The 288358-nt window shown below is 43.9% G+C and overlaps 3 protein-coding genes across 6 annotated transcripts; 2 read left to right on the top strand and 1 right to left on the bottom strand.

Annotated features, from left to right (window-relative positions):
* The first annotated feature begins 110602 nt into the window (after nucleotides 1–110602).
* EDEM2 (ER degradation enhancing alpha-mannosidase like protein 2) lies at nucleotides 110603–133942 on the top strand. 3 transcript variants are annotated; one of them, XM_084853814.1, is made up of 13 exons: nucleotides 110603–110801; nucleotides 113380–113490; nucleotides 114326–114365; nucleotides 115574–115679; nucleotides 116866–116991; nucleotides 119809–120020; nucleotides 121724–121865; nucleotides 123019–123143; nucleotides 124076–124220; nucleotides 124823–124944; nucleotides 125913–126167; nucleotides 126909–127031; nucleotides 131686–133942. In XM_084853814.1, the coding sequence occupies exons 1-12, from the start codon at nucleotides 110695–110697 to the stop codon at nucleotides 126981–126983; spliced, it is 1566 nt and encodes a 521-aa protein (XP_084709940.1). In that variant the 5' UTR covers nucleotides 110603–110694; the 3' UTR covers nucleotides 126984–127031; nucleotides 131686–133942. The 3 variants fall into 3 exon arrangements, with proteins under 3 accessions (XP_084709940.1, XP_084709938.1, XP_084709939.1); XM_084853812.1 differs by lacking the exons at nucleotides 126909–127031; nucleotides 131686–133942 and having other exon boundaries at nucleotides 125913–126468; XM_084853813.1 differs by lacking the exons at nucleotides 126909–127031; nucleotides 131686–133942 and having other exon boundaries at nucleotides 110603–110868; nucleotides 125913–126468.
* Nucleotides 133943–134975: 1033 nt separating this feature from the next.
* Nucleotides 134976–187257, top strand: TRPC4AP (transient receptor potential cation channel subfamily C member 4 associated protein). Of its 2 annotated transcripts, none has more exons than XM_084853811.1 (19): nucleotides 134976–135177; nucleotides 151818–151946; nucleotides 153875–153991; nucleotides 156933–156990; nucleotides 158032–158087; nucleotides 159867–159995; nucleotides 160852–161053; nucleotides 161411–161599; nucleotides 166237–166379; nucleotides 170220–170351; nucleotides 171317–171375; nucleotides 172680–172781; nucleotides 174600–174683; nucleotides 175326–175416; nucleotides 178273–178413; nucleotides 178505–178613; nucleotides 179190–179302; nucleotides 179482–179677; nucleotides 184572–187257. In XM_084853811.1, exons 1-19 carry the CDS (start codon nucleotides 134992–134994, stop codon nucleotides 184679–184681), a joined length of 2346 nt encoding a protein of 781 aa, XP_084709937.1. In that variant the 5' UTR covers nucleotides 134976–134991; the 3' UTR covers nucleotides 184682–187257. The 2 variants fall into 2 exon arrangements, with proteins under 2 accessions (XP_084709937.1, XP_084709936.1); XM_084853810.1 differs by having other exon boundaries at nucleotides 179482–179688; nucleotides 182309–187235.
* On the bottom strand, nucleotides 186098–265921 carry MYH7B (myosin heavy chain 7B). Its single transcript, XM_084853809.1, has 42 exons — nucleotides 265831–265921; nucleotides 262811–262914; nucleotides 254635–254778; nucleotides 253525–253681; nucleotides 251390–251417; nucleotides 248191–248287; nucleotides 247369–247392; nucleotides 243707–243799; nucleotides 242427–242490; nucleotides 241981–242079; nucleotides 235966–236069; nucleotides 232800–232938; nucleotides 231524–231642; nucleotides 230709–230858; nucleotides 228285–228455; nucleotides 226082–226261; nucleotides 225852–225984; nucleotides 220831–220907; nucleotides 217480–217567; nucleotides 216798–216915; nucleotides 216580–216703; nucleotides 215369–215505; nucleotides 214135–214390; nucleotides 212877–213119; nucleotides 211512–211688; nucleotides 210738–210883; nucleotides 209977–210067; nucleotides 208533–208922; nucleotides 207852–207978; nucleotides 205363–205481; nucleotides 204903–205099; nucleotides 202924–203273; nucleotides 201740–201864; nucleotides 200458–200573; nucleotides 200036–200228; nucleotides 199259–199462; nucleotides 197187–197312; nucleotides 195121–195291; nucleotides 194041–194145; nucleotides 193059–193154; nucleotides 188516–188653; nucleotides 186098–186216 (listed from the first exon to the last, which is right to left on the bottom strand). The coding sequence occupies exons 1-42, from the start codon at nucleotides 265919–265921 to the stop codon at nucleotides 186205–186207; spliced, it is 5823 nt and encodes a 1940-aa protein (XP_084709935.1). The 3' UTR covers nucleotides 186098–186204.
* Nucleotides 265922–288358: the final 22437 nt, after the last annotated feature.

Here is a 288358-nt window from a genome sequence, read left to right as displayed (position 1 = left end):
TCACTCTTTCTGGCACTACTTGGAAATTCCCTCTGCTCTTCCCCAGTAATATATTGGACACCTTCCGAACTGAGGGACTCATCTTCCGGCGTCATCTCTTTTAGCCTTGTGATACGTTCCATGGGGTTTTCTTGGCAGGAATACTGGAGTGGGTTGCCATTTCCTTCTCCAGTGGACCACATTTTGTCAGAACTCTCCACCATGACCTGTCTGTCTTGGGTGGCCCTGCATGGCATAGCTTATGGCTTCACTGAGTTACACAAGCACCTTCGCCACAACAAGGCAGTGATCCATGAAGGGGTGTGCCCATAGACTTATACACAAATAGAGTCATGAATGGACACATAGACTTATAGACAAGATTCATGACTCTATTTGAGTATAAGTCTATGGGCACATCCTCCCGATTGCCATTTTTTTTTAAAGACATTTAAGACAATCGGCAGGGACAGGGAGGCGGTGAACAGCTCTGACTGGCAGGAGGGAAGGTAAGCGCCCCCAAGCCAGTTCTCCCCCCCAACCAGAGTGGAACAGCTCCGGAGGATTCCAGGGGGGAGGAATGGATCGCTTCCCCTCCCCATGTATTCCCCACCGGAACAGATGGTGGGGAATCCATACACCCCTAACTTGTGGATCTTTTTTTTAAAAAAACTTTCTGGAATTTTATGCAAATTTAGTCATAGAAAAATACATAAAATAAAAAACACCAGCAGAAAATGCCCATTTGCCCTATAGGCTAAAGCATGAAAATGTGCATTGGGGGGGATTTGTACTGGGGGGGATTTGCACATTTGCGCAAATTTGGGTGGGAAATCCAATTCCATCAATGAGCAGATGATGCAACAAAAGGCACATGACAATCCGCGAAGGGCAGACGGAATGGATTTTACAAAATCCGTACATCCTTAGCATTAAATGCATTGGCTGCAGCCAGGACTCACAAGGTGGTGTCCTTAGAACAGCCAAGGGACATGTGAACTAGTCATGTGAAAGAAACATGTGTATAATTCACTCGCTGCATGTGCCCAGAGTGAATTATGGATGCCATTCTGACTTCCACAATCCACTCCAGAGCTTTTCCAGACCCAAACGGATCCATTCCATTCTCCATCACAATTCTATATTGCAGAACTACTTGGTTCTGCTCACCTACATCTTTTCTAAGTGTACTCATAGGGTTCATCTTCACCAGCCTTCCCCAACCTGGGTCCCTCCCGATGTTTTGGGCTAAAACTCACATAATCTCTGACCATTGGTCATGTTGGCTGAGGCTGATAGGAGTTGTAACCCAACACATCTGGCGGGACCCAGCATGAGGAAGCCTGATCCACGCTATAGATTCAAAGTGGTTTAATACTTATTCTCTTTCCCTTATGAATGCTGGGAGTGTCGTTCTGGGAGACAAAGTAAGGATCCTGAACAGAATTGTTAGTACCCCACTAAACTGCAATGAGCACAGTTCTTTAAGGGAAGCCATCACAGTTAAACCGGAATAAATGTGATATATGTTTGTAATGTAGGTATACCCACAGGAAACAGTGGAGGCTGGTGGCTCCAATGTCAGTGGGGCGGTATCCACTCCAGGTTTCAGTCAGAACCAGTCAGAACTCTTGAGTTGCTATCCAGGATGTGATCCACTCCAGGTTTCAGTCAGAACTGGTCAGAATTCTAAAGGAGCTATCCAAGGTGCAATCAGCTCCAGGTTTCAGTCAGAACTCTAAAGGAGCTATCCAAGGTGCAATCAGCTCCAGGTTTCAGTCAGAACTCTAAAGGAACTATCACACCTTGGATAGCTCCTTTAGAGTTCTGACTGATTCTGGCTGAAGCCCGGAGTGGATTCACCACCCCACTGACATCAGAGCCACCAGTCTCCAGTGGTAGGAAGTCTGAATGGTGTCAGGGGCTCCTTGGAGGCATCTCTCAGTCTAATCCAGTAGCCAAGTCCAGACACAGACAAAGGAATTCCTTTCAAAGCTTTATTCTTCTTTTACAACTTAGCAACTATACTGATTGCAACTAGATCTGAACAGCACAGTACCTATGCCCTACGTTGGAACAGTTGGTCCCCGTTTGAAAGGGAATTACTGGCAGACCCCTGGACTTAAGGACTAGGGAGAGTCCCTCCCCTTTTCCCTTGGATCCTCTTGAGCACAGCCATTGTTTGCGCGCCAACCGGGCACTACGCCTCCTTTCCACGCCCTCCATCTGGCACCGCTCTCTGCGTCGCGCATCCACCAAGTCTGCTATCTGTGCCTGGTCACTCCCTGGACTGCTAGCTAAACTAGGAATGCTGGTGGGAGGAATCTCCGTCAGCTGTTGGTCCTGGGAAAGAGGAGCGCGCTGCTCTCCCAGGAGCGACTGCTCTTCCTCAGAATCAGAACTACTCTGGGATTCTATGGGCTCAGTGTCCACCCTGACAAATGAAAACATTTGTGTCTACCTGTATCCTTTGTGAACGAAGTCTGATCTTGCTTCTCACAAGTATGTGTTTCTCTTCAGATTGATAGTATGTGTAACAGATTCAGTCCAAGCACAAGCCAAACTGGGCCCCTTTGAACCATTTCTGTTGCTTCCCAAAGCAAAGTTGGCTTCCCTCCAAAGTAACCAGAACTGAACCTGGACCCGAACAAGCCTTTAAAAAAAAAATAAAACAATGCAGGCTTCAGAGATGAAAACTTTTGGTCTCCTCTCCAAACAACATCTTTTAGTTTCATTTCTCTAAATGCTGGCTATGAGGAGAGGAAGGGTGGGGGAGAGGAGGTTGGTTGTGTGACTAACAGGTCCACCTTCTGACCCTAGGGCATGTTTTTCCAGGGGCTCTTCAATCACTGTGCTCTGGAGGAGGGGAAAGAGGGGACCGTGAGATCATTCTTCCAACACCATCAGGCGTCACTATGAAAAGATGGTTTTCAGTCATCAAAACTCCCTAGCCCCTGCACCTTTTTTTCTGAAACTTTGCAGGTTTTCATTGCCTCTGTGATGTGTGCCATTTTCATACATATTGCCTCCAAATGATGTGGTGACACATTGAAACATGTTGTACAAATTGCCCACAACATTTGATAACTCCCAGTCTGAATAAGTATGGCACCTATCCTTCTGAACCTTTGTGGGTTTCTTACTTAGGGACACCTCTAAAATGGCTGTCATTTTCAGAACAATGGTCCACAAGGAACATAGGGGATAAGTGTGTTCTTTGGATACCCTCAAAATGTTAAGTCTGCTCTTGCACAAAATCCCCTGCAGGTAGGGTTCTGAAATTTGGCAGACTCAATTATCTCAGAAGAGGCAACTATCTCTGGAGTTTTCATCAAATTCTGCCTATAAATTAAAAAGCTGGTCACCTTCTTTAAAAAAAAATCTAAATATAAAGGTATGTAGCACAAAAAATCCTGTACCTATTTTTCTGGCAATTGGTAGGTGAAATCCCCTCCTATAGAGCTACTGTAGCTTAAATATAATCTGATTCTGACAAAGAAAAAAGATATAACAAGTTTTTTATTTCCCATCGTAGTCAATGGGAGGTTTCAGATTTCTGAATCTTGTCTTGACTCAAATTTGGTACCTGAGTTGAAGCAGGTGGACTCTGAAACAGTCCAAGCTGAAATTCACCATTTCCCAAAGAGCCAAATCAGGGTCTAAATGGAATCTTGGGGGTGGTGCACACCTCTAGTAGAAATCATGATGCTGCTCATAATTTTAGAGCTGGGCTGTTGTAGAGCTCCATTATTTTAGAGCTCCAAATATTGTTGGACTATAATCCCCATCATCCTTGACCATTGGCCATACTCACTGGGGCTGATGTAAGTTGGAGTCCAGCAACAGCTGTTGGGCCAGAGGTTTCTCACCCCCGTTTTAGAAAACCTTGTATAGTATAGTAGCTTGTAGTGCCTTTCTCCTAAGTATTGCTTCGAAACCCTTTTAGTCAAACTATGTAAGAACTTTGATCTCTACTCTGAGGGCCATTTTGCATGCCCAAAGTTCTCCATATGGTCAAGACTGAGAGGATAGTAGCTCAGCAAGAAGAGGAACAGATCAACAGGGCCAGCCCTACCATTAAGCAAGTGAGGTGGCCACCTCAGGCAGCAGATGCTGGAAGGTGGCAGCAAGGAGTTGGAGGAGAAAGCTGTGGGCCACGTAGCCTGCCTTGCGCCCCCTAAGCTAGCCTGCTGCCTTCAGGAGGATGCTGTCCCATTGCCAATGTTGAAGAAAGAGAAATCAGCTGCATTTTGTATATGGAATGGGAAGATGTGCCATTGAGTTCTTTGCCTCAGACAGCCAAATGTGTCAAGCCAGTTCTGCTAGGGATGTCAGACAATTCTGCCATGGATCTCGGTGAGGCTGAATGCCAGTGCATTCGGCCCCCCGAAATCCGTAGCGGAATGAAGCCCACCACCACCCACCCCGTGAAAGGCGTGCAAAACGGAGAACTTACCTGCTGCCGTTCGCTCTGCTTTGTGAATGCGGCCACCATTCGCTTCTTCATTATAGCCATGATAGGCTACATAAATAATTACGTAACCTATCACGGCTAATGCAGGGACGCCATTTGCGTCCCTGCGGAGGCCGGGATAGGCTACGTAAATATTTACGTAGCCTATCACGGCAAAAAAAGGGCACGCAAATGGCGGCCGCCGTAGCTGCCGCCATTTGCATGCCCTTTTTTTGCCGCGATAGGCTACGTAAATATTTACATAGCCTATCCCGGCCTCCGCAGGGACGCAAATGGCGTCCCTGCATTAGCCGTGATAGGTTACGTAATTATTTATGTAGCCTATCATGGCCGCCATTTGCGCCCCTCTCTTTTGCCTTGATAGGCTACATAAATATATACGTAGCCTATCATGGCAAAATACAGGGACACAAATGGTGGTGGCTACGGCGGCCGCCATTTGCGTCCCTGTGCAGCCCAGCGGCCAGATGTCCGGCTGCAGGCGGCCCCAGCTGGCGGCTCCACAGAGTCGCTGCAGAGCGGAGCTGGCCGGGGAGAATTTCAGGGGGAGGGACAGAGCGCCTCCCCCCCCACCGCGAATGTCACCCTTCGAAAAGGTAAGTGACTTTCGTACATCCCTAGGTTCTGCACATCAAGAATGGGATGGGCTGTGTCCTTGCCTGCATGGGGACTGCAGCTGAGAATGTGTTAAGCAAGGAGAATCTGACAGAAAAAGCAGACTGACAGGGCAGCAGAATAATTACTTTTTTAATCAAGCCCTTTAAAGCCATCTAGTTTTATTACTTTATTCTTCCATTTCAATAGGAGAACAATTAAGATGGAATCTTAAAGGAATTCTTCATAACAATAAAATGCCTCTTATCATGAGCAACCATCTGCCTGTACTGTCCTACAGATTCTCTTTGTTTTGAATATTCACTGCATCAACAAACCACCACTTTCTCCCACAAAAATTAAAATGAAAAATTGCATCGCATGTGATGGCCTTCCATCTTTGTATCCCTTCCTTACTCCCTCTGTCTCCTGCTCCACTTTCCTTTGAGAGGACAATTGCTTATTAAATGAGTCTTCTTGACTCTGCTGGCTACCATGTATTGTGTTTTGGAGATGTTGCATAACCAGCTAGGGTGACTAAGGGAAAGGGAGAAAAGAGAGGACAGCGTTCTTGCACTCTTAATAATTGTGTAGAAAGGGGAATTTCAGCATGACAAGTGACACTTGCTGAAATGCCCTCTTCTAAGTAACTATTAAAGCAGCAGGAGCCCTGTTCTCTCTTTCACCTGGCCGCCCTGATCGTACCACCTTCACATTTGCAGTCAAGAAAAGCCGCTTACAGTGCCGTTCGAGGCGTGTTTGCTCTGAATTAAGTCCCTCTGTGTTCAGTGGGGCTTACTCTCTGGTACGTGTGCTGAGAGTTGCAGCCTTCTACAGATACAATACATAGTGAGCAGCACATACACCTCAGGATGGAAGCCTCTGTCAATTTTGGTTTCCCTCAGTTTCTCAATTTTCCAGTCTTAGGGCGCAATCGTATGCAGATAGGTGGCCGCCTCTGAACTCGGAGGCGACCGCCTATCCAATGCAGGGCAGGAGAAGCATGGAGGGGATCGTTCCCTCCGCGCTTCTCCTGCCCTGCATTTTCAGCATAGGATGTGTTGTACAAGCATTTCTACCTGCCCCGCCCCGGAACACCCCCCAGAACACCCCTTTTTGGCCACTCTGCACTCCTCTTGTGAGTGCAGAAGATGGGGCTGTTCCGCGCTGCCTTGGAGGCAGCGTGGAAGTGGAGGGAGGCCAGTTCTCTGCGCTCCAAGGTCAGTTCCCAGAAAACCAGATATCCTATGGCCATCTAGCTGCTGTCTAGTGGCCATAGGATTGCTCCCTCCAGAGAGTTCTGTTCCGAGTTCCGAGAGTTTGAGTTCCGTTCATCTCAAACTTTGAGAATCTTAATTCTTTATTATTCTTATTCTTATTAATATTAATAATTTTTGAGAATGTGAAAAGTTTTTGTCAGATTGTTGACATTGCATTTGCTGTGAACCACTTTGAGCACAATGTATTTGTGGAAATTGTGGGATATAAATAAATAAATAAATAAATAAATAAATAAATAAATCTCCATGTCCAAAACCTGTTTTAGAAAACTGAACCGTCTTAGGAGTAATTCCCTAACAAAGTTTCATTCAGATTAGCCCCATACATTTGGAAATATGATTGATTTCCCATTCTGTTGCTACTGCGAATGTAAATATTCAGGCACACCTAGAATTGTGATTACACACACACACAAACACACACACACCTGCAGTCACCTGCTTAGAAATGAAACTGGTTAATGATACTGAATTCTCACTTGGCAACTGTATAGTCTAGCAAGAAGCAATTAGAAGATGATGCTGAACATCAGAGCACTGAAGCATAAAGGGGGTTGAGGCACAGAGCTATCACCACCAGCTTTGAGTAGCTGATCTTACTATTTCATAGCCTGTCCATGAATTATCCAAGGCTGTGGGAAACTGAAGAAGCACAACGGCCCTGAGACAGGGGACCAGACATCATAGTGAGAGACAAATAGTAAAGCCATAGGAATTCTGTCAGGAGTTTTTGCATGAGACCGCACTTGAGCCAAACATATTTTAGAAAGGCACCAGCAGCAACCCATCATATTCGACTTTAGGCTGCCAATGGTGGCAGACGATAGCACTGTGCCCCCTTGCTCTGGTACTAGGAGATGGCCTTGCCCCATGCACCATGAAGGTGAGAAGCCAAGTACTATGGCAAAACTATTTTGGGGTGAGGGGCTAGATTGCCCCCATTCTGCACCCTGTGGGCCAGATGATGTCAGGGCACATGCCGCCCACCTCTGCCATCATGCCAGGGCATGGCCTACCCCCTGACATTCATTCATTCATTCATTCATTTCTATATCACCCAATAGGCAAAGCTCTTTGGGCAGTTCACAACAATTCACAAAAATCACAAACAACAGATACAACATTATAATAACACATGGTAGAAACATTGTAACATACAAAATTTAAAACAACTTAAAACGATTTCCATAAACAATTTCAGTACTAGACCTGTTCAAGACAGCTGGCATAAATGCCCCATCATATGCCATTAAATGCCTGAGAGAAGAGGAAGGTCTTAACCTGGCAGCAAAAAGATGACAGTGTTGGCACCAGGTGGGCCTCAGTGGGGAGATTATTCCACAGTTGGGGAGCCACCACTGAGAAGGTCCTCTTCTTTGTTGCCACCTTCCAAGTCTCCCTCCTTTTTTTCTTCACGCTGGAAGGAGGCATGGAAGTGTGCATAGGCCGCACACGCACACACTGCTAACTCTAATTTCACTTTCTCTGCATGCAGGCGAGTCAGCCCCAGGCCACCTAGAATCCACACTGCTATCTCCAATCTGAGATAACAGCGGGAGTTCTGATGCTGGCATATGCCAGCAGGGGAATCCCTGCTGTTATCTCTGATCTCAGATAGGAGATAGCAGGAGGGATGTCCTCTGAGGGGATTGATCCAGGGGGCAGGGGTTGCAGCCTAAGCCCTGACCCCTGGAGGAACTCCAAAAGGCAGCGTGGGTGCGACTGGAGTTCTCCACAGGCCGGGTTAGGCCTGCAGGCTGGAGGTTCTGCACCCCTGTGCAAAGGGGCCAAGAGCCATTGATGCCATCTGCTTGGTGAGGAGAAGCCTCTGTGTGTTGTCTGGGACTGGTGCTTAGTAACACATATCCAGGGGTGCTATTTCCTTTATGGCTGCTATGAGCCCCACAAGACAACAGCAGCAACAAGAAGGCTGGGGAGAGCATTTTTTAACATCGCTGTTCCTCAGTGCGTCCAACGGGCACCACCAATATAGATTTCAAGAGCCAAGAGCTGCTGATAGGATCTGTCTGATGCAGCTTACAAGACTTAAGGAATGTCTGTTTCAAGGAAAGAACAGAAGAGAGTAGTGAAAACTTTAGAATTAAGATATTTAGGCTGTTCTAATTCTTTCCAATTGTACTAGAATTGTTTCCAATTTTTTCAGTTCTGTTATGTAAACCACTTTGAGAACTGTAAGTTGAGACACAGTCTAAAAATATTGTAAGTAAAGTAAATATTTTTATTTTCCTAGAATTTACCTCCAAGCCAGCGCGCCCTCAGACTGCCATCCTTAACCCGCTTAAGTGCATGGAGTGAAGCCAGATCTATACCTCATGTCATATCAATACAATCCCATAATGGTGACGCTATATCCCTCTTGCGCATTTATACCTCATAGCACACACAATGACATCTGTTGTAGTATCTTGGATAATACGGAATGAAAAGCAGAAAATATCACTAGAAAAGCGGTATATGGAATGTGTAATGTGAACAACAGTTGTGACTGCACTTCAGTACCAATAAAAAGCACTAGTACAGATCTAGCTTGAGATTCTGAATAAGTCAAACCTTGTTATCATAAATATAACTAGGGGTGTGCATTGAATTTGGCCAAATGCAGAACTGAATCAGGCTGATCTGGACAGATTTGGGATATGTCCAAATTGAAGCAGGGCTCCTCCGGAGTAGATCGAATCTGGATCTGAACACTTCCGAAGAATCGGGATTTGGAGGGACGCAGACAGTGTGTCCCCCCAGTCTCTCCATATAAGGAAAATTCCAGAGTGGGGAGAGGGAGGAGGGAAAGGAGGGATGTAGCTTTGTGACTGGCAGCTCTAGCTTCTAATCACAGTGAATGGTTTTACCAGAGCTCTCCAACCCAGTGGTTTGTGTAGGGATGTTGAAGTAATATAGCGAAGGATTGATTCAGTGTTCAGTGCTCTTTGCTAACAGGAGCAAACAGAGGAGGGCAACAAAGATGATCAGGGGACTGGAAACAAAGCCCTATGAACAGAGACTGAAAGAACTGGGCATGTTTAGCCTTGAGAAGAGAAGACTGAGGGGACATATGATAGTGCCCTTCAAGTACTTGAAAGGTTGTCACAGAGAGGAAGGCCAGGATCTCTTCTTGATCATCCCAGAGTGCAGGACATGGAATAATGGGCTCAAGTTACAGGAAGCTAGATTCCGGCTGAACATCAGGAAAAACTTCCTGACTGTGAGAGCAATACGACAATGGAACCAATTCCCTAGGGAGGTGGTGGGCTCTCCCACACTGGAGGCCTTCAAGACAAGGCTGGACAGCCATCTGTCAGGGATGCTCTGACTTGGATTCCTGCATTGAGCAGGGGGTTGGACTCGATGGCCTTGTAGGCCCCTTCCAACCCTACTATTCTATGATTCTATAATGCCCTAAACCCCTCTACCTATCCTTCTGAAATTTTGCAGATTTCTTGCCTAGGACACCTCTATAACATATGCCATTTTCATACCAATTGCTCCCTCCCAAAACCCCACCCCATGGAGGGAGTTATGGGGAAATGAATAATTTGAAAACTGTCCTTCCACACACAAAATCACTGCACCTATCCTTCTGATTTTGTTCAGGTTTTTTAACTAGGGACGCCTCTAGTCTATATGTCATTTATGTCATTTACATAATAGTCTATGTATGATATGAAATTTACGTAACAATTGCCCACCAAAAAAAAAAATGTAGGGGATTAAGTGCATCCTTTCTGGCAAACTCCAAAACTGCTCTTATGTATCTGTTCATCTGAAACTTGGCAGACTTGATCCCCTCAGAAGGGGCAACTATTCCTGCAAATTTCATCCAATTCTGCTAAGAAATAAAGGCGACATTGGCAGTCCCCTTTTAAAAAATGAAAAAAAAATCAAATTTAAAGCTCTATAGAAACTCCCCCACCCCCACCCACTCATACACCTATCTGTCTGAAATTTGTCATAAGAACATAAGAAGAGCCATGCTGTGTCAGTCCATCTAGTCCAGCATTCTGTTCCAACTCTGGCCAACCAGCTGCCTGTGGGAAATCCACAAAGGGCTGGATGCACCTGAACTTGTCTGATCTTGGAAGCTAAGCAGGATCAGCCCTGGTTAGTACTTGGATGGAAGACCGCCTGGGAATCAGGCTTCCTGCACTGAGCAGGGGGTTGGACTCAATGGTCTTGTAGGCCCCTTCCAACCCTATAATTCTGTGATTCTATGATAAGTGGGACATGGGTACAACAGCACCCTCCAGCTCATGTTCTCCACCAACTGGTGTACATAGGCATCCTGCCTCTGATACTGGAAGTAGCATATAACCTTCATGACTCATAGCCATTGATAGCCTTGTCAGGCACAATTCCCTCAAAGGGGACTCATATGCCTACAAATGTCATCCAATTCTGACAAACAGAAAAAAGGTACAGCCATTTGTTGATTTCCAATTATAGTCAATGGGAGGCATAAAGATTTAGATTTCTGAATTGAGATTCAAATGTAGAGTTGAGGCAGGTGGCCTCTGAATTGGTCTGAGCAAAATCAGGCTGTTTTCCAAGTCTCGGAATCAAACCAAATCTTGTGGTTGGTGCACACCCCTAACTATATTTTTCCCATTCACCTCAGTGGCAATCTTGACAGGTTTCTTCCCTCCGCCTCCAAAAAGGAGACTGAGAGACAGAGTCACCTGCCCCACAGTTGACAGAGCCACCTGCCCCACCCTAACTGCCATTAACATACAAACTCCTTCAGCAAATATCTGAACTAGCCACCCACATACAACTTATTGTTAGAAGCAGGGAACTTGAATCTGGATCAGTTACTTGATGATAAAGTTTGTATTCTGCCGTTGTCTCACTGCTGCATCAATAGTCATAAGATGAGTAATTTTAAATTGCTGTCTATCTTCTGCAGGTTCCTCTTGCATTCCCAGGTTTGTGTGTGCTAGCTGGAGATTAAACTCTACTGATGTCTGGCCAGCTGTAATTCTTCACTGATGGTTGTTTCATTAGTCAATGAGAACTTAAAATAAATTTTAATTAAACTAAGAACTGAAAGAATACATTTTGGACTGGAGATTGTTCCCATATGGCATGCTTTTGTTCCCTATGCTGTGCTTTCAGTCCAGTTACTATTTAGTGTATATAATGCATAACCTGATGATGCTAACTAGAACAGAAATTTCATGAAAGATTTGAAAGACTCCCACAAGACAGAGAAGACCATATTGTTGCAATACACTGGCAACTAAAGACGTTCACCTAGTAACTGTCTTAGTAGCATTCCAGATGATAAGAAAGAAAGCAGGAAGCATGATGCTAAAATCTGCTATCAAACAATGTGAGGTAAGAGCAGGCTTCTAAAGAGCCATTGTCCAGATTGCCTTTCATGAGTAAATATTGCCTCTAGGCAATCAAAGCAAATATATATATAATTCAAAGTCAGTAGTTAGTTGGTCATCCCTTTCTGACTGCCTTCCCATTGACCGATGCTCATGAAACGCACTTCATTGGAAAGCTCTTGACATGCAGATTCCACAAATAACAACAGTTTTCACTATAATTCAAAGTCGGGAGTTTATTTATGTTGACAAAGCTTTTTTTCTTAAGAATTAGGCTATCTTCTATAACAATGTACTATGAAGTTTTATTTTTAATATCAAAACATGTCGAGTATAATTAAACAAACATAATTAATTGCAAAATGGAGTAAAATGAAATATGGACACAAAAGAAGTATCTGTACACCTTTATAAACAGAGGTGCAGGCCAAAGCAGAATGATATGCCAATAACATACAGCCTGTAAACAAATCATGAAGGGATTAAGAGACACCTACAGTTAAAAGTAACCCAGTTAAAGTTTAGTTATTGCTCAGAAAGGAAGTCTCTAGCTGTTAAATTTAACAAAATAACATTTAAAAGTCTCTGTACACCTTTATAAACACAGGTGTAGGCCAAAGTACAATGATGTGCCAATAACATACGGCCTGTAAACAAATCATGAAGGGATCTATGTTGCCATGAGTCGTGTGTACTCATTGGCAAACCTGAAGATTCAAGTAGTCAATGAACCACAACAAAGACATTAGAGCGGCTGCCCTGGAGTTTACACCAAGAACGTTGCATTTAAGGAAATTTTGTAAAGATATAAGATGTAACACTTTGAATGTTTCAATAAACGCAGTTAGTTAAGTTAAACCTTTCATTAGATTTTATTTTTCTCCATGAACTTTGTTTGTGGGTAACCAACTGGTTATATGCTGAAAGGATGTTGGTTATTTATTAATTTTTCAGGTCTTCAGTGCTGTACAAATGACTTATCTTTGGTGGGAATGTTCTACAGTGCAGGAGCTTTGAAACATGGTTGCTGATTACTGTCAGGAATTTCTTCACATTAGACCTCTGATAACTCCTAAAGCTGTACTTCTTCATCTTTACCCAGCGATCCTGGATTCCTCATAAAGACCTTCTTAAGCAATTGTATACAACTGCAAAGTCATGTATAATGTGTAACTGGAAGTCTCCAAAGCAACCAACTCAAGTGTAGTGGGTTGATAAAAAATTTGGGAGACTATGTCTGGGTTCGTACGATACTCTAATCCGCAATGCATTGTTTTCTTGAACAACGCACGGTTGGTTAGCATCTCAAGCAAACCCAGACCGATTTTATTAGGCTGGGTTGTTAACTTTTCCCAGCCCTGTTTTTTGCGCAAAAAAAGAAAAAAAAATTGTTTTGTTTTTTAAAGGGCTTTGACTGCAATCAGGATTGTGGTTACAGTGGGGACAGGGGCTTGGCAGGGGCTGAGGGGCACCAGCAGCCCCTCCAATGTGCCATTTGGGCCCTTCGGAGGGACTGCGCTGGCAAGAAGAAATGGGCACTGGGGAAAAAGGCGCCAATCCCGATTGCATTCAGACTGAGGACAGGGGCTTGGCAGCAGACAAGATGGGTTCTGCTGCCAAATCCCCTGGGATGCCCAGGCAGAGCTGGCATCCCAGGGGACTTGTGGAAGGGGAAAGGGAAACAACCAAAGCACTGTGGGTGGTGTGCCTGATCATCTGTCAGGAGCACCAACCACACACTGGGGGTTGTTCGCAAAACATCCCCCAGTGCATGGTTAGCCACCCATTATGGGCCGGAGTGTCGTCGTGCGAACTCAGCAAGTACACCAAGCAAGGAATCCTGACTTTAAGAAAGATGCCATGGTGCCGTAGTTTCCCATTTATTTCCTTTGTTAAGCTCTTCAAACTTTTGATCAAATTCCAACCAAGTACAGTTGCCTATATTTTTTCTGACTAATACACACATAAACACAAAATAACACATACTTGCATGCACTCTTTTATATGCTTTATAAATTGTATTTTTACCCTTTCATTAGGTATTGAGCTTCTACTTAGGCCATTTTAATGTAGATATTTCATAAGCATATTGGTTATAGACTAATAATTATACTTAGTGAATTCCTTCATTTCTTTAGTGATCTTGATTTATTGTTGTGCATGTTCTTCTTTTTGTTGCCGTCATTTTGTTAACTTTATGTTTAAATAAAATGAAAATTTCAGGGAGGGGGGGAATGCAGCTGAGCTAGTAACTTTTGTGGACTTGTTTGCAAGGAACATAGGAAGCTGCCTTAATACCTAATCAGACTATTTGCCCATCTAACAAAGTGTTGTCCACTGGACAATGGCTCTCCAAGGTTTCAGGCAGAGGAAGGGCTTTTGTGGCATCTGATCCTTTTAAGCGGAGATGTCAGGGATTGAACCTGGGGCCTTCTGCATTCAAAGCATGTGCTCTTTGGTCAATGGGCATTGAGGTAGGTATAGGACAGGAGCCCATGGGTTACATGCGGCCCCTGCCTTCCCCTGGTGTGGGCCCTGCCACCCCCTCTACTGCTCCTAGCCCACCCACCCCATTGTGCCACACCAATTTTTAACAACCATTTAACAGGAAAAAAATGGTGTCTGGAGCACTACAGAGTACTGAAAAGGTCTAATCTAACTTGTTTGCAAGCTAGATTTGACCCTTTTAGGCCTCCATAGCTGCTATGGGGCCCTAAATCAGGCACATTTAGCTTGCCAAGAAGCTAGATTTGACCTTTTTGGTGTTCCGTAGTGTTCTGGTGGCCATATATAGACTATGGCCCATGTGAGTGGTCTGAAGGAGAAAATGGCCTCTGGACCTCTCAAAGTTGCCTGCCCTGATATAGGATAAGGAAAGACAAATGTGCAAAACCATATAGGTGCAGGGCACCAGGGGTCTTAAACTTAGGGATACTAGCGGCTGGCTTCAGCTGCCTTACTCACTGCACCACTATGGCAGCTCACTGCAGGAGTGAGACCGTCCAGAGGGCTTCAGCTATGGACCAGTATAAAAATATAATAATAAATGAGACAAGAGTTGCTAGTCTGAGAGTTGCTAATGCATTGCACTGGAGATTACCACTGAGCAAGGATGAGGAACCTCAAGGCCACAAGTCTGATAAGGCTCTTCCCTATCCAGCCCAGCAGTTTTTGGCCCTGCCCCCTCTGTCACGGAGGGAAAAACTCTTCTCTCCCCATTGATTAATCTATCAGTTCAACTGATTAAATGTTGCTGCCCTATTTAATGTGGATATTGCAGTATTCCTAGTCAGTTGAGTAATGGTGGCTGCTTGTGAATTGCCAAAAAAGAGGATATGCATCACCAAAAAAAAGGAGAGGAGAAGACACGCATTTGCATAGAATTTGCATATGCAGATAGATAGATTGATTGATGATAGAGAGACAGAGATAGAGATGAAAAAATAGAATTATTATAATGTAAATACAGTATTGTGTGGAATACTGACCTGGTGACCCAACTTTCTTGCTCTGTCTGCTGTCCAGGTGCTTTTGATGGGAAACGTCAAGGCCCAGCTCTTCTTTTTGATGATTCTTTATCTGTAAACTGGACTTGGACAGGACAGCTCTTCAAATAAAACACTGTCCTCCGGAAAAGAGGCCACATAGCCACTCTAAGAGAGCTCAATTATGAAAAGGGATCAGAACTTCTAAGTGTTAAGCTAATAAATAACTTTGAAGGAATAAGATGTTGCCATAAAACATCTGCAGTGATCAAAAAACTAAACATTTTGATTACAGGGTCAGAGAATAAGAATTTGACTGTATATTTAAATCCATACTTTGGATGACAAGAGTGTTGCAGAATGTAAAGAGCCTAATGATGGTCACTTTCAAGGATTTTCATTAAATTAGTGCCTCTTCTCCCCAAAATCACAAAACTGAGTCAACTCTGAGGTCATCTGATTATTTTCTACCAACAGGTTTAGGAACCAAATGTAGCCTAATCCAAATTGGATCTTAAGAACAGAGCCTTTTATAAATTGATTTCCAAATGTATTTAATCCCCTAAATGGACTTGTCTGAGACTTTTCTAAACAGATCTAATAATAAGGAGAGAGTGTTCCATTTATAGAAATCTGCGTTGTCTGGCTACATTTCCATTGAAATATCCTTAAAGAGTTTAGGGGACAAAATCCTATTTAGAGTATATCATAGCCACTTTTTATTTACTAGACTGGAAAAAAAAATTAAGAAGTTATCACTTATCTTGCAAGAGAAAAGATTAAGGACCATGCCATGCTTTGCATGCAGCTACGCTTCCTTAGTTACTAAAATGACAATTGATGCACCAGTCCTGCAGGAAATATGATTTCCATTATGATATGTAGGTAGCAAAGATCATATTCTACTCCCCCACCCCCACCCCGGAGGAGCCTTGTGACTCAGATTCCATAACCCTGTGCAAATGTTTGGTCTATATCCAGATGAACACATGGGGGCAGAGGCAGGCTCCTAGCTGAGAGCCTGTCCCTGACCTCCATGTGTTCAAGGTCCTGTAGGAACAGGGGCCTACCTGTGCACATGGAACCTACTGTTGTCACAGGTTGTACTATTAGCAGTATTGAAAAGGAATCCAACGTGCCTGTATTTACTGGCACAGGGAGTGGCAATTACCCCCCGCCCTTCTCTTTCAGCTCAAGGGCCAAATTGAATTTTTGAGAAGCTCTGGGGGGGGGGGGAAACATTCCAGTGGTGGGTAAAGCCAGAGACAAAGGGGCCAAAATACCCCCCAAATGCCACCATAATTTAGTTTAAAACTCTTACTGCCAGTTAACTAAGCCTAGTATTTCAACATTTTAGAAATGGGGAGGGGGACACTACACAAGTGCCAGAAACCCACCAAGCAACAAGTGGTTGAGGGAATGGGGTGGGGACCATGGAAGGGGCATGCTCTTTGGGGAACCCTAGAGGGCCAGATTGGGACCCCAGGAGGGCTGGTTTTGGTCCCCGGATCTGAGGTTCCCCATCCCTGTCCTAGAGCATGCTCAGTATGTAGCAGACCAGGGGTGCTGACTGCTCTCAGAATATTCCAGCAGTTCACCTGACTCAGGGCAGGGAAGGCCAGCAGAGCCTACTGAGTTATAGGCCTGCTTTTAACTGTTTGCAGGACTCAAATGTGAAAGAACAGGGCATGAGGTCTAATGAACCTCACCATTTTGAAAGCATAAAACATATTGTGCCCTAGCATGCATATAACATAATTATAACAGTTACATAAGTATAACAATCACAACTTGTGAATAACCCATAACAACATTTTTTTTACAGAACTCACAACCATAGTACACACTACATAAGCAGCCTATCCACATTTCACAACTGCATAAGTAGGACAAACAAAACAGTTACACAAAGCACATTTTTGCTGCAATTTTCTGTCATAGTTTTGCCCACAGGGATGACACTTCTCTTCTCTTGGTGTCAACAGTGGCACCCCCTTCCAGTTGTCCCTCTGAAGCTGTCTCTCTCAATGTCCCAGACAAACTGGTCCTGTTCCTAGACTCAAGTTGGGGTTTTAATCAACTCTAGACTCAGGTCTACTAGGAAAAGACATCTTCTGGGGACGGTGGAGGCTGGTGGCTCCACACCTTGGATAGCTCCTTTAGAGTTCTGACTGGTTCTGACTGAAACCTGGAATGGATTCACCACCCCACTGACATCGAAGCCACCAGCCTCCTCTGTCCAGGATGCTCATTCCAACATGAGTCATTCAGCTGCCAAACAATAAAAGCAATGCCTAGTATATGTGAAATACTGCCCTCCGCTTCATTATGCATTTGGAAATGTGTGTGCACGCCATCTGGTCACAGGTGTGTCTACACTACCTTTAGTTTTATTATGATAAAGAATGATCTCAGGCTTGGATTTTTTGTCTGAGATTGCTGCATCGTTGTGCATTGAAGAAAGGAGGATCGCTATCCTGCCTTTCTTTTTTCCCATGACTTACAAGGATAAGATCTTCCTGAAAATCAGCAATCCTGCTGTTGATTTTTCTTGATTTGTGTGCAAGGAACTCTGTGGGGCGGGGCATGGGGATTCTGGTTTATTTTGTTTTTTCATTGCATCAGCTAGTGTCAAGTGTTTCTTAGCTAATTCCCTAGCTAGTCGCACACTGGTGAAAAAGTTACCAGTTGTTATGGTTGGTCCAGAACCCAAGATATGTTGTTAGTTTCTCAACTGCTGTCTTGTCTATGTTTTTGAGTTGCTGGGGCTAGCTGGTTACAAAGATGCCTGAAGGCAATTCTCAGCAGCACATTTTGCAAATATCTTTCTGTGAACAGAGAAAAGGAGGCTTCTAAGGTCTTTGACTGAGAGGTGCCATTGAGTCTGGCCACCTGCTGAGGGAAGGGTGCAGGTTGCTTGCAAACATTTGCAGATGTGATCCCAAAAGCAGAATGATTAAGTATTGCTCAACACCAACTCTCCAAATAACTATCATGAAGAGGGGAAAAAAACACCCAGTTTTGCTGGGTCTCTCAAGGAAAGTTTTAGTTGATAAAAAATGTTTTAACATTTAGCTTTGTAAAAGGGTTTTGTACACCTCTGGGAAAGTATGAACCTCTTAAAATCATCTGTAATGATACTGAAGAAAATGAGTAATTTCTCTATTATGAAATAGACAAAATATTGTATTTTCATCATTAATGCTGCTTTCTCATAAGAAAGGGAAGGAACAGGATCTGGTCTAAGCGTCTATAGACATGAAGTGTAACTAGAAAATTAAACAGCATTTTGTGGAGTCACTTTAACCCCTAGCACCTTACGTCCATGGTTTTTCAGCTATGTCAGTCATTCCAATAGGTGTACATTTCAGTCCAAAACCTGCAAGAAGAAAAACATCAATTTTACACTAGATTTAGGAAGAGGTGGGCTGAATCACCATGTGGGAATTCACACCTCATCATTGCTTCATATTAAATGAAAACTTAAAAAACAGCAGCAACTCTTCTCTTTGCTGCTACCTTTTGCTCTGGGGCTTTTTCGGGGAGGTGTGTGTGGACATACTGATATCTAATCCCTACATTAAAATCTTGGATTTCTCCATCGATTTCTATGGGCAACTTTCACTTCTGCCCCTCAGTACATTTTTTAAAAAGTATTCTCAGTTTGAAGCAGGAAATGACCTGTCCACACAATGAGAGGGTCTCTTTTTATACTTTTTTATCTCTATGTGTCCCTTCCTCCCTTTGCAGCCACTCCATTCTATTTCCCAAGCCACCCAATTGTTGGGGTTCCCCCCTCACCATCCACCCATCACCACCCTCTCTCAACATTCTGTGCCACTGAGTTCTTAATGGGCTGTTTTGGAAGTTCGCCACCACCACCCCTATAGGAGTTCTTTTCTTCCTGCAGATGTTTTGTAGTTGTGCATACCTTGGGATTACCCTGAGTCTGCTGATACTTCTGGCTTGTGCATGCGTGCTGCTGCAGTTCTGTTACATAAGCACAGGCACAGGAAAACTTGAATCCATATTAGAAGGAATGATGAAAAATAAATCACAACTCAATATTCAGTGTGGGATGGCTTATGACTATTTTTTTTTCTGAATTCTAAACTTTGACATTATGTTTTTTAAAAAAATTCTGTCTCAAAGGATGCCCATTCTAGAGCATCCTGTTCGAGGTTCTTGTTCTTTGCTTTAAAAAAAAAACTAATGGAAGATAGTTCTAGATTCCTTGGACCATTCATTCAGTGACATTTGTGACCTTTGTGTTCTACTATTCTTGGACACTTCTACCTTTGGGTTCAGTGCTGGAAAGGAAACAGGATTGTGTTTGGGAAGCAAGCAGTGAACAATCTCTGCACTTCATAGGATCTGCATCACAGAAAGCCAAAATTCAATGCAGGAGCTGAGTCACTCTGCCCACAGAAATATGAGTTGTGGAGGAAGGAACTTTAATAAGCAAACAGTATTATACCCACATAACCGAGATCCCCACTATTTGTAAGCAGGAAACTCTTCCTAGTTTTTAAGCTTTCAGGCAGGAACTCCAAGGGTTGACAGAGCTGAGCAGCTTTCCATTACACTTGAGTTAGTTAAAGACAAACAATTTAGAGCCATTTATCTATAGCCGAGAATCCTTCTATTTAAACCCCGGAAGTGGGGGGGGGGGGTAAGCAGGGAAGTGTGAATCTACAACTTTGCATTTTCTGTACACTGCTTAGATCAAAAGACATCAGGATGAATGTTTTTGTGCAATGATCAAAAGATTTAGCGGAAGCTGCACCTGTCAGCGGAACAAGTTCTGGTTTGTAGAGACAAAATCCAGAGTGGAGTTGGCATAGCATGAGAGACAGTGCTCTGAAGCAGCACAGTGTAATTGCAGAGAGTGTATTTAGAGCAAGGATATGTAAATATAGGATTAAATGCTAATGCCAGATGATAAAATTCTAATGTTCTTTCCTTAGACCATTCCTAGTTAATAGTGCCTTGATCAGCACACCCTCTGGAAGATAAATAGGACGATAGAGGATGTTATTTGCAAGCATATAAACAGCGCACCACATTGATTGTTAAAATGCAATAGGATAGATTGCTCTTTTACCATAAGGCCTCTGTGCATTGCTAGTGACAGATAAAAGGCCCATCATGTTCTGCCCATGTTTCAGGTCTAATGGCTATTAATATGGATGGGTTCCCCATACACAACGGATTCCACTCTCTGAGAAGTATCTATCTCTATATATTTAGTTTGGTAGAACTACTAGTCACTAATACCTACATCTACTTCACAAATGCAACACATGTGGCCTGATCCTGTTACTCAGTAATTCCCACTAAATTCAATGAGGCTTCCTGCCATTTAAAAAAACACACACATTTATATATCCCCTTTCTTCCTTCATGGAACCCAAGGTGGCATTCTTCCGTCCAGACACTGCCCAGACCCAGACCTGCTTTGCTTCAGCAAGGTAGTTACATGAGGATCACAGCCTGCAGCTGTGGTTCTCAAAGTGTAAGATGGGCCAAATTGCAGGAGGGAACAGGGAAGTTCTGGAGAGTGAGATATTCTGCAGCAGGCAGAGCCACATTGCTTCCACGCTAGACATTTAATATGGAATTGCCTCCCTCCATTTACTCACATTTTAAGCAGAATCTTAACCTTCGTCTTAATCTCTAGGACTGGTTTGTTTTCTCCATGCCCAACAGAGACCTTTTTCTAGGTTCGTGGAGATAATGCCTCGAACATGGTGGAAACACAGCCTGCAGCAGAGAGAAGACGTTTACTTGTACCATTTGCACAGCACTGCGGACAAAATGTTCAGGGAGAAGAATATATAATTGCTATTTGCTTTGTAAGCTGCCTCCCACTATCTTCTCTGAATTCTTAGAAAGTGAGTTTTGGTCACTGAATCGTAGCATTAATGAACTTCAGAGAACAACATAATGCTTTTCAGTGCAGTTTTCCCCCCACACTGATGGGTTGTTTTGGGAGAGTATTTGTCGGCTGTACTTGGAATTAAAATGGTGCATTGTAAGGCATATATATTTATTGTGCACATCATTTCTGTGAGAGCATTCAGATTGGATTGTGGGAGGGCATTGAATAAAGTGATGTCAATCGATGCACAGGAAAATTGACAAGCTAGGGAGGAAATGGTAGCACTTTTCTTCTTCTCTCTCCGTGTGTGCTTGTCATTCCATACTCATGATTGTTTACAGGTTGTTTAGACAATGTCATGACTTCTGTTTTCAAACAGTACTTTCAGCAAGTATTTTTAGAGCACGGAAAATAGGGTATTATTTCTGAAAGCAAAAGAAAACACTGTTTTCACTTGTATTTACACTATATCACAGTGTCACCTACAGGATATGTAGTGGAAAAGAAAGAAAAGAAATACTCATTGTGTAGTTCTAGGATCTCAGTTCTGCGACCAAACTGAAAGTAGATGCAGTAGATTAACAGCTTCGTGTAGAAAAGCTCGTAGTGTGAGAGAAGTTCAATGATTGAGAACTATCTCATTGGGCTTTTCTTCATGAGGATTTTAACCCACCACTTTACCGAGGCTTCTGCTGCTGGATTCTTTGTGGGATTAAGATCAGCTCCTTTACACACTTGGGCGGGGGTCCTTTCTCGGCCATTCTATATGTTCCATTACACAACCACTAGGTGGCACTCTGGTATAGCGGAATTGTGCAAATACACCAGGGTTTCATATCGCCATTCACAGAAATACCAGCCTTTCCTCATTAGGAAAAAAAACAATGCTATAATGGTTGCAAAGCATGGGAAAGGTCTTGGAGGGTGACAATGTCATGTAAAGCACCCACAAACTACCGTAAGTGAGGAATCATGAGTGCACAATAAAAGCCATCAGCCTCCACTGGGCTACAGGAATAAAATGGAGCTTACTTCTGCTACCTTGATGCTCTCATCACCTACCACTCCCTAGGTGGTCATTGCGGGGTGGGGGCGGAGGCTGGACTGCAGACTTTGGCCCCTGGAAGTAGCTCTGATTCCAAGGATAAATCCTGTATACCAATAAGGACTCTTTTGTGGAGAAAAAAATCTCATTACTTTTTAATACATTCTGTGCTTTACAAAACCCAATGTGTTCATTTCTGAAATGACTCACATGACAAGTACTTCTGAACTGTTCCCAGGACATTGAACTGGATGCATGTTATCTCAATCAGCATATATGCTTGCCAAGCTGTTATGAGAATGGTTATGGAATACTGAACAATACAGGCTAACAGACCTTTGATAATATCTTTTTTTCACCCATGAGCTTTCTTCCCAGTACTTAACAGAGCATACAAAATGTGCTGGCTATATAACATTAAGTATTTGGTTGTCATAGGAAGAAAGTCATTGGTTCTGACCTATCATGTAATGATTCCTGGGCATCAGCAAATAAATTATCCATTTTAAATTAAAGAGAGTGCCCTACATTTTGGGAATATCAGAAAGGTAAGTAAAAAATCATAAGCAAACAAGGTTCTCTCCAAGATCTTTATAATATGAAGAACTTCCTTGATGAATAAATATCTTAATTGAATACAAGTAATTAAACTAAGAGCCTTATCAAATGTAGCTTGTCACTCAGCATACAGCATTTAATTCAATCTTTTTTCCATTCCCTGGTCCCTTTCCCCCCAATAAACAAATTCATTCACAGAAGATCAAGTTTCACTAATCCAGAAAGCAGACGACAGTCAATCAACTAATTGACACAGTAAAGGCTTTTATATAAATGTTGCCTAATTAAAGCTCATATAAAATTTTAATATTACATGGGCTTCTTGTGTTATACATTACTCTGGTACTAAACATTGCCCTAACACAAAAGATTGTGGAAGCCATGGTAGAAAACCAGGAAAGTCTAGATTACTTAGGCTACAGTACAAGCAGACATTCTTGAACTATTCATATATACTAACAGTGACCTCAGGTGCTGAGTTATCATGGCTATGTGGCCAAAACATGGTTAGTGAGGGACCAGAGGATGGTATCAGCATGGTTGGGGGAACCCCAAGGTTCACAGAATTAGAAAAAAAAACTTTAGGGGGGAAAAAAACCAACAACCAAAATGAGGACTAAGTATACTCAGTATCAGGGATGTTGGAGAAATCCACAACAGATTCCAAAGAGTTCGGATTTCTATGAATCTTATCTTAGATTCTGCAGTGGACTACCCTTTTCCAAGTTCCTCCAGTTCCACAGACTTGTGGACTGGTTTCTCGCCTTTGGGAGGATTGGCACTAATTTGTATTAGCACTAATGTGCATTAGAGAAAGTGCGCATTAGCGCTAATGGACACTTGTGCTGATGCACTAATTTGCACAAACAAATGCACTAAACTGCATGAATAAATGTGCACGTGGACAAGTGTACAGTAGCACTAATGCACATTAGGACAACTGGTTTAAAAAGCTGACTCCATCACTGAGTGGATGAAGGAATGAAAGACACTTGACAATCCATGAAACAGAGACAGAATGGATTTAACAAAATCCATACATCCCTACTCAGTTCACGCAGTGACCACAGAATGTTGAGTGTCTTTGAGTGGCAGCAGCAGGGGTTGGGGGTGGAATCAGTGGATAACCAAGGGGAATGGAATGGAATTTCCAGGAAGAAGGCATGACAGGCTGTCTGGCACCTGTCTGGCACCAGGGGTACCCTAATTGCAATGTTGCAATGGGAGTTCCACTTGCAGACTTCATGATTGAAAATTGACTATCTGTTCCATTTCTTTTGCACAGCTCAACAAGCTTGGACTGTCCAACTGCATGAAGCAGTTCTCTGTTTGATTTCTATTCAACCTGTCCCACCTATGATTCAAATCCTTGGTCTACCATGGACTAATTGGGTGACAGTGACAGCCAAAGTAGATGTGACGTTAATCACATGATTGGCTTTTAAGCAGAGGGCTTTGAACCCTTTTCTCCATTGTGGTGCCAGTTCAGATTGGGAATCCCCCTGTCTGGAGGCTGCAAGGGCCAATCATGCAGTTAACATCATATCTCCTTTGGCCCTACGTGGGTGCGCTTGGGCAAGTCATTGTCACCTCTCTTAGCCTTGCTTCTCCATCTGTAAAAAGGCAATATTACTCACCTACCTCACAAGACCGTGAAAGGTAGGCGCAGTTAGGGTAGTAAAAAAAACTTGCATCCTTAAGGTGCTATATTATTAATAAATACTGGGGGGGTATTTAGGTTTCTTTAAAATCTTGCATGTTATTGGAGGACTGTGTGTGTTTTTTATTTCCCTGGTTTGTGGAGTCCTGGATGCACCTGCGGCTCTGTAGAACAAAGGAAGTGGCAACAGAGTATTCTAATTCAATTAAATCAAGCCTGGCTTGGAGATCTCAGGTTAATCAGCCCTTCCAGAGACAAAACAGTAATTGCAATACCTGAAGTGAAATACAGCATTTCTCAACATCAAGTATCATTCATATTAATTGGATTTTATAGAATCCATGAAGTACACATACACAGATGATGCAAAACAAAATAGCCATTATATAAGAAAAAGCTGAGCATTAATTCAGAAAGAATTCAATAGTATTATTAGGTGGTCAGACAGTTCAGTGTTGCACCTTCTCATAAAAATGTCCTATGCAGGGCTTTTTCGAGAAGCCCTTTTTAAGGATATATTGCATTGATACTACTGTTCTAGCACTTCGTTGTAAATGATGTTCCTACAACAGTTCTATGAAATACCACTGTTTTACCTTGGCAGCAAAAGTCAAGTTGGGCTTTTCTAAACATCCTATAGGGATCTGCCTTGTAAAATGTACATGTAATATCTAGGAATAGGGGAGAAATTCATTTGGTTTGCAATGCAATGCAAACCCACCTAATTGGCACTTCCAAATCCAATATGCAAACTGAAACACAATTACCCTTCAGTATTTCCATCTCTCTAAATTTTGCCATGCAGCTCTCCAGTCAAAAGATGCTTACAAAAATGGGTATTTGGGGGGAAATGTAAAAATATTCTACAAAAATGCATTATATTAGGCAAAATTGCATACAATAATGTGTATATTAGGAGAAATAAACCCAAAATGCATACACACATTTGTCCAGATGTGTTTTTAAAAATTCACAAAACTGATGTGGAAACAGGATGGAATAAATTTAAAATTGAAAAAATGAGACACTGGGAAAAAGTGAAACTGACATATTTATACATCCCCAGTAATATCATGGTGCCCTCACCTCTTCTATATACTCCATTGCTACCAAGGGCCAAGGCAGATGTGCTGTGGGAGATTTGTAATCAGATCTCCCAACTACTTATTTTTAACCTTAAACACAGCTGCTCTGGGTTCTGATTTTGATCAGAGCAGTGACATTGAGGAGAGGATATTTAACTCTTTCCCTAAATTTCTTCAGCTGAAATCACTCGTCCCCCTGATGCTTCTATCAGCCTCAGTGAGGAGAAAATATACAGTTATATGTACCTATCTTTTGTCCCCATTGGGGAGTTAATCAGGAAATCAACATGGTGGAAAGGTTGTCCATCCGCTCCCCCAACACTACTACTATAATCCACCCCACCTTGCAGCTGGCTTAAAGGGGTGTTTGTTTGTTTGTTTGTTTGTTTTTAATATGATGACAGAGCTCCTGCTTGCTTGCTTGCTTGCTTGCTTTGATTTGCACTCTGTCTTTCTACCAAAAAAATGGCAGTCACAGTGGCTTCCACAATTACTTCTGTTTGGGTTGTATCATTTATTGTAACCTAAACATCTCAAAGGGAGAGAATAAATTAGCATCTTCGGACACCCCTTCAAATCACCTTGAAGTAATTAAGCACACTTCCTGTTGGAATAAAAACAGAGCTTCCCCTCACCAAAAAGTGAAATTTTATCCTCTTGTTGCATTTGGAGGAAAGCTAATTTACACACTAGAATTTGTATTGTGATGTGATTGCAATGCCTACAAATGCCGCAAAGATCAGGACACAAAAAAAATTAAATTGGTTAATAGTCACAGAAACTGTATGAAAACAAAGGGAAAATAGTTAAAGGCAATCAACTTTAATTAGTCCCAGTCTTAATCCATCATCTCTGGAGCAACATTGGCTTGGATGGCTCTTATCTCTTCCAACTATGTGGTTATTGGAAGAGATAAGGCAATTTCACCACTGTAGACAGGTAGACTAGCCATGGATAAGAAAATATCCCACAAAATTTTTCTCACTACCTCTTACCACCAGCCCACACTTAACCAGATCATTGAATAGCTCGTTAGAAAATTGTCAGACATTAACAGTAGATTTGTTATTCCATGAATGAAAATATGGAATGGCATGGAAAAACCACATGCCAATGAAGTTCATGCTAACACAGCCATGGTTTAATAGAGTCAGACTGTACTCTTTAACCACATTCTTTAACTTGTGCAGTTTGGTATTTTTATTAATCTTCATTATTTTTCCTGATTACCTAAAGTAAATACCAAAGTCTTTGTCTTCACATCAGTGGCCTCTGCCATCCATTTGGTATCCAGGGTAGCTTCTGGTCAGTTTGATATATACTGTATGCTAGGGGTCCCAGACCTTTTTGGGACAGTGGGCACTTTTGGAATTTTGAGGGAGTTTTGTGGGTGCTCTCACAAAATGGCTGCCATGGGGGGCTTGCCCATTCATGAAATGGCTGGTCACAAAACACTCATTTTCCAAAAGGCTAAAAAAAGAAAAGAAAAATAACTTACCCAAGAACCTAAATACAAGACAGAAGTAGGGTCTAAGCTCCAAAAGAAAAGGGCACTCTTTTGAATCCAAGATGGCACTAGAGGGCAGTACTTCTGCAGCATGCCAACCTCCCAGATAATTTTTTTCAGATAAAAAAATCTTATGAAATAAAATAAAGATCAGGAAGAACAGGGAGCCTGCTAGGCACCAAGAGAGATGACCCCAGCTGTATGCACATCTAATCATCAAAACTGGAGTGTGGATATGGCTATTGTAGGACAAGCCTATGTAGAGTTATACATGCCTCAGCCCATACATTTTAGTGGATTAGTATACATTGCCTAAATCTACATAGAATTTGGGCTGTGTGTCGTATTCTGGTCCCAAGGAGGAGCCCATGTGGCTCTGGGCAGCAAGGCAGGCCAGATGTCATAGTACCAAGGAGAGCTCCTTGTGATCAATTTGCTCCGACAAGGCCTGAGAACAGACAGAGGCTTCTTATGCCTGTACTGCCAGAGCCGCTTTCAAGTGGTGAGACTCTGGTCTGGAGCCCAGCACTCCTTCGTCTCTCCAGTGCTCATGCTGGGTTTGCTGCCTGCATTAGCGCACCAGCTGCATGAACTGTGGAGCTCTTGGAGGTGGGTGTGCTGGCCCATTGCTGGAACTGGCCACAAGAGATGCTGTTTTTGTTCCAGGCTAGGGTGTATCAGGGTCAGGAGTCTCTAGTTCTGCAGCAGTGTGTGGGCCCAGTGCCTCCTCCATTGGCACCATGGGTTCCTCAGCCTCTGTGTCCATGTCCAGGTAACTGCTGGACTCTGGGGTCATGGCAGTGGTTAAAGGAGGCATAAAGGGTGGACTCTAAATGATGGGTGAATAACTGCAGCTCTTGAGTGGCACAGCTCCAATTATTAAACAAGTCCTCAGCACAAATCCTTAGGAATTAGGAATGGACAAACCTCTCAGTTTCACTTTCTCCCGTATTTGAATTGTTAAAATCTCATTTCCCAAAAGGCTCTTGTGCCACTTTGAGCCCATGGGACAGAATGAGAAATACACATAAATAACTGCACCACCATTTTTCAGTGGTATCATAGTGAGGCCGATAGCTCAGTGGCAGAGCATATGTTTTTCATTCTGAGGTCCCAGGTTCAGGGCTGGCCATACCATTAGGCAGAGTGAGGCAGTAGCTTCAGGCGGCAGATGTTGGGAGACAGCAGCAACGTGTTGGAAGAGAGACTTGTATGCCATGCAGCCTGTTCTGTGCCCGCTATGTTAGCCTGCTGCTTTCAGATGCAGTGAAGGATGCAATCCACCATCAGTGCTAAAGACAGATTAATCTGCCAGTCCAGCTGGCTTTTGTAGGTGGAATAGGAAGGGCGCCATCTTGTTCTTTGCCTCAGGCAGCAAAATGTCTTGGGTCAGCCCTGTCCACGTTCAATCCCTGGCATCTCTAGTTAAAAGAATCAGATGGTGGATGACAGACAACATCTCTGCCTGGAAAGCCACAGCCAGGAGGCAATTTTGTACTTAATGGACAAATAGTCCATCCTAGTATAATGCTGCTTCCTAACTGCTCTTAGAATATACTGCTTTTGGGGTGGCATTTTTTCATTCTTTATATTTTTAAAATACATTTATTATATTTATGTTTAATTTGATTTTGGTGGCAATTTAATACCCTTGAATACATTCAAGGGCAGGCCATTAAACCTTGCATCTAAATCTTCCCTGTCACCATTTAAATATTTACCTTTCCTCAGATAAAATCTGAAATGGTGCTGGTGCTTGCCCTCCCTAGTTTTACAATCTAGACAAAATGCTTGAGAAATGGTCAGCATTCAAGGGCCAAGGAGTTTTAAGTGTCTTGGAGGTTATTGTTAAAGCTATTACTCCAGAGTTTACTAATAAAATCAGGATTTAAAACACCTGAGTTACATCCATTATCTCTTCATTCCAATGTATAAGATGCTGTCAGTAAACCTTTAAGAGCCTAGTCTTGTGTGCTTTTCATCTTCATTGGGTTTAGCTACCTGCTTTCTAAAACACTGAATTGTTTCACAAGTCAAGAGATGGATTTTTAAATCCTTCAAATCTTGCAGCAAATATACAGATCTTCATCTAGAGTTACAAATCCAATCAGACGGTTTGTAAAGCCCCACAAAAGATTTAATGGGGAAAGTTTTCATTTACAAATGTGTACTTTGCCTTTGGGGGGCACATATACATAAGTGACTTATATACAAAGAAGAATTCCAGACTGCTGTCTCCTATTTGGGCTAGATTGAGAAATCCTTCTCTTCACTTGTCACACCCACTAGTCTAAATCTTGATCTAGTTATCAGCTGCCTGCTTCTGCTTAGAAACTCAGAGCTAGTAAGATGTTGTATAAAAAGAAAGAGAATGTTTAACGTCTTCAGCATTCTGGCTGGGAGTGCAGTTTATTCACAGGTGTTGTCTCTGTTTTCCAGTGAAAGGCTTAAGAATATTTTGGAAGGACTTTGCCTCTTGAACATGATGTTGTGTGTACAGTTAGTCATGTCCCTAACAGATACTGGACAGATGCAAATTCAAGCACTCTAGTTTACTCTACCACAGCATCTCTATGCTGAGAATGTAAAACCAAGCCCCAATTTTCTGTGGGCCACCAGGCAAGAGACTTGCAGTGTGCCAGCCCTACCATTAGTCAGAGTGAAGCATTCAGTTCAGGTGGCAGATGCTGGGAGGTGGCAGCAAGGTGTTGGAGGAGAACACTGTGGGCCATCCAGCCTGCTCTGCACTCCCTAAGTTAGCCTGCAGCCTTCAGGGGCAGTGGAGGATACTGCCTCATTATCAGTGTTGAAGACAGGTGCATCTGCCAGTCCAGTTGGCTTTTGTACATGGAATTGGGGAGGGGGGGTGTCTTGTCCTTTGCCTTGGGCTGCAAAAGGTCTTGGGCTGCCGCTGCTCATGAAGGATAAAGCTATCTTGGAGGATGTGGCTTCACAAAAGGCTTAGAGATGACCTGAAAACAAAAAAGGACACATACAGGAAGTGGAAGGAAGGCCAAGCTACAAAGGAAGAGTACAGGCAGGTAGGACAGAATTGCAGGGATGGCGTCAGGAAGGCTAAAGCTGAGAACGAGCTGAGGTTAGTGAGGGATGCTAAAAGCAACAAAAAGGCTTTCTTCAGATTTGTGCATGGTAAAAGACAGAAGAAAGAAATGGTTGTTCAACTATTCAATGAGGATGGCAAAATGATAACAGATGACAAAGAAAAGGCAGAAGTGCTTAGTTCCTACTTTAGCTCAGCCTTCTCCTGAAAGATGGTCTATGAGCCCCCTGGCAAAGGTGAAGTACAGGCTGAAGGGGCAGGATTGCAGCTTGAGATCGATAGGCGTATGGTCAATGAACACCTAATTACTCTGAATGAGTTCAAATCTCCAGGGCCAGATGAACTGCATCCTAGAGTAATAAAGGAACTGGCAGAAGAGCTCTCGGAACCACTGTCTATTATATTTGAGAAATCATGGAGGATGGGGGAAGTGCCAGATGACTGGAGGAGGGCTAATGTTGTCTCTATCTTCAAAAAGGGCAAAAAGGAAGAAGCTGGGAACTACAGACCAGTCAGTCTGACATCAATCCCTGGGGAAATTCTGGAGCAGATTATAAAGCAATCCATCTGTAAGTAGGGATGGCGGAGAATTCCGCCACGGACTCCAGTGAGGCCAGATTCTTTAGAATCCAGCCCCCCGGAGTCTGTGGTGGAACAGCCTCCCTCCCCCCTGCCACCCTGCGGAATCCAACCCGGATGGACCTACCTGGTGGTGGATGCGGTGGCGGCAGCTCCGGCAGTGAATGAAGCGGCGGCGGCGGCTCCAGCCACTACCAGGCTGCTGCGGCCACAAATGGCGGCCGTCGTAGCGGCCACCATTTGCATCCCTGTGCTAGCCTGTGATAGGCTACATAAATATGTATATAAATACATAGCCTATCACGGGCTAGCGTAGGGACGCAAATGGCATCCCCTACGCAGGATGCCATTTGCGTCTGCAGCAGCCCAGAAGCAGGTGGAGGCCCCACTGTGAGTTGGCCTGGCCAGCAGCTCCGCGGACTGACCGCAGAACGGAGCTGGCCGGGCAGGATTCCGGGGGTGGGGGAACAGATCGCTTCCCCCCCATTGAGGATTCCGGGGGGAGGAACGGATCACCTCCCCCCACCTGTGGACCCCAGCGGAGCCAGGTAAGTGGGGTTTCATACACCCCTGTCTGTAAGCACCTTGAAAACAATGCAGTGATTACTCGAAGCCAACATGGACTTGTCAAGAATAAATCCTGCCAGACGAATCTGATCTCATTTTTTGATCAGGTAACCTCCCTTGTGGACTGTGAGAATGCTGTGGACATAATATACCTCGACTTGAGAAAAGCTCTCAACAAAGTGCCTCATGATATCCTGGGCCCCATCTACATGGCACCAAACAGGTTTATTGCATCATTGGAGCTCCACAGCTCCTGCACTGTGGATGTTCAACAACCTAGATATACAGGGGCTAGTTACTGCGCAGTTTTGCTGTGGTGCAGGAGCCTGGCAAGCGCTGTCGCCAACGCCGCGAGCACCGTGCCCAGCAAACAGGGACTGTCAGGGTGGACACTGAGCCCATAGAATCCCAGAGTAGTTCTGATTCTGAGGAAGAGCAGTCGGTCCTGGGAGAGGAGCGCGCTCCTCTTTCCCAGGGCCAACAGCTGACGGAGATTCCTCCCACCAGCATTCCTAGCTTAGATGGCAGTCCTGGGAGTGGCAGAGCGCGGGAAGCAGACTTGATGGATGCACGACACCGACACAGAGAGCGGCGCCAAATGGAGGGTGCAGAAAGGAGGCGTAGTGCCCGGTTGGCGCGCAAACAACGGCTGCGCCCAGAGGATCCAAGGGAAAAGGGGAGGGACTCTCCCTAGTCCTTAAGTTCAGGGGTCTGCCAGTAATTCCCTTTCAAACAGGGACCAACTCTTCCAACTTAGGGCATAGGTACTCTGCTGCTCATATCTAGTTGCTAACGGGAGAGTTAAGTTGTAAAAGAGGAATAAAGCTTTGAAAAGAATCCATTTGACTGTGTCTGGACTTGGCTACTGGATTAGACTGAGAGAGGCCTCCAAGGAGCCCTTGACAGGGACGTAGTTGCTCTCAGAGATGGCACGAAGCTCAGCTTCCCTCTCCCATTGCAGCTGCATCCCTCTCTGCCGAGCAGAGCCCCAGCAGAGAGGGGTGCAGTTACTCGTGGCGGCACAAAGCACCGCTTCCCTCTCTCATCCCCTCTCCCATTGCGGGCAGGATGGGAAGCGACTGGGAAGAGAGAGAGGGAAGAGAAGGGAGGAGGAAAAAGGCAACACACTGTCACTCACCGCCCTCTCCACACACCCCACAAACCATGCTGTCACCCTGAGGGATAGTTAGACAGCACATCCCACTGCAGTGAAGCCGCAGCAGCTGAAAAATTCGGAGGAAAACTACACCTTGGAAATCTGCATTTTCCAGGCAGAAACCACAGAAGACTGTGAGGTCGCGACTGTGTCATCTACTCAAAAGGACCTCCACTCGCACCGGCCCCAGAGTAAAAAACAAAATTCAAAGTGATCTGGATAGACTGGAGTGCTGGGCAGAAAACAACAGAATGGCATTTAATAGGGACAAATGCCAAGTTCTGCACCTAGGAAAAAGAAACCAAATGCACAGTTACAAGATGGGGGATACGTGGCTCAACCACACTACGAGCGAGAAGGATCTTGGAATTGTCGTCGATCACAAGCTGAATATGAGCCAACAATGTGATGTGGCTGCAAAAAAGGCAAATGCTATTTTGGGCTGCATTAATAGAAGCATCGCTTCCAAATCCCGGGAAGTACTAGTTCCCCTCTACTCAGCACTGGTTAGGCCTCATCTGGAGTACTGTGTCCAGTTCTGGGCACCACACTTTAAGAAGGATGCAGACAAGCTGGAGAGGGTTCAAAGGAGGGCAACAAAGATGATCAGGGGACTGGAAACAAAGTCCTATGAAGAGAGACTGAAAGAACTGGGCATGTTTAGCCTTGAGAAGAGAAGACTGAGGGGAGATATGATAGCACTCTTCAAGTACTTGAAAGGTTGTCACAGAGAAGAAGGCCAGGATCTCTTCTTGATCATCCCAGAGTGCAGGACACGGAATAATGGGCTCAAGTTACAGGAAGCCAGATTCCGGCTGAACATCAGGAAAAACTTCCTGAGTGTCAGAGCAATACGGCAATGGAACCAATTACCTGGGGAGGTGGTGGGCTCTCCCACACTGGAGGCCTTTAAGACGAGGCTGGACAGCCATTTGTCAGGGATGCTCTGACTTGGATTCCTGCATTGAGCAGGGGGTTGGACTCGATGGCCTTGTAGGCCCCTTCCAACCCTACTATTCTATGATTCTATGATTCTATGAAAAGGCACGTCTAGACGTGCCCCTGATTAGCAAACTAGCATGAAACAAATATCAGGTGGATCTACAGCTGGCTACAGAATCGGACTCAAACAGTGCTTGTCAGTGGGATCTTCTCAAACTGGGGAGAGGTAACGAGCGGGGTACCGCAGGGCTCAGTCCTGGGCCCAGTGCGCTTCAACATTTTTATTAATGACTTGGAGGAGGAGGTGCAGGGAATGCTCATCATATTTGCAGATGACACAAAATTGGGCAGGATAGCTAATACCTTGGGAGACAGAAACAACATTCAAAGTGATCTTGATAGGCTGGAGCACTGGGCAGAAAACAACAGAATGACATTTAATAGGGACAAATGCCAAGTTCCGCACCTAGGAAAAAGAAACCAACTGCACAGTGACAAGATGGGGGATACTTGACTCAACAATACTACAAGCGAGAAGGATCTTGGAAATGTTGTCGATTACAAGCTGAATATGAGCCAACAATGTGATGTGGCTGCAAAAAACACTAATGCTATTTTGTTGTTGTTCAGTCGTTCAGTCGTGTCCGACTCTTCGTGACCCCATGGACCATAGCACGCCAGGCCTTCCTGTCCTGCGCTCTCTCCCAGAGTGTGCTCAAGTCCATATTCATTGCATTAGTGATGCTATCTATCCATCTCATCCTCTGCCGTCCCCTTCTCCTTTTGCCTTCAGTCTTTCCCAGCATCAGGGTCTTTTCCAGAGAGTTTTCTCTTCGCATTAGGTGGCCAAAATATTTGAGCTTCAGTTTCAGTATCTGTCCTTCCAATGAGCACTCAGGGTTGATTTCCTTTAGGATTGACTGATTTGACCTCCTTGTAGTCCAGGGGACTCATAAGAGTCTTCACCAGCACCACAGTTCGAAAGCATCAGTTCTTCAGTGCTCAGCCTTCCTTATAGTCCAGCTCTCACAGCCATACATTACTAATGGGAAAACCATAGCTTTGATTATGCAGTCATTTGTCGACAAGGTGATGTCTCTGCTTCTCACTATGCTGTCTAGGTTTGCCATAGCTTTCCTCCCAAGGAGCAAGCATCTTTTAATTTCATGGCTACAGTCACCGTCTGCGGTGATCTTGGAGCCCAAGAAAATAAAATCTGTCACTGCTTCCATTTCTTCCCCTTCCATATGCCAGGAAGTGATGGGGCCAGATGCCATAATCTTAGTTTTGTTAATGTTGAGTTTCAAACCAGCTTTTGCACTCTCCCCTTTCACCCTCAACAAGAGGCTCTTGAGATCCTCTTCGCTTTCTGCCATTAGGGTGGTATCGTCTGCGTATCTGAGGTTGTTGATAATTCTCCCGGCAATCTTAATTCCGACCTGTGATTCATCCAACCTGGCGTTTCTCATGATGTACTCTGCATATAAGTTAAATAAGCAGGGCGACAATATACAGCCTTGTCATACTCCTTTCCCAATTTGGAACCAATCGGTTGTTCCATGTCTGGTTCTTACTGTTGCTTCTTGACCCTCGTACAGATTTCTCAGGAGACAGGTAAGGTGGTCTGGTACTCCCATCTCTTTCAGAATTTGCCAGAGTTTGTTGTGATCCACACAATCAAAGGCTTTAGCGTAGTCAATGAAGCAGAAATAGATGTTTTTCTGGAATTCTCTTGCTTTCTCCATGATCCAGCGAAAGTTGGCGATTTGATCTCTAGTTCCTCTGCCTCTTTGGAACCCAGCTTGTACTTCCAGTAGTTCTCAGTTCACATATTGCTGAAGCCTAGCTTGTAGGATTTTGAGCATCACCTTGCTGGCATGTGAAATGAGCGCAATTGTACGGTAGTTTGAACACTCTTTGGCGTTGCCCTTCTTTGGAATTGGAATGTAAACTGACCTTTTCCAGTCTTGTGGCCACTGTTGAGTGTTCCAGATTTGTTGGCATATTGAGTGCAGCACTTTAACAGCATCATCTTTTAGGATTTAAATAGCTCAGCTGGAAGACTCTCATCTCCGCTAGCTTTGTTCTTAATAACACTTCCTAAGGCCTACTTGACTTCATTCTCGAGGATGTCCGGCTCAAGTTCAGTGACCGCACTATCATGGCTATCAGGGACATTCAGATCTTTCCTGAATAGTTCTTCTGTGTCTTCTTTCCACCTCTTCTTAATCTCATCTGCTTCTGTTAGGTCCCTGCCTTCTTTGTCCTTTATCATGCCCATCTTTGCACAAAACGTTCCCTTGATATCTCCGATTTTCTCGAAGAGATCTCTAGTCTTTCCCATTCTGTTGTTTTCCTCGATTTCTTTGCATTGTTCATTTAAGAAGGCCTTCTTGTCTCTCCTTGCTATTCTCTGGAACTCTGCATTCAGGTGGATATATCTTCCCCTTTCTCCCTTGCTTTTCGCTTCCCTTCTTTCCTCAGCTACTTGTCAAGCCTCATCAGACAGCCACTTTGCTTTCTTGCATTTCTTTTTCTTTGGGATGGATTGAGTTGCTGCCTCCTGAGCAATGTTACGGACCTCTGTCCATAGTTCCTCAGGCACTCTGTCTATCAGGTCTAATCCCTTAAATCTATTCGTCAGCTCCACTGTATACTCATAAGGGATATTATTAAGGTCATACCTGAATGGTTTAGTGTTTTTCCCTACATTCTTCAATTTAAGCCGAAATTTTGCAACAAGAAGCTCATGATCTGAGCCACAGTCAGCTCCAGGTCTTGTTTTTACTGACTGTATAGAGCTTCTCCATCTTTGGCTGCAAAGGACATAATCAATCTGATTTCGATATTGACCATCTGGTGATGTCCATGTGTAGAGTCGCCTCTTGTGCTGTTGGAAAAGTGTGTTTGCTATGATCAGCATGTTCTCTTGGCAAAACTCTATGAGCCTTTGTCCTGCTTCATTTTGTACACCAAGGCCATGCTTGCCTGTTATCCTGGTGATTTCTTGACTTCCTACTTTAGCATTCCAGTCCCCTATGATGAAGAGGACATCTTTTTTTGGTGTTAGCTCTAGAAGGTGTTGTAGGTCTTCATAGAACCGATCAACCTCAGTTTCTTTGGCCTCAGTGGTTGGGGCATAGACTTGAATTACTGTGATGTTGAATGGTTTGCCTTGGATTCGTACTGAGATCATTCTGTTGTTTTAGAGATTGTACCCCAGTACTGCTTTTCCCACCCTTTTGTTGACTATGAGTGCTGCTCCAATTCTTCTAAGGGATTCTTGCCCACAGTAGTAGATATGATGGTCACCTGAATTAAATTCACCCATGCTTGTCCATTTTAGGTTGCTGATTCCCAAGGTGTCGATATTCAATCTTGCCACCTCATGTTTGACCACCTCCAGCTTACCTTGATTCATTGATCTTACATTCCAGGTTCCTAAACAATATTGTTCTTTACAGCATCGGATTTTCTTTTCACCACCAGACACATCCACAGCTTTGGCCCAGCCACTTCACTCTTTCTGGCGCTACTTGGAAATCCCCTCTGCTCTTCCCCAGTAGTATATTGGACACCTTCCAACCTGAGGGGCTCATCTTCTGGCGTCATATCTTTTAGCCTTGTGATACGTTCCATGGGGTTTTCTTGGCAAGGATACTGGAGTGGGTTGCCATTTCCTTCCCCAGTGGACCACATTTTGTCAGAACTCTCCGCCATGACCTGTCCGTCTTGGGTGGCCCTGCACGGCATAGCTTATGGCTTCACTGAGTTACGCAAGCCCCTTCGCCACAACAAGGCAGTGATCCATGAAGGGGTAATGCTATTTGGGGCTGCATTAATACAAGTATAGCTTCCAAATCACATGAAGTACTAGTTCCCCTCTACTCAGCACTGGTTAGGCCTTATCTGGAGTACTGTGTCCAGTTCTGGGCACCACACTTTAAGAAGGATGCAGACAAACTGGAAAAGGTTCAGAGGAGGGCAACGAAGATGATCAGGGGACTGAAAACAAAGCCCTATGTGGAGAGACAGAAAGAACTGGGCATGTTTAGCCTCAAGAAGACTGAGGGGAGATGTGATAGTGCTGTTCAAGTATTTGAAAGGTTGTCACAGAGAGGAAGGCCAGGATCTGTTCTCAATCATCCCAGTGTTATTATTCCAGGAGACGGAATAATGGGCTCAAGTTACAGGAAGCCAGATTCCGGCTGAACATCAGGAAAAACCTCCTGACTGTGAGAGCAATACGACAATGGAACCAATTACCTAGGGAGGTGGTGGGCTCTCCCACACTGGAGGCATTCAAGATGAAGCTGGACAGCCATCTGTCAGGGATGCCTTGACTTAGATTCCTGCATTGAGCAGGGGGTTGGACATGATGGTCTTATAGGCCCCTTCCAACCCTACTATTCTATATGATTCCATGATCAATGGCTACCAGTCATGATGGCTATATATTACCTGAAGTATCCGGGGCAGTATATCTCTGTATGCCAGTTGCTAGGGAACATGAGGGAGGGTGCTATTGCATTCATGCCCTGCTTGTGGGCTTCCCATGGGGATCTGGCTGGCCATTGTGCGAACAGAATACTGGACTAGATAGGCCTTTGGTCTGATCCAGCAGAGCTATTCTTATGTTCTTACCTCTTGCTCAGCAAAAACAACTGCCCTTCTCCCAGCATGCTGTTTGCCTACTTCTGCCATCTTTGAGCCACCCTCCAGCTTTCCCACAAGCACCAGGAGAGCAGTGGGAAGCATGGACTGTACCAGATCTGAGACGTGAAAAATGCATGGGTCTTGGTCAGTTGCCCAATGTTGTGATATGCTAGCTCCAGCCATGGAAAGCCAGTGCATGCTGAGAAAGGATGCATGGATATGGTGGCAGATTCAACCTCTAAAAATGGCCTGGCTGACTTTACATCCATTTTGCAACATGGAGAAAAGACTCTCCTGCTTGTTGCAGCTTTTACAGAACATTATTCAATGAAATGCAGCAGTCCTCTTCAGCTGCACACTTCCATTCTCTCTTCTCTACATGCTCTCTTAATAGTTTTTCTCATTTTTTTTCAAAAAACTAAACGTATTGGCAGAATGGGTGCAATACAGAGAAAGTAAAATGCATTCAAGGCTCATTGAAACTCATTAGATGCATTTACCTTCCATTAATTTCAGTGGGGACTTAAGCATAGTGTCTTCTATGCATAATCCAGCATCTCTGGATTTTACCAGTATTGTTTTGGGTTTGTACAGTCAAATGCCCCCACAGGAATTTGATCCACTTCCAGAGATATTTGTACCTCTTTAATCAAGTACAGTTTGGCTTGAGATAGTCCACTACCAACATTGAGCTCACATCAATTCCTGCCCAAATCAAGGTGGATTTGCACGTCAGCGCAGGTCCCAAGGGTCAGATGTGCACTCAAGATGAGAGAGAGGACAGGGTCTCCCAATCAAGGGTTGGAAACAAACATTTGGGGGCTCATTAAAGCCCACCTTAAGACAGAGGTGAGCTTTACAAACCCCAAAATTCTCCTCTGGCTTGGATTTCAAGCCTGAGGAGAATTCCTGGCTTCCTTCCCTGCCCATCTCTGCAGCCCTCCACCTTCTTTTACCATTCATCAGTGCAGGAGCAAGAGGAGAAAATACATTTCCTTCCCGTCCCTCTTCTCTGTTGTCCCTCCACTCTCTTCCCTGTGCACTTTCAGCACGGCTCTCATTACTGCTGCCACTGAGTTTAAAAAAATGGAAGGGAAGGTGTCAGTGTGTTTTGGGGCTTGGGGGTGGCGAAGGTGGGTAGGGGAATGCAATGGGCTGGCAAGTGGTAGGGAGAAACATCTTTCCTATTCCAAATACAATTATGATGATAGAATTGGCTGAGGAATTAGGATTTTTTTTTACAGGTTTCACCAGTTGTTTTCTGAGAAACCCAGAAAGATCCTGAGGCAATCTGTGGAGGGCCTTGGGGGGCTCACCTATCTCTTGCAGAAAAGCATTTGGAAAGCCCCTAGTTTAGGTGCAAGTGAAAATATTTCCCAAGCTATGAAAATGATAACACTCCAGTATCTGTGTACACCATTAACATAAAACTGTATCCCTTCACCCTCTGGTGCCCTAATTGTGGATATTGTGCTAGGTGCCAAAATGGGCCAAGGGAGATGGATGGAGTAGGGTCCTGTATAGCATGGGACACAGCTCCTAAATGCCACCCGCCCTCCAAAGACAAATGGGGACCAAGAGCTGTGTTCGAGTACTATCTGAACGCTACCACCTAACACTGGTAGACTAGAGTAGCATGCAAGCATCAGCTATTAGTAGGCTGGAGTTGAGAGTTAGACTGAAGCAAGGCAAGTGAACCCAATTCTTGCTCCTCACCCACCCCCATGATGACTTGCAGGCTGAAGCAAGGAGGGAGGGAGCTCTCCTTTCCCTTTGCCTTGACGATACTGTTGGGAATTGGGGCACCTTGATTTCAGGGCATGAACACATCTTGCTGTCTGTGGAGGCTGGTGGCTCCCATGTCAGTGGGGCGGTGAATTTGCTTCAGGTTTCAGTCAGAACCAGTCAGAACTCTAAAGGAGCCATCCAATGTGTGGAAGCTGTGTTCCTCTCTTGAGCCCAAGACAAAGAACTGCAGTGCTTTGGCTTTGGGCTCCAAAGGGGGGAGCCAGTTCATGCATCTATCCTTCATCTCCCAATGCCATTATGAGGACTGGAAAGCTGCAGTTGGCTTCTTAAGCCAGTAAAGGGCATAAGAGAAGCCACACAAGATCAGACCAGAGGCCTATCTCGTCCAGCATTTTGTCTGCACAGTGGCCGACCAGATGCTTGTGAAAAGCCCATTAGTTGGACATGAGTGCAATACTTCCCACTTGTGTTCCCCACTTGTGTTCCCCAGCAACTGCTACTCAAAGGCATATCGCCTCCAATACTGGAGGTAATATATAGCCATCATGTCTAATAGCTGTTGGTAGCCTTATCCTCCATGAGTTATTTCCCTCCTCAACCAGAGGGGTGGCAGAGATGGCAGCTGCCCTTGGATTGATGGATCCAAGTCTTAGGAGACCTGTCAGAGGTCCTCCTCAAACTGGGTGCTTCCTAGTTCAAGCAGAGGGGCTGTCGCAGCTGTCTCCAAAGCCATGGGTGAAGGGCAGAGATGGAGGAGAAAAGGAGGGGGGTTCTTCTTCATTGCCCTCTCCTCCTTCCCACTCCCTTCTGTGTGTGTGTGTGTATGGGTTTGTCTGTTTTTTCACAGGGTCTCACTTCTCTCTACTAACAGCAGAACTGGGCATATGTTAGACCCATTTATTTAAAGGGAATCTTTCTCCCAATTTGGGATGTTTGAGGAACTTGATCTCTGCAAATTCGGAAACAAACTGTTCTGCACCTTTTGGACCCATGTGCATAATAGAATTTAATTATCCACCAGGTTTTGCAGTTCCTGAATTTGGGGCAGAATTCCCACCTGGATGGGAAAATGTCAAAACAGATTTTAAAATGCGAACTTTGAGTGAATATACATTTTAAAACACATAGTTAAATACATATTTAAATATGAACTTTTGTGCAGACTTTTTTTCTCCAGAAATCACAGGTTAATGTGGAAACGGGATGGAAAGGGTTGATGGGCAAATGCATGTGAAAGTGCCACAGACCAAAACCAGACTAAGACAAAAGGAATGTGGCAAAGATGTGAGGAGAAGAAGGGATTTCGAAAGTGAGTAGCTAGCAATTCAGGGCTTAATCAGTACCTGGTTTCACAGAAAAGGTGACATTTGGGAGAAAGGAAAAGTAGCAGTTTATAAGAAGGGGTTTAAAGGAGAGTTTCGGAAGAACTTCTCTGCTTTTAACTCTTGAATAAAACCGGGGCAGTGATGAGGAAATGTGAAAGACAGTGTATTGGTAGAATGCATTTTCACTGCATTGCCCTCTAGCCACCAACCTGGAAAATATAATCACTGTACTGATAGTCTCCTTACAGCAAGGCTTCCCAAGTTTTCTTATTGCAAGCTTACACAAGTCAAAATTAAAACTGTTTACAGCACCTTCCTTTGTATAACCAAGACAAAACAAAGATATGGCTGGTTCAGTTGCAAGTATGTGTTCTTGCCCATGGTCCAGAAATAAGCTGAAAGAAAAGAAAGGGAGCACGACCATGCAAACCCTTACTATACTTTAAGAGCGCAATCCAATGGTTCCTAGATAGCATCTGAGGGTCAATGGGATACAGTGGATCTTCCATTGTGAGGCCGGAGCCAGAGCTCTGACTTCAGAGGAAGAGATCTGATTGTGGATCTCTCCACTGTAACAATGTGAAAGAACAGCTGGATTTGGCCTGGATGGGCTGTGCTTCCTGGGCGGGCCAGGAAGTAGTTGAGGGCAACACCCGCTGCTTCTGGCCTGAGGAGAGAGAGGCCACAGCCTGAGAGAGCTCTGTAAATAAAACTTGGAGGTTTGTTTATAAAGCAGAGCCTGTTTGGTTCTGTGGGGCCCGATTTTGAAACCACCCACCATCACCCCCAAGTCCCTCCCAGTGGTTCCCTCTCCTGAGGCCAGGACTTTGAACTCAGGAAGGAAGGCGATGGGTTTTATTGGAGTAGACAAGAAGGGGGGCTGTGGATCAGCTGGATCCAATGGCCTTTCAGCCCCCCTCCCCTCCCTTCTCCAGCAGAGCAAGCAAGTCAGATGGCCTCTGAGGCCTGTCTAATGAAAAATGCTCAGCTTGATTTATTTATATATATATATTTATTTACAATATTTGTATACCACTCCATCTCCAAAAGATTTTGGAGCAGTGAATAGCAGATAGGATAAAAGAATAAAAATGCCATGTTAAAATAATTACTATTTTAAAAAAGAAACAGTTCTGATAAAGCCGAGTTCTGATAAAACTGCAGCTCTTTGAAGGAAGGCTTCCTGAAATAACAATGCTTTCAGGAGGCACGAGAAGCAACATAATGTTGGCACCTGCCTGACCTCCAAAGGCAGGGAGTTCTGCAGGAAGGGGGCCACCACACTGAAGGCTCATCCTCCATATGAAGAAGGCTCTTCATACGGAGGATAGAGAAGCAAATAGAGCCTCTGTTGCTCTTCCCACCCTTCTAGCAAGAGTGTGGCTTTGGGTGGATGGAGGGCTCAGAGGTCAGAGCCCTCTGTCGTTTGGGCTAGACACCCCTAGGATTGCTCTCTAAGAAAGGGTTCTGAATATTTTGTCCCAGAGGCAAAGGGTAGGCATGTTAAGCCTAGTCACCTGGACTTTCAGCCAAGGCTAAGTCTCTCCCTCTTTCCAAAGAAGAATGGTCTTGACTCAAGGCAGGAATGCAGTAGGAGGATGCCTTCAGGTGAATTGGCAGGATGCAAGCAAAGGCCCACCTTCTCAGGACAGCAGCGTGCAAATACAGGACATCAGCCACAAGGTGTAAATAAAGCAATTGCGCAAACAAATGCATTGCTTAAAGCACCAAAGTGCCTTTTTAAAGTAAACTGTCAAGTCCAAGATGTTCCATTTGAATTTGCCGTGTGCGTGTGTGCATATGTATGTATGTATGTATGTATGTATGTATTAGGGCTGTGCAGGGACCCCCAGATCCGCCTCAGAGGCCGCCTTGGGGTTCCAAGGCAGGCCTGATTTTCTTCAAGCTGATTCAGGAGACCCCCAACCTGCTTTGGCCTCTGGAGCCAAAGCAAGATTTGGATGGCTGAATCCCGCTCCCCCCACCCCACCACTGCCAATGCCTCCAATGCACTGTGCGAGCCCCCAGCTCCTTACCTGGTCCCTCAGGACACCCGCCAGCAGCCGTCTTCTTGTTCCAGGGAGTCACCATTTTTAAAAAGGCAACTCCCTGTATTTCCGGAAATAGATCCTGCGCAATGGCGGCCATCAAGTACGCTACAATTCATACGCTGCTGGTGCATGTCCTAAGGGCAGTGGCGGCATGGCTGGGCTTCCGGATCGCTCTGAAACATGCCGAAGTGCTTCAGAACAACACAACCCGCTTTGTCCACCTTCCGTTTCACCTCAGAAGTGGCCCGAAGCAGCCCTAAGTGTCCCACTTCAGCTCAGAGTTCGAGCTTTGGTCCAAAGCAGTGCACAGCCCTAGTATGTATATATATCTTAACCTTGTTCAGTGAACCTAGGGAATTACCTTGAGAAGCAAAAAACTTAGCAAAAACAAGAGCATTGCCCTCATTGACCTCAAACATTGTCAGTTCACACAACTGCCCTGAAAGAGAGCACTGTCCATTCTGCTCATCTCAACCAGGCATAGAGAGTGCAAAGGTTTTTACCTCCTAAGGGTAAGCACTGTTAACCTGCTGTATCTACTTTTGGTTTCATCCCAGAACTGAAATCCGAGCACTACACAAGGAGTGTTTCCTGTCCTGCTTTTCTGCCACATAACCTCTAGGTGGCACTGTGGTATAGTGAAATAGTGAAAATATATAACAGGAAATCGTGCTTTCTTCTCCTTTCGCAATTAAATGCTGTCTTTTTCCTGCTCTAAAAAAACTTGCTGAAAGTGCTGGTTAGGTACTGAAGTGAAACTGTAGGGCCATGATGTCGTTTAAAGAACCCGTAAACAACCATGAATAGGGAATGACAAGCGCACGATAAATGCCTTGTGTGGAAAAGCCTGAAGTGTGGCTCTTCTCTCTACTTAGCATAGGAGCTCATCAGTGCTACATGTGTTTGAGTGTTTCCCCCACTCTACAATCTATTTTTCTACACTGATGGTGCTTGTACAACCCATGAGATCTGAAGGAATCAATGGGGAACTTGGCACCCTCCCCCAGCAACTCAGCGGAGGGGATTCTGACTATGCTTTCCACTTGGGAACAGTGGAAATGTTCCTGCCAGAATTCCCACCCAAGACTGCCACCTGACCTTCCTAGCATTATTAGGGTTGCTAAGCTGTTCTTATTTTTGTTTTTGTTTACTGTACTTTTAACAATAGCTTGATGCATAGAAATTTAGCAAGTGAAGCTTTCACACCACTTACCTCCATGCCAGGAAAAGCCTGCTTAATTTTTGTGTGTCAGGCTAGTGTTAAAGGCACAGGAGCAGAAATACTTTTTTAAAAATTGGAAACCATAAAGATTAGTCCTCTAGAAACACACAGTGAAGTCAGGGAATATTTTGTGTTAGAAAATATCTGTTCATATTTTACATATTTGATTGGATTTCTATCCCACCTTTCCTCTAAGGAATACATGGTTATTCCTCATTTTATCTTTACAACAACCGTGTGAGGTAGGTTAGGCTGTAGAGTAGCCGGATGCAAAAGACGACTGAGCTCCTGTACTGTTGTATAGAAGAGGGAGTTTCCAGCAGATGTATCCTGTCATGCAAGGTGCAGCAGGAACCCATTTTCCTTTTGCATCTGGCCATCCTATAATAGGCTGAGAGAGAGTGATTGAACCAAGGTCACCTAAGTTTAGAGCAATGAGCAGAAGATTGGAGGGTTTTTGTTTTTTGCAGTGGGGCTGTTCCTGCTATGGGCAGCATCTGTTGCCTTTGCACCACATCTGTAGGGGAATGTCCGAACAGAGGCCAAAGTAGCTGTTGCAAGATTACTTACTTCTCTTTCATGTTGAGATACTGTAACAATAAAGGTGGTCTAATGTGATATAGTGTGTATGTGTGTGTGTTTAATTACTGAAGGGAAAACATTAATTCTTTTTTAAAAAAACTTATTAAACTACCCAAGAACAGATGCAGCTTTCTACTTTGGCTTCAAATAGAAGGAAAATAAATAGCTTTTTTCCTGCATTTCTATGTGCCTGTAAATCAGCAATGCTCTCACCATCTCATACTGCTTCTGTTTGGCCATTCTCCCTGTCTCTGTTTTCATGTTTTCATTTTTCTATGGCTGTATAGAACATATTTCTCAGTTAAGTAGTTGCTTTTGAGAGTTGTTGCCATAACAACCGTTTCATTTCACGATATGCACACTATCTCTGAAATACAGAATTTCTCCTTAAAGGACTATGTGCCACACACATCAAAAGGGAATATGCACTCATTATTCTTACATTATTTGCAGGAAAATAGATATTTCTCAGTAAATACATTTTCTAACTTGTTTTTTGTTGTTGTTATTCACTGGAACCATGGCTGGCTGTTATGGGGTTTAGCTTGCCTATCATATAGCATCTTATTGTTTCCAGTCCCAAAAATATTAAGAATCCTTATTGCATTCCCCTGCTTTCTCAGATATTTGTGTTAATTGTGCAACAGCTAATGCATTTTAAGAGCATCCCTACACCAACCTAAAATCCCGCACTTAAAACAGGGCTTTCTGCTTCCGTTTTAAATGCAGGATCACAACGGACTCCCTTTACCCATGCTTCCTCCAGCCCCCCTTTCCCCACTCTTTCCCCCCCTTATCTTAGTCTTCCATATGTTTCATTATAAAGCCACTAGATGGCGCTGTGATCTAGCTCATCTTATTGCAGCTTATCCTTTTTCATGAGGGAACTCAAGTGGAACTCAAACACTGTAATTTGATAGCTGATTATCTCCGATCTTTTAAAAATAGAATAAATGACATTTCATAGAATCATATAATAGTAGGGTTAGAAGGGGCCTATAAGACCATTGAGTCCAACCCCCTGCTTAATGCAGGAATCCAAGTCAGAGCATCCCTGACAGTTGGCTATCCAGCCTCATCTTGAATGCCTCCAGCGTGGGAGAGCCCAGTACCTCACTAGGTAATTGGTTCCATTGTCATATTGCTCTCACAGTCAGAAAGTTTTTCCTGATGTTCAGCTGGAATCTGGCTTCCTGTCACTTGACCCCATTATTCCGTGTCCTGCATTCTGAGATGTTCAAGAAGAGATCCTGGCCTTCCTGTCTGTGACAACTTTTCAAGTACTTGAAGAGCGCTATCATATCTCCCCTCAGTCTTCTCTTCTCAAGGCTAAACATGCTCAGTTCTTTTGGGCTATCCTCATAGAGCTTTGTTTCCAGTCCCCAGTTCATCTTCGTTGCCTTCCTCTGAACCCTCCCCAGCTTGTTTGCATCCTTCTTAAAGTGTGGTGCCCAGAGCTGGGCACAGTACTCCAGATAAGGTCTAACCAGTGCTGAGTAGAGGGGAACTAGTACTTCACATGATTTGGAAGCTATACTTCTATTAATGCAGCCCAAAAGAGCATTTGCCTTTTTTGCAGCCACATCACATTGTTGGCTCATATTCAGCTTGTGATTGACAACAATTCCAAGATCCATCTCGCTTGTAGTGTTGTTGAGCCAAGTATCCCCCATCTTGTAACTGTGCTTTTGGTTTCTTTTTCCTAGGTGCAGAACTTGGCATTTATCCTTATTAAATTTCATTCTCTTGTGTTCTGCCCAGCACTCCAGTCTATCAAGATCACTTTGAATGTTGTTTCTGTCTTCCAAGGTATTAGCTATCCCACCCAATTTGTGTCATCTGCAAATTTGATCAGCATTCCCTGCACCTCCTCCTCCAAGTCATTAATAAATATATTGAAGAGCACTGGACCCAGGACTGAGCCCTGCACTACCCCGCTCGTTACCTCTCCCCAGTTTGAGAAGATCCCATTGATAAGCACTCTTTGAGTCCGATTCTGTAGGCAACTGTGGATCCACCGGATCGTTGTTTCATCTAGCCCACTTTGAACTAGTTTGATCATCAGGATATCATGGGGCACTTTGTTGAAAGCTTTGCTGAAGTCAAGTTATATTATTTCCACAGTATTTGAGGTATATTATGTCCACAGGTATATTACGTCACAGTCCACAAGGGAGGTTACCTGATCAAAAAATGAGATCAGATTCGTCTGGCAGGATTTGTTCTTGACAAATCCATGTTGGCTTCGAGTAATCACTGCATTGTTTTCAAGGTGCTTACAGATGGATTGCTTGATAATCTGCTCCAGAATTTTCCCAGGGATTGGTGTCAGACTGACTGGTCTGTAGTTCCCAGGTTCCTCCTTTTCACCCTTTTTGAAGATAGGGACAAGATTAGCCCTCCTCCAGTCATCTGGCACTTTACCCGTCCTCCATGATTTCTCAAATACAATAGACAGTAGCTCTGAGAGTTCTTCTGCCAGTTCCTTTATTATTCTGGATGCAGTTCAGTGCAGGAGACACCCTGGAGGTTGACAATGTCATCTAAAGAGCCTGCAAACTTCGGTGAGTAACGAATCTCAATAGCAGGATAAAGGCTCTGTGTGAAGAAGCCCTAAATCTATCACAACAGATAGTAGATTTTGTTTGTATATTTTTACTAACTGTTTAAGAAGTCTTTCATTCTGATTCTGGATACATTTACGCAGACATCTCACCAATTCTGATACAACACTGCATTCAAATAAATTAATGCTGCCAGGTTTAGACCCTGAGATGACTCCTCGACCATTTTAAGGTTGCAGCCCTTGGCACAATTACTTAGGAGTCACTCCCACTGAAATTTGTGGGATGGGACTTACCTCTAAGTAAACATACATATGATCAGCCTGTAAGAATTACATAAAGAAGGGAATTTTGGCAGATATGGTTTTCCCATCGCATTACTTTAGTAATGGAAGGAGCTACATTTGCTGGCATGTTCCCTTCTATATCATTGGAAGGCTAATCATTTTTCAGTCTTGCACCTGGGAAAAGCAAACACATACATATTCCTTCACGCTGAGAGCAATTTTTAAAGTTTTTCTTTGAAAAATTAGTACAGTAAAGAATATGTACATATCTGTTTGGATGTTGAACCAGGCCCATAATGTGTGAGACTGCACATTCACCCAGAGCAACACCCTATGATTTCAAAAACATACTCTATTTTTTAAAATAGTTTTATTTAAAGAGGGTATGTTCTACTACTCCAGATTTTTTCCCCAAAGTTTATCTTATTTATTTATTTATTTATTTATTTATTACATTTCTATACTGCACAATCACTGAAGTACTCTGGGCAGTTCACAACAATTAAAACTATAAAATACATCATGATAAACTACAATATAAAAATTAAAAAATTTAAAACTATAACATAAAATAAAAACAAAAACCAAAATAAAACCTAGCAACAGTGCAAAGATTTACTCTGGAATTGCCACTCTTGTGTTCACTCTCTCTTTTATGGGGTATCTGCATGTTGTTATCATCATTGCTAGGGAAGTATGAGAAATTTGTTTCAGTTTATTTTTTTATCAGGATTTTAACCAGTTCACACCTTCCAGACTCAACATACACCTGGACTCAATCTGTGGTCCATATGTTTCTGAGCTTGCAATGTGATTTGTGGACACACAACCCACAAGAAAATGTGTTTGACAGCATGTATACATTTCAAAATGCATACATTTCAAAAATGTACACAATTGATGAGTACATTTGGAAAAATACACATGGAAATACGTACAGATTTTCATGCAAAAAGAAAAACAACAACGCTTGCAATCTGATACAGACCTGAATCAGAACAAGCTTCAAGATGGAATTTGGAGAACGTCAGCGAACTCGAGTTTTGCTGATTCACACATCCCTAGTCATTGCTCACAAAATCGGATGATCTTGACATAATAGAACTGCAGTACAATATGTGCAGGTATAGATCACCTTAGCCATATTCTTTTATGTTATCAGAGATGCTTTTGATGTGATATTTTGGGTGGTCAGACTATTTTGTCATGCCTGTTCACATTCACACACCTTCACTACTAAATTTCTGGTGAGTGCCATTTTAGCAGCCAGTTTAATTTTTGTAAGTTAACTTTTGACATTTGTGCTAAAATACTTTTTTGGCCAAAACTTAGAATAACATATTTGTCTGCAACAGGACTTAAATGGAAAAGGGTTTTAATGCATTTTTTTAAATGAACATGTGGCTAAAATAGCATGCTCAAGTACATTGTCCCTCCCCAGCCCATATGCTATACCCAACCCAGTTAAGTGTGGCATGTATCTTACAGCAGAACAGCAATGACTGGGCAGCACTAAGCCCAACCATCTCCTTTTGGGCTGTATACATTAGGGCAGGCTTTCTGAAGACTTTAAGTAAAAAAAAAAAATCTTATGGCATACTAGCAGTTCTCATGGTCACAACTATGACCCTCAGCATACATTTCAGGACAAAGGGAATGGCTAAAACTGGGACAAAATGTGTTCCCTGCAGCCAGGTCCCATCTTCTTCTACTATGTCAAGTTACTGATGTTTTCATGATTATTGTCATGGTATTGTTAAGAGGGAAGTTGCATCTGTTGCTATATTGGTGACTCTCAGATTTTCCAGAGCCAGAAGCCACCTTCAATTCCCCCTCCCCACCCCAGTATAGGACCCACTTAATTTTTTTACTATCTACAAAGCCCTCTTTGAGAAGGAGACACACCGAAACAGTTTTTCTCCATTCCTCTCCTTATTTCTCTTTCTATTGCTTTCCTTTTCTTCCCTTCCTCCTTCTGCCCAGCACTCTGCATGATTTTTTTTTTAATATATAGAGCAGTATCCAATGGAGCCACTCCACCTCTGCTGGTTCCATTGTACTCTTGGGACCCACCACTTGTGCAACAGAGCTTTTGCACTTCTAAAAATAACCCCAGAAATGAGTGAAAATGCTCATTTCCAGATCAGGACAGCTCAGTGGAACTCCCTTCGGTGAGCTCCACCAACCAATCCCCTTTTGGAAACAAACATGTCCGCTTGTTTGGGGTTATTTTTAGATCTGCAAAAGCCCCATTGTCCAAGTGGTGGGTTCCACGGGTGCACGGGCACAATAGTGCCATCAGTGTGCATAGCGCTTTACAAAGTGCAAGAGGACAGGTAAGCCCCAAGGAACTTACTATCTAAAATTTTATATGGTAGAAAAGGAGGGAAATGGAGGAAGTAGGAAAAAGAGGTAAATGGGGGGGATGTGTTTATTTCAGTTGCGTGTGCTTAAGCTTAGTTTCAGGCTGAGTTACAGAATGGCATGGGAACCAGAGCGATTGGGGAGATGGGGAGATGGGGGCAAAGCTATCCAAGACATTGATGATATTCTTAGAAGCTCCTGATTCCCACCTCCTGCATTCCAGCCAGCATGGAAGCCACACTCAATGTGAAAGGAGCGTCTTAGCACCCTGTGTGATGTCCCAGGGTATCCTGGGGCCTCATATCTGGAACTGCCCATTGTAGCCAATGCTGGTGGCAGCACTCAGTTTGAACCATGTGCCTTGTGTTACATTGCAAGAGATACTTGGGACACACCTCTGCGATCGCATGCAGTACACAGTATTGGAAACAAAGTGCAATTTGAACGATGCATCTTGGCACACTCCATCGTATTTGCAGGAGGCACTTGGCACACTCTATCACATTAAGAGATACTCCTCAGATGTACATCAGGGATTGCCTGATGCAGCAATGATTTCTTTCTCAAGAAAAAGGAAAGGAAAGGAACCAAACAACAGTGTGATGTCCCTGGTGTTGCCTCTCTCAGCTTGTGGGTTACAGCTCACCAGTTGAGTAATCATCTGCATAAACTATTACCTCTACCAGGGGTGGGGAACCTCATTCAACTCAAGGGTCAAATTCAGTTTTGGAGAAGCTCTCAGGGCCGCATTCCAGTGGTGGGCATGATCAAAAGCAAAGAGGATAGAGGCGGGGGGGTATATTTCAAAAATACCAGCATGTGGTAGCTAAAAGCTCTCCCTGCTGGTAGCTAAGCCCTAGGAGAGGCATTTCAGCCTTTTAGAATGGGGAAAAAACTGCACAAAATCCAGGAAACCACCAAAAAATGGGTAGTTGGGGGGAAGGAGCCATGGCCATCTGGCCCAGAGTGTCAGACTGGGACCTCAGGAAGCTGGATTTTGCCCCCAGGCCCGAGGTTCCCCACCCATGATCTATACAAACCATCCTGGCTGGGGATGAAGGGAGTTGTAGGCCAACACATCTGGAGAGTGCCTGGTTGGGAAAGGCTGATCTATACACTCTTTTCAAAGCACTGGGGATATCTCGAGTTCTGGCCTGGACTAGCCTTAAGGCTGTCAGCCTTTATGTTAATGTAGAAGAGTCCCCATTTTGCAAGTTGGAGTAACATAAGACTGTTATAGAGTGACTTATATTTTTTGTTGTGTAGCTTCACATCTTTTTTTTATAAATCAAGTATGCGCTGTGCACCATCAAGTTTAGTTTTCAAAATGTCTTATTTATGAACTTCTCCTAGTTCCTTTGTAATTTTGTTACCTTTTCTTTGCCACTCAAGACCTGTGAAAAGCAAGCCAAAGATTCTGGAGTACTGATAGTGACAAAGGCTATGCATTATTCAAGTGTTCCTTATACATCTCTTTGGGCTCCCCAACTCCACACTACCCCACTTTCCATTTTATTTTTTTAACATGTGAGTAAGGAACAAATGTGTAAGCTTTTCAGTACTGATCAAACTGATGCGGAAAGACCACATAAGTATTAAATGATGCTTTGTAATATCTATACTGGAGAGTCCAGCAGCTCAGGTTCAGCAACATTTTCAAAACATTAATTACCTATACTAAGGCTGTAATCCTATGCAAACATACTTCGGAGTAAGCACCATTGAATTTAATGAAACTTACTTCTGAGTAAACAAGCATAGGATTGGGCTGCAAAAGGCTTTGAGTGGCTCAGCTATCATCAGAGCTCAAAGAATACCCAGCTTCACCTTACAACTCTGACTGGTCATGCAACTGGAGGATTATATGAGAGTACATGGGTGAGCCAAAAGAGTCATCTTGGAGACAGTGAACATAAATGATATGGTACAGCAGTGTCAAGGGTGTTTCTGAGTGCAGGGAGTGGGATAGTAGTTCAGATTCTGAAGGAGAACCACCAGACATGGGGGAGGCGTTTTCCCAGGGTAGACCAGACATGACTGGGCCGGCTTCTCAGGTTACAAACGCCTAGCTGGCTGAGAATGAGGGTTCCTCTTCACACACCCCTGTGAGAGACAGCGAACAGAAGGAGGCGGGGTTTCGGGAGTCTGATCTAATGGACACCAGGTGCAGGCGCAGAGCAAGGAGAGAGAAGGCAGGGGCGGAATTTAGATGGTCTACCCGATCGGCCTTGCATGAGAAGCTGTGCTCAGAAGCCTCACGAGAGAGAGGGACCTCCCCCCACTTAAGATAGGCTAGTGAGACCGCCTTCCTCTTCAGACAGTGGGCAACTCTCTTAACTTCCTTTTGAATTCCCCTGAAGGCATTCCTTTGTAGACTGAGAGTCACTGAGAATTTGCATCTGCATGACCCTGTGAAGTAATGAATTAAAAACTGTAGACTGAAGCCTCTCGTCTGTGTTTGTTTTCGGCGTTGAAATAAAGTGGGGGCTAAAGGAATCCTGACAAGCAGTCAGAGAGTTGGACTAGGACCTTCCAGCAGTAATCTAACACTTGTTAAATCCGTGCCAGCCCTACAGCGGTAAATCCGCAATAATCCAAGGGTAAACTGTCAGCCTTACTGCACCCTGAGAACCTAAGAGAAGCCTGCTGAATCAGAGCAAGGTTTCATCCAGCCAACCAATGCTGCCTCTAGTTTTGGAGGGCCTTTGGGAAAAAGACCCTGAGTGGGCCCTCCTCCCTCTCCTCCTCCCCACTATCACTGTGGCTCATTCATTTTCCTTTTCCCTCTAGGGCCAATCCACACAACCACCCAGAGGAAACATGCAAGGCAAGTGGAGGAGGATCCTCCATCTCATTGCTCTTGTCATTCCTTGTATGGTAGGAGAAGACAGATGTACTGAGTAGTGACAGCATGGAGGAGTGGCCCAGGAGTCAGCCTTGAGGCTCCTGTAATGGTGAGAGCCTTGGCAGCTACCTGACAATGCCAACCACTGGCGCTGGCTCTTTTTGCAACAGTGTCTATTTCCAGGAAACCCTTGAGCAGGGCTGAAAGGCACAGCCCTTGTTGTTGCTCCTGCCCTGTAGGAACTGGTAGTCAGTGACATATTAAGGCTGTCATCCTGTGCAGACCTGTGCACCTCTGAACCTGGAGGTTCCATTTAGCTAGAATGGCCAATAGCTGCTGAGAGATCTGGCCTCCAGGATTTTGTCTTGTCCCATTTTCAAGCGTGGGACCCTTATCGCATCTTGGAGTAGTGAGCCACATAACCTTATTATGTGTCATGAAACGACTTCCCTTTGTCTGTCCTGAATCTATTGCCAATCAGTTTCATTGGGTAATCCCGAGTTGTAGTGTTACGATGGGAGACGGAGAGAAAAACCTCTCTACTTCTCGTATTGCTGCTGCCTACTCTGGGTAGAAGGGAAGAAGAAGCTGGAGAACTGAAGAAGGAACTGTGGATGGTCCATGACAAGGTCTAGGTAGCACAATGAGAGAGAGAGAATCCAAAGAAAGGGAACAGAGATAGAGGTGTAGCAGTGGAGGCTGGTAGCTCCGATGTCAGTGAAGAGGATTCACCGCCCCACTGACATCAGAGCCACCAGCCTCCACTGGTGTATAGCCTACAAGAGTTTATGGCAGGTATGATGGTTAGTGATAGCCTACAAAGTATGAGGGCTGATGATAGCCTAGACATGCATCGCTAGGTCAGGGCAACCTGAAGTGCTAGAACTGTATGCAGCCCTTGGCCTAATTTCAAAAGCCCTCTGCAAGTGATCAGGTCAGAGCCTTGTTTGGCAAGAGTGATTTGTCTCTCCCCTGGCAGCCTGCTGGGCAGGGAGGAAAAGGAAGTGGAGCAGAGAGAGAGAGAGGAAGGAGCCATGTCCACTACTGACTTTGGCCACTGCTGTCAGGAATGAATCTGAGCTTGTAGAGATGTCTGGCAGCTCAGATTCAGATTCAGAGTGGGAACAGCCAGAACAGGGGGAGGCACCCTCCCTAGTGAGCTCAGATAGGGCAAGACTTTCTTCCCAAGACCTTAATGCACAGATGGCTCAGCCTGAAACCACCACCCCCCCCCCGCTTCCTCCACCATGAGAATTCAGGTTTTGGAGGAGGAGGAGCAGCAGAGTGAAGGGCGTAACTTGAGGGATGCTAGGATCCCTCTGGAGAGTGAAGCAGGAAAAGTTAGAGGCAGGGCTCAGATGCTCCAACAGGTTGGCCACTCATGAAAGCCAACGTAGGAGGGAGCTATCCTAAGGGAGGGGCATCCCTGCGAAGCTAGTCTGGCCGAGAAGTTCTTGCCCAGACTGCTGGCAACTTCTCTAACTCCCACTTGGTCTCCTCCACTGATATTCGTAGATGTGTGTATTAGCTGTTTCATTGCAGTCTGAGAGTTTCCTAGAATCTGCATTTGTAAAGAAGCTAGTCCTTAACTAATAAAGTAGTGTAGCTCGAAGCCTTGTTTCCTGGAGTGTGTTGACTGCAAAGGGGGAGGACAAAGGAATGTGACAGCTGCACACTGCTTAGATCTTAGGAGGTTAGGTCTATCTACTTCCATGCAGCCCTGAAAGATTACCTGCAAGGGGATGTAGCCCTCAACAAAAAAGGTTCCCCACCCCTAGGGTGTCCACTTATGAATCTCCAAAAAAGGGGAAATGCATTACCAAAAAAGAGGCCAGCAATTTACATAAAATTTGCATATGCCAATTTATATATATAGATGGAAATTTAGAAATTATTATTGTAATTTAAATAAAAGTACATCTCACCATAGTGTGAAAGACTGCCACCAATGTGCTTGCCTGTTCCGTCTTCTGTTTGGGTGCTAACTGTTGATGGGCAATAGTTCTTATGGTTCTTTTCTTTAAACCAGAACTGGACAAGACAGCCTTCAGATAGAAGATGCTCCTCTGGTAGCTCTTCAAATAGAGGACTGTCCTCTGTAAAAGAGGACATGTGGCCACTCTACACCACCCCTGGCCTAGATACTGGGGTCAAAAGATCTGTTTCCTAGGCAAATAGATGTCACAGTGACAGTGTTGGAAGCTAGAAATTTCCCCCCGTTTAGAGTTCTACCCTCTGTACACCACCCACAGCTTAGACAAAATAGTTCTTTCCTAGCTTTACCTACCTCTCAGGAGTATTGTGAAGCGACAATGCCATATCTGAGTAAATGTGTGAAAATCAAAAAGCTATTTCCTACTTGGTCCATAGTGTGGATTAAATTCTACAGTCATTCTGAGATTATTATTTTTTTTAAAGATGAGTGCTTTTGAAAATAAAGGAAATATTATTAATAATGTAAACTAAAGCTCAGTTCCCCAGAAAATGTAGGTAGTATTGGTAGGTGGTTCACCTGACTTGGGCAGTGGTGTTGAATCTGATCTAGATGGGGTTGCACTCCCCCTGAAAAAGGTACTATACTACAAGGGAAAAAATGAAACACCCAGATCATATTCTATTGAGAGCGAACGTGGAATACTTAACAGAAACCAATGACATATTACCTGAAAACCCAGGTTAACGTACTGAAACTTTGCTAGAGCCAGCTTGCAAGACTGACACCAACGTTACAACTCAGATCATAATTTGCTCCAGTTGAGTTATTCGGAAGCCTTCAAGTTTTAGAGATGAGTGACTGAATATCTGAACTACCAGATGTTTCAAGCGTACTGATTTATTTAACTGATGTTCCTTTAAACAAAAACAGGGAGACAGAATCATGGGGTTTGGAAGGGACTTCATCTAGCCCAACCCCCCGACAAATCATAGTGTGGATAGTGTCATTATTAATAGGTGGCACTGGACTTAGTTGTATCTGGGTGGGGTCAGGAGTATCCTCTTGTTGTCCTTGTGTAAGAGACACTATAATGTTCTTGTCGAGCATCCTGACGATGTGTCCTCTGAGTCTTCCATGGCATTAGTCCAGGCATTTCAGCATGTCAAATACTTGATTTCAATGGCAGTTTTATGGTTTGGCTTGGTTTATTGGATGGATGCTGCCATTCCTGTGTTTTATGTTTGTTTGTTTTTAATTGTATTGCTTTATTTTTTTAACTATATGCCAAACTTCAGAGTGTATCCTGAAATATAGCTCATACATTTCCTAAATCAATAAGGGTGCAATCCTATGCATGTTGAGACAGAAAAAAAAGGCCTACAACTCCCAGTATGCCCCAGCCAGTATTGCTGGCTGAGGCAAGCTGAGTGTTATAGGAGTTTTTTCGGTCTAAACATGCATAGGATTATGCCCTAAAAGAGAAAAACAGGATGTAGGGCCCCAACTTCTGTTCTCTAGTCTCTTCCCTACTGCTCAGAATCAACATGCAATATGAGCCCTGAAGAGAATGAATTCCAAACATAATGACCTAAGAGAGCTAATAAACAACAACTAGGGACAGATAGTGAAATGGCAACCGGCAGATATAAATGAGATGAGATTTTAATATAGATTGGTTTGACAAAGATAGACCTGGGGCGCCTGCATCCTGATCAGAGAAGATCACCTAGTCATATGGAAAATGAGCATTTTATTGAAAATTCAAGGATTGGTACAGAAGGTAAAAGGAGAAACTTCCAGGACTATACTTTTGAAAGGAGAAAAGGAAGAATGATGGATAAAGTATAGGAATCATTCACCTAACAATGCCACTAGTGATGTCTTCAATCCCTACAAAACCATACTCTATGCCGCAGCTTTAGAGACCAGAAAACTTCAGTGAGCCATGTACCAGGACATTTTTCCCCTTCAGATATGCAATTAATTTTCAGATAGATAGATGATAGATAAATAGATAGGCCATGTAACTGTTCATTCATTTACTTATGAAAGCCAAAGCAGGAAGGCTCCAATACAGGTCCATTCATTTCCAAACTGGAGGCACCAGGTATAGTAGGGGGCAGCAGCCAATGGCCTGGCGCCACCTCCTTGCCACTGGCCCCTCCTCCTCCCCAGCTGTGACACCATTTCCTCCACCTGCACAGCTGCCATTCCGTTCTCCTCCTCCTCTTCTGGCCCACCCAGCCCCTGGCAGCAGAGTCTTGTAAGATGGAGAACAGGAGAGGAGCCAGGGCCACCCATCAGCGATTGCAATGTGGAGGGAGACATGGGCACGTGGGTAGCATGCTGAGGGCCCACACAAACATCAGCCTGGGCCTTATGCACTGATTTAGCCAGTGTTTTTAAACAGTAGATCGTTTATGTTCCCCGTTACAAAAATTACAAGCATGAAAATATTTAAATGATCAAGAAGTCTAAGTCAACTCATTGTTTCCTGAAATTAATTTTTCCTTAATGTGTATGTCTCCCACTGAAACAAGTACAGAAAACAGCAAATACTTAAATTGTCAGCAGCTGTGTCATATTTTTCTTTTAGATTACTAAACATTTTTTTAGTCCCCACCCCATATAACCATCTCTCTCTCTCTCTCTCTCTCTCTCTCTCTTTAGAAAAATAAAAAACAAACCCATAACTAATGTTCAAGGTCTTCCATTTGATTGAGCTCCTATCGCTACTTTCTGTTTTAATACAGTAATTTAAACCATCCACCATTCAGAACAGCTATCTTCATCTGAGTACATCTCAATGTTGTTATAGCTTCCTTTTGTTTAGAATTACACAATTTATCCTGATACAGTCCTAGGCCAAATCTTGCTCTATACATCTCAGAAAAGGGTGACATACAAGATGATTCACTAGCAGCCATGTAATTCTGACCCTAAAACTGTTAGTGGGTGGTTTGTCTGCCCAGCTAGATGATATTTGACCTGTTGGGGGTGGGGGTTGCACTACCTCTAATGGATCAGGTTCATAGTTTGGGGGTGATCTTGGACCCAGAACTGTCACTTGAGGTACAGGTGAACTCAGTGGCATGGAGCACTTTTTATCAGCTTAGGCTGGTATATCAACTACGCCCTTATCTGGACAGAGATAGCCTAGCTACAGTTATCTATACTCTGATAACCTCTCGTCTCGGTTACTGCAATGCATTATACGTGGGGCTGCCTTTCAAAACAGTCCAGAAACTTCAGCTAGTCCAAAACAGGGCAGCAAGATTGTTAACAGGGACTGGCCAATGAAATCACAGTACGCCAGTGCTTTTCCAGCTGCACTGGCTGCCAGTCCATTTCCAGGCCGGATTCAAAGTGCTGATATTAACATTCAAAGCCCTTAATGGCTTGGGGCCAGGTTATCTGAAGGATTGCCTCCTCCCATATGTGCCTACCCAGACCCTAAGATCATCCTCAGTGGCCCTTCTCCGTGAGCCCCTGCCAAAGGAAGTGAGGTGGGTAGCAACCAGGAGGAGGGCCTTTTCTGCTGTGGCACCCCGGCTGTAGATTGAGCTCCCTAGGGAGGTTCACCTGGCACGTACATTGTACTTCTTCCAGTGCCAGGTGAAGACCTTTTTATTCTCTCAGTATTTTAGCATTTTAGCTTCCTAGTCTTTTAGCTTTGCTGTTTTAAATCTGTATTTTAAATCTCTGCATTGCTGCTAGGTTTTATTCTGGTTGTATTGTTATATTGGGGTTTTAATGTTTTCATATTTTATATTATTTTATCCTGCACTTTTTGGTTTTAATTTTTGTGAATTGCCCAGAGAGCTTCAGCTATTGAGCGGTATAGAAATGAAATAAATAAATAAATAAATAAATAAATAAATAAAAGCTGTCTTGTGGACAATAAATAAATAACCCTTTCAAGAAATAAATATTGCCAAAACTTCAGTTTATTTCAAACTGGCACCAATGCAATGCTTTTGCTTAATGCTGGTTGCCACCTGGGAGCGGAGGGATATTTACCGAGATCCCAGCTAAGGAAGGAAGGTTTAAGCCTCCCCTCCCTGCAATGCCCGTTGCAATCACTCCCTATCCCCCTCCACATGCCTAGTATGTAATTAAAAAAAAAAACATTACGTGATTGCTAATCACGATGTTAACAAAACATGTAGTTAGGCCTATCACTATTATTATGCCATATATATGCTGGCTAATCCACCCATAAGTAATTTGTGATTTATAGATGTCATTCAAAACAGGTTTGGATATGCTCTTGTGTAAGCAAGGCCAGCCCAAGACATTTTGCTGCCTGAGGTAAAGGAAAAGTCCCATCCTCCAATCCAATCCATGTACAGAAGCTGACTAGACTAGCAGCTGAATCTTATTTCAACACTGGTGATGGGACAGTGTCCTCCATTGTACCTGAGGGCAGCAGGCTAGCTTGGGGGGTGCAGGTCAGGCTGCACAGCACACACAGCTCAGTCAGCCCAATACCTTGCCACTTCCCCTTGCCCCCAGCATCCGGTGGCTGAGGCAGCCATCTCATTCTCCCCAGTGGCAGGGCCGGCCATGGGAAGGTCTCTGCAGATATGCATTGAACTTATGCTTAGTGGAGGATTGAGCTCACACTCACCCTCTCTGGCTTCTGGCATGTCCACTGAGGATCCATGTGTTGGAAATCCACGTGTGACCTGGACCCCAACTGTGAAAGGCGTTAACTGTGCAGCTTAGTATTATGCATATTGGGCACTACACATTCAAATCTGATGGCCAAAATGCAGGCGTCAGACAGGGGGCAGGCATTCCCCAAATCCCCCATGGCATGTATGCTCTAGGCACCTCTGAGAAATCTTTGGTAAGCTACTTGGTGCTTACATTTTTAACCAATTATGTGGAATTCTTCATTGGGCTAGAAATGCTATATCGAGACTGAAATCCTATGCACACTTCCATGGGAATAAGTCCCACTGAATGTAATAAGTCTTACTTCCAAGTAAACGTGCAGGGGGTTTGATGGTTAAAACACCTATTTTGGCTCATACAAAATCAGCAGAAGCAATATCAGCACCGATTTTGCAGCCTCTTGGGCAAGGTGCCCTCAATGGGGTCTTCTCCCTTAGTGGGGCAATCTGTTCTTTGTCTCTGTCACCACTGCCCGTTTGCTTGACCTCTTCCTCTGGGCTGACTCAGCCCTATTGCACAGAAGGAGAGAGCAAGGCCAGTGGAGGCAACTGCTTCATCTCCATGCTCTTTTTATGCTTGGAAGAGCACAGGTGAATAGGCAGCAAGGGTAAGGAGGAGGGGCAAGGGGCCCCCTGCTGGGATGTGGGTCTTGGCAGGTGTCCCAATATGCCAACCTCTAACACCAGCCTTGACACCAGGAGTGTTATTCTGTAATACTTGCAAGTATTAAAAAGGAACAGAACAGCATTGGTTCACTCTTGACTATATAAACCTTCAAGGCTACTTGCAGTAATGCTGTTTTAATTAGAGAAGCCTCCCCACCCCGCCCCAAAAAAGTTTTAATTGGTTTTGCTTTTGCTTTCTGTTAGAGAAGACCCATATGCTTAAGGGAAAATACCACCTCTATATTCTTATTCTTGCCAAACATCATAACCTTAGATTTTCCAGGATCAATTTCCAACCTAATTCATAATACTAATCTACTTTACACAGTCACTTGTACAGATTACTAAAATAAAAGATTACACCATCTTGATGGCTTTTTAGTTGATAAGGCAGTATATAAATGTTAATAATCAAATTATTATTAATAATAATGTCCGTGAATAATCTAAAGCAAGAAATGCTAAATAGCGGTCGTAACCTTAGAACTGCACTATAACTTGAAATATGTTGTTAAAGCTTGAAATAAGCATTGTAACCCTTTTTTAAAAAAGATCTTTGTGAAATGGCTGTTGCCTGGCCTAAAACATCTGGTGTAGAGATGAAAGTAGGAATCAGCGCCAGGATATCCAGTTCAGGCCCTGAGTTAGCTGACAAGTGCCAATCTCTCCCACTGTTACGTGGCTATCCTTTGATAAACGTAAAGGAACTGTATGATTGGGCATGAGCAGGCAGTCAAAATAGTTTTCCTAGAGTGGTCTTCCACACATATGGGTGGTAATTGCTCCACAATTAGTAAACGGTAGCTACTTCTTCAAATCACAGGTCGGGTGGAAGAAAGGACCTAACAACATGTTACATTAATAATGTGATTAGCAGTCACACAGTGGTTTTAAAAACGAAATACCAGCTGCAGGGGAGGTGATTTCTTCAGGAACACAGCATGCAGGGAGGGGAGGTTGAAGCTGCGATATCCTCCCTAGCTGTGATATTAGTGAAGGCTCCCCCTGCCCCCCACGCAGCAATTAGCTAACACCTAATTCTAATTGCCATGTGGAGTGGGGCAGTTTCACCAATATGTGGCTAGAGAGGGAAAGCTTAAACCTCCCTTGCCCACTGAGGACAATTCTCACTCACACACCTGGTATCTATTTTTGTTCAACATCTGTTTTTACAATCATGATTGGTGATCATGTCATTAATGTAACATGTAGTTAGGGCCCAAAGTCATTCTGTAGAGCCGGTTTTGTGAGGTATGCATAAAGTATGTGTGGCCTGCAGCATAGTGAAGGATTTACTTTGGCATCAATTTCTTGTTTAAAATAAAACTGTACCGAGGGCAGGATGTTGCTTTTAACTAGCCTGAGATGACTAATTATTAAACTCATTTTCTAAAGGTTAGCATATACAGAAAAGCAATTATATGGAGATTAAAACAAGTTCAGAAACCTGATTCATTCTGAAAGTATGGTAAACCTAAGTCTTGTACTATTTCTGAGTTTTAATGACCTCAGGAACATTTTTTTTAAAACTTAGATGTCAAATGCAATTTCGAAATGAGAGATGAAATATATTTAATGCCTTTTTTACATAGTACAGAGCACACATTTCACAGGCAGGTTCTTTTAGTGAATCCCAGAAGCTTGGCAGGAATTCCATGCACGTAGTTTAACCCCGTAGACTCAGCACTCTTGGAAGCATTATGCTAGGACTGTAATGTGGATAACACAGCATGATTTTACTTCCCTCCCCCACCCCCACATCTGAGTTAAAAGAAAGCAAAGCCATCAAATTGACCCAATTTCCAGAGGAGTAGCTGTGTTAGTCTGCTGCAGCAAAAATGACGACGAGTCTTGTGGCACCTTAAAGACTAAAGTTAAAGATCCAGTTAAGGCACATCCACATATATAGTATTTTGCAGTGTTGGCAAACTAGCAAAGAGAAGCTGAATCTCTTCCCTCTCCCCCAAAACAATTTTACCTGGCCCCCTGATCCAGTTTCGATCAAGGTGTATCAAACAATTGGGCCGTGGTTTTACTTGTAAAGGAAAGAAAGATACACTACACTTTAACGTTATCTCTTTTGTGGGGGGGGGGGGTTGTACACAATGCTTTAGGCATGCCTGATTGCACGTGCTGTATAACTGTGAAGCCCTTATTGCTAGGTGGCTCCAACTTTATTTTAGAGCCAGATCATTTGAATGTAAGGAGATCAGTTTGGCAAAATACAATTCGATCCCCCATTCCATTGTCTGGAGAACAGTGTGGCCACCACCAAGAACAAAGGCGTTGGTCATCCATGACCCACAGGACACAAAAAAACACTGTCGTTAGGCCCACGTGTAACCCTGCGCAGTGCAGCCCTCTGGTGGAATGCCTGGATTTCAACCCTTTCTGAGCCTGAGAATCTACAGTAGAAGGGTAAGCTCCAAGGAGAATGTGAGGAGAAAGGGGGCAAGGAGAGAGAGGTTGTGAAGAAAGGTTCTGAGGAAACCATGAAAAGGGAGAGACAGAAGCACAGAAGAGGGGTCCTGAGGAAACTGAGAAAAGACTAGAGAGCAGCAACAGCATTCTGCCCTTTCCCCAGCTGCCAGTCAGCAGTGGTTCTATAACCAACTGTCAATAACTGAAGCCTGCACTTGTAGGTGTCCATGTGTCCTCTTTTACAGAGGACAGTCCTCTGCTTGAAGGGCTGTCCTGTCCAATTCTGTTTGAAAGATAATGAATTGCAAGAAGTGTTATCCATCAAGAGTTTGCACCTGGATAGAAGGCTGAAGAGGCTAGCACACAGGTCACCTGGGTGAGTCACAGTCTTTCACAGTTTGTTGATATGTATAATATTTCTATTTCAATTATAATAATAATTTATACATTTGCATCAATGCATATAAATTAACATAGGCAAATTTTATGCACATCAATGTCCTCTTTTGGCTCTTTTTTGTGATGCATTTTCTGAATTTGTCAGTTCATAAGTGGCTATTTAATAACCAATAACCTACATTTGCTGTCCAAATAACTATTAGACTCCATCCCCTCCATGTTATTATTTTAGAGACTTTAAATCATTCATGCATTTGAATGTTCATTTTGCTTCATCTCCCTGCCCCCCCCCCGCCCCTTTCCCTTCCCTGTTAAATCCTAGTTCTTGTTTTATAAGTTGCTCACTGGTTTCTTCCCCACCTCTTTTCAGGGAACAGGTATTCTCATGGGCTGGAGGCACCACATGCTGTTTTGGGTCAGCATTTTCCTCCTCAGCCATCCCACTATATGAACTAGCAAAGAGAAGCTGGATCTCTTCCCTCTCTCCCAAAACAATTTTACCTGGCCCCCTGATCCAGTTTCGATCAAGGTGTATCAAACAATTGGGCCGTGGTTTTGCTTGTAAAGGAAAGAAAGATACACTACACTTTTTGTGAACCGCCCAGAGAGCTTCGGCTATTGGGCGGTATAGAAATGAAATAAATAATAATAATAATAAATAAACCTAGGTTCCATGGTTTCTACCATCCCACATAATTGCTGGTAGGAACAGTGTGGCTACACTCATCATACTCCTTTTGAGTTGTATGCTCAATCAGGTGCCCACTTATATCTCAGCGTACACAGTAGGGGCATCCAACAGTCAAATCTCAGAGCTGCTTAGAGACCATACATCTATTTAAAACACTGAGAAGCAGCCAGGCTCTGTGTGTGTGTGTGTGTGTGTGTGTGTGTGTGTGTAATGTGGATTTTATCTATCTGCTATTCCCATTTTCTTTACATAGGCATACAGTGCAGCTTTCATTAAAACACTGGCTTTAATGGGTTGCATCAAATTGCAATCTTAGTCTTCAAGACTGATTTCATTCTCAAATAGTTATTGCCCCTGAAAGTAATTACTTAATGAAGGTGGAGCTGCACATGTATGGAAGACATGTAAGATTCCACTAAAATAATGCAAAAATAATACCCATACCTTAAAAAGAACTAATCCATTTCTGCAAAGTATTCAAAGACAGTGTTCATCTGCCAGGGTGGTGTTGGTGACCAAGCATGTTGTTGTGCAGTACTGGAAGTTTAAGCAGTCCCCTTCTTTGGAGCAATGGATAGAGGGTTTAGATCTGGCCAATGGGGAAAGTATTATTTATAGCAGAAAAGGCACTGTGGAGAAGCATGATTCTATTTGGCAGCTGTTCCTGGAGATGTTTAGCAATTAGAATCACTGGATACTCTTTAGTGTCCATCAGTCCAAAGTGTGTTTAATATTATGGGATGGAGGGTGGGGAGCTGAGATGGATGAGCTTGAAGAAGACATTGCCGATTTTGTTCTATGCCTTGTATTTTTGCACCTTCTGAAACTTCCATGGAGTTTTCAACACAAACAAAAGGAACACTTTTACATTATGGAGGGAGCAATGCTTTGGCTGCTAGACAGCACCTAGACAGCCATAGGATATTCTGTTTTCCTGGAACCAACCTCGGAGCCCATGCTCCAAGGTCAGTTCCCAGAAAACTGACCTCCCCCAACTTCCGCGCTGCCTCGGAGGCAGCATGGAGAAGCCCCGTCCTCAGTGCTCAGAAGAGGAATGCGGAGCGGCTGAAAAGGGGCATGGCTGGGGGCGTTCTGGGGCAGGGAGAGCAGAACTGCGTGTACGATACATCCTATGTGTCGTACAGCAGCCTCCTCTCCCACTCGCCCCCCCGCCCCCGCAGCCAGACTGCCACAATTGGCTGTCTAGCAGAAAAAGCATGGCAGGAGAGGCACGGAGGGAATGATCCCTCTGTGCTTCTCCTGCCTTGCTTTGGATAGGCAGTCACCTCCAAGTTCAGAGGCAGCCACCTATCTAGATAGGATTGCGCCCTAAATGATGGATCTGGAAGCCATGTATGAGTTAATGGGGGGGGGAGCATTACAAGTTTAGAAATCTGAACTGTTCCAACTCAATTCAGTTTAATTGTTCAGAGTCTTCTGCATCTCACAGGTCTTTTAATGCACATTTTTATAGGTAAGGGAACTGAATTTGTAAATCCTGTTCACCCAATCTTGTGGCACTTACAACATCATTAAATGTTGCTCACTGACTTTGTGGCAGAGGTTCTTTCCCACTGGAATCTCTTAAGGCAGGAGTAGGCAACCTTTATGGACTGTGGGCACATTTCACAATTTGAGAAAGTGCCCTGGGCTCCTCTGTAAAATGGTGCCATGGGAGGCGTGGCAAAAGACAAGTGACCTGCCCAAAAGACTGGGTACAAGGCAGTTAGGTCTGAGCCCCAACACACTAAGAACTCCTTGAAATCCACAGGTTTCAGCAACCACAAAAATGTATTTCACAGCAATCCCAGTTGCTGGTAAGAAAATGTGTTTTTGTTTTTTTTAAGTGAGAAGAGTAGGGCACCTTGGGAGGTGCCAGGAAAGGTATCTGGGGACACATTGGTATTCCTCGCATCCAATCCATGTCTTAAAGTGGTGGGGGGACCATAAAGACCAAAGCACAATAACAATGTAAAGATTACTTAGTTTGGCTCCAAAGGTCACTTCCTTTGCCTTAAGTTGACGGTTGCCAGGTTCTCACAAAGAGACTGTGCCTAAGCTGTAAGTGCAGCCAGTGCCCATCCAGCACCATTCCTCTAATGGTCCTTACCCTAACCTCTTCCCATGCTTCCTTTGGAGCAAAAGCAACCACAGCCTTGCTCGCTGCCTTGGACCACTTAGGAGTGGAGAACCCTGTGGCCCTCCAGATGTTTTTTGACTCCAACTCCCATCAGCCCCAGCCAGCATGGCCAATTGTCAACAATGATGGGAGTTGTAGTCCAATGACATCTGGACTGGAGGGCCACAGGTTCTCTGCCCTTGTTTTAAAGACACAGGCACCATCTCTGTGCAATGATCTGGCTGATGTATGAGAAATTTGTTTCAGTTCGTTTTTGATCAGGATTTACCCAGTTCTCACCTTCCGCACTGAACACAGACCCAGGCGCCATCTGCAGTTGTAGTCTGTACATTTCCAAGCTCACAATGTGATGCGTGGACCCCAAAAATGTGTTCAACAACATGCGTACATTTGAAAAATGAGCATGAAAAAGTGCGTTCTTTGAAAAACACACACAAATATGTTTTAATCAATGGGAAAATAATATCTACATTTCAAAGATATGCACAATTGAGGTGTACATTTGGAAAAATATGCATGTAAATATGCACAGATTTTCATGTGAAAAGAAAAAAAACAAAGCTCTCAATCTGATACAGACTCAAGTTGGAATGAGCTCCAAGATGGAATTCGGAGGACTTCAGAGAGCTTGAGTTTTGCTGATTTGCACATCCCTACCTGGGAGTCCTATTTATGTTATCATGCATTTCCAGTGAAGTCACTATGAAGCCAAAGAGTGTCCTTTGGTAAGCTTTCCAACCATCTACCTCTCTTGGCTAGTAACAACCAAGCCACATCACATCCCCATATGACAAATCCTGGGATTCAAAGGCAGACTACAAATATTGACAATAGCATCAAACAGGACGAGATGTTTGACACAACAACCACCAAATACAATCTGGCTGGCTCCATCGCTGGCACTGACACGGATCACTGTTTCTCAGAGAGACAGTTGATGAACAGATTTGGCAGCTGGGAACAGAGAAAGATGAAAAGCCCAGTCTATGGGGAGGAGGAGGGAGCTCTGAAGCCTCTCAGTCAATGAACCTGAGATATCTCAAGGCAGCAGCACAATCAGGCTTCCATCCTTTCTAGAAGACTTATCCTGAATTTAGAATAGTGTGGCTCTAGTGGACCTTTGTTGCTTATATTTAATAGCTTTTATCCCCTCAAGTAACATGTCTAATATCCCAGCCTTCTCCAACATGGTGCCCTCCAAATTTGTTGGACTACAAGTCCTATCATTCCCAGCCACTACTACAATTGGTCGTGCTGACTGGGGGTGATGGGAATTTCAGTCCAATACATCTGGTGGGCACTAGGTCAGGGTAGGTCATTATAGCCAGTCTGTTCTCTCTATACACATGAAGCTACCTTATACTTAGTCAACCCAGTACTTTTCTACTCCTCTGCCTGGCAGTGGTTTACCAGGGTAGAGGCCTTCTTCACTATCTGCTACTTGATGCTTTTAAAAAAAAAAGTGGACAGGCCAGGGATTGAAACTGGGAGCTTTTGCATGCAAAGCATGTGTTCCACTGTTGAGTTATGGTCCCTCCATAGTGCTTCTGAAAAGTTCAGAAAACCATTTTGAGTTTTATTTTGCTCTGGATGCCTTGATGCCTTTACCCTGAAAGACATGTAATCTGACAGCTTGCTTGGTTTCCTAATGAAAAGAAGTGTTTAAATATACCCCCTGACATAATGCTGCTGCTGCCATTGCATTAAAGCCCTAGGGCAGCCTTCCCCAAACTTGTGCCCTCCAGATGTTTTGAATTTCAGCTCAGATCAGTCTGAGCCAGCATGGCCAATGGGCAAAAATGTTGGGAGTTTTAGTCCAAAACATCAGGATGGCACCTGGTTGGGGAAGTCTACTCTAGAGACCTTGGCATGTTGGACCATTACTTGCTCCCATACAAATAACCTTCCCCAAACCCATGGAGCTGCACTGGAAATATTGTATAGTACACCAAAGAGAGGAACATAAATGTATTCTATCTATCTATCTATCTATCTATCTATCTATCTATCTATCTATCAAAATAACAGTGGTCAAATGATGGGCCTGTTGAAATGTTTGCTGCTATGCAAGTCTGGAAAATAAGGAGTTCTTCTCAGAGTCTGTACCTGGCAACTCTAGTTTAGATTAGGTTTCTCCTTAGGCTCGATGTTACACTGAGAACAAGGCTAACTGTACAGTCCTATACACATCTATTCAAACACAAGTCCCATTGAGTTCAATTAGGCTTACTCCCAGGGGAATACAGGTACATGTAGGAACATGCATAGGTTTCCACTTTCAGAGACTGTTTGACAAAGTTTTGATTTATCTTTACCTCATTTATTCATAATTGAAATAAGAGTTTTAATTAAGAGTAAGGGAGAATAGCCATTATAAATTACAAATTAGTGAAATAAGGGGCAGTGATTCACCCTACCAGGGACATGCGATTGATGCTTCTTTCAAACTGAGTAAATTATTAATATATTATTATATTTATTTATATCCCGCCTTTTTCCCAATATTGGGACTCAAGGTGGCTTTACAACAGTAAAACCTATACAATTAAAACCTATAAATAGAAATATAAATACAAGTGTACAAAAGTAAAAAAAAATAATTAAATCATCAATATTAAAATTGTAAACATATCAGAACATTAAAAGACAACAGGAAAAATAATATCCATCTGTCATATTTTCACAGGTCCAGACTAGTAATCCCCAAAGGCCTGCTGGAACAAAAACGTTTTTACATTCCTACGAAAGCATATCAAGGAGTGTGCCGCTCTCGCCTCCCTGGGAAGGGAGTTCCAGAGCCTGGAGGCAGCCACCGAGAAGTTCCTCTCCCACGTTCCCACCAGGCATGCCTGTGATGGTGGCAGGACGGCGAGAAGGGCTTCCCCTGAAGGCATGAGTAGGCTCATAGGAGAGAATACAATCTTTCAGATAACCTGGACCCGAGCCATGTAGGGCGTTATAGGACATGACCAGCACTTTGAATTGTGCCCGGAAACAGACTGGGAGCCAGTGAAGCTGTTTTATTTTTAACAGGGGAGTTGTATGCTCCCTGTAACCAGCCCCAGTCAGCAGTCTGACAGTAAATGATTAATTAGTGTATTTAAGATATCTTTATTTAAGGTACGCTATGACCTCTAGTGGTCGGAGAAAAGCCATCCATGGTTTAATACAGGAAACTGTGCTGTGTGTGTAGTTTAGAGCAGGGGTGGGCAACTTGTGGCCCTCCAGATCTTGTCTGGAGGGCCACAAGATGGTAATCAGCCCTGACCATTGGCCATGCTGGCTTGGGCTGACCATAGCTGGAGTCCAACAACGTTCAGGGGACCACAGGTGGCCCACTCCTTAGAGCAACAGTTTTATTAAAAACAAGAAACACAACAAACCAAAGCATAGTCACCTGTTGAAGTTTTGTGTCTTTCTTGAGACCCACAAATTCATCCCACCACCTCTGTTTAAGTTCTTGATGATGCATGATGCCAACACACACTTCCACCTGGGGGATACCAATGATTTTGTGGTGTGGGGAGGGCCCCGTGCCTTTTAATTTAACACCTGCATGACATACAAAAATTCAGCAGGTGAAGCTTTTCTCATTGCTGCATGTTCATGCCAAGAAAATGGCACCTGCTGATTTTTGTTTCTGCTTATCATACCCTAGTTAAATGCACAAGAGCCCTGCTAGGAAGAAAAACATGTTGTTGTGCTTTTTAAGGACAACTCTGCAGGTTTAAAAATGAGAAAGGACTTAATAGCACACAATTGAACAGTACAATCCTGTACATGTTTATTTAGAAATATGTCCCACTGTCTTCAATGGAGCTTATTTATGCAGGTTGCTGCCTAAGTTACTTTCTCCACTCCCGAATGGAAACACAAGAACTTTCACCTTCTTCCTGTACAGTAGGAACTATGTGGCATGAGGAAAGCCCAGCCTGTCATAAATAGAAGGTGGAATTGTTCAGCCAGAGAAGGTCACTGTACCTTTGCAAGGTTGGTTTATTCAACCCCTGTACCCTTCTCACTGGAGAGTCTTCATTTTGCTGCAAAGGGGTTGTCTCTTATTTCCCTATATCTAATTCTCATCCTCTGGCCAAGTGTTAAGGAGCCCATGTGTCCTCTTTGACAGAGGATAGTCCTTTGTTTGACGGAGTGTTAGAGCACTATCCTCTATTTCAGGCCACACTAAAGGCATGCTGCCCACCCCTGCTCTATTTGAAGGCATCCTCTGTTTTAAGGTCTGTCTAGTCCAAATCCAGTTTAAAGACAGAGAGCCATAAGAAGGGACAGCAGCAGGGGCCTTGAAGTTACCCATCTCTTGTTAGCACTGGGAAAGGAGAATGAGCAGCCAGGCATACAGGTCAGCTGGTCACAGTATTCCTCACTAGGTTGAGATGTATTATATGTCTATTTGAATAACTATTATTCCTAAATGTGCATCGGTACATATATAATTATATCAATTTTTATGCAAATCTGGATCTTCCTTGGTCCTCTTTTTTGGTGATACATACATGGCCATCCTAGCCAGAGTGGGTAGAGCCCACCTACCCCAAAACTGTTAATAGCCTTGCTAGGGGAGGAAATCAAGCACAATTAAGGATGTCTCTACACTGGTGTGTTGTTGTACGTTTGTCATTCCTCAACCATGGAATTTTCCAGGTCCTTTACATGACGTCGTCGCCCTCCAGTGGTTGTTCCGCACTTTCCCCTGCTTTTCCCATACTATCTCATAACAGGGAAAATATGGTATTTTCTGTGGTTGCGCCATGAACCAGCCCATGTACTTGTGCAATGGCGAAATTAGGCACTGTGTGTGGGCGTTTGTGGGGCATGTGGTTATGATGACAATGGCCGTGACGATGATTGGGTGGAAGTGTCACCATGCTGTGCCTGCACCCTTCTGCCTCCTCATCATTCGTTACTGTTTCCCAGCAGAGTGGCATTGCACTAATATGGCATGGCCGCGAACACAGATATTGCTGGTTGTCTGCAGGCTGCTGCTCCACCTGCCTGCAATGTCCGTGGGGTTCCTGCTCAACATTTTGCGGGGAGACAAAAAGCAAGTGAGGGATAGGCGTGAAATGTAGCCAAGCCGTGCTCAGCTCCACATCTCAGGGATGCCTGAGCAGGTGGACGGGGAGGGAGGGCAGTTTTCAATGGCCCCTACATGATACAGGCAAACGTCAGCATGTGCAACCCGTTCCCACTCGATGCCATCAATTTCCTTTCCCAGTGTACACACAACAAAGTGTTACTGCTTGCTTTTATGGAGACAATACTGACTTGCACACATGGGGGGGGAGACTTCTGTAGTCCCGAAGGTACTGTGAATTGTATATAGAAGTTGCCAAGGTAGGGATCAGAGGCAGCAGAAGTTCATGCTGAGACGGGGGAGGGACTACCCCAGTGGGGGTGGACAGGGGGTGTACAATGCTGCTGACATCCGATAACATCCCACCAGGCTCCACCCACAAGTGCAAATGGCAGGTAGCATTGTGCAGTAAAGAAAAACCAACTGTGTAAAGAGCCAATTTAAAATCCCACAAAGAATCCGGAAGAAGGAGCAGTAAATTGAGGGATAAAAGCCTCATGTGGAGAAGCCCATAGATACTTGTATTGTGAACTCTGAAAAAATAGAGAAAACGCAGGGAATACAGGACAGCTGTACCATGAAACTATACAGCTCAGTGATTCCACACACAATCATGGGTTGCTATTCATATAACCATCTAGCCATAAAATGTGTGGAAGTCTTATCACTCGGTAAAAACCCCAGCCTTCACCACTACACATGAAAATGCATGATAGCAACCACCTTTGAGATAACTTTATTATTGTATTTATATTCAATCTTTCCTCCAAGGAGCTCAAGAAGGTGTTTGTGGTTCTCTCCCCACCCCCATTTTATCCTCACAACAATCCCATGAGATAGGGTTAAGCTAAGAGATAGTGACTGGCATGGGGGGGGGGGGCGTAATTTCCATCCAGACCACAGCATGCAGGGAAGGGAAGTTTAATCCTTCCCAGCCTGGCCCCATGTTAAAAAGCTCCCATTGGTGCCCATTACTCCCATCTATCTATCTATCTATCTATCTATCTATCTATTTCATTTCTATACCGCCCAATAGCCGAAGCTCTCTATACATGCTGTGCACCTAAATTCCTCCCTCAAGGTTGCCCTGAATTAAAGAAAGCGATACCCTGACATGCTTGCAACCCACAGTATTAATGTAACACCAACCTGGTGACCTCCAGATGTTTTGGACTACAAGACCCAGCATTCCTGATCATTGGCCATGCTGACGGAGGCTTGTAGGAGTTGAAATCCAAAACATCTGGAGGGCACTAGGTTGGAGAAGGCTGATATAACATGTAGTTAGGACTTGAATGGGGATCTGAATCTTGGTCTCTTCAGTTTTAGTCCAACACACTAACCACTGTACCACAGTGGCTCTCTACCAAATGGCTAACTCAGCTGGTCATCAGATTTCAATCCTATCTTTAGGTTAAGAAATGTCTAGGGATTCTGGATAGGGAAAATGCAGTAGGAGAGGACCAAGGCACAGAGATTTGTAGTAAGACAAAAGGGTGCAAAACAGCATGATAAGGCCACAAAAGGGAAGCCTGGAGAGACAGTGTGGGACATGATATAGAGAAGTAGAAATGGAAAAGAGTGGAAAAGAGACTATGGGCACAGTCCTATGTATGTATAGACAGAAAACAGTCCTTCAGCTCCCAGCATTCCCCAGCCAGCCATACTGGATTTTTTTTCTGTATAAACATGCATAGGATTGTGTCCTATGACAGAGAGAGTAAACGTGGAAGGAAGAGAACAAAGTTTTGGTCATGAAATAGTCCCGTTAGAGGGCGTCTTTGGATGGCTGTGGAACAGCCCCTAAAACTGGAACAAGGAAGGCCCTCTGCACTTCTAAATACCAGACAGTTCTTCTTCAGCTATCTCAGTCTCGCTACAGTTTTCTCAGCAGCAGAGAATGCATTGCAAGCCAAAACACTCTAGGGCCCTGAGGAGCCATGGTACTCCAGGAGAACTAGTTCATTGCAAGCACCACTCAACCAAGTACTCAAGAAGAATTGGTTCACTGCAAGCACCACTCAATGTATGACTGAACTGGGATTTGATGAAGCTCAGACCAGCTGCCCAACCCCAAAGGCTGTTCACAGACAACTGCCCAAGGCAGCAGGATTTTAGCTATGCTTGGTTAATAAAGAAACCCTTGCAGGGGGGAATCTAAATGCCCATCCCAACCCCTGGGGCTATCCCACCCATCAACTTTCTTCATGTAGCCCCTTGAGTTCCCCATTCCTGTATGCAATCAGTTTTTTTGCCTAGGGCAGCAAAATAACTTGAGCCAAGCCAACCCTTATCAAGCCCTATGGACAGCAACTGGGCCACAGTGGCGTACCAAATGCCCTTGATAAATATGAGATGTACAAGGTTTCCTGGAGATCAGAAAACAATGTTGGCCTGCAAGGGAGGAAACTATATTTTGAACTACCTTGGTTTAGGGTGGCCACTTATGAATTGTCAAAAAAGAGGAAATGCATCTCCAAAAAGAGAGGATGAAAGGTGCCACCAATTTGCATGAGATTTGCATATGCTAATTTATATGTATAGATGCACATTTAGAAATAATTATAAGAATTTAAATAGGAAGACAGTGAATCTCACCATAGTGCCAAAGAATGTGACCAGATTATCTCCATGCTGCTTGTTCAGTCTGTTGTCCTAGTGCCAAGTATTGATGGGCAACCTTTCTTGTGGTTCTTTATCTTCCAACTGGAATTGGACTGGGGAGTCCTTCAAATAGAGGACTGCCCTCTATGAAAGAGGACACACAGCCACCCTATGATGCTGAAAATGGCAACTTGTTATAAGTACCACAGTGTGCCCTTTGCTCACTGACTTCTGGGAATCTGCAGTGATTCTGCCTTGGGATTTGTATGCATTGTCTAGGCTGATTGCTGCTTCCCTGTCATTCGTTCACAACATGCAATAAGCAGATTTTCACGTTCACTAAAGCACAGCACTCTCTCCTTTGAAGAAAAACCTGGAATGGCTGTCCTGCACTTGCTACCTTGCAGGAAAGGGTGAGCAAAGCAATACATCCATATTTGTATTGTTCACTGGCTCATGAACAAAACTAGGTTATTCTGCTGTTAGCTTCTGTGTATGACAGTTCACTGGAAACACTTGAATCAAATAATTGGAATCCAGCTCTCCTGTTGACAACAGTAGTGTGAAAAAAAGGAATTGAATATGTAGAAGGAAATGATTTGATGGCCTTCATCTGCTCTTCGTTGCTAGGGAAAAAGCTGCGTCATTTGTCTATGTTGGAGGCAGCCCTGTTCCTCATCATGGATAGGCTCCTGACTTAGAGAAAAAACCACAGAAAAATAATGACCATGCAGAAATGAGAAATAGTATTACAAGCCATCCTGTTGTTGGACTCAATCATGTGACTGCACCAAGACAGGTCAGAATCACAACTCACCATCACCTAGAAAAAAAATCTTTGAAATGTGGTTTGAGTGCTTGCTTTAAGACATAGGCTAAGACAGGGCTATGTGATTTCTGTCCCAAAATAAGTGAAAAAAAGTGTGCAACATAGAATCATAGAATAGTACGGTTGGAAGGGGCCTACAAGGCCATCGAGTCCAACCCCCTGCTCGATGCAGGAATCCAACAAGTACATTGTATCATTTGAGTACAATTGCCCCTAACTGCTGATGTTCTGCTTCCAGGATTTATGCCATTTTGCTTCCAGGATTTATAGGAACATAGCAAGCTGCCTTATACTGAGAGTGCCTTCCAGATGACGTTTTTATTGTGCAATTACCCTGCCTCAGTCACAGAATTTTACAGGGAGTCCAGACAACATCATCTATTTGTACCGTCCTGTGTTTTCCAACCATTTCTTCCATTCTTTTCCTTACCAGGAAAAATCCATTAAGGAGGAAAAGACGGAATAGCTGCACAATGCCTCTTGATTGGTAGCACTAGGAGCTCTCTATCTGGAAGCACCCATAATCAGACCATTGCTCCATCTAGCCCAGGATTATCAGCACTGACTGGCAGCATCAATCCAGGGTTTCATACAGGAGTCTCTCTCAGCCCTGCCTGGAGAAACATACCTTCTCTGTATTGGGGTGAGCTCTGAACAAAAAGGGGGTTCAGTAAGTTTTAAGACTTAATTCTGAACTAGGCAAAAGCCAGCTGTGGTAGGTACTTATGGGCTAGCATCTGTGACATCTACAACACGGTTCTCCCCAATCCCTAGGTTGGTTTGGCATCTGTTGTTGTTATTTTTAATAAGATGAAGGATGACATAAATACATATAAATGTATACGTCACGTTCTTGTTGCTATTGTTGTTGTTGTGTTTAAGACTTAAACGGCCCATCTGAAACATGAGGGCAGAAACAAGACTGACTTCTGTATCAGCATTGAACCTGCTGGTATGAATGTGCACAAGGCAATTTGCAACACTGGGATCATACCAATACTGTGCCCCTGTTACAATGATGTGTGACAAGCAGCACATCTGTAGATGCACCCTTTTGCAAAGTCCTGAGTACTGTGATTCAGTAGCATCAATTTAAACTCATGATTGTCCCAGAAAATCCTGCAAGACTGCTCATTTTCTAAACTAAGCTCAGCTAAATTGTTACCATTTCCTTTCCCAGCCCAAGAGAATAAATGAATGCACACTGATAATCATTTAATTGCCTTATAAACAACAAGCAATTAGCACTACTTAAATGCTCCAATGGCACAAATGGCCTTCTAAGAAGACACGATAGCAGGTCATTAGATTGTGGGGTTATATACTAGGGAGCCAGACAACTGAGACTCTGAATACATTTCTTTTTGTTGCTGTTCTACTGCATGCCTTGCAAATAGAAACCGCTAGTACCTTAGACCCTATCACGAAATAGCACTGGAATCATAGAATCATAGAATAGTGGGGTTGGAAGGGGCCTACAAGGCCATCCAGTCCAACCCCCTGCTCAATGCAGGAATCCAAGTCAGAGCATCCCTGACAGATAGCTGTCCAGCCTCATCTTGAATGCCTCCAGTGCGGGAGAGCCCACTACCTCCCTAGGTAATTGGTTCCATTGTCGTATTGCTCTAACAGTCAGGAAGTTTTTCCTGATGTTCAGCCAGAATCTGGCTTCCTGTAACTTGAGCCCATTATTCCGTGTCCTGTACTCTGGCATGATCGAGAAGGGATCCTGGCCTTCCTCCCTGTGACAACCTTTCAAGTACTTGAAGAGCGCTAGCATATCTCTCCTCAGTCTTCTCAAGGCTAAACATTCCCAGTTCTTTCAGTCTCTCTTCATAGGTCTTTGTTTCCAGTTTCCAGATTAAACACCACCAGTGCTGTTTCAGGGTAATGTAAACATAACCACAGATTTCTAGTTGAAATGCTAGAGAGATCCCCTCCTTTCTGCAGGCCTGACATCTCCGTTGCATAGTGGAAAGCATGAAGAGTGATGGAGGGATACAGATGGAGAAAAGTACGATTGTCATCAGACTGTTCTTGTTTCCAAGCAGGAGACATCTATTCTGAAGGGGAGAGATGAAGAACACTTTTCCATCCACAGTTTGGAAGAGGGGCATGCACAGGCTAGCACACACTGTAACAATATGAAAGAACAATTAGATTTAGCCTGAGCAGGTTGTGCTTCCTGGGAGGAACCTGGAAGTAGTTAAGGGAACACGCACTGCCTCTGGTCAGAGGATAGAGTGGGCACAGCCTGAGAGAACTCTGTATAGAAGCCCTTGTTGAAATCAAACTTGGAAGTGTGTTTGTGTGAATCTGTGGCATACAATCCACCAACTTTGAACCATGGTAGTAGCGGTGACTGAATCCTAGACTCGGGATGTTCCAGGAGTCCAAGAGGGGAATGGAGTCTGGCAGACTCCCCCCCCCCATTTGCCAAGCTGCCATGCTGTCCACAGGCACCCGGCAGCCACCCGACCCCTCAGTGAGCTGCTATTTTGCAAAAACATGGCAACTTAGGTTTTTCTGTAACTGTAATGTTATGTAAATGGTGGCCATAACAGGGCCATTTACACAATATTACAAGTGTAAATGGACAGTTTCACACCTGTAATGTTGCATAAATGGCCCCTTTATGGCTGCCATTTACACAACATTACATGTACAGAAAAACCTGAGCTGCCATTTTTTTGCAAAATGGCAGTTCACTAAGTAGCCAGGCACCCATGGATCGCATAGCACCTCGTCCAGGGAACTGAACAGAGGCGGGTGGATGACAGCGGCTCGACAAGCACCCAGCAGTGCAGACAGAGGAGAGTCCACCCATCCCTATCACAGACAGAGGAATAATAACAAACTGTGAGTAGAGCATGAGAAAGAAGGAGAGGGTGATAATGGAGGGCCTGAAGCCACCAAGCACATTAAACCTGCGAACTCAGAACTTAATCAAGACATGGAAAACCTGGAAAGAGGAGCTCAATCTCTATGTGGGCGTTGCAATGGCAGACAAAAAAGAGTCAGTGAAAATGAAACTCTATATAATTTGACTGGAGAAAGGGGGGAGAAATAAGTAAGACACTGTATGCAAACATTCCCCAAGCACAGCATACTTTGGTTACAATAATGGGTTGTTTTGATGCCAATTGCAACCCTAGAAAGAATGAAACAGTGCAAAGATATAGCCTTTTCATGTGGAACCAAGCAGTAGGAGAAGGCAATGAGAAATATTGCAGCAGTTTAAAGGTGTTAGCCTTTAAGTTTAAAGGTGTTAGCCAGTTGCAATTTTGGAGATATCAAGACTTCTTGAAAAAGGACTGGATAATGTGTGGAATACAGGACACTCGAGTATGAGGCAGATTGCTGAGGGAAGCAGACTTGCCCTAAGAGAAAGGCTTGGAGATTTACAGGGCAGCTGAGTTGTCCAAAGGCAGGATTAGAGCCCTGGAAGGACAGACAGTAGAACATGTCCATATAGTACAGAAGAAAGAGAGGGAGAAACCGGATTAAGGACAACAGTGAACACCATAGAGCAATACAAGTACTGTGGGGGGAAACATGCGAGACAAAAAGAGAGTTTCCCACCCTTGGGGAAGAAATGCCACAACTGTGACTAACTTAACCACTACGCATCCGAGTGTCTATCAAGCCCAAAGCTAGACTGCACACTGTAAATATGGAGAGCGACAGTGAATGTTCTGTGGGTAACAGATCAAGTAATAAAACATGCTGCAGGAAAAGCCAACAGGACAACATAAAACAATTATATGCAACCATGTGCCTGGGGTATAAATTTCAATTAGACTGTGGTTCCAGTTGCAACAGTATCCCCATCTGCCTAGTGAATCCCAGTATTCCACTGGAAGAGACTACTCAGCTTTTAAGAATATATAATCAAACTTCATCAAAACCTGTTAGGCGTTAAGGCAGTCCAGGCTATGAAACTGATAAAGGTACAATTCCAGAGCACATTGACAGTGGATAGTAGACTGATGAAGCCGGAAGCTGGAATCAAGAAAGGATTCAAGGATGTGTTTAAGGGAGATGGACAGCTAAATGGAGTTCATAAACTAGAAATTGATACAAGCGTGAAGCCAGTTAAGTTACCCAAGACAAAAGTACCAACAGCTTTAGTACAGCCTCTGAAAGTTGTAAAGTCTACAACGGCATGAATTATTCAACCAGTAGAGAAAAGTACAGATAGGATGGGCAGTCTTGTGATGATCTGAAAACCATCATAGAAACTCAGAATATGCATTGATCCAAAGCCCTTAAATAAAACACTGAGAAGTCATTTTTCTATTGCCCACTATTGAGGTAAATTGCCAGATCTGTCAAAAGCAAGACTATTCTCCACCTGTGATGTCAAAAATGGATTCTGGGACTTTGAGCTAGAAGAAAAATCCAGTTATTTGACAACAGTTGCCACCCCCTTTGGGAGATATTGCTGGCTAAGAATACCAATGGGCATCAGTCCTTCCCCTGAGATATTTCAAAACAGGTTGACACAAGTCTTGGAGGGTCTGGAAGGAATTTGGTCAGTAGATGATGATGTGCTGATAGTGGGAGAGGGTGCTGACCTACCACAAGCCCAGAAGGACCATGATTGTAATTTAACAGCATTTCTGAAAAGATGCAGAGAAAAGAATATCAAATTGAATAGGGACAAATTCAGATTAAGGATCACAGAAGTACCATATATCAATCATTTACTGACCTCAAGGGGCTTGAAGGTAGATCCAGAATGAGTAAGAGCTAATCGAGACATGCCACAACCTCAAGATATCAAGGGAGTCCTGAGATTTCTGGGAATGACCAACTATTTACTAAGTTTTGTAAACACGTTTCAGAGAACTGGGAGATCCTGCGACAGTTGACACATGGAGACATACTGTGGGAGTGGACAGAGCAACATTTTTATTTTTTTATTTATTTATTTATTTTATTTCATTTCTATACTGCCCAATAGCCGAAGCTCTCTGGGCGGTTCACAAAAATTAAAACCAAACAACACACAATAAAACAATTTAAAATATATAGAACATTAAAACCACAATATAACAATGCAACCACAATAAAACCTAGCAGCAGTGCAAGGGTTTAAAATACAGATTTAAAACAGCAAAGATAAAAATTTAGAAAGCTAAAATGCTAAAATGCCTGGGAAAATAAAAAGGTCTTCACCTGGCGCCGAAAGGACTACAATGTAGGCGCCAGGCGAACCTCACTAGGGAGCTCATTCCAAAGCTGGGGTGCCACAGCAGAAAAAGCCCTCCTCCTAGTAGCCACCTGCCTCACTTCCTTTGGCAGGGGCTCACGGAGAAGGGCCGCTGATGATGATCTTAAGGTCCGGGCAGGCACATATGGGAGGAGGCGATCCTTCAGGTAACCTGGCCCCAAGCCGTTAAGGGCTTTGAATGTTAACACGAGCACTTTGAATCAGGCCCGGAAATGGACTGGCAGCCAGTGCAGCTGGAAAAGTACTGGCGTAATATGAGCTCGCAGGCCAGTCCCTGTTAACAATCTTGCTGCCCTATTTTGGACCAGCTGAAGTTTCCGGACCGTTTTCAAAGGCAGCCCCACGTATAACGCATTGCAGTAATCCAGACGAGAAGTTATCAGAGCATGGATAACTGTAGCTAGGCTATCTCTGTCCAGATAAGGGCGTAGTTGGTATACCAGCCTAAGCTGATAAAAAGTGCTCCGTGTGAAAATATGAAGGTGCTTTCCACAAGGTAAAGGAAATGATTGCAACAACCTTCATCTTGAAGTATTACAGCCCAGAAGAGCCATTAATGCTTCAATGTGATGCACCAGAAAAAGGTCTAGGGACTACTGTGCTGCAAAGAGCCAGTTGCATTTGTGAGCAGAGCTTTATCAGAAACAGAAAAGGGCTATGCCCAAATTGAAAAAGAAATACTTGCAATACTTTTTAGAATGGAGAAATTTCACCAGTATGCATATGGACACACAGTAGTTGTCCACACTGACCATAAACCTCTGGAAAATATATGGGGGAAAAAACCTTAGTGCACCATAGCAATGCATGATGATACATCTGCAGTAGTATGATATATAAATCAACTACTGCCCTGGCAGAAACCTAGTGTTAACAGATACCCTGAGCCGAGCATACCTACCAGAAGCCGCTATGGAAGGACCAGTAGAAGCTAAAGTAGAAACCATCAACATAGTACAGTACTTACTCATATCTGAGAAAAGACTCAGAGAGATTCAGTGATGAACAGAGGAAGACAACATCCTCCAGAGACTAAAACTCATGATGTTACAAAGTTGGGCAGAAACAAAAGATCATGTACCACAAGAAATAACACCATTCTTCCAGATACGGGATGAACTTTTGAGTAGAGAATGTCATCATCTTCTGGGGAGAAAGAGCAGTTATACCAGATGCCCTTTGGACAGAAATCATGCACAAAGTGCATTAATCACATCTGGGAATTGAAGGATGTCTATGATGGGTGAGGGAAGCAGTCTACTGGCCAGGAATGAATGAGCAACTGAAGACATTCATGGGGAAATGTGAAGTGTGCAGATCCTGGGAAGATCGCCAACGCAAAGAAACACTATTTCAGCATGATATTCCAGGGAGACCTTGGGCAAAAGTAGGTGTGGATTTGTCTAACTGGGCAGACAAGGAATACATGATCATTGTAGATTATTTTTCAAATTTTTGAGAGATAGACTACTTATCAGATATCTCTGATAGAATAGTCATACTTCAGATAAAAGCACACTTTGCATGATATGGAATACTGGACATAATGGGCCCCAGTTTGCTGGAGCAGAATTTCAGAAAATCAGCAAGGACTGGGATTTTGAACATACCACTTCATCACCTGGGTATTCTTAAAGTAATGGCAAAGTAGAATCAGCAATAAAAGCGGCTAAGAAACTCTGGAGAAAAGCAAAAGTGGCAGAAGCAGACCCATATTTAGCAGTCCTAGATCCTTGGAACACTGTGTCCCAAGGCCTAAGTACAAGTCCAGCACAAAGGTTAATGAAGTGAAGAACAAAGACGCTTTTATGAACAAGTGGGAGGCTATTAGAACCAGGGGTTATAGGAGCATCCCTTGGTGAACTGAAAAGCCAGCAGCAACAGAGACAGGCCCTGTATTATAACTGATCAGTCAGAGAACTTCCAGACCTAGAGCCAGGGGACACAGTGAGAGTTCAACCCCTAACAAAACAGGACAGAGTCTGGCACAAGCAACCCTAATTCAACATGATAACCCACAATCATATAAGGTACAGATGGACAGCAGAAGAATACTGAGACGTAACAGAAGACATATAAGGAAAACAACAGAAGAATCAGGTGATGCCATGCATTTGAATGAAAGGCAAGCATGTAACCACCAGAGAATCCTGCAGGATGGGACAAGCAGGGAATCCTTGCCATGTGCTGACCAGGGCAGAGATACACCAGAGAATAGTCCAGGGGCGATGACTGCAGAAGAAGAGACTGCAGAATGGGCACAGCCTGAGTCTAGAGGGAAGCAAAATAAAGGATGAAAGCTGAAGGGTGTCATCACTGAACCCAGACATATGCAAAGTGGGTAGGTTATTAAGAGACCTGCACACTTGAAATACTGTCTGTAAAGTTCCACTTTATTTTTTAATTTAATTTTTTCTTTCTCAAAGAGAAAGGAGTAACAATATGAAAGAACTATTAGATTTAACCAGAGTGGGTTGTGCTTCCTGAGAGGAACTAGGAAGTAGTTAACGGCAACACCCACTGCTTCTGGCCAGGGGAGAGAGTAGGCCCAGCCTGAGAGAGCTCTATATAGAAGCTGTTGTATAAATAAAACTTCGAAGTTTGTTTATAAAGTAGAGTCTGCTTCAATTTGTGGCATTCTGGGCACCAACTCTGAAACACACACTCCTTTGTAGCTTCCTGCTCCTTCCCCTTCACAGGAAGCAGGAGATATACAGTGAGAAGGGAGGGAAACTGAGAAAAGGAGTGCATCTCTCCTTATCAATGTCTTCTACTTCCAAACAGAAAGCCAAAAGCACTGGAGGATTTTTTGGAGAGAGGCCATAGTGGATAGGAGGAATACAAGACTCTTTAGTTTAAAGCAGCGGTGTCGGACATCTTTCAGCCTGAGGGCTGAATTCAATTTCAGAGAAGCTCTCGGGCCACATTCCAGCGGTCTGTGGGGCTGAAGGCAAAAAGGGCAGGACCAAAACACCAGAAATGCCTGCATGTTTTAGCTTAAAGCTCTTACTCTCAGCCTTAGGAGTGGCATTTTAAACTTTCATAATGAGGGAAAATGCACAAATGCCAGGGAACCAACAATCGGAGGTCTCGGGAAAGGGGCTTGGCCCAGAGAAGGAGGTGTGGCTACTTAGGGAATCTCAGAGGCCTGGATTGGGACTCCATGCAGGCTGGATTTGCACTGCAGGCCTAAGGTTTAATACTGCTGTTTTAGAGGGTCCATGTGTGTATTCCTACCCCATACAAGTTGGGCTTGTGGGAGAGTACTCATTTGACATCATCACCTCAGTTTTTTGTCTGTGGTGGCAAACAATTGTCACCACAGATGAGGGAATTACCCCAAGTGGCTGTGTTGATTCAGCCCTTAGCCTTGTTTTCTGATGCTATTTAATTTAGCCGCTGCCCCCGCCTCATAATTAAATCTTGCGAGAGGGAGAAAGTTCCTTGCGAGAGGGAGAAAGGTGGGGTATAAATGCAATAAATAAATAAATAAATAAAATCTAAGCCTACTGCAAGCTCTCTCTGCTTTCCAAAGAACTCTTGTTTCTTCTGAATCTGCAGCCAGCTGAAAGCACAGTGCTTTTAGCTAAAATAAGCATGCCGTTCAAATTCCCCTCATCAAATATAGATGAGACACTTCAAAACCAAAAACACCCAGCCTTGCCATTAATCCATGAGAAAGAAAGAGGCCCATTCTCAACCCCCACCCCTGCCACCACCACCCTCTTAAGAGTCTGGCTCTGAATTTTTTGTGTGATCACACAAGCATGTTTCTGAAAGTACTGAGCTGATCTTAAAACTGGACAGCCAGAGTTTATTTTTAAAAAATGAAAAATGAATTGGGTATTCCAGCCTTTCCACACAGCTCTGTAGCCAATCTAACTGGGGTCCATAAAGCATGTTACTATAAACACTAGGTTATTACAATCCCTGCAGTAACTTTTCTGATCCTTTCATGTCGATTCTTCCTATCATACCACTGTGAAGCAGAGGTCACAATGCTTTGGGTTATTCATATCTTAGTAATATATATTACTAAGTTATCTAAGTTTTACATATTAAGCAAGAAGTGTCTGAAAAGTTATCACAGGGATAATGGCTTACAGGGGTCAAACATTAATAATGCTTTTTTTTTTTGGTCCTTTGATGTTTCTTCTTCCTATCACTGTGAACCATGAATACCCAGTCCAACTGTGGGCATAATCCAGCCAGCCTTAAGCACCTTTAAATCCCATTGATTTCAGTGGGGCGGAGATACGCAGGTGCTTAACTCTCCAACTGAAATCAGTGCAACTTAAATGTCAACACTGGCTGGATTGTACCCTTCACAATTATTTTATACATGCTTCTTTAGCTTAAACAAGCCTCAGACTCTTCAAAAGTAGATGGTTTTTGATACTATAAGTTGTATCCAATGCTGGATACATCAAGATATTTCTATCTGCCAGGATAGAAACCACTGATAGAACAGATTTCCCCTCTTCCTGTAGACCCCTGCACCTGTTTAAATATGTTCCAGAGGGTTGCGGGACCCTCCAGAGCAGATATAGGGAGAACAGCAAGGGGAAGTTCCATTGCATGAGGGGAAGTTTACTTGTACAATGTTGGATTTAATACTATATCATCAGAGACGATTGTATATCATTGTCACCTCTGCATTGTTTGTGCTTCCATGTCTACTGGCCCTGTGGGGATCACTCTCGTGTGTGCTTTTACTTAGAGAGGGAAGAGAGTTGTAGTCCTAGATCTTGTCAGAGTGATGAGGTATCTGCAGCCAAGACAGAAGGCATGGTATGAATCCTTGCAGTGGCCTGTAAGCAAGGCCATAGATCACCTGGTGTGTGCATGTAAGTTTATGAGAATGCAAATGTTTCTTCAAACAGCAAACTTTATGGAATTCTAACAGAAAATTCAGATATTACCATTTAAATCAAATGTGCTCCGACCCTTTGAAGAAACTTAAGATAAAGCTCTGGTTTTCTTTACTGCTACAAATCTAGCCCAAAAAAAATTTCTGTGAATCACAGAAAAACCATTAGACTGAAGTCACAGTCAACTGTTGGTCAGCAGCCATGAGTTCCAGAATCTGAATTTCTACTACCCCCACCCTCAGCACAAAGTTGTCTCCCCTACTTTTACTGCTTTCTGTAGAGTTGTAGCCAACTTTTTCAGAGGTCCAGGGTCCCCCCACCCCATCTGCCCTTCTGAAAGGGCTGGGTACTGAGCAAATGGACAACTCCCAGCCCTCCTCTGACCCCTACTCAAATTCCAGTGGAGTGGTTCAAATGGCTGTCAGAGAACACAGACTGTCTAACTGTGAAAGGGCTAGGAGGAATACAAAAAGGGCAAGTTCAGAAAATTCCAGTTAAACTGTGCACTGATTAAGAACGAACAGTTATTATTGTAGTTCATCATTAGTATCTTAGTGCTTAATTACAATGCAGTGTTCTATTCCAGATGATGCAATTTAATTAAGCTCAAAGCTGAGCAAACTAAATAAAATTTAATTAATGTGACTCCTAAAGGTCTCTTATTATGTCTCCTAAATGTACAACATATTGCAGGTGCAAGTGCCATTTCCCTCGGGAGACCTCATTGAGTTATTTTGCTTCTTCGGTATCTTACAGGATAAGACACAAATGTGCACACATTCCTATTAGTGGCGGGAGGATGTTTCAGTATGCACATCATGGAAAAACAACAGCACTGACTCTGTATATACAAACTATGTCAAAGCAGTCAAACTGACAGCTTTGTTTAGCAGCAATCCATTAATTGACAACTGGATTTACGTGGCTTCCGAAACCACCAAGGGCTCATTTGCCTTATCACTAAAAAAGCAAATGTCTCCAGTCTGAACAAAATGCTCAGATGAGCCACTTTAAGCTAAACAACCTCAAATGAGCTGTGACATATTTAGGAAGAACTCATTGAACACAATTTTATAATAAGGGAGATTGCTTTCATGCGCTGCTAGATTTGTTATGAAAGCAGTTGAAAAATCAAACACAGAGAAGGCGGCATTTGCCAGAATGCTCCTTATGTTGTTCGCAGTAGCCTTCTTGTGCTGCAGTTGTGAGAATTCATGGCAATATTCATTGTTTAAAAAACAAAAGCCTCTCCCCACTCCCAGTCTCTTCGGGCAGATATAAGCCTGAGTCCCCACCCACCAGAGAACCCTGTCTGCATTGCCATGCAGGGTTCAGAAGAGGAGGGCAGCCCAGCTTCTCCCCTGTGTTGCACAGCCAGTTGCCCAGAAGGCTGCATGGGTGCACAGCATTCTGGGAACAACCGTGGGGGTGAATCAGCAGAGCTATTGGTTCCTGGGGGGCAGGGCCAGAGAGGACAGACCTGGGAGGGGGAATTCCCTCTCAGGTCCTCTTTTGTGGCATATAACAGAGCCCCACACATGGCCATTCAGCAGACAAAACCATCAGCCTTCATAATGTGAATAATTTGGGATAAGGTTAAATAAGATTTGGGATATGATAGCAGAATGGTACTTTTCAGTGATGCTGCTCCATTTGTGGAAAGCACTCTCCAGGGAGGCTCACCTGGTGCCAAACCTGAAGTCTTCTTGGCATCAGGTGAAGACCTTTTTGTTTGCCCAAGTCTTCCAGCATTTAAATGATGTTTGACAAATTCTGAGTGATTGACTAATTTTTGTATCTGTTCCACTGCTTTCTGCTCTTTTAACAATTTTATTTGATATTGTTTTCAATTATCCCTGTAAGCTATCATGGAAGTTGGAAAACTGAAAGGTGGCATACCTATTGTTTTAAATAAAATAAATGAAGGATAACCCACAGTATGTAAATAACCTCCAGGCACAACAACAGCCCAGCTGGATCAGATGAAGGATCAATGAAGTCCAGAATTTTGTTTCGAACAATGACCTGCCAGTTACCTCTGGGAAGTTCACAGGAAAATACCCTCACCTGTTTCTGTCCTCAACATCTCATAGTCAAAGATCTGCTGCTTCTCTGAACTACTTAGCAAAAGCATTAGCCCTAAACCATTGAGGCACTAAGGCTGCATTTGGACACAACAATAAAGTATAGTTTATCATTATGTGAATGAAGCTAGGTGAGCTCCCTCTCCCCCTCTGTCAAAGCCGCAAGGAGATCAGAACCTTTTACTTCTATTTTTATTTAACCACAGTTTAGCATTACATCCGATCCCTAATTTGCGGTTAATTTTAATTGTGATGTATTGAAACAAGACAGGTTCATATATCAAAATTTGAAGTTGGCTTGTTTAGTAAACCATAGTTAAGATTAACCACAGTTTGTCTGGGTTGAGACATAATGCTAAACTGTGTTTAATAAAAAATGGAACTGAAAGCTCCCAATCTCCTTCTCATGGTCCTGGGGATGTACGAAACCCACTTACCTTTTCGCGGAATCTTTCATGGTGGGGGGGGATGGGCGGGAGGCAATCCGGTCCTCTCCCCCGGAATCCTCAATGGCCAGCTCCGCTCCGTGGCCAGGCTGCAGAGCAGTCGGCCAGGGCCATCTGCAGCCGGATTTCAAGCCGCAGATGGGCTGCTGTGGCCGCCATTTGCGTCCAGCCAGGCAGCCGTGATAGGCTACGTAAGAATTTACGTAGCCTATCACGGCTAACCCCCCCCCCCCCAAACCAGCATATGCAAATGGTGGTGGCTACGCTATTCGCCCACTACGCTATTTGCGTTCCCCTTTTTTTTCGCCGTAATAATCTACGTAAATATTTATGTAGACTAAAACAGTGAAAAATAAGGAACGCAAATGGCAGCCACCGTAGCCACCGCCATTTGCGTACGCCGTTTTGTTTTTTACCCAGACATGATAGGCTACATAAGTCTTTATGTAGCCTATCACATCTGGGTAAAAAAAAAAAAAGACCAGACTGCAAATGGTGGCCGCAGCAGCCGGTCGAAAGACCAGCCGCCGCCGCCGCCACCGAAGCCACCACTGGAGCTGCCGCCATCCAGAACATCCACCCCAGGTAAGTCTCGTCCTGGGGGGGATGCGCGGGGGGTGGGGGGTGGCAGGCCGTTCTGCCACGGATTTCGGGGGGCCAAATGCCAGTGTATTCGGCCTCACTGAAATCCGTGGCAGAATTCTCTGCCATCCCTAGGTCAGACCAGAGGAGGAGAAGGAAGAGGAGTTCATACAAGCCTAAGGTTCACCTAGGTTTAAACTATGGCCTAGGTGAGCCTCAGGCTTGCACAATTTTCCTCCTCTGATTTGGCTATGAGGAAGAGATTGGAAGCTTCACTTCCATTTTTGACTAACCACAGTTTAGTGTTATGTCCCAACCCAGACAAACTGTGGCTCTTCTTAACTATGGTTTACTAAACAAGCCAACTTCAAATCTTGTCTGAATGCATCTAGCAGCTTCAAACCATTATGTCTGAATGCAGCCAGTGCCTGAGGCAATTAGACAGAGCTGTTGTTCATTGATTTATTGAAAACATAATTCATTGAATTACTGAAAACATTTATACCCTGCCTTCCCACCAGATCGCCTAACAAGGAGGTGTAGGTGTCAACATTAAAACAATTGCAGAAAAAATGTTAAAACCCATTAAAGAACAGAATTCAAAACATGAAATAATAAGCAGAAATAATAGCAGCAAAAATGAAACCGTAACAGTAACTAAGATGGCACAAAACAGGTTTCATGTTAATATTGCTCAAAGGTTCAAGAAAATAAAATTGATTCAGCCAAGTGCCTATAAAATAAAAGAGGAGATCCCAAGCAAATGTCGCTAGGAAGAGAATTCCACAACGAGAGTGCCATGAGCACTCTGGTGGCCACTTACCTAGTCTCCACAGGCAGAGGTCCTAGAGCTGGTCTTCAGAGAGAGACATAAACAGATACTCTTCTGGGAGAAGGCAGTCCTTCTATGTTGGGGCATTGTGGACAATTTAAATGTCTGGCTCACAGCTACTTGTCACAGACTGTGGCACAACAGGTGCTGCTGTTGCTTGCCACAACCACTGCACTGTGGCACAACCACCACCACTTACTTCCACTAGGAAGCCCATGTGGGAGCCACCGACATCAGGGGTCCCACCAGGCAGTATTTTCCAAGGAATTGACTCTCAAACATGGAGCTGGCGTTGCGTATGAAAGCTGTAAGTTTCACCCAACAGGGCAAATTACAGCTGAGGATGCACAATTTTAACTGGGAAAAATTGGATTAAACTCCTCCCCTCCAGTTTCCGATCTGATTTTGGTCCATTGCTGTCTCCTCCTGCCCCTTGCCCGTGACTCAACTCTGTTCACATCGACCAGCCTTACAGGATAGGCTTAGGCAAGTAATCACCTCTGCCATGCATGGTTGTTGTGAGAATGTTGTTGTTGTTGTTCAGTCGTTCAGTCGTGTCCGACTCTTCGTGACCCCATGGACCATAGCACGCCAGGCCTTCCTGTCCTGCGCTCTCTCCCGGAGCGTGCTCAAGTTCATATTCATTGCATCCGTGATGCTATCTAGCCATCTCATCCTCTGCCGTCCCCTTCTCCTTTTGCCTTCAGTCTTTCCCAGCATCAGGGTCTTTTCCAGGGAGTTTTCTCTTCGCATTAGGTGGCCAAAATATTGGAGCTTCAGCTTCATTATCTGTCCTTCCAATGAGCACTCAGGGTTGATTTCCTTTAGGATGGACTGATTTGACCTCCTTGCAGTCCAGGGGACTCGTAAGAGTCTTCTCCAGCACCACAGTTCGAAAGCATCAATTCTTCGGCGCTCAGCCTTCCTTATAGTCCAGCTCTCACAGCCATACATTACTACTGGGAAAACCATAGCTTTGATTAGACGGACCTTTGTCGGCAAGGTGATGTCTCTGCTTCTTACTATGCTGTCTAGGTTGGCCATAGCTTTCCTCCCAAGGAGCAAGCGTCTTTTAATTTCATGGCTACAGTCACCGTCTGCGGTGATCTTGGAGCCCAAGAAAGTAAAATCTGTCACTGCTTCCATTTCTTCCCCTTCTATATGCCAGGAAGTGATGGGGCCAGATGCCATGATCTTCGTTTTTTTAATGTTGAGTTTCAAACCAGCTTTTGCACTCTCCTCTTTCACCCTCAACAAGAGGCTCTTGAGATCCTCTTCGCTTTCTACCATTAGGGTGGTATCGTCTGCATATCGGAGGTTGTTGATAATTCTCCCAGCAATCTTAATTCCGACCTCTGATTCATCCAACCCGGCATTTCTCATGATGTACTCTGCATATAAGTTAAATAAGCAGGGTGACAATATGCAACCTTGTCGTACTCCTTTCCCAATTTTGAACCAATCGGTTGTTCCATGTCTGGTTCTTACTGTTGCTTCTTGACCCTCGTACAGGTTTCTCAGGAGACAGGTAAGGTGGTCTGGTACTCCCATCACTTTAAGAATTTGCCACAGTTTGTTGTGATCCACACAATCAAAGGCTTTAGCGTAGTCAATGAAGCAGAAATAGACGTTTTTCTGGAATTCTCTTGCTTTCTCCATGATGCAGCGAATGTTGGCGATTTGATCTCTAGTTCCTCTGCCTCTTCGAAACCCAGCTTGTACTTCCGGTAGTTCTCGGTTCACATACTGCTGAAACCTAGCTTGTAGGATTTTGAGCATCACCTTGCAGGCATGTGAAATGAGCGCAATTGTGCGGTAGTTTGAACACTCTTTGGCATTGCCCTTCTTTGCAATTGGAATGTAAACTGACCTTTTCCAGTCTTGTGGCCACTGTTGAGTGTTCCAGATTTGTTGGCATATTGAATGCAGCACTTTAACAGCATCATCTTTTAGGATTTTAAATAACTCGGCTGGAATACTGTCATCTCCGCTAGCTTTGTTGTTACTAATGCTTCCTAAGGCCCACTTGACTTCACTCTCGAGGATGTCCGGCTCAAGTTCAGTGACCGCACTATCATGGCTATCAGGGACATTCAGATCTTTCCTGTATAGTTCTTCTGTGTATTCTTGCCACCTCTTCTTAATCTCATCTGCTTCTGTGAGGTCCCTGCCTTCTTTGTCCTTTATCATGCCCATCTTTGCACAAAACGTTCCCTTGAGATCTCCAATTTTCTTGAAGAGATCTCTAGTCTTTCCCATTCTGTTGTTTTCCTCGATTTCTTTGCATTGTTCATTTAAGAAGGCCTTCTTGTCTCTCCTTGCTATTCTCTGGAACTCTGCATTCAGTTGGGTATATCTTCCCCTTTCTCCCTTGCTTTTCGCTTCCCTTCTTTCGTGAGTTACTTGTAAAGCCTCATCAGACAGCCACTTTGCTTTCTTGCATTTCTTTTTCTTTGGGATGGATTGAGTTGCTGCCTCCTGAACAATGTTACGGACCTCCGTCCATAGTTCCTCAGGCACTCTGTCTATCAGGTCTAATCCCTGAAATCTATTCCTCACCTCCACTGTATATTCATAAGGGATATGATTTAGGTCATACCTGAACGGTTTAGTGGTTTTCCCGACGTTCTTCAATTTAAGCCGAAATTTTGCAAGAAGCAGCTCATGATCTGAGCCACAGTCAGCTCCAGGTCTTGTTTTTACTGACTGTATGGAGCTTCTCCATCTTTGGCTGCAAAGGACATAATCAATCTGATTTCGATATTGACCATCTGGTGATGTCCATGTGTAGAGTCGCCTCTTGTGCTGTTGGAAAAGAGTGTTTGCTATGATCAGCATGTTCTCTTGGCAAAACTCTATTAGCTTTTGTCCTGCTTCATTTTGTACACCAAGGCCATGCCTGCCTGTTATCCCGGTGATTTCTTGACTTCCTACTTTAGCATTCCAATCCCCTGTGATGAAGAGGACATCTTTTTTTGGTGTTAGTTCTAGAAGGTGTTGTAGGTCTTCATAGAACCGATCAACCTCAGCTTCTTCGGCCTCAGTGGTTGGGGCATAGACTTGAATTACTGTGATGTTGAATGGTTTGCCTTGGATTCGTACTGAGATCATTCTGTTGTTTTTAAGATTGTACCCCAGTACTGCTTTTCCCACCCTTTTGTTGACTATGAGTGCTACTCCATTTCTTCTAAGGGATTCTTGCCCACAATAGTAGATATTATGGTCACCTGAATTAAATTCGCCCATGCCTGTCCATTTTAGTTCGCTGATTCCCAAGATGTCGATGTTCAATCTTGCCATCTCATGTTTGACCACCTCCAGCTTACCTTGATTCATTGATCTGACATTCCAGGTTCCTAAACAATATTGTTCTTTACAGCATCGGACTTTCTTTTCACCACCAGACACATCCACAGCTGAGTGTCCTTTCGGCTTTGGCCCAGCCGCTTCACTCTTTCTGGCGCTACTTGGAAATACCCTCTGCTCTTCCCCAGTAGCATATTGGACACCTTCCGACCTGAGGGGCTCATCTTCCAGGGCCATATCTTTTAGCCTTGTGATACGTTCCATGGGGTTTTCTTGGCAAGAATACTGGAGTGGGTTGCCATTTCCTTCTCCAGTGGACCACATTTTGTCAGAACTCTCTGCCATGACCTGTCCGTCTTGGGTGGCCCTGCACGGCATAGCTTATGGCTTCACTGAGTTACGCAAGCCCCTTCGCCACAACAAGGCAGTGATCCATGAAGGGGTGTTGTGAGAATAAGAAGTATATATTGCAACTAGGCATGTATGGATTTTGTAAAATCTGTTGTCTGTGTTTCACAGATTGTCAGGTGCCTTTAGTTCCAGTGTCTGCTCATTGGCAGAAATTGATTTTTTCCAGTTTCTCAAATTTGCACAAATTTGTGCAAAAGCGCAAATACCCCTCCCCAATGTACAAATCCCCCCACCCCAACACACATTTTCTTGCTTTAGTCTATGGGGAAAATGCACATTTTTGGCTGGTGTTTTTTTTAATTTTACAGATGTTTTTACAACTAAATTTGTGTAAAATTCTGGTGGAAAGTAAAAAAAAAAAACTGGTCTGGAAAGTCCATAGAATATGAGGGTATCAGATTCATTCTGAGCAGACTTCCTTATCCTTTTCTGTAGTAAGAATGCTGCTGAGATTAATGTCGTCATCATGATCCTACTTCATTCCCTAAAGTCACCGATATAATATTGAAACAGAATAAATCCCAAAGTCCCTGTAGGAAGTCCATTAATTAAACTCTGGAAGTTGTCCTCTTAGCACAACCTTTTGTCATCTCCGTTTACTAGACCTCTTTCCATCTTACATTTTCTCCACCTTAAGCAGTCATTGTTATATAGTACTGAATATAGTATTGAATGACAGAGGGTCTGGATCTGGGTTTTTGTCCACTTAATAGTTGTGCATTATGGAGGTAGTCGGCTCTCCCACACTTGATTCAAGTTCATCTTGAATGTGGAGGCATTCAAGATGAACTTGGACAGCCATCTGTCAGGGATGTTTTGACTTAGATTCCTGCATTGAGCAGGGGATTGGACTCGAAGGTCTTATAGGCCCCTTCCAACCCTACTATTCTGTGATTCTGTGCAATTTGGGAAAAGCCGGTCTGCTGCGGAATCCATGGGTCCGAGTCACAGAAATCCGAATTCATTTGATTCCATTGCAGATTTCTGTGACTTCCCTAATTGCAACTAACTGATCTCATGGTGTAGGGCAGGAAGGTTTTTTTTTTTTTAATTGAGTATCCAGCTGCTTTTGCCAGTGTCTTGCTACTGGATGGCTCAAATGGTGTGCACTCTACTGAGTGCACATTGGGAGAGACCAGATATATCAACACCAGTGCCTGGCATTGCAGCAGTCCTTAAGAAAAGAATAAAATATAACATCAATTTCCTCTTATGAAGCTTATAAAGACACACATCCCTGTATCAGCAACAGTGGCTACTGACATATCAGCTCAGACAGACATTTAAGAAAATTCACTTATGCTATTTTCATGGCAATCGTCATGTCACAAAACCAACAATGATTTAGTAGCCCAGTCTGTGATTTTCCTAGAAGATAACATTTCTTTGCTTTGGACTGATTATTATTCCAAGCAATACAGGTGAAACAACAGCATCACAGGTAAACTTACAATTTACAACTGTCAAAACTAAGTATAAAGGACATACCCGCCAAAAAACACAAGGTACTCTCTGATTGTCTTTAATTTGACAGTCTTCATATACAGACAATCAAGTAATACTTGGTATAAGGAGAGTTGCTGAGAGAAAAATGGAAGGTTTACTAACTCACTAGATAAAAATTCAGAGCGCATTTTATCCAAGCCAATTTAAAGATGTCTTTACTGGCCTGGTGTTTACAAAGAACTTCCCAAACTGTGCAAACCCAAATCACGTGTTTTATCTTCTCTTGACAAAATAATCTTCCCCAGTTCACTATGTTTAACTAGTTCACACCAGCCACTGGAAAGTTGTTGCAGTCAGGTGTGTCATATAATTTTCTTACTTATTTTAACCATCTTTCAGAGAAGCCAAAAAGACAAGCCAAAAGGTGCTGTGCACTTTACAGAGTTTTTTGTGTCTATCTGATGTGAAATCTCTACTGGTATCCTCAGTTCATTTCATCATGGTACTTAACAACAAGGCTCCACCACAACAGGATCCGAAGACCTTAAACCCCATGTGGATGCAGAAGATCACAACTACAACACCTATAAGAAGAAAAACTGGACATTAAGGTTAAAGAAAATGAAATCTCATTCCCATACATTTTGCAGTTCTGGGGTTATAGGTGACATTGTTGAAAAGCAATAATCATAAATCCCTACACTAAAAAAAAAATTGGACACACTGGTTTCTTTATTCATTTTAAAACCTACCACTAAACATGAACCACATAAAAACTGAATTCTATATAATTCAGTAAATTTTGGAGACATGAAAAGTCTTCCCATTGCAATAAAAGTTCTGCCCATTGCAATAAAACTCTCTTTTCTTGAAAGGGAAGTAAGAGCATTTTTCAAATATTGCATTCAGACAGTTCCTGAAAGCAACTGTTTATTATTACAACAAAAACTGGGGATCAGAAATAAAAGTATCGTTAATTTGCCAGTGATGCTATATCTGCATGTACCAAAGAGAAGACTAGCCATTCAGTTATTATTTTTATTAGTTGCTTTTATATTCCACCTTTCCTTCAAAGGTCTCAGAGTGGCATACATGGATCTCCCCACTTTTATCCTGACAACAACCCTGTGAGGTAGGTTAGACTAAGAGAAAGTGGGTAGCCCAAGCATGACCTCCGTGATTGAGCTAACCACTACACCACTCTTCATTTCTATGTTATAATTTCCAGTGAAAGCTGGTGGCTCTGATATCAGTGGGGCGATGAATCCACCCCAGGTTTCAGTCAGAACTGTAAAGCAGCTATCCAAGATGCAATAACTCCTTTAGAGTTTTGACTGGTTCTGACTGAAACCCAGAGTGGATTCACCACCCCACTGACATCGGAGCCACCAGCCTCCACTACTAATTTCTTTGCTGAACGCCTGACATTTTTCTGTGTTAAGTGCAATATTCCACACAAGAACTGACTGTTCGTACAGTGCAACAGTGGGATGCCTTGTCATTTCTACAGAAAGAGCTGTGTAATATTCTTGTTTTTCTTTAATCTACAGTGACATAATTTCAAAAGCTGCATTTTTTGGAACTGTCTGCTTTGGCATTTGGCTGTATTTCTTTTTCTTTCATTACCTTAGTCAGGTGCTAAGCAAATAAAATCAATTCTGAAGTTATAAAAAGCAATTGAAAATGTCTAGTCTTTTATAGCAAAGGCTCTGTTGTGGCAGCCCACAATGCTTCGCAAAAAAAAAAAAATCAATCATTTCATCCTGCTACGCGTGCTACTAAAATTAAGGATTTATGTTAGACTACTAGGGGAAATTATTTTTAGAGAACCACCTTGCAAGATTTTTACTGTTCATAAAACTCCTGTTTATGGTTTCCTCCCATAACAAGCAATCTCCTTCGTTCCAACATGAATTATAGATATTAATGGATAATCCCGATTTACATACAGTTTCCATCTTAATGGGCACCAAAACTGCGACCAGGGCAACAAAAGCACTTATTGTAAATGGCATACAGTAAACCAAGCCATCATTGCCTTAAAAAATATGAACCGAAAGGTCGATGATATCATAATTACATATTATCCTCCCCACGACCCTCACTACTCAAAAGAAATTCACATTACTTTATCAGCAGTGCATTCGTTAGAGAAGACACCTGAGTTGGATAGCAAGATGGTTAGGAAAGCACTCAGACCCTATGTGCCCTAAATATTTTAGCAAAGTCTTATGCCACTGGAAAGCAGCCGTTTCTGCATTTAGTTTTTGCATATACTGCACTAAGACCTGTGGCTTCTAGCTGGAAAGGTACGATACACAACAGTGGGTACAATTCAGCTAAAATTAAGTACTTCTAAGGTTGCACACGCTTACTTGGAAGTAAGCCCTAAAGGAACTGAGTGGGTACATAGAATCAGGCTGCGCATCCTGTTGGTTTCAGTGGAAGCGTGAGATTAGCAAGTCGAAATGAAATCAGCGGAGCTTAAAAAGTAACTTTCACCAGATCGTGCCCACTAACAATGGGTTGGATCCAGACTTACTCATACTTAGAGTAGACACATTGGAATCAGTGGAACTGAAGTTTGTCGTTGCTATGCCTATGACAGGTATGAGTGAGTCTGGCTCCAATAATAAATAGAATTTATTATTCTATAAAATGATGTTTTAGAGTCACCCCATCAGAAATGTGAACTTCTTCATGAGATGTCTCTGTGTTCAACATCAAGGCTGAATTGCTGGCTGTTCAGCTACCTGAAATGTCCTTTTGCTTCAAAAGTTAATCATTTTGTAGCAGACAGAAATTTCATTTTCTCTAACTTCTAGTTAATGCCTCTCAGCCTCATGCGGATTACATCTGGCGGTAAGACCAGGAGCTACACTATATGCTGCCTTGATCCTCTCACAACAAGCCTACTAGCCCCTTTCAGACTATTTGTTCACGAGTATAGTGTTGCCAACTGCCCAGTGGGGTGTGGGGGGACCTAGTGTGCCCTGGCCTGCTCCTGTGCCTTTAGCAGAGGTTCAGGAAAAGCTTTTCAGGGCATGGAGGTAAACCGGACCATCTGTTCATTGATGTAGATCAAACTGCTATTAAAGGGGCAGCCGGTGGCCCAGAAGTTGGCAACTCTCCACCAGTGACCAATTTGTTTCTTTTGTCATGTGGATGCAACTCAGTTCCCATATATATATCTAACATGTGTAAAATACAAATAAGTTTAGTAAATAAGGAGGCTTACACTGCTGTTCAGAAATGTATAAAGGTTGATTGTTAGGAATATTCTACTTCAGTCCCTACAAAGATAGAGATCAAAACCTACCCTAGTGCTTTTTATCGGTATTGAAGTACACTGATAACTGTTGGGCCATGTTATATATATATATATATATATATATATATATATATATATATATATATATGGTATATTCCATATTCCACTTTTCTAGCGTTATGCCCTGCTTTTTATTACATATTATCCAAAATACTGCCACGGATGTCACTGTGCGTGCTACAAAGTATAAATGCGCAAGAGGGATATAGCATCACCATGATGGGTTTGTATCGATATGACACGAGGTGTAGATCTGGCCCTGGTTCGCACAATCACAGGGTGGTTAATAAGCCACGGTGGCTTGTTAACCATCCTACATGTGCCAGTCGCATGCCAGGGGGTTAGCATAATTGCTCTCGGCAGCACAGCTTGTCATGGCGTGTGAACCCAGCCAAGACAGCTTGTTGCTATGATTAACAAGCTAGCTAGAACCCTACAACAGCTCATGGGTTGTGGCTTATTTTCCCAGCCATGATCATGTGAACCAGATAGATAGATAGATAGATAGATAGATAGATAGATAGATAGATAGATAGATAGATAGATATGCCTCTCAGCTGATAAGAAGGCATGGTTGCAGCCCAATGCTAAGCATATTACAGGGAGGTAAGTCCCACAGAGTAAGTCCTACTACTGATAAGTAAATGGAGGACTGAAAACTTAAAGGGTGATTCCAGATGGAGGGCTTCTAGTGTACCAAAAGACATTATGCGGCTATTCCGTGTTTTCCTCCTTCAAGGACATTTGAGGGCGGGGGGGAGAGACAGATGAAGTGGTTAGAAAACACAGGAGAGTTACAAATGGAATACAATGACATTTGGACACCACCACCACCCCCATAAAATTCCAAGAATGAGGCAGGGCAGTTGTTACTTTGAGTGCTTCCAGGCGACACTTTTATTGTGCAATTGCTGTGCCTCGTTCATGGAACTTTACAGGTGGTCTAGATGACGTACTCTTCCACTTGTAGCCCTGTTGTGTTTTCCCATTGCTTCTCCCATCCAAAGAAAAATCTGTTAAAGAGGGAAAGACAGAATGGCTGCACAATGCCTTTCTATTATTAGCGCTAGAAGCCCTCCGTCTGGAAACACTCCACGTTGAGTAGGCTCTGGATGTCTTTCTTTAAGGACGGTGCATTTCCCCAGCACTCGAACAGCTATATTTTATCTTTTACAAAATGCAGTTCTCTCCCTCCTCCAACCTAGAATATCAATTGCCATTGTTAGAGCGTTGTGGAATGCAATTGCCACAACAAACGTTATGACACCTATTAGATAGTGTCTGTGATACCAGTACTGTCCCAAAAGGGCAAGTTCTGTCCCAAAAGTTCTCTTGTGGATTTTTAACACATTTTTAAGAAATTACAATACATTAGAAACTAAACATTTGCTTGCTGAACCAAATATATGTGTGCTCATGCAGATTATAACTATTTTCAATGGTAAGAAGGTATGTATAACCTCGTTGTTGCTGGCTTTTAAAAGAACCGTGAAATCATTTGCATTCTGGCCCATGTTTGATTAGTTTGTGTTGATTTTTTTTTCAAAACTGTTGTAAGTTTTCAGTTTGGAATTCTTTTTTATATTTTTTATTCCCAATTTTTTATATTTTTTATTCCCAATAATTAGTCTGTTCTAAAGGGGACAAAAATCTGCTGCTGGTTTTTAGCATTTAAAAAAAATGATTGTATATTAGTGCTTCTTATATACAGACGTTCTATACATTTTAAAAACATTTTTGTGAGCCACCTTGCGAGGGCTATGTGCCCTGAAAGACAGGGTAGAAAGATGTTAAATGAATCAAATACATTTTCTTTTTAAAACATTATCTAGTTTTTTGGAGGCTGTTTGTTCTTTTTTCCCCTGTGCTGGGGAATATAACTTTGATCTCAAAATCCCACTGGGTAAGCAAAATTACCTTCTCCACGCACCAGTGGTGGTGGTTTCACCAATCCCACCCCCGCCTCCATAACCTACGTTATATCTCTCATAGCTTTGCCTCCTGAAAACTGGCAGCACAGGGTTACAATATCCTTCAGAGATGCTTTTTAAGGGTGCGAGGGGTTGCAGATGGAAGGGAATCTGTGCCATACACACATACAAACAGAAGGGCCTTCCACTTGTGTAGCAGGCCTGTGTTTTATTTGTTTGTTTGTTTATTTGAAGCAGTTCGCCCAGTTTTCAGCCCAAGGTTCCCATGGCAACTTACATATCATCAATGAAAACAAGACAGTCCTTGCGTGCAGGCTTACAATCTAAATGACACGACACAAAAGGAAAAGGGGATGGGGAGGAAAGAGGATAAAAGCAAACTTCAGCAGGCACTAATTCCTAAAATGAGATAGTTGCTCATATCAGTGCCAGCTCCAGGTTTTTGAGGGCTCTTGGGCAAGACACCCTCTATGAGCCCCCTCCCTCAGTGAGTCTACCTTCTCATTGCCATCATCACCAGCTGCTATTAGTCCTCCTCTTTCCCATCATTGCTACCACTTATTTGCTTGACAGGCAGAGCACCAGTGAGCAAGAGGACTGTGTCATCTACTGCTCCTCCTTCGCATCACCATCATTGTCTGGGCCAGAGTGAGAGGCAGGTGAACAAGCAGGTTGCAGTGGTGAAGAGGAGGAGAAATTCCAGGGGGTTCTTGTCAGGGGCCCCTACCGGGTGTGAGCCCTCAGCAGGTGCCTGACCATGCCTACCTTTGACGCTGGCCTTGGCTCTTACAATGACCAGTTGAAATGAAAACAGCTCAGGGACAGGAAGAGCCAGCTGGTCCCCTGATGGAGTAGCCCTACTTGCCATCTCTCCCTCGGCTGCAGCCTGATGGAAGGTGACAGCTGAGGGAGGAAAACCCAAGCCAATATCTCTCCTGATTTTTAAAAGTAACACATGTAAATATAGCTGTCCTCCACAGCCAGGCTACTCCTACCTCCCACTCCATTTAAGAGGGATCGAATACTGTAGCTACTGCTGCATAACGTGTAGCTGTAAGGGAACTACCCAGGTGTTTTTGGTTTTTTAGCATCTGGGAAAGCCCTAAGTCTCATAGGAAAATTGAGTGGGAATGTTTTAACAAGGTGCAATTTATGTTAAAATTATATATTGTTGTTGTTCAGTCGTTAAGTCGTGTCCGACTCTTCGTGACCCCATGGACCATAGCACGCCATAGCTCTCCCAGAGCGTGCTCAAGTTCATATTCATTGCGTCGGTGATGCTATCTAGCCATCTCATCCTCTGCCGTCCCCTTCTCCTTTTGCCTTCAATCTTTCCCAGCATCAGGGTCTTTTCCAGGGAGTTTTCTCTTTGCATTAGGTGGCCAAAATATTTGAGCTTCAGTTTCAGTATCTGTCCTTCCAATGAGCAGTCAGGGTTGATTTCCTTTAGGATTGACTAATTTGACCTCCTTGCAGTCCAGGGGACTCGTAACAGTCTTCTCCAGCACCACAGTTCGAAAGCATCAATTCTTCGGCGCTCAGCCTTCCTTACAGTCCAGCTCTCACAGCCATACATTACTACTGGGAAAAACATAGCGTTGATTAGACGGACCTTTGTCGGCAAGATGATGTCTCTGCTTCTTACTATGCTGTCTAGGTTTGCCATAGCTTTCCTCCCAAGGAGCAAGCGTCTTTTAATTTCATGGCTACAGCCACCGTCTGCGGTGCTCTTGGAGCCCAAGAAAGTAAAATCTGTCACTGCTTCCATTTCTTCCCCTTCTATATGCCAGGAAGTGATAGGGCCAGATGCCATGATCTTCGTTTTTTTAATGTTGAGTTTCAAACCAGCTTTTGCACTCTCCTCTTTCACCCTCAACAAGAGGCTCTTGAGATCCTCTTCACTTTCTGCCATTAGGGTGGTATCGTCTGCGTATCTGAGGTTGTTGATAATTCTCCCGGCAATCTTAATTCCGACCTGTGATTCATCCAACCCGGCGTTTCTCATGATGTATTCTGCATATACGTTAAATAAGCAGGGCGACAATATGCAGCCTTGTCGTACTCCTTTCCCAATTTGGAACCAATCGGTTGTTCCATGTCCAGTTCTTACTGTTGCTTCTTGACCCTCATACAGGTTTCTCAGGAGACAGGTAAGGTGCTCTGGTATTCCCATCTCTTTAAGAATTTGCCACAGTTTGTTGTGATCCACACAATCAAAGGTTTTAGCGTAGTCAATGAAGCAGAAATAGACGTTTTTCTGGAATTCTCTTGCTTTCTCCATGATCCAGCAAATGTTGGTGATTTGATCTCTAGTTCCTCTGCCTCTTCGAAACCCAGCTTGTACTTCCGGTAGTTCTCGGTTCACATACTGCTGAAGCCTAGCTTGTAGGATTTTGAGCATCACCTTGCTGGCATGTGAAATGAGCGCAATTGTGCGGTAGTTTAAACACTCTTTGGCATTGCCCTTCTTTGGAATTGGAATGTACACTGACCTTTTCCAGTCTTGTGGCCACTGTTGAGTGTTCCAAATGTGTTGGCATATTGAGTGCAGCACTTTAACAGCATCATCTTTTAGGATATACTGTCATCTCCGCTAACTTTGTTGTTAGTAATGCTTCCTAAGGCCCACTTGACTTCACTCTCTAGGATGTCCGGCTCAAGTTCAGTGACCGCACTGTCATGGCTATCAGCGACATTAAGATCTTTCTAAAATTATAAATCCACAGATACAAAAAAAAAAAAAGTTTAATAGCATGCATGTGCCTCAGCAGAACTAGCTGTACATGTTAAGTCTACCATCCAGAGGGAGCATGAAAAGCTACAGCTCTAAAGTGTGGGATATATGTACACAGATTCACTGTACATATGTTTATAATTTGTGATGCAATCTGCAAAAATGAATGTGGCTGTGTAGAACAAGGACCCTATGCCTGTGAGCCTTAACAAGGTTTGTGCATAATCTGTTCAGCACCTTGAAAAATGAGGTCATAACAGAGTCTACTTTTAAGTACTCATTACACTTCTTTCAGCCTGAGGGCCAAGACACTCTCAGGGGGCGCATTCCAGTGGTGATGGAGGCCAAAGGCAAAACAGGGCCAAAATACCAAGAATATCAGCATATTAACTTAAAGCTCTTACAGTTTTAGAAACTGCACAGAATCTGGGAAACCACCAAATGCTGGGTGGCTGGGGGGAAGGAGGTGGGGCAGGTGAATGAGGCATGGCCTTCTGGGGAACCCTGAAGGGCCAGATTTGCCCCCCTGGCCTGAGGTTCTGCACCTGTACTATAAACACTGATTCCAAGATGACCCCCTGCAAAAAGTCAGCACAGCCTGAAAATCAGAATATTGCAGAAGTTTTTCTCCCTTTAGCTCTGTTCTTAATTTCAGCTTCATGCATAAACTGAGTGTATGGAGGAGGGCAGGACTGCACCTGCCAGCCCCAGCCTTTGTGTACCCACCAGCCCCACTCCCTGGTTTCCATTCATTAAGCCAGCATTGAGAATAGATTCTTCATGCATACTGTTTGTGTCCTTGGGAACCATGGCACAATCAGTGTTCCCTATCACAAGTATAGATCCCACGTACATACAGTGGAACATAGGTAGAGTCTCTTCTCACCAACTTTGACCGTGTGGAACTGGAGAGATAGGGCCTGTTCAGGCATGCAGGGGGAGAGGGTGGTTAGGGTAACTACAGAGGCGGGGGGTAGTGAAACCATGACATGTGTGCCCGCCAGACGATCGCAGAACCATGCGGTGCTGCGTGGTTTCACCAACCATCCCCCTCCATAGTTACCTGGCAATCATCCCGGCATAGTTATTTCTCATCCTGTCATCCTCCACAACATGGATGGTTCCCAGCGGCCACTCCAGCAGAGGAAATGGCTGCGCGACCATAAAGAAAGTCCATGGTGACTAAAGCATAGCCAGCAGCGGCAGACGCTTTAGCCAGCAAACTCTATAGTCACAGCCTGGAAGTCCTCCAGAGCCCTTTTTAACCAAGGGAGACCCCGCCAGATGATAGGGTAAACCACCCCAGGGCCCCTTAACCCTGTTGCAGGAGGGTGGTTACCCAGATTGGCTTACTAATCACAGGGGACATGGTTTTCTCTCCCCCCACCCCACACGCTAAGCCATTGTGGCTAGTGGAAATTCCCTAACCATCATGGTTTAGTGTGATGTCTGAAGTGGCCCATAGAATCTATTGGTCATGCCCCCTCAGACTGTAATTTGTATAGGGAGATTAGAGAGGGGTGATTTTTCCTTTATTAACAACTCCACCTGGAAGACCCACTGAAATTCTGATATCTTTCTGTCTGATTCAGAGGTGTCAAACTGTTTTAGGGTGGGAGGCAGGTGACCCCACCCAGCTCTCCAGGAGCACAACATGAGGCAGATGAAGCCAAAGGACTCAGAGGCAACTAGAGGAATGGGTACAATCCCATATTTATTTCACATATTTTTCCAGTCTCATCAAGTATTTGCGTATATTTCCTCTTTTTAAAAACTGGCTTCTTTAATGTCTCTTCTATAATGTTACTGCTCTGCATCCCATGCTCAAGATCTAGCAGCTTCAAAGAAATAAGATCCTTTTGCTTTGAAGGTATCTGGTCCTCCTATTTTGCTTTCCAGTCACATACTTCCATGTGTTTCAAAAATACTTTAGTCAACTTTTAGAATTCAATAACTGACTTTGATAGAGAAATTACTGTTCCAGTGTATGGCAAATGACAATGGTCTAGAACACTGTTAAATTTAAGTCTTGAAAATGAACTTTAATAAAATGTGCTCCAATAATGTACTGTGACAGCTTTTAGAGAAATCAGCTTCAATACTCTGATTCTCCCAGGAATGCAGTGAGATATACTCAAGCAGCCTTGAGCCATGGAATAAGCAAGCAGACAGCTTTATGATAAATGGTCCTAGAAACCTAAATTACAACTGCACCAAATGAACAATATGTCCAAATTATTTGGTGGCTTTTTTGTTGCAGAGACAGCTGGCACGAATATAGTGTCTGCTCTGCTGCAGTCATCTTTGTCTCAAACCGACAGTGACACCTAGTGGGCAAACACCCAGTCAAGAAACCAGACCCTCGCTGGGAGGCTGCTGCAGGCTAAATGTCTCTCCCCTAAACAACAGAGCGGATACATCAAGGAACAGCAAAATGTCGTCAGGTTGCTTACCAGAAAGGGAACACTAGAGTGAGCGGGTATTTGGAAAGTGTTGCCACACGTCAAGTGAAATGCAGGCAGTGTCACTTCTAACTCACATCTTCCCAGTGCTAGAAAACTGTCATTAGTACCATTATTATTTAGTTACGTGGCACCATCAAGACATGTCATGCTTTACACCAGATGTAAGAGTTAAATTTAAGGATAATAAATCTAGCGTGAAATCTTATGCATGTCTAGACAGGAAAAAAATCAAAAGAGATGCAGGCAAGTCCTAGTAACTGCAGATTAGGGGTGCAATCCTATGCAAGTTTAGACAGAAAGAAGTCCTACAACTCCCGTGGCTGGCTGGGAATGGTAGGACTTTTTTCTGTCTAAACCTGCATAGGATTGCACACCTAATTACTCAGATCCCTGCTTACCTCCCTGCAGACCCCTAATTAATCAGACAGACTCTTACTTCCTGTTTATATCTGGTTTGGGTTCAGAGAGATGTGGTTTGTCTTACAGTGTAAAGAAGCACTGAATTATACAACTATTTGAAATCAGATAAAATTATTTTATCAAAGAAAACAACATCCACACACACCTTTCATCCAGCCTTAATATATAAATAGAACAGAATTAGCTTACTATATTCACGGTGAAGGCTCTGTCTCTTCTTAAAGACCCTTTGAATGAAACCAAAGAGACTCCAAGAATCTTGAATGAAGGCAGAACATGGTATCTGGGCCACTGTTGTATTTTGCTAGCTTCTATGCCCATTGCCATAAATAGAAACACTAACATTTTTAACTTACTGATTAGTTACAATAGGGTGGTCTAACCTCCTTAAGGGCCCCTCCTCAACTTAAGGTAACATCCTCCTGCTTAGTCATCTTGTTTACTGTACAGTTTTACAGAAATTTCCCAGTTTGTTCTCTGTGGTTTAGTCCTGTCTGGGGCATGAACCTTTTGGGGCAAGAATTCTCAACATGTTCTCTTTTCCACAGGTCAAACTGCCTGCCAGTAATAGGCCAAGAGCAAACTTTGGTTCAGAAAGCATCCTTTTTAGCTAGGCCTCTTTGGTATGTATGATAGGACCCTTGCTTTAAATATACTTTTCCACATTTCATTTTAAATTTCTTACATCTTTCCCTCAACCAGTTTGGTTACTGGCAATAAGAGCTTTAGGGCATAATCCTATTGAGACAAACAGCAGCCTCCGAACTCGGAGACTGACGTCTATCAAATGCAGGTTGGGCAGAGCATGGAGAGGACCCTCTCCTCCACACTCCGGCCACCCTGAATTCTTGGCTAGACGCACAATTTTGCGCATCTAGCTGGGACTTCAGAGAGTGGGTGGGAATGGGCCTGGAGACACTACAGTAAGCATTGTAAATGGGCTTCCACAGTCTCCTTCCCTCCCTGCCCCCAGGAATGCTCCCTTTTTGCCCTCTCTGCGCTCTGTTACAAGCATGGAGAAGCAGCCGCCACAGTCCTCCCTGCACAGGCTACAAGGCGAGGCGAGGCGAGGCGAGGCGGGGAGCGCAGTTTCCTGGCCTCAAGCTTGGAGTGCTGTCTACAAGCTCGGAGCCAGTAAACCAAAAAATCCTGTGGCCCTCTAGACAGTGTCCAGTGGCCATAGGACTGCTCTCCCCAGCTGCAATATGCTTTTATTTTTGCTCCTCCCCCTTTGCTTTGGCTCCACCTCTTTTCCTTTTTTTGGAAAAAAAACCAAAACCCCGTGATAGGCTACGTAATGATTAACGTAGCCTTTCCAAAGTCAGCCGTGATAGGCTACGTAAATCGTCACATAGCCTATCACGGGTGACTTTGGGGGGGGGGGGGAGCGCGTACGCAAATGGCGGCGGCCCATGGGCGCCGCCATTTGCGTTCCTTATTTTGGCACGTCTAGTCTACGTAAAGATTTACGGGAGACCGGCCGCCGCCGCCCCCGCCCCCGCCAAACCGCCGCCGAACCGCTGCCGGGACCCGCCACCGAGAGGGACATTCGGCCACCGTAAGTCCCATCCCGGGGGGGGCGGGGGGCTGGCGGAGAATTTCCCCAACACTTTCGGGGGGCCGAATGCGTTGGCACTCGGCCTCCCGAAGATTCGTGGAGAAATTCCCCGCCATCCCTACTTGTAACCATCAAATGTGCACAGCATACAGCCAGAGAGATAGAGCCCCAGGCTACTCACCCTATTATTGGGTAATGCTCTCCCTTATATACTGGTGATGGTGGTGTGCTGTAATTGGGTGCTAAATTCCACCATATCCCACGCTCTGATGCGGTGATGTGGACAGAGCAATCGTTGACACCATGTGTGTGTGTGTGTGTGTGTGGCTATTTTAAATTTATTTTAATAAGTAATTTATTAATATTCAGTGTGTGGCTATTAATAAGTGTGTGGCTATTAATAATAAGTGTGGCTTATTAAGTGGCTAGTGTGACTCATTAAGTGTGGCTAGTGTGGCTTATTAATTGGCTTATTCATTGTGGCTTATTAATAAGTGTTACTACAGGGAATACCATTGCTTTAACTATGCAGACCTTTGTTGTCAGTACTCTGGTTGTACTGATCCATTTAGTTTTCATGGCAAGAATACTGGGGTGGGTTGCCGTAACCTTCCCCAGGGATACTATTAAGTCTGACCTCTCTGCCATGACCTTCCGATCTTGGGTGTCCCTTCACGGTTTAGCTTATGGCGTCATTGTGAGAGCTGGACCATACGGAAGGCTGAGTGAAGGAAGATAGATGCTTTTGAACTGTGGTGTTGGAGGAAAATTCTGAGAGGGCCTTGGACTGCACGAAGATCAAGCCAGTCCATACTCCAGGAAATAAAGCCAGACTGCTCACTTGAGGGAAGGATATTAAAGGCAAAACTGAAGTACTTTGGCCACATAATGAGAAGACAGGATACCCTGGAGAAGATGCTGATGCTAGGGAAAGTGGATGGCAAAAGGAAGTGGGGCCGACCAAGGGCAAGATGGATGGATGATATTCTGGAGGTGACGGACTCGACCTTGGGGGAGCTGGGGGTGGCGACGGCCGACAGGAAGCTCTGGCATGGGCTGGTCCATGAAGTCACCAAGAGTCAGAAGCGACTGAATGAATAAACAACAACAATTAATAAGCGTGTGGCTTTTAATAAGTGTGTGGCTATTTTAAATGTCGTGATGTGGGCAGAGTAATTGTTGACACTATGTATGTGTGTGGCTATTTTAAATTCTGCCCCTCCTCCCATTGAAGTCAACAGGATGGAAATTCTTTGGGCTGACCACCACCCCCCATGTTGCCTGATAGGCCAGACCGGCTGGGTAGCACCCCACCAGGTCTAAATGCCCTCTCTCCTTCCCTCCCACCAAAGGCTGGTGTAAAGTTGTGCATTGACAGGGGCATGCAGTCCCTTTTTATCCCTGCCTCCACTTCCCTCCCATAAGAAGAGCCATGCTGAATCAGACCAAGGGTCCATCTAGTCCAGCATTATGTTCACTCAAGCAGCCAACCAGCTGCCTGTCAGAAACCCGCAGGCAGGACATGAGTGCAACAGGCCAACAGTACCCTCCGGCTCATGTCCCCCAGCAACTGGTGTACATAGACTTACTGCCTCTGACACTGGAGGTAGCATATGGCCATCGGGATTAGTAACCACTGATAGCTCTTTCTGTTATCTCTCCTGTATTGAAAACTCAGTTTATAGATTGTAAGCCTCGTGGGCCCCTTCATGGATCACTGCCTTGTTGTGGCGAAGGGGCTTGCGTAACTCAGTGAAGCCATAAAGAACAATATTGTTTAGGAACCTGGAATGTAAGATCAATGAATCAAGGTAAGCTGGAGGTGGTCAAACATGAGATGGCAAGATTGAACATTGACATCTTGGGAATCAGCGAACTAAAATGGACAAGCATGGGCGAATTTAATTCAGGTGACCATCATAGCTACTACTGTGGGCAAGAATCCCTTAGAAGAAATGGAGTCGCACTCATAGTCAACAAAAGGGTGGGAAAAGCAGTACTGGGGTACAATCTCAAAAACGATAGAATGATCTCAGTATGAATCCAAGGCAAGCCATTCAACATCACAGTAATTCAAGTCTATACCCCAACCACTGAGGCCAAAGAAGCTGAGGTGGTTTTATGAAGACCTACAACACCTTCTAAAACTAACACCAAAAAAAGATGTCCTCTTCATCATAGGGGATTGGAATGCTAAAGTAGGAAGTCAGGAAATCACCGGGATAACAGGCAAGCATGGCCTTGGTGTACAAAATGAAGCAGGACAAAGGCTCATAGAGATTTGCCAAGAGAACACACTGATCATAGCAAACACTCTTTTCCAACAGCACAAGAGGCGACTCTACACATGGACATCACCAGATGGTCAATATCGAAATCAGATTGATTATGTCCTTTGCAGCCAAAGATGGAGAAGCTCTATACAGTCAGTCAAAACAAGACCTGGAGCTGACTGTGGCTCAGATCATGAGCTGCTTCTTGCAAAATTTCAGCTTAAACTGAAGAACGTAGGGAAAACCACTAAACCATTCAGGTAGGAGCTAAATCATATCCCTTACGAATATACAGTGGAGGTGAGGAATAGATTTAAGGAATTAGACCTGATAGACAGAGTGCCTGAGGAACTATGGACAGAGGTCCGTAACATTGCTCAGGAGGCAGCAACTCAATCCATCCCAAAGAAAAAGAAATGCAAGAAAGAAAAGTGGCTGTCTGATGAGGCTTGACAAGTAGCTCACGAAAGAAGGGAAGCGAAAAGCAAGGGAGAAAGGGGAAGATATATCCAACTGAATGCAGAGTTCCAGAGAATAGCAAGGAGAGACAAGAAGGCCTTCTTAAATGAACAATGCAAAGAAATCAAGGAAAACAACAGAATGGGAAAGACTAGAGATCTCTTCAAGAAAATCGGAGATCTCAAGGGAACGTTTTGTGCAAAGATGGGCATGATAAAGGACAAAGAAGGCAGGGACCTAACAGAAGCAGATGAGATTAAGAAGAGGTGGAAAGAATACACAGAAGAACTATACAGGAAAGATCTGAATGTCCCTGATAGCCATGATAGTGCAGTCACTGAATTTGAGCCGGACATCCTCGAGAGTGAAGTCAAGTGGGCCTTAGCAAGCATTACTAACAACAAAGCTAGCGGAGATGACAGTATTCCAGCTGAGCTATTTAAAATCCTAAAAGATGATGCTGTTAAAGTGCTGCACTCAATATGCCAACACATTTGGAACACTCAACAGTGGCCACAAGACTGGAAAAGGTCAGTTTACATTCCATTTCCAAAGAAGAGCAACGCCAAAGAGTGTTCAAACTACCGTACCATTGCGCTCATTTCACATGCCAGCAAGGTGATGCTCAAAATCCTACAAGCTAGGCTTCAGCACTATGCGAACCGAGAACTTCTGGAAGTACAAGCTGGGTTTCGAAGAGGCAGAGGAACTAGAGATCAAATCGCCAACATTCGCTGGATCATGGAGAACGCAAGAGAATTCCAGAAAAACATCTATTTCTGCTTCATTGACTACGTTAAAGCCTTTGATTGTGTGGATCACAACAAACTCTGGCAAATTCTGAAATTTCAAAAAAATTCTGAAATTCTGATGGGGGTACCAGACCATCTTCCCTGTCTCCTGAGAAACCTGTACGAGGGTCAAGAAGCAACAGTAAGAACCAGACATGGAACAACCGATTGGTTCAAAATTGGGAAAGGAGTACGACAAGGCTGCATATTGTCGCCCTGCTTATTTAATTTATACGCAGAGTACATCATGAGAAACGCCGGGTTGGATGAATCACAGGTCGGAATTAAGATTAAGATCTAATGCGAAGAGAAAACTCTCTGGAAAAGACCCTGATGCTGGGAAAGACTGAAGGCAAAAGGAGAAGGGGACAGCAGAGGATGAGATGGCTAGATAGCATCACTGATGCAATGAATATGGACTTGAGCACGCTCCGGGAGAGAGCGCAGGACAGGAAGGCCTGGCGTGCTATGGTCCACGGGGTCACGAAGAGTCGGACACGACTGAACGACTGAACAACAACAACAACAAGCCTCGTGGGGCAGGGAGCTGTCCTCTTATACTGTTTAAAGCACTGTGAACACAGATGATACTATAACTACAAATATCCAGAGATTTACAGCAAAAACAACGAGCATTCTTGTAGCACCTTAAAGACTACCAAATGCATTCTTGCATTAAGCTTTCGTGGACTAGAGTCCGCTTCATCAGACGCATGACGTGTGTTATCCTCATATGCTAGGCTCAGGAGGATAGTTCATGCCGCGCTTTTGAGCTACCGAGAGGCATCTCCCCGGCCGCTGCTGGGAGCGGGATGCTGGATTGCACAGACGTTGGTCAGACCACACGACGCCATCTGCTCTTGCCGCCCGCCTAGCCCCCGCCCCCCAGCAATTTACCAGCCCCGGCACAGCGCCCTCAAGCGGCCAAATCCCGGCCGCCCTTTCGACTACTGAGGCGGGCCGAGGAGGGAAGCCGAACAGCTGTCGGCTGTTCGCGCAGGCGCGTTCAAGCGCACCAGCTACGCCAACCCTTTCGTCTCGCGTCATCCCTGCCGCGGGCGTGGGCGGAGCCGGCGGTCTGGATTGGCGCGCGAAGGAGAGAGGAGGGCGGGGCCGCGGAGGGGGCGGACCCCGGAAGCGAGTCTCTGGCCTGCTGGATGGCCGCGGAAGCGAGGCGGCGTCGGGTGGGGGGCTGCGGTCGCGAAGCGCGCCTCACTGATGCTGCGCTCACTCCACCTGCTGGGCTGGTTCTGGCTGTGGGCGCTGCACTGGCAGGGGCAGCTCTCTCCTGCCACCGGGAAGGAGGTCGACGTCGCCCACTATAGGTGAGCCGATCCAGGGTCTTGGCGGAGGAAGCTCAGCCCAGCCCTAATCCTGATTGCCCGGGGAAAGGTGCGTGGCTCTTCCACAGCCGCATACCCACGGCATCCCTCACCTGGGCTTCTTTGTCTTTAAAGGCAGGCAGAATTTCAACAGGTGGAGCTTCCCCACCCCACATCTTTAAAGGCAGGCAGAATTTCAACAGGTGGAGCTTCCCCACCCCCGCATCTTTAAAGGCAGGCAGAATTTCAACAGGTGGATCTTCCCCTTCCCGCATCTCTCTGTGTGTGGATAATCCGGGCCTGTTGAACTTTTCCCTGTCCTGAAATGATTAAAGGCAGGGCAGCCCTTCTCTCAGAGCAAGGGGGACGAGTGTCTCTCTAGATATTGGGCTGCAGCTCCCATCAGCCCTAGCCAACATGACCAGTGGGGAGGGATTTATGGGAGTTGCACTTTGGAGGGCCACATGTTCTCCATCCCTGCCCTACAGAATGTGGGAGAGGGGGAAGAGATCTGTCAACTGCTTATTTGCAGCTGTATTTCTCTGGAAATTTACAAGGGATCGTTATCTGCTTAGTAGTGAGAATAATTTTTTTAATGGAATGGGCAGGGGTGGGTAAATGTATTATTCTTAGGTGATGGTGGGGGTCAAAAGGACAGAATCTTTCAGAGGGTAGGGAAAATGCAGTGGATTCTCAGGAATTCCTAAGGGTGCCAAAAAGGGCCTGGAGGTCATTTTTCTCTTCTCCCTGCTTCCTCCCCACCACCCCAAATCATACCAAGCAGTTCAGCATGGAAATTGGAAGGCAGAGAACTACTGAGGTGGTCCTTTTGTCTGGAACCTAAGGGCTCATTCAAATATTAACAGCCCTGGCCCAAAGGGTGCCAAAGAACTATTCTGCATGCTGGTGGTCCATGTGCCAGCTGTAGTATTTGAAGCCAGCTCATTGTGTAAATCCTGGAGCTCTTTCCCAGTTAAATAAATTATTTTTATTTTGCTTTTCAGATAAATATGGTCTCTCATAGTGTCTCAGATCAACCAGTTATTCAATATGGTGTTCATGGCGGGCACTGTACATAAATGAAAATGAGACACAGGCCCTGCCCTCAGGTTTACAAGCTAAAAAGTCATGATGCACAGAAAGGAAAAGGAACAAAGGTAGAGGAGGGAGATCACTTTGACAATGCAAAAACAAAGGGGTGAGCTGTAAAGTTGCTTTTATAGCCAGTTGGGGCCCAGCTGATCTATTGCCAGTGATCTTGCTGGGTTAGAAGTAGTCCAACTTACCCTTAGTCTAGTCCTCTCTGACATGGTGCCCTCCAGATCTTTTGGACCACAACTCCCAGCATTTCTGGCCATTGGCCACACTGGCAGAAGCTAATGGGAGTTGAAATCCAAAACATATGGAGGGCACCAGGTTGGGGAAGGCTTCCTTAGTCCAATGACAGAGGCCAAAGTGTGCTTCCCAGTTCCAGGGCAACTTGCAAGTGGACTGGAGTTCTTTCTGGCAGGGAGGCAGGAAGCAATCTTCCTGCATCCACTCCTTTTCTGGCTGATAGACTGGGGCCAGGCTAGTCTCACCTTTGCTGCAGCACTCTTTCAGTGGGTGGAGGTGCAACTTCCCAGCAGTCCTTAGTCTTCTGTCTGATGGCAAAATATGAAGAAAATTTGAAGAAAATATGTTTTGATTTTAGATGATGCACATATGTATTGTAGCAGATAGAATTATAGAAGACGCATTCCCTTTTCTGTGTGAGAAAGGGGGATGCTTCTTCTAAGATGGCACTTGTGCGTCACAGTTTTTATAAGTACTTGTAGTAAAAGTAATTCACGTCTTTCTGTCTTTTTAAAGTGTTGATAGATCGGTCAGGGGCAAATTTTAAATTGATCAATTATGGTGCAATCCTATGGGGATAGGTCACGAATTCGGAGGCAACCACCTATCCAATGCAGGGCAGGAGAAGCACGGAGGGGATTGGTCTCTTCACGCTTCTCCTGCCCTGCATTTGCGGCTAGACAGCCAATTTTGGCTGTCTAGCCGCGGGAAGGCGGAGTGGGGGAGGAGGCTGCTGGACGACACATAGGATGTGTCGTACCGGCATTTCCGTCTTCCCCACCCCGCAACTCCCCGTTTTGGCCACTCCGCGCTCCTCTTCCAAGTGCAGAGCAGAGGGCTGTTCCACACTGCCTGCGAGGCAGTGCGGAAGGGGAGGAAGGTCGGTTCTCCAGGAACTGACGTCGGAGTACGGGCTCCGAGATTGGTTCCCAGAAAACCACATATCCTATGGCCATCTAGCCGCAGACTAGTGGCCATAGGATTGCTCCCTCCACCATTTAATCAACTAAATGCTGCAGCTCTAGTAAATACCCTGTCCCATCTCCTTGACACCAGTGCCCCCAGTTTCTCTCTAGATGCCTTGGGCGTGAAGGGTCTTGGAGATGCCCCAGGGCAGTGCTTTGTAGAGGTGCTGAGGAACATGTTGTTGAAAAGACTATCCTAGTATTTCAGGATTTTTCAAAAAACTTTCTGTACTGATCATTTTTAGTAATATTTCTAACATTTTATTTTATTTTTCCCTTAGAGAGCGAGTCAAGTCCATGTTTTATCATGCTTACAATAACTACCTGGAAAATGCCTTCCCGTATGATGAACTGCGTCCTCTGACATGTGATGGGCAGGACACTTGGGGAAGGTACTGGGATGAATAAATGGGGGTTTGGGGGGTTGCTTGTGGAATTTTAAAGTGGCACTTTCTTTGTGGGACTTCCCTGTCTGGCAGAGGAAATGGACCCTGTGGCAGACAAAATGCGTCTGTCTCTTATCCAGATAGCTGAGAGAATCTAGGTCAGCCTTCCCCAACCTGGTGCCCTCCAGTTGTGTGGGACTATAACCACCATCATCCCTAGCCAGTACCCCATGGCCATGCTGGCTGGGGATTATGGGGGTTGTAGTGCACCACATCTGGAGGACACCAGGTTGGAAAAGGCTGATCTAACCCCAAGAACCGTGCGGAGCCACAATGAAAATACCAGAGCGTCTCGTTAGTATTGTCAGTTTTATGGCTTCAATTGTTGAATGCAAAAGCAGCACAGGTGGCTGACAGCATATGCTAGTGTGACTTAGAATCACTTTTATTTATTTAAACTCATTTTAACCCATCAAGACGTTCGAAGCAGCTCTTTCTTCTTGCCTTAAACGGAACTCGTGATACTCTGTTTGTAATTTCCCCCTGCCAGTAGCACAGTGACAGTGCTCTGAGGGCAGAATTCTCCATATGTGGTGATCTCCTGCGTGGATATTGCTTGTGGACAATCATCGACTTGTGCGAGGAGTGCTCGCCACTTTTGGCATTGTGCTAACGTATTTGCTCAGATACTGTGATACGTCAATACTTTTTCTTCACTTGAGGGACCGGGGAAGGAGGTTCGTTGGCTAAATGTCAAAACATGCATCTTTCAATGTCTCTTGGAGTTGACGCCACTTTTTCTGAATGGCATTGTTTTATTTTGTCGTCTGCTCTTTTTCAGTTTTTCTCTCACCCTGATTGATGCTCTAGATACTTTACTAGTAAGTACCATCCGTCCCTCGGTAACTTCCTTGGTTTTCTTGTGTCTTCTTTATTTCTCAAATATCCCCTATGCGGGTAGGGCTTTTTTGCCTGTCTAGCGAAAGCATCTTAGAGTGGAAGGCAGCTAGAGAGGCCTCAGGATCACTCATATTCATCCTCTCCTCCCACCAAAATGCCCCCTCTTCTGCCTCTCCAAGGCTGTGTTCCCAACCTCGGAGAGGCAGCCGGTGTGGTTCTTTCCACACGAGCTGCAAGGGGATGGAGGGTTGGAACTCTGATTCTGAGGTCAGAGTGCTGTTTCCAGCCTGGGTTCTGGGAGTTCAAACTGTTCTATGGCCCTTCAGATGCTGTTTAGAGGCCACAGGATCGTTCCTTAAGAAAAAAACTGCCACTGATATAACTTCACCATTCCCAGTTCTTGTGCATTAGATCAACCTGAAGGCTTGAGAAAGGCGGGATCGTCTCCTTAGCATTTCTGTGCCTTCCGCTTCATGGCACAGGAGTGTGTATTTCCGGTCACGGCAAACAAGTTCCAACTTAAGTGGAAAGTTAGAGTACTCCAATGTAATGTTTTATATCTTATAACGTTCTGTATCAGGCGGGGCTTAGTTTGTGATGAGAGCCAGGGGGAGCAGGATGGAGTGGGAGCGAAGTAAAGGTAACTGCCGTTTAGCATTTTTATCCACGGTCCTCCTCCTTTTTTCCTACTGTCGTCCAAAGCATTAACTATTTCTCCCCGTCCCACTCCTCTCTGCACGTGTGCTGTGGTCACCTGCTCCTCTTCGGAGCAGGAGAGTGAGCAAGACCCTTTGAATGGGATAAAAGGCATGCAGGTGCATGCACCATCAAGCAGGACTCAACAGTTCATCTGCTGAGGAGGTCTCACCTTGGCGCGCATCTGTTGCGGCTGTTGCTGCTGTGTGCAGGGCACTGAGGCAGCACCGGTGGAACTCTTTTGCCTGCATGCAGACAGCAACAGCATTGTCCCTTCTTGGAGGAAACTGAGGCACAGACCTATTGAATGGAAAGTTGAAGAGTGGGGAGGAAAAGGAAGAGGGCCGGGGGTGGGAGTTTGCGGGCTAGTGGTGTTTTGTTTTTTTCCAGGGGTACCTGTTCCAGGATCATCCCCACTGATTTTTCCCCTCCTTGAATTTTGCTGTCTCATGAACCATCAGCTGTGATGTCAGTTACTTGTGTTTTGTTCCAGATTTTGGGGAATGTCTCAGAGTTCCAGCGAGTGGTCAGTGTGCTGCAGGAGGGTGTGAACTTTGATATTGATGTAAATGCTTCTGTCTTTGAAACCAATATCAGGGGTGAGCTGAACTCTAAAGATCACTTGTCTTGAACGTCTTTTGCAGAACATAAATTGGGTCTTAGCTGCAGATGACCATGAAATAAGAAAATAAGGCAGGGAGAGCAATCCTATGGCCCCTAGATAGCATTTGGGAGGGCCATGGGATTTTTTGGATTCCTGGATCCGAGCCTGGAGACAGCACTCCGACCTTGGACCCAGGAGTCCGAGCTCTCCACCCTCTCCCCTTAGCAGATTGTGCAGACACAACTGTGCTAGCTGCCTCTCAGAGGTTGCAAAGGTGGCCTCAGAGAGGAGGGAAAGGGGGTGTGCCAGTGGGCAGGGAGGGGACTGGGGAAGCAGGGATACAAGCTATCTACAGCCTCCGTCCCTCCCGCTCCCCAGTGCCTCAGCTAGATGGGCCAAAACGCCCATCTAGTTAAATTGCTGAGCGGGAGGTGCGGTGTGCCTCCTGCTCTGCTTTGGATACTCACAAGCCTCCGAATACCAAGGGCGGATCCAATAGGACTGCGCCCTAATAGTCCTTGTTGAGAACTAATGCTAGGACAGGGATGGGCAACTTGTGGCCCTCCAGATTTTTGGCCTACAACTCCCCATCAGCCCATGCCAGCATAGCCAATGGTGAGGGATCATGGGAGTTGTAGGCCAAAACATCTGGAGAGTGCACAGGTTGCCCACCCCTGTAGTGGGGAGAAGCAACAGTAGAGGGCTGTTGTCCATATGCCCTGCTCGTAGGCTCCCTGGAAGCATCTGGCTGGCAGCGGTCAGAAACAGCGTCTGGACTAGACAGACCTTCGGTCTGATTAGTAGAGTTGGTGTTTATATTCTTGTAATTATTCTAAATGTGGAGGGTTTTGTTTCTGGCTTTTCTGTATTCGTTACAAAGCCTCTAGTTTGAATATTTCATTACTTGCATATTACATTCCTTGTGATGATCAAGGGGGAAAGTTGTTGCGGGGATAGAAACAATTATAGCATATCCTTTGAGAAGCTGAATGTAACATCTGGCTCTTCTGTAACCACTGAAAAGAAAGTGAGTTCTGCACACTTCATAGTGACTGTGTGGTCCACTTGAATGTTCTGTGATGGAGCAAGACAGAGGGGTGGGGGAGCAGCAATATGTGCCCATCCTTTGCCCTTGGCAACGCAACTTTGCTTCTAAATAAGTTCTGTCTGCTCCTTTGCAGTGGTTGGTGGTCTCTTGTCTGCTCACTTGCTGTCAAAAAAGGCTGGCATTGAAGTGGAAGCAGGATGGCCGTGCTCTGGGCCCCTCCTGAGGATGGCAGAAGATGCTGCTCAAAAACTTTTGCCAGGTGAGCATCCTTCCAGAAGCAGAGAACTCGTTTCTTCCCTCCTTCCATGGTGCTGCGCTATAGATCATATATTATTTATATGTGGTTTACATATTATTTAAATATCAGTGATAATATTGTTATTTATTTAATATAAAGTATTTATAATAAATATATATGTATGTACATATATGTATGTACATATATATGTACATATGTGTATGTATGTATACATATACATATTTATATATGTATTTAATATATACATCTTGGATATATATATTTTTTATGAATGGAGTCACAAGCAATATGTACCAGGAACCACAGACATTTAGACAGAAAAAAAGCCCTACAACTCCCAGCATTCCCCAGCCAGCAGGGGTGCAGTTTCCCTGCACATCACTGGAAGCAAAAGAGGTGTAGGTCACGGGCACTTCACTGTGCTGAAAATAAGCGTGTGTCTCCCTGATGCATACTGCGCAGAATGTTAATGAAGGTTGAAGTAATCAATATGGATTCAACTGTCTGCTTTATCCTTTCTAAATGAGCATACTACAGGCAGGAAAAATAGCTTGGCAGAGTGGTAGGAAACATCAAGACTCTGATGGGTATCTAGAGATGAAATAACATGGCTAATGCAATACTTAACTTGAGGAAGTTTAAAAGACACATAAAGAGCAATCCTGCGGCCCCCAGACAGCCTCTGGGGTGCCATAGGATGGTGCAGATCTCCTCCGTGCCCATGGATAGAGCTATGAGATCCAGTTGTGGATCTTCCCCCACCCCATCTGTCATGGAAATCTCCACGGTGGCTCCTGTTTCTGAGGTTGGAGGGGTGGAAAGGGGGCGTGTTGGTTGGAGGGAAGGGGGAAGGAGACCCATAGATCTGCAAGATCCAGATGCCTCTCCATCACCCATCCCCACCAACTAAGAGGTAGGGAGTCTAGACAGGTCAAGAGGCCCATCTAGCTCAATACAACAAAATTGGAGGAACAGGAGGCTGTAAAAGCTTCCAGCCTACTCCTGCCCTGCCTGGCTCTTGCTGGCCCAGCTTTGGATAGACGGAATGCTCAGATCTATCGACAGATCAGGTTTTGCTGTAAGGTTTTGCTCTTACTCTGCTGTATATGATATGTATTTCTCGCTATATAGTCAATGCACACTTGAGCTGAAATAGAATATGCAGTCCTTGCTGTCTATTTGAATAGTGATGATCCTCTTAGGATGCAATCCTATGCATGTTTAGACAGAAAAATGTCCTGCAACTCCCAGCATTCCCCAGCCAGCCATGCTGATTGGGGTTTTCTATGAGTTGTAGGACTTTTTTCTGTCCAAACTTGCATAGGATCGCACCCTTAATCTGTGGTTACTAGGACTTGCCCACACCTCTTTTGCTTCTGGTGATTTGCCGGAGTATAAATCCCAATCTATACAACAGACACTTGTTTGAACAGAGCTGTTCTTCAGCATACAGCTGTGTTCTTGTCTTTTTCTTGTCAGAAATTCTCCAAAATGATCCTAATAAATCTAGGAAATCTATTGGTTACTAAAGCCCCTTGAGTTAGATCAGGCAATATATCGGGGATGCCTTTGCTGCAGTTAGCAACTCAGAGGGAGTCTCTTGCTGGGAGCATGTAACAATTCCTTACGGGTATTTTACAAGACTTGGGGCGTAATCCTATGCGTGTTTAGACAGAGAAAAGGCCTACAACTCCCAGGATTCCCCAGCCAGCTGTGCCCTTAAGGTGCAATCCTATGCATGTTTAGATGCATAGCTAACTGGAGTCTGTGCTAACTGGAGTCTGTTGGGAATTGTAGGACTTTTTTCTGTCTAAACATGCATAGGATTGCAGCTTTAGTGTTTAAACTGGCAATAAAAGGTGAAACAAAAGATGTACAGCTGTTCCTGGGAGAGTCCATAGTTTGAACTCTACCATGGGCATGGTCCCACTAACCTTATCAACTGTTAACCTTACTAACTGTTTCAACTCACAAGGATCCACGTGGAGATCGATGCAGACTCTCAGTAGTTTGTGGTTGTCAGGTGCGCTGAATCTGGGTACTTGACACCCACCAAACGCCTCCATCTGGAAAAGTCCGTTGAATCATCATTTTAAGAGTCCATACTGGATTATAATGCCCAATGTGTACCTATTATTTTTCAGTTGTTTGGGCTGCTTTAGACATCAACCTCTTCCCCAGTTCTTCAGAATGTGGTTAGAAAGCTAGCCATTTCTGTGGGTTGTAAGCAGGAGCTACAGTACCGGAGTGATAGGGCTCACATGCCAAATGTATATACCGTCAATTCCCATTGGCATGCTGGAAACTTACAGAGAGCCTGTATTGCCATTCTGCTAACAAAGAGCCAATGGACTTGGAGTGTTTGAATGAGGAAATGGCAGAAATTATTGAAGTATTGAAATCATTTATTGCCAGTGCAATCTACAGGGCATGTAACAATAGCTCTGGAAAAGCAATAGCTATTAAAAGCACCCATTACCCAAACAGTGTAAACTCTGTTGTGACATCTAATTTCTGAACCTTCACCACTCCGTCCTGCAACATCCAAGATCTTCTACACAACTATGAGAGCTAGAAACATTCTTATTTTAGTTTCAGTGAAGGCTGAGGTTCTCGGGATGCCAAGCTTTATGCCAGAAAACAGATTGCTTGCTGATGTGTCAAACCTGTGAAATCATGGAATACAGACTGTCTTTGTTGATGAGAAGCTAATATATCTTGAGCAAGTGTTTTGGGTTTTTTTTTTTTCAACAGTTGGACTGTTCTGGTCCGCTTAATTTTCCCAGCCGTGTGATCCTATATGCCTTTGTTTTGAAGCCTTTCAGACCCCAACTGGGATGCCATATGGGACAGTGAATTTACTACATGGAATAAATCCTGGAGAGACACCAATTACTTGCACTGCTGGTATCGGTACATTTATAGTGGAATTTGCTACATTAAGTCATCTTACGGGTGATCCAGTATTTGAGGAGGTTGCCAGAAAAGCTCTTAAGACCCTCTGGAAAAATCGCTCTGATATTGGCTTGGTGAGTGAAAATGCTCATGTTTTGGTTCACCCTTTATAGTTCAATCTCTGTGGAAAATATAGTACTTGGTGAACCTAGGAAGATGGAATTCTATTAAAGTGTAGCCACTGAGATTTACTTATTTTTTTAAATTTCTAGACCACCCTGCATCCTAACAGTTTCCCAGGTGGTCTGCAGTGATGAGAGTAAAATATAATAAAACAACATCATATCATCCTTCACTTAACATACAACTGGGAGACAACAAATCCATAAAATTGCAGCTTAAGGCAGTAAAGCCAATTCAAAACGCCTGGGCAAATCAGAATGTCTTGACCTGATGCCAAAAAGATTGTAATGTCGGCATCAGTCAGACTTCCTTAGTGAGGATGTTCCAAAGTTGGGCTGCCACCACAGAAAAGCCCTCCTCATTTGTACAGGTATAGCGTACTTTACCAGCTGATGGTGCTCAGAGAAATGTGTTGATCACAGGACAGCATGACTATTACAGTAGCTGGTGAACCATATACTGTAATCATGCACAAGCTGACATATGATGAATTGATTTGCCCAAACATCTCTAATTTCATTTGCCTGTGTGAAGTGCCAACAGCTGATCACATAGCCATCTTACAGTGGTACCGCTCCCTTGATATGTCAGGCTTTTTTACATGCATGGGATTTGTGATTATATTAGAAGTCTTGCTGAAGTTCAAATATTTCATCACTTGTATCCACCTTGTTTACTAAGAGCACAATCCTATTCATGTTTAGACAGAAAGAAGTCCTACCTCCCAGCATTCCCCAGCCAGCCATGTAGGACTTATTTCTTCTAAACATGCATAGGACTGCACCCTAATCTAGATATTTCTATCAAAGAAGGAAGCTGGTATTATTTCACATACATACACTCACATACACACTTTGGAGACCAGCATTGCTTTCGAGTAATCAGTTCTTTACATTCTTACAAATTAGCTGTTTTTTATATATATATACATACATACATATATAAAAATAATATTGTTCCAGGTATAGAAATCATGCTAACAGGTCTGTAATTCCCTCAGTGGTAGTTCTGTTATTTCTTTCTGGCGGGCAGTGTTTATTTTCAATGAAAACTGGTGAGATCCCAGAAGACTGGGAAAATGCAAAGTAGCTACCACAGGTGTTAATGTGGGAGTAAAATTCACTCTGGGGAAACACCCAGTATATTCAGCTGTGCTCTAGCCTTATAGCATGTTCCTGCACAAATACACGTTTATTGAACTTGAGCCTGAAAATCAGCTGCTTGCCTCCACCTTTAAAGTCTCGTGCCTTGCTGAATCTGAGATTTTGAATACGCATACAGGGCACTTCTAACAGTTCATGCCATGATGAGAATTCTGGGTCAAATGGCTGTGTTAATGAATTATTAATGGGGCACGTTAGATATGGCTGCTCCCCTGTTGACAGAAACGGTGTGTGTGTTTTAATCGAGACACTGGCCTTGATGATTTAGATGGACGCTGTTGACGCTAAATGTGCATTAGATGTTTGAGAGAAGTTGCAGAAGTAAAGATTTTTGTGGCTGCATTAAAGTTACATTTTTCTGTGTTTCTTTTCCCGAGGTTGGTATAGCTCAGTGAGCAAACTGGGATCTGTTTTTGCTGAACTATATACACAAGTGAGGCTATGCTAATCTGAAGCCATGGGTTTAACCGGCGAGCTTTTCCTTTCTTCAGGTGGGCAACCACATCGATGTAGTAACTGCCAAATGGGTAGCTCAGGATGCTGGGATTGGAGCAGGAATAGATTCCTATTTTGAGTATCTTGTGAAAGGAGCCATACTGTTGCAGGACGAGGAGCTGATGTCCATGTTTCTAGGTGAGAAGTCCCTATGTTTACTGGATGCATGCCCAAGAATGGCAATGCAACGTATCTGGACGTAGGATAAGAAACCTACTCATCAGTCTGCAGCAAATTGGTCTTCTAAACCAGTGTGAGAGCTCATTCCTCACTCGTCTCTCATTACCTCCTGTCCTTCAGCGGCTTAGAACTAGACAGGGGATTTGCATCACAACCTGACACCTGGTCCCCCTAAGCTCTCAGTGGCCAGCCACCCAGACCTTTTAAAGCAGGGGTGGGGAACCACAGCCCTGGGGGCCCAATCCGACCCTCCAATTTTCCCCAGATGGCCCTGCCAACTTTCCCTGACCCATCCCCTTTCCCTCAAACACCAGGTGTTGGTGGCTTTCCAGCATTCATGCAGTTTTTTCCCTATTCTAAAAGGTTGAAATGCCCCTCCTAAGGCTTAGTTACTGGCAGGAAGAGCTTTAGGGCGCAATCCTATGCATGTTTAGACAGAAAAAAGTCCTACAGCTCCCAGAATTCCCCAGCCAGCCATGCTGGCTAGGGAATGCTGGGAGTTGTAGGACTTTTTTCTGTCTAAACATGCATAGGATTGCACCCTTAAGCTACCATATGCTGAATTTTTTTTGCATTTTGGCCCTTCCGCCTTCAGCCCCTGCCCGCCACTGAAATGCAGCTCCTTCAAAACTGAATTCAGCACTTGGGCTGAAAGAATTTGCCCATCCCTGTTTTAAAATCGTTCTTGCCAGTGTCCGTATGCAGCAGGGGTGAAGCCTTGTCTGCCTCTGCCTCTTACAAGATACCTGGATCTGGGTTTACATAGAAAAACTACGGTGAGGCAAATGGCACTTATTGTAGTCTGCCCGATCTTGCTTGCATCTGCCCCATCAGCTTCAAGGGTACTGTGTGAGCACTTTGCCTTTTCCCCTTCTTGAATAGTGTCTACCCTGTAAACTCCTGTGCTGCAAGCGGATTTCCTGTTTTTTTAACACCTTCATTTTGCCATTCTTTTGATATGTTTAAGTATAAAATGATAGTCTGCGTATGTGTTTCCTAAAGGGTTAACCCTTGGAACGTGTGAACAGAGAGTACAACAGCCTTTTCATTCTGGATTTTATACCTCTAGTGATATTTATCACTGGGTTTTGACTTGCCCTTCTCTCTGTAGAATACAACAAAGCTATAAAGAACTACACAAAATTTGATGATTGGTACCTCTGGGTTCAGATGTACAAAGGGACAGTCTCGATGCCAGTTTTTCAGTCCCTGGAGGCCTATTGGCCTGGCTTACAGGTAAGGGCTGCGGTAGAGTAGTAATCTTTCTATTGCTTTCCAAAGTCCTTTAGTACAGTAAAAACTGGGACCTGTACCAGAGCAGGCATCCAGCATAGTTTGTAGAACATGGATCCGATCTTCAGCATGTATTGGATAATGCTGTACTTAATCAGAAGCGTTAAAGCAAAGGAAGGCAAATGCCCACATTGGGGAAACTGGATGCTGGGCGTTTTTTGTCAAGAAAAACTGTCACAACACATCCAAGGCAGCAGATGCTTGCCTGCCTTGCTATCCAAGCTTCAGCTGCCATTCCCACTGAGAACCTGGCAAAGCTCTTCCTGCATACAGAAATAAATGATTTCTTAAACACAATAGGTATTGAAACTGAACCCAGCGTGCCTGGGTTAGATTATTATATTTAGACATGAAATGGACTGGTTGCCACTGAGGTGTTCCAGGTTTCTTTAAGTCAGGGGTGTTGAACCCCTTTCAGCCCAAAGGCTGACTTCCATTTCGGAGATGCTCCTGAGGGCCATGTTCCAGTGGTGGGTGGGGTGGAGCAAATGGCAGTGCCAAAATGGCAGCATATTTTAGCTTAAAGTTCTTACTGCCAGTAACAAAGCCTGAGGAGAGGCATTTCAACCTTTTAGAGTGTGTGTGGAGAGGGGGGGTGACTTCACAAAAGCCAGAAAAATACCAAACTATAGGTGGTCAGGGGAAAACAGGAGGGGCCATTTGGGGAACCCGGAGGGCCCCTGTGCCCAAGCTTTGCACCCCTGATTGAAGTAGTCTGCAGCCCTCCTGTCAGTACATGAGTGATTATGCTATTAGCAGATGACTAGTATTTGTGGCTTCTGGTACTTTCTGCTTAGGAGAGAGAATTTGATGTTAAGTCTGGCAAGGTCAGGTCTTCCTTAGATATCTCACTGGGTGTTTTTTTCCCCTTCCAGAGCCTTATTGGAGACATAGATAGTGCAATGCGAACATTCCTCAATTATTACACTATTTGGAAGCAGTTTGGTGGGCTGCCCGAGTTCTACAATATTCCCCAGGGCTACACAGTGGAAAAGCGCGAAGGATATCCCCTTAGACCTGGTTAAGTATGAAATCAGCATACTTGCTGCTTGTTGCCAAGTTGCTTTTATGGTTTGCCTTGGTTGTGGAAGAATCCATTGTACAAAACAGCTGTAGTTCAGTTTTAAGTTATTCTAGTACCTCTTGCTATTAAAAATACCTTGCAAGGTGAAGAAAGCCCAAATGGCTAAACTGTGGAATAGGTCTCAAATGGCTATTGTTCATTGATGTTGCCCAAGGAAAGCTGCCTTGAACAGCAGCTACCTCTTATGCAGAATAAAACGAATTCTAAACTTCAAAGTGGTGTGATAAAGAGATGGCATGTGTTTAAAGAGGCTGGTGCCTCTGTCTCTCACTTAAGGCGGCAGGAGACCTATATACAGGATTCTCTTGTATTCTGAATTTTGCCAGTCTATTCTGTGTATTGAGCACCTGCATATGCAACAAAGTAACTAAGTTAAATTGTTCTTAAATTTTGTATGTAAATATTGTATATTATGTGTTTATTATTTTGTATTTGTGGCTTGTAATTTTTATGAAACACCCAGAGAGCTTGTCTGTTGGATGGTTTGGAGATGATGATAATGATGTGTTTTGTTTGTTTTGTTTCTGGGGGTTTGCAGAACTGATAGAGAGTGCAATGTATCTCTATCGAGCAACGCGAGATCCCACCCTTTTGGAGCTCGGCAGAGATGTTGTAGAATCGATAGAAAAAATCAGCAAGGTTGAGTGTGGCTTTGCAACAGTTAAGTGTTTCTTTTGCACTTCTTTCTCCCCCCTCGCTCCCTCCCTCCTAATAGGTCAGTTTACCCCTCTCAGCTTCCTTTGCCACCCAGTCCATCAGAATGTATCTTCTTGCTTAGTTTGTGTCTCTCCTTATATGGCACAAATACAGCATCAACTCTAATTCAGTTCTGCCGATTTCTGCAGTACAGGGGTGCAAAACTAGTTTAAGGCAGGGGGTGAATTGCCCCCCACCGGGCCCTCCGCAGGACAGATGATGTAGGCAGGCATGGCCACGCCCAGTGATATCATCACCCTGCCCATTTTTCCATTTTTCCCAGCCTGGAGAATGGGGCTCAGCCAGCACTAAGAGGAGCAGCTCCGCCAAGTCAGGCCCCTCCTTCACACCTCTCTCACTCTCGGCATCAGGAGTGTGATAGGTGCATGAAGGAAGACTCTGCTGGCGCTAGGAGAAAGTACTCCTCCCAATGCCAGCTGAATCTGGCGCCTCTTTCAGGCCCCGTCGGGGTGGTGAGAGGCATAACAAGGATGACTCGAGCAGCACTGGGAAGAGTGGACATTCCTCCCAGTGCTGGCCAAGTCCCCCGCAGCCTGCATCCTCACTGTTATCTCCCATCTGCGATGGATGAGTGATAACAGTGGGCAATCGCCTGCGTGTCCCTCCCAGTTGGAAGGGGGAGTAGCACATGGGAATCCAGTCTCAGATTGGAGATAAAAGTGGAGATCCCTCCAGATGGCACGGCGTGGCCTCTAAGCTCCACCCCTTTGAGGAACCCAAGGAGGCTTCCGTGGGCTGGATGTGGAACCTCCATGAGCTGGAGGGTCCATATCCCTGCTATGGTAGAACTGAACCAACCTCCTCTTGCTGCTGTGCGCTCCTCCAGTGCAGCTGACAGGAAGCTGCTAAAACGATAGCACGTTGGGTTCTGACTTATATAGTGTAACCACTTTCCTCTCTTTATTTTAAAGATCAAAGACTTGAGGGATCACAGACTAGATAACCGCATGGAGTCCTTCTTCCTGGCTGAAACGGTGAAATATTTGTATCTGCTATTTGACCCTGACAACTTCATTCACAACAATGGCTCATCCTTTGACGTTGTGCTGACACCGTATGGAGAATGTATTCTTGGTGCTGGTGGATACATCTTCAATACAGAAGCTCATCCGATAGACCCTGCTGCCCTGCACTGTTGCAGGAAACAAAAGGAAGAACAGTGGGAGGTAGAAGATTTAATGAGGGAGTTCTATTCTCTGAAGAGAAGCAAAAAGTTTACTATTGAAAGAACTTCAGATAAAAGGGAAGGGGGGAGGCAAAAAGATTCTGCGAACATTTCCCCTGAAGGCTGCAAGGGGCACGTATGCTCTAAACAGAAAGGAAAAAGGAGAGTCCCACTACTGAGCTGCCCCAGTCAACCCTTTAATTCAAAACTGGCTGTTCTGGGGCAAGTCTTCTTTGACAACACATGATTCCTTTGCTCTGATTCAGAGTTGTTGAATCCAATAAATGGGTATTTTATTTGCACTTTCTGTTGCCTTTTCCTTGGTAATACATATAACGTTATGCTGCTAGGAGATGCAGTTCTTCAAAATGGGGCCAATTCTGTTTTGATGTATATCCACTTTGGAAAGCAGAAGCCATTTAAGAATGAAAAACCCTGCTCTTGCATGACACTTCTGAATCGCTCTGGCATTCCGATTCTGCCAGCCCCATGCATGCCTTGTCTTTGATTTCCTCCTCCCTCTTTGAGAAGGTGTCCGTGCTCTTTAATGAAAGGCGAGCGAGGAAAAGAAACAAGGTGGATCTGATATTAATAACCATGTCGGTCTCATGCGAAGAGGAAGCTAGAACACCTTATTGTTAATCTCTTATTAAAAATATTGCAAGCAAAGCTTTCAAACTTCATATTCTTTGGGCATAGGTGTTCAGAACAAAGATTAAAAAATATGCGTTGACATGTTCAGGTTGCAGGTACCTGGATGCAGTACAATCACCTGGATGAGACTCATGGAAGTAACACACCGCCTGTACAGCTATAGCTGAATAAGCTGTAGTTTGAAAGCTTGCCAAAGACTTCCCAACAAAAGGTACCACCTATAGTTAACAACATGGATGTTGATGCTCAATTAACTGAGGTGCTGGAGATGTAGGGCTGGATCCAGACTGGCCATTCCATAAATAGAAAGGCACATTCTGTTAACAGGAGGCACCAGGATCAAGGGGGCAGGGAGGCTGTCTTTGCTAATTCCCTCTTCCCTTCTCATGCTGCTCTGGAGGGTCTCCCATCCTCTAGAGTGATGTTTCAGGAACCACAGGGGTGGTGCATAGGAACTGTGAAGTTCCTCACTGCTACCTTCCTTTAGCATGACTGGAGCTCTGCTACATACTACTCCGGAACCAACTCGTGGACCTGCTTCGCACAATCAACGCAGCCCTGGCTTAAGCCATGGTGGGCTGCTGGGATCATGTGAACCAAGCCCATGGATCTTAAGCCATGATGGGTTGTGGTGTCTTGCAGGCGCCAGATTGCCGATTCAAGCCCCTGCTGCGGCTTCTCATGTTGTCCAAATCCAACAAGGGTGGCTTATTGGGGTGGTTAACAAACCCTACAACAGGCCATGGGTTCTGGGTGGTTTGTTAACCACCCTAACAAGCCACCTTCACCTGGCTCAGACAACAGGAGAAACTGCGCCCAGCAAGGGTAATTATGCAAATCAGCTGGCATGTGACCAGCACATGCAGGGTGGTTAAGAAGCCATCATGGCTTAACCACCCTTGTGTCATGTGAACCGGCCTATGGTGCACTACAGGGATGGGCAGATTTCAGGCTTGCAGGATCTGCTTTGGGTTTTTTTTACCAGAACTCTGAGATCCACCAAGTGGAGCCTAGTGCAAAAAGGAATTTGTGCTGAGGAAAAGAACTGAATAGAGCTCACGGGCCCTCCACATAAGAATCCAGTCCTGGTTACTCCGACCTTTCTTCATTTCAGAAGTGTAATTTAGGGTGGCAGAGGTGTGCAAGTTAGAGCCATTTTGTTGCTGCTAGAGTTAAATAACTGGGAGTTGGAAATCTTTGCTGATCTACTGCAAATTACCCAGAGATCTACCAGTAGGCCCCAATCTACCCTCTTCCCACCCCTGGTGTACTGTGGTAGCTACATACAGTCAGGGCCAGAAATATCAGAACAAGGATCATTGTTTTGGCAGTTGGCCTCTGTACACCACCACATTGAAGTTGAAAGGAAACACACCCAGATGGGAGCGAAGTCAGGACTTTCAGCTGTAATTCAAGGGGTTGGACAAAAGTGGAGCACTAACCATTCAGGAAGTACGGTGAGTGGCATACACACACACCCATCGTTGGTGGCTCATAAGTAATGGAATGAATGGCTGACAAGCAGCTGCATAGCCAGGTGTGGCCTGTTTCCGGGGTACCCCATGACCAATCAAGCAGAGAAAAGGCCTGGAGGTGGTTCTGAGTGTTACATTTACATTTGGTAGCTGTTCACTGGAACTCCCAACATGAGGTCCAAAGAGGTGTCCATGCAAGTGAAGGAGGCCATCATTAGGCTGAGGAAACAAAATAAACCCATCAGAGTGATAGCAGAAACATTGGGAGTGGCCAATACAACAGTTTGGAACATCCTGAAAAAGAAGGAATTAACTGGCAAGCTCAGCAACAGCAAAAGGCCTGGAAGACCACGGAAGACAACTAAAATGGATGACCACAGAATTCTGCTCATGGTGAAGAGGAACCCTTTCACAACATCTAGCCAGGTCAAGAACGCTCTCGAGGAGGTAGGCATGTCATTGTCAACATCTACAGTCAAGAGACGGCTTTATGAATGTAAATAGAGAGGCTTCACAACAAGGTGCAAACCACTGGTAATGCTCAAGAACAGACGGGCCAGATTAGCCTTTGCCAGCAAACACCTAAAAAAGCCTGCCCGGTTCTGGAATAAGATTCTTTGGACTGATGAAACCAAGATGAACTTGTACCAGAATGATGGGAAGAGAAAAGTATGGAGAAGGAAAGGAACAGCTCATGATCCAAAGCATACCACATCATCTGTCGAACATGATGGAGGCAGTGTTATGGCATGGGCATGTATGGCTGCCAGTGGAACCAGGCCACTGGTGTTTATTGATGACCTGACTGCTGATAAAAGCAGCAGGATGAATTCTGAAGTGTATACGGCTATACTTCCTGCTCAGATTCAGCCAAATGCTGCCAAACTGATAGGACGCTGCTTCATATTGCAGATGGATCATGACCCAAAACATACAGCAAAAGCTACCCAAGAGTTTCTCCAGGCAAAGAAGTGGGATGTTCTTCAAAGGCCAAGTCAGTCACTTGATCTCAACCCAATAGAGCATGCTTTTCACTTACTGAAGACAAGACTGAAGGCAGAAAGACACACAAACAAGCAGCAGCTGAAGGCAGCTGCAGTAAAGGCCTAGCAAAGCATCTCGAGGGAGGAAACTCAGCATTTGGGCATGTCTATGGGTTCCAGACTTCAGGCAGTCATTGACTGCAAAGGATTTTCATCCAGGTATTAAAGGGGATCCTTAAGTTTGAGATGATGTTGGTTTGTTCCATTACTTATGAGCCACCAACCATGGGTGTGTGTGTATGCCACTGGCTGTCCTTCCTGAATGGTTAAAAAGGTAAAGGTGTCCCCAACCAGTCATGTCCAACTCTAGGGTGTGGTGCTCATCTCCATTTCTAAGCCGAAGAGCCAGTGCTGTCCGAAGACGCTTCCGTGGTCATGTGGCCGGCATGACTGAACACCGAGAGGCATGGAATGCTGTTACCTTTCCCGCCGAAGTGGTACCTATTTATCTACTTGCAATTTCTTGCTTTCGAACTGCTAGGTTGGCAGGAGCTGGGACTGAAGACGGGAGCTCACTCCATCACGCAGCACTCGGGTCTCGAACTGCTGTCCTGCCGACCTTCCAGTCTGCAGTTCAGCATCTTAACCACTAAGCCACCGTGGCCTCCTGAATGGTTAGTGCCCCACTTTTGTCCAACCCCTTCAATTACAGCTGAAAGTCCTGACTTTGCTCCCATCTGAGTGTGTTTCGTTTCATCTTCAATGTGGTGGTGTACAGAGGCCAACTGCCAAAACAGTTATCCTTATTCCAATATTTCTGGCCCTGACTGTATTAGCCATGACCTGGAAAGTACTTAATTCAAACCCTTGGCCAAGAGTTTGCTACATAGCCGTAAGTGAGGCACTATACCAGAGGTGGGGAATCTTTTCTGGCCCAAGAGCAAGATTGTCACCCAGCAAACCTCCCTGGGGCCACATGCCAGCAGTGGGCACAGCCATTCCATTCACACAGATACATGCACACCCCACTCACACAGACACACATGCACCCTATTCACGCACACCCTTCGCAGCCCCACCTCCTCAGCTGATCTGTGCAGATCAGCTGGGGAGCACTGAGCATTTTTCCTGCTCAGTACTGAGGGAGACTCCCTTTCTTAGCATTGAGCAGTAGAAAGGACTTATTCCTGATCAGCTGTTTATTACAGATGAGACCTTTTGCCTGGGGAGAGGGGTTGGGGCCTGGAAAAGAAGCCGGTAGGCTGGCGGTTCCCTGTGCCTGAACTATGCTACCAGCCTTTGCCTGTTATCTACGAAATGGAGATAACATGCCAGCCTATCTTATAAGGCTACTGTAAAGAGTGTTGAGATGATGTTTGCAGACTGCTTTGAATATAAAGTACGATATAAATGTTGAGTTGATGGTGATGATAGTATTCCACTAATTCCTAGCATGGAAATTAAAGAGGGGAGTAATTACATGTCATCTTCGGACCTCCCAGGTGAAACAAAATATTGGCGTCTGATTCACATGTGGTTATTCTGCCAAAGACATTGCCATCTATCTAATTTTTGCAAGGTAGAGAGCAGAGCCTTCGTATTATTAAAGGAGGGATTTACATCCATATAAAATAGCTTTTCAGGAAAGCACATTACTTTTCTTCCATGAGCAATAATAGACACAGTGCAGATAATTAATTTAATTTAGTTACCAATATATACCTAGCTCCAGGTGATTAAACTAGCAGGAGACAGAGGCCAGCTATCTCATTTTGCAATGCCATTTGTCTAAGTTAACTATGTTAAAAATCAGCTCTCTGCCTGAAATCTTCATTTGATTGATGCTGAAACAGGGAAAAATGCTATATTATATACAAGCAGGAAATTATGTGCATCACTTTAAGACATTTTTCAAAACCGCTTTTCTCTTGCATCTTGTATTTTCTGGCCGACTTTTTTATTCTTTCCTACTCCTAGATTAATTATTGAATATGTTAACTCTTTTTCCCCCTCTTCTTCTTACTCTCTTCTAGCTAGCACAATTTCCCCCCTTCTCCCTTCATCTCCTTTTTTGTCTCTTATTCCTTAGATTGTGACCCTGCAGGCAGGGACTTGTCTTTCTATTTTTGTACAGTGCTTATTGCATATTAGGCAATTTTATAAATAATAAATGAGCTAGTAGGAGGGCTGTAAATCCTGGAACAGTTAGAGAGGAAACTAGTAGAATAGCAGAAGCTCCACGTTGGCAATTCATGGAGGATTTCCCCTTTTTCATTCTAACGAGACAGTTTGTCTGGAAAGAGAGAAAAGCTCCCATTTTATGATTATGGGTGATTCTAATTACAGTGAAGGGACTTGCGTTTACCTTTTCCTACCACCAACGTATTCTTCTGATGTTCTATTTAAGGACTTTCATGAACATAGAGGAGCAGGATGAACCCTCCCAAGAGAACTCCATGCAATCATCCACTCCACTGGATTTTGAGAGTGAAATGTTCTGCAGAATTTGAAGGAAAGGGAAGACCCATCCATTTCTGAAGTAGGGGGATCATTTGTGAGAGTCCAGGATTGCCTTTGCTCTCTTTGCCATCCCACGTGCCTCTGCAGGAACTGAGAGGAACTGATCCATCCAGTGTAAGCCCCATCCAGCACAAAAGTTCCCAAGCTGTGGCATGTATGCTAACGTCATACTTTAAATGCCTGTGAACAGTCTAATGCAGCCTGGCATGATGGAGAATGCATTCTAAATTGACAGAAATTTGCAGACAGTACAATATGGGGTTGGACTTGATGGTCTTATAGGCTCCTTCCAACCCTACTCTTCTATTATATGCCTACCTCACCACCCTCCCTGTCCCCTGCCAAATTCCAACCCCTAGAATTCAATGGCAACCTGGTTTGTGACTTTCAGCATGTCTCTATATAAATACAGTTAGGATTAGAATACAATTAGTTTCTTGTTAAGAATGGAACTGACTGCATCCTTCTCCAACCTGGTGTCCTCCAGACATTTTGCACTACAACTCCCAACATTCCTGACCATTCGCCATGCTGGCTAGGGCTGATGGGAGTTGATGTCCAAAACTTCTAGAGGGCACAAGGTTGGAATAGGCTGCCCTAGATTATAGTGAAATAATTAGTGTTCCATTACGGGCTTTCTGAAAGGGAGCACATTTGGCCAAGTACAATTTCGTATTGGTCATCAGTTTAGAGTAAATAAGGTCTAAGGCCGAGACAATTAAACTGGTACTGTTGAATCAAGATGGAGTGTTGGAATGCATAATCATGGATGTCTTTATCTAAAAGGTTGCAGGCAAAAAGAAGTATCTGGACTTCTACTAATACTAATCTGTATACTGTCTAAGGGCACATCCAGGCAGTAGCTTCCTCTTTCTGCACTAAGCTACAAGGGCTGACAGAAATCTCTACAAAATGCACCATATAATTTACATTTCTTCTCCAGTACTGTAGATAACAAAGCTCAAGCTGATACTACATTGCATATGCAATGTATGAGTGGGAAGAGACATGACCCCAGTGCTGGTATGTGCAGACCATTGGTGAAAGAAGTGCACATATATACCTGTTCTCCCAATCCATCAACTGAAAGGGCTTTCACACACAAAAAGAGGGTCAAATAAAGCTGTAAGAAAAAGTACCAAAGACCACACACACAAAAGACAGCTGCACAGGTGGATCAAAAACAGTTGTAAAAAAAGCTGCTTTGGGGGCAGGCAGATATCATAATCTAAATCTTGATTGTAGATGTGGCTCTATCCACTTTGTCACTTTTAAATAGTTAAAACTTGACTTCTGACCATACCACTAGCTATTGTGAGTTGGTTATTGTGCTTCCCACCCACCCCCAAGATCTGGAGCCTACTGTAAGGCCTCAGGCCTGAACCAAGCTACCTCCTAGTGATCAAATGGCAGGGCGCAGAAGATCCGGCCCTCTGGGTAAGAAGAGATTTTGACACAAGATTTAATCGCCCTTTGATCATCTGGGGGGGGGGGTGGAATGTAAGGCCTCAGGCCTGAACCAAGCTATCAGTAATTTTAAAGGGGCTTAGATGATCCATAATGCTCTCTGACTTTGGTTCAGTTGGCTGCTGTTTTTCCCTAACAGGCCTCTTGATTTACCAGGATGAGTCAAAGGTCAATAGCACAGCCTCAGCATATTCCATACTAAGGAGCTGGAGCATTTTATCAGGATGTACCTGGGAAATGAAGCTTGTTTGCCTTAAAGCTGCAGGTGTCTGTGCTGGGAAAGCTCTGATTGTTCCCTTCTGACCAAGCACTGTTAGCCTATGATGGGAAAGTTGTAGATGAATGCTAAATAATGCTTGCTGTTGTCATGCTGCCTCACTGCTAACATGTATGGTATAAAACCCATTTTACCCCATGGCTCTGGGTTCAGAGAAGCTGTCTGATCCAACCATTGGGTATGCCTGTGCACTGTAAGTACTCAATAAAGGCTCCTTGTAAGCAAACCTGGATCTGGCTTATTATCTCGGCACCTCCAAACCTTAGCAGCCCATGGCCAGGGCATATACCTACAATGAATCCTACATACACTTACCCAGGAATAAGCCCAGCTGAATTTTGTGCAATGTCCTTCTGTTCTGAGTAAACACACACATAGCACAGGATCAGGCTGTAAAAGACTGCACTGTGAAGCAAAAAAAAATAATGGTGGAGAAGGCAAAAAAAAATTGCCTCCGCCACCATGAACTTAAATAGTGCCATTATCTCGGTCTTAGGCAAGCCACTCACTCATCTCCACCTCAGCACCCCAAGAGCGACATGGGATAATAATTTGGACCTACTTTACAGTAGAGGTGTTGAACTTCAGGCCCACAGGCCAAATTCAGCTCTCCTGAGATCCCAATCTGGCCCCTTTCCCTGGCTCCACCCAATTTCACCCAACCACTGGTTGGTGGTTTCTCAACTTTTGTGCCGTTTTTCCTCCATTCTAAAAGGTTGAAATGCCTCTCCTAAGGCTTAGTTACTGGCAGGCAGCAAGAGCTTTAAACTAAAATAGGCTAGCATTGTTGCATTTGGCCCACCCTTTTTGCCTTTTGGCCCTGCCCACCACTGGACTGCAGGCCCAGAGAGCTTCTCCGCTATTGACTTGGCCCTTGGTTCCCCACCCCTGCTCCACAAGGTCATTGTGAACGTTCCTTGGATAATGGATGCGAAGCGCTTCAAATATTCTAAAATGCTATATAGATGGTAGAAAGAGATTATGATGATGGTCGTCCTATCAATTTCATGGCTTTGGGCGTTTCTTGAAAGGTGTCTTGAAAGTCTGGAATTCTGTCTAAATAACAGGCGGCTTGGGAATCCCGAGGTGGGTTCAGAAAGACTCCCACGTGCGCTCGTGCCTACGACACAGATCCCAAAATACCGGAAGTCCTGGCTTGGATGGAGGAGGAGATGGCAGCTCCGTCTCGCTGCCCCTGCTCAACGCTTCTTTCTTTTGGGCTCCCTTCTCTCAGTAGGCACGCAGCTGCCCACGGCCAAAGACTACTTTTCCCGTCATCCCCTGCTGAAGGCGGCGCGCGTTCCCTCTCATCCCTGCGGAGGACGCTGACTGCGGCGGGCGCGGATGGGCCTGCAGGTGGCGCTGTGGCACAGCCCGGGAGGCGTTCCGTACAAAGCGCTGAGAGGAGGGGCGCTTCCTGTTTGTGTCTGGCCAGGGGCAGGAGCGGCCATGGCGGCGGCAGCGACGACGACGACGACAGGAGGAGCAGGAACGGCGCTGCCGCCGCTAGCAGCGGCGGCGGGCCCTGTTCCCGGCGGGCCAGTGCGGCGCGGAGCTCGCAGAGGGCCGGCCAACATCCTGACTCAGCTGCGGCAAGCGCAGCTCAGCGGCCGGGGCCTGACGCGGGGGCCTCAGGTATCGCGAGCGGGGGCGGGCTGTGTGGGGCGGCCGGGCAAGGCCGAGCCGAGGCTGGAGTGAGAGAGTTCGAGATCGCCCCTCTCTCCTCCTCGTGCCTCAGAGAGGTTGCGCCGCGCCGGGCTAGGCCCTCGCGAGGCTGGGCTGCTTTCCGCGGTAGGGAGAAGGACTGAGGGGGCGGGGAAGGGGCTGCGGAGCCCGAGCGCCGTCCCTCTCCAGGCGCTGGGGGTGAGGTGGCCGCTCTTCTGCGGACGCGCCGGCACTTGCTGGCGCTCTTTATTGAAACATGGCCCTTGGCTAGCAGAGTGGAAAGCTGGGCGAGTCCCGCTCTCACACGCGCCTTCCGCCGAGCCCCCACAGCTGCGGAGGGGTGCTGCGGTAAAGACCGATTAATAGCAGCTAGGGCTGTTTCTTTCTCCCTTTACCACCCACCCCCCAAAAGTGGCATTATGCCTCTCATCTTCCTCCTTTCTCGGCTCCCAGGGAAGCCCGGAGTTGCCGCTAGGGCCTGCTTTCTTCTCGATCTGTGACTTTGGCAGCTTTTCTTCAAGCGGGCAACAGCTCGTTTTGCACCTTCTTAGCTGAGCAGTAGTAAAGTCTGGCACTTTCCTAGGAGCGCTCAGGTCGGACGTACTTGGTTGGAAGTGTGATAACTGTGTGTGTGTGTGTCTCTGACGCGTGCACACGTACACACACAAGCACACACACCAGGTCATATATAGCCCATGACTGGAGATGAGTATGACACAGCCTGGGTGGAATTATACTCTGTACCCATTAGTTGGTAGATCGTAAGGAACTAGTGTAGTTTCTATCACAGAGAGATAATGTATGTGAAGTACTTTAAATAATTATGTAATGGCATTGCCGTGTGTGGTACTTTAAAATGCATGGTAAATACTTTAAGGTGGCAATCCATCACAGAGTTGAGCATGCTGAAGCCTGGTTTTCAGTAGGTTAAAGGTACTTTAAGTCTGTGTTGGATTGTGATCAAAATGTCCAACATAAATATTATCATCTTCACTGATGATACTGGTATTAACAGGGAGCAGTTTCTCATGTTAAAAAAAAGTTATGCTGGTATATAACTTAGATTGAGGCAAGATTCAAATTCAACTGTCTAAAAGCTTTCCATTTTTAACTCGAAAATCTGACCAGGGTAGTTTAACTCTTGTTCAGTTCTTTTGTTACCATTCAATGAATTAAATATGCTAACTTCTAGAGGACTTCTGGTTTGATGACTAGTCTTAGTTCTTAATAGAAGGTGGAGTGAAAGGGTGACATTGCTCCTCTTAAACTCCTAGTTAGGTTTCTTGAATGGGTTTTGATTTGGGGGGGATACGTTCTTTCCTCCGTGTGTTTTCCTCTGCATCAGTATTCTTGTTTTCCTTTTGGCACAATTACTGCCAGCTAATTTGGTATGGAAGCATCTATCAATACATTTTCCAAATGGATATTCAGATACTTCTCTGCAAATAGTAGAGCTAAATGTTTTGTTAAATGTGAATGCTGATTTTTTTCAGGATTTTATCATGTCTCTGTGAGCTGCAAAAAGGAATATTACAGGTTAGCCCTGCTGTAGTATTCCTGTACTAGAGCCAGTAAGGAGCTGCACATAGTTACTTCCTGTGTAGAAGCAAAAGGTTCTTGCTATTACTTTGTTGCAAGATTGGGAAAGACAAAAGAACTTCAATTACTGATTCTGTTCCCATGCACAATTAATTTTTTTAATAGACACCACCACTATTGTTCATGAAATGCATACCTTGAGATAAAAAGCATTTTAGAACATCTGTTCTGGTTCAAGTGTCCATAATTGCTGTGAACAGCCAAAATAGCTTTGGCTATTGGGCAGTATAGAAATATAAATAAATAAATAAATGGTGTGTAGCTATGAAAAGCCAAGTTTTCCAACTCAGGTAAAGCAAAAGATACAATTGAATTGATCACATGTGACATGACAAATGCTCTTCTTTTTCCTCTAGTAGAAGATACATTTCTGAAGAAAAATCTTAATATGTGAAGAGTCCTTAAGGGAGCAACCCTGTGTCCCCTGGACATAGGATTGGGGAGGGGAGGAGACTGTGGAAGTCATGTTGTGCAGCTTCCTATGTGCCATGCAGCCCCCTTCTTCCCTCCCCTCCCCGGCTAGACAGGTGAAATTCAAGTTTGGAGGCTGACAACTATCTCCATAGGATTGTTCCCTAAATCTCAAAATCAGCAGTTCAATCCTATCTAGAGTGTAATAACGTTTGTATGCATACGCTGCCCACTTGGGTTTCTTTACAAGAAACTCTGCTTAGAAAATGGATTCATAGGTAGAAAATATAAATTAATATCTAGTAGACATTTCCGGGGGGGAGCAAAAACAACAAAGAGTCTTATGGCACCTTAAAAACTGACAAGTTTATTATGGCATAAGCATTCATGGACTTTGTCCACTTCATCAGATTCATGAAGTGTTAACTTCAAATTAGCAGATTTATATACATATGCTTGGGAGTGGGGGGTCGGGGAGAGATGTAAACTGTTGGTAGAGTGAATTGAAATGCAGAAAGTACAATATTAACAGTTGCCATTCACAGAACATTGTTGGGTGATAACAGACATCATTGAAACGGTTAGCCGATTCACATATTTAGTGTGATATAAAAAACACTTGTCATCTTTGAAACCGTAGGAAATAGAGTTGAATCTCTTGATGAATCGCAATTCAGCAGTTGCACTTTAGCATCTGTCTTTCAAATTCCTTTTTTCAAGAATGGCCACTTTACGGAAGGTTGGCTTGAGAACTTGAGATGTTCCCCCACTGGTTTCTAGTAGAGAGATGTATTAGAGAAGGGGTCTCCAACATGGTGCCTATGGGCACCACAGTACTCAGCAGGCTTGGCTGAGTCACCAGTCAAGCTATTTCTCCTCTCTACAAATGAATGGAGCAATTCCTCTGTTCACTTGCACAGGGGAGGGGGGGAACCTGCCAAAAATTGCCTGGGGGTGCAAACACTCTGACCAAGGACCCTTGGAGAAGCAGTGTCCTTGGCAGGGGGTGATATTGGCCCCCCTCCAGCTAGTTTTTGGCAGGGTGCTTTTTCTCTCCCTATTAAAAGCAATGAACAAATTGCTCCGTTCACTTTAATAGGGAAAGGAAAGGATGGAAGGAAAGAGCTAAAGAGAGGAGAGAAAAGCCACAAAGACAGCGAAGCCAGATGAATAGTGCACACACAGTGCACATTCATGCACACACACAAACACAGGTGCTGTGAGATGTGCTCCCAGTGTTTTTGTGATTGGCCTTCCACCCCCCTACAGCAGTTAATTTGTGGTGGTGTCCAGGGTACTTTTTCGAAATGCCAAATGTGCCCACATGCCCAAAAAAGTTGGGAGACCCCTGTATTAGAGAGTTAATATAGTTGAAAAATTCTAATCTCACTGCACAAAGACATCTCCTGTTCGAAAGTTTGACTATAAACAACTAAGGGCACAATCCTATCTAGATAGGCGGCTGCCTCTGAATTCGGAGGCGACCACCTATCCAAAGCAAGGCAAAAGAAGCACGGGGAGGATAATTTCCTACGTCCCTCTCCTGCCCTCCTTTTTCTGCTAGACAGCCGTTTTCAGCTGTCTAGCCGCAGGGGAGCCCTGGCGAGAGAGGAGGCTGCTATACGACACATAGGATGTGTTGTACAGGCAGATCCACTCTCCCTGCCCTGGAATGCCCCCCAGCCCCGCCCCTTTTCAGCCATTCCATGCTCCTCTTCCGAGCGCGGAGGATGGGGCTTCTCTGCACTGTTTCCAAGGCAGCGTGGATGTGAGGGAAGGTCAGTTTTCTGGGAACTGACCTCGGAGCGCGGGCTCCAAGGTCACTTCCCAGAAAACAGCATATCCTATGGCCATCTAGCCTCTGTATAGCGGCATAGGATTGCTCCCTAAGCTACTCAGGTGTTACATATTACCCATATTCTCTCAGGGATAACTCCAGCTGGTAACGTTGCCTTCCTTTTTGCACTTCTTATGCTAATTGTCACATGTGAGATTAGTTTTAAATTGCTGGTGTCATATAAGGAAGGTGTAGAGTATTAATGTATTTGACAGAATACTCCATGGCTCCTTACAAATATCTGAGTGATTGACTTTTGGCTTGCTAGAGCTATTTGTAATTCCAAAGGACAGTGGGATGGGAAAGCAGAGAGTCCTTAATGATTATCTGGGTGGCATTAAAAATAGTCAGTTTTCAAAACTGTGGGAAATGTTCCTGCAAATTTTTTTTAGAGCTGGTTTGCAAATTTATTTTATTTGTTTATTTATTGCATTTCTATATCACCCGATAGCTGAAGCTCAGTAATTCAGTACTAAAGTTTATTTCAGTCTTTTGTCAAAGTATAAAACATGGTGGGCAGAGCAATCCAAAGTGGGGCTGAGGAGGTGCAGTGGATCTCCTACCACATCCCAAACCCTACCGGCTTGTCGCAGCCAGGGCAGAAGGTGCGGGGGGGGGGGGGGTGAGCAGTTTTGTTACTTGTTTCAATGTAGTGGGTCTGGTAGATCTGTGGATTTACAATTCTCTCCCACCCCCCATTGACAGTAATGGGGCAGAAATTAGCCAGCTCCTCCTCACCCTTGGTATGCCCACTAATGGTAGCTTTCCACCTGTCCTGACACCTTAAAACCCTTAAACAAAAAGGTTTGTCAACAGTAGCTTCTGCAGATTATTCTTTTTCTACCACTAGCCTGGAAATATTGACGTAATGTCTTCTAAACTATGCCTCTTAATACATGATGCATATATACTTGGGGTTTAAGAGTATGTTCCTTTGACATGGGGAGGTGATCTAGCATTGTAAAGCAGTGATAACTGTGTATTATGATACTCTTGAATATGAGTGTGACATGAATTGCCTTATGTTAAGAATTGCCTTATGTGTTTTAGAGTTGAAGGCATGTGGTTAAGATCTGTCTTTGCTCTTTTTAAGTCGAATTCACATTTGCTGGGCTGTAGTGGAGGTGTGACTTGTAAGCTGCCTTAATTCTCTTAGAAGAGAATTACATGTGGAAAATGTGGCTATTGCCATTTATGGTGACTCAGGATACCAAGTAAATTGTTGGTTCTGTTTTATATATGTCAGTGTACAGCAATCTGCTTGGGCAAGAACTGACAACAGTTGGCACTCACAACTGTAACTGTTTATGATAAGTAAAGAAGAAAGTAGTCTAGTACTAGCAATGAACATACATAAAGACATACTAACAAAAGCAACAATTTTCAGTAGAGTAAAAACATATTTGTCCTGTTATGAGTATCAGAATGTCTAAATAAACATCAGTGGCCCTCTTCTGCAAACTATTACAATCTGCTTGGTACTGAAGAGCTGTTGTAATTAAGGTCACATGGTATAGCCTGTCTCAGCATACAGAACCCTCTTTGTATTCAGATTTTCACATGAATGACAACAGCATTTTCGCATTTTGCCTACTATAAAAAGCTCTCCATTCTTGTAGAAGCATTGTTAGCACCAGCTCAAGCATATTTGCTATATGTAGACATTAACAAGAAGGAAAGAAGCCCTAAAAACTTCCTAAAATATTTGTTTGAACTAATACATACACAGTGCTTGTCATTGGGCCGGTTTTGCTACCCCTGAGTGTCACCTATTTCCTTTTGCCTCTTGCTAGTTGTGCTTGATGCAAAAGTGTGAACAGTCTATTTAAAAATGCATTATCTTGTATATTTCTGCTCTGGATGTAGCTGTAGTTAATCTATCCTTGGTTGGAAAGTTTCACTTAACTATGTACAGTTGAACAGAAAATGGATAAGGCATCATTGTCTGGGACTAGTTTGGCAATTGTTTCTAAACCAAACTATTACATAGTAGTAAATCTTCTATAACAACATGAATTGTGCTCTGTGATAACCATCATTGGGCCCGCTGGTTTGGATCAGTACCATGAGTGGAGAGGAGTTTAACCCTTCCTCTGTGCTGTTGTCCCACTAAACGCTGCCCCTTGTGCTACAGTTTGTCCAGGTTGGAATCCAGGATGCACAGGCACAGCCCTTTGTGCACATAACTTTTTTCATTTGGAGGAAATTAAGTTTCAGCGGTTCTTTTCAGCAGGAAAAGAGCACATAGGAAGAGTTCAGCCCCCTCCCCTCCTTTACCAGTCTAGGTCAGGGCTTGTGGCTGCTTTTTTTTCTAAAAGAAAAGATGCCACTACCTAGGAGTTCCATAATGTCTGGTTTGACAGTAAGGGTCATTACTACATTCTGGAAGAGAAGTGCAGAAAAGATTAAACATAAGAATGATTTCTGTTGTGTCCCTACAGCAGTACTAACAATCATAAGTGATCATTTTTGTAGATGAATCTTCAAATATGCTGAAACTTCCTTTAAAATGTGTACCCTTTACCATTGACTTAGCATTGTAATCTTCCCACCTCTGTATGTTCTGTTATTTGGAACATTTGCCTAAAAGTCATAAAATAGAGATTTTAAGGAATCATTGTAACTTCTCTCCTGATTCCACTGCCGTTAATGACTTAATATCTATTGGCTTTGATCCAGGTTAGTCACACATAGGTCTTTTTGAAACCAATGTGAAAAGTTAGTCATTACTAACTTAACTCCTACTGATTTCAATGGGAACTAATTTAGTTTCGACCAGACCCATACCATTCTATTTGTCAGTTATTTTCATCAAGATCAGTGAAGTAATTGGGCTGGTTCCAGAGTAGTGTTTAGCAGAGTTCTGCTCACGCTGAAGGACAGGGATTGAAAGGTGATCTTCATGATTCCACCTATTCCCTGTTGTGTTCTGTGCCTCTTGAAAAAGGAGGGGGGGGAATTGGCAAAGATAATCTCCCTACCACCTCTGCCAGATCCAGATGCCTTCCATGAACTGAAGAAGCCCTTCCATTCATGGGATGGCCCATCTAGATCCAACCCATTCTTTTTAAAAGTAAGCTGAACAGGCAGAAAAGTGTGTTCTTCAGAAAATATCGAGGAAATAATTGGGTTCAGTAGAACTTCAGTATTGCCCAGTCTGTATTTGGATAACTCTTATTGAAAAACAGTGCAGGTTAAAGTGGTACCTTCTATTGCAGTGTTCTTCACTGCAAGGCCCAAGGGCTACTGGCAGCTCCCAGTCACCTCAGTTCAGCTCACCACTGGTCTCTCTCTCTTTTTGCTGTAGCAGCTCACTCTCATCAGGGGCTCTCAAGCTTTGCGTTGTTTGCTTTAGTGGTAGGCCAGCTGGTGGGCTACCGGGTGGCTTCAGGGGTACAGAGTCAGAAGGCCTGCTACTCAGCCGCAAAGTGACTGGGGGGGGGGGAGAAGAGGAGTATGCAGGTGTAAGCTAATTAGCTGTGGTGGGGGATGAACCAAAGAAGCAGAGGGCAACGTAATTGTCCAGCTGCAGTCATGCACTGCACAGGCACTGGAGGGGAGACTGAATGCACAGTTGGGAGAGAGCACACAGTGTGGACCTGCAGTGGGACATTTTGCAATACTGAATAGAGCAGAGCAGTCTCTCACTGATGAGAAAAAGATTCATCCTAATCCAAGGTTCAAGTGAGCCTATTGGAATTTGCCTGCCTGATTACCTGGTGACAGACTGGTTAGGCCTTGCTTGAACCATGTGGAGGGGTATGGGGAGGAGAGAAATGTCATCCAGCAAAGGCTGGTGCACAGCATCTCCACTTGACTGTGGTGAGGAGAGGAGCACTTTCCACAGCTCAGGGAAGCCCCCCAAGTGGCCTCAGTGGTGGTGCCTGGAGTCAAAGTGGCTCCTGCTTAAAAAATAGAGAAGATCACTGTGCTATTGGACCAACGTGGGTAGTAAAAATACACAAGCTTTTTAGGCAAAGAACAATGAAGCAGAATACCCTGAATATAAAAAATTGATTTCATTGAGTATATGACAATTGCAGTATGTATCAGTGGCACAGTGTATCTCTAGGTGAAAATTGTTGGGCTGTTTTCTCCTCAGGAATAAAGTTATGTTGCTTTCATTTGCCAGAAAATATAATACGGAACATTTTCCATGTTTCCATAAAGTATGTTGTTAATCCCAAAGACATACTTGTATGTTTTGAAGGCTCTTACTAGGGTTCTGCGAACCTCAGCTTTTTAGATTTTTAGGGTGCAATCCTATGCATGTTTAGACAGAAAAAAAGTCCTACAACTCCCAACATTTCCCAGCCAGCATGGTTGGCTGGGGAATGTTGGGAGTTATAGAACTTCTTTTTGTCTAAACATGCATAGGACTGCACCCTTAAAGGCCTTACGGTTTAACAGCATATATTTGAATGTTTAGTAACTGGTCCCGAACCAAATAATGCTACACAGATTATGAGTTTTAAAATTATGTTAAATGAATAATTTTAAGAGATGAGACTTGCATGCCACTTTCATTAAAATGAATGAAAACCTGTGGCTCTTGATATGTTGTTGAAGTCCAGCTCCCATCATCCCTGACCATTGGCCATGGTGGCTGGGGTGATAGGAATTGAAGTCAGACAACATCTGGAGGGCCACAGTTTCCCTAACCCTGATTTAGATCAAGGCAATTTAAATCATTGATTCAATTATCAAGAAAAAGCCCTATTGAAATTGTTTGTCACTGTTATTACTTCATATATTTCCTAAACATCAAAACATAGTTTTTTACAACTAGAGTTGTAAGGCTCTTACTAGGCCTTACTTAATAACCAAGCCTTGGATCTTTGTCGCTCTGTATACATTGTTCACACTTTCTTTTTTCATCTATTATGGGAATATCTTTAAAATATTCCCATATGGGATCTTTCTTATGACCAGTAGCCAGGATTGTTTGTGAGGTTAAGCAAGGGAATATAGGAACCTGCACACTGAATAATTTTGTCTTTTCTTCTTCACAGTGTTGCTCCTTTCTGCTTCACTCTGTCTTGTCCCAGTACCACCCTCATAAAAACAAAGTAGCACACAAAATGTCCATGACCAATTGAAGAAAGGTCTAATAGTTACTGGGCAAGCTAGAGCAGTTTATTCTCTGGGGGGGAAATTGAAATGCCTATGTTTGGTAGGTAGAGTGTACATACACATATTTGAGAGATGATCAGATTGGTTCTTCATGTAGGTAAAAAAGCATCCTTTAATACCATGTATCTGGTAGAAGAGATTGATTCAGTTTAGAAATTAATTGTAGGGCTAAACATAATTGTATTCAGAATATTTAATATTAACCAAATTATTATTTAAGAGAAACTTAGGGGACTGGATCTGAATTATGCCTTCTGCAAAAAGAAGGACTCCATTTTTGTAAGCCACCAGAGGGATCCTGCTGGTGAAAGAGGGTTGTTGTTGTTGTTCAGTCGTTCAGTCGTGTCCGACTCTTCGTGACCCCATGGACCATAGCACGCCAGGCCTTCCTGTCCTGCGCTCTCTCCCGGAGCGTGCTCAAGTTCATATTCATTGCATCCGTGATGCTATCTAGCCATCTCATCCTCTGCCGTCCCCTTCTCCTTTTGCCTTCAGTCTTTCCCAGCATCAGGGTCTTTTCCAGGGAGTTTTCTCTTCGCATTAGGTGGCCAAAATATTGGAGCTTCAGCTTCATTATCTGTCCTTCCAATAAGCACTCAGGGTTGATTTCCTTTAGGATGGACTGATTGGACCTCCTTGCAGTCCAGGGGACTCGTAAGAGTCTTCTCCAGCACCACAGTTCGAAAGCATCAATTCTTCGGCGCTCAGCCTTCCTTATAGTCCAGCTCTCACAGCCATACATTACTACTAGGAAAACCATAGCTTTGATTAGACGGACCTTTGTCGGCAAGGTGATGTCTCTGCTTCTTACTATGCTGTCTAGGTTGGCCATAGCTTTCCTCCCAAGGAGCAAGCGTCTTTTAATTTCATGGCTACAGTCACCGTCTGTGGTGATCTTGGAGCCCAAGAAAGTAAAATCTGTCACTGCTTCCATTTCTTCCCCTTCTATATGCCAGGAAGTGATGGGGCCAGCTGCCATGATCTTAGTTTTTTTAATGTTGAGTTTCAAACCAGCTTTTGCACTCTCCTCTTTCACCCTCAACAAGAGGCTCTTGAGATCCTCTTCACTTTCTACCATTAGGGTGGTATCGTCTGCATATCGGAGGTTGTTGATAATTCTCCCAGCAATCTTAATTCCGACCTCTGATTCATCCAACCCGGCATTTCATATGATGTACTCTGCATATAAGTTAAATAAGCAGGGTGACAATATTTAGCCTTGTCGTACTCCTTTCCCAATTTTGAACCAATCGGTTGTTCCATGTCTGGTTCTTACTGTTGCTTCTTGACCCTCGTACAGGTTTCTCAGGAGACAGGTAAGGTGGTCTGGTACTCCCATCACTTTAAGAATTTGCCACAGTTTGTTGTGATCCACACAATCAAAGGCTTTAGCGTAGTCAATGAAGCAGAAATAGACGTTTTTCTGGAATTCTCTTGCTTTCTCCATGATGCAGCGAATGTTGGCGATTTGATCTCTAGTTCCTCTGCCTCTTCTAAACCCCGCTTGTACTTCCGGTAGTTCTCGGTTCGCATACTGCTGAAGCCTAGCTTGTAGGATTTTGAGCATCACCTTGCTGGCATGTGAAATGAGCGCAATGGTGCGGTAGTTTGAACACTCTTTGGCGTTGCCCTTCTTTGCAATTGGAATGTAAACTGACCTTTTCCAGTCTTGTGGCCACTGTTGAGTGTTCCAGATTTGTTGGCATATTGAATGCAGCACTTTAACAGCATCATCTTTTAGGATTTTAAATAGCTCGGCTGGAATATTGTCATCTCCGCTAGCTTTGTTGTTACTAATGCTTCCTAAGGCCCACTTGACTTCACTCTCGAGGATGTCCGGCTCAAGTTCAGTGACCGCACTATCATGGCTATCAGGGACATTCAGATCTTTCCTGTATAGTTCTTCTGTGTATTCTTGCCACCTCTTCTTAATCTCATCTGCTTCTGTTAGGTCCCTGCCTTCTTTGTCCTTTATCATGCCCGTCTTTGCACAAAACGTTCCCTTGAGATCTCCAATTTTCTTGAAGAGATCTCTCGTCTTTCCCATTCTGTTGTTTTCCTCAATTTCTTTGCACTGTTCATTTAAGAAGGCCTTCTTGTCTCTCCTTGCTATTCTCTGGAACTCTGCATTCAGTTGGGTATATCTTCCCCTTTCTCCCTTGCTTTTCGCTTCCCTTCTTTCGTGAGCTACTTGTAAAGCCTCATCAGACAGCCACTTTGCTTTCTTGCATTTCTTTTTCTTTGGGATGGATTTCGTTGCTGCCTCCTGAACAATGTTACGGACCTCCGTCCATAGTTCCTCAGGCACTCTGTCTATCAGGTCTAATCCCTGAAATCTATTCCTCACCTCCACTGTATATTCATCAGGGATATGATTTAGGTCATACCTGAATGGTTTAGTGGTTTTCCCTACGTTCTTCAATTTAAGCCGAAATTTTGCAAGAAGCAGCTCATGATCTGAGCCACAGTCAGCTCCAGGTCTTGTTTTTACTGACTGTATGGAGCTTCTCCATCTTTGGCTGCAAAGGACATAATCAGTCTGATTTCGATATTGACCATCTGGTGACGTCCATGTGTAGAGTCGCCTCTTGTGCTGTTGGAAAAGAGTGTTTGCTATGATCAGCGTGTTCTCTTGGCAAAACTCTATTAGCTTTTCTCCTGCTTCATTTTGTACACCAAGGCCATGCCTGCCTGTTATCCCGGTGATTTCTTGACTTCCTACTTTAGCATTCCAATCCCCTATGATGAAGAGGACATCTTTTTTTGGTGTTAGTTCTAGAAGGTGTTGTAGGTCTTCATAGAACCGATCAACCTCAGCTTCTTTGGCCTCAGTGGTTGGGGCATAGACTTGAATTACTGTGATGTTGAATGGTTTGCCTTGGATTCGTACTGAGATCATTCTATCATTTTTAAGATTGTACCCCAGTACTGCTTTTCCCACCCTTTTGTTGACTATGAGTGCGACTCCATTTCTTCTAAGGGATTCTTGCCCACAATAGTAGATATGATGGTCACCTGAATTAAATTCACCCATGCCTGTCCATTTGAGTTCGCTGATTCCCAAGATGTCGATGTTCAATCTTGCCATCTCATGTTTGACCACCTCCAGCTTACCTTGATTCATTGATCTGACATTCCAGGTTCCTAACCAATATTGTTCTTTACAGCATCGGATTTTCTTTTCACCACCAGACACATCCACAGCTGAGTGTCCTTTCGGGTTTGGCCCAGCCGCTTCACTCTTTCTGGCGCTACTTGGAAATACCCTCTGCTCTTCCCCAGTAGCATATTGGACACCTTCCGACCTGAGGGTCTCATCTTCCGGCGTCATCTCTTTTAGCCTTGTGATACGTTCCATGGGGTTTTCTTGGCAAGAATACTGGAGTGGGTTGCCATTTCCTTCTCCAGTGGACCACATTTTGTCAGAACTCTCTGCCATGACCTGTCCGTCTTGGGTGCCCCTGCACGGCATAGCTTATGGCTTCACTGAGTTACGCAAGCCCCTTCGCCACAACAAGGCAGTGATCCATGAAGGGGATTTCATGAAGGGAAAGAGGGTTGCCTTTTGCCTATTCCCCTCCTCCCCCTGCAACCCCCAGCATCTCCTCCCACTCTATTCTGGAGGGTACCCTGACTCTCTGTTTCAGATTTTCAGAGAGTGCAAGGGTAAGGGGGAAATCATTAAAAGCTTCCTCCCCCCCCACACACACACACACACCACACACACTCTTCCACCAGTGGGAGTGTCCTCCAAGTGGAACTCAGCTCAGGAGCCACCAGGAGCAAAGTCTGGATCCAAGCCAATGTCTGTATTTTAAAAAATCAAAAATCTGATTTAAAGTTTAAAAAATAGATTGTTTAAAAAAATCATTGGGTAGTATCCTGTTGTGCTCATGTGCTCGCAGAGCAACTGCTTGCACAATGGGGCTTTCATGCTTCTAAAAATAACCCAAAATGAACGCAAATGCTACTTTCCGTAATGGGGCAAGCCAGTGGAGCTCACAGGAGGGATCTTTGCTGATGTGTCCTGATCCGGAAACAAGCATTTCCATGATTATTTTTAGAAGCACAGAAGCCCTGTTGTGCAGTACAACAGAACCAGCGAATGTGGAGCAGCCCTGTTGGATACTGCACTAAGATTTTGATTCACCCTAATGTTCATGCATGATTTCTGAAAATTATAGTAATACAAAATAGATGTAGCATGTCAGGTTGTGTATTTCTTGCCTAATGGGTCTTTATAGTAAATTTAGGTTAAAAACTGAAGGATCAATTTGTTTCCCACATTTAGTATAACAGTGATGTTGTTGTTTATTCAGTCAGTCGCTTCCGACTCTTCGTGACTTCATGGACCAGCCCACGCCAGAGCTTCCTGACGGCCGTCGCCACCCCCAGCTCCCCCAAGGTCGAGTCCGTCACCTCCAGAATATCATCCATCCATCTTGCCCTTGGTCAGCCCCTCTTCCTTTTGCCTTCCACTTTCCCTAGCATCAGCATCTTCTCCAGGGTATCCTGTCTTCTCATGATGTGGCCAAAGTACTTCAGTTTTGCCTTTAATATCCTTCCCTCAAGTGAGCAGTCTGGCTTTATTTCCTGGAGTATGGACTGGCTTGATCTTCGTGCAGTCCAAGGCCCTCTCAGAATTTTCCTCCAACACCACAGTTCAAAAGCATCTATCTTCCTTCGCTCAGCCTTCCTTATGGTCCAGCTCTCACAGCCATAGGTTACTACGGGGAATACCATTGCTTTAACTATGCAGACCTTTGTTGTCAGTGTGATGTCTCTGCTCTTCACTATTTTATCAAGATTTGTCATTGCTGTCCTCTCAAGAAGTAAACGTCTTCTGATTTCCTGGCTGCAGTCAGCATCTGCAGTAATCTTTGCACCTAGAAAGACAAAGTCTGTCACTGCCTCCACGTTTTCTCCCTCTATTTGCCAGTTATCAATCAAGCTGGTTGCCATAATCTTGGTTTTTTTGAGGTTTAACTGCAACCCAGCTTTTGCACTTTCTTCTTTCACCTTCGTCATGAGGTTCCTCAGCTCCTCCTCGCTTTCAGCCATCAAAGTGGTATCGTCTGCATATCTGAGATTGTTAATGTTTCTTCCAGCAATTTTAACTCCAGCCTTGGATTCATCAAGCGCAGCACGTCGTATGATGTGTTCTGCGTACAGGTTGAATAGGTAGGGTGAGAGTATACAACCCTGCCATATTCCTTTCCCAATCTTAAACCAGTCCGTTGTTCCGTGGTCTGTTCTTACCGTTGCTACTTGGTCGTTACGCAGATTCCTCAGGAGGCAGACAAGATGACTTGGTATCCCCATACCACTAAGAACTTGCCACAATTTGTTATGATCCACACAGTCAAAGGCTTTAAAATAGTCAATAAAGCAGAAATAGATGTTTTTCTGAAACTCCTTGGCTTTCTCCATTATCCAGAAGATATTGGCAATTTGATCTCTAGTTCCTCTGCCTTTTCTAAACCCAGCTTGTACATCTGGCAATTCTCGTTCCATGAATTGCTGGAGTCTACCTTGCAAGATCTTGAGCATTACCTTACTGGCATGTGAAATAAGTGCCACTGTTCGATAGTTTGAACATTCTTTGGTGCTTCCCTTTTTTGGTATGGGGATATAAGTTGATTTTTTCCAATCTGGTGGCCATTCTTGTGTTTTCCAAATTTGCTGGCATATGGCATGCATCACCTTGACAGCATCATCTTTCAAGATTTTAAACAGTTCAGCTGGGATACCATCATCTCCTGCTGCCTTGTTATTAGCAGTGCTTCTTAAGGCCCATTCAACCTCACTCTTCAGGATGTCTGGCTCTAGCTCTCTGACCACACCGTCAAATCTATCCCCGATATTATTATCCTTCCTGTACAGATCTTCTGTATATTCTTGCCACCTTTTCTTGATCTCTTCTGCTTCTGCTAGGTCCTTGCCATCTTTGTTTTTGATCATACCCATTTTTGCCTGGAATTTACCTCCGATGTTTCTAATTTTCTGGAAAAGGTCTCTTGTCCTTCCTATTCTATTATCTTCTTCTGCTTCTGTGCATTGCTTGTTTAAAAATAATTCCTTATCTCTTCTGGCTAACCTCTGGAATTTTACATTTAATTGGGCGTATCTCCCCCTATCACTGTTGCCTTTTGCTTTCCTTCTTTCTTGGGCTGCTTCCAGTGTCTCAGCAGACAGCCATTTTGCCTTCTTGGTTTTCTTTTTCTTTGGGATGTTTTTTGTTGCCGCCTCCTGAACAATGTTGCGAACTTCTGTCCATAGTTCTTCCGGGGGACCCTATCTACTCAATCTAGTCCCTTAAATCTATTCTTCACCTCCACTGCATATTCATGAGGAATATTAGTGAGCCCATATCTAACTGATCTGTGGGTCTTCCCTATTCTCTTTAGTCTGATTCTAAATTGTGCAATAAGAAGTTCGTGATCTGAACTACAGTCGGCTCCAGGTCTTGTTTTTACCGACTGCATAGATGTCTGCCACCTTTGGCTACAAAGGATGTAGTCAGTCTGATTTCGGTGTCGACCGTCTGGTGAAGTCCATGTATAAAGTCGTCTCTTAGGTTGTTGGAAGAGAGTGTTTGTTATGCACAGTGGCAAAATTCTATCAGCCTATGTCCTGCTTCATTTTGTTCTCCCAGACCATGCTTGCCTGTAATTCCAGGTGTTGTTTGACTACCCACCTTAGCATTCCAGTCTCCTGTAATGAAAATAACATCTTTTTTTGGCGTACTATCCAGTAGGTGCTGCAGATCCTCATAGAACTGATCTACTTCTGCTTCTTCGGCATCTGTGGTTGGGGTGTATATTTGGATCACTGTAATGTTAAATGGCTTACCCTGAATTCGAATTGAGATCATCCTGTCATTTTTTGGATTGTATCCAAGCACTGCTTTAGCCAATTTATTATTAATTATGAAGGCTACTCCATTTCTTTTGTGGTCCTCTTGTCCACAGTAGTAGATCTGGTGGTCATTTGATGTGAAATGGCCCATTCCAGCCCGTTTCAGTTCACTGACACCCAAAATGTCTATATTTAATCTTGACATCTCCCCAATAACCACATCCAATTTGCCCTGGCTCATAGATACATTCCAGGTTCCCATGGTGTGTTGATCTTTAGAACATCGGATTCGTCGTTCACCACCAGCACCATCGGCTGCTAGCCGTCCTTTCGGCTTTGAGCTAGATGCGTCATCACATCTGGGGCTAGCTGAACTTATCCTCTGTTCCTCCCCAGTAGCATTTTGACCATCTTCCGACCTGGGAGTCCCATCTTCCGATGGTATACCGACATATCTCTGGTTGTACTGATCCATTTAGTTTTCATGGCAAGAATACTGGGGTGGGTTGCCGTTTCCTTCCCCAGGGATCGTATTTAGTCTGACCTCTCTGCTGTGACCTTCCCGTCTTGGGTGTCCCTTCACGGTTTAGCTCATGACGTCATTGAGGTGCTCATGTCAAGGTAACGATCTCCTTTGCTGAAGATAACAGTGATACACACAATCAAATAAAATGACAAACTTAAATAATCAGGAAGCATAATGATGCATACTCTAGGGACAAGGTAGAACATTTTAAACCTGAAAATGTGTCTGTGTCATCTTACCTTGTAGATCACAGAAGCGTTGTTAAAAGAAAGAGATAAACAAGCAAAGTGGAATGGAATTCCGTTGCTCTTACAGAAACTGTATGAGAATAGTCATCCCAACAGTGATTTTTCCCAGTGCCAAAGCATCTTAAAGGTAATGTTCCTGACTGACAAGCAGACACTTGTATGAGACAGATTTATTATGTTTAATACATTCTCACTTTTTTCAGATACTTTAATCTAGTTCATAAGTTGCATATAATTCACTGACTCTCACAGATGTGTCCCCAGTGTGATATCCAGCTCACTCTACTCTCCCCACACTATACATACTTTTATAAACCTATATCCTATCCTGCTCCAGTTGTCTTTTTTCTAAGCTAAATAGGTCCAAAGCTTTAGCCATTTTTGTAGGGATGATGCTGCAACCTCTTGATCATTTTGGTTGCCCTTTTCTGCAGTAGAGGTTGCGGTGTGGTCAGAATTGGGTATTGGGTCAAATGTCACTGATACGAAATGTGAGATTTAGCAAATTTCACACCTCTGCTTCGAAACATTTCTTTCCTAATCATGCATATTTAGAAGCTTAACAAGTCTTGATTGACAGCATAATGGGTTGGATGAAGAAGAGATAGGGCGCGTTCACACGAGACGCTAGCCCATGATGGGTGCCTAGCCGTTCACAGTTTTGCGAAGAACCCACACGGCGTGCTTAACGCACCCACCAGACAATTGGGTGAACAACCCACAGTACGTGGCTTGTTTTCCCCCTTGTCCCCCCTCCCTCCCCGCCCAGGCATCCCAGGGGACTTGGTGGCAGACCCGTCTTGTCTGCTACAAAGTCCCTCTTCCTGGCTGTTTTTAAAAATTTTATTTTCCAGGTCACATTTGTGCGCAGAAACGGAACTGGGGAAAAATTTTCACGCACATGCCTGGGGAATGTGTGTAATTTTTTTAAACAAATCCTATACAAGCCTAAGGAGCCAATCAGCTCCATAGGCTTTTATAGGAATTTAAAAGCACCCCTTGCCAAAAATCAGCTCTGTTACCCCCAAGTGTCCTTGGCGGGGGGGTTGGATTTTGTGTGTGCGCCCCCCCACACACCCCAACTTTTGGCAAGGGGTGCTTTTAAATTCTTTTACAAGCCTATGGAGCTGATCAGCAACGTTGGCTCATATAGGGGTTTTAAAAAAAAAATTGCACACATTCCCTGGCCACAGGAAAGTGTGAAAAAACAATCCCTGACCCATTTTTATGCGCAAACAAGGCCAGAAAATTTTTTTTAAAGGGCTCTGTCTGTGATCATGATCATGATCGGAGCCATGAAGGCCAGGGGTGACAGCCCCTCCAAGGTGCCATTTAGGCCCCGTTGGAGGGGCTGTCACAGGCAAGGAGAAAAGGGCATGGGCAGCAGCTTGGCTGCGATTGCGAATGGCGATTGCAGACCTACTCGACAAGTATACCGGGTTTCTGCCGCTGTTGCGAAGCAGCTCATTGCCCAGTGCCTTTTACCCACAATGGGTTGGCACATCTGGGTTCAGACAACACGCCAACCCATCATGGGTAAAACAACCCCCACTGCAGATCGTTGGTTATCAAGGTTAAGAACTGTCCAGGTTCACACGACACGCTAACCCATCATGGGCAGTCACCCATGATGGGTTAGCGTGTTGTGCGAACCCATTCTTAGTCATACTTAGAGTAGGTCCATTGAAATCAATGCAACTTAAGTAAGTCATAACTAACTTGTTCGATTGATTACAATGGGTCTACTCTTAAATATGACTGTGGAGAGTTTATTTTGCTTTCTGCTATCTTTACCTGATGCAGTAGTTTTTGTGAAATGCCCAGAGAGCTTCGGCTATTGGGCAGTATAGAAATAACTAACTAACTAAATAAATAAATAATAGTTTAATTTGTGTGGAGATATTTATGATGAAATTGGCTATCTGGTGCTGTAAATTGTTCTGAAAATAACATGTTCTGAAGTATAATTCAATAGTTTCTGCAACTAGTTTGAATAAGGTACTGTGATGTGAAATGTGTCTGAGTACTTGCAATTTTGTTTTTGTTTCCTACCAGGAAATTTCTCCCCTTCTTTCAATGGAAGCCATGGCATTTGTCACAGAAGACAGAAAGAATGCTCAAGAATCCACTTTTCCAAATACATACACATTTGACTTGTTTGGAGGAGTTGATGTAAGTGGTGTATGGTTTCTATTTTGGTTTTGATGTACTCACTTGAATTGAGTTGGGCCAAAGAAACTATGCATTTCTAGTGCACTTAAAGGTTCCTTTCATGCATTACATGTGTGACCAGCCCATTTTGTTCCACCTAGTCTTCCAGTACCTAATAGCTCAGAAGTGGTGTTTGCGCTTCTGCTGCTGATCAAGTCAATGTTTTTTGGGCCAACAGCAGTACATGAGGCTGTACTTCTAAGAAGTCTTTGGGACATCCTTTTTTTAGTGCTAAGAAGGCTGAGGAGTGGCCTTGCTCAAAAGTGGTGTTCAACACTCAGTAAAGTGAGTTTGACAGGATCCAGAAGAAGATGCAAGATCTAGTTTCTGAACTGAAATTGACTAGGTACAAAGTGTGTAATTTTTTTGCATGTTTTGTAATAAATCTTTAATATAGCTTCAACTTTAATGGAAGATAATGAATTTGGTAACTGGATCCTTCTGTGTGTGTGTGTGTGTGTGTGTGTGTGTGTGTGTTTCTCTCTCTCCAGAGAGATGAAATGTTTTATGACTATAACTAATGGGTCTTGGATAGACCCAACTGAAAATCAGTTAAAAATTAAACACAAGGTCACAGTTCAAGGCTTGGGAAACAGCATACTTTTCTCTTTAAAGATAAATCTAGAATGGTATTTTTTATTAGTAAGAAATCTTCATAACTTTGGCTTGAACTGAAGTGGTAAACTATTTAAAATATTTCACACTAAAGCATGGAGTTACCTACTACCTCAAAATCTTTTAAGTCCTCTTCTGTGTTCATTGGGGAGTTATGAAAAGCTTTTGTTTGTATAATCTACATATTTTATTAATAATATTCACAAAGACTGTGTAGTGGTACTGGTTGCAATAGTGTCTTACTCAGATAACCCACTGACAAAATGGATTTTGCTCTAAGTAACCCATAGCTTTCAAAACTGGTAGTGTGTTCACCTTCAACTCAGATTTTATATGAAGAAGCAACTGGTTTTTACTCTAACAGAGAAAGCGGCATTCTGCTTAGTGTTCAGAGGGAAGATTCATGATCTGATCTTCTGCTTTGTAGTAGTGGTGCATAGGATTGTATGCTGGGCCATTACTGAAGGAATAGACTGAGAGTCAGCCCTGCCTCTTGCTCTGGGAGAGCATCAGCTACTAGTGGTGCTGTGTGAGCTGATACTGAAGGGGAGGATAGGGTAACTCCTACATGATACAGGAATGTATAAGAGCCTCTTTCAAGGGGAGGAGGTTCCCCATAGTCCTCTAGATATTTTTGCTACAACTTCCTGGAATGCTTTCTGGGTAACCTTGTTTCCTCCAACAACAGTGTGCTTTTGTTCATCCAGTCATTTATTAGTCTAGTCTTGAAGCTTGCCCTTGTAATTTAAAGGGGAGGTGTATATTAACAGAATAAAATGTAAAGGAGAGCTGTAAATTAATTGAATAGAAGTCCATATCCATTATTTTGTGTCTGCTTAACATTTATAATTCTATACTGTGTACTGGGGCTTTTTTGATGATGTAGTGTAAGTGTTTAGGCTTGCATATTCAGTACATATTTGTATTTTTTAAAACCTTAATGCACTTAGGTGGTGGGAGTTTCCACTACAAATGTAAAGGCCGTTAGGTTATCTATGATGTGCTGATCCATCTTCACAGTAAAGTTTTTTTCCAAAATATTTGCTCACAGGACTTTTGTTTTGAATATGAAATGTTAAGAATATTTCTGGAGAGGTATGCAACATAGTTTAGCACTAAGTGCACAAGCCTTGGGCTTATGTGCTCCCCCCTCCTTTCTCATCCAGCTTGGCTGCAAGGAGGGGATTGGAAGGCTTTGCTTGTGTTTTCAATTACCTGCATCTTCATGAACCCCATTTGGATGATTAGATCTTGGTTTAATAAGCCAAGATATGCACGTGCAACTGTGTGGCTTTCAGGCTTCATGTGAGTGGTGAAACAAGCCTGGAAGCACAATTAGCCATAGCTTCCTGTTAACGTTGAACTGGGAAACTGTGGTTATGGCTTCCAAACAAGCCAGGATATGAAGCCATGATTTAAGAACATAAGAGCTATGCTGGATCAGACCAAGGGTCCATTTAGTTTAGCATTCTGTTCACACAGTGAACAGTCAGCTGCCTGTGGGAAACCCACAAATAGAACATAAATGCAATAGCACCCTCCTGCGTTTGTTTCCCAGCAACTGGTATACAAAGGCATACTGCTTCTGAAGGTAGCATATAGCCGTCAAGTTGACTTCCATATCCTGCCTTGTTTGGAAACCATTAACCATAGTTTCCAGTTAAGATGTAATGAGAAGGTATGGTTAACTGTAGCTTCCTGGCTTATTTGCTTGCTAGCATGAAGGGAGCAGCAAAGCAGCAGCATGCAAATGGATAAAGTTTCCATATCTCAGCTTATTAGGCTGAGATTTGATCATCCAAATACCAAGTCTAAACCCAGGCAAACTGTGGTTAGTGTTCACTATATTTTATTGAAACAGGTTAGGATCATTAACCATGTATTGAAGCTGGCTTGTTTCCCTAGCCCATAGTGAATGCTAGCCATAATTTGGCCAGGTTTGGATGTACCAAGAAACAGCTGTTAGTTGAAAACAGAAGTGAAAGCTTCCAGTCTCCCTCCTGTGGCCATGCTGGAGGGGGGAGTATGTGAGCCCAAGACATGGACACATATCACTAAACAATGGCTTAGCATTATGTATGAACACAGCCATTGTGTAGACTTGCTCTTGAACTAATGTCAAGAGAAGCATAGTAAAGTCAGGGTACTAGGTGCTTTGTGCAGTACAGAAAGGGAGTGAATTGGGCTTTTTAGTAGTTTGCTTAGAATTGCAACAAATCAATTGAAGTTACTATTAAAGTAAAGCTTATACTATTTTTACTAATGTAATATTGTATCTAATTCACAGCTTCTAGTAGAAATACTTATGAGACCAACTCTTATCACACAGAAGAAGAAACAGAAGAGTAAGTAAATAATGTATTTCCATCACAAAGCTTTGTTTTGGCTTTTTGTCTTGGTCACTAATGCATGTGTGGGTAAGAATATAGTTTGCTTATACTGTGTGTATTAGTGACTATACAAAATTCCAGATTTAACTCAGGAGTTTCTAAACTCATGGTTCCTGAGGTGGTAAATTTTAAATTAAAATTCATGTTTTTCTAAAGGTAAGGTAAATAAAAAGAAGCCAAAGTTTCTCAGTCTCACAATTTTTTATTTGATCGCTGACCTAACACTTCCATTTTAAAAATACAATTGGCATTGGTTTCAGAATAGGAGTATTGCAAGATATGTGCAGATCATCTATCAGCCACAGACAAGTTTGTATAAACAATTGAAAACATAGAAACTTTTAATGGTATACCTCATATTTACTATATGATCTTGATCTGAACAAATTGCCTACTGGCTCTAAAAATTTCATCTTTCTCTGTCTGTTCAGGTTTGATCAGGTCTGGTTTTATCTTTACATATAACATTTGTACCTTACCTTTCAGTTTTCAGGCTGGCCTATAGAACTAATAAAATAAACCTGGTTACAATTTTTTTTAAAAAAACAACAATAAAACAGCAGAAAGTAGCAATACAAATTGACAAGCAGAAATAAAACAGCATAATCTAAAAAGCATGGCTAAAGAAACATGTTTTCACTTGGTACCTAAAACTCATATGTGTAGGCATTAGGCAAATAGCCCTAGGCAGTATATTCCAAAGCTAGAGAGTTACCACTGAGATGGGGCCTGATCCTGCGTTGCCACCTACCTGCAAGGCCCCAGGTTATGGGCAGTATCCAATACTGCCGCTGCACCTCCATTAATTCTGTCGCACCCATGGACTGACCACTGGCGGAACACTAACCCTAAGCTTGTTGGATTTTACCAGCTGAGGTGCCTGCTGTTTTTATGATTTTTGCATTTATTTCTGTTAAACAGCGTATTGTGAAATTATACATATAGGTGTGAGGGTGATCGTTCAGGAGGCACTAACTAGTGTTTTATCTCTTGCAGTAAGTGATGACCTAATCAAGGATTGTTTAAGCATATTGTACAACACTTGCATATGTGTAAGTTATATTCTGTGTACTGACAGGATTTTTTGCTTTATGATGCAGTTAGGCTTAGGGTATTCTTGACCTGATAAAGAAAAAATGTAAAACAGTATATTAATCTGGTAGGTTTCAATAGTCCTAATGCTAAAAAAAATCTATGGCATTTAACATATATCAGTATATCAAGAAACTTGTTCCTACTTACATTTTGTCAAAATATCCTTTTTATAAGGATACCATCACTAGCTGAAGTGTTTAAATGCTTAGTAATATAGTGCTTTACTCTGGGAATTTGATACGTTTATATTCTCTTGTCAAAGCAATTTTCAATTACTTTTTTTTTTAAATGCATTGGGAGCTTCTCTGATACTTGTGATTGGATTATTCATTTTATGTTAACTATGTTAGTAGTATTTGGAAATGCTGTATGTTCTGGTTATAAAAGTTTACTTTTTAGATCTTTTATCAGTTTAAATTTAGTGCTGAACATTTTTAGCAATATCAATTTCATATGAATAAATGAAAGTGAAAGTTGATACTTCTAACAGTTTATATGCACTGCCAAGATTATTAGATGCTTTTCTTAGCTGCTCCTACTATTCACACTCACTACATTAGAGCAACACAGCTTTGTCTGTTGAGAGTTTACTGCTCCTCCACCTACAAGCAGAGAAAGCTGGAAGGAATTGCAATTGCACATGCAGGAAACATTTTTCCCCATCCCATTTTTATCTCCACATAAACCTGGTTCACATGTCACGCTAGGCAATTCCTAGGTTGTTTAACCCAGGAATTGCAGGAAGAACGGAGAGCACAAGTAATTTCCAATTTCAATTAATAACCCAGAATGCCACATTCCTGCATTGTTTCATGACATCTGAACCTGGAAACTCTGGGATGTTTATGAGTTAAATAACCCAGAGTTAACCAAAGAACAAACCATGGGTAATTGTTGGGCTAACTCTGGGCTATTTAACCATAAACAACCCAAAGTTTCTGGGTTCGGATGTCACAAAACAACCCAGTAACAGGGCATTCCTGATTTGCTTGAAATCCAAAAAACCACATGCACAGCTCGTGCACTCTGTTCCTCCTGGAATTCTTGGGTTAACCCAGGAATTGCCCAGCATGATGTACGAACAGGGTCATAGTCTCCCATTAGTGAGTAATTGTCCAGGCTGGGGAAGGGGGACTCCAGTTTTTGCTTCCTGTAAGCTGGGGAACCATTGGAATTCTCAACAGGCAGAGCCAGACTGCTGTCGTGTGGGCAGCATAATGCGTACCTGGCATTGATCTTTAAAAAAAATAGTTGGAAGTTTCAGAACTGAAACGCATTAAATGTAATTATATGTGGAAGGAAGTGGACATATGTTACTAGATTTTCAAATATTCCATATTACTTGGATTTTGCTACTCAAGACACAGTTGAAGAATTATTTTGATTTTTAATAGTGTCCTGTCTAACGCATATCTTAGTGATTCAGAGCATGAACAAAACTAGCAATGCTTCCCCTTCCCCTTCTCCTTTCACCATCCCATCAGGACAGCTGCATTAAAGTGCATAGTTGAGCATTAATTCAGCATTAATTATACTCTACCAAATGTTTTGAGTTTCTTCTTTTTGTTATATGTGCAGAAACTACCAGAAAGAACACATTGATCACAATTCAAGGGTTATTGCCATGGATATCTTGTGCTGGCTCTTGGGATATGGTCAAGAGATAATTAAGATGTGGTGTTTGTCATGGAAGTGTCAGCTTTTGCTCATCTCTGTCCACCTTCTTATTCTTGTAGACTGAAGGAGTCACTAAACGATTGGCAGAAAGAAATGATTTTGTCTTGTTTTTGTTTACATTGATGACAAACAAAAAGACATTCCTGCAAACAGCCACACTTATTGAAGACATTCTGGGAGTGAAAAAGGTTTGTCAGTAATCCTTTGAAATTTATCAGTAGCCTATACAGGCATGTTATCATTAATCCTGGAAACCCCTTGACTGTCTGAAAGGCGAACCATGAGTTAAATAACAGAAGACTATCGTATATCCTGGATGGAAACCCATCTTCCATCTTTCCAGCCTGTTTTTCCTTCATAAATGTTAAGAGTAGCTGGGCAGTTGCTTGTTTATTTCATCCTCTTAACTCTGAAATGCAGGGTAGAAAGGCATAATGTAACTGCAGGACTGGGTACCCTTTCATTCAGTCTCTTACATTGAGGCAAGATCCTGTATCTGTAAGCACCCACATGATTTATGGTCTGTGCTACCAACAGGAATCAAGTCATACCAGCTAATGTAATTGGTGTTGCGCTAAGGGTGCCTTGCGCTAGTGCCACATACTTTGCGTTAGCAAGTTGACACAATAGGATACAACCCAAGGAACAAAAATGACAAAAGGTGGCATGATATAGACAGGTGGGATTATCAGCCAGTCCCACCTGAAGGATATTCCTGCTGATAAAAGGGGGAGGGAGTGCTGACTTGACAAGGTGCAACTTGATGGGGAGCGCCTGACAGGAGCAGAAATTTTATACTTCGCTGAGGTGATGTCTTTGCACAGATATGTATGAAACTTATGATCCATTTTAAGCAGTTGCTACATGGATCATTATAAGCCGCATAGCAAATAATATTCAAAGGAAAGTGTTTATTATAATATTCTCCAGAGTGTAAATTGAGAGTGTGATAGTTCTGCAAGAATTTTGGGAAGAATATCTTTACTGATTTTTTTAAAATAATCTAAGGTTCATTAGCAATCAACACCACTTGTCTCCTTTTAGGAAATGATTCAGCTCGAGGATATTCCAAATCTCTCCAGTCTAGTCTCTAGTTTTGACCAACAGCAGCTTGCAAACTTCTGCAGGATCCTTGCAGTTACAATTTCAGAGCTGGACACAGGCAGTGATGATAAACATACACTACTTGCAAAAAATGCTCAACAGAAAAAGAACTTGGGTCCTTCTCGAGCAGAAATTAATCAAGGTAAAGCATCCTGTTTCTGACATTAAGAAGTCTGGGGGGAGGGGCGCGGGGGGGCATGTACATTATTCAGGTTTGAAAGCTGTGTATATCAAGAGACAGAGAACATTGTTGGTCCAGGGGAGGGGAGGGGGAGGGCATCTGCCCTCTGAAAACGAAGGGCAGAATTTGCAGCTGAAATCCATTCTAAATTTCTCATTACCTTTCTTTGCAATCATCCATTAAAGAAATCCTAGCTATTAAAATTAATCTGTACACTGTCATTTAAGATGGAAGTATATGATTTAAGTTGGTTTTCTAGTCATAGATTTTTCAACAGTTTAGCATCTTTAAAACTGTTCGGTTTGCTTCCTGCCATAGCTACACTTCTCAATATACCAGGCTTCATTGAACGATTGTGCAAACTAGCAACCAGAAAAGTATCAGAAACAACAGGAACTTCCAGTTTTCTTCAGGAGTTGGAGGAGTGGTACACCTGGCTAGATAATGCACTTGTACTAGATGCACTAATGCGTGTGGCAGATGAAGAGACAGAGCAAAGCAGCACAGGTACCTACTTTGAATCTGCTAGGACAGCTGTTTAATAACCTGTTACATTTATACCTGTAGAACTGTGTGCAGCCTGTCTTGAAAATAGGGCCTATAGTTCATTTTTTTTAAAATCCTAAATGAAATGTTCCTAACTTATATTATGAGATGGAAGACAAATGGATTCAATAGCTCTTTGCCATTAAGTAGCTATGCTTTATCATAGAATCATAGAATAGTAGGGTTGGAAGGGGCCTACAAGGCCATCGAGTCCAACACCCTGCTCAATGCAGGAATCCAAGTCAGAGCATCCCTGACAAATGGCTGTCCAGCCTCGTCTTGAAGGCCTCCAGTGTGGGAGAGCCCACCACCTCCCCAGGTAATTGGTTCCATTGCCGTATTGCTCTGACACTCAGGAAGTTTTTCCTGATGTTCAGTCGGAATCTGGCTTCCTGTAACTTGAGCCCATTATTCCGTGTCCTGCACTCTGGGATGATCAAGAAGAGATCCTGGCCTTCTTCTCTGTGACAACCTTTCAAGTACTTGAAGAGCGCTATCATATCTCCCCTCAGTCTTCTCTTCTCAAGGCTAAACATGCCCAGTTCTTTCAGTCTCTCTTCATAGGGCTTTGTTTCCAGTCCCCTGATCATCTTTGTTGCCCTCCTTTGAACCCTCTCCAGCTTGTCTGCATCCTTCTTAAAGTGTGGTGCCCAGAACTGGACACAGTACTCCAGATGAGGCCTAATCAGTGCTGAGTACAGGGGAACTAGTACTTCCCGGGATTTGGAAGCGATGCTTCTATGAATGCAGCCCAAAATAGCATTTGCCTTTTTTGCAGCCACATCACATTGTTGGCTCATATTCAGCTTGTGATCGACGACAATTCCAAGATCCTTCTCGCTCGTAGTGTGGTTGAGCCACGTATCCCCCATCTTGTAACTGTGCATTTGGTTTCTTTTTCCTAGGTGCAGAACTTGGCATTTGTCCCTATTAAATGCCATTCTGTTGTTTTCTGCCCAGCACTCCAGTCTATCCAGATCACTTTGAATTTTGTTTCTGTCTTCCAACGTATTAGCTATCCCTCCCAATTTTGTGTCATCTGCAAATTTGATCAGCATTCCCTGCACCTCCTCCTCCAAGTATGATTCTATGATTCTATCCTCCCAAGGAGCAAGCGTCTTTTAATTTCATGGCTACAGCCACCGTCTGCGGTGCTCTTGGAGCCCAAGAAAGTAAAATCTGTCACTGCTTCCATTTCTTCCCCTTCTATATGCCAGGAAGTGATGGGGCCAGATGCCATGATCTTAGTTTTTTTAATGTTGAGTTTCAAACCAGCTTTTGCACTCTCCTCTTTCACCCTCAACAAGAGGCTCTTTAGATCCTCTTCACTTTCTGCCATTAGGGTGGTATCGTCTGTGTATCTGAGGTTGTTGATAATTCCCCCGGCAATCTTAATTCCGACCTGTGATTCATCCAGCCCGGCGTTTCTCATGATGTACTCTGCATATAAGTAAATAATCAGGGTGACAATATTTAGCCTTGTCGTACTCCTTTCCCAATTTTGAACCAATCGGTTGTTCCATGTCCGGTTCTTACTGTTGCTTCTTGACCCTCATACAGTTTTCTCAGGAGACAGGGAAGGTGGTCTGGTACTCCTATCTCTTTCAGAATTTGCCACAGTTTGTTGTGATCCACACAATCAAAGGCTTTAACGTAGTCAATGAAGCAGAAATAGATGTTTTTCTGGAATTCTCTTGCTTTCTCCATGATGCAGCGAATGTTGGCGATTTGATCTCTAGTTCCTCTGCCTCTTTGGAACCCCGCTTGTACTTCCGGTAGTTCTCGGTTCACATACTGCTGAAGCCTAGCTTGTAGGATTTTGAACATAACCTTGCTGGCATGTGAAATGAGCGCAATTGTACGGTAGTTTGAACACTCTTTGGCATTGCCCTTCTTTGGAATTAGAATGTAAACTGACCTTTTCCAGTCTTGTGGCCACTGTTGAGTGTTCCAAATGTGTTGGCATATTGAATGCAGCACTTCAACAGCATCATCTTTTAGGATTTTAAATAGCTCAGCTGGAATACTGTCATCTCCGCTAGCTTTGTTGTTAATAATGCTTCCTAAGGCCCACTTGACTTCACTCTCGAGGATGTCCGGCTCAAGTCTAGTGACCGCACTATCATCGCTATCAGGGAGATTAAGATCTTTCCTGTATAGTTCTTCTGTGTATTCTTGCCACCTCTTCTTAATCTCATCTGCTTCTGTTAGGTCCCTGCCTTCTTTGTCCTTTACCATGCCTGTCTTTGCACAAAACGTTCCCTTGAGATCTCTGATTTTCTTGAAGAGATCTCTAGTCTTTCCCATTCCGTTGTTTTCCTCGATTTCTTTGCATTGTTTAAGAAGGCCTTCTTGTCTCTCCTTGCTATTCTCTGGAACTCTGCATTCAGTTGAATATATCTTCCCCTTTCTCCTTTGCTTTTTGCTTCCCTTCTTTCCTCAGCTACTTGTAAAGCCTCATCAGACAGCCATTTGGCTTTCTTGCATTTCTTTTTCTTTGGGATGGATTGAGTTGCTGCCTCCTGAACAATGTTACAGACCTCCGTCCATAGTTCCTCAGGCACTCTGTCTATCAGGTCTAATCCCTGAAATCTATTCGTCACCTCCACTGTATATTCATCAGGGATATGATTTAGGTCATACCTGAATGGTTTAGTGGTTTTCCCTACGTTCTTCAATTTAAGCTGAAATTTTGCAAGAAGCAGCTCATGATCTGAGCCACAGTCAGCTCCAGGTCTTGTTTTTACTGACTGTATAGAGCTTCTCCATCTTTGGCTGCAAACTACATAATCAATCTGATTTCGATATTGACCATCTGCTGATGTCCATGTGTAAAGTCGCCTATTGTGCTGTTGGAAAAGAGTGTTTGCTATGATCAGCGTGTTCTCTTGACAGAACTCTATTAGCCTTTGTCCTGCTTCATTTTGTGCACCAAGGCCATGCTTGCCTGTTATCCCGGTGATTTCTTGACTTCCTACTTTAGCACTCCAATCCCCTATGATGAAGAGGACATCTTTTTTTGGTGTTAGTTCTAGAAGGTGTTGTAGGTCTTCATAGAACCGATCAGCCTCAGCTTCTTTGGCCTCAGTGGTTGGGGCATAGACTTGAATTACTGTGATGTTGAATGGTTTGCCTTGGATTCATACTGATATCATTCTGTAGTTTTTGAGATTGTACCCCAGTACTGCTTTTCCCAACCTTTTATTGACTATGAGTGCTACTCCATTTCTTCTAAGAGATTCTTGCCCACAGTAGTAGATATAATGGTCACCTGAATTAAATTCACCCATGCTTGTCCATTTTAGTTCGCTGATTCCCAAGATGTCGATGTTCAATCTTGCCATCTCATGTTTGACCACCTTCAGCTTACCTTGCTTCATTGATCTTCCATTCCAGGTTCCTAAACAATATTGTTCTTTACAGCATCGGATTTTCTTTTCACCACCAGACACATTCACAGCTGAGTGTCCTTCCGGCTTTGGCCCAGCCGCTTCACTCTTTCTGGCGCTACTTGGAAATTCCCTCTGCTCTTCCCCAGTAGTATATTGGACACCTTCCGACCTGAGGGTCTCATCTTCCGGCGTCATGTCTTTTAGCCTTGTGATACGTTCCATGGGGTTTTCTTGGCAAGAATACTGGAGTGGGTTGCCATTTCCTTCTCCAGTGGACCACATTTTGTCAGATCTCTCCACCATGACCTGTCCGTCTTGGGTGGCCCTGCACGGCATAGCTTATGGCTTCACTGAGTTACGCAAGCCCCTTCGCCACAACAAGGCAGTCATCCATGAAGGTGTCTAGTATACATACTCATGTATATTGTGTAAAGTCACAGTGTTCCCTGAACTGAGAGCCATTCCTGTCTCTTACTGGCCTTGTGCTCATTTTGCACTATGTCTGCAGGCGTACGTATGGATTAAAGATGAGTAATATGGTCCTTGCATGTTACAGGAATACTTGTAGGGACACTTGACATACAGGCCCAGTTTGCATGCAACGAACAACCCATGGTTTGTTAACCATAGGTTGTTCAGCAGTGAAAAAGAATAAGCGAGTGGGCTGGTTCCCGCCCACTTTCGCTTTGCTAAACAACCTAGAGACATCCCGTCCTTGGGTTGTTGTCCCTTACTTGCAAACCCAGAATTCTGTGTTGCTGATGCAGAAACAACCCAGAGTTTTAACCCATGTTTTGTTCTTGGGTTAAAATTCTGGGTTGTGTCTCTCTCAACGACCCAGCCTTCCAGGTTTGCAAGTCATGGACAACAACCCAAGAGTTGTTCAGCAACTCTTGTGTGCTGCTGAACAACCCATGATTAGCAAACCGTGGGTTGTTAGTTGCATGTGAACCAGGTCAATGAGGTGTACTAGTGTGGTTTGCTTTTCTAGGTACTGTACTCCACTGGAATGAAAGCATACGCAGCAGTTCCTATGTGTTGTACAATGGGCGTCCTTGGGCCAGCAACGCCTCTGGATGATGTGATCCATTTCTGTTACATTGAACAAACTAAACTTTTCCCTATCTTCTACATTGTTGTGCATTTATAACTGTTATTTAACCTCTTGTAAAGGCCTCCAGGCTGAAAAAAAAATGTCTCTCTTAGAATCTTCAGATGAGAGTGGATTTGCCAACACCTCCACAAGGAATCAGCTTCCGCAATCCATGAAGATTATGCATGAGATCATGTATAAGCTGGAGGTTTTGTATGTTCTCTGTGTGCTTTTAATGGGCAGGCAAAGGAATCAGGTGAGAATCTGTCTTTAAATGTTCAAACGTATGAATTGTACTGAATGAGCAATAGCTTTCCAAATTCAAATGGGGGGTCCAACTTTGTTGCAACGTTTTCAGATGTAAACTTTAGGACCAGTATTAATCAATGCCTTTTTGAGCTACTAACATTAGTGTACTGTCTCCTTCTCTGGGATACAGCAGGAATGTCCTGTTAGGCAGTGCCTGTTGATTCATGTATCTTGCGTATTGGCTAGCTAGAAACTTGGTTAATGTAATAAATAAATTAGAATATCCCTTGAATGCCCAGCATGTGCCAAATGGAAAAGTGTATAAAATAGGCAATTCATATCCCCTAATACAAATAATATCAAGCTAGGTTAAGGCTAAGAAAGCCTATGAGCCAGGGCCTGCAGAAGCTGCCACCATCCGGGAAGAGGCGTGCCTGCTGCTGCCACCAACACCAGGCCTTCCCTGTGGACTTCTGCCTGGCAGGGCGCCAGTCCCTGCAGATCCAAGCCCCCAGGTACCGAGCCAGCTGTGCTGCTTCCGCCTGCCCCTTCCTGGAGGGGCTACATCAGCTGGCTGGCTGAGGTGGCCTGGGAGAGCCAGGGCGTGCAGGAGAAGGTGCCACCATCCAGGAAGAGGTGTGCCTGCTGCTGCCGGGCCTGCTGCTTCTGCACCACCACCATCATCACTACTGTGGACTCCTGCCTGGCATTATTTTTAAGGGGATTTTTTAGTTGTTGTTGTTGTTTTAATTTCTGGGGGATTCTGTTGTGTTTTTAGGGGTGGGTAGCCTCCCTGTTAGGTGGGAGCGAGGGGACATGTGTCCACCTGATGGAGGCAGTGGGGGGAGTGTTGGGGGCCTGAACATACCGAGGCTGGGCGGCAGGTGCTGGCGGAGCGCTAGGGGCAGGCCATGCCAGGTAAGGGGAACAAGGGAGAGATGTGTAGTATCTGTCCCCTGCTCTGGGCCTGTCCAGAGCCAAAGGATGGCTGAGGGAGGCGTGACTCCATCTTCTGGCCTTTGTTTGCTGCTCTGCAATGTCAGGTCTGTTACCCGGAAAACCTCCCTCATCCATGACATGATCCTGGATGAAAGTGCAGACCTGGCATGTATTACGGAGACCTGGTTGGCCAAGGCTGCTGCTCCAACTCTTGCAGCCATCTTTCCAGCCTGATTTTCGTATGCACAGCAGCCGAGGGCTGGGGATCGGGGAGGGGGAGTGGCTGTTATCTACCGAGAGTCCTTGGTCTTCACCAGACCCCCTCTCCAGGAGACCAAGGTTGCTGAGTGCATGTACTGGAGGTTGGGCCTGAAGGGCAGTCTGGGGATTCTGCTCGTGTACCGTCTACCCCGCTGCACGACTGACTCCCTGGCCGAGGCGCTTGAGGTGGTCTCTGATGTGCGTGTACAGCTCCCTAACTTATTGGTGTTGGGGGACTTCAACGTACAATTGGAGGCCATCCTCACAGGAGCATCTCGGGACTTCATGGAGACCATGGCTTCCTGGGAGCTGCACCATATTCTAACTGTGCCCACCCATGTAGCCGGTCATGCCCTAGACCTTGTGTTTGTTTCTGGAGAAATGGGGAGTGATCTGGAAGTCGGGGGTATATCCACCACCCCCTTGTCATGGTCAGATCACTATCTGGTGACGTCGGACTTCTCGGTTCCACAACCCCTCCGCAGGGGTGGAGGACCCATTAAAATGGTCTGCCCCAGGCGTCTTATGGATCCAAATGGATTCCTGAACGCGCTTGGGGATTCTCTGGGACACGCCAACGGCCACTCGGTGGAGACCCTGTTGAGTGGCTGGAATGCCGCAATCACTGGGGCATTAGATCAGGTGGCTCCGAAACGCCCTCTCCCCCTGAACAGGGCTCGGACTGCACCATGGTTCAATCCGCAGTTACGAGCTCTGAAACAGGAGGTGAGATGGCTGGAGCGCCAGTGGCCGAAGTCTCGCTCCAAAGACGATCAGACACGGGCTAGAGCTGTATCTTCAGCCTATCACATGGCGGTGAAGGCAGCAAAAAAGGAATATTATGCTGCCTCCATCGCGTCTGCAGAGTGCTGCCCCAGGAGGCTGTTCCAAGTGGTCCGGAGCCTGGTCGGTCCTGTGGCTCCAGAACCACTGGAGCATTCTAAGGCCTCCTGTGAGGCCTTGGCAAGGCACTTTGCAGATAAAATTGATCGGATTAGGAGTGTTACTCCGCACGCTGTGGATACAGTTAGTGAGCAAGAGGCAGCCTGTGGCAAACCGGTTTTGTGGGATCGGTTCCAGCTTCTTCCTTCTGATGAAGTGGACAAGGTGCTTTCATCTGTAAGGCCGACCACCTGCTTACTTGATCCTTGCCCATTGTGGCTCATTATGGGCTGTAGAGAGAGACTTGGTGAGGGGATCAGGGCGGTGGTGAACGCCTCCCTTGAGGAGGGAGTGATGCCATCAGCCCTCAAGGAGGCAGTGATAAGACCGCTCTTAAAGAAGCCCTCCTTGGATCCCCAAGTTCTGAACAACTTTCGCCCAGTCTCGAATCTGCCATTTTGGGCAAGGTGATTGAGCGGGTGGTGGCGATGCAGTTGAAGGCACACTTGGAAGAAACCGATTATCTAGACCCATTTCAGTCGGGCTTCGGGCTTGCGCATGGGATAGAAACTGCCTTGGTGGATGATATGAGGAGGGCTCTGGATAGGGGTGAATGCTCCTTCCTTGTTCTCCTCGACCTCTCAGCGGCTTTTGATACCGTTGACCACGGTATCCTCCTGGACCGCCTGGAGGGGTTGGGCATTGGAGACACTGTATTGCGGTGGTTCCAGTCCTTCCTCTCCGGCAGGTACCAGAGGGTAGCACTGGGAGAGGAGGTTTCGGACCCGTGGCCACTCACTTGTGGGGTGCCACAGGGTTCCATCCTTTCCCTGATGTTATTTAACATCTATGTGAAGCCGCTGGGGGCTATCATCAGGAGGTTTGGGGTGTGGTGTCACCCATATGCAGATGACACGCAGCTCTACCTCTCGTTCAAATCTTCACCAAGGTTGGCCGTAGAATCCCTGTCCAAATGTCAGCTGGAGACGGTGAGTGGCTGGATGGGGAGGAATAAGCTGAAGCTGAACCCTGACAAGACCGAGGTACTTTTGGTGGGAGACAAGAGGAGGCTGGGGGATGTTGACCTGGTGTTGAATGGGGTACAGCTACCCTTGAAAGGCCAGGTCCGCAGCCTGGGGGTCATTTTGGACTCCCAGCTGTCAATGGAGGCTCAGGTGTCAGCTGTGAGCAGGACAGCGCTGTATCAACTCCATCTGATACGGCGGCTGTGCCCCTTCCTTCTCGACCATCTGAATGGTCCTTCTCGACCATCTCGAGTATTGAACAGAAGTAGCTAGAAAATGTTTTCCTACAAATGAAGGGTGCAGCCTCGTGCACAAGCTTCAATGAAATGAAGTTTTTACATCATTCCGTTCGTTTTAGTGGAGCTCAGAAATGCAAAATCGCTAATAGATATTGCCCCAAACTCAAATATATATTTCAAGGGCTTCATTATTTTTGTATCTTTATTTTTATTGATGGTGGTATTTTATCGTATTCAAGGTGGCTAATTTTGTGGAAAAATGAGGGGGAAAGAAGAATATATTGGGAAAGTTTTTGAAGATCTGAAAGAATTTACTTGTGGATAGATCTTGATACTTTCCTTGTAAATGGGGCAATACCAAATGTGTCTAAGCATCTAATACTACTTTATTTGCATTAAAATATTTGCATTATAGTATTATTATAAACAAATGTACAGGATCACTTTACTCCAGTGACTGAAGGTACAGAGGTGGTATATTGACTGAATATTCTTGCCTAGGTTCACAAGATGATTGCAGAATTCAGATTGATCCCTGGCCTTAATAATTTGTTCGATAAATTGATCTGGCGGAAGCATTCAGCATCAGCCCTTGTTTTGCATGGACATAATCAAAACTGTGACTGTAGCCCGGTGAGTATTAGATTTATATCATTGGTATAGAGCAGGGATCCCCAACCTTTTTGAGCACACTGGAATTTTGAGAATGTGTCATGGGTCCTACCACAAAATGGCTACTGTGAGTGCATGACCAGTCATGAAATGGCAAGAAGATAAGTTGGATCTAGTAAATAAAAAAAGGATCATCATGAATTTCCATGATTTTTACGCTGGTTGAACCCTATAGCCACCATTAAATTAAAGTTTACATTGGTGACTGCATGGTAAACACATACATCCAGCAGCACCATAGTATAAAAACAAGGGACACGGAACCTCTTGGATCTTATTTTACATGGGATGCTGTGACCCATACCATCTCCTTGTGACTTGGGAGGCTCTCCAGTATTAATAAGAGAGCCAGTGTGGTGTAGTGGCTAGAGTGTTGGACTAGTCCCCACTCGGCCATGGAAGCTCACTGGGTGACTTCATCCAAATTCAAGAGTGTCAGGTTTAATTCTGCTGGATCAGCCTAGCAAACTGTGTGTGTGTGGGTGTGTGTTTTAGGGTGCTCTCTTGGTGTATGTGGGCACTTTATGTCCCTGCCACCCCTCCCCATTACTCTGCTTCCCCCCCGTCCTTTGGCGGCACTTCTTTATGGGAGCCACTCAGTTCCTAATCTTATCAGGAGGTAATTTTAGAATCCCCAAAATTTATTGATTGGGCAGCAAGAGCCCTGCAGGCTCCCCATTGGGGATACCAGGTATAGGCATGTTCTTTTGAAATGTCCATTAAGAGCTCAGGTGTGCAATGCTAACAGCTGGCCTCTTTAGCTGTTACCAATGAAATGTGATTTTTTTCTGATGGCTAATAGCAATCTCATCACTCTCTAAATGACATAAATATGTTTAAAAGACTGCCTGTAGGGACTTGACTTTTCTAACAGACACATATATTGATATTACATACAATAAATTGTCCGCCTCTTTCTCCTGCAGGATATTACCTTGAAGATACAGTTTTTGAGACTCCTTCAGAGTTTTAGTGATCATCATGAGTGAGTATAGAAGATGTTTGCTATAAATGTAGTGTGTCCATGTATAGCTGTATTGAATTAGCATCAAACTTTAACTCAGATATTCAGAACCCCCTTAAAAGTAACATGTGGACAAGTGTATATGCAGTAGCTGTCCTTAATTACACTTTCAAAGAGTGAGCGCAAAGATCATGAATGCAAAGGTCTGTGAATGTGTGTTGCACAAATCTTTTGGAACACACTCTTTAAGATAAAGGGGCAATGGGAACCATGTATTCTGCCTTGATCTCCTTGTGGGAAAGGCAAACTAATCCTAAAATGCAGACTTTTGTGTCTCTAAGGTTTTGTAGCCTCTATGGCATCTCCATATTTTCTCACGGTTAGCTTGGAATATCTGGCTAATAAGTATAGTTCGGATATAGTTATACCATATCACTAGAGACCTGTAAGCTTCATAAAAATATGTGGGGAGTCTCTTTCCAAGCACAGGATAACTACTAGGGAGCCGCTTCAAGGGTGTTTCACTCTTACATATGACTACTTATCCTGCTCCCTCCCTAACCCCTTCTGCCCTATCAAAATGGGTCATGGTTGTTTCAGAAGTGTCTTTACCCTTCAGTGGTGGGTTCAAAGCACCTGTTTGAAGTACCAGTGGCACTGCTTGGCTTTCAAAAGACACTAAGCCTGCCATGCCCTCTCTGTAAGCTGTTGTGGAGCAAACATGAAGCTCTGAATTGCTTTTCCCCTTGGCCTAGTGTATAATAGGTCACTTGAATGCAGGAAGCATGCTTAAAATGAGCTTGCATTCTGTTCAATTAATTGAACCTGCTTCCAGCTGCTGTGGGTGAACAGGCCGTGCAGTGGATGCCAGCATGGCGGGAGCCAAAGAATATGGCTGTTAATTGCATCCTTCACTAAAGTTTATGCATCCTTCCATTGTCATAAACTTAAAGCCTCAACTGGTTGCCCCAACTCCATTAGGGCATTCTTCCTCAGAAAAGTTCTGGGGGGAAGGAACTTGAATCTTGAAACTCAATCCTGCCCCATTCTAGGAGCTCCTGTTCACTATTTTGTTATATAGTTGATGCTGTGGATTCCATATTCTGGTTCTTCAGTGGCTCAAACCAAGGATGTATTGTGAGGTTGTCTGTTCAATACAGGTGCCAGTTTTGACTCCGGTATGTTTTTTCTATAAAGCTCAACAGAGCCTTCAGAGCACAGAGGAACTGGCAATTATTGGTTGTATGTATTTTTAGAAATGGGATGTAGATAATGTGTTAAAGAAGCAAGTAAATGTGCTCTGTCTGTCCTGATTTTTATATTAGGAACAAGTATCTGCTTTTAAACAGCCAAGAACTTAATGAACTGAGCGCAATCTCCCTCAAAGCCAACATCCCTGATGTAGAGGCAGTTGTCAACACAGACAGGTAAAGAGAAATGAATGTATGTGTATGTGCATAACTTGTTTCTGAAATTGTCATCACATTTGTTCCATTGTACAAGACCTGCCTCTTGAAGCCCTGTGATCTCTTATTAGTGAAGTTAATGTTTTTGCGAGTTCAACGTAAGGACCTACGTCAATGTAAGTAATTGCATCTGTCAGAAGTGTATATTGGGCAACCTGGTTGCCACTTCTGCACCGTGGTGTTAACTTGCAGTTCTTTATAACCTGCTCCCTATTCTCAGGGAGTGGGGAGAGTTGTAAATTGGCTCTGTGTGGTGAGGTGTTCTAACCTGTAAATGCTTAGCAGCCAGTGGAGGGTGTAAGTAAACAATGTGGTCATTTTCGAGAGTGGGGGTCACAAATTATAGGTAGTTTCAGTAGGTGGTAAGAACTGAAATGAGGTGCAGGAGTATGTAATAAATATTGTTAACATTTTTAAAAGCCTGCATATGTAACTATAAGTTACTTTAATATGCCTACATCCCTATCTAAAAATTTCTTACATCCAAATTGGGTCTCTGCACAAGCTTCATTCATAAAGAGTAGTATTCACTAGGAAATTGCAAAGGTTTTATTTTCCCTTGTTTATGGTATGGGGCATTAAGAGGGAACAGCGTTGACAGTTTCATCCTTTCTGCGGAAGCAGCAGATTGAGCTTGTCGACAATAGTGGTGTGCATTCTTAAAAAAAAAAAAAGTAGGAGCGATTTTACTGTTCTATGCTATTCATTTATTGGTAAAAAGCCCATTTGGAGAACAAAGGCAAAAACCAACAATCTCAGACCCCTAAGGCTTTGGAGTTCATGGGACTGATTGTTTCTGATTTACCTTACCTTGTAAATATTTAGTTGCTGTCAAGTGGAGTGGCAAGCCAGAGAAGGTGGCCATATCTGTATTGTCGCCATGGGGCCCACACCATTCTGATTTTCCTTCTGTTTCTTCACTTGCCTTGTGTGCTATACACAGTTTAGCCAGTAACCTGGAACTCTGATTATTTTCATAGCTTCCCTGTAGTTACTGTTGTGTAGTCTTGTGCTTGTGTAGACACCAGGAACAGATAAGTGCATTCATACAAGGTTTTTAAATGCAGACATTGTAGGCATCTAAAATTGTGCCCTGTTGAAAATGTTTTTAGAATTCAATAGAAAATACATCCACCAGCAGAGGGAGTTAGACTGCAGTGTTGCAGAGGATTACATCGCTCTCAAAATACAAGAGCCTTTTAGGTTTTTGCTGTAAGAGCTAACATACTGGGCTTGATTATTGCTGTATTGTTGTTGTTCAGTCATGTCCGACTCTTCGTGACCCCATGGACCATAGCACGCCAGGCCTTCCTGTCCTGCGCTCTCCCCCGGAGTGTGCTCAAGTCCATATTCATTGCATCGGTGATGCTATCTAGCCATCTCATCCTCTGCCGTCCCCTTCTCCTTTTGCCTTCAATCTTTCCCAGCATCAGGGTCTTTTCCAGGGAGTTTTCTCTTCGCATTTGTGGCCAAAATACTTGAGCTTTAGCTTCAGTATCTGTCCTTCCAAGGAGCACTCAGGGTTGATTGCCTTTAGGATTGACCGATTGGACCTCCTTGCATTCCGGGGGACTCGTAAGAGTCTTCTCCAGCACCACAGTTTGAAAGCATCAATTCTTCGGCGTCAGCCTTCCTTATAGTCCAGCTCTCACAGCCATACATTGCTGTATAGAACAGGGCAATGTGTTAACATTGCAGAGGAATCTGCTAGTCATTTTCTTTTTTGCTTCACACTGCAGCCAGTTGGTTTACTCACTGTAATTTCTCCCCACATTGTAGAAGTTTAGTCTGTGATGGAAAAAGAGGCTTGCTAACCAGACTACTTCAGGTAATGAAGAAAGAGCCAGCAGAATCATCATTCAGGTGAGGTCTGTTGTTACTACATGAAGTTCTATTGTAGGAGAACTTAATTTTCAGGGCTTAGAGAGGGCATTTTATTACCTCCTATTAGAAAACTTTGACGTTGTTTATCTTTGTTTCTGAAGTGGAGAAAATAGAGGTGAACAGTATTCAGGAGCAGGAATCCTTTATTCAGCATTGCTTCTGTCCTGCCTATGGCCTTGAAGTTGCTTAGTCTACAAAGATGTCTTAATCATCAAAGTCTTGGATCCAAAATAGTGACATGTGTTTGTGAGGAAGATCCACATATGCAGCCAAAGTTTTGTTTGTTATTCCTGCAGCAGTTCCCATTATCAAAAAGACAAGTTACTTAAACAGAATAGCAAATTGTCTCTTAGGCAGTGGAACTGCTGCAGCAAAACAGTATACAAAGCACCAACTGCATGGACAATGCTCCCCCACATATTCACATCATTGTTCTGGATACTGACCCACAGTTAAAGAAATATTTTTTTGTTAAGTTCCTTTTTAAAAAAGGCTTTCAAAGATGAGACATTTCTCTTATCAGGTGTGACTTAAGCATGGATAGAAGGGTTATTTTGTTTTCTTAATTCAAGGTTAACCAGATATTCTTTAACAAGCTCTTCATTTTCTTTTGTTCTCCAGGTTTTGGCAAGCTAGAGCAGTGGAAAGTTTCTTACGAGGTGCTACTTCCTATGCGGATCAGATGTTCCTGCTAAAGAGAGGGCTCCTAGAGGTAATCTAAATGTTCGGTTTAGCACTAATATTTGTGAAACCTACTCTTATACTCTGTTGTGATAACAGGGAAGCCACTGTATATGTATAATTTAGGGTTTAGCCTCAGTCTTTGAAGTTTTTCACTTAACTGTGCTTTCACATCTCTGAAACCACAGTTATAAATGGTCAGATTTAGTTCTCTATCAAGTCATAACACCTTCTTGTAAGAAGCATAGGAAGTCGAAGCCATTTTATTGCTGGCCTGTAAAGCAACATGTGAAGGTTAGATCTCAAAACATGAGATTATCTTGAGTTTAGTTTTTTATTATACAAAGAGATAGATAAACCAACTCAAGGACTTGCACACACAAAGACAGGAAATACTCTACAGTAAAAAGTAAGTATATGGTCAAATATTGTCCTGATATTTACTATTCCAGAACATTGCAAATAAAATAGTTTTTTCAATAAACCTATTGGTCTGTTGTCCATTAGTGATCTTCTATAACTTAATTTTGATAAAATTGCAATATTCCATTCTTCCATACCAGTCAGATATCAAAGGAGCAACGGTTTTCTTCCAGTTTGCTGCTGTATACGTTTTAGCTGCTGTGAGCAGGTTTATAACTTCTAGGTCAATGTTATTACCCAAATCTTTAAGATAACACAATAATACTACATTAGGACATTGTGGTATGACCAAAAAGGGTTGTATAACTAGGCAGTTCCAAAATACATGCAAAACGTCTACGCGAACACCACCACAACCACATAGCTGGCAAAAATCATGAGCTTTAGTATAAATCCAGCTTAACTTATATGGAGTCAAGTACCATTAGTCGTAAATATATATATATATATATATATATATATATATATTTCAAATCAGTAGATATAAGTCTATTCAATATATTCCTCCATATCCATTCTCACTCGTTTATCTCTTGTCCCAAAACTTTTATCTATTCTAATAAAAGTACCAGACAAGCACTCTTAGGCCTAATAAGAAAACATAATATTGACTTTTGGAATTACTAATGCCAATCAATAATTGAGAACTGTTTCTTCCATTATTCGATTATATTTTCTACATAAAGATATTGTGCTATGTCATGCTCGAGAATACTGGAACCTTGGAGATTTTATACCTCCCCAGAGCCCCACCAGTTAAAATATCTTGGCCACTGACGAGGTTTTCTTGTCGGTCTTCATTATTTTGTCTCCATAATAATACATCACCAGTCATACTAGAAATATATATTAATTGTTCATTATAAAACTACATAGTGATAACCCAGAAGAAAAATTTGTTTTAATCTTATACCACACATCTAAAGAGGAATGAACTGAGAAATCATATTTATACTCTTAGTGTTTTTTCCAGATACTATATTAAACTTTAAAAATCTCTTAAGATATTTTTCTTCTGCTTCCAACAGTTTATCAGAAAGACTTCAATAATTTAGTAAGGCTAATTTGACAGCTTGATAATAGGATACAAGATGAAGCATAGTAACATTTTTTCCTGTTCGTTCAAAATAAATGTTGAAACTTGGAGTGGAATATTAATAAATAGAAAATACTTTTGGAAGGTCATTCATTTTAATTAAGATCTTTCCCACCAATGAAATTAATAATAATGTCCAGAGATTCATATCTTTCCCCACTTCTTTATATAGTTTATCATGGTTGAATAGTCTTTTATTCTCCAGTTAATCATTTCGCCAGACATTCTACAGGTTTTGATGTCCAAGGAATAGCTGTCAGTTGGGCAAGCTCCTCTCTAGCTGAGTTTGGAATGTTAAAAACTATACACTCTGACTTACTATAATTAATCTTGTAGGCTGATATACTTCCATATATTCGTGGTAATTGCTTTCAGCTCTTTACAAGAACTCTGTTGATTGTGATGAAGTAAGCACAATGTGATCGGCATATAAGGGAGCAATCCATTGGGGAAGGCAGTTGCCTCCGAACTTGGAGGTGACTGCCTATCGAATGCTGGGTGGACGGAGCGTGGAGGGGATCTTCTCCACTGCGCTCCAGATGCCCTGCATTCACAGCTAGACGGCCGATTTCGGCGGTCTATCTACAGCGCTTTGGAGCAGGTGGGGGAGGCCGGACAACACACTGGAAGCGTCGTACTGGCCCTTCCAAGGTCTCCTCACCCCCAGGAACACCCTGCTTCCTCCTGCTCCACACTGCCCTTCCAAGCATGAAGCCACAGATGATCTGTGAGGCCTGTGAGGTGGCAGGGGAGGGGGAGGGGAGTCGGTCTTTTGAGAACCTACCTCAAAGCGCTGGCTCAGAGGTCAGTTCCTGAAAACCGAGTAATCCTATGGCCATCTAGCCACTGTCTAGCAGCCATAGGTCTGTGCCCTAAAAGTATTTTTGACATAAAGGAGCCTAACTGTACTCCAGAAATGTAGAAATTTTCCCTAATTGCTCTATTGACAGAGCAAACAGTAGTGGGAAGGTGAGCAGCCCTGCCTATTTCCTCTCTTTAGAAAGAAATTGTCTGAAAGATACCCATTAACAATAACTTTAGCAGTAGGCTTAGCATATAATGACCCAGTTCACATGTCACGGCAGCAGATCGGGGCTTATTTTGAACTATGTGCAAGCTGTAGAAGCAGCTTGCGCACAGCATGTATCCACAGTGATGTGCCAACTAGCCCAGTAATTGTACCCAGTCTTTAAGCTGACCTCCCACGTTAAAGTGCTTTAATAGTAACATCAAGTAGCTAAATTTGGCTCTGCAGAATCCCCTTTTAGTATCCAGGAAAAGCAAAGCGCATTCCTGTTAAAAATTACTAACTAATTTATTTATGTCCACATTGTCTTGATTTTATGGTAATATTTTTCTCCTTGTCAGCATATTCTCTACTGCATTGTCGACAGTGAATGCAAGTCGCGAGATGTGCTTCAGAGTTACTTTGACCTTCTGGGAGAACTAATGAAATTCAATATAGATGCTTTTAAGAGGTTCAATAAATACATCAATACGGATGAAAAGGTAAAACTAAAATCACAGAATCCCAAATGTGAAACCTCACCTTTTTGTTACATTGTAACCTGGACAGAGCCTAATGACTCTACTACTTTAGTTTCAGATATTTTTGAATCAGATCAACAGTTCACTGGTTGATTCCAACATGCTAGTTCGTTGTATTACCTTGTCTCTGGATCGATTTGAGAGCCAGTCGGATATTAAAGGTAATGTAGTGATCTATTTTGAGGCCAAGGAAGAGTTTAAAAAGTATGGGCAAGTATGTTGTTAAGACTATTTGCATAATTATCAGGCACATGGGGACTGCTGGAAATCTGCCTAGAATTACTGGACACATTGGTTCCTAGTCTAAGGCCAGCAGGTCTTTTGCAGGTGACACTGCACACAAGATTGGGCTTTAAAAAAAACAAATTTAAATTCTGGTTAGCTGCAAACTGGGAGCCAACATACCTGGCAACTTTGGAGGATTTTCAGCAGCCACCATGTGCCGAAGGGTTGTGTGGATTGGCCGTAGTACGCAAGAAAAGCTCCTACTAACTGCTCACCCTGGATAAGCACCGATTGTTGGTATTTCACCTGTTGCTGGCTTTCTTTGAAGTTCACACAGTAATAATTTTGAGAGACTTTTGTGTGGTAGCTTTTCTCAATTAACAAGTATTCATCTGTCCATTCAGTCTAATAACTTTGTTGTAGATGGAAGCAATATTGCCAATACCTTTAAACATGACAGTTTGATTTTCTTGGCTCAACTCTGAACCTAACAAATGGCTTGTTTTCTACAGTTGCAGAAGTCTTGTCCGAATGCCGTCTCTTATCGTACATGTCACAGATGTCCATGAGGATGTCCTTCCTTTTCCGGCTCATTAATATCATTCATGTACAGACGCTCACACAGGTAAAGAACTGGCACTGAGAACCCATGGAGCATATGTAAATAAGTTTTGATAACATGATCTTTCCCTTTAAGTTCATGCCCTTTGGACTCTTGGGTTCCATAAACAGACCCTGAAAATGCCTAATCATAATGGTCTTTCATCTTGATTTACTAGATTTATCTTCATTTTTTTACTTTAGGAAAATGTAAGTTGTCTGAACACAAGTCTAGTTATCTTAATGCTGGCCCGAAGGAAAGACAAGCTTCCTTTCTATCTCCATACACTCCAAGAGATGGAATACACAAAGAAATACCCTGGCTTCATCCTGAATAATTTTCACAGTCTTCTGCGTTTCTGGCAACAGCATTACCTCAACAAGGACAAAGATAGCACCTGCTTAGAAAATGTATGTCTGAAATTCAGTTGGTTTGGCATATCCTCCTTATATTCCATGATTTTGGTCTAGTGGAGAAAAAGTTTTTAATGGAGTAGCACAGATGGACACTGTAAGCTGTTAAATCATGGCTTGTATAGTATGACACAGCACACTAGCTTGTCAGGGTGTGTTTTAGAAATAATGTGGGACATGTAAAGAAGGTTTAAGCGGGCTCCCAACAAAATAAAACACATGCTTGGTTTTTATAGCATTCCCACGTTCTTGGGTGAGCAGAACAGATACCGCACTGCTACAGAAACATTCCAGTGCTATATCCAAGTGAACAACTACTTCCCTGAGAATTTTTACTAGTGTGGGCTATTCTCAGGCTGAGCTGTTGCATTGTCAAAGTGAAATCCCATATTTAGTATAGGTGGATTTAAATTGTGCTGAATCTTTTGGCTACGGGAAAGGGCTACTTGATTGGAAAGTACCACAGCTGGTCTGTGCTTTTCAAGGCAACAGCCCAGGACTGTAGCAAGGGCCTATACTTTACATATTTTGCAACTGACCCCTAAATGCCCCATGATTAGCATGGAAGGTGGCTTATGCTATGTGGTGATCAGTTGTGGCATAAGGTTTTTCTACCAAAGTTCATTTGTTTATAAGAATTTTAAAGCAGCCCTTCAAGGAAACACCCTTACAAGGCAGCTTGCAAGATTATCAAATCCATGAAAATACAGTTACAGGCATTCTGAATGTTTCCGAGTGGTATTTTAAATTCTTGGTCCAGAATTTTGATTTTATGCTGGGTATATACAGCCCAGTGTTAGACTTTAAGTGGGGTGAGCCACTATATAGCAAGAAGAGGCTAGAGATCTGTCTTAAAAACAGTATTGTCCCAACACCCGAGTTCAGTTATATTAAGCATCATGTTCTATTTAATTCTGACGTGGAAACAGCTGCTGTTTGTGAGGCAAATGCCTTATTGGACCATGTGTGAACACTGAGTAGCATAGCAAGCTTTCAAGTTACTTGGACTTCCAAAAGGCTTTTGACAAAGTCCCTCACCAAAGACTCCTGAGCAAACTTAGCAGTCATGGAATAAGAGGACAGGTGGTCTTATGGATCAGGAACTGGTTAAAGAACAGGAAGCAGAGAGTAGGAATGAATGGTAGATTCTCCCAATGGAGAGAAGTAAATAGTAGGGTCCCATGGGGATCTGTATTAGGACCAATGCTTTTCAACCTGTTCATAAATGATCTTGAATTAGGAGTGAGCAGTGAAGTGGCCATGTTTGCAATGACACCAAATTAATTAGCGTGGTTAAAACAAAAAGGGATTGTGAAGAGTTTCAAAAAGATCTTTCCAAACTGGGAGAATGGGCATCTAAATGGCAAATGCGGTTCAACGTAAGCAAGTGTAAAATGATGCACATGGGGCGGGGGGGATCCCAACTTCAAGTATAGCCTGGTGGGATCTGAGCTAGTGGTGACCGACCAGGAAAGAGATCTTGGGGTTGTGGTGGACAGCTCAGTGAAGATGTCAACCCAGTGTGTGGCCGCTGCGAAAAGGACAAACTCCATGTTAGGCATAATTAGAAAAGGAATTGAAAATAACTGCCAGTATCATATTGCCCCTATACAAATCTATGGTGCGACCACACTTGGAATACTGTGTACAGTTTGGGTCACCACACCTAAAAAAAAAAAGGTACTGTAGAGCTGGAAAAAGTGCAGAAAAGGGCAACTAAAATGATCAAGGGGCTGGAACATCTCCCCTGTGAGAGAAGGTTACAACAGCTGGGATTGTTTAGCTTGGAAAAAAGAAGGGTAAGGGAGACATGATAGAGGTCTACAAAATTAGGCATGGTGTAGAGAATGTGGATAGGGAGACATTTTTTCCCCTCTCGCAAAATATTAGAAACCGGGGTCATCCTATGAAGCTGATGGGTGGGAGATTCAGGACAGATAAAAGGAAGGACTTCTTCACACAGCGCATAGTTAAACTATGGAATTCGCTACCACAGGATGTCGTGATGGCCACCAATTTGGATGGCTTTAAAAGGGGGTTGGACAAATTCCTGGAGGAAAAGGCTATAAACTACTAGTCTTGATGGCTATGTGCTACCTCCAGTACCAGAGGCAGTGAGCCTATGTCCACCAGTTGCTGGGAAACATGGGTGGGAGGGTGCTGTTGCGCTCATGCCCTGCTTGTGGGCTCCTGGTCGACAGCTTGGTGGCCACTGTGTGAATAGAATGCTGGACTAGATGGACCCTTGGTCTGATCCAGCATGGCTCTTCTTATGTTGAAGTTGCACAGAACTCTTCAGACAGAGTTCAGCATTAAACCATGCTACCCTCTTCCTTACCACCATAATTGTCAAAAGGCATGTCAACCATTTTCAGCCCTATCCTGTAACTGCCTGTGTGCAACTTACTCCCTAAAGCAGAATGGATTAAGCTGTACATGCAGGTGCGCTGATCAGAATTCAATGTGACATATAGGTTTCTCTGTGCTTAATAAAAGATGGGGATGAGCTAGATTTCTCTTCAGAGCTGTTGGTGGCCTGTTGAACTGCCAGTGAGCTACATCTCAGTGGCACTTGTTGTTTTGCTGTAGCCTAAACTTGCCTTTCTTTGCTTTACAGAGTTCATGTATTAGTTTTTCCTACTGGAAAGAGACTGTATCTATACTGCTTAGTCCAGACCGGACATCACCTTGTGCCATAGTTAGCTACATTGACGAGGCGTACATGGACATTGACAGAGATTTCACCGAGGAGTAATTCTTCAGGCTCTGGCTTCCAGTGGACTGTGCTTCAGAGGGAATCTTGCAGACAGTGGATTTTCAGGGATATGCTATGTGCACAAGCTTCAGGCTATGGAATGTCACCACCTTAAAAGTTTTTTCGCCCCCCTCCCAGCTCTGTTTTGAAGAGCAAGACTTCACAAACTTCCTGGGCAACATATTCAGGGACTCTTGTGTTCTGTAAGAAACTGTCTGCAAAAAGCCCAGCCTTGTCCTGCTCGTTGCGGCTAGAACCCTTTGAGCTTGATAGATGGGATCCTTCAGATGTGCAGTGGGTAGCTGTGGCTTTTCCTCCTGGTTACCACGATTAGATGTTAAAAGTGCAGGCAATTTCTTGGGCCATTCAAACAAGCCAGTTTTATGGGCACACCAATTGCATACCAGCCACACTTAAGCCACCTTAAAAGATTTTTTTTTAATCTCCATGCTTTTTCCTTTGCATTGAGATTGAGTTGATTGTGTGTGAGTTTTGTTTTGACATTCAAGGAGCTAATGGCTGTCTCAACCTCTGCAAACTACTTCGGAATTTGTTTCCTACAAAACTGTGTCCAAATCTCCTCTTTTGTTTTGTTGTGGTAGTGCATACAGAAATGTGTTTCTCCATTCTGTGGAAATCTTTTGTCTCCAGCTGATTTTACAGTGTTGTCTAGGACAGGCATACATTGTGGTGATGGGTTTAGTCTGAAAGCCTAGCTTTGACTAGGCACTAATAAATTAAAATTTACTTAATTCTTTTTCTAAACGTTGCAGCCTGACCATTTTGTCAATAAATAACCAGTACAAGTTCAACGTTTCCTTCCACAGTCCTGCTTTGGCTGAACATAAAATCCACTCTCTACAGTCTAGGAACCTAGTGCCACAGGCTAAAATGACAAAATTAACACCTTTTATTCTGATGTATGTATTTTTTGTTTCTGAAGTAAGATAGTTACTGGAAGTGTCCGCTGTTCTCCTATTGACACCTGTATTACATGCTGCATGTTGTATTCCATATGAGACAAGTTACTCAGCAAGTCTTGGGTTTGTTGTTGTAATTGCCAGCATTTAAACAAATTACTTCAAATATAGCTGATGTTTGAAGTCAGAACCTTTCTGGAATTAACATTTTATTGTAGTACTGTGCTATAGCACTTTAGAGGGTTTATGAAGCATTAGCAGCCTTTTCTCTCATTTTTGAACTGTTCTAATTGTCTCTTAATGTGTAAATTTACAGTTCTGAAACATTTTACCTACAGCTGATTATATCCCTGAGAAGCCTTATGTTAGAACGTTAAGTTCATGTGGTTTGTGTATTCTGACATAAGGCTTTCCCTTTAAAGGGAAAGAATCAGCACTTAGTTACAAAGGAAATATCTAAGCAGGCACAAGAAACTTAGAATAACTGGGAATGAGGAGCAGTTCACCTGCTATTCCCCCTCACCTTTGCCCTGCACTCTTAGCTGCATCTTACTTCCAGGTAAAAATAATGGAAAGAACCGCTCTATTGTAGCTGGCTTAGGCACAGATACTATCTTAATTAAGTATTTGCTTGAAGACAATTAAAAAGCTAAAGGTTCCCACTTCCAGGATAAAATATATAACAACTCTCTAATAGTGCATCTATTGATGAAACAAAACAGCACTTTATTAAGACTAAAACCATTTGTCTCATCCTTTGTGGCTTGTCAAAAATTAAAATGGAAACCTGGGGGGGGGGGGGGGAATCATGTATCTGCTAAATAGGGGCAAACAGCCATATGCTTGAAAGAATTTTCCAAGGATATGTTTAAATGTTCTTCTCCAGAGACACTTTGTTTCCACATGCCTTTAACAAATGTCATTCAAGTGTCCAAATGTTGGGGCAATGTTCAATACAGACAAGTGCCTCTTGGGTTCATCCTCCCCCACCTCAGGTTCTAGGTTACATTTATGTGCCAATCTTGTAACTCTCATAGCTGTACAGTTCAAAATAAATGCTATGAATTAAAAGGCTCAAATGAATCTGGATGCCTTTTGAGTAATATTAATCATTACATCCAAACAACACTGCCACAGATCTGTGAAAAACACATGCTAAAAACTAATGTTCATCACTACGTATTTCCTTGCCATCAAATGGTCAGGCTGCTTTTTTATCCTTTATACATCTGATCTCACTAGTGAAAATTCCTTAGCTACTCTTGGGGGCAACTTGGTGGTTTTGCCTGTATTTGTTTCTGGTTTACTGGTATAGGCAATTATAAGGAGATGGGTTGGGTGCTTTGACTCAGGCTGCACCGTTTGCCTTCTAGTTCTTACAGGGAGCTTGTATGTCAGAATTCTCCTACCATAGCTTCTCCTGTGGAACCTTCTCTGCAGATGTTTAGAGACTGCAATGATAGGCTTAAATGCAAACTGCTTCAAGAAGTGGCACCGATGAGTGAAAAGAATGAAGAGGTCACTCGCTAATGGCTGTGTGCTGGCTTTTGTTTGGATTTGTAATCACTAAAGGAATGGAACCAACGTGTGGCAAGACGGTGGGTCCCACCAGGCCAGCAAATGTTCCTGGAAATTTTAAGTATCTCAAGTGAATTAATGTTCATGCTGCCCAGATTAATGCTGATTTACTAACAGCACATAAATGTATTAAATGGAAACTATTAAAAGAACTTTATTTTAAAAAAAATATGCCTGGAGTAATGCCTTCCTTTTGTGCACTAATCCTCATAGCAGCTGAGCTCTTGCACTTCATATGGAGAGCTCAAGTTGGGCTTAAGTATAAGTAGTATATTAAATATAAGCATTTGGTTTTATCAGGACCTTGTTTATCTCCAGCAGTAATCCCCGAGTGGAGGCATGTAAGCCTTTGTTGGCAAGTCTCAAAGATCCTCAGAGTGGGTGACAAACAATTATCCTTAAATTTAGTATCTGCTGGGTTGGAACATAACTTTGTATATGTAGGAAGCAAGGACCTTTCATCCGGAAACTTGCAATCTGAAAATAATGAATAGTATGCTTTGAGAGGAGGTAGCTGTTCCAATTAACTGCCTCCTGCCCCATCCTTGTTGATCATGGTCTGCCCTATAACCTAAGAGGGTAATGGTGCAGTCCAGGCCCACCTGGGTCAATTGTAATACTACTATTGAATATCCACTAAATGTATGCCTATATACGCCAGTTGCTGGGGAACATGGGCTGAAGGGTGCTGTTGCACTGGTGTCCTGCTTGTGGTTTCCTAGTCAATAGGTGGTTGGCCACTGTGTGCACAGAATGCTGGACTAGATGGACCCTTGGTTGGGGCCTACATTTCCCCTCTCTGGGTCTTTGGGTTATTTCTATTTTAGGTGACCTCTCATTTCCCAACATTTTTCTCTGACAGTTTTATCTATGCATATTCCATTACTGAAGTTTTCACACTTAGTTTGTTGAAGCATGTTTCCTCCACTGTAGTATTTGAGAGCAACTCTGCCATCATTGCAAGCGAAGCCTCTACAAGTCCTACTTCCAGTGCTGGATGGTAGAAGCCACCCATCACTCAGTGTCCTCTTAGAAGAACTTGAGGATTTCATGTGGAAAGGTGGAGGTAAAAGTAAAATTTAAAAAATATGTACATAGTAAAACAAATGTTCCAGTCTCCCCCAATATCTTACAAATAGGTCGGAGCCTTCCTGTCATGAACACTAGGCTTTATTTACTACCAAGACAGAAATGGCTGTTGCAGCCATTTACATCTATACAAAGACAGACATGATAGAAGAGATGTTGCACTGCAGCTTCTTATTCTTCATGCTATTAAAAAAACAAGACTTGTTTCAAAATGGATTGCTATATACAGCAGCTTCCCAGAGTCCCAACTCCCTCCATCTCAGTTTTGCTCTGAAAGGTTTTTTTTCTCTAATTAATTAAGCCAGTGATACCATCATTGCTCTCAAGGGCTGTCATGACATACTGCCAGTTGCTTTCCTGGGTAGGTACACCTTGGCCAAATTGTTCTTGCAAAGAAGGTTGGTACTGTGTATGAGCAGTTACTAGCTTCAGCTGACTCAGTTCTTCCCTGTCTCTAGCATTCAGGACAAAGAATATTTCCTTCTATAGCAGGGGCAGGGAAACACCATCAGCCACACTATATCCAGCCTGTGGCACACTCTCCTCTGGCCCGCAGCCTCCCCTCAGTTCTGCAGTCCTCGGCAACCTGTTATGTTTTTGTGCTGGGCAAAGAATAAGAAAAGCCTTTCTCCTCACCCAGCACAGACGCCAAGCAAAAAATGGGAACATGCATTATCTTTGATAACTAGGACTTATAGAATCGTAGGGTTGGAAGGGGCCTATAAGATCATCGAGTCCAACCCCCTGCTCAATGCAGGAATCCAAGTCAGAGCATCCCTGACAGGTGGATGTCCAGCCTCATCTTGAATGCCTCCAGCGTGGGAGAGCCCACTACCTCCCTAGGTAATTGGTTCCATTGCTCTAACAGGAAGTTTCTCCTGATGTTCAGCCGGAATCTGGCTTCCTGTAACTTGAGCCCATTATTCCGTGTCCTGCATTCTGGGATGATCGAGAAGAGATTCTGCCTTCCTGTCTGTGACAACCTTTCAAGTACTTGAAGAGTGCTATCGTATCTCCCCTCAGTCTTCTCGAGGCTAACCATGCCCAGTTCTTTCTTCATAGGGCTTCGTTTCCAGTCCCCTGATCATCTTCGTTGCCCCCCTCTGAACCCTCTCCAGCTTGTCAGCATCCTTCTTAAAGTGCGGTGCCCAGAACTGGACACAGTACTCCAGATGAGGCCTAACCACTACTAGAGGGGAACTGGTACTTCCCGGGATTTGGAAGCTATGCTTCTATTAATGCAACCCAAAAGAGCATTTGCCTTTTTTGCAGCCACATCACATTGTTGGCCCATATTCAGCTTGTGATCAACAACAATTCCAAGATCCTTCTCGCTTGTAGTGTTGTTGAGCCAATTATTGCCCGTTTTGTCACTGTGCTTTTGGTTTCTTTTTCCTAGGTGCAGAACTTGGCATTTATCCCTATTAAATTCCATTCTGTTGTTTTCTGCCCAGTACTTCAGTCTCTCAAGATCACTTTGAATTTTGTTTCTGTCTTCCAAGGTATTAGCTATCCTGCCCAATTTTGTGTCATCTGCAAATTCGATCACCATTCCCTGCACCTCCTCCTCCAAGTCATTAATAAATATATTGAAGAGCACTGGACCCAGGACTGAGCCCTGCGGTAACCTGCTCGTTACCTCTCCCCAGTTTGAGAAGATCCCATTGATGAGCACTCTTTGAGTCCGATTCTGTAGCCAACTGTGGCCTTGTCTCTCATCTTCATGGTGTCCCAAACTTCAGCTGTCCTCTTTTTTTCTTTTGGCACAATTACACAACGTTTTATCAATCCTTCCCTCCTAGCCATCACGCAACATATACACTAACAGCTGGGTATAACTCAACACGTTCCAGCAAAACCCATATTCAGGCATTCCAAATCCAATGAATAAATACACAATTCAGAACGCTGATTTTCCTGCATTCCAGATTCTGTAGAGAGCTCCCACAGACAGAGGAGGCTCCCCTCTTAACTGAAGCCCTATTCAGGCGTTCTGTGTCTGTGTACAGTAAATGCATGAAGAGGGGCAACGTTCTAGCCCCACCCCTTGTGCATTTCCATCGCCCTCTACTTGTGGAGAGTGACTTCCTGAAGAAGAGAGCCGCCTGTATCTGCGGACGTTTTCCATGTGATTGAGAATGCATGAAAACCAGCCTTCTGAATTGTGTGGGGAGAGCCCCCACAGATAGAGAAGGCTCTCATCTTCACAGAGTCACCCTCCACGTGTAGAATGATGATGGAGGCGGGGGCAGGGAGGCTTATGTGCTCCTGCTCCTCATTTCTTTGTTCTCCGTGTATTTGGACTGCCTGAATGTGGCTAAACCCTTTCTAGGAAGTGTTTGGCACTGGCACAGAAAGAGGAAAATGGAGTGGCCCCGCCCACCGCCGGTATGCAGCCCCCGCAGGTTATCCCTGAGGGAAACTGGTTCTCACAGGGGCAGGGAGAGTCCCCAGCCCTACCTGGTAGCAGCTCAGGCCTTACCTTCAGCGTTACAACCTCCCTAGTGCGAGCCCGCAGCTTGTTCACTTGTGTCTCTGCGCTATCTGCCCGCTCCTCAGCATCATCCAGCTCATGTTGCACCTTCCGGTATTTCACCAGGTTGGAGTTGGCTTGCTGCTCCTAAGAGTGGAAGACAGAATGGGATGCAGATGGAATTTCTGGGCCAAATTCAAGATGTTGGTTTTGACCTTTAACACCCTATGCAGTTCTGGCCCAGCCTATCTCAAGGAGCGCCTCCAGCAACACCAGACAGGCCGCTTAACAAGATCAGCCTCGGATGGCCTTCTCTCTGTCCCATCAGCCAGGACAGCTAGGCTGGTGAGGACGAGGGAGAGGGCCTTCTCTGTGGTAGCCCCCACTCTGTGGAACTTCCTCCATAGGGAACTCCGCCATGCCCCCTCTTTAATGAGCTTCCACCACGCACTGAAAACTTGGTTATTCAGGCAGGCATTTGGGGTGGGTTAGGGTATTTTTAAATAATGTTTTAACATATAATTTTACTGTTTTAAATTGTACCATTGTACATCACCCAGAGTGGCCGGGTGACCAGCCAGATGGGCGATTAACAAATTAAATTAAATTATAAATAAATGGAAGCAGAGTTGATCATGCCCCTTGTTTGTGCTATGACTGGAGAAACGTGTGGCCAGCATGACCACCTAGGCTCAAGAAAAGAGTGATGGTGAAGCGGTCATTGTGCACGCATGTCCCCCGCCCCCAGCCTGGGATAGGGCTATGCAGGGGAGCTTGGTTATTCAGGCAGGCATTTGGGGTGGGTTAGGGTATTTTTCCCCTTTATGGATCACTGCCTTGTTGTGGCGAAGGGGCTTGCGTAACTCAGTGAAGCCATAAGCTATGCCATGCAGGGCCACCCAAGACGGACAGGTCATGGCAGAGAGTTCTGACAAAATGTGGTCCACTGGAGAAGGAAATGGCAACCCACTCCAGTATTCTTGCCAAGAAAACCCCATGGAACGTATCACAAGGCTAAAAGATATGACGCCGGAAGATGAGACCCTCAGGTCGGAAGGTGTCCAATATACTACTGGGGAAGAGCAGAGGGTATTTCCAAGTAGTGCCAGAAAGAATGAAGCGGCTGGACCAAAGCCGAAAGGACACTCAGCTGTGGATGTGTCTGGTGGTGAAAAGAGAATCCGATGCTGTAAAGAACAATATTGGTTAGGAACCTGGAATGTCAGATCAATGAATCAAGGTAAGCTGGAGGTGGTCAAACATGAGATGGCAAGATTGAACATCGACATCTTGGGAATCAGCGAACTCAAATGGACAGGCATGGGTGAATTTAATTCAGGTGACCATCATATCTACTATTGTGGGCAAGAATCCCTTAGAAGAAATGGAGTCGCACTCATAGTCAACAAAAGGGTGGGAAAAGCAGTACTGGGGTACAATCTCAAAAACGATAGAATGACCTCAGTACGAATCCAAGGCAAACCATTCAACATCACAGTAATTCAAGTCTAGGCCCCAACCACTGATGCCAAAGAAGCTGAGGTTGATCGGTTCTATGAAGACCTACAACACCTTCTAGAACTAACACCAAAAAAAGATGTCCTTTTCATCATAGGGGATTGGAATGCTAAAGTAGGAAGTCAAGAAATCACCGAGATAACAGGCAGGCATGGCCTTGGTGTACAAAATGAAGCAGGACAAAGGCTAATAGAGTTTTGCCAAGAGAACACGCTGATCATAGCAAACACTCTTTTCCAACAGCACAAGAGACGACTCTACACATGGACATCACCAGATGGTCAATATCGAAATCAGATTGATTATGTACTTTGCAGCCAAAGATGGAGAAGCTCCATACAGTCAGTAAAAAGAAGACCTGGAGCTGACTGTGGCTCAGAACATGAGCTGCTTCTTGCAAAATTTCGGCTTAAATTGAAGAACGTAGGGAAAACCACTAAACCATTCAGGTACGACCTAAATCATATCCCTTATGAATATACAGTGGAGGTGAGGAACAGATTTCAGGGATTAGACCTGATAGACAAGAGTGCCTGAGGAATTATGGACGGAGGTCCGTAACATTGTTCAGGAGGCAGCAACTCAATCCATCCCAAAGAAAAAGAAATGCAAGAAAGCCAAGTGGCTGTCTGATGAGGCTTTACAGGTATCTGAGGAAAGAAGGGAAGCGAAAAGCAAGGGAGAAAGGGGAAGATATATCCAACTGAATGCAGAGTTCCAGAGAATAGCAAGGAGAGACAAGAAGGCCTTCTTAAATGAACAATTCAAAGAAATCGAGGAAAACAACAGAATGGGAAAGACTAGAGATCTATTCAAGAAAATTGGAGATCTCAAGGGAACGTTTTGTGCAAAGACAGGCATGATAAAGGACAAAGAAGGCAGGGACCTAACAGAAGCAGATGAGATTAAGAAGAGGTGGAAAGAATACACAGAAGAACTATACAGGAAAGATCTTAATCTCCCTGATAGCCATGATAGTGCGGTCACTGAACTTGAGCCGGACATCCTCGAGAGTGAAGTCAAGTGGGCCTTAGGAAGCATTAGTAACAACAAAGCTAGCGGAGATGACAGTCTTCCAGCTGAGCTATTTAAAATCCTAAAAGATGATGCTGTTAAAGTGCTGCATTCAATATGCCAACAAATCTGGAACATTCAACAATGGCTGCAAGACTGGAAAAGGTCAGTTTACATTCCAATTCCAAAGAAGGGCAATGCCAAAGAGTGTTCAAACTACCGCATAATTGTGCTCATTTCACATGCCAGCAAGGTGATGCTCAAAATCCTACAAGCTAGGCTTCAGCAGTATGCAAACCGAGAACTACCAGAAGTACAAGCTGGGTTTCGAAGAGGCAGAGGAACTAGAGATCAAATCGCCAACATTCGCTGGATCATGGAGAAAGCAAGAGAATTGCAGAAAAACGTCTATTTCTGCTTCATTGACTACGCTAAAGCCTTTGATTGTGTGGATCACAACAAACTGTGGCAAATTCTTAAAGTGATGGGAGTACCAGACCACCTTACCTGTCTCCTGAGAAACCTGTACGAGGGTCAAGAAACAGCAGTAAGAACCAGACATGGAACAACTGAGTGGTTCAAAATTGGGAAGGAGTACGACAAGGCTGCATATTGTCGCCCTGCTTATTTAACTTATATGCAGAGTACATCATGAGAAATGCCGGGTTGGATGAATCAGAGGTCGGAATTAAGATTGCTGGGAGAATTATCAACAACCTCCGATATGCAGACGATACCACCCTAATGGCAGAAAGCGAAGTGGATCTCAAGAGCCTCTTGTTGAGGGTGAAAGAGGAGAGTGCAAAAGCTGGTTTGAAACTCAACATTAAGAAAACTAAGATCATGGCATCTGGCCCTATCACTTCCTGGCATATAGAAGGGGAAGAAATGGAAGCAGTGACAGATTTTATTTTCTTGGGCTCCAAGGTCACCACAGACGGTGACTGTAGCCATGACATTAAAAGACGCTTGCTCTTTGGGAGAAAAGCTATGGCACACCTAGACAACATAGTAAGAAGCAGAGACATAACCTTGCTGACAAAGGTCCACATAATCAAAGCTATGGTTTTCCCAGTAGTAACGTATGGCTGCAAGAGCTGGACTATAAGGAAGGCTGAGCGCCGAAGAATTGATGCTTTCGAACTGTGGTGCTGGAGAAGATTCTTACGAGTCCCCTGGACTGCAAGGAGGTCAGATCAGTCAATCCTAAAGGGAATCAACCCTGAGTGCTCATTGGAAGGACAGATACTGAAGCTGAAGCTCCAATATTTTGGCCACCTAATGCGAAGAGAAAACTCTCTGGAAAAGACCCTGATGCTGGGAAAGACTGAAGGCAAAAGGAGAAGGGGACGGCAGAGGATGAGATGGCTAGATAGCATCACCGATGCAATGAATATGAACTTGAGCACGCTCCGGGAGACAGCGCAGGACAGGAAGGCCTGGCGTGCTATGGTCCATGGGGTCACGAAGAGTCGGACACGACTGAACGACTGAACAACAAAGGGTATTTTTAAATAATGTTTTAACATATAATTTTACTGTTTTAAATTGTACCATTGTACATCACCCAGAGTGGCCGGGTGACCAGCCAGATGGGCGATTAACAAATTAAATTAAATTAAATTATAAATAAATGGAAGCAGAGTTGATCATGCCCCTTGTTTGTGCTATGACTGGAGAAACTTGTGGCCAGCATGACCACCTAGGCTCAAGAAAAGAGTGATGGTGAAGCGGTCATTGTGCACGCATGTCCCCCGCCCCCAGCCTGGGATAGGGCTATGCAGGAGAGCTTAGCTTGCCCAAATGCAAGTCACCCTGAATGCTGAAGTAGTGGCATATTGGAATATCTGAAGTACGGAAGTGTCCTTTTTCGAACACGGTTCTTGGTTTGAGTTAGCACAGCAGCACAGTGGTAAAACATAGAGATGAGTAGGACGCTGATGGTTCAGGGGTGGTCAGTGAAGAGGGCTTGTTTCTGCTGCCTTTAAGAACTGGGATGCCCTTGCAGAGTCACACTTACAGCCTCCTCGAACTGGCGCTTGTAGCTCTTCACTTTGCTCTGCAGCTTGTCAATCAGTTCCTGCATCCGTGCCAGGTTCTTTCTGTCCTCCTCTGTCTGAAAAGCAATGGTCAGACATGAGCTGGCTCAGCCCTTGCCGGTGTTGCTCCTCCCACACTTTACACTGAAGTTTTGACCTATGATATAGAAGCTTCACCTTCCATACCATAAACCTGCTCCTCTCTTCAGTCTAGGAGCACTCTATATTTTATCTAACGCAAGAGCAGCAGGGCACCCTGTGAAACCCCCATTTCTTTTTTCACCTGTTTGAAGTATTTTTTCTTTATTTCTATTCTCTTCGGCACTTCCTCCCTGATCTATGTATACATATGCTTATGATGGGCTGCGCTGATCAAATGTGTCTTCTGCTCTAGGCTTTCCCCTTGATCAACAAAGTTCAGAAGAAGATGATGCAGAAGAAGATGATATGGAGGGTGCTGTTAATTCGGGCTGAGCCAGTTTTTGTGGGCGATCACTTTGAGTTAAAAAGGGGGATCTCTGAAGACCTTCTCCCCGCCCCCGCCCCCGCCCCCACCCCCACCCCCAATATGGCCTTTTGCTCTTGTTCACTGCTATAATGGCAGCTGCTTTGGCACAACTGTTTTGAAAAAGAGGGCCATTCTCACTTGCCATATGATCCTCCTAATCACATAGCCAGTGTGGTGACAACATGGTACCACATTGCCAGTTAGATTTGGCTATGTGATGACAACACAAAGCCAAATCTGAGCGAGGGCAATGCTTCCTGTTCTCACTCTGAATGGAAGAACTTTTCTGACACATTTTGCAGGCTGCCTGAATTGTTGCTGAAATGGTGGAGGGTGTATATGAGGGAGCAAACATTTTTATGAAATTCCCCCACCCCACCCCACCCCTGCTTTTTGCCTCAGCCCTACTGTTAAATGGGGCTTGGGAATTGGTGTAAAGATACTGAGACTTGTACCTGATAGGTCAATTCTTTGATCCTGCGTTCATATTTGCGAATACCTTTCTGAGTCTCCGCATTCTTCTTCTGTTCTACATCCAGCTCACCCTCCAGTTCTCGCACCTGAAAAGAGCAAACAGTGTGGGTAAGTTCTTTTCCCCTCTCTGTAGCAAGGGGACCTCAGAGACCTGGAATGAAAAGTAGTGGGAACCTAAATGAGTTGGTGCATTCCCCCACATCATGAAGGACTACACTCCCATGCTCTAGCCCCCTGCTGGAGGTTTCGTCTACCCTGAAACTTGGGCAGAGTAGTTGCATCCTCACTCAAGAGTAATTAAGAGACTGACCTGCACCATTACCTAGGCCTAGCTTGGTCATCTTCCTTTGAGTAGGGCCAGGTCTCACTAAAAGAAAAGCTTAGCATATTTTAGGACTATAGATGAGAACTGTGTTGCATTCTGTGTCAAGGAAGCCCAAATCCTGTGACCAGAAGAAGTTATGTAAGGTAAGCACATTGGAGAATTTAATTTTTTGTATGTTGTTTTCCTGACAAGAATTTGAAACATTATGCTGGACTGAGACTGAACATCAGCAATAGACAGAACATAAAGGCAAGGAGAGGCGGATGATTAAAAAACCCACTAGTCCACTCATTTCATTGTAAGCTGTTTTCTACAACCATGAGGTCTAGAATCCTCAAATTCTTGGAATGACAAATTCTGTGCTAGATTTAAGGCCTACAGATGTGCAGAATGCACAGAGCCCAAGTTGTGATGAAACAACTGTGGGATGCTTACAAGATTACGTACTGGGGCTCAAGCTTGTATGAACACCAGAAGTTTCAGCCAACACACCACAGAGTTCAGCTCAGAGGAACACTTGTATAGCAGTCAGTCAGTGGTACTCCAGGGGTCTGGGATTGGGAAGGGATGGTGCTGGATGGAATAGCCTAGTCAGTGGCTTCAAAGCTGGCTGTATACAGATTTCTATTAATCCCTCCTGTTTCTAGCCCTGATGGACATAGAGACCTTGTGGCCCACTGAAGAAGGGTGGGTGCTGGAAGAAAAGGTGGCATTGTACCTTTACCCTAGTACTCACCCTGGCCTCCAGTTTCTGGATCTGCTTCTTGCCTCCTTTAAGGGCAATCTGCTCAGCCTCATCCAGCCGCATCTGCAAGTCCTTGATGGTCTGTTCCATATTTTTCTTCATCCGCTCCAGGTGGGCACTTGTGTCTTGCTCCTTCTTCAGTTCTTCTGCCATCATGGCTGCCTGGTGAGACAAAGGCCAAAGGCTTATGTAACATCCTTAGGTCCTGCAGACAGTTCTGTACCACCACCACCACCCCACACACACACACACACACACACTCTAGTGTGGTTTAGGCTTACCCAGCCACAAGTGAAACTGACGAGCTCGACGTTGCTATAGAGCTGTGCTTCAGTCAACTATCCATCCAACCAATCAGCCACAGAACCTAATTTAGGGCGCAATCCTATTTATTGCACCCTTGCTGCTTGGAAGCCTCTGAACTTGGAGGCTTCCAAGATTCCTATGACCTGCCAGGCTGAAGCCAGCAGGGCGGGAGGAGTGGTGGAGGCGATCTTCGCCTCCTTGTCCTCCATCTTTGGTGATTTTCACTAGGAGGCTTTTTAGCCCATCTAGCAAGCGTGCTTTGGAGGGGGAGGGAACGAGGCTGGAGGAGGCTCAGGATATCTCATATCCTGGCCTCTCCAGGCTCCTCCCCTCCCTGCCCATGGGACTGCCCTCTTCCCTTCTCCTTCAAGGTCGCTTTTCTGGGCAGCCAGGCTGATTCTTTCCGCTCTAACTGTGAGGGGGTGGGGGAGGGGGTTGGCTGTCCAACTCCCTCTTCCAAGGTCAGAGCACTATCGCCAACCTCAAAGGGGTTTTTCTGAGTCCTATGGTCTCTCGGACACTCGCCCAGGGTCTCTCTTAGACATTTTTCACTCACTGGGTAGAATATTGCCATGCCGCTGCCACCCTTATATTGAGTCCTTCCTCCCCAATCTGTTGGATTCTCTCCACATGAGATGACTCCACACACATCCGTGCCAGCCATCACTGATCCCCACCTGGGAGTCCCTGCTTCATCTCCTCTGCTGCACCAATTTTACTAAGGCTGAGTCCACCAGTTCCAGGTGTGCTGCAGTTCATTTACCTTACCTAAGCCCTAGATTCTTTGTCCTTTTGCCTCAGCAATGCCTTGCCAATTGTTGGGTCCTTCCCTTCTTACAGCATCTACTCCATCCCCTAATTCCTAACCCTATGCACCAAGCTGGGGCTGGAAAAGGCTAATCTTTTCTATCAGTTACAGAACCAATGCACCAGGCATCCACCTGGAGTAGCAAGGAAGCAAAACCACTCCTGTCCAGTCATTACAAAAGAAGTGGAGTGATCTGGTGAATGTGTGACACTGAAACTGCTAGGTCTGTGTAGGTATCATGTTTCAAGGACCTCTGGCTAACTGCTAGGGCTGAAGCAATCTTTTGAAAACAAAATCCAAAACAAAAAACTGATTTTTTTTCCAAATTTCACAATTCAGATTTTGATGTCAAAAGTGGAACCCAAAAGTCAGCATCTGACTTTCAGAATAAAAATTTGCCATCAGTATTTGACATTTGACTGATGTTTGCTTATTTAACGAGAGGGTTTCCTGCTTAGTACAAAATATACTAAATGCTACTGAAAGCCATCAGCTATCAGAAAGTAGGAGCTGCCCCTGGATTTCAGCTGTTAGATACCATAAAGCAGTAATTGGCTATGCTGGCTGAGGATTATGGGAGTTTTATTCCAACCCATCTGGAGGGTTTCCAGGTTGGAAAAGCCTTCTATAATCTATTGATTGCTGCATATAGAGTGTGCATATAGAGGCACTGAGTGTGCCTGCCTGTCAGCTACTGTCAGTTATTGACTGCTATGTGTCAGATGTTATAGGATGCCGAATGCTGGTACTGAATATCCATTTTGGACCAAATACTTGCTATCAAGATTCACAGAGGAGAATTTGGGAGAGCACCGGAGTGGGAGCAGGACTGCAGCTCCAATAAATACCTACATGAGAAGTGGGTGTAGCCCTGGCAATATACACATGCTGCTCCTCTTGCAGGACTCCCACCCACACCCCCATGCTCTTCAGGTCCCCTTACATCAGTGATGGCCTTCTTCGCCTTCTCTTCTGCATTCCGACACTCCTGCACCGCCTCCTCTACCTCGGTGCTCAGCTGGGAGATGTCTGCCTCCATCTTCTTCTTCTGGTTGATCAGGCCTGTGTTCTGGGAGAGGGCAGGGATCGTGGCAAATTAACTCACCTGGATATAGGAAGCTGACGCATACCATGTCAGACCACTGCAGGCTGGTGGCTCCAGTTTTGGTGAGGCAGAGCATCCATTCTGGGTTCTAGTCAGAACCAGCTAGAACTCTAAAGGAGCCATCCAAAGTGTCAGACTATGTGTATCACCTACAAATCGGTAACGATGTGTTACCTACTCTGGCTGAGAAGCACTCCAGGGGCTCAGGCAGTGAGATTCCCCCATCACCCACCACTTGAGCTTTTAACCGGAGATACTGGGAAGTGAACCTGGGACCTTCTGCATGCAAAGAGGTGCCCATCTACTGTGGCCCCTCCACACTGGCCAGTATATCAGGGGAGGGCCATGTGGGTGCGGTGCTCCAGCGACTAGAGAACACTGCAAGCAGGTGCCGAAATAACATGCACAAACGAACCCGTACAGGGTGCTCTGCTGTACAATCTGTGGAGTCACTCGCACATTTTTGGTGCAACAAACCAGGCCTGCCTACCCCATATAGTAAAACACAGCTTGCCTGCTATTTATACTTCATCGCTGCCGGTCTTCTTTCAACCTGGACTCAGGTTGAATTAAGAAACTATACTGTGACTGGGAGAAACCACAGTGCATTGAGGACAGCAACAGAATAAGATAACATACTTTCAAATACAGATTAAATTCCAGATCAATTATTCTGGAATAACTGCCCTCTCAGAGTTTTACAGTCACACCATCAATAGCATTAAGAAGTAAAGTTCACTTAAAGCATGAATTACAAGGAGAGAGGGAGGGAAATCTCTTTCTACAAGTGTTTTTTATCATCTTGCTTGTAAACAAAAAGTGAGCAAAATGTATTAAGGTAACCAATCTGCTACAGTATGTATCCCTTAGAATAAAGACATGTGGCTATTAGCCAGGTAAGCTGGAGGCCATTACTCTGCCTGCCTTGTTCCATTACTGCCCAGAAAGTGCTTTGCATTAGGAATGGGATAAAAAAATAAAACTGGCAATATATAATGCCTTTAGACAAATCTATGGTGCAACCACACTTGCAGTACATTTCTGGTTGCTGCATCTCAAAAAAGATATTGTAGAGAGCTGCAAAAGGCTCAGAATAGAGCAACCAAAATAATCAAGGGGCTGGAGCAACTCCCCTGTGAGAGAAAAGGCTATTACCTCTGGGTCTTTTTAGCTTAGGAAAAAGGCGAGTAAGTGGGAAGACATGGTAGAGGTGTACAAAATTATGCATTGTGTAAAGAAAGTGGTTAGGGAGACGTTTTTCTCCCTCTCTCATAATACAAGAAACTTAAGGTCATCCCGTGAAGCTGAATGATGGAAGATTCAGGACAGATAAAAGGAAGTATTGCTTCACACAGTGCATAGTTAGCAAATTCCATACTGTACCCCAAGATAACCACCCTATGTATGCCACCTTGAGTTCAATGATAGAAGAAAGGGGGATATAAATTTCCCTTATATAAAATACAGATAAATATAACTCTTCCTGCGCTTAAAAAAAAAAAAAAAACACCAAATGAAACTCAATCTTATTCCATTCCTGAGGCAACATCACCTTTCTATACAAACAAGATGTTATAGTGTCTTTTGGCCAAACCTCCTTCTCACTGTGTTGGGCTATTCATAGGATACAATTTCTTTATGGATCAGTGAACTCAACCCAATAGAGACGACAACTTTATTATTTTTGACCTGATTATTTATCCCTGGATTAAGGAGATGCAGATCAAAAGCCCCAGAATTTATCAAGGATTATTGAAAATATTTTATTTCAACCTGTGAATCACTCCTTGAATCAGCAGAGGCTGGTGAGTCCGATGTCAGCCACACTGACATCGGACTCACCAGCCTCCACTGCCTTGAATGGAATTCTGGAGTTGCTCTCCCTCATGGAAACTCATCCTCCATCTCACCTGGGAGTGCAACAGATTGACTCTCTCCGTAGCCTCTAGCAGCTCCTGCTCAGCCAGCTTCCTTCCACGCTCAGACTGCTCGAGGGCTGCACGCAACTCCTCCACCTCAGCCATCATCAGGTTGTTGCGCCTTTCCAGGGCAGCCGCCTGCTCCTTCAGATCGTCATTATGGCGCAAGGTGTCATCCAGTTCTATCTGCAAGTCCTGTCAACCACACCAAAAAAAGGAGTCCATTCTACATGAGAGACAAACAAGAGCTAGATGCCTCCTGCAGATCTAGAGGTTGTAGAGAACCTTCAAGGATCCTTAGTCGCCAGGCCTGAACAGGGCCAGCCCAAGACATTTTGCTGCTAAGGACAAGATGTTGCCCGCTCCGCATCGCATACACGGAAGCTGGCTAGACCAGCAGTTGAAATTTACCTCAACACTTGTGACGGGATAGTATCCTCCACCACACCTGAGGCAGGAAGCTAGTTTAGGGGGCCCAGGACAAGTTGCGTGGCATACACAGCTCTCACCTCCAAGAGAAGGGAACAGCTGTGGAGTTCAGGAGGAACAGACAGGAGACTGCTACTGCTGCCCCTCAGTATCTGCCGCCTGAGGTGATCACCTCACCCTGCCTAATGGTAGGGTCAGCCCTGGTTCACTCACGCCCTTCACTGACTGGGTGTGGCCTTCTCTCATAAACCAAGTAAAACAGAAGGTGGAAGCCATGGAGAGAGTCAGGAAGACAAGAAAGCTCTAACAGGCCCAGCAAGAACTTGTCCCCTGACTGACCTTTATTTGGGCTTGGAGCTGCCGCACCAGTTTCTGAGACTCAGCAGCCTGGCGATTCGCATGGCTCAGCTGTATCTCCATCTCATTCAGATCTCCCTCCATCTTCTTTCGCAACCTGATGGCCTCATTTCTGGCTTTGGCTTCTGCATCCAGTGAAGCCTGCATGGAGTCCATGGCTCTCTGGTGGTTACGCCTGTAAGAGTAAAGAAAGATGCCTTAGGAAGAGGCACTTTACTCATAAACACAGTGCTGCTGGGCCAGCATCATGGCATGGTTTTCTGACGAGTTCATCCAAGGGCACATTTGCTCTATGCTTGTTATGAGGCCATCGGAAGACCCAGAGCTACACCCTTCATTACTATCTTGCCCATGAGGCACAGGTGTTTTATACAACAGCCTGTCAAATATGTTATGTTCCTAACCTCAAGTTCTCAAACTCTTCATCCTTTTCTGCCAGTTTCCTATCTACATCGGCCTTGATCTGGGACAACTCCAACTGGATGCGCAGGGTCTTGCTCTCCTCATGTTCCAGGGCTCCCTAGAGGCAGAGAGAGAAAAAAGTCCTTAGTGACAAGACCCACTGGAAGTTCTGCTCCCATCCATGTGCTTAGGTTTTATTGTCCGTAGATTTGAACAGCTTCAGAGTTAGAGACCAGCCAGAAGTTCCTTATGACATCCGGTAATTGTCAGGCATTAAGAGATGTTTTGAGCAAAGGCCTGAAGTGTACTTTTCTGACCACTAAATGCCACCAGGTAGCCAGGTAGATGGCCTACTTCTACTCTAGTTGAAGTGGTTCTGGCCAGATCCCGGGGCCAAGGTTTAGGGCCCCGCAACCCAGAGGTCCCCCAATTACTACCCAGAGAGCATTGGGTGAAGAGGACAACAGCCAACACAGCAGGCATTGGGGGAGGGGAGGGAAGATAAAGGTTAATTGTGTGCTTCACAACTGAAGTAGTACATATGGCTGCCTAAAGGGCGTGTGGACGTAAAACCACTAAATCCAAGGTCTAAGACCAGGAAGAAGATTTTCCAAAGACTTTGCACGTTAAAGGGATGCTGTTTCTGAACACCACAATTCCACCACCCATTGCCCTTCATAATGTGATGTGATCCTTTTCATGGTGGGCTTTTCTAGATGAGGCTTTTAACCGACCAATTTACCATGGATTCTGCTTCTGGATTCTTTGTGGGATTAAAATTGGAACCTCTACACATGTTTTTCCTGGGATTTTTCCTTCTCTGCCTTTCTACATATTCCACTACATAACCTCTAGGTGGCGCAGTGGCATAGCAGAATTGCGCAACTACACTAGCATTTTATTCCCCTAAATGCTAGACTTTCTCCAATAAAAAAAAAAAAACATGAAAATGCTTGGAAAGCATGGGAGGGGCTCTGGAGGATGACAACGGCATCTAAAGCATCTGCAAACTACCATGAGTGAAGAATTACGAATGCATCATAAATGCCTCATGTAGAAAAGCTCAGTAGCAGTTCTGCATTCCTAGTTCTTACAGTTGCTTTTTATCATGGACCACTCACACACTCATCCCTCAGTTTAGGCCGCTCCTTTCACTGACTCAAGCCTCTGCAGCCTCCACTTCAGTTGGGATACAAGTTGGACTTCATTCATACTGTGACTGAATCTTGCTCACTGACCACATCTTGTGGTTCTCCTCCCACTTCCTGCTTGCTAGGAACTCACCTCAGCCTCCTCTAGGGCAGCCTGGATGTCACTCTTCTCACTCTCCAGGCCTTTCTTCAGCTTCTCTAGCTCGTGGATGGTTTTGCCACTCATGCTAATCTGATCAGTCAAATCGGTGATCTCCTCTGGTTGGGAAGAGATAGGGCCAGGAATCAGAGGTCTGCTTGTAGCCATGGGAGCCCAGGTTACCCCAACCCCAAATACAAATCTGTATTTTCTACCCCTTCGGAGCTGGATTTACCTCCCAACCTGCAATGACAAGCCCAGCTATGCTCGCAGCATAGTCTCGTGCTCTGCAGCTAAAGGCCAAGATCTGCGGTCACGTCAAGTTCCCTTGATTATTTTCCAGCATGTTATGGATTACTCATGTCTATGGTCTAAACTACAAACTAGGTTAAATACATAGCATGCAGATGATCCTAGCTTTCTCTTTCACCTGCAAGTAGCATGTGGGACCTTGAATAGGTGGGGGACCAGCATGGGTGGATAGGGGATGTTTAAACTTCCCACCCAGCTGCCCCTCTCATCCCTGGCACAAGAGCTAAAAAAAGTAAATAAGAACATAAGAAGAGCCATGCTGGATCAGACCAAGGGTCCATCTAGTCCAGCATTCTGTTCACACAGTGGCCAACCAGCTGTCGACCAGGAGCCCACAAGCAGGGCATGAGCGCAACAGCACCCTCCCGCCCATGTTCCCCAGCAACTGCTGTACATAGGCTCACTGCCTCTGGTACTGGAGGTAGCACACAGCCATCAAGACTAGTAGCCTCTTCCTCCAGGAACTTGTCCAACCCCCTTTTAAAGCCATCCAAACTGGTGGCCATCACGACATCCTGTGGTAGCGAATTCCATAGTTTAACTATGAACTGTGTGAAGAAGTCCTTCCTTTTATCTGTCCTGAATCTCCCACCAATCAGCTTCATAGGATGACCCTGGGTTCTAGTATTTTGAGAGAGGGAGAAAAATGTCTCCCTATCCACATTCTCCACACCATGCCTAATTTTGTAGACCTTCTGTCATGTCTCCCCTTACTCTCCTTCATCCCCAAGCTAAATAACATTCCATTGGTGCCTCTTGCAGCCTTAAGGACTAGAAACTTGCGTTTAAAAAAGGACATCTGTGCCTAGTAACAATTCCTGCAACTGCACAGTGCAGTCATGGAATACACACAGCCCAGATGATACCTTGCAGGTTCTTGTTCTCGCGTTTGAGGGTCTCTAGATTCTCCAGGGACTCCTCATAGGCATTCTTGAGCTTGAAGAGCTCTGTGCTCAGGCTGCGGGACTCCTTCTGAGAGGACTCCAGCTCTGCCTGCGTCTCCTCGTACTTCTGCTTCCACTCAGCAATGATCCTGTCAAAATTGCGCTGCTTCTTGTCCAAAGCAGCTGCGGCTGAGTTGGCTCTCTCCAAGTCGATGGACAGGTCCTCAATCTCAGTCTGCAGTCGGTGCTTCGTCTTCTCCAAGGAGGAGCACTTGGCATGTGCTGCCTCCACAGCCTCCTCGGCCTCCTGCAGCCGGATGGCCAGTTTCTTCCTGCAAATGGTCTTGGTTAGCTAGGGAAGTAGCTGCTGGTATGCATGCATGGGAGATGCGGCTCTAGAAATGCTGCTAATCCCATCCACTTATTCTAGCACCTTTATACTGAAAAGTAGTCTTCAAAGGAAAACTGAAGCATCCCACTGAAACTAGAGGAAGCAGGTGGAGCTTATGACACACTTCTTAAATTTGCATTCCGCCCAACTTGCAAATGCCCTCAGGGCTGTTCACACTCACAAAACCAAACAACAAAAACAAAATAACCCCCCAAAATCCAACAACAATAAAAGAATCAAAATAATACAAGATTAAACATTAAAAACATTGAAAAATATTTAAAACACTGAGGAGCCAGCAATACAATTAATGATCAGAGCAACAGATTAAAGATTAAATGCCTGTTTAAAGAGGAAGGTCTAAATGTATATAATGAAGAAGCAGACAGATATCACTGGGAAGGGCATTCCAGAGACGGGGGGCCACTACAGGAAAGGCTTTTTCCGTGGTAGCCGCTGTGAAGAATTAGAGTGCCTCCATGTTACTTCCCCTTATTGTTTTATGGCATAGAATAGGAGATTGCTGGTGGAGAAGCAGCCTGGGAAGGGAGGACTCTGGTACCGAGACCTTGTGACACCTGGAGGGGAGGCTGGGCCTGGTTTATCTCAAGGATTCAGCTTCTCTGTTGGGGCCAGTTATCTGCAACCTCAAGGTCGTAAACTATTCAAGCCCACATGCGAGTACAGGGTGGCTGCAGCTGGCAGAGTGCATCATGCCACCCTTTCAGGAAGAGAGGGGAGAAGAGTGGCCAAGCCGGGCCTGGATACGGTATCAAGTTGGGAAGGGCTGTCAGCCCAATGCCCTTTGTTCTCCATCCACTCTTAGAGCGGTAGAGGTGTGCAGGTTTGGTGCAGCTTAGGTCCGAAAGGGCCCTTATGATCAGTAAGTGAGCATAGGCCAGTTAGCGGGTTTTTATTTTGTTTGTATTGGCTTCCCAGCTGTCTGTATGATTCTAGAATTCTTGTAACCTTTCTCATATTGTACTCTCTCCCCATTCCCTTTCCCTAACTTGTAAATAAACTATCAGCCTCAAATATCTGTGCTGCTATTTCCCGCTGGGATCAGCTCTGAATCCCGTGAAAATCTGACTGGCATTGCCAAGCCGTTTGTTTCATCTGAGCTCAAGTGGCTGGGAGAAGCTGGTTTGGTCCCTGCTTCTTGGGCCCAGTCAGCCATTCATCTGGGAGGATCTTCCAAGTCCCAGGTGTGGGGCCGCGGAGGCGGTGGTAGCGTGTTAAGACGGGGCTTGTAAGAGTCACGTTGCCCCCTGCCTCCCTTCACAACCACATGTCGCACTATTGTGGGCGGAGGCATCCAGAGAATGGCCTCCAAAGACGATCTTCACAATCAGGCAGGAACGCGTGGGCAAAGGCGTTACTTCACACTTCCTCTTTCTTCCCACAATGCCTTCCTGCAACATACCCCTAACATGGAGTCTCCCCCTTCCTGTTACACTCAGTTGCAAAGATGCCTTCTGGCACCATTGTCATGTCAAAGCTGCTTCCTTCCTGCACAGAATCCTGGTGCCATGGAATGTACTGCATGTGAATGACCATTGCTAGAACTTACTTGGCTTCCTCCAACTCCTCTGTCCTCTGGATGGCATCTGTCTCATATTTGGTCCTCCACTGGGCCACTTCAGCATTGGCCTTTGACAGAGACCGCTGGTGCTCACCTTTAGCCTCCACTTCCTCTTCGTACTGCTCCCGTAGAAGGTCACAGTCATGGCGCGATGCTTGCAAAGCATGAGCCAAAGCGTTCTTTGACTGGAAGGTTGAAATCATATGGATCAAAATTAAATGCCACCTGCTCTGAAACCCTGCTCATAAATCCTAAAGGAGGAAAAGCATTCTTCACATGCTCAGAGGAACTTCTCTTTACTATGACTTTGTATATTCCAGGATTCAGGCTGGGTATTGAAAAATAGTATTAGGCTAAGCCTAAGTGAGCCTCAGCACAACTTAAATCCCAGTTCCCTCCACCAGCAGCTCTTTCCTGTGAGTGTAACCCTAGCCATATAAATGGTCACCTTGGTCTCTTCTTCTAGCTGTCTCTTGAGTTCCTCAATGGTCTGAGTAAAGGAGGTCTTGCCCCGACTGAGCTGGTTTATCAGAGATTCCTTTTCTTCAAGAAGCCGGCTAAGTTCTCCTATTTTTGTAAAAAAACACACACACAAACAAACAACAAGCATCTCAGTGACATTGGTTCATTGGAAAACTCATCATTTTGCGTTTCTTTGGCATCCAAAAGAGCCACATGCCAACTTTCAGGTCTGATCCTGACTTCCTAGACATCCAGATGTTTCAGCATAGAATGCACCTTGTTTAAAAGTTACCAACATAGGCAGGATGAGCCACAATCAACCTGACACAACACAGACATCAGCACCTGTCTTCAGTGAATAACACAAAGGCTGGTGATGTGGCTAACACTCAGATGATCCACAGGCTGAACCAGCTCCACTTTGCTTAAGAGCTACTCACTGAAACACAGTCCAACAATTCATCAGTGGACAGAAAACATTCCCCATCCGTGAACTAGCTACAAATCGTAGATTACAGAAATTAGATACTTTCCAAGCTATATGACAAACCTATATTGAACGGTATGCATATCTGAATTAAATATATTTTGTTTATGAAATCCCCTGAAAACTCCAGGAATGAGCAAAACCTAGGAAGGTTGACCCACTCTCCTTCCCTTCCCTTCCCCCATTCCCCTCCTTTTCCCTACCAGCCTTTTTGATCTATTTTAGTTGGGCCTTTTTGTTTTTATGGCAGTTTTTGATGTGTTAATATAAAATGAAAAAACAAAACTCAATAAAACAATAATAAATAATTAAAAAGAGCTACTCACTGCACCTCTACTCAGAAAACAATTGTATTGGTTCAAATCCAGATTCAATAATGTTTTACTATATACCCCCTAGGATAGATGTCATGGGATATCTCTCTTAAATAGGAGAAAGCTAGCATCAAAAGAGGCAACCACACCACTCAAAATGAAGCCACAGTACTCTGAGTGCATGGCCATCAGCCATTGAAATCTAGCCTGGTTACGTTTTCTATAAAGCAAAACCCAGTGGAGGCAGATCAGGGGTGGGCAGAAAGTTGATCAGGATCTAGTGGTAGATCTCTGGGTGATAAGCCGTAGATCTGCAAATGTTTCAGGGCCTTTCTACATGAGGTTTTTATTCTACAACTTTACTGGGGCTTCTGCTTCTGATTTCTTTGTGGGATTTAAGATTGGCTTCTTTACACATGCGTTTTTCCAGGGGTTTTCTTTCTCTACCTTTCTATATGTTTCATTATACAGCCATCAGATGGTGTTGTGATATAGTGGAATCATGCAATTACACCGAGAGTTTAATGGCACCATTCAAGATATACCAGACTTTCCCCATAAAAATTCTCCCTCATGTAGAAAGACTCTCACTATTTGCTGAAATGAAGAAAGCTTGTTGGGGCGTTGGAAAGACACAAAACTGGGAGTGGATTTTTGTATGAAAGGACAGCGAGAAGAAATAAATCCTTGGGCTGAAGCATGTGCTCAGAAGCACCCTCTTTCTTAATTCTGTTAGGTGTATGTCTGCCCCCACCATCACCACTATCTTGCTACTAACTCCAGCTGGTGGTCCTTGAGGTTCTAGAAAAAAAAAACCAAGTAGATCCCAGAAGCCCGAAGTCTCCCCACCCCTGATGTAGATGGTTGTCTGTTTCCTGGTTACTCTAGCATAGGTGCTGCCATTGGCATGGGCTTCATGGTTGTGCTGTCAGACTAGTCGTTAATTAATTATCCCTATAGCTCTTATAGCCTAAAAGTGCTTTCTAATTCTTATCTCAGTTATTTATCATTTCACCAACCTGTGAAGCTTGTAGAGCAGGGGTGGGCAACTTGTGGACCTCCAGATATTTTGCCCTGCAACTCCCATCAGTCCTAGCCAGCATAGCCAATGGTGACGGATCACAGGAGTTGCAGACCAAGACATCTGGAAGCCACACGTTGCCCACCCCTGATGTAGGGAGACAATGACTTTCCCAAGGCCCCCCTTGTCGCTGAAAAGGAATCAGAAATTGCACCTCCTAAGTTCAAATTCAGTATGCCCAGACACCACAACCTCTGCTAAGGCTGATGGTCCAACCTGAATTTAGGGTGGCCAGGTGCAAAAGAGGACAAGCCCCTGCACTCTTAATAATTGTCTGGAAAAGAGAATTTCAGGAGGTCTCACTTACCTGCTGAAATGCCCTCTTCTGTGCAGCTATTAAAAGTGTACGGACCCTGCCCCCTTTTGCATCTGTACAGCCTACCTGGATGCTCTGCAGGTGTTTTGCTCTTCATAGGCAATGTATCTGACATAAGAAATATCATGCATTATCACTGGTCATCAAGGCTGCTTAGCTGGACTGATTTCTTCTTAGAGAGATCCACTATGCATGCAATCAAGGGGAAGAGCTCTAATAGAATAGGTAGACCTCGATCAGCAACTCTAGGGATCAGCAAAGCATCTGCCCAACCCACCATTTTCAGTCTGCAGTCTCCCACGCTGGGTGCTCACTTCAGCCAGTTGACGCTGGAGCTCGTCTACCTTTGATTTGGTTTCACTCAGCTGGTCTTCATATGTTCGACAGAGCTTTTCAGCATTTGCCTGCAACAGCAACAAAAGGTATATCTAGACGTCTGCATTGTCATGCATTAAACCAGGAGTGTTGAACCTCAGGCCCACAGGCCAAAACAGGTCCTCCAGGAGTGCCAAGTTGGCCATGCCCCCTTCCCCTGGCCCCCACCCCCTTTCCAACAAAAGCCAATCATTTGGTGGCTTCCTAGGCTTTGCACAGGATTTCCCCATTCTAAAAAGCTGGAATGCTTCTCCTACGGCTAAGTTACTGGCACTAAGAGCTTTAAGCTACAATATGCTTATATTGTTGGAACATTGGCCCCACCCCTTTTGCCTTTGGCCCCACCCCTTTTTGCCTTCAGTTCCACCACCACTGGAATGTGGGCCCCAAGAATGGGTAACTCTCAAATGTGGTACCTTTGCCTTTTCCCCACTTCTGGCTTAGCGTTACAACACTGAACTAGCTGTGTGGAGAAAAAACATAAATACTCCAACCTGCATACGAAAATGCCCTTCTACATCTCTCTCTTTCAACACATTGGTGTGCAAGCAGCACCAGTAGACGGCATAACTCATACAGTCACCTTGTTCTTGGTGAGGTAGTCAATGTTGGAAGACAGATCATCCACCTCCATCTTCAACTCGCTCTTCTCCTTCTCCAGCTTCTGCTTGACACGCTGCAAGTTGTCGATCTGCTCGCCCAGCTCAGCCACAGAGTCTGCATGCTTCTTGCGCAGGGTCGCAGCGGTTGACTCGTGCTGCAGCGTGGCCTCTTCCAGGTCCCGGCGCAGCTTCAAGAACTCCGCTTCTCGCTTCTTGTTCAGTTCTATCTGACACGCGGTGGCCCCACCTGCCTCCTCTAGCCGCTCACTCAGCTCTTCCAGCTCATGGGCTACCTCTGCCCGCTGCTTTTCCACCCTGGCCCTGGCAGTTCGCTCTGCCTCCAGCTCCTCTTCTAGCTCCTCAATACGGGCCTGTAGGTAGACAAAGAATGGCAGTAGCTACCAGAAAACTCTGCCCTGAATGAGGGAGGAGAACCCAGTGATTTTATCCAGAGTGAGGTGGCTCATACCACTTATTCCTGGGCATCTACCAATAAATAGACCACCTCAGTACCAAATGGCCAGAAATACCTACATTGCAGGGAACCTCCGGAAATTCCTCAAGAGCTGCACTGGATGCTTGCCCATTGTGATTTTTGTCATAAAAAGTGTGCTTGCCCTCCCCAACTCCAATGTTCTCCAACACACACACACACACACTGTGAACGTCTATATTTTGTGTGTGCCTGTTAACATCCAATATTCTCCTGACCTGCTGCTGCTTCAGTACCATTCCCATTTCTCATTCACTACATGATTATGTAATGAATGTGATGATGTCACAGCATTGCTTAGCCAATCAGATTTGGCTATGTGACATTATTGAGGGAAACTAAGCCAACTGAGAATGAAGGAAATGCTACCTAAACTGGTCACATGGATACCTCAGCCAACTAGACTACCTACTGATTGTCCTCTCTCTAAGATGGGTATATGGACAAACATTTTGCTCCCTTTCATTGTGACCCCCTAAAAAAATTGTCAGAGGGTGTGCTTTTCAAACCTGCTGAAGATGTTCACAAAGCAGACACACACTTTTAGCCCTAAATGCTTCTCTTAGTGATGGCTTAGAATGAAAAGATTGTCCAGGACTTCAGGACACGTGGAAGCCTTTGTATGTACAGCTGTATGCATGAATCGTCCCTCCCTGCAGACGTTAACACTGTGCAAGAAGATGCCAGGGGGCTACTTGACACTTGGAGGTTAGCTACTAAGCACAGTCCTGTTCACATGTTCAGCTTACTACTAAACATAACACCTGAAGCGGGAATGTGTAAATGGGCCAAGGATCTTCAAGTGGCATATCTCTCTCTCGCATGTACACACAGTACTAAAATAAAAATGTCAACCCATCATACGTGAAGCAGCCTAACCAAGATAGAAAGTGGTCCATTTGAAGTCTCTGAATAGCCCATTATAGCTTTACCTGGAGTTCTTTAATTTTCTTCTGTAGTTGAGTTGCAAGGACTTGCTCATCTTCAATTCTTGAATTTAACTGGTTCATTTCAAAATCTTTCCTATGAAGGCAAATAAAAATGACCTGGGCTTAGACTGAGGTCAAATGGATTCTCTGTCATCTTTTCACTCCTAGGAGACACTGGTGGTTTGAAAATGGAAACTTGTTGAAAATATTCCATAGTCATGATGTTTAATCCTTTAAGCCATGGGATAATCACTTGGCTTGAGGTTTGGGGCTCGAGGGAAGGCAGATTTACCTCTGGCCATTGAAGACAGAATTCTGAAGCCATAATTAGTGTCCCAGCTGGTTGCACTGCACGACTGCTTCTCTTACGCTCCCTCTCCCTAGTAACTGAAGCTTCCCATTGGACATGCAGAAGCACAATATGTAAGAAGGATCAATCCTAGGAGATATGTGCCTTAAGTCCCACTGAAATAAGTAGGGCATAAAACCCCATCAGGACTCCCTTTCTCTTTTCATGGGCTCTTGAACAATGCCTTGTGCTGCAGAGCCTTTTTCTCCAAGTTGGCCTTTAGATGCTACAGTAAAACAAATACTCCTTTTCAATCTGTAAATATTGCTGAGAAATCCTAGGGTGGAAATATACATTATCCAATTGTGAGCTATGTATCACTTCTGCCATTAGGATACTGTCAAGCATTGGCGAACCCTATGTCACCTGGTTTGGTTCCATTGTATGGTACTATTTTCATGAATGGTATGCTCACTTTTTGAGTTTCTCATCCAGCTGCTGCTTGTCATTCTCCAGATCCATCACAGATTCCTGAGTCAGCTTCAAATCGCCTTCTAGCTTGCGCTTTGCTCTTTCCAGGTCCATTCGTATCTTCTTCTCTTGTTCTAAAGCACTTTCCAGCTGGAGAACACAAAGAAAACATGGATAGGATGTCAAATAAGACACATGACATGTTCTGCTCACCCTCTTCCCTTCCCTCTAACCGGATCAAGTTCCCAAAGTGGTACTGTCTTTTACAAAAGCTCAGCCTTGTCAGTCTCCAGCAGCTGGAAACTTTACCAAACTATCTAACCCCACCACATTGTGATGGGGCTGGAACATATGTAAGGTAGATATCCCTGGGTAGATATTTCAAAGAATTGGACAACTAGCTGTTGTTTAGGTGTCTGACACTGATAATGGACTAGCACAGCATTTCTAGCTGAACACTTGTACCTCACCTGCTCTCCAGTGAGTTCTTAGCAAGATCTCTTCCTATCATATAGACCATATCATATCGACCAGCCTTTCCCAACCTGTAGATCTCCAGATGGTTTCGAGAACCCCTATAATTCTTGAACATTGTCCATGCTGCCTGGGGTTGGTGGGAGCTATAGTCCAAACATCTGAAAGGCACTAGGATGGGGAAGGCTGATATAGATCAATACAGGAATATTAATACTAGACAAGATGGGTTTAGCAGACTCTTCTATCATCATAGAGGTCTTCATATTCTTCACCACCACCACAGATGTGAAAATGGACTCACATCATCCACTTGCTGTTCCAGCTTGACTTTAGCCTTGGACAGAGTGTTCGTTTTGTCCTCCTCAGCCTGAAGGTCATCCAGAGCTTGCTGGTGCGCCTCCTGCAATGCCTTCTTTTCCTTGGTCAGCTTAGCAATGACCTCATCTAAAGCAGCCATTTCTTCAATCAGGTTTTTCACCTAGCATGATGTGACAAGAAGAGAGCTTAGAAGGATATATGAATCATATGGAAGAGTGAACGTGAGCACAAATTCAAATTTCACCTGGCCTTGGCAAATCATAATAAGAACATTAAATGTAGGCCACAGAAGATGGTAATTTTTGTTATTCTCACCAACTGAAAAAGAAAGGTGGTGGGAAATTATGAGCCTTTCTACGCAAGGCTTTTATTGTGTGCTCATGATTGCTCACTCAAGGGAGTTTGCAGGTCCTTTACATGATGTTGTCATCCTCCAAAGCCTCTCTTGTCCTTTGCAACTATTATCACTGTTTTTTTTAAAATGGTATTTTAAAATAAATTAAAATTTTAAAGTCTGGTATGTTTTAAAATGGTGTTATAGAAGCCACGTGTAATTGCGCAATTCTGCTATACCACACCACCACCTAGTGGTTGTGTAATGGAATGTACAGAAAGGCAGAGAAAGAAAAGCCTCATGAAAAACATGTTTAAAGGAGCCGATCTTAATCCCACAAAGAATCCAGAAGCAGAAGCCTCGGTAAAGGTGCAGGTTAAAAGCCTCAGGTAGAAAAGTCCTATGCCTCACCCCCACCCCCAATACCCAAAATGTGTTATTTCTGCTAAAAGGAAGAAGACAATTTTTCTTTTTGTGATAGTGTGTTGGTGCTTCTGGATGCTATTAAGAATTGCAAGAGCCAAGTGCTTCTCAAAAAATACATTCTAGCTGTTGCTGAGTCCTTGTGCTTGTAATCCTTTTGGTAAATGCACCAAGGAGCTTCGACTGGTGCAGTTTTCCATCACATATACATAAGGTATTAAATATGCCTTTTTGATTTTATTTATTTTTAAAATGTATAAACCACCCTTCATCCACAAGGGATCCCAGGGCAGGGTACACAATATTTAAAAAGACACAAATCCAATATTATTAAAAACACTACAATTACAAATTAAGAAACAAACAAAAAAACCTCAATGTGCAAAATAACCCAACCAAAATTGCTTATCCACTTAGGGTGCAATCCTATGCATGTTTAGACAGAAAAAAGTCCTACAACTCATGCTGGCTGGACCATGCTGAGAGTTGTAGGACTTTTTTTCTGTCTAAACATTCATAGGTTTGTATCCTTTCAGTCTATAAATAGCAGACTTAGCTTTACCTGTTCTTATTTAGCACAATCCTGCTCACCTTGTTTTCTGTGGCATGCTTTTCCTTCTCCACTTTGGCCAGGGTGATCTCCAAGTCATCAATGTCTTTCTTCAGCTCAGCACATTCATCCTCCAGCTTTCGCTTCTTAGAGGTCAGGTCTGAGTTCATCTCCTCCTCATCCTCCACACGCTCCATCAGTTCCTTCACCTTAGCTTCCAGCTGGATCTTGGTTTTGATCAAGAGATCACAACGTTCCTCTGCATCAGCCAAGTTGTCCTGCTCCTGTAAAGAACATCCAACAGCAGCACTTTACCACACTACTATATGTTGCTGCATGTTACACTCTCATGGTACAGATATATAAAATGCATGTGGTGGTTAAGGATTTTTGATGTATATTCCTCTTGTGTATTTACGCTATTCCACTATACCACAGTGCCATCTAGAGGTTATGTAGTGGAAAAGCAGGAAAGCAAATGCTCCTGTTGTAGTGCTCAGATCACAATTCTGCAATAAAACTGCATTCTATAGATGCAGTGGATTAACAGCCTCGTGTAGAAAAGCCCTAAGGTGGGAAAGCTGGGGTGCTATGTGTAGTACCTGATGAAGGCTTAGATACCAACAGACAGCTGAGAAGTAATTCTAAGGCATAATGAGATTGTAATGCTTCGCATCAGTAATATCCATCTCCCTTGGCACCTATTTCCTGTATGTCTGCACCATATTCCTTGTGATCACCGATCTCTGCTCTTTTCTCTGCCTATATTCTCTTTCCTTCTACCATCCTAACCCTTGTCACCCCCACCATAAAAAAAACACAAATCTGAAAACGTAGAACTTGAAAACTAGGCAAATTTAGCAAGTAAATGCAAGTAAACAATATTTATTTTATTTATCTATCTCTATACTCTAATCAAGCAGTTTGAAACAACACAAAACTATTAATTTGATTATATGCTAGGGTCATGTGTGTTTCAACCAACAAACCTTTAGTGGCTCCTTTACCATATCATCTCTGTCTTTAGCACTCATCTTTGGCCTACTATTTAAAGCATGGGTGGGCAACTTGTGGCCCTCCAGATGTTGTGGGACTACAACTCCCATCAGCCCTAGCCAACAGTGAGGGATGATGGGAGTTGCAGTCCAACATAATCTGGAACGTCCGAAGTTGCCCACCCCTGATTTAAAGGGATGTTTGGATGTAAAAATCAAGGTCAAATTCATCCTCAGCTTCCCCCAAACTACATACAGCAATGCCTATACCTCCTTTGAAGGCTTAACTCTAGAGATAACTCACTGCCTGAAGCTGCAATGACAGGTCATTCTTCTCTTGGATGATGCTGACTTGCTTCTCTTCCAGCTCCTTCCGTTTAGCGTCTGACTTCTCCAGAGCCTCCTTCAGCTTTTGTAGCTCCTCTTTGAGGACAACCATTTCCTTCTCTGTCTGAGCTGACTTGAGGAGAGGCTTGATCTTGAAGAAAAGCTTCATCCAGGACCAATTCTTCACAGCATTAAAAGCACGGATATTCCACTGGATGGTGTAGAGAGCATCCCTGTGTGGAATGGACAAAGCATGTTGGTAATGGGATGCTGTTCAGTGGACATTCTTAGGGTGTAATCCTATGTATTTTTAGACAGAAATATGTCCTACTACATGCTGGGAGCTGTAGGACTTATTTCTGTCTAAACATGCATAGGATTGCATCCCTAGTGTCTGACCACCGCCCATATCAAAGGAGGTAGATTCGTGCTCCCGCTTCAAACTATGGGCAATAAGCTGAAGACTCCCAGAGGACGAGATACACTGAGAAGCTCAGTATACTAGGCTGTAACTTGCGGGCAGATCTTTTCTGAAAATTAGAACTTTAGTGCTGTATTTTATTCTGAAACTTAAAACTTGTGGTATTAACATCGTGCTCTACATCAGCCTTCCCCAACCTGGTGCTTTCCAGAAGTTTTTGACTATAACTTCCAGCACCTGCCAGTCCAACACATCTGGAGGACACCAGGTTGGGGAAAGCTGCTCTAAATTACTGGGTAAGAGTAAGATAAGGGATGGGAATGCTTGTGGCTAACTCAGGGGTGCCGAACCTCAAGGCTTGGAGCCAAATTTGGTCCACCTGTGATCCCAAACTAGATCTCCGGTGTCCCTCAAATGGCCATGCTCCTCCCTCTGGCCCCACCCCCTTTCCCCCAATCACCAGTAGTCTGGTGGTTTCCCAGCTTTGAGGTCTGGGTCCCTGTTCTAAAAGGTTGAAACTCCTGTCCAAAGGCTTAGTTAGCAGCAGCAAGAGTTTTAAGCTAAAATATGCTGGTATTTTCTGAATTTTTTGGTCCCACCCCTTTTCCCTTAGGCCCCACACAGCACTGGATTGCCAGCCCTAAGAGCTCCTCCGCATTGAAATTCAGCCATTGGGCTGACAGGAGTTCAACACCCCTTGGCTAACTGGTCGCTGAAAGTGGTGGTTTATCATATCCCAGTGGAAGATGTGCAGCAAGAGCCTGTGGCCAGGTTTGGTTTGTTGCTGCACCTTCTGCCGATGATAAGCCTGTACTCAATGCGCATCAGACGCCCACGCATCCTCGCCTGCAGCAGGGTGATAATCTTGGCTAGGCGTTCGTCTCGCATCTCCTCCAGGAGACCCAACAAGCCTGCTTTGAAAAACACCTGCAAACAAGGAAAATGTGTGACACCGGGGTCTTTCACAAGGAGCTTTTATCCTGCTGTTGAGATTGCAGGTCCTTTTCATGACATCGCCAACCTCCAGGGCACATCCAGAGGTATTTCCTGGTTATTCTGTCTCAAATAGATCCAGAACGAATGAACCATTTTTTAAACTCGGAATGTAACACAATTAAACAGCCACTAGATGGCACTGTTACATTGAGTTCTAAGGAACCTTGAAAATTAAAAGCTTCCTCTCTCAGCAATCACGTGGTTGCTCTCTGGGAGCCCATGATAAATGCAGAAAGGCTCCCGGCAGAAATAATATCAAACTTAAATTTTCTTTTTGATATTTATAAGCCACCCAATAACAAAAATAAGTTTAAAATAACAATTATAAAAGGAATAATACAATAACATGTGTTGCAGCATTAAAACAAACTCCAAATTCAGATCAAGATTATTCACACTCTGATGGCAAATCACAACAAATTAAGCCACTGATCTCAATTAAACTGCTATAGCATAAAGAGGAAGTGGAACCCGTAGATTTACAATTAACTGTTAGTTTACTGATAGCTGCAAGAATATGTACTGCTAAATGTTGGGAAAAAACATTTACCCTAACATTTACTCCAGAGAGACTTATAGGAAGATCACTTTATTAATTTTTGGGACAAATATGAAGATAATGTACAACTATATATATTTTCCAGTATATTATTATCCCATCCTTAGATATTTTATATCTATCCATTTTATTTCTCTGTTAAGCTTTCTAATTTAGTATGTTTATGTATTTCTATCTTTGTGTTCTTTTTGTTATGTTAAATTTTACATAATATGTGAAATCCTTTGATTTCCATACACTAGAGGCGCAATCCTATGCATGTTTAAATGGGAAAAAGTCCTACAACTCCCAGCATGTCCCAGCCAGCCATGCCAAAGTGGAATTTGCTATAAAGGGAAGGAGATATAAACTTTGTTTATGTGCACATATTCTGCCCGTCCTCAAGGCTTTCATTTTGCAGCACAGCAAGTCACTCAATTCCTGAATGCTACTCGCACATCAGGTACCTTAGTGTGTCCAAACTTGTACTGGGAGTGGTCAAGGTCCAAGGAATTCAGCAGCTTCTCTGTGGCCTTCCTGCTATCCACAAACTTGTCATCAGGAATGGCAGCAGGATTCAGGATACGGTAGCTGTAAAGATACGGGACATCAGCACGCTGAGGAGCAGATGCTGAGAATCAAGAGTACTTCCTCATCTAAGGTGAGAAGAAGAAAAGTGAGTTACCGCTGCTTGAAGTCAGCATAAAGGATCCTGTTTGGAAACCCTTTCCTACAGATGCGGATGCCTTCCAGCACACCATTACACCGCAGCTGATGCAACACCAGGAAGGGGTCCATAGCTCCTGCATAGGAATGAAAGGAAGGGTCTGTTCTGACACCTTTCATCAGTGCTCATGCTTTGAAAACAACAACAACAACAACAAGAACAATTCAGGTGCTCTTCAAAAAAATCTGTAGAAATGCAAGTCTAGAGAAATGAGAAAATAACAACCATATATGGAATAAAACTAAATTAGTAGTAACAGAACACAAACCAAGGAAGCAAATATGAGAAGTGAGAAAGGAAAATGGGTATTTTATAGCCCAGTTCTAAGCACATTCATTCAGAACTAAGTTTTACTAAACTTAGGATGTTAGCCGCAATACTACTACTGCTACTTATTATCATTATCATTATCGTTATTATTGTGTCACTTCCCAATGCAAAAAGCAGTCTCTGAGCAACTTACACAATACAGAACTCCACTTAAATTACATAAATTCTATGCCATTTCAAGTGTTGTTTACAGTAGAGAAGCTGCTAAGAGATGCTTAATTTATAAATAAATAGTTGCTTGTGCACACTGTTCCCTTGCCATTCTCATCCGTCACAGACATCGTATAGCACATGTTTTGTAATTATGTACCTGGGGTCTTTGTTTCATTTGGGATGATGCAGCGTACAAAATGGGGCTGGGTGGCACGCAAATTGGTCATCAGTTTGTTCAGGTTTTCCTGAAAGGCAAATAGACAGGGTTAAACAGCTTCACTGGCTCCTGGTCCATTTATGAGTTCATTTCAAAGTGCAGTGTTTAACTTTTAAAGCTTGATCTGCTACAGTATGGGAGCCCAGGTTTCTGAAGCACTTCCTTCTCCCATACATTTGTTTGGTTAGCCTGGTTCTGTCTATGATGGGGGCTGCACTCCAGAGTCTCAAGGCAGAGACATTTCCCAGCTCTGCTCCCTGAGATCTTTTTAACTGGAGATACTGAGAACTCAGTCTTCTGCATACAAAGCATGTGCTTTACCACTGAATGCAGGGCCCTCCCTATACACAGGTAAGTGGTGTTCATGGGGATGGTCAGCTCGCCTCAGGCCTGTACCCCTTTTGTTCTAAAAACTGGACTTCCTCCACTCACATAACACATGCACCCAGAGGTCCTGCTTTATCTATATCTAAATCTATATGGGGTGCTTCCAGATGCGGTTTTTATTGTGCAACTGCCCTGCCTCATTCACAGAATTTTACAGGGGATTTTACAAGACAATGGGCTCCTTCACATGGAGCTTTTATCCTGCTATTGAGATCGCTCAATCACTGAAGTTTGCAGGCTCTTCAGATGACGCTGTTAACCTCCAAGGCGTCTTCTGCACTAAATGCCCTTTGTTCCATTTTTAAATAGATCACAGATAATAAGCTATCAAATTACGCCATTGTGTTCTGCTTGAACACAGTTCCCTCCATGAAAAGAGGAAAAGCAGCAAGAAGAGGAGCAAGATCAATGAAAGATAATGGAAGACTCAGATACGGGGAGAAGGAGGGGGAAATGCGAGGGGGAAAGGGAAACATGTGAAGGGAGTATGTTGTGATCCTGCATTTAAAACGGAAGCAGAAAGCCCCGTTTTCAATGCGGGATTTTAGGCTGGTGTAGAGATGCTCATGCTGTTAAAGTGCTGCACTCAATATGCCAACAAATTTGGAACACTCAACAGTGGCCACAAGACTGGAAAAGGTCAGTTTCCATTCCAATTCCAAAGAAGGGCAATGCCAAAGAGTGTTCAAACTACCGTACAATTGCGCTCATTTCACATGCCAGCAAGGTGATGCTCAAAATCCTACAAGCTAGGCTTCAGCAGTATGCGAACCGAGAACTACCGGAAGTACAAGCTGGGTTCCGAAGAGGCAGAGGAAGTAGAGATCAAATCGCCAACATTTGCTGGATCATGGAGAAAGCAAGAGAATTCCAGAAAAACGTCTATTTCTGCTTCATTGACTACGCTAAAGCCTTTGATTGTGTGGATCACAACAAACTGTGGCAAATTCTTAAAGTGATGGGAGTACCAGACCACCTTACCTGTCTCCTGAGAAACCTGTACGAGGGTCAAGAAGCAACAGTAAGAACCGGACATGGAACAACCGATTGGTTCAAAATTGGGAAAGGAGTACGACAAGGCTGCATATTGTCGCCCTGCTTATTTAACTTATATGCAGAGTACATCATTAGAAACGCCGGGTTGGATGAATCACAAGTCAGAATTAAGATTGCCGGGAGAACTATCAACAACCTCAGATACGCAGACGATACCACCCTAATGGCAGAAAGCGAAGAGGATCTCAAGAGCCTCTTGTTGAGGGTGAAAGTGGAGAGTGCAAAAGCTGGTTTGAAACTCAACATTAAAAAAACAAAGATCATGGCATCTGGCCCCATCACTTCCTGGCATATAGAAGGGGAAGAAATGGAAGCAGTGACAGATTTTATTTTCTTGGGCTCCAAGATCACTGCAGACGGTGACTGTAGCCATGAAATTAAAAGACGCTTGCTCCTTGGGAGGAAAGCTATGGCAAACCTAGACAGCATAGTAAGAAGCAGAGACATCACCTTGCCGACAAAGATTTGTATAATCAAAGCTATGGTTTTCCCAGTAGCAACGTATGGCTGTGAGAGCTGGACTATAAGGAAGGCTGAGCGCCGAACAATTGATGCTTTTGAACTGTGGTGCTGGAGAAGACTGTTACAAGTCCCCTGGACTGCAAGGAGGTCAAATCAGTCAATCCTAAAGGAAATCAACCCTGAGTGATCATTGGAAGGACAGATACTGAAGCTGAAGCTCAAATATTTTGGCCACCTAATGCGAAGAGAAAACTCCCTGGAAAAGACCCTGATGCTGGGAAAGATTGAAGGCAAAAGGAGAAGGGGACGGCAGAGGATGAGATGGCTAGATAGCATCACTGATGCAATGAATATGGACTTGAGCACGCTCCGGGAGAGAGCGGAGGACAGGATGGCCTGGCGTGCTATGGTCCATGGAGTCACGAAGAGTCGGACACAACTGAACGACTGAACAACAACAACAAGAGATGCTCAATGACATCTTCCATTTGTAATGCTTCCATCTTTTCCCACCACTTCTTCTGTCTTTTTTTATTACCATAGAAAATCCATTTAAGTAGGAAAAGGTGAAATACCTGCACATCATTTGACTAGTAGCCCTAGGAGCCATCCGTCTGAAAGCACCTCTAGCTTGGCCATCCAATCTACAAATCACTACTTTCCCTTTAGTTGTACTAGATAATATGCGCAGCTTTTGTACTCTCTGCATGCCCCCCTTTACCACAAGATAAAACCATCCCCAAAGTCTGTATTATTTGTTTGTTTTTAAACCTTGTGATCTCCAGATCATTCTTTTCTCAGTTGTGAAACCTTGGCTCTCGGTCAGATGTACACAACAGAGATGGATGCTACTAATTGGTTCAATGTGGACTGAGTTACACCCACCTAACTCTCTCCCAAGACAGGAAAGGCAGAGGGCCAGTTGCTCCAACCCCTGTAAAATCCACATTCGTTTTCTTCTTCCCAAGGATTGTCTTTCCCGCAGTCAAGAGTGAGGAGAGAAGTAGCACAGACTTAAAGTGATGTTCATGTAATAAATTATCTAAACATCACTGCAAGTCTTAACTGCCTCTCCCTCAGCAACGGAGAAGCAGCCAGGAACCATGTAGCACAGACTTCACAGGGGCAGAAATAAGCATTTCTCTACCACAGAGGGAACTGGATTCCTCCCCATTTTAGTATCTTTTCCCTTCAGTTCCTAACCAAGTATGAAGTGATGATGTTCACCAGGAGCCAGCAAGACAGGGACAGTTACAGATGTGAATTCCCAGATAACCCTGTTCTCAAGAAAGGAGAACATTCTGGACCATTTGGGGAGAAGAGCCAAGCCCTAGTGGTCTTAGTGAACTCAAGGGATCAAATGTCTACAAGGGACCAAATGCTTACCTTATGTAGCTGGGACACCGTTTGGAATGAAGCTGCCTTCTTACGCTTCTCTTTGACACCTGTCCTGTGGTAATCATCTGTACAATGAAATGCCAATTTATTGTCTTAGTGGTATTCATTTAGTTCATTTGGATCCCAAGAGTTGGGAGACCCACTCTATTGCTTGCATTACTGGGTAATTAATAGAATAATAGAGCTATTATAGAGTAATAGCTCTATTGTATACTCAGACCCAGAGAATGGTTTGAACAAGACCCATGAAGTAGCTCCATCTCTGAAGCTAAGTACAGCTTCAGTTCAGCCTGGCCAGTACCTGAATGGGAGATGCCAGGGAACTCTCAGTTCCCTGGATGAAGGAAGGAATAGCCAGGTTTTTTTCTATCCCCAAATCTGCAAGTGGTTCTAAAACATGTTTCAAGCGCTTGTTTAAACATCTGCCTAAACTCAGAATAGGGCATATGCAAGGCTGGATATGCTCTGGACATACATGAGCACACCATTCAAGATGGAACATGGAATACTATGAATCTATTATTTTAAAACAAACAAACATGTCATAATAATTATAAGAAAAAGTTCTCAACCACAGAAACAGTGTGTACTACAACAGCAGTGGGCGACTCCGCTGGGCTTCCATTGACCAAAGCGGAACTGTTTGTGACCTGCACAGTTCTCTTTTCTGACCCATGGCCTCTAGACTCTAGTTACCATTTCCTTGTTGTTACTTACATCTGTATCTCCAGCTTGTTCCCAACTATACCATCTTTGCTAAAATATTTAAGATTGTGAACAAAAAAACCCAGCTGGTTATCAAACATTAATATTATTCTAAGAATTGGCTTTGCTTTTTGTTTTGTTTTTTCAAACAATTTATATAGGGATCATAAAATCATAGAATCCTAGAGTTGGAAGAGACTTCAAAATCTGTCTAGTCCAAACCACTGCCAATGAAGGAAATCTACAGCTACAGGATCCCTGATAGGTGGTCTGCTTAAAACATCCAACAGAAGATTGTCCTCCACTTTCTGAGACAGTCTTTTCCACTGCTGAACAGCTTGTACCATCCGGAAGTTTTCCCTACTGCTTATTTAAAATCCCCTTTCTTGTCTTTGGACCCAGTGGTTCTGATTCTACCCTCTGGAGCAGCAGAAAACAAAGTTGCTCCTGTCTTCAATGTGACAGCCATTCAGATTTTGAAGATAGCTATCATATCTCATCTTTTCTTCTCCGGGCTAAACATACACAGCTCATTCAACCTTTCCTCATTAGGGATGTTAGAGAATTCCGCCACAGATCCCAGGAGGGCCGAATTCCAGTGAATTCGGCCCCCCGGAATCCGTGGCAGAACGGAGCAATCCGCCCCACCACCCCGCGAAAGCCCTGCGAAACGGAGCCTACCTGGCTGCGGCTCCGGCTGCGGCAGTGGCGGCAGCTCCGGCTGTTGCCGGGCTGCTGCGGATGGAAATGGCGTCCTGAGCAGGAGACACCATTTGCGTCCCTATGGTAGGCCGTGATAGGCTACGTAAGTATTTACATAGCCTATCACGGCAAGCCCCCCCCCAAAGCGTACGCAAATGGTGGCGGCTACAGCAGCTGCCATTTGTGTTCCCTATTTTTCGCTGTAATAGCCTACATAAATATTTACGTAAGCTATTACGGTGAAAAAAAAAGGAACGCAAATAGCACCCACTACGCTATTTGCGTTCCCCTTTTTTCCGCCATAATAGCCTATGTAAATATTTACGTAGGCTAGAACAGCAAAAAATAGTGAACGCAAATGGCGGTCACCGCAGCCGCCGCCATTTCTGTACGCTGTTTTTGGGGGGGGGCTTGCCATGATAGGCTACGTAAATACTTACGTAGCCTATCACAGCAGCCTGGCTGGACGCAAATGGCAGCAGCTATGGCGGCCGCCATTTGCGTCCGCAGCAGCCCGTCCGCGGCCGGAACTCCGGCTGCGGACGGCCCTGGCCAGCTGCTCCACAGAGCCGCCACGGAGCAGAGCCGGCCAGGCAGGATTCCGGGGGGGAGGACCATATCGCCTTCCCCCCCGTCAAAGCTTCCGTGCGGAGGGACGGAGCGCCTCCCCCCCCACTGCGAATCACATTCGCGAAAAGGTAAGTGACTTTCGTACATCCCTATTCCTCATAGGACAGTCTCCAGACCCCTTACCATCTTTGTTGCCCATTAATTCATGCGGTAGTGGCTCTTTCTGAGGTTTTCAAAGCAGTGCTGGACTGCCCTACTGCCTTGATCATGAAAAGTTCCTGTCTTTGAATCCAAAGTAACTCTCCCATACAACCATGAGGTACATACAGTCAGGGCCAGAAATACTGGAACGAGGATAACTGTTTTGGCAGTTGGCCTCTGTACACCACCACATCGAAGTTGAAAGGAAACACACCCAGATGGGAGTGAAGTCAGGACTTTGAGCTGTAATTCAAGGGGTGTGACAAAAGTGGGGCACTAACCATTCAGGAAGGACAGCCAGTGGCATACACACACACCCATCATTGGTGGCTCATAAGTAATGGAACAAACCAACATCATCTCAAACTTAAGGATCGCCTTTAATACCTGGATGAAAATCCTTTGCAGTCAATGACTGCCTGAAGTCTGGAACCCATGGACATGACCAAATGCTGAGTTTCCTCCCTCGAGATGCTTTGCCAGGCCTTTACTGCAGCTGCCTTCAGCTGCTGCTTGTTTGTGGGTCTTTCTGCCTTCAGTCTTGCCTTCAATAAGTGAAAAGCATGCTCTATTGGGTTGAGATCAAGTGACTGACTTGGCCTTTGAAGAACATCCCACTTCTTTGCCTTGAGAAACTCTTGGGTAGCTTTTGCTGTATGTTTTGGGTCATGATCCATCTGCAATATGAAGCAGCGTCCTATCAGTTTGGCAGCATTTGGCTGAATCTGAGCAGAAAGTATGGCCCTATACACTTCAGAATTCATCCTGCTGCTTTTATCAGTAGTCAGGTCATCAATAAACACCAGTGACCTGGTTCCATTGGCAGCCATACATGACCATGCCATAACACTGCCTCCACCATGTTTGACAGATGATGTGGTATGCTTTGGATCATGAGCTGTTCCTTTCCTTCTCCATACTTTTCTCTTCCCATCATTCTGGTACAAGTTCATCTTGGTTTCATCTGTCCAAAGAATCTTATTCCAGAACTGGGCAGGCTTTTTTAGGTGTTTGCTGGCAAAGGCTAATCTGGCCTGTCTGTCCTTCAGTGTTACCAGTGGTTTGCACCTTGTTGTGAAGCCTCTGTATTTACATTCATAAAGCCATCTCTTGACTGTAGATGTTGACAATGACATGCCTACCTCCTCAAGAGCGTTCTTGACCTGGCTAGATGTTCTGAAAGGGTTCCTCTTCACCATGAGCAGAATTCTGCGGTCATCCACTTTAGTTGCCTTCCGTTGTCTTCCAGGCTTTTTGCTGTTGCTGAGCTTGCCAGTTAATTCCTTCTTTTTCAGGATGTTCCAAACTGTTGTATTGGCTACTCCCACTGTTTTTGCTATCTCTCCGATGGGTTTGTTTCCTCAGCCTAATGATGACCTCCTTCACTCGCATGGACACCTCTTTGGACCTCATGTTGGGAGTTCCAGTGAACAGCTACCAAATGCAAATGTAACACTCAGAACCAACCCCAGGCCTTTTATCTGCTTGATTGGTCATAGGGTACCCAAGAAACAGGCCACACCTGGCCATGCAGCTGCTTGTCAGCCATTTGTTCCATTACTTATGAGCCACCAATGATGGGGGGGGGGGTGTATGCCACTGGCTGTCCTTCCTAAATGGTTAGTGCCCCACTTTTGTCCAACCCCTTGAATTACAGCTGAAAGTCCTGACTTCACTCCCATCTGGGTGTGTTTCCTTTCAACTTCAATGTGGTGGTGTACAGAGGCCAACTGCCAAAACAGTTATCCTTGTTCCAATATTTCTGGCCCTGACTGTAGCTTTAGCTTTCTTAAACACCTCAGTCAGTGATGCTCCATAACACAGTTGCATTAATGTTTCATCCATCACAACTCCTACCTGGTTTTTATTTTATTTAAGCTTTTTTAAAAACAACAACAACTGGGAGGCTGGTATACTTCAAAGTGAAGTGCTGCCCTCTTTATTTTGGTTTAAAAGAATCATTTTGTGTTTTGGAGCTCAGTGTCAGGAGCACCTTAGCGGCCTCTTTCAGTGGACTCCAATAGCCAACTCAAGACACAGACGAAAGGATTCTTTTCAAGGCTTTAATCCTTTTACAACTTAATGACTCTTTCAGACGCTAATCACCAGCGACTAAGCAAGGAACAGCAGAGTAGCCTATGCTCCAAGTAGGCAGCTGATCCCTGTTTGAAGGAGAGTCACTTGAAGACCCTGAACTTATGGGCTAGGGAGAGATCCTCCCCCTTTCCCTTGGGTCCACGGGAGGCGGCCGTTGCTTGCGTGTCAAACGGGCACTATGCCTTCTTTACGCACCCTCCATCACTCGTCGCTCCCTGAGTCTGCGTCGAGCATCTAGCAAGCCCCGTTCCCGCACTTTCTCACTGCTAGGATCACTATCTATCTCAGGAATGCCAAGAGGAGGAATCTCTTCCAGCTGCTGTGCCTGTGAGGGATGAGCTGGCTCCTCTCCCACGGATTGCTGATCCTCCTCAGAATCAGACCTGCTCTGGGTTCTATCGGCTCAGTTTCCACCCTGACACTTAGCACCCACCTCTGCCCTGTACTTTTCCTTTTAGTCTTACCAGTCTGCCTTCTGGGAAACGAGTGTTTTGTGACCAGCCGTGCTCCACCATGGCAGCCATTTTATGAATGGTCAAGACCCCATCTACCCATGGCAATCATTTTGTGAGAATATCCATGATACTCTTTCAAAATTCCAAATGTGCCCACCAACCCAAAAAGGTTGGGGGCTGCTAGACTAGATGGACCCTTATTCTAATCCAGCAGGCCTCTTCTTATGTATACCACATTCAGTGCCATATAGGACGAGCACAGATGGGAACGTGACTCACCTGCAGAAGAGCTCACATAGTTCTCATATAAGGTAGCCAGCAGCTTATTTTGTGATTTTTGGAAAATGCCTACCACCGTCTCATTCAAGGGGTCTTTATTCTTGTCTAGCCAGCCAATTATGTTATAGGGCACCTGTATTCAAAGAGCAAAACAACAGGTAATGGAGGCAGAACACAGAAAACCAACACCAAAAAGCCCAGAAGGTGGGAGCAGGGAAACCAAGACATACCACTCCTGCGTAGTGCACCAACTCAAAGTGGGCCTCATATTTGCGCTTCTTATCTGGCCGGGGCTTCTGGAAGTTGGGTGATTTCCCAATATGGTTGTCATATAGTTTGGCCTTGAATGACATATCAGAGGCTTTGGGAAACATACACTCTTCCTCCAGAATGGAGAGGATTCCCAATGGCTGCAACGAAAAGATACCGATCTATAGACTTGAGGAAATCTAATTTGGTGTTAATTTTGTCTGGTGTGAGAGGTAGACAGTCTAAGCTGTAACTACTGCCATTTGCAGCAAATGGTTACCAGTTTTTGACTGTTATATACAGCTGTCTCAAATTAGCATACTACATATAAAAAGACCGCATTATACCAATAGTAAAGCGGCCTTTTCTGCGCTAGCTACTAGGAATTTACAAAGAACTTTTACCACAGTGGGGGCTTCCGTTTTTCGGGACAACAGGATGATCCATACATTCTTTTGTGAGGTAGAAAAATCAGCACAAGAAGACATTTCGCCTCAAAATTTGTGTTTCATGCTGCGAAAGAGGGCTCAGACAGCAGGATCAAAACAATGAGCTACTAGGGCCCTTAAAACATCTTTTGTTCTACCAGTTTCAACTGATTTTAATCACAAGTGATTACTTTCCTGATACCACTTTATGAAATGCATATTGAACAGGATATTGACCTTATGATGAGTCTTCCTTTCACTTCAAAATGATTTTCCCCCCTCATTCCTGTTGGAGGGACACAGGCCATGAGTCACTTAACCTGAACTTGAAGGGTTAATATGTACTTGAGTCAGGTGGGAGGGGATCTCTGAGAGATCATATTGCCTTTTCCTTGTCTCCTCCCCCTACTCTCCTGTTCTCCTTCCTACTTCCTCCTGCAAGGGATGCTAACCATTAGGCTGACCTCAGCCAACTTACCTCGAGATGTAAGCTTGTTATATCTCAAGTAAAGATTGTTCTTAACCCACCACTCAAGTGTGTTTTGTCTACATCCGTGACTACTGACAAGGGGCTGATTCAGACTTCAAGTCCTACTTTTAAAGCTGTTCGATTTACATTGCTTGCAGTAGAACATGCTGCACTCTGGAGCACTGAAGTATGATTTTATGAAGACATTTCCTTATTTTCTCAGTGTAAAAGCATCACAGAATACAAAATATTATGTCCAACTAGTTATACGTCATGTTCTTCTTAACAAATAGATATGGTGACAAGGGGAGCCATGAGACATTTGCAGAAGTTTGAATGAGTAAGTCACCTTTGGGAGTTAAATGTCTAAGGGTGCAATTCTATCAGGATGCCCATCAGCCTCTGAACTCAGAGGCTGATGGACATCTTATGCTTTTTTGCCCATCTAGCTGAGGTTCTGCAAAGCGGGAGTCAAGGAGGCTGGGGAGGCTGGAGGATTCTTTGTAAGCTGGCCTCCCCAGTTCCCACTCCTCCACAGAACCACCGCCTTTGCGACCTTGGAGAGGCAGCTGATGTAGTCCTCTCTGTGCCAGCTGTGAGGGGGAGGGGCAGGGAGCTTGGACTGCTGGGTCCAAGGTTGGAGCACTGTCTCTGAACTCGGATCCAGGAATCCAAACTATGCTATGGCTCCCCAGACGCTGTCTAGGGCCCATAGGATTGCTCTCTAAATCACCTATTTTAGGTGCTCTGCTATTGGAAATCTCTCTTTAAATGTACATTACAATTTTATTAAAGTGCTCCAAGTAACTGTCCCTTGCAGTGAAACCATTTGCAGAAAATAGGAGCTGCTGGTCACAATGGATAGAACCAATCTTCAGTCAGAAATATACAGAACTAGCAAGTCTGAGTACAATAGAAAGGAAATTATTTTGCTTTCTTATAAAAGGATTGGCCAGTCAGACCCACTACTGCTCACCTGGTAGACTGTTTGGAAGCAAGAGCACACCGAGGGTTGGATCCAGGTTCTGCCTTCCACAAGAGGAAGGGATCCACTTGCGGAAAGGCCCTCCACCTGATTGTTGGGGAATCCCCCTCCCCCAACACCATAGTACCCCCATTCAGCAGGATCTCCTGATTATTTCTGTAGCATTTTCAGGGGGCTGGAGGTGTTGCCATGGAAAAGAGGGGGTAATTAATTGCAGTCACATACTCATCACCTATTCTTTTCACCTATACACCTATTCCTTTCACCTGTACATTTATTGTACCATCATGTCCCAACTTTACCTTTTCAATTAGATCAATACAAGCCTGCAAGTCCAGGCCAAAATCAATGAAGACCCATTCGATCCCTTCCTTCTTGTATTCTTCTTGTTCGAGGACAAACATGTGATGGTTGAAAAACTGTTGCAGCTTCTCATTCGTGAAGTTGATGCATAACTGTTCAAAACTGTTATACTGCAAGCAGAAAGTGAAATGAAAGCCTAAGCGCTTGAGACTTCACTATTTAACTCAACCACTACCAACACCCTTGGAAGAGTATCAAGGCAATTTCATCCATTTGTGTTCATGTGAGCTGGTAACAATACATTATCAAGCAAGTTTCTGCCCACATATATTCCTGGATGATAAAACAGATTGTGTTGAATGGGCATGCTGTGATTCATTGGATGGAAATGGCCACGCACTATGACAAGTTTATCCACTTTTCTATGAAGACGCTTTTGGGTTTGTGCCTGCCTACATGGTTAATATCTGCATTCATAACCATTCAGATGAAAAATGTACACATTAAGCCACTCTTAGATAACACAGAATAAAATGTCCATATCTGGCAGAATGTTGTCATAAGTAATGTACAGACATCACACTTACCCTGTGGCCATTGGGACATTTAATGATTCTGTAATCCACCTCAGACGGCTGGAGCAGTGCAATAAATTTTCAAAAAGAAAATGTCTGCTGACCACATAGGTCAGATTTAAATGTCTGTATAGTCATTATTGCTGCCAAAGGAATCCTGGGGACTGTAGTTCTAAAGATATCTATGCATTTCCAATAGGAGAGTCTCAGCACCTTCACCAAACTACATTCTCGGGATCCTTTGGACATCTCTACACCAGGCTTTGATCCTGCACTTTTACCAGGGCTTCTGCTTCCAGATTCCTTGCAGGATTAAGATTGGCTCCTTTACGCGTGCTTTTTTTCAGGGATTTTCTTTCTCAGCAAGTTCTATATGTTTCATTATGCAGCTACTAGATTGTGCCATGGTATAGCTGTGATAAAGAGGGTTCCAGAAATTCACCAGCCATTGGAGCACTTCAAAGTGTGATTAAGATTTATTGCTGCATTTTCCCTGTTAGGAAAAAAGCCATGATAATGGCCAGAAAGCATGGGAGAGGCCCTAGAGGTTGGCGGCATTGTGTAAAGGACCCACAAACTACCGTGAGTGACCAATCACAAGCACACAATAAAAGCCTTGTGTAGAGAAGCCCTTTGAGAAAAGCCATAATAGCTATATTACAATAAAAGTGATATACATTTTCCAAATCTGAGCGGAACAAGGGCATGAGAGGGATGTTGTCCAGCTACCAATTTCAGTTATTCACAACAGAATAGCATCACCGAGCAACAGCCATTCCATTCAGTGCAGCAGAAGGAGAGAGGAAACAGGGCAACTCCACGCCTCTGCAAATAGACCAGAAAATTTGGGCTCCTCCTCTCCTTCAACTGTGTGCACTCCAGGTGGTCTGGTCCTTTTACGAACTTTATAACTAAGAACTAATGCCTGAGTTTGCCTTTTTCCTCTCTTTCCCTAGTTCCTTTTCCTTTTGTGTGGTGACCTTTTAGATTGTAAGCCTAAGGGCAGGGACTGTCTTATTTGTGATCTTTGCAAGCCACGCTGGGAGCCTTTTCTGACTGGAGAGCAGGGTAAAAATCCTTCAGATAAATAAATATAATAAACAGTTTGCAAGCCACGCTGGGAGCCTTTTCTGACTGGAGAGCAGGGTAAAAATCCTTCAGATAAATAAATATAATAAACAGTTGAACATTAGTTTGTAAGCCTATAAGGAGGACCACTGCTGTATTTTTTACTTGAGAATTAATAAATAGTAAACATGATTATGATTGTTAATATTATAACAACATGCTGAAATCAACCTGATGAGTTTACTATGTTAAAAAAATGGTCATGTGAGTCAGCCAAAGCTTTGCTGGATCCAATTCTATAGCTTGACTGCAGTTAAATTTTCATCTTGTCTCTCTCAACATGCCAGCAACTTTCTTTGGCTGAGGGAGGTTATTGCAGACAAAATGAGCCAGTCTGTCCACAAGAGCTCCGGGTAATTTAGATTGCCACAGGCTTCATGGAAAAAAGAAGCCAAGTTAGTAATGTTTGGTCTGTGTGTATTTCATTCTTAACAATGCTTAGTGGTTATTTTCCCTATTACACAGTGGAGGCTGATGGCTCCAATATCAGGGGGGCAGTGAATCCGTTCCAGATTTCAGTCAGAACCAGTCAGAACTCTAAAGGATCTATCCAAGGTGAAGCACTTTGGATAGCTCCTTTAGAATTCTGACTGGTTCTGACTGAAATCTGGAGTGGATTCACTGCCCCACTGACATTGCAGCCACCAGCCTCCACTGCCATTACACAGTGCAAAATCCTGTCATGCTGGGATGCTTCAGTGGGGCAATTTTGAAACTCACCTCAAAGATCTCAAAGCCCGCAATGTCCAGCACACCAATGAAGAACTGCCTGGCTAGTTTAGTGTCCAAGGTTTTGTTGATACGGAAAACTAACCACTTGAACATGCGATCATAGGTTGCTTTGGCCAAAGCACCCACTGCATACACCACCTGCAAATGGCAACATAACAGCAGTTTATCAGAATACATGTTTATTTCTAATTATATTACATACTCAATCAAGCACAGGTGAGGGTTGTTGGGAGGTTATTTCTAGAAGTGAATCAATATGATACATGACGAAATCGCTTCTGGATATCTAAGGCCACAATCCTGTGCATGTCAACTTGAGAATAAGGCCCTTTGAACTCAGTTAGGCTTACTTCTGAGTAAAGTAAGGATCAGGTTGCTTGTTTCACTGATGTTATTGGATCATTTAAACACTGTATAATAAATGTAATTTAAAAAAAAGTGACAGCCACTCATCTTGCTAGGAACAGACTAGGATCATTAGGTGAAAATTAATGAAGACGCTAAGACAGGTCATCAGAGCAGTAATGGTACAAAATGCAAGGCAGACTAGACTTTGGTTTGCATACAGCATAAGAAACTTTGCAGTAGATAAATTCTGTATAATAAATATTTGCTTAATATGTTTTCCACACATCTTAGTACACAGATTAATAAGTTGGCAATTAAGAGTCATCCAAAATGTTGGATCTATTACATTTATATATTGCCTTCTTCCATCATGCACAAGTTTTCTCTCCAGTCCACAGCGAAGTGATTCTATGGCAAGATGGGAGGCATATGGTCAAGCAGTATCAGATGCTTACCTGATCTACAGTCTGACCTTTGGTCACATATTCATTTCCAACTTTCACCCTAGGGTGAAGCAGCCCCTTGATTAGATCACCCGAGCTGATCCCCATGAGGTAAGAGGATTTATCAGCACCTGCAATGCAAGTTTGAACCATAAATAAGAAGGTGGTGTGAATGAGAAAAAAAATATTGGTTTCCATCATTTAGAAGCCCCTTGACTGAGAGCAGCCACCCAACAGGGCCTACTTATAGTTCAAACCATTTAAAAACAGAGAATATGATACAAAGGCAATGCAAACCAATGTAACACACGTTTAGACTTCTGTAGGCAGCAATAACAACAAAATCTGGAGGCACCGTAAAGCCTAACCAATTTATCGTGGCATTACATTTTATGGGCCAGAGCCCACTGTGGACACTGGCTGGCCCATGAAAGCGTATACCACATTTATTATTTATTTATTTAGCGTATGACACACATTGCCAGGGAGTCTACAATGTTTTTACACGGTAGATGTTCTGGCACCGGTAGTTGCTAGTCTTTGTTGCACTGATGCACCACAAGAGGGCGAGCTAGCTTATACCACAATAAATGTGCTAGTGAGCAGCCTTTGGCAAAGTTCCATCCAGTGGAGGCCCCATACAGTGGTGCCCCCTGGTTCATGGGGGACCCTGGGAAGTTTACCTTGGTGACACAGGTGGCTGCATGTGGCGGCCATTCCTCACATGCACACACAATGCCTGAAACATCGACTCGACATCCAGAGCATTGTGGGGAGCACTGGCCCCACGAGAAAAACATGGCAGCCATGTTTTTGTGGTGGTAGTAATTTCACACACCAACAGTGTCCCAGAAGTTGATGCAACTTCCAAGCATTGTGAGGGAAAACATGTCCACCACCACTAAAATGTGGTGGCAAGCAGCATATTTTTGTGGGGGCTGCCATCCCCTTCCCCTGACAATAAGCCAGAATATGATCCAACTTCCAAGCACTGAAACATGGCAGCTGCCATATTTTTTTGGTGTTGGCCATCGCCCCTCCGCCCCAAATACCCCCCCCACCTCGCCTGAGGTTGCACTGATTTCTGGGGCACTGTCAAAAACCCATATAGTGGCTGCCAGGAGCCAGTAGGAGCATTAAGAAAGGTGGGTAAAGCAGGCATCAGTGGTGGGCCCTGATACTGGCCCTGCTTCAAGGTACCACAGACATAGTTGTTTTTACTGCAGCAGATTAATATGGCTGCCCCATTGGAATTTGTCACTATTGGCAGTGTAGACAAGGTCCTTACTTTCAGTGCCTTCAGCCTCTGCCTGCTCCTCACGTTGTTTCTGCTTGAATTTCATGTTGCCAAAGTGCATGATGGCGCCTACGATTTTATAGCAGCCATATTTCTCCTCAGGACTGAAGCCCAGGATGTCCATAGCATGCTGTAGAAGGAACCAAACAAGGTATGGTCATAGCAACAACATCACCACAGTAACAAAAGGAACAGGATGAATCCAGCATGTGCTGGCCTGATGCTGAAAGGATGTTTCACCATTCAAGTGATGAAAATGCTACGAGAAACAAGTGCACTGGGGTTATGTGGACACTTGGCATTCTGAAAGATATTAAAATGAAATGAATTCTATTAAATTAAGTTAAACAATTAAATTTCATTGATTTAAGATGCCTATATTTAAGTTTTCATTATTTCTCATTTACTGATGCTACTTATTTATTATGTATTTATTTTATTTATACCCTGCCTTTCCACCAAGAAAATGGCACTCAAGGCAGCTAAACGGTGCTCAAGGTGGCTAAAAGGTTTAAATAATGCTAGTGCCCATGGAATGCCTTTAAGCCCCCTGCCACAAGATTTCTAGCTGCAGGTCATCCAAAAAAGACAAACCCAGCAGTCCGTGAACTCTAGGAGTCATCAGTCTGGAAGCACCCTGTGAACTCCCCACAAAAATGGAACAAGCACCAGGAAAATACATGAGAACAGTTTGTATCATGTAGATACCATCATTAAAAGTACACAAAGAGTGGGAATTCCAGAATACGTGCCTAGTGTGGAACCACTCATAGTATTTGGCATGTCCAGTCTAAGTTTCAGAATTGGGAACGCACAGTCTTGTTTAAAAAACTGCATATAGTTCCCATGAATGCACAAAAAAACAACTGGCTGTAAACTTATTTGTTAATTTGTACTAACAAATATTGGTTGCACCATATTTTTAAACTAGGTGTTGCAAAAATGTTGCCCGCCGTTTCACCCCAAAAGAAAATAAATTTGTTTTCTAAAACTGTATATAGCAGAGAGAGAAATTCAAGACTTTTCACTGCACCCCTCATGGTGTTCTTTATGTAGTGCCCCAGGCCTTACAGCTAGGTAACCATGAAGAGCCCCTTCATGGATCACTGCCTTCTTGTGGCGAAGGGGCTTGCATAACTCAGTGAAGCCATAAGCTATGCTCAATATGCCAACACATTTGGAACACTCAACAGTGGCCACAAGACTGGAAGAGGTCAGTTTACATTCCAATTCCAAAGAAGGGCAATGCCAAAGAGTGTTCAAACTACCACACAATTGCGCTCATTTCACATGCTAGCAAGGTTATGCTCAAAATCCTACAAGCTAGGCTTCAGCAGTATGTGAACCGAGAACTACCGGAAGTACAAGCTGGGTTTCGAAGAGACAGAGGAACTAGAGATCAAATCCCCAACATTCGCTGGATCATGGAGAAAGCAAGAGAATTCCAGAAAAACGTCTATTTCTGCTTCATTGACTACGCTAAAGCCTTTGATTGTGTGGATCACAACAAACTGTGGCAAATTCTTCAAGAGATGGGAGTACCAAACCACCTTACCTGTCTCTTGAGAAATGTGTACGAGGGCCAAGAAGCAACCGTAAGAACCAGACATGGAACAACCAATTGGTTCAAAATTGGGAGAGGAGTACGACAAGGCTGTATATTGTCACCCTGCTTATTTAACTTATATGCAGAGTACATCATGAGAAACGCTGGGTTGGATGAATCACAGGTCAGAATTAAGATTGCCGGGAGAATTATCAACAACCTCAGATATGCAGACAATACCACCCTAATGGCAGAGAGCGAAGAAGATCTAAAGAGCCTCTTGTTGAGGGTGAAAGTGAAGAGTGCAAAAGCTGATTTGAAACTCAACATTAAAAAAATGAAGATCATGGCATCTGGCCCCATCACCTCCTGGCATATAGAAGGGGGAAAAATGGAAGCAGTGACAGATTTTATTTTCTTGGGCTCCAAGATCACCGCAGTTGGTGACTGTAGCCATGAAATTAAAAGACGCTTGCTCCTTGGGAGGAAAACTATGGCAAACCTAGAAAGCACAGTAAGAAGCAGAGACATCAACTTGCCGACAAAGGTCCGTATAACCAAAGCTATAGTTTTCCCAGTAGTAATGTATGGCTGTGAGAGCTGGACTATAAGGAAGGCTGAGCGCCGAAGAACTGATGCTTTTGAACTGTGGTGCTGGAGAAGACTCTTACGAGTCCCCTGGACTGCAAGGTGGTCAAATCAGTCAATCCTAAAGGAAATCAACCCTGAGTGATCATTGGAAGGACAGACACTGAAGCTGAAGCTCAAATATTTTGGCCACCTAATGCGAAGAGAAAAGTCACTGGAAAAGACCCTGATGCTGGGAAAGATTGAAGGCAAAAGGAGAAGGGGACGGCAGAGGATGAGATGGCTAGATAGCATCACCGATGCAATGAATATGAAACTGAGCACACTCCGGGAGAGAGCAGAAGACAGGAAGGCCTGGCGTGCTATGGTCCATGGGGTCACGAAGAGTCGGACACGACTTAATGACTGAACAATAACAACAAACCATGAAGAGATCAAGTTGTGGAGTACAATATCCTTCTGGCTCCTGGACTCTGGCTTGGAGAATAGAGAGTACAGAAGCCATTCCTGTTTTAGAAAGCATCTGTGTGGTGATTCTAATGGGATCAGATGTCCATCCACTGCATATCCAAACTTTACAGACCACACATACCTGTTTTGAGCAGTGACCCTCTTACCTGTTCCTGTCAGTCCACACCACTGGCGGTAACTGCAGAAGCAGCATGAATCGTTAATCTGCGCAAAGGACTAGTACCTTTTTTCCTCAGAGGCCCCATGCCATTAACATAAAATCTGCTGAGAGACTTATGACCCATCGCTATTTATTGTGGCAATCATTTGTTCCCCCAGATTTGTAGCAAATTCTATCACGTTGGTAGTAACAACACTTAAAACAAGCAAATAAAAATTTTAGAACACAATCCAGCCAAAGTTAAGCACTTTTACTGATTTCAATGGGAAAGCACATATTTTTCCCCATTGAAATGAATGGGACTTAGAACTGTTTATATAGCTAGATAGTGTCCATACTTCTCTACAAGACTTTCCCAGCCCTGCTCAATTTCGCACTGGATAAATACATACATCCGTAGCCATGAGTTCTTCTCCATCATCCAGGTTGTCCACAGTCGTTACACCTTGTGAGCAGAAGTGATAGTCATAGGGGTTGGAAGACAGCAGAAGCATATCTGGGAAAGAACAGATAAGAACTGAGCTTTTATGTTTTGTGCCATATTGTGGGAAGAAACCCAATTTAAAGTATGGGACAGGAAGGAAGGAATCAGGAGCATGCAGTGCTGATTCTAACTTTACTCTTTCCACAGAAGTAAAATGAACCAGTTTTAAAACTAGCATCTGATGAAGTGGATTCTGCTCCGCCAACGTTTATGCCATTATGTATTAATCTTTACCACAAGACTCGTTGTTGTTTTTGCTGCAACAGACTAACATAGCTACCCCACTGGAAACTGTTAATACTGTAATGTTCTTTTAAAAAACTGAATATATTGCAAGGCAGCTAACAATAAAAACTGAATTAAAACAAAATCTTAATTAAAACATAGCATAAAAATAAATAAATTACATCACAACAGTCAGAGGTTTAGGCAGCACCAGCCAATTTAAAAAAGCCCCTTCTGCAGCAGACCAGCTTACATGCCAAAGGGCTGCTTGAATACAACTGTCTTTGCCTATGAGAGGACAGAAGTTATTTTTCTGTCCTCACATAGGTGAGTTTGGGGCATTCTAAGATGCGGTATAAAAAACAGTGTGAATGAAACACTCACATAACACGTCAAACATTAAGATGTACACTTTTTGCTGAAACTGATCTCTTTATAGGAAACAGTATGTCATGAAGGAGCCTTAAGTTTTCTTTGGAAATAGCCGCTTGGTGAGAATGCTACAAGATGAGTTTCAAACTAGCCAGACCTATTTTCCTCTGCATGTCCTGGCCGAAAGGTTTAAAAGGTTTAAAACATGGCAAAACAGCATAGAAAAAAATATTTAAAGACTAAAAGGCCATGAACAGCAAAGGTCTTTAGATATAGATCTATGCAAGAAGGAGGATGGGGTGTACCACATTTAAAAACTTATTATGATGCACACAATTAAGACATATGTTAACAATAATGAAGGAAGGGGAGAGGGTAAATTGGATTGAAAAAGAAAGAGAATTGATGGGATTAAAGGAAGAGGAATTACAACATATGTTTTATATTAAAAAGTATTTATAACAACAAATAAGAAATAATGGAAGTACAATAAAAGGATTATTAAAAGCATGAAACTTCATGAAAGAGAAACTAATGTCAGGGATTTCTCCATTAATACCGATTTGGGTGCACCCAGAGTTTGATATAAAAGGGAAAGCAGTGGGGAAAAATAAGTTGAAAGAAATAAGATTGACCCAAATGAGAATTTGTTATGAACAGCAGAATTCTATAACACAAGAAATATGGAATAATCGTGTACAAAGTATGGGAATGTCATGATTAGTATGGATGCAAATCAGTAAATTTATAAGCATTAGAAGAATAGGAAGGCAAAGTACAAGAGATTTAACAGAATGGGAAAAATGTGTAGATAATTATCAGTTAGGAGATAAGGTAAAATAACCCAAATATATAAAATTCTGATAAAGCAGAAGATAAAGGGAAATGTAACAATAAAGCAGATGTGGGAAAGAGATATTGATGAGGAGATAGAGGAAGAAGACTGGAAACAACTTTTAGATAGATTTCCCTTTCAAGCAATATCCACCAAAATAAAAGAAGGTGGATTAAAGTTGGTTCAGAAGTGGTATTTGACACCAGTGAAGTTAGCAAAAATGAATAAGAATCTATCACCTTTGTATTGGAGGGGATGTGGAACTAACGGTACTCAAATACATATGTGGTGGGAATGTAGGAGGGTTAGAAAATTCTGGGACAAGATATTTCAAGAAATAGAAAGAATTACTGATCAAGAGATTTGTAAAACACATGGAATTAGCTTTATTGAATATGTTTGTAAAAGAAAATAGAGAGTTTAGAGAAAAAACATTAACTGGTTTCTTGTTGACAGCCGCGAGGCAATTAATTGCAAGTAATTGGAAGACAGCCTGGATGCTGACAATATCTTTGTAGAAAAAGAAAACCTGGTACATGAAAAGTTGACACAGAAGCTAAGAGTTCACAGAGGAATAAAGAAAAGAGACACCTTCAAGAAGGACTGGCAAAAATATATAGACTTCATGAAAAAAGAGTCGAATGGAACAACCTTGGTAGAAGCTTATAGAAATCTGTGGGACTCATGAAAAGAAAAAGGCAATAAAGGAATGACAAAGGATGAATTAATATATTACCCTGGAACAGAAATTGAAAATAAAGGAGGAGAGAAGAAGAATCCTGAAACTGTTTGAGTTGGGGGAAGGATTGGGGAGCGACTGGGGAGGGATTTTGAATTAATATGAATGTGGTTTTTTGTAATGTCTTTTGGGAAAAAAATTAAAAAGCGGGGGGTGAGAAATTGCCACATAGCTAGGATTATTTTCAGTGTTAGGCAAAATATCATTTTAATTTGCCTAAATGAAAGTAACTTTGTACAGATAAATTTCAAAAAAATATCCCATGGACTGTTAGCAGCTTTACTATCCAAGGAAGAAGAAAGAAACAGGCCTGGAAGTAGCTCCTAGCCAGATCCCAACTGTTGCCTTAACAGCAGGATAAGCTTAGAGGTTAGAGCCTGGAAAGTTGTACAGTCTCCGTTATGTGGCTACTGGGGAGGCATGTGCATTGTGTAGTTGCATATCCTGTTAGCTATCTTAAGAATACCCTTGGGCTGCTGACTGATTTAGAAGTGGTCAGCCTTGGCCTTGTGACCACCAGATAAGATTACCGCTTTCTCTGCAGAGCGCTCCAGACCTGCCTAATAAGGTATTGTTTGTCACCCAGTAGCAAGAGCAGCATGCAGTAGCCCAGAACCTTTGCTGCCCCAGGACACTAAGCTAAACATTTCTGTCCAGTCGGAAAAGGGTTTTCCCCTGTATTTCCTCTTTCGTAGCACCTGGTTCCATGCTTGAAAGATGCCTCAAGTACAGATCATAGCATGGATGGGAGGAATCATTCTTGAATAAGCTTGCCTTCCTCTCCTAGAGAGGCATATGCTTATAAAAGGCCTCTCTGCTCTTATTTGTGTGAGGTTTATAGGAACAAAGAATGCGAAGGAATATGCCTTATATAGCTATTTAGAGCTTTGAACTGCTTTATTTTATTTTCATGCTCTGAGCTCCACTTGCATCTATTCGCAGCCTCAATCTCACCCTTCGATAAATTCTTTCTTTAATTTGAACCAGCTGGGTTGTGGAATAAGACTACTTAAGGTAGCCTTCCCCAACCTCGTACCTTCCAGTTGTGTGGGACTAAAACTCCCATCATCCCCAATCAGATTAGCTCATGACCATGCTGTTGGGTTGATGGCAGTTGTAGTCCAGCATACCTGGATGGCACCAGCTTGGGGAACATTGAGTTAAGCCAAGGAGCATTGGTCTCCCAATGTGCCTTCCCACTTATTTCATGCTACTGACAGCAAGAAACCAAGGATCATGCTGAGGTGCTTTTGCCAGCGATGACTGGAAAGGGCAGAACAGATCACCCATGCTGTTTCTAGGCTCAAGGCTCCCCTTTCTCCCACCAAGAAGGTGGATATTCATGCTCTATGAGGAGGCCCCAGGTATTATAAAACCAGTGAGTCTGGTCTTCAGTGGTACTGGTGGCAGCTCTTCCATGATTGGGATTCACTTGTGGGTCAGCAAGGATCCAGATGCTGTGGGAGATGTATCTCATATGCAGGGCTGGCCCTACCATTAGGCAGAGTGAAGCAGTTGCCTCAGACAGCAGATGCTGGGAGGTGGCAGCAAGGTATTGGAGAAGAGACATATGTGCCATGTGATCTCCTCTGTGCCTCCTAACTTAGCCTGGTGCCTTCAGGTAGAGTGGAGGATGCTGTCTTATCATTCATTTTAAGACAGAATCATCTGCCAATACAGTCAGCTTTTGTACAAAGTATGGGAAGGGGCTCCTTCTTGTCCTTTGCCTCAGACAGCAAAATGTCTTGGCCACCTCTGCTCATATGACCACATCTGAATACCCCAACCAAAATGGTACATTCCCCATTTGTAGCTATATAAGTAGGAAGCACTTGCTTTGGCATTCAATATTTCCAACACACAATACTTATAGATGCAATTGAATACACTGTCTACTCATTGTCTACTCTTCATTTGCAAGAGCATCTGTACTTCACGTAGCCCATGTTTCCATGACAATGGAAGGAGAAGCTAATGGAGGAGTACTGGATATTTAAAAAGGAATCGGGTTTGCTGTGAGCAGAGTTCCACAAGCAAATTCTCCACAGCAGTAAAAATTGCTTCACATACTTCCGGGGTGGGGTGTGCGTGAACTGAACATCATCTGACTGGCAAGCGCTGCTCAAACAATAAGAGAGGCCTTCCCCCCTCTCCCTCCCTTTTCTGCTTTCCCCCCTCTCCCTCCCTTTTCTGCTTTCCCCTAAAAGTCCAGACGCACCTGCATTTCAGGAACAAGCCTCATTGAGCACAATGGGAGTTACTTTCAAGTAGACACGCATATGCTTATGCCGGGAAAGAGGGCGGCGGGGGGGGGGGGAGAACACAAAGATGGAAACCAGCCCCCATTTTAACCCACAGGACCTCACTGACCACAATAGGAGTTACTTCTGAGGAGACAGTAATGGGTTTGTTGTGGGAAAGAGAGCAGTAAACACAAAGACAGAAACCAGCCCCCATTGTACCCTGCAGGATATCTATAAGGAAGCTGTGAAGTACTTTCTAAGGCAATGTATCGGAGCCTTGCAATTGTGCTTGATCACTTAATCGCACTTAAGGAATTGGGCTTTAAAGTGTGCCACTTCAATTGAGGGGGAATCTCTGCAAGTTCTGATGTGGGAATTCAAAAACAAACCTCATTGACCACAATGGGAGTTACTTCTGAGGAGATACTAATGGGTTTTTTTGTGGGAAAGAGACAGAAACCAGCCCCAATTTTAATGCACAGGATCTCTGTAAGGAAGCTGTGAAGGAGTTACGTCCTAAGGCAATGGATTGGAGCCTCAAATGGAGGGGCTTCTCTTTATTCCTGTGTCATTGAGAGGGCAAGCCTCATTCAGCACAATGGGAGGAAACTCCCCTTCACTGGGGTCATGGTGAAAGGCACACCCCTGGGCAGGGCTAGCATACCCGAGGTCAATGCAGGGGCTGGGGCACACAGGAACTATACTGGGGTGAACCTGACTTAAGGAAAAGAATCAGACTTTAAGCAGTCTCAGAAAATCCGTTTTTTTCCCTGATAACCTCCGGGGTGGCTGCTGGATGGCCACAGCATCATGTATCCCTAACAACCTCAACACGCAGCCGGCTCGGAGTAAATCGCTGGTGGAAACACCCCCCTAGTTAGTCCACTGGGCTATTAACTGAAAAGTTGGTGCTTGGGATGACAGCCAGTGTGGTACTGTGGTTATTGCAGTGTTGGACTAGGACCGGAGAAATCCAGGTTGAAATCCCCATTCAGCCATGAAGTTCACTGGGTGACCTTTGCCCAGTCACCATCGATCAGCCTAATCTACCTCACCAAATTGTTGCAAAGATAAAATGGGGCTGGGGGTGAGGCGGGGAGAGAACCATGTATGCCACCTTGAGCTCCTTGGAGGAAAGACAGCATATACATGTAATAAATACATACAATAAATACATACATCTCAGATACAAGATTCATGATAAGAGCGCTGATAAGCATTGGCTTTAAGTACTAGTGCCAATGTGCACTAGTGCCAATGTTACAAACATTGGATTAGCCTAAATTTCAAAGTACTGAGCAACTATTATGCAGCCTTCCCCAACCTCATGCCCTCCAGATGTGTTGGACTACAACTTCCATCGTCTCCAGCCAGCATGGCCTATAGCTTCTGTTGCTATTGATGGCAGCAAGGGATGGATATCAGACCACTGAGCATAGCTCTTCTGTGACTCTGTGCTTTCCAGGCTGATTGACAAATTCCTTTGCATGTTGTTTTAATGCCTATTACCTTGGAGCTCTGGCTTCTTTCCAGAAAGGATCTGATAGTAAATGTGGTAGCTCCTCTCTCCTGGCTGCTGGAAAATCACTCTTGATTTTTCCAACAAGTCTAGAAATGAAAGACAAGATATTAGGTTGTGGGGCTACTCCAGTTTATCAAACCATAGTTAAACAAAAGGCAACATGCCATTTAAAAAGACAAGAAGAGCCATGCTGCATCAGACCAAGGGTCCATCTAGTCTAGCATTCTGTTTCCCACAGAGGCCAACCATATGCCCACAGAAAGCCCTTTGCCTCTGTTGTTCCCCAGCAACTTGCATAGAGGGACATATTGTGTCTGATACTAATGCCATGATGACTAGTAGCCATTGATAGCCTTACCCCCATTAATTATCCCTTATTAATTTCTCTAATCCTCTTTTAAAGCTGTGCAAGTTGGTGGCCATCACTACTCACAGATGTCAACATCAGCAGAAGCCAGCTTCCCCGATGGGCCAAAATGGATGCGGATGAACTTGCCCTAAGATAGGATAGAAAGTAACTTATATACTGAACAAATGAATAAAGAAAGGCACTGATTGTGACCTGCCAGCTCTTCCACAGGAAGCTGCCTTGTACCAATGTCGACTATTTGCCCATCTAGCCCAGTATTATCACCTACTCTGGCTAAAGGTCCCCACAGTCTCAGGCATATCTTTCACATCACTTCCTGCCTGATCTTTTTAACTGGAGAAGCCAGGGATTGTACCCAGGACCTTCAACATGCAAAGCGCATGCTCCACTACTGAGCTATGGTCCCTCCCTCCCCTGAAGGCTCTTAAGGATGCCTTTGCACTGCATTATTATTTTTTTCTCACTTGGATATTAATTGCCATGTTGGAAAAAGCATGTGTGCGTGGCACAGCACAGGTCTTTCTCATACATGGATGTCTCCATACCCCAATTCATGTAAATACAGCAAGAGAGAAAGACAGAGAGATTTCTGTGTTGCTGATTTATGCACCTGTTTGGGTTCTAGCTCAATAATTACTCCCACATAAAAGGACACTAACTGACAAACTAGACATGACATTAAATGCGTAAATGTGCCAATGGAGGCTTCTTTTGAAATGCAGATAGCAACTTGCAGGAGACTATTGTTTGTAGGGACTGTAGCAGGGAGAGAGTTAAACTTCCCCGCCCCACCCCCTACACTTTCTGGAGGGTCCTCAGTCTTTTCCAGGGCTGCTATTTACATAACAAAACATGCATGTCAATTCCATTTAAATAATTGACACCATAGGTGCTTCCAGAGGGAGGGCTGCCAGCACAAGCAATCGAAAGGCATCCCGCTGATTTCCATCTTGCTTTCCCCTTAATGAATTTTCTGCAGTAAGGGAAAAGACAGATGAAGGGGTGGGAAACCGTGTGCATGTGTGTGTGTGTGTGCGCGCGTGTGCGCGTGTGTGTGTGTGTGTGTGTGAGAGAGAGAGAGAGAGTGTCATGAATGGAAGACATCACTGTCAACACCCCCTGTAAAATTCCATGGATGAGGCAGGGCCATGGCACGATAAAAACCTCATCTAGAGGCACCCCATGTCTGTTTGGCCCTAAATCCACTTCCTGAGAGGTTGCTGTAATGACTGTAATACCATTATAATCAGCGATGCCAACTAATGATCGAATCGATAGATATGGAGATAAGCATACTGCCAGTAAAAATGCTATATTGACATATTCATTTAAAGTATACTTACGAACCGTGAGGAGTTGTCATTTCTCAGGGTTTTGGCATTACCAAAGGCTTCCATAGCTGGGTTAGCCTCAATGATTTGATCTTCGAGGGTACCCTAGGAAATGCAATAGTTCAGAGCCCCAGTGTTATGATATAGATTTACCCTGAATGCTGCTGACAGCAAGAAGTGGAACACAGTACCGGGGACACCCTTACTCCCTTAAACCCTGAACAATACCAGCAATTGTCAAAGTGTCATGCAGTTCCAACTTTAGGAAGGGCCCAAACAGATTGGCTCTAACCTTTCCATTACCAAAACAAGATGAGAGACTGAGGTGGGCAGAATTCTTGATTATACTACTTCAGACTGCAGGGAAGGGAGGCTCCCATTTTTTTTTAGTGCTCCACTTATAATAACTCCTTCTATTTAATAAACTGGCATCTCAGGGAGAGGATTTCACTAAACCTTGATATGCTAGTTTACTACATGAAACGATTTAAAAAAAAACATGAGAAACATTTAAAAAGATACAGTGGTACAATCTAAAATGTTACCACTTTTTTTCTTCACAATGTGCATAATGCCTCTGCTAAGAATAAACCATGAAACATGTAGTAAAAGCTTTTGCCTAGTGAGTGACCCAAATGTATAGATTTTCAGTATATCTATGGGTCAAACTACATGATTCATTAAATACATAGCGTGCAACTGACGCCCTGTCCTTTTACTCATAAGTAAGGGGGCCTGATCCAGATCAGGATCACCATGACAGGTAGGGGAGGATTAACCCTTCCTTCCAGCTGCTAATTTTCTGAAATCTGTTCAACCGCTATGGAGGCTAAAAGAAAAAAGGCCTATGTTGGCACCAATGGAGGCTTTTAAAGCTTTTTTTAGCCCCTGTGCATGTGTGTGTATGTGTGAATTTTGAAATGCAAGCAGCTGGGAAGAAGGTTTAAACCTCTCCTGCCTTTGCGCAATGGTCGTGATCCAGATGAGATATCCCTTGCTTACTTGTGAGTAAAAAAAGGCAGAGGGTCAACTGCATGGTACGCATTTAGCATATTGTATTGTTTGATGCTCAGTGAGTTGAACCTTTTTTTGTTAAAAAAAATTAACTTGAAACATCAAAGCGGTCAGAGAAGCTGGATGCGATTTTGCCAAAGATTACTCTGGGCCATTTCAGGCATTTGTAACTCCTACATGTGAAGTGGCTACATTTAATTAGCCAAGCGGAAGACATAACTGCGCCAACAGGGCAACGAGTACAAGCAATTATTTGCATGTACAAATAATTGAACACCAAAACAGACATGATGTTTGTTACATAGCTTGCTCATGCCTAGCTTTTTAAAACATATAGCCAGCGTGGGAGGAACCTGAGCTGGATTGGAACTATGGCATGGGGAGAGGGTCAACCCTTTGCCCCCACTGTGGTCGGGATTGGAATACCCCCCTCTAGCCTCCCTGCATGGATGCGCCTTGTGTTCGCAGTGGGCGTGGAACTCATGTTCATCACTTGGAGTCTCTGGATTCAGTGACTAAGGGTGCGATCTTATGCATGTTTAGACAGAAAAAAGTCCTACAACTCCTAGCCTGGGTGCAATCTCCCAGCCTGGAGATTGCACCGTAACTTGCCCATGTTTATCCACAATTGAGGTGCAACTTGAGCCAGGTATATTTTGGGACTTGGATGTGGGAGACCTTTTACAGTATGGGCTCCTTCACACTGAGCTTTTATTCTGCGATTGAGATTGCTCCTTCATGGAAGTCTGCGGACTCTTTACATGACGCCATGATCATTCAAGGCGTCTCCTGCATTAAAAGGCCTTTGTTCCGTTTTTAAATAGATCGCAGATAATGAGCTATCAAATTACCCCATTGTGTTCCGCTTAAGTTTCCTCCATGAAAAGAGTAAAAGCAGCAAGAAGAGGAGTGAAAGATAATGGAAGTCTCAGATACAGGGAGAAGGAGGGGGAAGGGGGTGGGAGAAAAGGAAGCACATGGGGAAAGGGAGTCGTTGTGTTCCTGTATTTTAAACACAGAAGCAGAAAGCCCCATTTTCAATGCAGGATTTTAGGCTGCTGTAGAGATGCCCTATGAGATAGTGTTTGAGTGACAACAACGATCAGAAACCACATGTAAGCAAAGCAATGGGGCTACGAGAAGTCAGTTTCAAACTGAAGGGGGGGGAGAGAGAGAGAGAGAGAGAGAGAGCATGCAGAGAGAATTTCAAGCTGCTTTTGAATAGGGATGGTTGAGAATGTTGTTTCAGTTTGTTTCTTATAAGAATTCACCAAAATTCACACATTTGTTCATATTCGGGATGGAAAGAATTTGAGGTTTTACACATTTGAATGTGGAAGACACCGAAACTGACTGATTTGTTCAGCCAGCTCCAGGTCTGTGAGTGCTCAGCTCTTAAAAGCCTGGGTTTGAATCCCTGTGTATTCAACCTTGTTTGTGGTGCTGAAGTAGGGTTGCCACCTCTTTTTTTCTGACACACTCCTCATCTTTAACAGCTATATGGCAGGCCCAATGCGGTTCTCTCCACATACGTACTGAATTTGGCCAGTGCAGATAGGTTAGAATTTCATTTTGTTCATCTTCTATAAGAATTTACCAAAATTCTCATATTTCTTCATATTCAAGACAGAAAGAACTAAGATTTAGGGTGCAATCCTATGCATGTTTAGACAGAAAAAAGTCCTACAACTCCCTTAAAAAAATGGAATACAAGAGAAAATGAAACTGAGAGATTTGTCCATCCCTACTTTTGAAGGTGCCAGAATGTCAGAAATGAACAAATGGATACAGGAACTGCAACCACAAACATGGAGTAGGAAGGAATTCAATTTTGGATGTTTAATCTGGGTCATTAACACAACAATGACAGATAATTTGTTTGGTCTTAATTCTGTCTCAGACATCAAGTTTTTAGCTTGGTGTACACCACTGAACGACTGAACAACAACAACAACAACACTGCAAATGTGTTGTGAAAAACTGAGATTCATATTCTATATTTCTGTAGGGTTCACCCCTCTCCACTTAACAGATAAAAAAATTATACCTATTCTGTTTCATACTTTTAAAACTGAAAAATGGGAGAAACTTAAAAAAATAACAAGAGAAGGTTAGGGGCACAAGAATAAAACAGAAAAGTTTAAATATCTAAATATATGTTTAAATATGCACACATCGTAATAATTAGCAAATTGAAGGCAAATAAAAATCTGCATGTTGAGATGTTGCTTCACTACAGCTTTTTGGTAACATCCTATCATTGTCCTGTATTTGGACATATATACGTTTGCATTGCTGGACACTGGAATTAAATCACAATGGCCTATTCACACAACTATTGTGCTTGTGGTACCCAGCTGAAATTGCTGTGTGAATCAGCTCTCTACCCGGTGCCAAATCGTTATGTACAGCCACTACCTTATACAAGACTAACCTTTTGAATGCTCATTGGTTCAAAATGTAGGTCTGTGTTGGCCTGCAAAAAGCTGAGTCACAGCAGGGACCACATGACCAGCTGGCCACAGGTAGGACACTGACACACACTTCAAGTAGCTTCTATCAATCTGATAATCATGTTACCTACTCCTTAGGCACAATTTTCTTGGCACCAATAATTGTGTCTTTAAACTTGAAAACAGATCTTTCTTTTAAACACTTACCCCAGTTTTAGTGGCAGGAGCTTGCTAGAAAAAGGTAAGAAAAGAGATTTATAATTCAGAAATATAAAATCAAAGTCACAGAAAGTACCATCCAAAGATGAGGACATTTCAGTTTTGTCCATAAGACTATTCAAAAATGATTAACAGTCTCAATTTTTAAAAATCAACATTTAAAAAAAATACACCAAAAATATGTTAAATAGATTAGATCAAGATAAAGAACAGCACCAAGAAGCAAGAGAGTTAAAATCCAAACCCAGGGAAGGAAAACAATGCTGGTGAACTTGGTATTGCGTAACCAAAGTCCAAAAATTACTAATAAGAAAATAAGCAACTGCAAGGGTATTTAAAAAAAAAGAAAAGGAAAAGGAAAGAAAAAGAAAAGGAAAAGGAAAAGGAAAAAAGGAATGCAAGATGAAGAAGAAAGAGAGCAAGAAAACATACAAGATGAAAAAGAATCAAAAGGAACAATAAAGATAACGGGGTTGGGGGAGACCAAAAAAAGCAAGGCTTAAAAGAAAGAGATACAAGACTGCCTTGGGGAATTCCCCCCTCCTTTTTTTTAATAAAAAGAAAAGTTGTGGAGGTGAGGGAATCAAGCCAGTGACTTAAAAAATCCTTAAAACAGCCACCGCTTGGGTTTCAGCACCCACTTTAGGAAACTCTTTCCCCACAAGCAATTTTTTCAAGCCTTGCTTGTTTCAAAGTAAAAGAAAAGACCATGTCCAAACACGCTACCAAACACAAAAGAAGTCCAAAACAAAACAAAAATGCACAAAAGAAAACAGCCAAAAAAACACGTTTTTCAAATGAGGGCCTTACTCCTTTCTTGCCCGGAGAGTCACCCAGGGCTGCGACAATGGCAAAGTACTGAATGACCCGCTTGGTGTTTACAGTCTTACCAGCACCAGATTCTCCGCTTAGAGTAATAGAAATACATAGATCAAGAACATGAAGCAGCGACTGTCAAAGATTGCAGAGACACACAGAAACAGCCAGAGAACATCCCAACCACCCAAAAATATACAACAGAGTTAAGGGGGGAAGGAGTTCTATCACATTGGCCATCCCACACAGTCCTGGGCAGGGCCAGCATCAAGAGTAGGCATGGATGGGCACCTGCCAGGGGCCCACACCCAGCAGGGGCCCACTGATAAGAGCCCCATTGGGTTGCTTCTCCTTTTCATCGTAGCAACCTGCTTGTTCACCTGCTTCTTGCTCTGTTCCAGACAACAGTGGTGGTGTGAAGGAAGGAGCAGCAGTAGGTGCCACTGCCTACTTGCTCACTGGCTCTCTGCCTGCCAAGCAAGCAAGCAAGCAAGCAGTAGCAATGATGAGAAAGAAGATAAGAAGCAATAGCGACTGGTGACAGTAGCGGGGAGAAGGCAGACTCACGGGGGTGGGGGGTGGGGGTGTTGAAGGTGTCTTTCCCAAGGACCCTCAAAAACATGGAGCCAGCACTGGTTCTGAGTTTATTGGGGTTTGATGGCATCTGGCACACAGAGTGCATCTGTGGTATGAGACATTCCAAGGGTGAAGTTCCCCAGAAGAGCAAGGATGATGATGTGACATGGAGGGAGCCTGCCCCGACATTGCTCCTGAAATGGCATAGGAAGATTATGCCCATGTTGGTTCAACATTTGCCCCTGTCTGTAGTGCAGATGGGCAGGGGGCCACATAGGCTGAAACATCTCTACCAAATTTGTATGTGTGGATCACTTGTGCTGAAAGACTGCATTTGACCTCTCCCCCACCCGTAAATTCATTTAGATCAGCCTTCCCCAACCTGTAGTCCTCCAGATGTTTTGGACTGCAACACCCAGGATTCCTGACTATTAGCTATTTTGTCTTGCTATGCAGGCTGGGGCTGGTGGAAATTGAAATCCAAAACATCTAGAGGGCACCAGGTTGGAGGAAGGCTGATTTAGTGGAATCGACATTTTGCACCTAGAGCAGGGATGGACAGAAGGTAGATCTGCGGATGTTTTAGATTTCAATTCCAAGAAGCCCCTGCCAGCATGGCCAATGGTCAGGGATGCTGGGAGTTGAAGTCCAAAACATTTGGAGATCTACTTTGTGCTCACCCCTGACCTAGAGCATCGGCAAAGACTGCAACCTCAGAGCTTTTAGAAAGTGTACTTTGGCTTGGAGTTGCTTTACTAGGAAGCGAAACCAAAACAGCTACACTTGTACAAATCTCCCCACCACCACCACCACCACCACACTGGGCCTGTGCCATGGGGGAAAATGAATGGGCCATAGGTGGTTAGCAATCCTCAGGGAAAAAAAGCAAGGGGTTGAGGATATGCACAGTGCTTGAACATCACCCCCTAAGCCTACTCTCATCTCCACCAGTTACTGTTGAAGAATAATTCGCCCCTTTTCTCAGTTTGTATGGAATAAAGAGGCTCCGGGATTCCACCCAACTCCCCTCCACGCAGGTATAGTGAAAACAGCGTCACACAATTCTCAGGTAGCAAATTCTTTTAACCGCTCTTACTGAGTTAATGGAGAGGGGACAGGCCTTTGTCTCATTTCAGCAGAAATCCCAAGAAAGTTTCGTTCATCCACAGCATAGAAGCAACTCCTCAAAACAAAGATGTTCTGGCACAAGCCTGCCAGGGTGGCTCCAGGGTCTAGGTTTCTTTATCACTGAGGAGAGGATCATCCTCCCTCCTGTCTACAAAGCCCTCTGGCACTGGCTGGGCATTGATTTCATGCCTATAGTTAGCTGTTCTTCTATTGTAATCCCAGCACACAAAGAGCCAGGCTCGTGAGCAAGGCCTCTGCAGGACAAGAGCCAAACATCTCATCCTATCAGCCCCTGCTTTACCTAATTAGGCCATGACCAAGGCTACAAGCATCAGGGGTTTCTGGCAGCAGATTAGGCTTTATATAGCCTCCTCAACATGGCCGTTTCAGTTAACGTGTCTTACTCTTTCTCTCCCCTCATAACTGAGCCTCAGCTGCCTCCCTCCCATAATCCTTTGTTTCACCCCATTTCTGACCATTGTTCCTTCTATGGCTGTGATGTATTCACCTGTCCTTTCCCCCTTATCCTACTAGCCTCATACTTCTTTTGAGCTCTCCCAAAACTTCTGTCCCCAATCCATTATCACTCATGGGCCACTCACAACCTGTTTCTGTCCTCTTCCATTAACCCCCTGCCCCCATGCACACACATTGCCACCCAGTCTCCTCGGATGTTTACTCCATACGTTCCATGTGTAATTACTAGAGTAGTGTTTTGCTCCCTTGGCTCTTTTTCCAGTGGCCTGCACAACTAGTAACCAACCAACCAACCAACCAACCCACAGGCAGCCCACCAGCCATGTCTGGTAATCTACTACTATCAGGGACTTGATAAAACTCATGTCTTGCTGTCTGCCAATGGCTGCAGTATCAGACAAGTTGTTCTCAAGCACCTGAAAAGGCACAGCTCATGAGTGCTGAACTGGGTCCAGTTTAATGGGTCTCAAGTTGTGCAGGCTTGCTATATATTTTTTTACTCTGTTATGTTCATGGGTGCATCAGGATCTCTGCTTTGGAAATTGATTTGTTTAATTCGGCTATTTTTCAAGAGATTTCTGCCACTGGAATAACTAGAAATGTTGCCCAAAGAACAGATGCTGCAGATAGGAAGTACAATACACAAAGTATGAGCAACCACATACTGACAGGAATTTTCTGTCCCACTTTTTGTTGGCAGTGTCCTCCTGCGAGAGCAGTAGCAGCTGTTAGCTGATATGTAAGAGCCAGAAAATCTGTCCTGGGTGTGTGTGGGCAACAAATTGGAAGAGGGGGGGCAGTGTAAAGAGGCACCAGTGACCCTTAAAGATTCTGCAGCGTGCCCAAACAATTTGGCTTTCCTTTCTCAACAGGGAGACATCGTACATTTCCTCTGCCTACAGTTTGTAAACCAACAGTTATGGGCCAGGAAAGAATACCAGGCCTTAAGAGCTGAACTCAAAAACACATACAATACAAATGAGACAATGGCACAGATAAAGACAGCACTTACGTGATGAGCATAGACTGGTTCTCACGATCTGGAAATAAGGAGCTATTGTTAGACTTGCATTACTTTTAGAGCCTACAGGTTGTCTGTCATTTGCCTGGGTCCCTTCATGCTCAAATTGTTAGGCTTGGTGTTTTTTTTTAATCTAAGTAATTCCAGCTGAGAAAGGAAATTGGGACTGGCAGTCATGCACCCGCTCAGCTACAGCTCAATTTTACGACCACATCTCCATACACATTTTCATAGCCTTGTGGGCTAATTAAACTGTATTCATCAAAGTCTACAGCCCTATGTGGATCTTCAGTAAACACAACACAGGGGAAACAGAATTGTCTGGTCTGAAGTCACATGGTGTAGAAGCTGAGCATAGAAGCCTGCTTGCTGAAGCTATGCATGGGAGACCGCTTGGGAATTCTATGTATGCCACCTTGAATTCCATCGTGAAAGAAAAGTGAGATAACAATGTAACAACCAAAAATATTGAAATGAAGTCCTCTGTCCCCACTCCTGACATTCATACACTTATGCAAAGATTTCAGTAGAACAGGGATGGGGAACTTCTTTCAGCCCTCGGGCCAAATTCAATTTTGGAGAAGCTCTCAGGTGGGCAGGGCAAAGGGGGCAGGGCCAAAGGCAAAAGGGAGCAGGGCCAAAACACCAAAAATACCAGCATATTTTAGCTGAAAGCTCTTACTGCCAGTAGCTAAGCCTTAGGAGAGGCATTTCAACCATTTGGAATGGTAAAAAAAATGGGCAAAGGCCAAGAAACCACCAAAGAATCGGTGATTGGTGAAAAGGACATAGGGCCAGGGGAAAGGAGTGAGAGATGCCCCAATGCCCAGATTTGGGCCCCGGGCCTGAGGTTCCTCACCCCTAGAATAGAGCCTATGTGCAAACTGTGTGAGTGTTGGCTCTCTCTGCATAACTGGAAATCTGGCAAAAGGCAGGATCCCTGATCATGCGTAGAGTTGTAAGGCTATAGGCTCCATTCAGACCTGTGAATGAACACATGGACGTCAGCGACAGGATCCCAATTCCCAAACACATGTATTCACTGAAGATATGCACAGGCTGAATACCGAAAGCATGTTTGAATGACAAAGTATGTATATGTGAGTGTCTGTGCATGTGTGTCTATGTTACACACATACAAAATACATCCAGAGCACATCAAAGAGAAGGGTTCTAGCTTAATCGTCTTTCTGATATGACTGTACTCCATATGCACAGAATTTCGGATGCAGAGGCACATTCAAAGATGTGCCACACACACCACTTCCCGCATTCTGAATGGGCGTGCAGTCCCCTTTCTTCTGAACGTTTGCTTAGGGAGCTGGTGCAGATGTTGCCACAAGCAGCTGGTAGGTGCAAATAATTGATTACATGCATGGCTGACTCTCGTGAGCAGTGCACCCTCTGATGCAGGGAACGCAGAGGACCGCAGCAGCTACTTCCATGACGAGAAAAACCGCAGAGTGCATTTTTCCCAATGACAGAAATAGCTGCTAAAATCTTCCATGTGTCCCTGCTTCAAATAGGAAGTTACACACATACAAACAGAAAATCATTTTAAAAGGAAGGCCTGCATTGCCTCTTGGACAAAGGACACTTTTCTCTTCTGCCCGAATTCTGCTTGTGGGGTAAGTGGCTCTCACATGTGGGGATGGAACCAATGTTATAAGAGCTGTATATCACTGGGCTAATGTTAGGAAAGTTTTAAAGTGTGTTTCTCCCAGCTGAGTGTGTAAAGCAGCTTTCCCCCACCTGATGTCCTCCAGATGTTTTGCGCTGCAGCTTCCAGAATTCCTGACCATTGGACATGCTGGCTGGGACTGATGGGAGTTGAAGTACAAAACATCTGGAGGGCACCCAGGTCAGGAAGGCTGGTGTAAAGGATAGGAGCAGTGGAGGCTGGTGACTCCGATTTCAGTGAATCCGCTCCGGGTTTCAGTGAGAACCAGTCAGAACTCTAAAGGAGCTATTCAAGGCCTAGGATAGCTCCTTTAGAGTTCTGACTGGTTCTCACTGAAACCTGGTGTGGATGCACTGCATCACTGACATTGGAGCCACCGGCCTCCACTGGATAGGACAATTCCCTCCTCACAGCAATTTTATGAGAGGACAGATAAGCTACTTACTGCGTAACATGTCATTGTAGGCATTGTCCGCAATGGAGTAGATGTGGGGTGGGGCCTCAGACCTCCGCTTGCCCTTATAGGCTGCTACGACAGGAGCAGTATAGACTGGAAGCCATTTATATGGGTTTATGGTGACACAGAACAAGCCTGAATAGGTCTGAGAGGAAAGAAAAAACCTGGGTATGAAGAGGGCAATCAGAGCCAGCATCAGGAGTAAGCATTATTGGGCACCTGCAGAGGCCTACACCACCGTAAGGGCCCACTCCCAATCTCTGGAGCCCCCTGGCCCTCCTGCTCCACTTCTCTGCTTATTGACCTGTTCCCCCAAAGCAACTGAACTTAGAGGGAACAAAAGTGAGGAGATGAAGCAATATTTTCCGCTTGCCTTTCCCTTCCGCTCTGGACAGCTGTGTGGTTTGTGCCCAATGAAGGAGGGCAAGTGAATGGGCAGAGACAACAGCTGTGAGGAGAAGGAGGGTCCCTGGGGAGAGGGCCCACTGAAGGTGTCTTGCCCAAGGGCCCTCCAGAACCTGGAGCCAGCACTGAGGGTAACACAGATGTAAACACTTCCTGCCATTGGCAACAGGAGCGCCATTTAGGAAGGACAGACGATGACAGTCTCACCACTACTACCATATTTCAGACCCATATGTGGTTATCCCTCAAGAACATCTTATTTCTGGCTATCATGAAGCATAAACTGTCGCCACAATAAATGTTCATTAGAACAAATGCACCCTTCTAAAATATCTTTGTTTGCGACCCTCTAAATTGGGACCCTGCTTGGGAACTGGTATTAATATTTACTCAGTCTTCTCAATTAAGTATTGCCAAACACACACTGGACTTCTTTATCATATTTTCTAAGTGGAAGTCTAATCAGAGGTACGAATCAGCTATCCCCATATGTCTATAACCAGAAACAGAGGACATATTGTGGAAGTTAAAGGTGGGGAAACTCATGACACAAACCTTGCTATTTGGGATAGCAAAAGAATAGATGGGGTACAATGCTTCATATGAATAGGGAGAAATCTGTTCTAGACTACTAGTCTTTTGATTCACACAAGTGATGTTGTACACTGAAGAAAGTTTACTTCTCTTACTTACATAGATCATCCATTGGGAGTAGCGCCGTTTCAGGTTATGCAGCACAGAGGCCTCATTGAGGTGAGTTAACATGGCCATGTCTTCAATCATGTCAAATTTGGGAGGATTCATTTGTTGAACATCATCCTCTTTAACAACAAGAGTCTGTAGGGATCAAACAAAAGCACTTTGCTGAAGGGATAGTTTACTGTACTGCAAAATCTTGTGCAGCTTCAAGTTGTGAAGCTGAGGGTTAAATCCAATGTCATGTCTCGCAATCTTGCTCTCCTCCCCCATGAAGCCCACTGTGCGCCCTGCAAATCTGCTCTGGAGGGTCCCCCAATCTTCTGGAGCAGATCTGTGGGGGACACAGGGGGGACGGGAAATCTGTTTTGCCAGCAGTTTCCATTCTGCAGGCGAATGGCTAACTTTGACTCCAACCCTGAACTATTAGCTCTATAAATCCAAAGGAAGCCTTCAGCATGAAACTGCTGAATTAGAATGTATCAAGAAGTTTGACTCTATTTGTTTAGGCTTGAATTAAAACAATTATTTCCTGTCGCACTATAGGTGTTTAACTTACTAAGGCAAACCTTAGTTTGTGTTAGATTGTGTTATCAGTTACTGCTGTTCTGAATAATCATGTCAAGTTGCTTATCTTAAGCTTTACGTAGAATTTTCACAGATTGTACTTTTGGCATTTGGTAGCTAATTGGCCCCACTGTTTACTTTTCTGCTCTCTTTTGACTATTCTGCACAAGGCTGTTAATCAGCTGTTAATCCACTGTATCTACTTTCAGTTTTGTCACAGAACTGAGATCCAACACTACACAAGGAATGTTTCCTTTCCTGCTTTTCTGCTATCTAACCCCTAGATGCTACTGTGGTATAGCTAAATAGTGCAAATACACAAGTAAAAAAGGGGGTTTTCTTTTGGTTTTACAATTAAATACCGGACTTTCCCTACTCCAAAAAAAACTTACTGGAAGTGCCCTTTAAACACAGAAGTGAAACTGGAGAGTCACAACATCATCTTTGAATGAGTTCAGAATTCCAAGTCCAGATGAACTGCATCCTAGAGTAATAAAGGAACTAGCAGAAGAGCTCTCAGTACCACTGTCTATTATCTTTGACAAATCATGGAGGATGGGTGAAGTGTCAGATGATTGGAGGTGAGCTAATGTTGTCCCTATCTTCAAAAAGGGTAAAAAGGAGGAACCTAGGAACTACAGACCAGTCAGTCTGACATCAATCCCTGGGAAAATTCTGGAGCAGATTATCAAGCAATCCATTTGTAAGCACTTTGAAAACAATGCAGCGATTACTTGAAGCCAACATGGATTTGTCAAGAACAAATCCTGCCAGATGAATCTGACCTCATTTTTTGATCAGGTAACCTCCCTTGTGGACTGTGGGAATGCTGTGGACATAATATACCTCGACTTCAGCAAAGCTTTCAACAAAGTGCCCCATGATATCCTGATGAGCACACTAGCTCAAAGTGGGCTGGATGAAACAACGATGTGGTGGATCCACAGTTGGCTACAGAATTGGACTCAAAGAGTGCTTATCAATGGGATCTTCTCAAACTGGGGAGAGGTAACAAGCGGGGGTACCACAGGGCTCAGTCCTGGGCCCAGTGGTCATCAACATTTTTATTAATGACTTGGAGGAGGAGGTGCAGGGAATGCTGATCAAATCTGCAGATGACACAAAATTGGGCAGGATAGCTAATACCATGGAAGACAGAAACAAAATTCAAAATGATCTTGATAGACTGGAGCGCTGGGCAGAAAACAACAGAATGACATTTAATAGGGAAAAATGCCAAGTTCTGCACCTAGAAAAAATAAACCAAACGCACAGTTACAAGATGGGAGATACGTGGCTCAACCACACTAAAAGCGAGAAGGATCTTGGAACTGTGGTAGATCACAAGCTGAAGATGAGCCAACAATGTGATGTGGCTGCAAAAAAGGCAAATGCTCTTTTGGGCTGCATTAATAGAAGCGTAGCTTCCAAATCCCGGAAAGTACTAGTTTCCCAATACTCAGCACTGGTTAGGCATCATCTGGAGTACTGTGTTAAGTTCTGGGCACCACACTAAGAAGGATGCAGACAAGCTGGAGAGGGTTCAGAGGAGGGCAACAAAGATGATCAGGGGACTGGAAACAAAGCCCTATGAGGAGAGAGTGAAAGAACTGGGCATGTTTAGCCTTGAGAAGAGAAGACTGAGGGGAGATATGATAGCACTCTTCAAGTACTTGAAAGGTTGTCACAGAGAGGAAGGCCAGGATCTCTTCTTGATAATCCCAAAATGATGGACACGGAATAATGCGGTCAAGTTACAGGAATCCAGATTCCGACTTAACATCAGGAAAAACTTCCTGACTGTGAGAGCAATATGACAATGGAACCAATTACCTAGGGAGGTAGTGGGCTCTCCCACACTGGAGGCATTCAAGATGAGGCTGGACAGCCATCTGTCAGGGATGCTCTGACTCGGATTGCTGCATCGAGCAGGGGGTTGGATTGGATGGTCTTGTAGGCCCCTTCCAACCCTACTATTCTATGATTCTAATTATGCAAATCGTGGTTACGCACATAGGGAAAAGGCATAATGGCTTCTTTCACCGCCGCATTCATTCAAACCTGGTCATTATGTTACAAACAAAGACCTAATTTTGCTCTGCTAATTATTTGAAGTTGAAGGATGCTTTTTAAAGAAATGTACTGTTGTTTTCCTTTTTCTTCTAACAATTTTCTTAAGGATGAGGGGTAAAGGAGAGATTTGGATGGAGGGATCTACAGATATCTAAATATGGAAAAAAAATTTTTTTTCCAGTCCCAAATTACAACAATGAAATAAACTACTCAAAGTTATATTTATGTAAACTTTCTGAAAGAAATTGCCACTTCCTGTTCAGTTCTCAAATGTATACTTCATTGCAGTTATTTTTGATCTCTCTCATTTACTTAGGAATCTATCCAGTCGTATGTATGTAATTTTGTAATGTTTTATGTGTAGGGATAGTTGAAGAATTTGATCTTTCTGAATTTTGATATGGGAACCAGGAACAGGAGATGTAAAGCAGAAAAGAAGGGGGGGGGAACATTCCCAAAGAATGCCTAAATGTTATTCTACAAACAAGGATACAAACATGGGCTAAACAAATATGTGGATGTCATCACTTAAAAAGAAATATATTTGATTAAACAGCTGTATTTTTGTTTGTAGATTAGCTCCCAAAGAGGGTTTCTTTCTGAAATATGTCACCCTCAAATAAAAAACTTGTACAATTCCCAGCATCCCCCAGCCAGCATGCAGGGATCTGTAGGACCTTTTTCTGTCCAAATGTGGATTGGATTGTGCCTAATTTGTCCATCTATATCTATGTGCTATATATAATAAATGAAAAGTTAGCCAAAAAATGTTAAGAGTAGCTTGGTAATGGAATGTTGCCTTCACAAGTTTGGGAATTTACTTCCTTAATATCCCCGCCCCAAATAAAAAAGTTGGGCAGTTATTGATCAAGGATGTGTGAGTATAGGGCCGATCTACACTTACAGGTTTTTTCGCTTCCAATGAGGTTTCACCGCCCATCTTTCACACTACGCAGTACCCGCCTCAAATTGAAACCGGAATTTCCTGCTTCCATGCTCCCACTTTCAATATCCTGATATCCCGGTATTTCCCCTTAATGTGCTCTGATTTTCCACCTTTGCTACCATATCTGGTCGTAGTCCCCCCCCCCACCTGTCCATATACAGCGGTGTTTGTATTTCCCTCCTGTCCAATCACAGCTCTCAACAGCCCCATGTCGTCTTCCAGCTACTGATCACATAGCTTCCTCAGCACTCAATTTTTCCTCAGCAACAAGCAAAGGGCTTAATATGCATGCACTTGTCTGATCTCGGAAGCTAAGCAGGGTTAGACTAAGTTTTACCCCCTTCTATCCCCCACTTTGGATTTTTTAAATGATTATTAAGGCGTTATCTTCGAAGAATTGTGGCTTTTCCGCGATTTTTTTCCCCCTTCTAATTCAGGCATGATCTTTGAAGATTCGAAAATTTGAAGATTTGAAGCTTCAGATTTTCGAATCTTCAAAGATCATGCCTGAATTGGGGGGGGGGGGGAATCGCGGAAAAGCCACGATTCTTCGAAGATAATGCCTTAATTAAAAAAAATCTGAAGTGGGGGATAGAAGGGGGTAAAACTTAGTCTCATTTGAAGGGATAGAATAACCCCCTGCTCAGTGCAGGAAGCCTGATTCCCAGGCGGTCGCCCATCCCACTACTGACTGGGGCCGACCCTGCTTAGCTTCCGAGATCAGACAACCATGTGCACATCCAGCCCTTTGCTTGTTGCCAAGGAAACACTGAGTGCTGAGGAAGCTATGCAGTCAATGGCCAGACGACAACATGGGGCCGTCGAGGGCTGTGAGCATGGTGGGCATGGAATCAGCAGAAACAGGAAGAGTTTCTGATCCTCCAATGAGAGCCTCCGTCTTTAAGAGCAGGAAAACAGCACAGCACTCGAGTGTGAACCGAACTCCCGCATTTGATGAAGCACCGCAACGGGGAAAATGGGTGAGTGGGGATAATCACGTTTTAATGCAAGAGCATTTAACCCGACAGGACACCGAATTCATTGCGAGGGCGGGCGCAATGTAGATCAGCCCTGGATGCTGCATTTCGTGCAAAGGATTGGAACAGATGAACCACTGGACCTCTTCCAAAGCTGTGATCCTAGAATTTCAGGTCTATCGTTCTGTGAAGCTTACTCCCTTTAGGTATTGGCCATACCTAAGGAACTACTTATACATTAGTTTTCTAGCTCTTGTTGCTATTTCGGAAATATATGTAGATAGACTGTGGGTTGCTGTGCTTTACTGAGCAATGATTAGCAACCCAGTTCTACATATGTTTACGTGGAAGTAAATCCCATTGACTTTCAAGAGTGGAGCCTTAGGGATTTAATAGGGCTTAGTCATGTCTTGTCGTGACTCCTGTAATTACACTACAATTGCTCCTAGGGTGTAATGCGGCTGCCACTGCCATGGGTTTGCACAGATAAATATAACCTAAACAAAATAATATGCCACAGGGTTTTAATCAGGGAGGTTTGAGGTTATTTAGACAAACAGCTGAAGTGTACAATTCATTACTTATAATAACTGGATTTAGTTTGATCCTATAAATCCAAAAACTGGAGTAACTATCATATTACACATCTGTGCCTGATTAGAATGAATTGCATTTAACAAATGTTACTGTTCATCTGAAAAGAAAACAGCCTTGCTAGTAGTAACTTAATTAGGCAGATGTGTCTAGTGGTTAAAAACATAATTATGGAATCAGAAGTCTCAAAGAGACGCATTACTAGGCATTGACAGAAGTGAGGTGAGAAGTGATTAACTGGTCCCAAGGACTAAGAACAATATATTCCGTGCATCCTTTATTTATGTACTTGTTTATTAATATATGGATTCTAACCCACACTGTCCCTTGGTCAGGGTGATTAACAAAGGTATCAGAAACTATAACACATGACAAAATATATACTTCAAAGTACAAATAACATATATCTAAATCAATAGCCCTCTTATCCCTAATTATCAAATGCATGATTGACATTAACATATGAAGCTGCCTTATCAGATAGGGGCTTCTTAGTGGTGGCTCTCTGACTGTAGACTCCTTTCACCTGGACCAGGGATAGGCAACGTGGTGCCCATGGGTGCTGATGTGCCCTCAAACACCTTCCTTTGTGCCCACTGAGACACCCTACTCCTCCCAGTTTTTATTTTTAAAATATATTTATATTTTCTGACTAGCAGCTGGGATTGCTTCAAAGAAAAGTGGATCCTCTAGCTGCTGTCATCTTAATTTTCTGTGAATGCCTCTGGGCAGGGTACTTGTCCTTTGTGGCTAGCCATGCCCACCTATAGCAGCCATTTCCTGGCTGAGCCCAGGAGTGTTCCTCAAATTTCCAAATGTGCCCAAAGGCCCAAAACATTGCCTGTGGACACATGCAGAACACCTATTTTATTTGTTAAGTGCCAGTTAAAACTATTTTATTCTCCTGAGGTTTCAGTAATGCTGTTTTAAATCATTTGATTGCTGGTTTGTTATTGATGACTCTATTTTGGTTAACCAATTTTAATACAGTTTTTAGTACTTATAAAAACTGCAGTTGGCAAGCATCATCTTAAAATAAGCATTTCTCCTTCTCTCACATGCAGTAAGGAACATCTTCTAAGATGATGTCTTTTATGACATGCATGTCTGTCATATAAAAATAAAGGATACCTTTTGCTTCAGTACTATTGCTTTTTCTCATCTGTCAATGTAATCAATTCATGAGCCAATTAATCAAGTAATAGTCATATGATTAACTGACTAAGGGTACAATCCAATACATGTTTAGGTAGAGAAAAGGCCCTACAACTCCCAGTGTTCACCAGCCAGCCAAGCTGGGAGTTGTAAAACTTGTTTCTGTCTGAACATATATAGGATTGCTCCCTAAAATGTTTTTAGTTGGATGACAGCCCCAGGATTAGCAGATTTTTGAGCAGCTGCTACATGATGAAAAACTATCCAGCATTCTTTGATCTTGAGAGGGAAGACTTAATCCCAGGCAATAAAAACCAAAGTAAGATAAGAACTTTATAACATTAATGGTGACATAAAGTTTATTCCTATTTACACTGAAGTTACATCTCAGTAGATTACTAAACTACAGAAATCAAACACAGATATCAACATCATGTTGCTAGCCTATCCGCCAAAGGAGCCCTTTCCAGGCCATCAAATCTAGGAATAATAAAGTCATGTGGAGGGGGCAGTATATTTAAGCACGGAATCTCTACAGACAGTCTTATGAAGGTGTGTAGGTGTGTAGAGAGCAGAGCCCGTTACCACAATGGTCAGTTATGCTGAAAAGGGCTAGTATAATTCTAGTTTTTATCAAGAAGTAGCTATTGTCTGCATTAAAGTGTCATGAAACAGATTTTCAAAACCTGTTCATAGTACTAACAGCAACATTTATTTTGCTTGTTATGAACAAGATAGTCAACTGACATTGTCTCAACTGGTTGAGACAGCTCTAATATAAATGCACGGTTTAAGAAAAAATAATTTAGGTGATTCGTATTTCTTGTGTAGCTTGATGACCAAACTGAAAGGAAAACATAGCCTACTATTTTTCTATTATTTTCTGAGGCTAGCTAGGTAATTAAATCCATTGTAGCCCCTGGTGAAATGTTACAGCTGTAAAGATGAGGCAGTTGACCACTTTAGGGTACAGGGGCAAGATTTTCATTGATTTCACTGACAACTAAACTTTTATTACAAAATTACTTGTTGTGCTTTTGAGATAATGAATGTGTACTTTGCATACTTAGGAAAAAGCACTTTAAAAATTCAGGGTATATAATATCCCTTCTCCCGGTGCATTCAGGAAGTGGGTCAAGAAACATCTTTTTAAATTGCCTTTCAAAAAGTGTTACTATGGTTTTTAATGTCACTTCCAAAGTCTTACTATGTTTTCATTTGATTATGGTTTTTACGTGTTCAACTTTTTGGAAACCACCTTGGTGGATCCCAGAAAAGCAGTATAGAAATATACTGCTTTATAAAAATAAATAAAAACTTACATTATTATCATTATCATCATCATCATATCTGATTGAATGGTGGGTGGTTCTTACATTACAGCAATGGCTTAGTTATTGCTACCCTGTGTTTTCATCTCACGATGCTACAGTAATGTTTAACAGGGAAGATTATGTGGTAAGGCATGCTAATGAAGTTACTTCCAACATTAGGGTATGTGTGTGGGGGGGGGGGGGTGAGAGAGAGACAGACAGAGACAGAGACAGAGAGAGAGAGAGACAGAGAGAACGAACACAGGGCTTGTAATAACCAGCCCACTGCCCCTTCATATATACTCTCTCTCAAAAGATCAGTGTGGGATGGAGCCATGGAAGACAGGTAATCGCACCACTCCTTTAACATAAGAACTGGTCTTCATTCTCGATCATTTCAGAGCTGTCAGTAAGTATTTCAGACAATATGACATGTTTAAGTACATCTCTCTCTTCTTTTCCCTTCTATATGATCACAGGCAAACATGCCTTGCCTTTCCAGTTCCTCTATCTTTTTTTCCACACCGGTTTACTAGTTGGGAAATTACCTTTTTATCTTTGGTTTCCACAGTGACTTTGCCACCTGAGGATTCTTTGATTTCAATTTCAATATATGCTTGCTTTTCATCTGGGATCCAGGCCCTCTTCTTTCCTTTAAGATCCCCAAAAGAGACAAGAGGAAAAAAAAATTACAAGATCTAGTAAGTAACATTAAACTCAACATTATACTTCCTTCTTTCATTCTTCAATAACTGGAGCTGGAAATGCTGAGTGTTACATGATGATTTCTGTTTAATTTCTTCCCCTGTGTTTTAGGACTGATATGGGCATTTTACTGTTATGTTATGTTCATACATTTAGAAGTAAATAAAATTAATAGATTACAAGTAAATCATGAATCAAGGGCTAAAGCCAGGATAATTGGGGTGGGAATATTTAAGCAAACTGTCTTAATTAAAATTTATTTGCAAAACTTTGAGTCAAAATATTCCTATTTCAAAAATGTAAGGCACAATCCTATTCTGATAGGCGGCTGCCTCTGAACTTGGAGGTGAACACCTATCCAATGCAGGGCAGGAGAAGACAGAGGGGATCATTCCCTCTTTGCTTCTCCTGCCCTGCATTTTCGGCTAGACAGGGTAGAACGGGAGGGCAGAATGGGGGAGGAGGCTGCTGTACAACACATTAGATGTGTTGTACAGGCATTTCTGCCCTCCCCTCCCCAGAACGCCCTCTGGGAACACTCCTTTTCAGCCACTCCACAGTCCTCTTGCGAGCACGGAGCATGGGGCTGTTCCACGCTGCCTCCAAGGCAGCGCGGAAGTGGGAAGAGGTCGGTTCTCCAGGAACTGACCTCAGAGCGTGGGCTCCGAGGTCAATTCCCAGAAAACCAAATATCCTATGGCCGTCTAGCCGCTGTCTAGCAGCCATAGGATTGCTCCCTCCATGACTGAATTCTCAATTGCAGATGAGATTGAATTACATGTTGGGTTTGATTGGTTTTCTTTACAAAGCCACAAGTTTAAAATAGTTGATTTTGATAATTAATTTTTTAAACCCCTTAAAGTATGGATACATTTTTTTAAAATCTTGGTCATATTTGGAATTCTTTCAGCTCTACCTAAAGCAAACCTGCATTTGCCTGGATAAATGTCAGTGATCAAAATTCAAGAAAGTGTAGAAGAGATATGAGATGCAATTATAAGTATACTTAAGGACACAATCCTATGGCCACTAGTCAGAGGCTAAACAGCCATAGGATAGGTCAGTTCCCTGAGAACCAACCTCTACCCTCTCCCACACTGCCTTGTAAGCAGCGTGGAACAGCCCCGTGCTCCGCACTTGGAAGAGGAGCGCAGAGCGGCAAAAACGGGATGTTCCTGGGGGCGTGTTGGGGTGAGGAAGTCAGAAATGCCAGTATGACACATCCTACGTGTTGTCTGGCTGCCACTTCCCGTGCTCTGAGGTCCCATGGCTAGACAGCCCACATTGGCTGTCTAGCCGTAAATGCAGGGCAACTGAAGCACAGAGGGGATGATCCCCTCCACACTTCTCCTGCCCTGCATTGGATAGGCTGTCGCCTCCAAGTTTGGAGGCGGCTGCCTATCCCGATAGGACTGCACCTTCTGTTGCTTAAATCCTACTGACTTCAATGGGATTTAAGTAGATGAACTGTGTGCACAATTGCAGGCAATTGCTATCTTGAATAATTTTAGAACTTGACTAAAGGTGCAATCCTATGCATGTTTAGACTGAAAACAGTCCTAAACTCTTCTCTCTAACATGCGTAGGATTGCGGCCTAAGTATTTCTAGAACTATGCAATCAGCCACACTGTAGTTTGCCCTGGGTCAATCCAGAAATGTGTCATTTCTAGTGCAGCTTCAAGAGATGCCCAAAGATAGTAGGCTTTTCTAGAATTTGTCAGGGGACATATATCCATGAGTCTGGATGTGCCCATGAAACTTTTATCCTCAAGAGTGGAGTCAAGTGGAAAATATATTTTAGGACAAACAAAAACATTATCTACCCACATTCCTTGTGCATTAACCTTGAGGTATTTATTTTGAAACGAACCAGATCACCCCTGTAAGCTGTAGCAATGGCAGCAGAATAACCCCCATGTAATATGATAATGGCAGGGGTGGAAAGGTGTATGTAAGGAATCTAGTATCCATTCCTGCAGTAAATTCTAGTGTGGCAGATGGCTAAGAAAGAGTTTCCTGAACTAACATTCTCCACACATTTTGGTTTTTGTTTAGTAAGTAGTACTAAAATACACAATACTTCCAGAAGCACTTTCTTCACTTGCTCAACTTACACATTACTCTAGGGGTGCAGCTGTCATGGTGAACCCAAATCACATGGACATCTCTCTGAGTGGTTAGCTAAGTATGAATCATGTGATTAGTGGCAATTATAAGCCTGACTGGAAACCTCCCAAATGAAACTTTTCCTGAGAGTAGTTCATAGAAGCAAGTAACCAGACCTATGGGTACCTCACATTGTGAGATCAGGGCAATAGCCACATCACCAACATAACATATAAACTGGACCGAAATAGTAGGAGGAAGGGGAACAATAATCACTTTCTTGTATTTTCCATCAACACCAAAATGGCGGAACAAAGGGACCATTTAACGAGGTTGGGCTAACAGTGATAGCAACTGTTAGCAACAGATGGCAACAGATGGTAGCTGCCCCCTTTAATTAGAGTCAATTTGGCTCCCTATCTTTCCATGAACAAGCACAGGGATCATAGGGAATGATATGTTGGGCAGAAATGGCCATTATTCCCATGACTTCTCTGTGGTAAAATGAGATAAAGTGATGCTATGGGTCCCCTAGAGCAGATTTCCACAATGTGGTGCCCTTCAGATGTGTTGGACTACAATTCCCATCAGCCCCAGTCAGCATGGCCAGTAGTCAGGGATGATGGGGGCTCTGGTCCAACACATTTGGAGGGCACCAGGCTGGGGAAGACTGCCCTAGATACAGAAACACTGGGAAAGGAAATAGTGGGGGAAGCGTGGGAACGAGCCCCTTCGTAACAGCAAATGTTACCTTACCATCAAATGGCATATTGTGATATTTCATCAGCTCCTCATAACTTTTCCGGAGGTACTCAGCAGCCTCCCCAAACTCCGACATGGACAGCATACCAGGAGCAGACATCTTGCCTACTGGAAGGAGACGATGCTGGATGGCAGCAAACAGAAAAGCTGAACACTCTAGAACATTGAGGAGAAGAGAGGACATAAGCATAGTATTAGTCCACCAACTGGCTACAAAAGAACCATAATATTAGTATCTATCATCAATTTAGAAGTCACAAGGAAATGCTTCCCATCCTCTTTCTGTAGAAAGATTCCTCCAATGTCGATTAAGAACTGGAACAATATAATTTCTTTTGACCACTACAGCCAAAATGTACATCTTTCTGTAGACTACAGTCCATTGGCCTGCATTACATCCAACCGGAGTTTATCTGTCACCCTAATGGATCATCTACTCATTTTCTGCTGGGTGAACCAAAGACACATGCCTATGCATGCTTCAAATATAATAACCCATTGTTCAAGATATGCTCCTTATACATTCCATCACACATTTATTCCAAATCATAAACATAATGCTAACAATGTGCTAATTTAATCCTGTAATAACAGGCATGGAGTGACTTCACTCTTGCAGGGTCTACTTTTTTTGTTTACTAGATGTGTTTTTGAATTTATAAAGCAAGAGTGCATAGGAGTTCTTAACCATGGACATAATGAATTTATATTAAGTGATCCTGAATATGCACACTTGCTTAAGTATTTAAGAAGTATCTTGCTCGATTAGACCAAGGTCCAAATAGTCCAGCATTCTTTGCAAGAATCCCTGGAATCATCAGGCACTAGATAGATTTTCAACTTAATTTGTTTTCTTTATTTATTTCATTTACCGCCCAATAGCCGAAGCTGTCTGGGCAGTTCACAAAAATTAAAACTGACCAGTGATCCACGAGTGCACTGTCATCTATCTTCTGCCCACTCCTGTTGCAGCAAACCTCAACTCTGATTGAGCTAGCATCTGCAGACGTTTCCTACATTCCTGGCAACAGTGACGGCGAGAAGCCCCACATGCTATTATGAAGGTATCAGTTAATCTTGCAAAAAGAAAGACCTAATATGACCAAGTTCCGATATTAGTCTTAAAAAAGAGTGGTCACTGCAGCCAGACCATGAATCTTTGCAATACCACATCATTTTCTAAGCATGCTGCTAGTTTGACAAACAATTCCTACCGCAACAAATAGCATCTGCGTTCCGTATCTATGCATATTGAAACACGACATCAGTAAAACACACGGTTACGCAGCTCACACCTTAATAAATGCACCTTTTTGCTTTGCTCCTTTGACCTCGCCATCCCTGCACAACCCTCATGAGTTAGTATTCCAGCCACATGCTTCCTGTTCCTCCCCTTCTCTCTTTTTTTAACACCATGCTAAGGGAAGCAGGGCAATAGCAGCACAGAACAAACGTGCAACACAGACATGCTTTTTGTTACCAACCTTGGCTACGGGGCTGAGTGACTGTGTGTGTGTGTGCTGTGAAGCCCCTTTTTATTGTGTCTGTCAAGGTCAGGGTAAGGAGAGATATGTCAGAAATTCCCATGTGTCATATCCACACAGCTCCATTGGTGCTGCTGTCCTACTGCCCATAGAGACACAAAAGGCAAACTTTTATCTCTCTGCAGATGCAGTCTGGTTATTTTTACTCCTGTATTGTCAGGCGATTACAAAGGCGGGGGCGGGGGTCCAGTTTTGAGAGCAGCACAACACTCTCGGAGCCCTTCTATTCCAGAAGAGGAACATAACGAAGTTGCAGCCGCACCATCAGCGGAGGCTGGGGGCTCCGATGTCAGTGGAGCGGTGAATCCGCTCTGGGTTTCAGTCAGAACCAGTCAGAATTCTAAAGGAGCTATCCAAGGTGCTCCACCCCCAAGAGGAATCTCAAAATGCAGATCCAGAACTGGTGGTGGTGGTTTTTCCAGTCTTGCTTGGTATCAAAGCCCCCCTTTTTTCCATTTTATTTCTTACATTTCTATACCACCCAACAGCCAAAGCTCTCTGGGCTGTTTACAAGATTGAAACTCTAACAATACAATATAACAAACATAATATAAAAACCATTAAGTACAAAAATATATAAACAATTTTAAACAATCAACAGTAAACATCCCAGGATTCTTTTTAGAGAATTTGATTTAATAATATAAGAAATCTGATTTTGGGTGGAATGAAAAAGATGGAAAGAAATGGGATCCTGTCCCCCTTTAATGTAGTTGCTATTTCCTCCACTTTTAAAAAACAAAAAAGAGTTTTCTGATAACACTGTTTGTAACAACAAATATTTAAAATATTCAACAAAGACAGGGAAAATAAAACAAGGTGGGGGAGGTAAAAAGAGATAGAAAAAACCCTTGAGGCCAGACTCTTCCTTCCCAGCAGATCTACTTGTGAATTAGCATCCCAGCCTGTGGAGGGTTTGAATCACTCCTGCTAAGCTTTCGGTTCTGCCTTGAGATGTCCAACATGGGAATCCCCTGATGTTCATGACAAACTCGATTGGCTGAAACATTACTTTACTGATGTCCAGAAACTACCCATAATAACCAGATACTGTTTTTACACTGTTCTATAGAGCAGGGGGACCCTGGGGTTACCCAGTGTTGGAAAGTCTGGTGTGACTTAGAGCAGAGTTGCTTTATGTAGAGAAAGTGTGGCAACACAGCATTTAGTATTGGAGGCAATAAACACAGGCTAGAGCCAGTTTAAAAGAAGCTCAAATCAACTTACGTCATTATTGCTTTAATACACTTCATCAGAGAAGGCTATCTAACACTGTTCAAGTACAAGCCCCCCCTAAAGCTGTGTGTGTGTGTAAGTAAGTGAAGACATAAGATATGGTTACTTGCTTCCTTCAGGGAGAGATCTCATGGCATTTGTTACAGAAGAAAGAGGAAGAAGGAAGGGGAAGTGGAAGGAGCAGGAAAAAAGAACTGATCGGACAACAAGGGGGATGAGCAAGACATTCGCTATTGCCCCCTAGTGTTTGGAAGCATACGGAGTTGTTCTTATTACCCAACACCCAGAAGGCCATGCCCTTCCCCAAGCCCCACCTCTTTCCCCCCAGCCACCGATCATTTGGTGGTTTCCTGGCTTTTGTGCAGTTTCCCCCTGCCCCCATCCTAAAAGGTTAAATGCGTCTCCTAAGGCTTAGTTACTGGAAGTAACAGCTGCCAGTTTGCCAGTACTTTGAGTTAAAAAAAATGGCCCCACCCCTTTTGCCCTCAGCCCCACCCACCACTGGAATGCAGCCTCCAAGATACTCTCCAAAATGGAATTCGGCCCCTGAGCTGAAATACATTCTGCACCCTTGCTACAGAGAAAGAAATGTTTGCCTCTTCTATGCAGTTTTGACACCATGTACATGATGAGATTTCAGGCTATTAGGACAGTCAAACAGAGGCAAAGGGATGGACAGATTTGGAGAAGAAGGTGAAACAGTGACACTGGCATGATGCAAAGTTCTAATGGGGATTGAAGCTCGCTGAAGGCTGGATTTGCACTGCGGTTGTGGAGTTGCTAGAAACTCGCTGATGACAGCTGCCAAGGAAGTTCAGTGTAAAAAGGGAAATCGGTATGCAGATGGCATGGGTCTAGTGCCCATTGGCGTTCAACCAATGGCATTAATTCAGGGAAGAGAGAGATGGCAGTCTTTGGACTATATCTTACCTTCACCATCAACATATGGTGAATATGTATACAGAAGCATTATTGGGACTACTACGCTGCTGTTAAACTCTCTCTCTTTGAAAACCCACCAAAGTCTTATGCCTGAGAATCTTCTAGAAATATTTCCAACTTGGTTTCTGTGCTAATCTATATGTACAGATGCAAACATAGAAATAATTACTATAATTTAAATAGAAATATGATACATCTCATCATCATGAGGAAAACAGTGACCAGTGTCTGCTGTCCAGGTGCTAGATGGTCAGCACTTTTCTGGGTCCATTAATTCCTGTGATATTTAGGGGTGATTTTCTGCTGATTTCAGTGGGGGGAGAATTTTTGTGAAATGTTTGGAGGTGGCAGTTTGGCAGTTCGTTATTGAACTTCATGAAGTGGCTGAGGGGTTTCTTTCTTTAAACATTGTTTGTAAGCCTCATGCCCACCCTGCTTGTGGGGGTGAGTGTTGTGTCCCTGGGTTCTGACACTCCGCATTACCCTGAGGAGAACTCAGATTCAGATGGGTCACAAGTCACCCCACTTCAGGGGGAGCCCTTGGCACCCCCTTCTCTACAGCCTGAGGACGTTGTTTTCCCATCATCTGACTCTGAGAACGACCCCCCTGCATTCTGCTGTCCCTCAGCCACACAGAAGCCTGAGACTGCAGAAACAGACACTGTCTCTGTAAAAACCACTGTCAGCCACTTACACATTGCCAAAGAGGAATGCACCACCAAAAAAGAGGACAAAAGAGGACACCCATTTGCATGACATTTTCATATGCAAATTTATATGCATAGCTGCAAATTTAGAAACATTAACTATGATTTAAATAGAAGTGCAAGACATCTCACCGTAGTGGAGAAGACTAACCAGGTGACCTGCGTGCCTGCTCAGTTTGCTGCCCAGGTACTAACAACTGATGGGCAACTTCAAGGCTTGTGCGCTCCCGCCTCATGATTCTTTGACTTGAAAACAGACTTGGACTAGACACTTCTTCAAATAGAGGACACCATATATTATTTATTACATTTATATCCCGCCTTTTTTCCTCTTGAAGGAACCCAAGGCGACGTACATAATCCTCCTCCTCTCCATTTTAGCCTTACAACAACAACCCTGTGAGGTAGGTTGGGCTGAGAGTCTGTGACTGGCTCAAAGTCACCCATTGAGCCTCCAAGGCCAAGTAGGAGCTTGTCACTACACCACACTGGCTCTGTATAGAGGACTGTCCTCTGTAAAGTAGGGCACCTGGCCACCATAGCTTAGCATCCAGCTAGCCACTGAAAGACCAGGCTCTGCCAGCCTTCTTAAGGTCTCAGCTGTGTACAGTCCTTTCGTGGGACAACAGCTCCTTATGGGAGAATATTCCAGCCAGCACTTTCTGGCCCAGGGGCCTGACATCACCCAGAACAAACAATGAGTGCCATGTTGTGATTTGATTCCCCTGGGCCTCACACCCAGTCAGGACAGTGCGAGGCTCTCCCAAGCCTCCTGGCAAGTCTCACTCTGAACGTTCATGGGATAACATGATATCAGGTCAAGTTAAATTATGTTAGCACCAAGTATCATGCCTCCAACCAAATTTCACCAAAATTCTTTCCCCCTCACCCACCACTCTGAAAACAGCATTTTATTAGACATATGCTGAAACCAGACTTAGACCTAGAAAAGACTGTCCATAGTAAAATAAGACACATGCCACCAGAGTGTGGAAGCACCGATTCAGTGTATCTGAGAGCCAAATTTAGATGTGGCAGCAACAGACCCATTTGTCTGGTCTTCTCTGGTCACATATACAGCAATGCTTCCTTGCCTGTGTTTTCCTCCCCACAATGCCCCCACCAGGACTTTTTTCCTCAGGCAAGATCCAATGCTGGCCGTGAATTCACCTGGAAAAAAAGCATGGAGGTGTGTGCAAGGAGAAATAAGCAGTTGGCACAGGTAGAGTTCAGCTCCCCACCTACACACCCCTTTTGCTCTAAAAACGGTAACCCACCCCTCTGATTGATATATAATTGGGGCAGATCTGGGTTGAAGCTCACAGCTCTGTTGACATCATATCTAGTTTGGCATGCAAAACAGTGTCCTGTCTGGTTCAACATTTATTTAATTTCCTTTGTTTAAAAAATGGCCCATTAATCCTAAATAATTTGAATGGATTCCAGTGGGCTTCAGATTCATGATAACTAGCTGCTTGACCCAGGAAAACTGACAAGAGGTGCAGTCACATAATAGCTGCTTGCTTCTTAGAAACTTCTAACACCTGACTACACATGTGGCATTTACTGAGCTGTTGTTTTGGGGGGATGGGGTAGCGGAAGGATGGCAGAAGGACTGTTCAGTGTCTTGAGCATCAGACGCCCTCATAGCTAGCTTTGCAGTTGGGATTAAAGTTGTAGTGGGAGGGTTTAGTGGAGATTTTAACCTACTATGATTTGGGGGGAGGGGTGTGTTTCTAAATATTTTATATGTCTTATTTTTAAATGTGTTTTGGTTAGTGACTTTTAAACAAGGATAGGATAGGAAAGCAAATAAATAAACGCATTTAACCGATATATAGCACTAACTTTGCCAGGAGTGCTCCACCCCTTAGGGTGCTAACAAATATCTTATCTCAAGGAACATCAGTTTGTGTCTTTTCTCAGGATCATCTATATACTGAGGATATTTGTATCATCCTTCTCCAACTGGTGATCTCCAGATATGTTACAATACAACTCCCACCATCTCCAGCCAGCCAGCATGGCTTGGTGGGGGGTGATGGCATGGGAGTTATAGTAAGGCTGATCTATATATTTACTTGCATGGTAGTGCTTAAAGATGTGTTTCCAGGAGCCAGCTCCTTGCAGGCGGTGGCTTAAACCTTAGTAGAAGTTGGGGATGGTCTAGAAACTCCAGATGTATTGAAGCTAAGCACATATGGAGCTGATCATTTATCTGGATTAGAAATAACTGGGAGCCTCATGTCAGCGCGAGATATGTGTATTATATCTTTTTAAAAAACACACTGGTGGCAGTCTCTTTCAAAGCAGGCAACATACCAGGTGGGATACCCAAACATGTACAAAGGGAGTTGTGAGGCTTTAGGGAATGAAGAATGCAATCTCATGTTACACCGGCCTGCGTGCTATCCCAAGGGGGGCTGTTGTGCTATTGGTAATTACCAGAGCCCCTTCTAGAGAAATATTTCTCAGTTAAGAAGCTCTGATTAGAGGCAGGAAGTGGGCCGACGGCAAGCTGTTGTGCTGTTTGCTGAAAGGTTCTACACTCAACACATTGCTCCTTATCAGCTGCTGTGAGAAGTGAATGGACCAAGGGGGCTAACTCACCGATTAGATAGGGACACTCTGCAGAGGAGCTATTTCAGGCATCTTTCCATTTTGCAAGCCTTGCCACTTACAGGGAAATGTTCAGGGATGTCCCATCCATGTGCTAGTTCTCCCGCCCTAAGCCGGGCTAGTGGCAACAACAATAAGCAACATCTCTATAGCGCTGCACATACATTATTATCAGTCATGCCATATCTGAATGTGTTTTATTTTCCTGGATGAAAGTAGCTTCTACTTTTAATGCTAGATTAGAGACTGCAATGCTTCCATTGACCCACAATTCCCAGAAAATATGTAAAAGGAGGAGGAGCTACCATTGCCTAGGTGCCTAGGGAAGTTGAGGAATATAATTTCAGCAAGCGAAATTCTCAAGGGTTACAACTGGACAGCAAACAGGCATAGGACAGGAGTAATTTTAGTCTTGGCGATTTCGCCTTGGAGCAGGGCACTGAAAGGACAGGCTGGCCCTACTATTAGGTAGATTGAGGTAGTTGCCTTAGGCAGCAGATGCTCCAGGAGGGGGGTGGGGGCAGCAGTGACACAAACCATTCCTCCAAAGCCACTTGGTCATTCAGCTCTGTTGGAGGAAAGAGCTGTGTGCCACTTGGCCTGTCCTGCACCTGCTAAACTAGATGGAGATGCGGTGGAGGATAGTGTCCTGTCACCAATTGGCTGGAAGGTGAGGTGGGGTGGGGAAGCTGGAAGATGGGCTGAAGGGGCTGGAAGATCTTGTGGGGTGGGGGGGATGCCATCTTGTGCCTTCCCTTTGGCCCGGCCTTGGGACTAGCTGAATCATACACTGTTGAAGATAAAGATGGAAAAGAAGGAATGAAGGAGATGATTAGTTGACTATTGCTGTAATTATTCACAGAAAACAGGAAAGTTGAAAGAATCATAGACTCGTAGAATCATAGAATAGTAGGGTTGGAAGGGGCCTATAAGACCATCAAGTCCAACCCTCAGCTCAATGCAAGAATCCAAGTCAAAGCATCCCTGACAGCTGGCTGTCCAGCTTCATCTTAAATGCCTCCAGTGTGGGAGAGCCCACCACATCCCTCGGTAATTGGTTCCATTGTCCTATTGCTCTAACAGCCAGGAAGTTTTTCCTGATGTTCAGCCAGAATCTGGCTTCCTGTAACTTGAACCCATTATTCCATGTCCTGCACTCTGGGATAATCGAGAAAAGATCCTGGCCTTCCTCTCTGTGACAACCTTTCAAGTACTTGAAAGATATGACAGTTGCAGCTTATGCAGACATCCTCATATAGACTGAAAAGCAGGGCATCTAGGAATATGTGGGATTGGTAAATGAGATGAGCCATTTCAATAGAAGGGGATTTAGAGTATGTAGTTACCAACTTTTGAAATTTTAATGATAAAACACAATTGTGTTTTCAAAAGACAAAAGTTAAAAAAAACCCAATTACTTGAAATTAAAATGATCTCTCCCTTCATGGATCACTGCCTTGTTGTGGCGAAGGGGCTTGCGTAACTCAGTGAAGCCATAAGCTATGCCGTGCAGGGCCACCCAAGACGGACAGGTCATGGCAGAGAGTTCTGACAAAATGTGGTCCACTGGAGAAGGAAATGGCAACCCACTCCAGTATTCTTGCCAAGAAAACCCCATGGAACGTATCACAAGGCTAAAAGATATGACGCCGGAAGATGAGCCCCTCAGGTCGGAAGGTGTCCAATATGCTACTGGGGAAGAGCAGAGGGTATTTCCAAGTAGCGCCAGAAAGAGTGAAGCGGCTGGGCCAAACCCGAAAGGACACTCAGCTGTGGATGTGTCTGGCGGTGAAAAGAAAATCCGATGCTGTAAAGAACAATATTGTTTAGGAACCTGGAATGTCAGATCAATGAATCAAGGTAAGCTGGAGGTGGTCAAACATGAGATGGCAAGATTGAACATCGACATCTTGGGAATCAGCGAACTCAAATGGACAGGCATGGGCGAATTTAATTCAGGTGACCATCATATCTACTATTGTGGGCAAGAATCCCTTAGAAGAAATGGAGTAGCACTCATAGTCAACAAAAGGGTGGGAAAAGCAGTACTGGGGTACAATCTTAAAAATGATAGAATGATCTCAGTACGAATCCAAGGCAAACCATTCAACATCACAGTAATTCAAGTCTATGCCCCAACCACTGAGGCCGAAGAAGCTGAGGTTGATCGGTTCTATGAAGACCTACAACACCTTCTAGAACTAACACCAAAAAAAGATGTCCTCTTCATCATAGGGGATTGGAATGCTAAAGCAGGAAGTCAAGAAATCACCGGGATAACAGGCAGGCATGGCCTTGGTGTACAAAATGAAGCAGGACAAAAGCTAATAGAGTTTTGCCAAGAGAACATGCTGATCATAGCAAACACTCTTTTCCAACAGCACAAGAGGCGACTCTACACATGGACGTCACCAGATGGTCAATATCGAAATCAGATTGATTATGTCCTTTGCAGCCAAAGATGGAGAAGCTCCATACAGTCAGTAAAAACAAGACCTGGAGCTGACTGTGGCTCAGATCATGAGCTGCTTCTTGCAAAATTTCGGCTTAAATTGAAGAACATCGGGAAAACCACTAAACCGTTCAGGTATGACCTAAATCATATCCCTGATGAATATACAGTGGAGGTGAGGAATAGATTTCAGGGATTAGACCTGATAGACAGAGTGCCTGAGGAACTATGGACGGAGGTCCGTAACATTGTTCAGGAGGCAGCAACGAAATCCGTCCCAAAGAAAAAGAAATGCAAGAAAGCCAAGTGGCTGTCTGATGAGGCTTTACAAGTAGCTCACGAAAGAAGGGAAGCGAAAAGCAAGGGAGAAAGGGGAAGATATACCCAACTGAATGCAGAGTTCCAGAGAATAGCAAGGAGAGACAAGAAGGCCTTCTTAAATGAACAATGCAAAGAAATCGAGGAAAACAACAGAATGGGAAAGACTAGAGATGTTTTCAAGAAAATCGGAGATCTCAAGGGAACGTTTTGTGCAAAGACGGGCATGATAAAGGACAAAGAAGGCAGGGACCTAACAGAAGCAGATGAGATTAAGAAGAGGTGGCAAGAATACACAGAAGAACTATACAGGAAAGATCTGAATGTCCCTGATAGCCATGATAGTGCGGTCACTGAACTTGAGCCGGACATCCTAGAGAGTGAAGTCAAGTGGGCCTTAGGAAGCATTAGTAACAACAAAGCTAGCGGAGATGACAGTATTCCAGCCGAGCTATTTAAAATCCTAAAAGATGATGCTGTTAAAGTGCTGCATTCAATATGCCAACAAATCTGGAACACTCAACAGTGGCCACAAGACTGGAAAAGGTCAGTTTACATTCCAATTCCAAAGAAGGGCAACGCCAAAGAGTGTTCAAACTACCGCACCATTGCGCTCATTTCACATGCCAGCAAGGTGATGCTCAAAATCCTACAAGCTAGGCTTCAGCAGTATGCGAACCGAGAACTACCGGAAGTACAAGCTGGGTTTCGAAGAGGCAGAGGAACTAGAGATCAAATCGCCAACATTCGCTGCATCATGGAGAAAGCAAGAGAATTCCAGAAAAACGTCTATTTCTGCTTCATTGACTACGCTAAAGCCTTTGATTGTGTGGATCACAACAAACTGTGGCAAATTCTTAAAGTGATGGGAATACCAGACCACCTTACCTGTCTCCTGAGAAACCTGTACGAGGGTCAAGAAGCAACAGTAAGAACCAGAGATGGAACAACCGATTGGTTCAAAATTGGGAAAGGAGTACGACAAGGCTGCATATTGTCACCCTGCTTATTTAACTTATATGCAGAGTACATCATGAGAAATGCCAGGTTGGATGAATCAGAGGTCGGAATTAAGATCGCCGGGAGAATTATCAACAACCTCCGATATGCAGACGATACCACCCTAATGGCAGAAAGCGAAGAGGATCTCAAGAGCCTCTTGTTGAGGGTGAAAGAGGAGAGTGCAAAAGCTGGTTTGAAACTCAACATTAAAAAAAACTAAGATCATGTCATCTGGCCCTATCACTTCCTGGCATATAGAAGGGGAAGAAATGGAAGCAGTGACAGATTTTACTTTCTTGGGCTCCAAGATCACCACAGATGGTGACTGTAGCCATGAAATTAAAAGACGCTTGCTCCTTGGGAGGAAAGCTATGGCAAACCTAGACAGCATAGTAAGAAGCAGAGACATCACTTTGCCGACAAAGGTCCGTCTAATCAAAGCTATGGTTTTCCCAGTAGTAATGTATGGCTGTGAGAGCTGGACTCTAAGGAAGGCTGAGCGCCGAAGAATTGATGCTTTCGAACTGTGGTGCTGGAGAAGACTCTTACGAGTCCCCTGGACTGCAAGGAGGTCAAATCAGTCCATCCTAAAGGAAATCAACCCTGACTGCTCATTGGAAGGACAGATACTGAAGCTGAAGCTCAAATATTTTGGCCACCTAATGCGAAGAGAAAACTCCCTGGAAAAGACCCTGATGCTGGGAAAGACTGAAGGCAAAAGGAGAAGGGGACGGCAGAGGATGAGATGGCTAGATAGCATCACGGATGCAATGAATATGAACTTGAGCACGCTCCGGGAGAGAGCGCAGGACAGGAAGGCCTGGCGTGCTATGGTCCATGGGGTCACGAAGAGTCGGACACGACTGAACGACTGAACAACAACAAAAATGATCTCAGTGTTATTGTTATTTATTTATATAGCACCACCTATGGACATGGTGCTTTACAAAGAATAAGTATAGCAGGTCCTGAGAGGCTTACATTATAAAATAGATACCAGAACACAACAGAGGAAGGGGGAAATGGAGGCATGGATAAGGAGTGGAAGAATATGCGATTACTTCAATTACACATACTTTGGCTTTGTTACAGTAAGGCAGGGGTGGGTAACTTCAGGGTGTTTTGACTGTTTTATCACAGCATTGTGGTTTGCTGCTGAATCTCAGTGGTAAACCACTACAGTGCAATAAACAGGTCAACTTTAGCTTGACAACAAGGGGCTGTATTCTCAAGCGATTTAGTGCAAAGTTAGAGCACTCTGAATTCCTTCGCAAGAGATGACGTTGTCACCAATCTGCTGCCAACCAGCCACTTCCCTCTTGAAAAACCACATTTTCTGAAACTCCTTTTATGCTGACTTTTTAACTGAAAGTGGCTCCCTGGCAGTTTTACCACAGTGTGCCATGTCCCCCCACCCCCCACATTAAATCCCGGGCATGCCTCTGTGACCTGGCAGTGATGTGGTCAAGGGAGTGGGATGCCCTATTCCCTTTTGTTTCCCCAGTCAAAGTAGTTTTTCCCATATTGAGAAAATCCCTAGGAGTGCCACAGCGACCCCTCACATTACCACAGTGGTGGGGACACTCAATCGCCTTAGGTAGCCTGCTTTTAATCTTTAACATACCTCCCCTTTCTGTGCATGTTTACTCAGAAGGAAGAAATAAATCTCAACCCCTGCAGTGAAAGAGTTAAAGGCTAACTTTACTAACTCGCCCAAAAGCACTGTTTCGCTTTTCTGATGCTCTCTTAAATCACTGTTGTGCTGTTGTGCTTCTTTGATGTTCTGTTGTGCTTCTTTGATGTTCTGTAGTTCTGTTGCTAGTCCTTTCTCTGCTTTATTGCAGTAACAATCTTTCAGGTTTACGGGAGCTTCTCATTGTGAGCAGGGAGAAGAAGAAAGGGAGGGGGGTGGAAGCACTAGGCAAAAATACACACATAGGGAACAATGGGGTGTGAGCAATAACTCCACAGTAGATTGCTGGGTTGTGGTGAAATTGGGGTGGGGAAAACTCTCGGGAGCCTTCAGATGCTTCACTGAAGAACTGGGGATTTTGGTTTCTTCAGGGAAATCTGCACACATAGGGAAAAAATTAGGGCGCAATCCAATGGGGATAGTCGGCTGCCTCTGAACTCGGAGGTGACTATCTAATGCAGGGCTGGTGGAGCGCAAAGAAGATCTTCTCCTCCAGCTGCCCTGCATTAGTGGCTAGATGGCTGATTTTGGCTGTCTAGCCAGAGTAGGTCGGAGCAGGGGGGGAGGCCGGACGGCACATAGGAAGTGTCATAACAACGCTTCCACCGTCCCCTCCCCACCCCAGGAATGCCTCTCTTTCCCCTGCACTACAGTGCTCTTATGGGCACAGACCAGGGACGACCCATGCCTCTTACAAGGCAGCAGGAGAGGGGCTGGGGAGGCAGTTTTCTGGGAACCGACCTTGGAGTGCTAGCTCCGAGAACGATTCCCAAAAAAACCAAATAATCCTATGGCTGGCTAGCCAGCCATAGGATTGCACCCTTAGTTGCTCTCCATTCATAATGTAGTAGCAACAGGGAGCCTGGACAGGGGCGGGAAACAAACCTCTCTCATTGGATGAGCAGCCCCTGCCAGTTTGATGACATTCAGTTCGACTCCCCCAACCCCAACTGGAAGTATATTAATTTCAAGTGTGGAAAACCAGATTTTAAACGTACGCTACCCTTATCTTGCTTCTTGTGTCCCTGACGGACCAAAGCTGATTCCATGAAAATCCAGGTAATACTCCAACGCGCTTCCCATTCTATTGTCATAAAGATCCCCCAAGTAGTTTCAGAAAATGTGGCTTTGCAAGAGAGAAGCGGCTGGTTGGCAGCGGATTGGTGACGATGTCATCTGTCGTGAAGGAACTCAAACTGCTCTAACTTCTCATGAAATTGCTAATGAAGACAGCCCCCGGTTGGGGGAGGCTGTTCTAACCACTACAGGTGGTTAATTTGGCCCATGGGCTTGAGATTCTCCACTGCCATCTGTTCTATTTAGTGCTCGTGACATTGGCACCCTCCCTTTGGTTGACAGCAAAGTCCTTTATTGCCTTATCCATGGAACACAGTGCAAGATGTTATAGAACAGCCTTCCCCAACCTGGTGCCCTCCAGATATTTTGGACTACACTTCCCAGCATTCCTGACCCAATGGTGGCTGGGTCTTCTGGGAGATGAAGTTCCTAAGATCTGGAGGGCTCCAGTTTGGGGAAGGCTGTTATAGAAGCATCAACAGATAAACAAAATGCTTAGGAGGACTTGCCACTATGAAAGATTCTGTGGAATTTTCTTCTAGACAGGTACTAACACTGGGGTCTTCCTAACCCATTTCAAAACCAGAAGATTTGGAACTGCCTTTCTACATCCCTCTTGAGTTTTCAATAGGCTATGGAATATTTTTCCCTCTGTTTATCCCTAGCGGGTGTGCAGCATTTGTTTGCATTGTACTTCTTAACAGCTGCTGCTTTGAACTGAAGAGGTGACTTTATCCCACGGAGGAGTGAAATAATCCCCTACATTGTGCACATATCAGCTTGGCGGCTTCAGAAAGCATTGTGGTGAAATACTGCTTCATAAATTGGATTGTGAAGTGCTGCTGTCTGTAACTTGGATCTAGGAGGGCTCCCAAGAGAAAAGAAAAAACCATGACTATCCTTAAGGTTTGTAAATGCTTTGTAATACAAATGAGACATTGGAATAAGATGTTTGCTGTTTTTAATTTTGAAATTACAGATGTTAACATTAAAATAAAAACGAAGCCTAATTTAAAGATTCCTGTATTTCTAAAATTATCCTACAAAATATATTGGGCACAGTCCAGTTTAGGACTTTAGTTTGTTCCTTAGGGCACAAGTCTTTGTATGTTCAGAGAGAAAAAAAAGTCTTACAAATCCCAGCATGCCTCAGCCAGGACTTTTTTCTGTCTAAACATGCATGGATTCCACCCTTACGCTCATGTGAACCACACTGATTTCAGTTGGAGAGTGTTAAGCACATTCCTAACTATCAATTTTTTTAAAGTAGATCCCACAAACCTAGTCTGCCTATCTTTGAATCTAGATCAGGGATGTGGAAGGTAGATTGGGACTTACTGGTAGCTTTCTGGGTGATTTGTGGTAGATCAGCAAGAGTTTCTGACTCCCAGGCAATTCAAAACAGTAACAATAAGGCTCCATACCACCCAATTCATTTGCTAAAATGAATGTGCGTGAGAGAACTGTGAAGTCAGTTCCGATACTGAAAAAACTGGGCAGCCTGTTCATTAATTCTAATATGAATTAGAATTCATATGATCATATGAATATGATCTCCCCTCCCCCTATTTTGTACCAAGTGGATCTTAGGATTCAAGTAAGAAGACAAAGTGGATCCAGCATGCTTGAAATCTGCTTCCTCTAATCTAAGGGCATCTCTACGCCAGCCTAAAACCCTGCATTTAAAACGGGGCTTTCTGCTTCCGTTTTAAATGCAAGTTCACAATGACTCCCTTTTTCACACACTTCGTTTCCCCCCTCCCCTTCCCCCTCCTCCTCCCCGTATCTGAGTCTTCCATTATCTTTCATTAATCTTGCTCCTCTTCTTGCCGCTTTTACTCCTTTCACGGAGGAAACTGAAGCGGAACACAATGGGGTAATTTGACAGCTCGTTATCTGCGATCTATTTAAAAACGGAACAAAGGGCATCTGGTGCAGGAGACGCCTTGAATGATCACGGTGTCATGTAAAGAGCCTGCAAATGTCCATGAAGGAGCAATCTCAATCGCAGGATAAAAGCTCAATGTGAAGGAGCCCTAAATCACAGTATCCCCCCCCCCACACACACACACACGTGCGCGCGCATGCACACACACAAAGCAGGGGAGAACAAGGTGCTCAGAAGCTCAGGCGCATGCAAAACAGCTCCAGATGATGCAAGTGAGCCAAACCTGTAGAGAAGGAAGGCAGAAAACCCATCTTGTTGACACCTATTACAGATCAATCCATCACTAGCAGAAGTGGCAGCATCAGCAGTATTTGACACAACTTCCCATAGTTATGGAAATTTCAAATCACTTAAAAAAAACAACTTCTGACAAAACGATTGTGCCAACTCCTCAGCCCCATGGTAAGGGAAGCATGCATGACTCAAAATTATGTAGACAGCATGTGAAATATCCTCCCCCCACAAGTGCATATCTACAATTACCTGAGGTGGCCTCTCTGAGGACTTCCCTTGGAAATCAGCATTTGTGGTGTACGGATACTCGTATTTGTTTTTTAAGGTGGGACAATGTTGCACTAGAATTAGGCCTAGTATATACAATTATTTAAAATATAATTTAAAATATCCCCTGCCGTTTTTAAAATTTAAAAATAATCATATAAAACAATAGAAAACAGTCACCAGTACAAAAAAACAAGATGATCAGCAATGTCAACAAGAGATACCGTTTACAATCAGAACAATAAAAGCAGCAAATACAGATCGCCCGTTAAAAGCCTTGGGGAAGAAAAAGAACTTAGGGCACAATCCCTTTGGGGTGCCTGTCAGCCTCTGAACTTGGAGGCTGATGGGCATCCTATGAAGAGGGAGGAGCACGGGGCTTCTCCTCCCAGTCTGCATTTTTGCTAGACAGGCTTTTCACCCATCTAGCTAGGGCTCTGCGGAGTGGGAGGGAAGGAGGCTGGGGAGGCCAGAGGATTCTTTGTAAGCCAGCCTCCCCAGTCCCTCCCCTCCCCTGAAATTGCCCCCTTTCTGTACTCTCTGAGGTTCTCTCCATGCTGGCTCCGAGGGGCAGGGGGAGCTCGGACTCCTGGGTTTGCGGTCGAGGGCCTGTCTCCAACCTTGGATCCAGGAATCCAAACTATCCTGTGGCCCCCCAGATACCATGTAGGGCCCACTGGATTGCTCTCTTAACCTATCAGATGTAAATAATACAAGTGTGGAAGCCTCCCAACCCTGCCTGGGTATTCTCTGAAGTGGAGTGCCACTACTGAAAAGTCTCTGTCTCTGGTTGCCACCCTCCCAGCCTCTGACAGAGGGGGCTTCTGGAGGAGGACCTTCATTGCAGGTCTTAAATGTTGGCAGGTTCATAAATAAAATAAAATCCTTGAATAAATTAGTTCCATAGAGGGTAGTGATTCTCCTCTGGAGTAAACAATGCATGGAGTGTAGCCTTAGGCAGCAGGGAAGAAGATAAGGGGGGAACAAAAGACCACATGAAGCCATTACTCATTGCTTGGTCTCTTACTGGGAGCAGATGAGCTTCAGCCATCTCTGGCCTTTCTCCAGCTCCAGATTTTTGAGAGAAGCAATGTTACATTAACCAAGTGAGTTATCCTCTTCTCAGTGGGTGTAATTCAGACCGAGACACAGCCGGAGAAAAACCTTGAACCTGAGCTCTGTCCCCTGGGATCATTGGGATGCTGTTGCGGACAGACAAGGGCATAATTGACTTTATTTTAAGAATGTGATACAGAATGAAAGTTAGCCGCTAAAGCTCTTCATTCAGTGGTAGGAAGATGGCAGCTAAGCACCTTCAAGTCCTGTCTGGACAGTGTAATTAAGGCCCCTGTTGCAGACACTTGTGGCTAGGGCTACTGGTTGTTCTGAAGAACCGCAGTTATTCTAAGGTCTTCTTTCTCAAGAGTTATTTTGAATAGCAGCACGTGTCGGATTCCAGGAGTGCAGTCGGGTGTCATCCATGTAAAACATACAGTTGTTGTAGATTATCATGCATACGATGCCAGAGCATGACTTAATGGGCCTGGAGCAGCTTTAGCCCCTGGGCAAACAACAGGCAGGGAGAACCACGATTCCTTCTGACAGCTTCTATCTCTGAACTCACGTGCACACACCCAAATCAGCAACTCCATTGGACTGCCTTCCCTCCCTTAGCTGACTTTACTTGTTTTCCAAAAGGCACAGAGGATCAAGACTATAATCCTGAATGAGGCAAATGAATTTAGGAGGGGATCCCAAAATTAGTGCCAGCTCCAGGTTTTAGAGGGCCCTTGGGCAAGACACCCTCAATGAGCCCCCTCCCTCAGTGAGTCTACCTTCTCACTGCCACTGTAACAGGCTGCTGTTGTTCCTCATCCTCTTTCTCATCATTGCTCCCACTTGTTGACTTGACAGGCAGTATACATGTTGGGATGCTTGAGAGAAGTCATACAATGTGCAGAAGAGTAGCAGAGTGAAACATTACACATCATTCACATCCAAAGTCTACATTCTTGGACCAAGAAAGCCATCAATAAACTATCTTCTATGTCTTCTGCTTAATGTTTTTGTAACATGCCATGTGCCCTGCCCATTGGGAAACATCCTGGAAGCTCTAATCTGGAGGATCAGGAAGCCTGTTTCAGCACCTCCTGGGTTTACAATCCAGCTGCATGGCTTGCCACAGACAGGTTACCTCATTGTACTGGTTGTCAGAGCTGAGCAGCCAAGTGCAGCCAATCCAAGGATCCTAGCCAGAGAGCAGGCCAAGAGTCAGCATTAGTAAAGACTATCATTGCCCAGACAAAACCCCAGCCTCCACAGGAAGGCTTTATAGCACTTCCTGGTGAGGAGAGCCAATTGCCAGCCTGGGTGAGCAGAATCAATTAAGTACCAAAGAACTTCAGAGAAATTATCTAATCTGTAGCCTTGGCAGCTCACCACATACAACAGCGGTGTACTGAGTTCTAGGTTGGTTGCTCGTTCTCGTCCCAGCAGCTCCAGACATGGCCACCTTGTATGTGATAGATACTGGTGTAACATGCTCCAGGAATAGCACAGGAAATAACTCTGAGTCATTCCCTCTACTTCTGTTTGTGCCTGCACAACCACCCCCCTCCCCGAGTACTGAAAGCTGACCCTTGAATGGGTCTTGTACATAAATCTTATTGGGATCAAAGGGTGGAATTCACTGAGCTTTATAGCTGAGCAGGGATTTGCACTACGTTTACCATATGCAGGCCCAACACTCTATCTGCTTCCCTACTCTGGTGATATTCTGTGCTTCAGGACTTAAAAGTTAATTACCATATTATAGAAGATTTCCAGAAAGCTTTTACCACCAATCAACATTTTGTAACACAGAGACAAACATGCACACCTATTCCCCCATCTCCAAAAATGTATTACATTAGTTTTATGAATAGCTCATGTGGGTGTTTATGGTGTTAGGAAATCTGTTCTAGAAATTTGTTCACACATACCAGTCTGTCCATACAGCTTCAGAGGCCCTGTTTGTGTGCCCGCCTATAAGAGCAACTAGGTTGGTGAGCACAGGGTAGGGCCTTTTTGGTCGTGGCCTCATGCCTGCAAAACTCTATTCCAGTTGAAATATGTAAAGCCCCATCATTACAGGCCTTTTATGCAGGCCCTAAACACCCACCTGTTTCCTGCCTTCTCTTAAAGTTACATGAGGATTTTATTGGGGCATGGAGATTTTATTGGGCTGCTGTATAGTGCTGCTATAGTTTATATTCATTTATCTGATTTTACTGTTCTTTCTGAGCTGACTGTTGTTTGTGATTAGGTTATTGCTGGTTCTTGGTATCTATCAATTGTGTCTTTATGATGTCGTATAGTTTTAAAATTGTTACTGATATTATATTGTGAATTTTTATGTTGGAAGCCATCTTGGGAGGGCTTGACCCCAAAAGGCAGCACACAGATGAATGAATGAACTAATGAATGAACAGATATTCTGTTAAAAGTGGCGCTTTTTCTTAGGGTTTTCTCTCTTTTCACACATGAAGCTTAAATCATCTCCCAACCAGTTTGTAATACAAACACCTACAATGGTAAAATATCAGTTCAATGTCTCTTCTGCATTCACAACTTTCATATGTGAGGCAGATTGCAGAGGGAGAGTCTCAAAGTTGTTTTTAAGGCTACAATCCTATGTACACACTGGCTTGGAAGTTAAGTGCCTCTGAACACAATGGATCTTACCAGGCATAGAGTTGGACTGCCTTTCTGACATGTAAACTATGCATCAGAACAGATTTCAAGTTATTATGTAACTAGAGGCCCACATTTTTATTTTGCTCATTTCTAACAGTTTGAGCATTTTTGCATATGATGCTACAAGTGCCTTTGAACCTCTCTGGGGCTATTATTAATGCCATGTGTAAATATTGCTAATCTAGGACAGAAAGCAGAAGAGAGCTGTCATTAAACCAGATATACTTTCTAGCCCATGTTGGGTTTTACTTCAAAATTCAGAGATGGGAAATGCAAAAACCAATGTGAAAACACCGTTTGCTTCTTTCCCTATCTCACCCCCTTCATTAAATATGTTGCCACAGTTGCCATGGTCACCACCAAGTATGTATAGAAAGAACTTGATGCTAAAGTCTAAGGAAGTACAATCACTTTGGGGGGGCAAAATGACATTATCCGTTTATAAATAACTCACTGGTCCACCCTATTGGTCCTTTGGAAGTGGTTCCAATGTCACTTCTCCGGTAATGCAGACAATACTTGAGCATCATTTTATTCTCAGTTACTGAGAAATGGACAACAGCAGCTGCCTTTCTATTTTTAGCATGCCAGAACGCCTTCCAATTGTTGTTCTGTACTTCAAACAATAGATGCATGCATTAGAGGGTTTTAGCTTTGCTGGCTTTACCATAGCATTTCATGTTGAAACAAAGCCTAGAGACAATAGGGTTTGTTTGTTTTTGAATGCCCTCCCTCGAGTTGGCAACAGCATGAAGGAGACTTTGCATGCAGGAGATGGTTTTTCTTTTGCATTTCAGACCAAATAAAGATCCAGAACACTATGGCATAGGACTGATATGAAATCTCTTGCTCAAAAATAGCACAATTGTTTTCTCTTTATTTAGCTGCTGCTAAGCATGATATCATCGTCTCAGATGATATGACCATTTTAATGCATTTCAGAATAAATCCTGCTTAGTTACAGTCAACATTAATGGGCTGTCTACCTTAGGAGTTAACCATAGCACAGCAATGGGATGAAGTCACTTCAACCAATTGCTAACCTGCAGCATGTGCAAACTGAAAACATGGGCAAATCTATGCTAGCACCACTTGTATTTGAACTTTGCATAGCCTCAGTTAATTCCTCTTAGAAAAGTAGCACGTGTTCCCACTAAAACCCTAAAGGCTGCAAAACTGTATGAAGACAGACATCTCTTGCATGTACACCATTTGATCACTCAACATTTGAAGACTTGTAGTTGAATGTATGTACTGACCTGATTGGGAACCATCACGATGTTAGGTGATATGAGAGTTCTGTAGTGTTTCACCTGCAATGACTCATTCACACATATGCACTCATTTTGGTAGTGGTGCTGCAGCCACTACATGTTGAACAAGTTAGCTGTCTCACACAGGTACCTGTGTATTTTGCCCTGTGGGGTCAATAGCAGCGAGCTATGCAGGTTTGAAAAATGGAAGAGGGAGAGAGGGCTATCCTGGTTGCCATGGTCCATCTCTCTGTCTCTCTCTCTCTCTCTCTCTCTCTCTCACACACACACACACACACGTTGCATCTACTCTTTTAAGAACCCATGTGTGTGCCAATCATAGATCTCCAACAATCCTGTCTAGATGCTATTTGAGCATCAATGTTAACTGAGTTGGTCTGCTCTTGAGCGTTCATCTTTCTTCTTGCTGACTTTATCCATACATCTCTGCCACAAAAGGTGATTGCATGTCACATGAGATACTTTTCCAACTGCAGGGCAGCTTCCATGTGTAGTGAGGTTCATTTATTTGAATTTGTATTGTTTGTTGGTGTAACTGTGTGTACCTCTGTGCAATTACCGTGAAAATTTTCCATAATTCTCTATGAGACTTGTAAAGCCCAATCCTCTTGAACACAAGTCACATTCAATGGAGCTTCCTCCTAGGTAAGTGTGCCTAGGATGAGAGAGAGAGAATTGTCTATTGAGATAGCAGACTAGGAAAGCCGGTCTAGACTGGATGTGGGAAGGAAACAAAACAATACGGTTAACCTTTGGGGAGTAAGACAAGCTCAATGCGCTTTGAACATGGGATATACGTATGCTTTGCACTTGTTGAGAGGAAATGGTTAGCTACAATAGCACGGCAAAGCTGTGAACCAGCAACGTCCAGATTGGTTCCCTCTGCATTATTTAATATTCTTTGAATGCTGGAATCAGGAGCAAAAACCAGCATAAAATACCTGCCAATCACAGGAAACTGGATGATTTGGAAGAACCTTTTTCTCCCACATTTACTTTGATTCTTTGTCTCTCAAGGCTGTGTCTACACATGCAGCAACAGCAGCATTGAAGTGGAAGCATACTGTGGTGGTGATGGAATGGAGTGTACCACTTCAGACTACAGGTGAATGATGCCACCTTTGAACAATAATCCTCCACTTTAAATGCTGCTTGCAAATAGAAAACTAGCACATAGACATAGATTCCAACCCAGCGCTTTTGTGTCAGTTTACTATTTTCAGGGAATTGACAACGTAGGGGAGCATTCAAAAACAGGAAATGCTACCTCACATCTGAAATGTTACAGCACATTCTACCACCTCATTGTGCTGCACATGCAGCCTAGGTCTTTAAAGGGGGTGTGGACGTTGCTTATGAGTTATTAGTTTTTGCTGGTATTAGGCAGAGGAAGTACGGTGTGCACAGGAGGTAGAGTTCACACTACTACCTTTGTCTCTGGTGATAAAGGACCGTGGTATAGTAACTATTTATT

This window comes from Heloderma suspectum, chromosome 4 (assembly GCF_057233095.1).
Source record: "Heloderma suspectum isolate Gila_16-S chromosome 4, 16-S_ref, whole genome shotgun sequence".
NCBI lineage: Eukaryota > Metazoa > Chordata > Lepidosauria > Squamata > Helodermatidae > Heloderma > Heloderma suspectum.
This window is presented reverse-complemented; position numbering and strand designations above follow the sequence as displayed.

Bases quoted from the DNA above. Each gene is read 5' to 3' on its own strand.
- EDEM2 (XM_084853812.1), top strand. From the start codon at position 110,695: ATGCTGCGCTCACTCCACCTGCTGGGCTGGTTCTGGCTGTGGGCGCTG. The intron at 114,366-115,573 runs GTAAGTACCATC...GTTTTGTTCCAG, and splicing joins ATGCTCTAGATACTTTACTA to ATTTTGGGGAATGTCTCAGA. The intron at 124,945-125,912 runs GTTAAGTGTTTC...TTTATTTTAAAG, and splicing joins TTGAGTGTGGCTTTGCAACA to ATCAAAGACTTGAGGGATCA.
- TRPC4AP (XM_084853810.1), top strand. From the start codon at position 134,992: ATGGCGGCGGCAGCGACGACGACGACGACAGGAGGAGCAGGAACGGCG. The intron at 135,178-151,817 runs GTATCGCGAGCG...CTTACCTTGTAG, and splicing joins GCCTGACGCGGGGGCCTCAG to ATCACAGAAGCGTTGTTAAA. The intron at 158,088-159,866 runs GTAAGTTATATT...TTATTCTTGTAG, and splicing joins TGTACAACACTTGCATATGT to ACTGAAGGAGTCACTAAACG.
- MYH7B (XM_084853809.1), bottom strand. From the start codon at position 265,921: ATGCTGTCCATGTCGGAGTTTGGGGAGGCTGCTGAGTACCTCCGGAAA. The intron at 226,262-228,284 runs GTAAAGTTGGGA...TTTTCGTTGCAG, and splicing joins GTATTGATCTAATTGAAAAG to CCATTGGGAATCCTCTCCAT. The intron at 201,865-202,923 runs GTATCATCTGGG...CTTCCCAACCAG, and splicing joins CGAGAACAAGAACCTGCAAG to AGGAGATCACCGATTTGACT.